Raw genomic sequence first — 288,358 nt, 5'->3', positions numbered from 1 at the left:
TAAGTATCTTAGTAACCACACCGTCTCTTATAAATGGGATGGTTACCCAACAAACAAGAGATAGACAGGTTAGTTTCAATCAGGTTGGGTCGGATTGGGTTACACATTTTTAAAACTTTTAATCCCACATTTTCCCTGGAAGTCAAAATTACTTCCATTAATACAGAATGAGGCATTTTGATTTATGATGAGTTTTTGAAAAAGATATTCAATTAATTTCCTTTTTTTTACCATAATCTTTTCCCATAGCCCTCATTAATACCAGGTGATTAGGATTATATCAACTCATCTCCTTTTCATCCGATAACCGATTGATCACAACAAAGATTTTTAATTATCTCTGTATTATGGTTAGGTCACACTTCAATTAAAGCGCAGTATTAGCAGAGTAAGGATCCAATTATAAGGTCTTCTTCAGGGAAAGAAAAAGAAATTTTATTATTTATTCACTCTGAGATAAATAATAAACCATAATGTTAAGCATATGCAAATAGAGGAACAAAGTTTCGAAAGGACGCAATACGGGGTACGAAAAGGAAGGTCAAAGGCAGTTTAATAAGTCCTTGGAGTCCTTGAGCTGTTGGGTTAAATCTCACACCATCGTGGTTTAACTTGTAACCTCAGCAGTGCAAAATTTGTAGATAATCTCGAGTTCTCAGTGATGCTTCCCAATTTCCTTTATGATCGGGCTGAGCAACTTATAGAAAGAAAGACCAAGCCTTCTATTTCTGCTGTCACCAGTCCGATTTCCTTCTCCTCCTCTGCTCAAAATCTGTTGCCTGAACTGCAATTCACTTATGTATCCTCATGTCTGGCTTCAATATTTTATTTTTTCCAGCTGGGCGATCATCTCAACAGCTGAAACTTCCACAAAGGTGTGAAGCGACGAGGAGATAAAAAGAAGTGAGTTCCCAGGCAGGTTATATTGGCCTCAATTTTGCTCATACTGATTCATGTTTGGCTCAACCTAATCACGTAATCTCTGATAGTCATTTTAAGTCTTTTATTTTTTTCCTTTTTCAAAACCATTTTAATCTATAAAAGACCATAAATATTAAAATCAGATGATGGAAGTAAAAACCTTCTTGTCCATTTTTTTATCACTGTCATAGCACCCTGCCAATCTTTCCTTTCTAGAATTGAATAGAATGGTAATTTATTGTCACTTTTAATCTTTTTATATGTTCCAGCCCGTTATGAAAGTACTGTTTCCATCATTTTGTCAGTTAACACAATCTAGATCATAACAACATGCTATGTTAAAAACAAAACCTCATCATCTCTCAGATAGTTGTTATCTTAAATCTGGTTACTGACTTGCCTGCCAATGGAAGCAGTTTCTCTCTACCTTTTGAAAAACTTCATAAATTTGTACACTTCTATTAAAATAAAAAGTAATTGCCACTTTGTACCAACATTCTGTGCATCATGTGTTATTTCAGTGAAGGATTTTGTGTGGGTACAGATTGTTTATTCAGACAAAGAATTAGCTCTATAGACAGAGCAAATATAGTCCAATCACTTTCTCTTCTATTGTATTAATTCATTTTTTTTTTCCCAGGCAAAGACTCCAGGAGGAGGGTTCGATCAGAGCTGAATTGTCATTCTGTTATTGTTAAAACAATCTTCCTCCCAATTACACCTACAGGCCACCAGCTTTCTACCTTCATTAAATTGCAGTTCATATTCACACTTAAATTTAAACCTGTTTTTGTCAAATTTCTGGAGAACAGGAAGGTCCTTTCAATGTTTTCAACAATGAAAACAGCTTTCCTTTCTACAGTGCTCATTGCAGACCAAGAGACCTGCTTAATGGGAGGATACCCAGCAATGAGCAAAACGCATGGCCAAATAGGAGACTTTTGAAGGCACTTATGACAGTAGCAAGGCAGACGTACTGAACGAGGAGCAATCCATGGGACTAACTAGAGTGGATGAAAGACCAGTCACAAATGATGATACAGAGAAAGCAAGGAACAAATAATAGAACTGATTGTGCAAACTCATATGATAGTTTCATTCTATTGCTCCACAACTACATTCTGAACTTTGGGCCATAAAGTCACAGGTACAAGTCCCATTCTACTCCTAAACTCTAGGACGCTGCTACAGTGAAGTACTAAGCAAATGCTGCACGGCAGAGAATCTATCCTCTGGATGCAAAACATGGGCCCATGTGGTCTTTTAGATGGATACAACAAGTTCCATTGGACTTTTCAAACATAAAGAAAGCAAGTGCGGGGGTTGGGGTGGGGGTGAGGGGGAGTGGGTTCACCCAGTATCTCAGCTGAGATTTTCTCTTAACCGACATCACCAACAAACAGACTTTGCTGTATGTACATTAGTTGCTGCTTTTCCAACATTTCAACAATGGTTCTACTCGCAATGTATTCCGTTAGCTGTAAAGCATTTTGGGTTACCGTGAGGTAATAGAATAAGTCAAATAAATACAAGTGTTTTCCTTCCTTTCTCAAGGTGTCACCGCTCTAAGATAGCTATCCTAAGAATACCTGCTGTCACTTACTTTGATATGGCACAATGTAAAATTGGCACCGCTGGAGGAATCACACTCTTAAAGCAGATTTTGCTTTTGCAATCATTTCAAAGCTCAATTACTAGAAATATAACATTTTGTTGTATATTGCTGACCTCAAATTTGGTATATTTCCAATTCAGGCAAAGCACATTACAGTGTTGCTATGGCACTGCACAAAACTAGAGCTGAGCGTGTTTACACAATTATGCGAATATTTTCAGTTGTCAGTTTGAGAAAATATCATTGCTGTGTTATTTTCAACTTTACATGCCTACCCAACAAAACTTGTTTCTAAAAACAGTGGCCCTTCTGAAAATTCCATCTTTTTTATAATTCAAGCTAACAACAATTAATTCCCGAGGGCAACGAGCTAGGCGTTGAACTTTTCCTTTGTAAATTAATCACTAAAATGCTCCAGTAAACTGTCACTCTGCTTTTCAGGTTTTCCCGGTCAGACATTAACACACCAAGCAATTGCCTGATATCGAACTTTATCATTGCTCAAAGAAGATACAAAGTTAAAGCTTTTTGCCTTGCTCTCAACAGGACAAGGTCTCTGTGTTGAGAAGAAGATGCTGATTTAATGGGTTATCATTGACATGGACATGTAACCACAGCAGTTAACTAGGCGAAAGTGAGGACTGCAGATACTGGAGATAAGAGTCTAGATTAGAGTGGTGCTGGAAAAGCACAGCAGGTCAGGCAATATCCAAGGAGCAAGAAATTCCTGCTCCTCGGATGCTGTCTGATCTGCTGTGCTTTTCCAGCACCACTCTAATCTAGACCCTCGACAGCAGTTAACTGTCAAACTCATCTCTCAGACCAGGCAGGAAAGCCCTGATTGGTCAGGGTATTGCTGTATGAGTGCAGCAGAGACAGCAGTTCTTCTTCTTCCTTTTCTTAAAGAACATTATACCTTAGCCATATTTGCAAAGATTTGTAGTTCAGGTTGATGTTAAGTATGTAAGTTAGCTCGCTGAACAGGAAGCTTTGTTTTCAAACATTTCGTCACCATGACTAAGTAACATCATCAGTGAGAGTCTCCAGTGAAGTGCTGGTGGTATGTCCTGCCTCTCTATCTCCATCAATTAACGCAGCAACTTAGAACCATCTACCTTCCCTTGAAAAATACAACCAGAAATGACATCACCCACCTTAAGGAACCAAGACATCTAAATATAGAGGCGGGACATACCACCAGCACTTCACTGGAGACTCTCACTGATGATGTTACCTAGTCATGGTGATGAAACATCTGAAAACAAACCTTCCAGTTCAGTGAGCTAACTTACATACTTAACATTATACCTTTTTTATTGGGAAAACCAGTTACTGTAGGCTTAGGCCATGAAGAAAATCAATTAAGTGGGCATTTTCCATTCATTGGCAATCGTTGAAAAAATTGAATATTTTTTTAAATTTTAACCTCTGTTTGGTTGGTTACCTTTTAGAATTGATACCGCATAGTTAATCATTGAAACCTTTAAATGCAAATATGGACATATGATGGCTGGCATCATAGGATTTTATTTTGCCTGGAAGCTTGAAAGTTGTAAATGTGAAATGATCTTCATTTAAAATGATAGAAGACAAACAAGCCTGTTGTCTTAATGGAAGAACACCTCAGAAATTCACTCAACAGATAATAGATACTCTCCTCTGTGGAAAACGACTGATCAGTTGTTACTGGCATGAAATGGTCCCATATTTGAACATTTCTGAAAATAGAGAGCTGTTTATAAAGCTTTCTGTGTAGTACAAATTGTGGTGGTCATTTGAAATTTGGCATTCTTGCATTTGTCCTAATACTCACAGGACAAAAAGTTTTTTCAGCAATATTAAAGTTCTGTACTATTAAATTACTGTCTTATTTCATACTGCCTTAAGAGTGCCAGGGGTTAAATGCTGGGTCAATGACACAGCACCAGAAAAGACAACTGCTAATCTAGCTGCCTTCTTCAGGGAGGTTCTTACTTTGAGGGCGGATGCAGAATTGTAACCCATCACATAACAGCATTATAACCATAGGAGCAGAGCCCATATTTTTGTGAACTTATTGCATATTCCAGCCAAATAGATTATATCCTGCAGAAAAAAAATAATAAATATCATCCCATGATGGGTTTAAAATTTTTTAATTCTGGAAGGCAACAAACGAAGTGAACAAATCCCCTGATGGTTCCTGATGAAGAGCTTTCGTCCGAAACATTGATTCTCCTGCTCCTTGGATGCTGCCTGACCGGCTAGGCTTTTCCAGCACCACACTCCTCTTGGCTCAAATCTCCAGCACCTACTGTACTCACTTTTTCCTGGTCTATTCTATGTGATGGTGGAAAACAAACAATAATATGGACCCATCCGAAAACTGGAAAATTTAGAGTATCCTCGTGTGCAATTCTGGTCTCCCTCTTGTTGGAAGGACGTTGTGAAACTCAAAAGGTTTCAGAAAAGATTTACGAAGTTGTTGCCAGGGATGGAGGGTTTGAGCTATAGGGAGAGGCTGAATAGGCTGGGGCTGGTTTCCCTGGAGCGTCGGAGGCTGAGGGGTGATATTATAGAGGTTTATAAAATCATTAAGGGCATGGAAAGGATAAATGGCCAAGTTCTTTTCCCTGGGGTGGGATAGTCCAGAACTAGACGGCATAGATTTAGGATGAGAGGGGAAAGATTTAAAAAGAATCTAAAGGGGAACATTTTCACGCAGAGGGTGGTGCATTTGTGGAATGGGCTGCCAGAGGAACTGGTGGACGCTGGTACAATTGCAACATTTAAAAGGCATCTGGATGGGTATATGAATAGGATGGGCCAAGTGCTGGCATACAGGACTAGAAAAGTTTAGGATATATGGTCAGCATTGACGAGTTGGACCGAAGGGTCTGTTTCTGTGCTGTACATCGCCATGACTCTATGACTCTACAACTCCCACCCTTACAACAATGTGGGTGTGCCTATCACATGAATTGCAGTTGTTCAAAAAAAAAACAGCTCATCATCACCTTTTCAAGGGAAATTAGGGACGAGCAAGAAATGTTGGGCCAATAAGTGACACCCATATCCTGTGAATTAGTGAAAATGAAATCACAAAGAGGCACTTCTCAATTAACAGGTTATTTTCTGAAATAATTACAATCTTTTTATACAGATTTTTGGAAAATCTTTCAGACTGAAAATCTCTGAAGGTTTAGCGAGTATTCCTCAGAAGAGGATTTACGTTGAAGATGGTCAACAGCTAATGGGAATAATAGAAGTAAAACCAAAAGAGATAGCAACAATATTGATATTTAATCACATCCATAATTAATACGAGCAGTAAAATAAGAAAGAACAACTCCAAGATTTGAAATCGATGTTACCAATATATGGAGAAAGTGAGGTCTGCAGATGCTGGAGATCAGAGTTGAAAATTGTGGTACTGGCAAAGCACAGCAGGTCAGGCAGCATCCACGGAACAGGAAAGTCGACGCTTCTGGCATAAGCCCTTCATCACATTCCGATTGAAAGGCTTCTGCCCAACACATCAATTCTCCTACTCCTCGGATGCTGTCTGACCTGCTGTGCTTTTCCAGGCCCACGCATTACCAATAAAGGGGGCTATTCTCACAATGGTGATTAGACTAACCTTCTCCACTACGTTTAGAGAAATAAGACTGGCTATGTTAAAAATTAATCTAAAGCTGCTGTAGGATGTTTGAAATGAGATTTTAAAGTTATAATTTCCTAGCATAGGATTCGTGCAGAACATGGAATAAAGAAAAACAAGATTGATTGAAAGGTTGATGTCCTCTGATGTTGATTTCACTGTTGAACATTTATCTCTCTCCATGGATCTTTTGAGTTACCTCAAATTATGCCAGAGAACATTGGTTTCTTTCTGAAAGAAATATTCTTCTCCTGTTGACATTGTAGTGAGGTGGACTCAAATTTAAAATTTCTATTCTTGTTCACATTTCTTTTGGTTAAAATCATAATTTTATCAGGTTCAATCATGGACAATATAGTTGATTTAGCTGGTTTGGTACTCTTTTAAAATAATTGAATTCATTATAATCCTAACCCCTCTAAAAACCATCTCTGTATTTAGGCAAAGCGTCATTTTTGTTAACTTTCCTGGAGCTTGCCTCTCTGGAAAGCCTAACAAGGTTTTGTGTACAATTGTCTCAAATCGGCCTTATTAATTAGCAACTGTTCTCAAAAAGTAACATTGTCTCACCTGCATCAGTTAGCTTTAATTGTCTTTTTTTACAGCTACTAATAGCTCCTTGCACATTTCCCTTTTCAAATTAGTTTCCTTTTTTTTATTTTGATGCACAGTACAAAAGTTTTTAAAAATGTTGTCTACTTCATACCTCCATCCTTACAACAGGTGAAGTGCCTTTTTTTCATTGATTCACAGGATAAGGGCACCGCTGGCTAGGCCATTTAGTGCCTATCCCTATTGCCCCAGAAGGCAGTTAAAAGTGAACCACATCTTTAGATTAGATTACTTACAGTGTGGAAACAGGCCCTTCGGCCCAACAAGTCCACACCGACCCGCCGAAGCGCAACCCACCCATACCCCTACATTTACCCCTTTAACCTAACACTATGGGCAATTTAGCATGGCCAATTCACCTGACCCGCACATCTTTGGACTGTGGGAGGAAACCGCAGCACCCGGAGGAAACCCACGCAGACACGGGGAGAACGTGCAAACTCCACACAGTCAGTCGCCTGAGTCGGGAATTGAACCCGGGTCTCTGGTGTCACAGGTCGGCCAGACCAGCTTAGGATGCTAGTTTCTTTCCCTAAAGGACATTAGTGAACCAGATTGGTTTTTCTGACATTTGACAATGGATTCATGTTTAAAAATCAAATTCAAATTCCACCATTTGCCATGGCAGGATTTGAACCTGGGTCCCCAGGGCATTATATGGAACTCTGGATCACCAGTCCAGCAATAATACCACTCGGCCTTCACCTCCCTATCATAAGACATAGGAGACATAGACAACAAAGCCCAAGACTTATATCCAATCATGCTCATTTATCCCTTCTCCAGGTCATAATCTTTCGTCATCTTTTCCTTAACTTTTTGCACTATTCCATTTTTGTATGCTAAAAATTGTGTTTGCTGTAGTTCAATTTTTACTATTATTCCTGCAACGGTGCAAATGATGCTGAAAGATGCCTCTCCCCTTCCCTTACAAACTTCAACCCCTATGTTGTGAAGTTACAAGTTCTGAAAAAAAAATACTTTCCAGTGGCTGTCACTCTGCAGTGGTTTATATATGTGAGATAGATACTGTAAAAAATGCACTGCAGTAACAAGGAAGGCTGTCAACTTTTCCAAATAATAATTTGGCTGTGTTGATCACTTCTGCTGTTTCACAGAAACAGGAATTTCTGTTCGCTCTGTGCTCTTACTCCGAATAAAAATAATGATAATCCGGAATAAAAACACTCAATATCTGTATCCAAATTTTCACCTGAAATGGAAAAAAAAGTCAATTCCATTGGTTCCACGGTTAATACATCTTTGCCAGTGTCTGAAATTATATTGTGTTAACTTAGATCCAAGGTCAATGCCCTTGGCTTAGAGTCACTGTGTTCTTCATACAATTCTAACTCAAATAAATACACCGGCATTCCTGCTTCAACAAAATCCTCCTCAGCACATGAGCTAGAAACATTTTCCTGCACGTCTGCTTTCAGGTCTGTATCTCTGCTTTCATTACCTGTATTTCTCCACAGTTTCTCTGTTATGTCCACTTCCTCAGTCTGAAAGATTGCTTCAGCACCTAATGTGTATTTGTGTTAAACAACAGCACTTTGCTTAAACATCAATTTTTTGAACAATCACGTCAGACTTAAAATCTATTGTTGGAGGCTTACTTTCTAACTGTTGCTTTGAGCTCTCATGTCATAGCAAAAAGGCTTTTTGGCCCATCCTGTCCATGTTGGTCAAAACAACCACCTAACTATTCTCATCCCATTCCCCAGCACTTGGTCCAGAGTTTTGAATACTTTGGCAGTACGAGTGGACAGCTAAATGCTTCTTAAATACGATAAAGTTTTCTGCTTACATGCAGTAAATTTCAGTTTCCCACCTTCCTCTGAGTGAAAAGAATCCTCACCTCTTCCCTCAACCTCTGTCATTTACACTGAATCTGGTCACTGATCCACTCATCAGGGGGAAAAGTTTCTTCCTGTCTACCATATCAATGTCCCTCAAAATTTTATACATCTTAATCATGTACTCTTTCAATCTTCTCTGCTCTCAGGAAAATAATCCCAGGCTGTCCAATCTGTCTTCATCACTGAAACCCTCCAGCTAAGGCAGCATCCTGGTAACTCTCCTCTGCACCCTCTCCAGTGCAATCACATCTCTCCTATGATGTACAGGCAGACCCTGGGTTCCGTTCTGAAGTCCAGTCACAATGTGATTTATACGCAAGGCACAATACAATGCAGGACAATATAAAGGAGCTGTTCATAAGTATGGGAAATGGTCATATGTCAGATCTTTAAAATTACACCCCTGTTTGTCAAGTTCATAAACATGAACATTCCTAAATAGGACGTTTGTAAATCAAAAACCCCTGTATATCCTTTGCATCTGAAGCAACCATATCCCAACCTTCTGATCATTTTACTTCTCCCAAAACTATCAAATCTCTTTGCTTATTGAATTGAATATCAGTACAGCAATCAGTGTGAGGAATTTGAGTCTCAGTTGCTCCAAGTTCCAGTTCGCTGGTTCCAATTGAGTGTTAATTTCCTGCACCTCAAATTCAATGCATTTCCTATTTAATCTGAACTTCTCCACGTCAAAGCTCACAGAAAGCACTCTGGGGAATATGGATATTTCCTGACTTTTGACAGACCTGTATTAGATCTAAAGGAGAACTTGTGGTAGGAGGTTCAACAGTGATTTTGCATTCGTCTAACTGTTCAAGGTCTGCCCCCCGCCCACTGGGTAACATTGCCTGTTCCAGAGTTTGGTGTGAGAGATCTATCAGCTATTGTAAGCTGTGACTTTTAATTAAAAAGTTAAGGACCTTTATGAGTGTGAACCAGTCACCTTGTGCCTCTTGTAAACAAGTGAAAGTACCTGGAGAAGGAAGCTGGAGGAACAGCACTCTAATCAGCAAAAGGATCAGCTCAGCACACCCTATGGACAAGAACCATTGAACTGTCTTTCTAGTCTTTCCCTCCACCAATAACACCCTTGATGTTATTTGTGCCTGTATTTATACTTAGAGTGGGAATTTTATAAGTGGTATGGAGTAGTAATTAGTAGAGTTATATGTCAACAGTCATAATTGTTCATCAGTAGTTAGAATCTATTTGTTTGCAATAAATAGTCACTTTTGTTAAGTACAGAAACTTGGTCAGAAGGGAGGCCTAAAAGACAGGTAAACTGCGGAATACTGTCTACTTTAAAATTCTTTAATTTTGTGATGACTGCTGGAATAATGAAATTTGATTTCAAGTGCACTATCGTGTAGCAGCATATAGTACATGGAACACAAAGTTCTGGGTGGGTCCTGCAAGGAGCAATCCTGGATATCTTGATATGATGTAAATTGATGCTGTCAAATGTTACCCCACTTATCTGTGGTGAGTTCCTTTCTTGAACTGCTGAAGTCTTTGGGTGTAGGGATAGACACAGTGCTGTTTGGGAAGGAGTTCCAGAATTTTGGTCCAACGATGGTGGAGGAACTGCAATATAGACAGGATAGTGTCTCTCTTGGAATGGAACTTGCAGATGTTGAGAAACACACCCACCTCCAGTCCTTCTAGCTGGGAGAGGTCACATATTTGGAATGTACCAACAAAGGAGACTTGACGAGTTGCTGCAATGCTTCTTGAATTGTACACACTGGTACACACTACTACCACTACATGTTAATGAGGCTTTTTTTTTGTTTATCCATTTTGTGGGATGTGGTTGTCGCTGGCTGGCCAGCATTTATTGCCTGTCTCTAGTTGCCCTTGAGAAGCCTTCTTGAACCGCTGCAGTCCACCAGTTGACACACAATGCCAATGTGGGTGAATGTTAATGGTGACAGACTAGGTGCCAGTCAAGTGAGAGGCTTTATTCTAGGTGGTGTTGAGCTCGTTTGGAGCTGTAGTTGCCCAGAGAAGTGAAGTACCTTCCATCACACCCCAGATTTGTGTCTTGTTGATAGTGGTCAGATCTGGGGAATTTAGGAGATGAGTCAGTCACAGTAACATTCCTAACCTCTGACCTGCTCTTGTGGCCATAGTATTTTAGTCCACATAATTGTACCTGTTCAGGTTCAGGTCAATAGTAACTCCAAGGATGTTAATGTAGAGATAGTATCGTTAATGAATGCCAAAAACAGAACTCTTCTGAAGAAGAGTCACTGGACCTGAAATGTTAAGTTTGCTTTCTCTCCACAGATGCTGCCAGATCTGTTGATTTTCTCCAGCATTTTCTGCTTTTGTTTCAGATTTCCAATGTCTGCAGTTCTTTGGTTTATGTCAGAGGGTGAAAGCTAGGTCTTCTCCTTGTTGGAGATTGCCTTTGCTTGGCACTTTTATTGTCTTATTTGCCAGTTATCAGCCCAAATTTGAATGCTGTATAGGTGTGGTTATATATGAACTGGACCTTCTGCAGAATCTGAGGAATTGTGGATGTTGCTGAACATTGTACAACATCAGTGAACATATTGACTTCTGACCTGATAATGTAAGAAAGATCATTGATGAAGCAAATGGGTGGGCTTTGGACACTACTCTGAGAAACTCCTGCAGACTAGGTGCCAGTCAAGTGAGATGCATTATTCCAGGTGGTATTGAGCTTGTTTAGTATCTTTGGAAAGATGACTCATCTTCAATAACGCTGAAAATGTATTGCTGGAAAAGCACAGCAGCATCCAAGGAACAGGAGAATCGACATTTCGGGCATGAGCCCTTCGCCCGAAACGTTGATTCTCCTGTTCCTTGGACGCTGCCTGACCTGCTGTGCTTTTCCATCAACACATATTCAGCTCTGATCTCCAGCCTCTGCAGTCCTCACTTTCTCCTCATCTTCAATAACCACAAACAGCTTCCTTTGTGCCAGCTTTAATTAAAAGCTTTACAGACTTTCCCCTGGTTCCCATTTATACCAGTTTTGGTGAGGTATCTTGATTAAACAAAGCCTTGATAGCAAGAACAATCATTCTCACCTCACCCCAGGAATTCTGTTCTTTTGTCCATGTTTAAACAAAGATTATAACAATGACAGAGGTTGAGTAGTCTTGGCAGAAGCCAAACTGAGCATCATGAGCAGGATATACTGAGGAAGACCCACTTAGTAGTATTGTTTTGGAATCCTTCCATCACATCACTGGTTATCAAAAGTAGACTATTTGAGCAGTAATTGGATGACCTGGATTTGGCATTTTTTTGTGGACAGGTCACACCTGGGAAACTTCCCCATTGGTATGTAGATACTCTGGAAAAAACTTGGCTAGGGGCATGGATAGTTAAAAGTACAAGCCTTCAGTTCTATTGCCGGAGTGTTCTCAGGGCCCATAGACTTTGCAGTATCTAATGCCTTCAGCTGTTTCTTCATATTAAATAAAGTGAAATGATTTGGCTGAAGAGCGGTATCTGTGAGATTGGGACGTCAGAAGGAGACCGAGGTGAACCATCAGCCCGACACTTCTGGCTGAAGACGGATGCAAACATTTATCCTTTTTTTTGGCTTGATGATCTAGGCTCCCTCATCATAAAGGATATGGATATTTGTGAAGTCTCCACCTCCTGCCAGTTGTTTCATTGTCCACACCATCCATGACAGGATCTGGCAGGACTTCAGTGTTTTGATCTGATCCATAGGCTGTGGGCTTGTTTGGCCTTGCATGCAGCTTCTTGCTGTTGGGCACGCAAGTATTCCTGTGTTGTAGCTTCATTAGTCTGTGAACCTTATGTTTCAGTTCTGCTACTGTAATGCCCTCCTGCTTTCTATACTGAACCATTTAGTTGCTTTTGGAACTTCCTGCAGTCATGAGAACACTGTATAAATGCAAAGTTTTCTTTCATTCTAAACTTTAAAATAGACAGTTCAGAATGATCCTATATTTCTATCAAGTCCTAAAATACCTTACATTTTATTTCAAAGCAACTGATTCTCTGATATCTTTTTGCAATGTAAGACAATGAATGAGATGTTTATAACTAAGCATTTAGTTCAAGATTGAAGGAGGCATTAAATTTTATGTCAAATGGGTCTTACGGCACACATGTTTAACAGGCATTTAAAATGTGGAAAATGGCAGTTTGGCTTATTTTTTGCAGCCCTGCCCCTTAATTAGTGGTGTAATTGGTGTTTTAGTCATCGTGTGCTAATCCATTACGGCTGTGTATAATACAAGGTGGAAAATATGAACTGGCAGTAATTACACTGAAAGTAACATTGCCGCCAATAGGATCAAACGCTGAGGACTCCGAAATGTGTCCGACAATGCCACATGCGGCACAATTATGGCCAAGCTATTTTGTTAGATAATACTGGCAGATTTTTATTGTAATTTGTTTTATGTTTTCCAAATATTTTCAAGTTTGCAGAATTCCAACTTATTAAGAAGAGCTCAGCCGAGATCTTCTGATTGGGAGATACCGTTGTAAAATTGTACTCTGAAAGGTGCATCATGGGAGTCCTTGGAAATCCCACATAATCACTGACCTCGAATTGTCACAGAAGTTTCAACTTTAATGGTCAACCACTTGATCACTGGAATCCTCAGAAATAGTCCCCAGTTCTGAATGAGAGTAAAAGGCTTCAAGGTTTTACTTATCTTGGTAATTAACCAGGAATGTTTACAGGGATTACCATTGACTCTTAGTCTTGGGTAACTTAAAACTGGCCTTCCAAGCTTAGCTTTAACACCCCCAATGTTCACTCTGTCCACCATCACCACAAACCCCACCAAAGATCCTTGATGCCTTTTGATCTGATCACCCTGACCCCACCATAACATCCCCCAACTGATCTCTCCTCTGGCATACTTGACTGCTAGTTTACTCCCTCACCCACTTGCCACCATAGACCCTTAACCACCTTCCTGCCATCCTGATCAGTCAGTCACCTGTTGCCCTGTGCCTCACTTATCCACCTGCCACTACACTGCCTCAGCCACTCATCTCACTGAGTTTCATAGCGAACTACAGCACAGAATAAGGCCTTTTGGCCCATCAAGTCCATGCTGGTCAAAATCTACAAGGTAACTATTCTAATTTCATTTTCAAGCACTTGACCTGTAGCCTTGTATGCCTTGGCACCACAAGTGTATATCTAAATACTTCTTAAATGTTGTGAGGATATTTGCCTCTACCACCCTTTCAGGCAGTGATTTCCAGATTCGCACCCACCTCTGGGTGAAAAACATTTTCCTCACATTCCTCCTAAACTTCTTGCCACTTACCAATGATCCCTTAATGAGGGGAAAGTATCTTCCTGTCTACCCTGTCTATGCCCCTTATCATTTTAAGCATTTCAATCATGTCCTCCCTCTGTCTCCTCTGCTCAAAGGTAAACAGCCCCAGTCTCTCCAATCAGTTTCACAAATAAAACTCTCCAAGAAACAATATCCTGATAAATCTGCTCTTTGTACTCTCCAGTGTAATCACATCTTACTACAATGTGGATTCCAGAACTGCGCACATGCTCTAACTGTGGTCTAACTAATGTTTTATATACTTCCAGCATCACATCCAGCAATGCCCAGATCCAATGAATGAATTTTTTTAAAAGTGTGATCTCCTTTGGTTTTGTACAGGGTATTTACTCTTGTCACCTGAATGTATTCGGGACACAAATTTTAATGGAAGTGCTGAACTCAGCTCTCTGTCTGTAATTTGTTACATTGCAGGTCAGCAGTATCAGCTGCAAGTTAGAACTGGCAAAGACACACAATCTACAATGAGCCATCAGTAAATACATCGAGTTAGACTCCATCTACCACCCCCTGAGTAAAAGAGCAGGAAATGACATCACCACAGGAAATGACATCACCACAGGAAGTAACATTACCAACCCAAAGAAACCCAAACATATAAATAGAAAGCAGGAATCATGTACACTGCTTTGCCTGAGGCCCACTGAGGATGTTACGTAGTAGGGTGACGAAACGTCTGGAAATGAACCTCCCAGCTCAGCGAGCAAACCTATATCCAGAATCTCAACCTGAGCTACAAATCTTCTCAAAACACGCTAATGATCCATCACATTGATTGTGCTACACTCAATAAAACAGGTGAAGTAGGGATGAGAACTTTTACAGCAGAGACAGGACCTCAATGTGAGTTTTTCTTATGTTAGGTATTTTTACTTGAAGTGGCAATGCTTATGTTATTCTTCATAATGTGAGAGACGAGATGTAGATAACATAGCATTGAAAGATCCAGCATTCACTTTGTCACATGTATTACAATTCACTAATATATATAAATATTCTGTTCACAAGCACATCTAAATATCTCGGCTAGTACTATTCTAGGAGAAAGTGAGGACTGCAGATGCTGGAGATCAGAGTCAAGAGTGTGTTACTGGAAAAGCACAGCCGGTCAGGCAGCATCTGAGAAGCAGGAGAATTGACATTTCAGGCCTAAGTCCTTCATTAGGACTTGTCGATTCTCCTGCTCCTCAGATGCTGAAAACCATGCACTTATTATGATTTGGAGTTGACAGTGTTGGACTGGGGTGTACAAAGTTAAAAATCACACAACACCAGGTTATAGTCCAACAGGTTTAATTGGAAGCATTAGCTTTCGGAGCGTCGCTCCTTCATCAGATGGTTGCAGAGTTACATTGTACTTTGCTCAAAAACTGCATGAATTCATGTAAGACTCTGTTAACACACTTTTTAGATTAGTATCAGTCTAAACAGTATGGCAGAGACAGAGAACATAGGGGGCTAACACCTTCAACATTATCTGGCTAACACCAATTGTTACAGTTAACCTGAGAACGTAACTTTAAAAAAAAGGTTTTGTGATTTACACATGAAAGAAGTGAAACTATCATGGTATTTGAACAGATGAAAGATTCAACAGACAATCAAGGTATTTTTCAATGTATAATTTCAGTTACACTGTAAACTTTTGCTATAAATTCTGTGTTACAATTGTGTCCTCCACAACCACCTGATGATGGAGCGGCGCTCCGAAAGCTAGTGTGCTTCCAATTAAACCTGTTGGACTATAACCTGGTGTTGTGTGACTTTTTAACTATGCACTTATTAGTATGTCATACTTCAAGTAATCCTCAAGGAAGATGGAATCTGAAACCTTTAAACCATCAGGTTGCATGGTAGAATACAGTGATGATATCTGAGCATGTCTCTTAAAAGTATACTGACATAGAGACTGTGAGAAGTACCACAACAGATGTGCTGTTAGTAAGTGAATGAAGGATTACCAATTTTTCTTGTTACAGAAGAGTTTACTGCTTACTAACAGCCACTTGAATGGGTTCAGATTGAAGCATATCACCAATTTGAAGTGATACAGTGCATTTAAAAAAGAAACACCCAAATCAGATAAAAATGGTCACTATGCCAAAGGTGATATTAGTGGAGAACATGGGATCAAAAGCATGATGGATGATAAAGAAAAGAGAGAGGTGAATAGAAGGAACATCTTAAGGCAAGAACTCCAGAGGGTGATGCTTGGACAGCTGAATGTATGGTTGCAATGGTAAGACAAAGAGAAAGGGGGATGTACAAGAGGCTGGATTAATGCTGATATCTGGGGGATGGGGCTAAAGGCCAATTGTATGATTAATGGAGAATAAAGATAAGGAGAAGTAGGAAATAAGAACTGAAATGACTGCAGATACTGTAAATCAAAGACATGAATAGAAATTGCTGGAAAAGCTCAGCAGGTCTGGCAGCATCTGTGGAGAGAAATCAGAGTTAACATTTCAGGTTGAGTGACCCTCCCTCAGAACTCGGTTTATTTTAGTCAATTTCAAATGTGCTTACTTCATGAAAAGAGTTTTGTATCATGTCCACATAGTTTAAAATTTATGCTGGGATTTCTAAACACAACAAAGACATTTTGCAAAAAGATAAGCATATCTACTGTTAAGTGCATGATTGATTTGCAGATTTATAAGTAATGCAAAAGGAAACCATTTATTTTCAGATTTCAGTTGCACCTCACAGCACATGTACATGATTCCCATTAGAGAGAACTGATTTCAGACAGCAGGTGTCTGGTTGGCATCAGATGGCAGCGCGTATGGTTTTCTTCTCAGTTTCCTGACCCACAGCTTGTCTGACCTAAGAGTACTTATCACAGGCAACAAGCAAACACAGCTGGTCAATGTTTCAGTTGTGCTGAGCTATATACAGCTTGGCTCAGCATGGAATACTTCAGGCCAGCTCACGTCAACCTTGTCACAATCATAGTTGCCCCAAAACGTCCATCACACGGCTCTCCAAAGCATTCCTGTGGTTTACAGCTCCTGTAGCATTACTACATGATGGACTGAGAGACCACTGCAAAAGGCGGGCGATAGATTGGGAAAGGCAACCAGGTTCCCTATCCAAATTAATGCACTAATTTCAGCTGAGATTTTCATACTGATTCAATCTTGCTGTGTGCTCCACTGGGTAGTTTGGCTCCTCATCTCTGATGTTGCCAGGTATTGTGATGACCTGGTAGCCTGAGACTATCTCAGGGTTACCCTGATAATATGGAATCGAATTTACCAGGAGGTCTGTCAGAAATCCAACTTACTTGGCCAATCAAAGAAATCTATCATCAGTACTGGGCAAAAGTTCCCTCAAGAACCACATGCATGCTATCCGTTGGACCTTAGATATTGAGAAAAACCCACTGTTAGATGAACTGTTTCAGCTGGACTAAGTGTAGGAAGCAGATATTACACATTGCTTCCTTGTTAAGTACAGCAATCTGGCCTGACATGCTTCACAGCTTGAAGATCCAGTTGATGCCAGTTTCTGTCCCATGCTAATGCCTCAAATGAGCTAAAGTCAAAAAGGTCAATGCTGCCACGGTCTTTACAGGTAATTGCCAAGCATTACCTTTGGCAGGGTTGGATTTGAGATCCTCCCTTGTGCTTATTATCTGTTTATTCTGTCAGTACTTCTACTATCACTTAGGCACCTGGGGAGGGCATGTGCAAGGGGTTTACACTTCCTATTGGGCTATTTTGTCAAATGTGTAATTCACGCTGCAGCTTTGAGTGTTTACAGTTAATTAACCAGTGATTGAAATTCCTGCCATTTTTTGATCCTGGAAACTATCCATTTGTAGGGGCAGCAGTGAGGCCCTAACCACACATCAGTTTGTATTAGTGCAGCAATCAAAAGGAATATCCGTGGCTGGAGATTGTTGCAGATTGCTGATCACTTGCAGATTTCCTTTCAATGTAATTAAATGCTGGAGTGAACCTTTGGTACCTCTGCTTGTTCGATGGTAATGTGCTAGCACATCAGTTGAAAGCAATTTTAATCTTTTTAAAAGCTACCATCTCTTCCTGACTCCAGTACCATTGCTGGCCTTTCTTCAAAAACTCTCATGACTTGGGTAGATCTGACTAATCTAGGATAAACTTTCCTACTTGATTGACCATATTTACAAAGGGTTGAATACCATTTACATCTTTGATACTAGAAATTCACTGATGGTCTTCCTTGGTTCCATTGTGTTGCCTTTCTCTTGGGTGATGTGTCTCAAGAATGTAATCATCATTCCAGAGAATTGACTTATTGAGATACCAGTCATGTGTATCTCTGGGTTGTAGGTATGTGCACATACACTATTCCTGAGGCTATTGCTCATATCCAACTCATCTCTTCCACTCTGATGTAGTGTATTACTACTTTATTTGCATCTGAATATTGTAAATTACTGAGAACAACGCTGGTGTAGGGTTAGACTTCTCTCTTTATGAGGTCCTTTGAGCCTCATGACTTGACAGCTGCTGATGTCAAAACCACATCATCAATTACATCTTTTTGATAAATCATATTACAATTAATTTATATCAAGAGGAACAGTAACCTTAGTAGCCAGCACGAGGAACAGCACAAAATATTTTCTAACTGCAAACTAATATCTGCAAACTAACTGGTCACCTCTTCGAACTACTTTCTGTCTCTCAGCTAATTGATCTCATGAATCTCTGACCTAGAGGTAAGAGTGCTATCACTGAGCTGAAGTTGACAGCTTTGGACACTTCTAGCTCTGAGAAATGTGAAATCTTACCAGTTTTGCTGCTTGTTCCATTGTATTCCCAGCAATTAATCTGCTTTGCATGAAGCAAATACTTCGGATGCATTAAGAAACAAATTTTAAACAGTACTATGGCTATAAAATGTTATTGCTGGGTATTAGAAGAGTGATGTGCCACTAGCTTGATTACTCACTCAGCTGTGTTCCTTTAGGGAGGCAGAGACACTTATCTCAGAGTAGACGGAGGCTAATTCATGACTTTTCCTAACCCAGGTTCAGAAGAGCATCAATAGAATACTGGGACCCAGTCAGCTGGCGATAGATTCTGCAAATCCCCCAGGCAGCAGAAGGGAAATAAAAAAAGAGCTGGCAATGTGAGTAGAAGATTCGGAAATAAATATCCTCTGGGAAGAGATTGAACCATTTTATTGGCCTGAGACAGACTTTTCTGCGGAATTTGACAAATTCCATCCTGCGAGTTCAATATTTTACAATAAGTCAGATGGAAACTGTAGCGTAGCACCGATATACTTGCCCGTAATGTAGGGTATTCATCTGTGGAATATTGTGATTAACACTGCTTAAAATAATACAGAATGAGCTTCCTCATCCTCTTGTACTAACTCGAGCAGCTAAAATTGGCTTTCAGCATCAGGTCATTTTATATATAACCTAAACTCACACTCTGTCCTATTTAAATCACCTGCATTCAGCATTATACTCTGGTCAGAGGGAGCTCTGAAGGACTTACGGAATCATGACAGTAGCACCTATGATTATTCAGCTAACATTTTTGAAAAGTGTGTGACAGGAACAACAGTGTGTTGTGTCAGTGCGTTGACTGGACAATGAATCATTTCAGCAAGAAGGTGAAAGGAGTTTTATCACAGTCATGTGCATCTGCCAGAATTCCACTTGCCCTACTTCAATCACCCCTCATATCTAATCACCACAGAATGCTGTTAATAGTATCTGAGAAAAGACCATCATCTTAAATATCTGCTTTGATGCCTTTGTCCGTAAAGAAAGAAAAAAATAAAGAAATACATAGATGCGGACAGACATTCATAAATAACAGGCTAGCTGACTTGCATTTATACAATGCAATTCAAACCCCAAGATCACAAAATATTTTACAGAAAGCCAGGGAAAAACTCAAATGGCAGAAAGCACTCAGGGCTCAAAGGTCAGGAGAATGTCAAGCAGCTGTATCACTGATACAAAGTAAGAAACTTTGGTGGCAGCCATTATATGCACAGCAACTTCCCAGAAACAGAAATAACGTGCATTTTTAAAGTGATGTTGGCTAAGGGATAAATATTGGTTGGTACACTGGGGAGATCTCCCATGCTCCAGTGAAACTGGTGAGGGTACACACCATGCACATTCCAATTTGCAATTGCAATCAACATCTTTGGATCCTGAATCACGTGTTGAAATTTATCTCCCGCCTCAGTTCTGAGGAATGGTCACTGGACCCAAAACGTTAACTCTGATTTCTCTCCACAAATGCTGCCAGACCTGCTGAGCTTTACCAGCAACTTCTGATTTTGTTCCTGCCTCAGTAGCTGAGGTTTTGGAATAAAATTTCACTGGCCTGTTTGTCAATTTTAACAGCACCAACAAGGTTACCAAATCAATTTTTAGGCCATTACTGCCCTATTAATATCACATGATAGAAGTGAAAATCATACCACATGACTTGAGTGGCTAAGAGAAAGGAGAATAGGGAGAGAAATACCTTATTAAGTGCTTTATTCTGGAAATGCAGAAGGAAGTGAAGGAAACTAATTGAAAATGGAGCCAAAAAAATCAGCTGTCTTTGATTTATTTTTGAGATGAACTGCGAATTTCATAACTACCTCCACAAGAACAGTTCACTGACTAATCTATGGTCAACAATGTTGGGAATTGATTTAGCTCAGTTGGCCGGATTGTTGGTTTACAGAGAAGTGTGATGCCAATAGCGTGGGTTCAATTTCCATTACCGGTTTGTGGTTACCATGAAGGGCTCCCCTTCTCAACCTCTCTTCCATCACCTGAGGTCAGGTGGTTAAATCACCACCAGTTGCTTTTCTCTTTAATAAGAGAGCAGTCCTTATGGTCTAGTAAGACTATAGTGATACAACAACAGCAACAATGCCGTGACTCTGTTATCTGTTTCATCATTGATTAGTGCTTGTTCACATTCCGCATCATACTTATCTGATTGTATTTAAATCGCACCTTACATTCCAGTGCAATCCAGGATGGGTGGTCTACACTATTGAAGGAGCTGTGTTTAGATGAAATATTGAACTAAGAGCCTCTCACCAAGTACCATATCCAATGATTCCAATGGATGCAAAAAATCCATGCTGGTATTTGAAGAAGGAGGGAACTCTTCTAATATCTTAGCCAGTATTTCTCCCTCAAACAATGCTGCTGGGAAAACAGTAGCTAAATGGAGTAGGGTCACAGGTAGACAGGATACCAAAGATGTATGCTTTCCTTTATTGGTCAAAGCATTGAGTATAAGAGTTGGGGGGTCATGTTGTGGCTGTACAAGACTTTGGTTAGGCCACTTTTGTAATATTGAGTGCAATTCTGGTCTCCTTCCTGTTGGAAGGATATTGTGAAACTTGAAAGGGTTCAGAAAAAAATTTACAAGGATGTCGCCAGGGTTGGAGGATTTGCGATATAGGGAGAAGCTGAATAGGTGGTAGTTTTCCCTGGAGTGTCGGAGGCTGAGGGGCGACCCCATAGAAGTTTATAAAATCATAAGGGGCATGGATAGGGTAAATAGACCAGGTCTTTTCCCTGGGATGGGGGAGTCCAGAACTAGAGGGATAGGTTTAGGGTGAGAGGAGAAGATATAAAAGGGACCTAAGGGGCAACATTTTCACACAAAGGGTGGTACATGTATGAAATGAACTGCCAGAGGAAGTGTTGCAGGCTCGTGCAATTACAGCATTTAAAAGGTATCTGGATGGGTATATGAATAGGAAGTGTTTAGAGGGATATGGGCCAAGTGCTGGCAAATGGGACCAGATTAGGTTAGGATATCTGGTTGGCGTGGGTGAGTTGGACTGAAGGGTCTGTTTCCGTACTGTACATCTCTATGACTCTGCTTGTGGGATCTTGCTGTGTTCACAATGGTTGTCATATTTGCCTTTTATGAATGGTGCCTTGAAATGGTGAATTGTATGTGTAGCAGGTTTGGGATGTTTCTGAGCAATATGATAAAGCTGTTGTAGAAGTTTGAGCTTTCCGTTTTGAAAAAATCTATATTTTAGCTGAGAGATGGACCAGCATGAGAAGCATCACCAGTCTCCAGGCTGTATGTAATGCTTATAGCTGTCTGATTGACTAAAAAAGCAAGTGTGTATACATCATGGCACAAGCATCTTCTATTTCTCATTGGGGATGTCAGAGCCCAAGGGGTGAAGACAGCTCTCTTCCTATTCTCAGCTTATTGCTGTGAGAAGTTTCAACTATACAGTTCAGACATTCTTACTGATTCTATCAGGGGTAAGCAGTATTAGGAATTGCTGTGGTTGCCAGTTTAAATAAGCTTTCACCAGTTTTATTAGCATTCAAACATTCTGCATCAGGTGAAATGTACTTCATCTTTGGTTTAAACATTTTTCACATATCAATCCAGGTGCTGCCTTCTCCCAAAGTACCTTAAAATGAGAAGTCCTGATCGATCGAACATCATTCAACCAACAGTCTCAAATAAAAGTGACCTTTCTTGTTTTGCAAATGTGTAATCTCCCTGTAGCCTCTTAGCATCAAGGTAAACAGCTGTTTGTGTAAATAGGTCCCACTGTGGTCTCTGAGAGCCAAGGGTCTGCACTTAAAGCCAATTACTTACACAAGCCTAAATGTTTTGTTTTCGCTACACCAACAGCGGGCCACCTGATAGCTATTAGCACCAATTATTTCTGACCTAGTCACCAAGTCCCCACTCCAGCCCAATTTAAATTAGCTTCTCCCAGTTGTCGTGTCTAAGACATCAGGACTTCCCTTTGTCTGCATCATGTCTCATGCAGACTGTTCACAAATGGAAAGATTTCCCTTAACATTTCAGTGATAGTTGACCAGCTTTCAAAGTGTCACTGTACAAAGGTGAAAGAAATTCAATTTGATTCACTGGTGCTAACTCATTCCATAACCAACACACTTGATTTGAATTTGTGTGCTGCCTTTATCAGAGAAGAAACAAATCCCAAGGCATCTTGCCGGAAAGTAACCAAAACAAATTTGTCGTCCAAGTCAAAAAAAGGACAGTTTAGAAAAATAAAAACAGAAAATGTGAGCAGATCTAGCAGCAGGTCTCTCAAGAGAGAGATGTTCGACTTACCATTTTAAACCATGACCTTTCTTAAGGCATGGGAACTTCAGAAATGTAATAGTTTTCATTTTTATTTTACCTATTTTTCTAATCAAACTGTTCAGAGATGTTATTATACATATCCCGCAGCAGGTGGGATTTGAATGTGGTTGTCCTAGTCCAGGTGTAGGGACACGCCCACTCTGCCACATAATAGTTGGGAGGGCAGATCAAAGAATAAAAGGGAAGACCAGTGAGAGGGCAGAAGACCAGATGCAACAAATTATATAAACGTTGATGGGGATAGCCAAATGGAATACCAAAGGGACAAGTAAAGAAAGAAAAGATGACTCCAGAGGAGTTGAGAATGGCAGAATAATGAAAATTAAGGCCGCATTGAAAGGACAAAGAAGCACTCATTATATAAGAAACTAGGATGTGGTACTAAAAGATCCAACAGACATGAATACAGCTCACTACAATGTACAAATATTACAGTTACAGCTACATTAGCAAAATCCCTTTCAGGAAAGGATACAATGTGGCCAGCTATTGAACAATTTTAATTTTGTGCCCAAGTTAAGAAGAACATAAGACAAATACAGCATAAAGTCCCCTTTACTTTTTTCAAAAGGTACCTTAACACTAATTTCTGAAAAGCATTGCATATTGTGTCAGAATAACACTTGTAGTTCTCACCCAACTACGTTGTGCTCAGTTTGAACATAAATGCCAAAATTTTATAATTAGTGCAGATGTAATAGTGAGGGAGTGCACGTGCATAACTCTTAATACTCTGTAAAGTAGTTTAATATGACATTCATTTTCACTATGTGACTTAACACAACAGGCAGTGGAAATGGTGGAGGATAATCATTTGAATACAGAAACTGACAGAGTGGAATACAGGTGAAGTGCTCAGTCTTTCATTGTTCGAGTCTATTTGTCATTGATGCTCAATATGTGCTTCATTAGTGAAGCCTAGGTTGGACAAAAGTAAACAAACTGTAGAAGTTGATGGGAGCCGGAGCTGTAAGCATGGGTTAGACATCTTCAAGCACTATGAATAAAATTTGTCACCCAGACAGAATCAAGTGTCACCTATCAGTATCCCTGAGGCATATCAAACATCCATAAATGTAAATACTTCTATGGTGCAATGGTAGTGTCCTTACTTCTAGGCCAAGATGTTCATGTCTTACCTGTGGAATAACATTTCTGAACAGGTTGATGATAAAATATACAAGAATTAATCCAAGGGCAGCACAGTGGCTCAGTGGTTAACACACCTGCCTCACAGCAACTAAGAGGCGGATTTAATCCACCCTTGGGTGGCTTACTGTGTGGAGTTTACACAGTCTCCCCATGTTTATGTGGGTTTCCTATAGCTGCTCCAGTTTCCTCCTACAGTCCAGGGATGTGCAGAGTAAGTGGGTTAGCCATGGGAAATGTAGGGTTACAAGGATAGGTTAAGGGGGGTGAGTCTGGGTGGAATGCTCTATGGAGGGTCGATGTGGACTCGATGGGCCAAATGGCTTGCTTCCACGCTGTAGGGGACTCTATGATTCTCTGAAGAAACCTATCAGGGAAGAAAGAAAAGGGTGAGAACAGAAGTTCAGGAATGGATTGGATGTGGACAAGAGACTAGTTAACCACACAGGTGATGTCCTCAGCTAATAATAAAAGCCAGAAGGCCGGGCTTCAAAGTAAGACCTAGGTTCAAATCCCACCTGCTCAACATGTCTGTACATGTCGATTGAAAATATTTATAATAAAGGGGCCTATGATGCATCCTTTAACAGTACTTGACCTCAATTCAAATTTCAACTTTCACAACCACAGGCTATCACAAAGCTCTTTAGGGCCATCAAGTACTTTTGAACTGAAACAAAGCAGAAAGTGCTGGAAACACTCAGCATCAAGTCCAGCAGCATCTGTGGAGAGAAGTACAGAGTAAATGTTTCGAGTCGAATATGACCATTTCACAGATGCTGCCAGACTTGCTATTTTCATTTCCAATTTCCAACGATCAAAATATTTTGCTTTTACATTTGAGTCAAATTCACTGGAGTCAGCAGCCAATTTGCATACCAACAGCAGTGTGCTCATAACTTGCTAAGTCGTTTTTTGTTATATTGATTGAGGACACCAGTGACGAATTCCTTGCTCTTCTTCAAGATAATGTCAAGGAGAGCAGACAGACTCTTTCTCAACTAGAAGGCAGCATCTCCACCAGTGCAGCACATTCTCAGTGCTACACCAGAGTGTCAACTTTGATTTTAAGATTCAGGCCAATTGGAACTTAAACCCACAATTGTATAAATACGAGGAAAATGTGCTATCAATTGAAGCGTGGCTGGTGGAAGCTTGTAAGAGTTTCTAATCCACTTCAGCCTTGAGCATAGGCGGTCCAAATGCAGCAAACAATATTATTTGATTTATTTTCCTGTTGTCTCCTTATTTCATCTCTTTGGCCTAGATTTTTGCTTTGCCTTATAGCACGATGTCGGTGGTAAATCTGTTAACTGCTCATTTTGGACATTTTCCTTGCATGCCAGTAACTGGCAGGTTCAAGTTTGTAAATGTATCCATTTGTGACAACCACTTGTATGTTTGTCTGACACCGGTAACTACACTGTAGGCTGGAGCCAGGCTGTAGCATGTTATACTGCTGAGCTCCAGTTGGACTTCTCCCAGCCCGGAGAGCTCTCTGCTTCCAACCTTTCAAGTTATAGCATTTTGAGAACATGGCTGGGAGTGTCTGCACTCTTAAAACATTGAAACAAGCTGTGGGAATGCTTCAAATGTGACTTCAATGTCTGAACTGCCCCTTCTGCACTCAATCTGGTCTGAGACTACACTAAATCCCATTTGGTAACAAATCCAAATACTCAAAACTTCCCACCCTCTAGGGGTCTAGATCTTCCCTCTAAATGTTGGATAAGACTAAAGTTTCTTCATGCTGAATTGCAGAGCTGAGCAACCAGTGACACAAAAATTATTGTTAAAATTAACCTTTTTAAAATATATTTGTGACAGAATTTCTCTCAGTGGTATTTGTAACAGTTTAGTTAAATTACTGTCTTGTGAACTTATACTAGGTTAAATATTAATGTTTTTATCAACTTGTTTAGCTTTAAATACATTTCTGTTAACTCAGAAATGCTGAGAGAAAAAAGCTTCACCTTTGTTGCTGCCCATGTGCTGTTTTAAGATGCTAATGGAAGGAGTTCATCTTCATCTAAGAAAGAAAAGAAACAAAAATAAGCAAAACTATGGAATAGAGTGAAGCTGATCAATATAGCCATCTAATAAAATAAACTTTTAGAGGGTGATCAAGTAATTTAGGAAAGGACTGGATGTTTAGCAGATTTTTCTATACTATACCTCTGGTTGGCCCTCATCTGAATTACAATGTACAGTACTGGACACTACACCTTGGGAAGTATATATTGACACGAAAAGGTACAGAGTACAGATTCAGAAGACTGTGACAAGAGTTCTAAATGTCAAATTATGATGAGAGAGAGAGTACATTAGAATTCCTACAGTGTGGAAACATGCCCTTCAGCCCAACAAGTCCACACCACCCCTCCAAAGGGTATCCCACCCAGACCCATTACTCTACATTTCTCCTGACTAATGCACCAAACCTACTCATCCCTGAATACTATGGGCAATTTAACATGGCCAATTCACCTCACCTTCACATCTTTGGACTGTGGGAGGAAACCCACGCACACAAGGGGAGTACATACAAACTCCACATAGGAGGCTGGAATCAAACCCAGGACGCTGGCACGGTGAGGCAGCAGTGCTAATCACTGAGCCACCATGTGGTTTACCTTGTCATGAAAAGTCCTTGCGAACCAAGCTAGAGGATCTCAGCCAACGATCGCTCCTAAGTTACCTACAATAATCTCTGATTAACCACTGGAGTTGTAAGCGCAGGATTTAATTGAAATCATTTTATTTAAAATTCTTCATTGTGGTGTTGGGTTTAGTATTAGATTATATCAATGGTGAACTTAAGAAAATATGACACACCTACACACAGTTCTCTGGAGACTGTCTCCAAACAATAGATTCGCAGAGTGTGGTTCTCAGTGCTTCAACATCATTAGCGGGAGTGTTCCTTAGAGATCCTCCAACTGCTCTTGCCACTTGAATGCCTGAGATCTCCCCTGCTGATGTTGTTTGTTGCTCAATGCCAGTCTGCAAAACAAAGAGCCTTTGCTTCATGACAGTGCTCAGATAATAGAATTCACAACCCAGTGTGCAGCGTAGGTTGCAAGTGATTGGTAAACCCGTTGTGCTCATGATGCATTCCTCATAGTCAGACTTGAATATTATAAATGACAATAATACACCATTACTCAGTCTCATCTAGGGTTTTTTGATTTCCACTGCATCATCGTAAATCCTTTTGATCCTGCCATGAACAGTTGTGACCATGTTTTGTCACTGCCCTTGGAGTCAATTGTGGTGCAATGTTAAATTTATCATCATCGAGTCCGAACTTTGTAACTCCACGTCCCACTTTAGAGCCTTGAGCACAAAGCATAGGCTGACATTTCAAATGCAATACTGGAGGTATCCTGAATTGTCATGGGTGCTGACTTTCAATGGAAATGTTAAGCTGAGGCCCCGTCTGACCAAGCAGAGAGATGTGAAATAAAGATCTCATGGTACAAATTTCAAAGGAGAATTCTTCCTGGCGTTGTGGCCCTCATTTATTCCTGAACTATCAGATTGCTAAAACAGGATTGTTAAAAATAAATTCACTTGTGGAACATGGTCATCTGCTGACTGGGCCAGTATTTATTGCCTGTCCCGAGTTGCCCTTGAGAAGGTAGTGGGGATCTACCTTCTTGAATTACTGCAGTCCATGTGCTGTAGGTAAACCCACAAATACTATTACCAAAATACAATATTGTCTGTGGAATCTTGCCATGCATGCATTGGCTGCTGTGTAACCAACATTACAGCAGTGACTATATTTCAAATGTAATTCCTTGGAAAAGCACATCAACTGATTCAAGAATGATGCTAAATAAATGCAGGGATTTCTTTCAATGTGCGTCATTTGTTGCTGGTTATTGGATCAGCCTGAATCAAACTCACTTAATACTTTGGCATAAGTGACTACCAACATATGAGGCAGATTATGTTTATTCACATTTATACTCATTTCCCATTTTAGCACTTTAGTTCAAGTCTGATGTTTTTATTCTGGATATCCTTGTCCCAATTGCTGGCATGTTTACTTCAACCATCCCAACAAACTGACTGCTATTGACTTTAAAGTTACTTGATCTGTGAATCGTAATTTCCATTTTCAGTAAAACACCCAAATTTCATGGTTCAACTTGCTGACACTTCCTGATTTCTACCAATGAAATGCTTAGAGAATGGAGTGACCTTAATACTTTTTGATACACTTCTATGTGTTGATTTCTGGAGGCAGAGTTGGCATCACTCTATGCTGCAAGTCAGACACCCAGCTAACGGAGCTAATGAACTAACTAACATTGTGGGTTCAATTCCCATACCAGCTGAGGTCACCATGAAGCTCCTGCCTTCTTGACCTCACCCCTCGCCTGAGGCATGGTGACTGCCTGGTTAAACCACCCCCCAGTTGTCTCGTTCTAATGAGAGAGCAATCCTCTGGGACTTTGGAGACTGCTATTTGTTCATGCACCTGTGTATGCTGAGCAAATTCGGGCACTCCTGAGGGTGCAGTCAAAAAAAAAAGGCACACAGGGAAGTATGTTCAGCTCCCATTGAAAACACTGTGCTGAAGACTGGAAAATTGTCAATGGGCTCATTGGCAGTTGTTTATGCCAGTATCATAGTATGACTCAGCAAACAGAAGCACAAAAGCAAACACAATAATAATACAGGGCAACATTGTTCTTTTTCTCACCCCACCCCTCATCTCAGCCAAGAATTGCCAGAAATTCACGCTGACTCTCGCACATGTGTTTTCTTACGCACTCACGTACATATACGCATGTATATTGACACTCTGTCACATAATCACATGCAGTGCACTCACATAAATTTTCTCTCTCTCTCTCTCTCTCACACACACACAAACTCCTCTCTAATCGGCATATGCACACACTCTCCTTCATAGACAGACTCACACATAAGGAGAAAGTGAGGACTGCTAGAGATCAGAGCTGAAAAATGTGTTGCTGGAAAAGTGCAGCAGGTCAGGTAGCATCCAAGGAGCAGAAGAATCGACGTTTCGGGCATAAGCCCGAAGAAGTCCTGAAGAAGGGCTTATGCCCGAAACGTCGATTCTCCTGCTCCTTGGATGCTGCCTGACCTGCTGCGCTTTTCCAGCAACACATTTTTCATACTCAAACTCAAAAACACATGGTCTCAATCCTGCAAACACAAAATACACCGAGTCACTCATACAGACATACTCTCACACAAATGCACAAATATTATTTAGCAGAGTGTAGTGTATATTTCCAAAGCAGCCACTAAGCTGAGGGATACCAGACATGTGTTGGCAAAAAGGATTAGACCTTCCAGCGACAGTGTTTCTGATGGAATTTTAAACTATAGCATTTGTGGGGTGTATAAAATTGAACACATTTTTCAGCTGCCTTTCCCAATATTTAAATTCGGTGGAACAAAAGCAGCTTTCACTGCTGGGGAAAGATTTCCACTGGTCACTTTGTACACTGAAATCCTAGGCTCATTCTTTTGACACATGTTTCTGATTTCGCTCCAAGTAATGAAGAGCAGGAATGGCCCTCCAGTTGTTGTTTTAATATCAATGTCTCCAGATGTGAATGCTGAACATTTATCTTTTAAGAGTAACTTGTGATTTGGAACAATCTGCAGGTTTCATATGACTATTCATAACAAAGCTGGACTAAATTTTCACTTTGACCATAAGACCATAAACTGTAGGAGCAGATGGAGTCTATTCAGCCCATCGACTCAGCTCCACCAGACAATGACATCATGGCTAATCTGATAATCTTCAACTCCACCTTCCTGTTTTCTTTTTCCCCATGAGCCCCCGATTCCAATATTGATTATAAATCTGGCAACCTCAGCATTGAATACGCTTAATGACCCAGCCTGGATAGCCCTCTCGGGTAAAGAATTCCACAGATTTACTCATTGAGACAGGAAATTCCTCCTCATCTCTGTCTCGAATGTGTGCCAACATCGTTGCAGAATTGTGCTCTCTGGTGCTAGGCTGCCCCAGAAGGGAAAACAACTTTTCTGCATCGACCTTGTCAAGTTCTCGAAGAACCTTGCACATTTCAATATGGTCATCCCTCATTCTTTTGAAATCCAATGAGTACAGACTTAACCTACTCAACTTCTCTCCATAAGACAATCCTTCCATACCTGGTTTCAGTTGAATATACCTTTCCTTGGATAAGGGGCCCAAAACTGGTCAGAGTACTCCAATTGACTAGTGTCTTGCATACTTTTAGCAAAACTTCGCTCCTTTTAGACTCCATTCCCCTTGAAAAAGCTTGCAAATCTGTAACAGTGTATGGGTGAGATCCAAAATGAATATTTCTCATCACTGTTAACTGTGGAGAAAGATATGGAAGCTAAAGAATTCAGGGAAGTAAATAGTACTATCCTGGAAAGAGTCCACATTAGAGAAGAGGAGATGTTAAAGGTCTTAAAATGCATACACAAAGATAAATCCCCAGGACTTGATCAGTTGTATCCCAGGACATTACGGGTAGCTAGGGAAGAAATTGTAGGGTCCCTAGCAGAGATATTTGTATCATTGACAGCCACAGGTGAGGTGCCAGAAGACTGGAGGCCATTATTTAAGAAAGGCTGCAAGGAAAAGCCAGGGCACTACAGCCAGTGAGTCTAATGTCAGTGTGAGTGATTTGTTCGTGGGATTTCTGAGAAATAGCATCTGCATGCATTTGGAAAGACAAGGACTGATTGGGGATCGTCAGCATGGCTTTGTGCGTGGGAAATTGCGTCTCACAAATTTGATTGAGTTTTTTTGAAGAGGTGACCAAGAAGGTTGATGAAGGCAGAGTGATACATCAACTTTAACAAGGTTCCACAAGTTAGATCATATGGGATGCAGGGAGAACTAGCCAATTAGATGTAAATTTGTCTTGACAATAGGCGACAGAGGGTGATGACAGAGGGTTGTTGGTACAGAACGGAGGCCTGTGACCCGCAGTATGCCACAGGATCTGTGCTTGGGCCCACTGTTGTTCATCATTTAGATAAACCATTTGAATGGGAATATAGGAGGCATGGTTCCTAAGTTTGCAAATGACACCACAAAATTGGTGGTATAGTTGACAAAGAAGACGGTTATGTAAGAGTACAACAATATGTTAGTCAGCTGGGTCAGTGGATTGAGGTATGGTAGATGGAGTTTAATTCAGATAAATGTGAGGTGTTGCATTTTGCTCAGATAAACCAGGGGAATGTTGTCAAACAGAGAGAGATCTTTGGGTGCAAGTATAAAGTTCTTTGAAAGTGAAGTCACAGGTAGACAGGGTGGAGAAGAAGGAGTTTGTAACGCTTTCTTTCATCGGTTAGAGCAATGAGTACAGGTGTTTGGACATCATGTTATAGCTGTACAAGACATTGGTAATGTCACATGTGGAGTATTGCAAAGGCACAGGAGAGTAACAATTGACTATGAGGCTGGTCACCAGCAGAACATAATACCATCCAGAGAGGTAAGGCAATATCAGATAACCAGATACCTAATGGTAAACTTTCACAGTGATTTTTCTTTATCAATATGAAGATATGAATATCTGTGAATGCTGTTCAACGCAGTACCACATAGTCTAGTTTTACTGCTGTTCACTTATTCCATATGTTTGCATAGAAGTTACAGTACAGAAACAAGCCATTTGGTCTAAATGGTCTATTTTGTGTTTATGTTCCAGGCAAGCCTCCTACCACCCTATTTGATCCCGTTCTTAACAACTAACCCCTTTATTCATTTCCCACTCATATGTTTACCCAGCTTCCCCTGAAGTACATCTGTGTGATTTGTCTCAATGTTTTATGTTTTTTGTTCACTTTCTGTCTAAAGGCCAAATTCCCACTTGGATTTATGAGTGATGATTGTACACATGGGCCATAGATTCAAAGTAATTGGGAAGTTGAGAAGGCATTTTTACATGGGGGATGGAGGGGAGTAGAGTGGTGATGGACATCTGGAGCTCACTGCTTGAAATAATGCTAGAGGCTGAGTAACATTGCATCTAAAAAGAAACAGGGACATTTGAACTTGAAGTGCTTCAAGCTACCAGCATCTGGACCAAAAGCTGGGAAATATGATTGGGCTGGATAGCATCTTCATGGGCAGCACAACAACAGGCTCTACATGTCCTCCTTCCATGAGATTACCTTCTATAATTCTATGATGCTATAATAAGTAGCCATTAGTTTTGAAATTGCTACATGTGGAAACATAATCTTTTACATCTACCTAATCAATCAAATTTTAAATCAGGTCATTTCTCAGTGTTCTTTTATCTGCAGAAAAATAAAGTGTATCCTGTCCAATTGTTTTTGATAATGATAAGGACTTTGAAAACAGGGGTGGCTGTAGGCAACTAGACCCATTGAGCTTGCTCTGCCATGCAATAAGATGGTTGTTTTTATTTCGTCTTGGGATGTGGGCATCACTGGTTAGGACACGGCTTACTGTTTACCCCTAATTGCCTTTGAGAATGTGGTGGTCAGTTTTATGTTTGAAATGCTGCAGACCATTTTGGTACATCCAAAACGCTGTTGGGAACAGGTGTCTCAAGAATTCGATCCAGTGACAGCAAAGCATTTGCAATATAGTTCCAAGTGAGGATGGTGTGTGGCTTGGGGGGGGCAACTTGCAGATGGTGATGCTACCGTGTATCAAATGCACTTGTCCTTCTTGGTTGATAGAAGATATGGGTTTGCCATGAAAAGAGCTACTGGTCTGCTACTGCAGTGTATGAGGTGGATGATACACCCTGCTGCCACTATGTATCGATGATGGAGGAGTAGATATTTGTGGATGTGGTACCTATTAAGTGGGCTGCTTTGTTTTGAATATTGTTGTATTTGTTGAGCTCTATTGAAGCTGTACCCATTAGGACTGTGTTCTATCACACTCTACCCTTGTATCTTTTAGGTGATGAACAGGTTTTGAGGAGTCAGGAAGCTTGTTACTCACAAAATATCCAGCCTCTGACTTGCTGTTAGCCACAGTTTATATGATTAGTCCGGTTCAGCTTCTGATCATGGCTAATCTTGCATCTCAACCCCACCTTCTTCTCTCTGTCCCTTAATTCCTGTATTAATACACATTATCAATGTCAAATAGAGTGGATGAGTGAAATCCAGGATAGAGATTTCTAAAGATAGAGTGAAAAAGAGTGAAAAGTTTCTCCTCATTTTAGTCTTAAATGGTCAAATCTATGTTTGATATTGTAGTCTAGTTCTAGACTCCTCATCAGTTTAGATTAGATTAGATTACTTACAAGTGGAAACAGGCCCTTCGGCCCAACAAGCCCACACCGACCCTCCGAAGAGCAACCCACCCAGACCCATTCCTCTACATTTACCCCTTCACCTAACACTGTGGGCAATTTAGCATGGCCAATTCACCTAACCTGCACATTTTTGGACTGTGGGAGGAAACCGGAGCACCCGGAGGAAACCCACACAGACACAGGGAAAATGTGCAAACTCCACACAGACAGTTGCCCGAGGCAGGAATTGAACCCGGGTCTCTGGCGCTGTGAGGCAGCAGTACTAACCACTGTGCCTCACAGCGCCAGAGACCCTGGTTCTTCTTTACTTCACCAGCATCAGTGATGCCAAATTCTTTCACTAATGTAGACACCAGAAATATACACAATACTCTATGGTCTGAATCCTAATGTTGCTTGGCTAAGTGCCAGTTGTATCAGCGTTTTGGGGTTTTTTTAACCACAAGTGAGTTTTCTCACCACATCTTACCAAGCTTGCCTCACTTACTGTCCACCTTACCCCTGCAGACCCACCTCAACTGATTCTAACACCATCTTATCATGTGCCATTCCCAGAACAACATGCCACTTCTAGGATGTCCCAGGGTTGACTGACATCCCTGGCACCCCATTGTGCCACCTTTAAAAGGCCAATGTACACTCAGACAAGCCCTAGTCTACAACTGTCCTGCTCAGTTCCTGGTATCTTCCCTGGATGTAGAAGATCAGGAGGATTTGGTGCCCCGCCTTGGGACAGGGCATCCTCTTCTCCCAAGATGAGCAAACGAGGCCATGGCATTACATCATGCCAACCTGGTCTGAGGCTTCCACACAGCTCAGTGCAGTCTCAGCCTTCTGGAGGAATGCTCAGCATTAGGGAAGCAGGTCAATGACTCTCTCCAATCTGGTAGCACAATTCTCCCAATCTTCCCCACTATCTCACTTTCACTATATCTCTGCTAACGTATCCACCTCCCACCAAAGCTCATGATATCGTTGTGCATAACATCCCCCTGTAATCACTCTGAACCACCCCAATCGCCTACACTATTAACTCTGTATGTCCTCTGAACTGCCTACTGGCCACCTCCTCACATGCACCAAAAGTAAAAGCTGTGCCACCCATTTTCAATTCCATCAATACCAATCTCTCTCTCATGCCATGAAGGAAACAGCCCCTTGGAGGACAGAAAGAGTCAAGATGATCAAGGAAGAGTCAAAACGTGTGGCATGGAAAAGCACAGCAGGTCAGGCAGCACCCAAGGAGCAGGAGAATCAACGTTTTGGGCATAAGCCCTTCAACAGGAATATGAGATGAAGGAAGAGTCAAGCTTAACATTTGGCACCTCACCTCACTCTTTATACAGAGAGGATCCTGATTCAGATCGCCTTGAGCGGCTGCCTGACCGTTTCCAAGACCATGGATGGTTATTGGAGGCTGCCCTCAATTTACTGCACCAGGATCCCCACACTGAAAGCTATCCGCTCACTCCCAACGTAACTGAGGACTGCTGCCAACCAGGGTGAGCCTCCACTGCCCAAGGTCAATCCGTATCAATCACTGAGTTTACCTATCCCATAAGCTTTGAATCATTACAAAACTATAGAGTGACACAAATACAAAGCAGAACCACCTGTAAGGTTCAGTATTAGCTCACATGTTAAGACTGTATGAGAGATTCCTCTGCTGGAGGTCGGGATAAGGTGCCAATTTTGATTAGACATTTTCCTGGACGTTTAATTACGTGACCTTGCATCAGCAGTTCTGCCACCCAGTCAAACTGTCTTTATTTCCGTCTTCAATGAAAACCAATGTTTGATGGAAAGAACAGGAATTCCCTTCGTGAACCTCCACAAGTTTCCTCTTGAGTTGCTCACAGAGCAAATGATTAATACTTGATTCCTGGAGCCCCCTAAACAATCCTGGAGGGTTGTCAAACAGAAGTGAGAAGGTGGGGAGGGAACGGAAGGGAAGAGTTTTATTGAGATTCCATCCTGATACTTTTTTTCAAAAAATGCTCAGAGAAAAAATGTTGTCCAACAAAAGGGACACTGTGTTTTAAAAGAGAATTTCCACAGTAAGTATCTAAAATTTCAGATGTAAGTCAGTTCAAAGCCCATAAGGCATGTTGTGGACTGTGTATGAGCAGAGAATGCTGCTTGTGTGGAAATACCTGCCAGGTCTTGCTTGACAGCAGCTGCAGCTAATAAATGCATATAAAATATTATAATCAATCAAACTTGCCTCCTCTTTTGCCCCAGGTCTGGGTGTGGTCTTTAATGAGGTGACCATGTCTGCTGGCTGTCCCATTGTAACAGCCAATGCAACGAGTCTGCATTTCAATGAATTTAGTCAGTCAAGATCTTATTTTCATGTCTATATTTAATTTATTCCAGCTTCTTTCATTGTCCCTGTTGATGAACAAATGATGGATTGTTTGGCTGTGTGATAATAGCCGATCGGGTTTCCGAAGCGGACAGGTATTTTTGGAAAGATTTTACCTGCAGGTAGTCTTGTCAAGGCTACGTGGGACAATTCTTTTGAAAGAGACAGGTTTTGAAGAGATATTATCATCTTATCCTTTCCAGGGGTCTAATTCATTTTACTTTCCTTTTTTTATTAGAACCTTGGGACATAAGACTAAAAACAGATCAGAAATCACCATGAAATAAAATGCTTTTAACCCTTTTTGCACTTTATAAAAGACTTGCAGTTTTTACATTACAAATAGAGATTATAAGTATTACCTTGGGCTAACTATGTTATGAGTGAGCCAGAGGTGCAGTTCCCTTTTAATTAGAGATTCCAAAATTACTTATCTTATTTATCTTACAAAGGTCATTGAGTTTATGATACACAAACTGAGGCTGCTGGACAGGTGGCTTCATCTCTGAAGAAGAAAATGACAGTTGACTTTTGGATCAGACTTGCAACTTCAGGAACAGGTACAAATTATGATTAGAATGGTCATGGGAAAACATCTGCGTTTGTGCAGCCCATTTAACCTGTTACACACACACACACACACACACACACACACACACACACACACACACACACACACACACACACACACACACACACACACACACACACACACACACACTTTAACACTGTCCTGCCATATGTTCACACTAAAATGTCTGCATTTCAACACAAACAAAAGCACCAACATGTACCGCATCCCTAGTTCCATTAAGACATCTCTTGACCAGATGTATTTTGCTGCAGGTTAAAAATATATCATTTTTAAATGTGCTCAGCATCTATAAAGAAGCACTAACTATTTATTTTACCTTTACTCGGAGCTAACATGGGACTTTGGCCACTCTGACCAGCACTTCTCAAACATTCAGCAGAAATTTGAATGAATAGCTTAAAAGAAACTTTGATCCCCCACTTAGCCCACTCAGAATGATAACGTGCTGCCCACCTCATATGAAGCCCTGTATATAGTGCCAGAAACTGCAGACTGTCTGCATTTAGAATTCCTACTTCCCAGTCGTTTATGGGACAAGAAATGACTAGATACTGGCACTCAGGATAAGATGAGATGAACTTGCTCTTCGTAAATGAGAAGATGTCATTCATAATTCTGTCCTGGCTCGGGGAAAGAGAGCAACTTCTGACAGATGTTAGAGCTTCAAAAATGTGGTCTCATCTTCTTTGGTAAGAGTCCTGGAAAGGATTGCTCTGAGGGTATGGGAGCACACCCCACCTATACACGTGTCAAATTTGAAACTGCATTGTAGTGGAACAGGAAAGAAGATGCCCTCTCAGTAACCCTGCTGTCTCTGTCAGAATTAATATGAAAGGACTCTGATGGGCACGCTCTTAACAAAACTGCCAGGATCACAGCCAACAAATTTTGATAACGAGTAAATTTTCTAATCAATTACTTATTTCCCATATCTCTGTTCTCTCCATTGCTTTCATCTTCTCCCCTTATTTTTCCTGAGACATTCAGACTGGGACTGTTACCACAGTTTCTTGAACTCCACAAAATAGCCACATCCCTAAAGGAGTTGCACACATTTTAAATGCCTTGAAATGAAACGACAGCTTGGTCATTACTGAAGGTAAGACATTATTTCATGGGAGGTAGTTTAAAGAAGCTGCACTAGGAAAATCCCTGGTATGGAGGGTTGCCTGAAAAGCAAAGGTTAAACAGGTTGGGACTCTACTCACTGGAGTTTTAGAAGAATGAGAGGTGATCTTGTTGAAATACATGGGATTCTAAAGGGGCTTGATAGGTTAAATGCTGAGAGGATGTTTCCCCGACTGGGACAGTTCAGGACCAGTGAGCATAGTCTCAGTATAAAGGGGTACTACAAACCGACCGACTCCCACAGCTCTACTACAAACCGACCGACTCCCACAGCTACCTGGACTACACCTCCTCCCACCCCGCCCCCTGTAAAAACGCCATCCCATTCTCCCAATTCCTTCGTCTCCGCCGCATCTGCTCCCAGGAGGACCAGTTCAAAATACGCACAACACAGACGGCCTCCTTCTTCAAGGACCGCAATTTTCCCCCCCAACGTGATCGACGATGCCCTCCACCGCATCTCCTCCACTTCCCGCTCCTCCGCCCTTGAGCCCCGCCCCTCCAACCGCCACCAGGACAGAACCCCACTGGTCCTCACCTACCACCCCACCAATCTCCATGTACAGCGCATCATCCGCCGTCACTTCCGCCACCTCCAAACGGACCCCACCACCAAGGATATATTTCCCTCCCCTCCTCTATCAGCTTTCCGTAGAGACCACTCCCTCCGCGACTCCCTTGTCAGATCCATACCCCCCACCAACCCAACCTCCACTCCCGGCACCTTCCCTTGCAACCGCAGGAGGTGCAACACTTGCGCCCACACCTCCCCCCTCACTTCTCTCCAAGGCCCCAAAGGAAACTTCCATATCCGCCACAGATTCACCTGCACCTCCACCCACATTATCTACTGCATCCGCTGCAGCCGGTGTGGCCTCCTCTATATTGGGGAGACAGGCCGCCTACTTGCGGAGCGATTCAGAGAGCACCTCTGGGCCACCCGGACGAACCAACCCAATCACCCTGTAGCACAGCATTTCAACTCCCCCTCCCACTCCACCGAGGATATGCAGGTCATTGGACTCATCCACCGCCAAACCACAACAACGCGACGGTCGGAGGAGGAGCGTCTTATCTTCCGACTGGGAACCCTCCAACCACAGGGGATGAACTTGGACTTCACCAGTTTCTTCATCCCCCCTCCCCCCACCTTGTCTCAGCCGAATCCCTCCAGCCCGGCACCGCCTTCCTGACCTGCAGTCTTCTTCTTGACCTCTCCGCCTCCACCCTACTCCGACCTATCACCTTCACCTTGACCTCTTTCCACCTATCACATTTCCAACGCCCCTCCTCCAAGTCCCTCCTCCCTACCTTTTATCTTCTCCTGCTGAACACTCTCTGCTCATTCCTGAAGAAGGGCATGTGCCCGAAACGTCGAATCTTCTGTTCCCTAGATGCTGCCTGACCTGCTGTGCTGTTCCAGCAATAAAGTTTCAGCTTTGATCTCCAGCATCTGCAGACCTCACTTTCTCCTCAGTATAAAGGGGTGCCAATTTAATGAGGAAGAATTTCTACCTTCAGAAAGTCTTTGGAAAATCCTTTCTACAGAGAGTGGGACAATGTCTTGTGTACAAGGCTGAGACAGATAGATGTTTGATTCATTGGGAAATCAATGGTTGTGGGGAAAACACAGAAAAGTTAAAGTGAGGAGTATTTGATCAGACATGATCCTATTGAATGGCGGCTCAAGAGCCCAAATGGCCTACTCCTGTTTCTATTTCTTAATGACTTTATGGTCACGTAGGCAAACATTGTGACAGGTTTCCTTTAGTAAGATTCAGCAAACAACAATGCAAAATCTGCAAATTAATATTTTATCATTTATTTTTTCAATGTTGTTTTCTATGAAGTTCATAAAAAGGAAATATTGAAATGAACCTAGAAATTCTCTGTTCTAAATTGTATGCATAATGACTCTAATGCTCACAAATATCCCAAGTGTTTCACAGGAACATAAAGTGAGTCAGAGAGTTTGTCAATGATCACAAAAGGAGGTCCATCAGCCCAGTGCCCTCACCAATAATCAATCACCCATCTATTCTAATCCCAGCTTCCAGCACTTAGCCTGTTACTTTGTGTGCTATGGCATTTTAGGTGCTATTCTAAACAGTTCTTAAATGTCTTGAGGCCTCCTGCCTCAACCACCCAATTAGGCAGTGATTTCCAGATACTCAGAACCTTCTGGGTGAAAAAAATGCTTGCTCTTATCCCCTCTAAACCTTTTGCTCCTTACCTTAAAACTGTAGCCCCCTAATTACTGTTGCATCTGCTAAGGGGAACATTTCTTTCTATCTACTCTATCTATACCCCTTAGAACTTTGTATGACTCAATCACATGCTCGCTCGGCCTTCTCTACTCTAAGAAAATGAATTCCAGCCAACCTAACCTCCCTTCATAGCTGAATCACTCCAAATCAGGTAACTCCCCAGGGAATCTTCTCTGCACCCTCTTTGGTGCGATCTTTCCTATAGTGACCAGAACTGCATACCATACTCAAGCTGTGACCTAACTAACATATTATATATAGCTCTCCATCCCAATTGTATTCAAAGCTTTGACGAATAAAGGCAAGTATTCTATGTGCCTTCTGAGCCACTTTGTCTATCCGTCTGGCTACATTCAAGAACCTGTGGACATGCATACTAATAGCTCTTTGTGTACAATGAAGTAAATTTATATTTGACAAGAGCCACAAAAGATGATATTAAGGTAGATGGCCACTCTTGGTGAAAGAGGAAGATATTTAAACACCATCTTCGAGAAAGAAAAAGACATGGTGAGGTGTAGTGAGGTAATTCCAGAGCTCAGAACCTAGACAACTGATCATCAGTGGTGGAGCGATGAAATAATAATTTGTACCCTGAAGTTCCACTTTGATTCTGAATGTTCCAAATATGTCAAGGCTTTCATGAACTATAACTTCACAATTACGTCATGAAATGCTTCAAGCTGATTTGAGTGGGCAAGGTCCATCAACTACGCAGTATCTCAGCATAACAGAGAAGAAGTGGAAAGTCCTGTCATATCCTGAAAAGTTTGCTAATAAATTATTAAGCAATTTAACCTTACACATCATTGCCATTAAGATAATCCCAGTCTCCATAAATAAATGTCCATGGTTTCATTTAATAAAATGGATCTACTTATTGTGATGGGATGGCAAGGACTGGGGACATAAGGAAAGCAATGTTAAAGAATTCCCCTTATTTATTGCAGAAGGTTGCCTCCATTTAAATTAAGGTTTTATCGGTAATTCAAAACATCTGCGATGATAAGAATGATATGTGCAATGTTCCTTTTGAATTTTTTCACATAAAACCTATGGTTACTGTGTTGGTGTCAGCAGAAACCAGATATCTGTCAATATTCCCATCACTCCCTTATTATTCATCTTATTCCTTCCTTGTCTTTTGAATTCTCTTTGTCCCTCTTCATAAAAATAGTAGAAACTTTGTACTCATTAGGGCAACGGATATGGGTATTGCTTAATAAAACATCTTCGCACCCATTGTTAAGATCTCATGTATATATTTCATGTACACTATTCAATAAAAAGCAGGAGCGGTCTCCCAGTGTTGTACCCAATAATTGCACTTCAAACAACATTATTCAGTTGTATTATAATCTGAGATGAGAGATTGTACTGGGCTACAGAGAGAAATTGGGAGGGTGCCATATGATGAACTTTTCTTTGGAGAATTGGCAAAGATACGATGGGCCAAATGGCCAAATGCAACCAATCTGTAATTTGACAAACAATAGGTTTTGGAGTGCCACAAGGATTAATGTTGGGGCCACAGCTAGTTACAATATCAAAATATAAATGATTTGGATGACAAATGTGAATATAGCGTTGCCAAATTGCAGATGACACAAAATAAGTAGGAAAGCAAGTAGTCAGGATGACACAAAGGGATCTAGACAGATTGAATATGGTACAGTATAATGTAAAAAATGCAGGTTACACACTTTGGCATTTAGAATAGGAGAGCTGAATATTATCCAATTGGAGGAAAAATGTAGAATGCTGCAGCACAGAGGCATTTGGGAATCTTGTGCATGAGTCACAAAAAGCTAGCATTTAAGTTCAGCAGGTAACAAGGAAGGCAAATGGAATGTTGGCCTTTATTTCAAAGAGAATGGAGTATAAAAATAAGGAGGTGTTAAAACTATATAAGCCACTAGCCAGAACACAGCTGGGATGCAGTGAATGTTCTGATCCTGTTATTTGAGGAAAGATATGCTGGCATCGGAGACAGTGCAGAGAAGTTTCACGAGGTTAGTTCCAGGTACGGAGCGAGTTTCTTACGCGGGAGAGTTGAGTTGGTTGTGCTTGTCTGCATTGAAATGGGGAAGAGGGAGAGGTGACTTTATTCCTTCTGCTTCATTCATCAGCAGCAGAGCAGGCAGCATTCAAGCTCTGAGCCTGGGCCTTATCCACTTTGTCTGTTTTTCTTTGTTTTCTTCTTTTTTCTTTTTGCTTCACAATTTTTTTTTTAAGTTTTTTTGAGTTTTTTTTAAGCTTTCTCTTACTTACCTTCTGAAGAGAGCTCGGTTGTGGAGGTGATGGCATCGGAGTCCGGAGTCTGGCAAATGCTGTGGCCGGAGGAGGAATTTGGCTCTTGGTGACAAGGCGCCTGGTGAGCCACCCGCATCTCTGGCACTTGGCGGCATTCTGGCATTACTGGGTCCGGGGCAGTCGCTGGCAAGGTGGCTGGTCAGCTGGGAGGGTGGTTGGCAGCTGGCGAACCCCGGCGGACTCTAGTGGTGAGACGGCAGCACGGAGGAGATCAATCCCAGTGCAGAGAGAGAGAGAGTGAGCCATCATGGGGAAAGCACAGTGTGGAGTGCCTGCTGGCAAAAAGCTAAAGAAGGACTGTAATGCTGAACTTTTAACTTTATTTCTTTATTCTTCTACCTTGTATCTCAAATGATGCCTGGAATGACAACTTTGTAAACTTTTCACTGTACTCCTATACCCCTGTACTTAAGTACATGTGACAATAAAATCAATGTCTAATTCTAATTCTATTGAAACAAACAAGATCATTAGGAGCTGGCGGTTACCATTGTAGATGCAGAGAAGTTGTTACCCCTTGACCAGGGGGCATAACGTTAGTGTAAGGACTCTTCAATTTCAGGTAAAAATGAGAGGAATTTCTTCTCTCAAATGGCAGTGAATCTGTGGAATTCTTTATCATGGAAAGAGGTTGGCATTGGATCATTAAGTGAATTCAAGACTGAGAAGGACAGAGTTTAAATCAGCAAGTGGAAGACAATTATGGGGAAAAAGCAGGAAAGTGGATTTGAGCATTGTTAGATCAGCCTTGACTTCAATAAATGAAGTAACAGAATCAATGGTCCAAATGACCTACCTTCTGCTCTTTAATGGTGCTATTGTATTATTTACCTCATTGCTGTTCGTGGGCCTTGTTGCATATAGATTGAATGTTATAGTTCTTACGCCATTAAGTTAAAAACCGCACAACACCAGGTTAGATTCCCTACAGTGTGGAAACAGGCCCTTCAGCCAAAACCGACCCTCTGAAGAGTAGCCCACCCAGATCTATTTCCCCTCTGACTAATGCACATAACACTATGGGCAATTTAACATGGCCAATTCACCTAACTTGCACATCTTTGGACTGTGGGAGGAAACCGGAGCAAACCCTTGGGGAGAATGTGCAAACTCCACACAGACAGTCACCTAAGGCTGGAATCGAGCCTGGGTCCCTGACTCTATAAGGCAGCAGTGCTAACCACTGAGCCACCATGCCACCCCCAGATTATAGTCCACAAGCTTTCAGAGCATTGCTCCTTCGTCAGGTAGCAAATGGGGCAGGTCCATAGGACACAGCATTTATAAGTAAAAGATCAAATTGTCATACAACTGATATGATATATTAGACAAACCAAGATGGTGTTAATTCTTTAATCATTTAGAATGGGGATGCAAGTTTCAATTGATTAATATGTAAATCCCAGAATTTCTTTCACATCACAGACCCAAGATAACTTAAAGTTTCATCAGTGGATAAAAAAGGTGAGCTCTCTGATCAGACAATGCATTAAAGGTGTGAGGTTAGAGTCTGTCTGTTTTCCAACCTTGAGTTAGACTGGTTCTATTTCCAAAGTAGGGATTTATAACATTTCACATTGACTGACCTCCTACATATTGTGTGCTTTTTGAACAAAATAGAATGTATCTGCAAATGAAAATCTGGAAATGCAAATTCACTGTGTGTGTGTATGCTTAATAGAGTATGTGCATGAGTTTGATGGAGTGTACGCATGTGAGTATGAGTGTGTGTATGAGAGACAGTGTGGGTATAAGAGAGGCTCTGTATAAGTGTGAGTGTGTATGTGTGCTTGTTTGTGAACGCGTGTTACTGTGTGTTACTGTGTGTATATGACAGTGTATAGTGTAGTGGAGTCACCTGTAGCGTGACATGACCCCAAGATCCAGTTGAGGCCATCCTCATGAGTATCGAAATTGGCTATCAGCCTCTGCTCAGTGACTCCGTGTTGTTATGTATTAGATTAGAATAGATTAGATTCCCTACAGTGTGGAAACAGCCCTTTGGCCCAACCAATCCACACTGACCCTCCGATGAGTAACCCACCCAGACCCATTTCCCTCTGACTAATGCACCTAACACTATGGGCAATTTAGCATGGCCAATTCACCTGACCTATGCACATCTTTGGATTGTGGGAGGAAACTGGAGCACCCGGAGGAAACCCACGCAGGCATGGGGAGAATGTGCAAACTCCTCACAGACAGTCGCCCGAGGCCGGAATCGAGCCTGGGATCTTGGTGCTGTGAGATAGCAGTGCTAACCACTGAGTGTATCCCGGAATCCACCTTGGAGGACGTTCACCTGAAGATCTGAAGCCAAATGTCCTTGACCACTGAATGCTCCCCACTGGGAGGCAACATCCCTGTCTGGAGATTGTTGTGTGGTGTCCATTCATCCGTTGTCATAGCATCTGCTTGGTCTCGCCAATGTACCATGCCTCGGGTCATCCTTGCCTGCAGCGTCTGAGATAGATAATGTAGGCCAAGTCACATGACTACCTGCTGTGCACGTGGTGGGCCATGTCCCTACGTGCAATGTTGACCTCTGACACGTCTTGCAGTGATTGCCATGACAGGGTTGTATGGTGTTGTGGTCGATGTTGTCCTGAATGCTGGGCAGTTTGCTGCAAACAGTGGTCTATTTAGGGTTTAGTAGTTGTTTAAAGGCGAGAAGGAGAGACATAGGGAAGATCTTGATGAGGTGCTCATCCTCATTGTTAATGTGGTGCAGGCTGTGATGAACATGGTGTAGTTTCTCTGCTTCTGGGAATTACTGGACGGAATACACGGTCGTATCCTGTGTCTGTCTCCTGAGGAGGTCATGACAGTTTTTCGCTATGGCACATCAGAACTGGCAATCAATGAGTTGAGCATCATACCCTGTTCTTACGACGGCGACCTTCAACACCTTCAGATGTCTATCACGTGTCTCCTCATCCAAACAGATCCTGTGTATGCGTATGGTTGCCCATTGGGGATGGCTTTTTTAGTATGTTTAGGGTGGAAGCTAGAGAAGTGCAGCATCCCGAGGTTATCCGTGGGCTCCTAGTAGCATGAGGTCCCGAGATGCCTGTCCTTAGTGGAGATGCATGTGTCCAAGAATGAGACTGATTCTGAAAAGTAGTCCATGGTAAGTCTAATGGTGGGATGAAACTTGTTGATATCACTGTGTAATTATTTCAGTGACTCTTCACCATGGGTCCAGAGGTGACCCATAAATTAATGGGAAAAAAAAGAGAGAGTTTATTGTGATATTGCATACAATTATGATAATGTAAGTGTGCATCTTTATGAAGGTTAAGTAATGACATCATATCATGTGATATTCTGGCATAAAGGGATCCGCTCCATATTGAATAGCTACAGCTATACTTTACAATCCAACTGGAAAGTCAACCAGTTTGAGCCCAAACTATTCCAATGTCTTTAATGGAGTTGCTCTACCAATAAATCTTAGTTGTTCTATGAATAAATCTTCTGATGCTTGTTCTCAGTAACAACCCTGTCTTCCTGTTCCCAGGGTCAACATAATATTTCTAGAGAACACATCAGATAGTACAATTGTGTATTGAATGAACAACCCAGTGCTCCCAGCACCCCTGACCACACACAGACACTAACACACAAACATTTTCAACTATGTTGGTGAGATGTGGAGGCAAAATCAGATGACCAAGCTTTAATATAACTCATTTATATTTTGTTTATCTGCCACCAATATGAAGTATTTTAATTATGAGGTGCTGAAACAGCATATGTGTTCTTTCTCTGTTCTCTGCTCTCCAATATGCCTGTCTCAAGAAAAACAGTGAATAAATTGTCAAAGATCAGCCAAGAAAGATGATAACACAGTGGCAATGCTACCAGACTAAACCAGAGGTCAGGGCTAATTCACAGGGAACTTGGCTTTAGATTCCATTTAGGGATTCGGTGAAAGATAGAATATAATCGATATGGATCCTGCAACAGTGAAGGAGGTGATATATTTCCAAGGCAAAGTTCCAAGCGAAACTGGTGAGTGGCTTGGAGTGAAACTTGTAGGTCCTGATGCTGTTGCCCTTAGCCTTTGACGTGGTAGAAATTATGGGTTTGGAAGCAAACTTGGATGAATTATTGCAGTGTAGCTTGTAGATGGTGCACACTGCTGCTACTGTCCATTGATGGGGGGTGGCGGGGGGGGGCGCGGGGAGATGTTGGGGTTGTGAATGTTTAAGATGATAGCTGGGAGTATTAGTTCAGTAAGATGATTCGGCCTGGATGATGTCAAGCTTCTTGAGTGTTATTTGAAATGCAACCATCCAGGTAAGCGAAGGTATTTCAGCACACTCTGGACTTGTGCCTTGCAGATGGGATAGGAAAAGTAGAATGGTTATTTTTTTACATTTAGTTGTGGGATGTGGGCATCACTGGCTGGCCAACATTTATTGCCCATCTCTATTTAGCCTTGAGAAGGTTGTGGTGAGCTGATTTCTTCAACCACTGCAGTTCTTGCAAATAGAAATGTTTTCTTGTGCAGACAGTAAACATCAACATTGATTGGTTGTCCTGATTTCACTGTTTTGATGTTATGGTATTTGGAATGGGTTAATATGCCCATAAAATGCATGAGAGGATTTAATACTAGTGCATGTTCCAAGTATACATATAACAGTTATTTCCAACTTTAAACCTCTCAGATACTCAAAATCACCTGAGAATGTTCAAAATAATAATCTGCTTAAATATAAAGTGATAGGTATGGTGAACTTTGCATATTGTAGTGTTACATTGTCAGATTTTGAAGTGCTTTGTTGTGTATAGGTGAATATCGGGCAATTGGAATGGCTGGAAATAACAAAAAGAAGGATTTTATAGTTTATAGTGATGTATCATAAATGCCTTGCGTTTGTCATGGTACCTCCCAGTAGAATAAATTTTTAGAAGAAAAGCTTTCAGTTATGTTCACTATAAGCCAAGGGAGACACAGAGAATGAATTAAAGGAAGATTAGAATCTTTTCTCTTGCACTTGCAGAAAGAAGAACACATTTTGCCTCGGTGTTGCCTCGGTGAGCTGATAGTAGATTGGATGCTATTCTCATTATTATAACAATGATGCTGTCACCTGGAACATAAAAGAAAAGTAAAGTTAAGCAAACATCACATAACTGTGTAGACTTATCAGAATAAGAATTTTGAATAACATCTTTGCTGTCAGTTAACATCCTTTTAAGTAACTCTTGTCAAATATACATATAATTATCGCTCGCATTTTGTCATTATTATCCTTATACATTTAGCACTGAAAATCAAATCCGCAAACCAGTATCATGTTGCATGCTGTCCTCCGTAATTTTATGAAACTATCTGACTAAATGGGCATTGTTTATGGGGCAGACATCTACAGCCTTAGGTAAAAAGACACTTAAGCAGAGTGCACTGTTCAGTCACATGACACGGATTATACTGCCAACTGAGTTCAATGTTATTGAAGCCCTGTGGCAGCAAGCTATTCAGACACACAGGCCTTAAGCTCTGTAATTTTCTTCCTAAACCTTTCTGCTCCTCTTTCTCGCCTTCAAAGGAGATCCTTAAAAGTCACCTATTTGACCACTCTTCATATGTGACCTAGTGCCACATTTTGTTTGTTAAAACTCTTTCAAGTTTGGGATGTCTCACTGGGTTAATGGGTGCTATATAAATGCAAGTTGTTGTTTATACTGCTACTGTTATGAACTTGAAGAATTGGAACTATACCTATTAGTGGTGGTGTTACAGTTATCAGGTTACTTTACTAGGGAAGTAGATCATTGATGTAACGTAACTCTGATTTTACTGCCACTTCCAATTCCTTGCACACCTGAATTTGCTCTACTTCAATAGGAAAGTAGCTATATCACTATCCCCCTAGGCAATTATCTGGCACTAAATGCTTATATTTACTGCCAAGCTGCTGATACTAAGTATAACTTTTTGCTGTTTAACTTACAGCTGACAAAAAGCTAAAAACAAAACCAATGAGATGTTTATTCAAATGATTCAACTTCAACACAAGAAGCAAAAATAAGTCAGCTAACCTGTGCAAGTAAACATTCACTTCTGGAGCTCAACTAGTAAAGGATGTGATAGTGGAAGACGATTTAGATCATGCTTCATTGAGAATGAAGTATTTATTTTGGTAAAGCCGTACATTAAGTCTGAATTTGCTTTGTTTTCACCAGCATTGCCCACAAACAGGGATAGTGATAAAACGGCCTGGAAATTCATCAGTAGAATTGGTCAACAAAGTTTCTGAAGTTGTCAGGCATGCGGCAAGCTGTCAGAAGCTTATAATTGATTTATAAATTCAATGAACAAACGATCAATGTTCTGAAATGGAGAACAGACCATTCCAGAAACAAATTTGAATGTGAAGAATTGTCGTACATGGAATATTGCGTGCAATTCTGGTCTCCTTCCTATCGGAAGGATATTATGAAACTTGAAAGAGTTTGGAAAAGCTTTACAAGGATGTTGCCAGGATTGGAGGATTTGAGCTATAGGAATAGGCTGAAGAGGCTGGGGCTGTTTTCCATGGAGCATCGAAGGCTAAGGGGTGACCTTATAAAGGTTTATAAAATCACGAGGGGCATGGATAGGATAAATAGATAAAGTATTTTTCCCTGGTGGGGGAGTCCAGAGCCAGAAGGCATAGGTTTAGGGTGAAAGGGGAAAGATATAAAAAGGATGTAAGAGGCAACTTTTTCACACAGAGGATGGTGCATGTATGGAATGATCTGCCAGAGGAAGTGGTGAAGGCTGGTACAATTACAACATCTAAAAGGCATTTGGATAGGTATATGAATAGGAAGGGTTGAAAGGGATATGGGCCAAGTGCTGGCAAAGGGGACTAGGTTAGGGTATCTGGTTGGCATGGATGTGTTGGACCAAAGGGTCTGCTGTACATCGCTTTGCCTCTGTGACTCTAAATGAACCAATGCAGTGTCTAAATCGAACAACTGTTAGATTCTTTTTTAAAGTTATATTTATACTTATATATATTACCATCAATGTGAAATAAAAGCAAAATACAGCAGATGCTGGAAAATCTGAAGTGAACAAAAGAAAATGCTGGAGGAACACAGTAAGTCTGGCAGCATGTGCAGAGAGAGAAGCAGAGTTAACATTTCAATTCTCATATGACTCTTCTTCAGAGCTGAAAAGAAAATGTTGATTTTTAAACTTATGACAGACAGAGGAGTGAGGGGCAATTTGCAAGCCCAATGTAAAAGACAAAGCGTCGCTAATTGCGGTGAAAGAGAAATAGAGATATAGAATGGGTATAAATTAGAATATGTAAGGGAAAACATAGGTCATCTTTGCTGACATCGAAGTAACCAGACACAGACAAGAAAAATCCATGAAGTTTGGAAAGGAATATAAGAAAAATGGAGAACAGACATCATATGGTCAGGCTCTGACGTGGTCCAATTCAACATTGAATCCTAGAAGCTATAAATTACCTGAGCAAAAAATGAAGAGTCATTTGTTGTGCCTCGTTGGAACATTGCAGCAGGTCCAGGACAGATATTTTAACTTATTGAAATATAAGCAACTAAAAGACCAGGGAATTCCTATAGGGAGGACAGAGGTGTTTCACAATGCAGTTACCCTGATGGTGTTCAGTCTTTCCAATGTAGAGGAAACTGCATTGTGAGCAGTGAACACAAAACATGCCTTGCCAATCTCAGTTTTTATTAGCCATCCCTAGTTTCATTGATCTGATGCTAATATATTGCTTTTCTCAGTCGATTAAGAATCAACCACATTGGTGTCGGACTTGAGTCATTTATTGACCTAACCGAGGAGAGACAACAGTCCGTGAATTATATGAATGAACTTTTTTTATATAACAATTGGATATATTTATTTAAATTTAATTCATACACTACTGTAGCGGAATTTGAAATAATTCTCTGGATTGTTAGTCCAGACTTCTGGATCGGGAAATATTGCACTCTGCTCTGATACTCATTCAAAAACCATAACCTTCATAAACAAGTCTATTAAAATTTACTGACAATATTACGCAAAGACTTGCAAATCTCATTTTAAAAGCTCTTATGCCCCACTTGAAATAAATATATTGATTGCAAGCTCTTAATTAAGTTTATGAAGAATGAGTTTATGATTCAACTTCACAATGCATGTAGAGGAAATATTCTCTATTATTGATTTTCTGGGACAATCTTGTAAAATCTATCATTTATAAGAGCAATTTAAAATTAATCAATAAAATACCCTTCCTTGCCTCTGCAGATGAATCTTGAATTCCCTGAAATTATTTCAAGATCCCATCAACATCTTGTTGGATGTTGATGGGAGGAGGAGGAAGATGCAAACTTTGAGGGATAACTGATACTTAATTGTGTCAGATCCATTGGGAGGAAAACTTGTGTTTTCTATGAACATACATGAGGAAGACAATGGGAATCTCCCTAATGTATTCTTCTCTCTCATTATAGCGCATATTAAAACTAAAATTCGAAGCTTCTATGAGCAACTGAAGAGCTAAATGCACGCCCATGAGGCATGGGGAATTGAGACTTCCACTTTGGCCAAGCACTATTACAACATGGCAACCAATTAAATCATAAATGCATAGAGTATTTGAGATCCTAACACAGATCAATGTGGAACACCACAAATAACATCCTGCCAAATACAGCACTCAACCATGACCCCTACTTTCTGTCTTATGCTGTTGAGAAAACTTCCGAACCAGGTCAATACGTTCCCATCAATTCCACGAACCTTACCTTTAGCCAGCAGTATCTTCTGATGGATTTTGTTGAATCCTTTCTGGAGGACCACATAAAAGAAACAAAAAGTCCGTAGATATTTTCCCTTTTTATGACCAAGTGTGGAGGGAGGATCAATTCCTTTCATTTCAATCCTGAGTTTGGTTATAACAGTGCTAAAGTTTTGGATCTAAACAGTTCTGAAGGAACTGACTTGAAACATAAACATTGCCTTCTCTTCACAGATGCTGTCAGACTGGTAATGGAGGAATTGGGTAAGAATTGAAAGCAAAGGCTATTGAGCTTGTGAAGAGAGTAGAGCAGTGAAATTGGTTTTGATGTGATAAAAACAGAAATTGCTGAAAAAACCCAGCAGGTCTACATTCTGAAGGATCACTCGACCTGAAATGTTAATTCTGCTTTCTCTCCACAGATGCTACCAGACCTGTTGAGCTTTTCCAGCAATTTATGCTTTTGTTATGGATTTCCAGCATCTGCAGTTCTTTTGTTTGTATTTGGCTAAAGTAGTGTTTGTTTTTATAAGGTCATTGGTTTTCTCAGAATTCAGATCAGTGTGGTGCTGGAAAAGCACAGCAGGTCAGGCAGCATCCGAGGAGCAGGAAAATCGATGTTTTGGGCAAAACATCAGGGATCATCTACAGTCTTCACTTTTGCCTCATTGGTTTTCTCAGTCAACATGGACTTGAAGAGATAAGCCAGACAGATCTCTCAAATTAACAAAATTAAGGAGTTAGCTTTATTGTAACCTCACTGATGTAAAATATGAAATGTATTTCAATGGTGGAACACATCTTGAATCCTGTGACATACACACATATACTAGCATTCAGAACAGAACAAGTTATAGATGGCAAGGAAGGAGGAGTTTGAAAAAAGTTAAAAGTACATAGGTAAAAAGAATAAGATGTTTCAAGACTACTTCAGTGGTCTTGAGGTTCTAGTGGGATTGCAAGCAATGTAAGGTAGTTGGTCTTCTGGAAGCAGTCTCTTTTAAACTGCATTTCCATTCACTTCCAGAGTTGATGCTTTGGGATTTGAAGTTCCTTTTGTAGTGTCATAGAGATATACAGCACAGAAACAGACCCTTTAGTCCAACTTGGCCATGCCAACCAGATATCTGGTTCCATTTGCCAACATTTGGGCCATATCCCTCTAAACCTTTTCTCTTCATATACCCATTCAGATGCCTTTTAAATGTTATGTTTTAGAAAATTCTCTATCCCAGTGATGCATTCCAACTTGTAACAGAGATAAATGTATTTGGTAGAAAGGTGCACACAGGTATAGAAACTGCAGCTGGCAATACGACAGCACTAACATGGAATGGACACAGCTGCCTTCCAGCTTGAAGAATGGTCTGTTTAGCCTGCCTTCTGGCACTCAGTATAGTGGTGGCTGCTGAATACTGGATAGGGACAAGGGTGAGGAATGCTGTTAGTGCACCCCTGCCCACTCCCCCAGTCCACATTGAACCCACAGCTGCCATGCATCTCTTCCACAAGGAGCTCCTGACTTCTGAACCCACTCATGGAACTTTACCTTTAGTAGCACATAGCCATAAAACCATGAGGCATAGGGTGGCCATTCAACTCACTCATTGAGTTTAATCCATCATTCAGTGAGATCGTGGTTGAGCTAATAATCCTCATCTCCACCTTTCTCTCTTATCGCCATCACTCTTGATTCCATTATTGTTTAAAAATATATCTCAGCCTCAAATATACTAAATGACCCAACCTGTACAGGTCTCTGTAATCAAGAGTTCCAGCAATTCAGCACACCTTGAGAAAAGAAATTCCTTGTCATCTCTGTTTTAAATGGGAGATCCCCTTATTGTGAGATTACGCCCTCTGGTCCAAAACTCTCCCAGAAGAGGAACCATCCTCACCATTTCAAACCCTGCCAATTGCATGCAATTCTGCCCTCTCCATCCTATTGGAAATATGTTGTGAAACTTGGGAGGGTTCAGAGAAGATTTACAAGGATGTTGCCAGAGTTGGAGACTTTGAACAAAGGGAGAGGTTGAATAGGCTAGGGCTGGTTTCTCTGCAGCATCGGAGGCTGAAGTGTGAACTTATAGAGGTTTATAAAATCATGAGGGGCATGGATAGGATAAATAGACAAAGTCTTTTCCCTGGGGTGGGCAAGTCCAGAACTAGAGGACATAGGTTTAGGGTGAGAGGGGAAAGATATAAAAGAGACCTAAGGGGCAACATTTTCATCCAGAGGGCGGTACGTGTATGGAACGAACTGCCAGAGGAAGTGGTGGACAGGCAGGTGGCTGGAAGAACGTAGCAAGCCAGGCAGCATCAGTAGGTGGAGATGTTGATGCTCATCCGAACATCAACTGCTCCACCTCCCGATGCTGCCTGGCTTGCTGTGTTCTTCCAGACTCCTGCCTGTCTATTTTGGATTCCAGCATCTGTAGATTTTTTGTCTCTAGAGGAAGTGGTGGAGGCAGGTACAATTGCAGCATTTAAAAGGCAACTGGCGGAGTATATGAATAGGAAGGGTTTAGAAGGATATGGGCTAATTGCTGGCAAATGGGACTAGATTAGGTTAGGATATCTGGTCGGCATGGATGAATTGGACCGAAGGGTCTGGTTCCATGCTGTACTTCACTATGACTCTATGATTCTACATCCCATACAAATCTTACCTGTTTCAATAATGTCTCCTCTTGTTCATCTAAACTCTATTGACTGCAACTGCAACCTCTAAAACCTTGAGATGGAAACAGTCTTGTTCGAACAATTTATTATTCTTCCATGCCATTACTTTCTTCCTCATTCTCCATTTATGGTACGTTAACTATGGTGAAGGTCTTGTCATTAATCAAAAATGCATTTTCTGAGGATGTTCAGTGTGTCCGTAATTTCTCTATTTTTGTTGACAATAACACCCATTATCAGCTGTGTCTTCGTAATGGCTTCCACGCCATACCCTCCAAGTTGAATTTGTGCTTGTAGTTCATCAATTTGTTCCTTATGCTCTGTGTGTTTGTGTAAAGAATGCTTAATAGGACCACACACCCTGACCTGTCCGTTGGCTCTAATGTATTTCTCACACATTCCTTATGTCTTTTCCAAATTTAATTACCTTCCATCCTCATAAACTGTAGTATCTAGTACAGAGTTTCTATTCTACTCACTGATTTTCATTTTAGAATTGTTATTTATGATACCTTTTCCCTGGCATACATCCCCATCGTTCCTTTTCAAGGTAAAGTTCCCTATTTATCTTCTCTAAATCCCTTCCTATCCCAGTACTGGGTCCCATGAAAAGCTGGATAGAGTGAGACAGTAAAATATAACAAACACTGAAATTCAGCAAACCTTTACTAAATGCATTCTGCTTCAAACTAGCCTGACATGAAAATACATTATTTTTCCCCTTCCATTTTTCTCTCGGATGAAGCTTTAAAAAGGCTTTTTTTTAAAAAAGAAGACTGCACACCACTAATCAGAGCCAGCCGGAGGAAGTGACATTAAACCAAAAATTCAACGACTGAGGTCTGTCAGTTTTCAGGGCTTTGAGTTGTGTGAGGTCTGCTGTGTCACGCACTGGCACAGAGGAGGCACATAGGCTGCAAAGCAAGGCAGAAGGAAGCAATCTTAAAAGCGACAGATCTGATTTTTGGAATGGCTGCACACAAATGGCGGAGGGCCAAGGTGGCCTGGTGCCACCAACAACATTCACAAGTTTGTTCTGAAAGAAATACTAACAAGTGGGGGTGCTGCTGCTGGTGGGGGTGATGGAGGGCGGTGGGAGCGGGCGGGTGAATGGGTCCGCACGGCGCCTGAGTGGAAACAGCTTTGGAAGATCTGGGCTTTAGTAGGTTGCATGGTAGGCCCTGGTAAGACAGGCAGCACAGCCAGACCAAATTCCTCAGCAAGGGGCCAAAGCAATTGAATATTTCTTTTTTTCAAAATAACCCATATGAAAACGGTGCAGAGTCCTAACCTTAATGAAAGTGTAGCCAAAATATTTTTCTTGCAGCTTTGATCGCTCCTGACTTTTGAAAAGGCTCGAAACCCTCTGATTAACACTTTCCCATGACAAAATGGCACTATATCAAGGGTTGAGGGTGGGGAAGGGGGCGCGGAGATTGGGGTTGAAGTCAAGTTGCCAAACTTGCAAGATGTCTCCAAGAATTAAAGACTGATTTGTTGGCCTCTGCTTCCTGCAGTTCTAGTGAAAAAAATCAGGGGGGCATTTTAAAAAAAAACAATTTTCTTTCTTTTATCTGTTAAGTTTTACAGATGCTGAAAACTGGGGAGGAGATAAAAAGCAAGAATTGAAAACTATCCATTCAGGTATTTTGGGGATTTGTTGCTATCTGTTTAGCTCGGGAAGGCGAGGTGTTGAGGGGATGATTATGTTGGGCTGAAGGTGGCAGGTGTGTGTGGGGCTAGGGGTTTAGCAGGGGAAAGAGAGGTTAGAGGTCATGTCGTGATTCTCCCAAGGATGTGTCCTACCAGGGGTATGGTTGACAACCTTGTGGTGAGGTGGTGAAAATCATTCTCTCTGATTATGTGCAGCTTTGAAATTTACAGTGAGGTTATTTTGTGCGCTACTTAACAGTCATAAAATCAACAGGTGAGCAACTGTCGTAAAAGTGTCACAATTCAAACACACCAAAATGCAGCAGGAAATGAAAGCCTTGGGGCCTCAGAGTTAAGCAGAGGGATATATTACCTTTTTATGTGAAATTCTTCGCACTGCTGTTCATTGAAGGCATTAGCTCATTTTATTTTAAGCAGATCAATGCTTCTGCCACAATAGGAGAGAAGGGAATTTCAGGTGGACAGCTTACTGCCCGACCATGTCACCACAAGACTAGGGAGGTTTATTATTCTGGCACATTTTGGTCCTGTCTGGCAGCTTTACAACTTTGAATCAATTAGATTTCTACAGAAAGTAGATACCTGGCAATGATTATCAAGCACTGACCCATCAGTAGATGATGTCATAAACCACAAGAGGGAATCTTGAGCAGTTTCGTATTGTTGTTTGGACCCTGAGATGAGATTACTGCCTTCTATCCCTGATAGTATACATATGGCAGAGCTGGATTTCCTTAGTTTTCTTTAACTTCCAGTGCTTGTTGTTTGCTGACTGCTGAGACATGGGGTAGTCCATGAAATGATTCCTGCCTGTGTTTTCTTTGAAATATGAACAAACCTAATACAATCATTGTAGGTTTATTGGATGTAGTTGAGTGTCTATAAATAATAGAGCACAGCTATTAACACGAACTTAATTTTCCTGCCCACTCCCACCCCAATCAAGGCTTTAATTGTCAGTATTAGCTCACTCCGGAGCACCTTTGCCTCTAATTAAGAAGTTGAGGAGGGAGTGCTCCACTTTCAGTCTGTTAGCTTGGTTTTCCCTTTCATATGAATGTAAAAGGTTCTCGGTAATTATTCATTACAAGTGGACCTCTCCTTATGATCTGACCAATACTCATGGCTCAACCAACAATGATTAATTGGTCTTCACTTCATTGCTGGTGCTGGGAGCTTGCTGTACACTGATTGGCTCCTGGATTTCCTATGTCATAACAGAAAGTAAACTTCAAAAGTACTTCAATGGCTGTAAAGTGGAATGTCCTGAGATTATAAAGGCGCCAGCTGAATGCAAATTAATGAATCTATCTATCTATCTATGGCAATTAGAGATACACTTTAAATGCTGGTGACAACATATCTCAAGAATGACTTCAAAATGTAGCTAAAAAGCAAAAAGGTGTTGTATGTTGGAGCTTGTTGCATGCAAATTAGGTGCTGTTTATTCGACATCACAATAATGGCGGAACTTCGAGAGTATTTCATTGACACCAAAGTCTTTGGGATCTCTGGTGGTCTAGAATGGTGCACACTTCTTCCTTCCTTTTCTTTATTGTGATTCATCTTCATTCCATGGAGAAATTAATAGGTTAGATTGACTTACCTGGTGAGACAAGTTGGCAAATTACACAAAGCGAGATTATAATAACAAAAGGCAAATGACCAGGGTGGGGGTTAAAAAAGCAGGTTAATGACACAGGACAAGAATTTTCATCAAAGCCACATTGCTTTGAGTCTTGAGCTACATTTGCTCAGACCACAGAGAGATTTCCATCCCTAAAAGTTTTTGGTGAATCAGATGGGTTTTAACAAAAAGTGACAAGGTCAGTAGATCTTTTAATCCATCAACCTTGTCCACCATACACGTAGGTCATGACTGTTCATGTTTTAAATCTACTGACCAGTCTCAATTCTATAATTCTAATATTATTGCATAGCAATTATCTATCAGCCTCAATTTTCTTATACAAGAAGGCAACATGCTTGAGATATGATCCCAAATTATAACAAAGAATTTGCAACTTTAGTCTTAGGCTAGTTTCCAGCAGAGATAACCCAACCTTGTAAAATCACTTGCAATATAGTGTGAGTTGGTACTAATTGGTTGGATTCACTAACAATAGGAGAAAGTGAGGTCTGCAGATGCTGGAGATCAGAGCTGAAAATGTGTTGCTGGAAAAGCGCAGCATCCAGGGAACAGGAGAATCAATGTTTCGGGCATAAGCCCTTCTTCAGGAATGAGGAAAGTTTGTCCAGCAGGCTAAATAAAAGGTAGGGAGGAGGGACTTGGGGGAGAGGCGTCGGAAATGTGATAGGTGGAAAGAGGTCAAGTTGAGGGTGATAGGTCAGACTGTGGTGGGGGCGGAGAGGTCAGGAAGAAGATTGCAGGTTAGGAAGGCGGTGCTGAATTTGATGGATTTGACTGAGACAAGATGGGAGGAGGGGAAATGAGGAAACTGGTGAAATCCGAATTCATCCTTTGTGGTTGGAGGGTTCCTAGGCGGAAGATGAGGCGCTCTTCCTCCAACCGTCGTATTGTTGTGGTCTGGCGATGGAGGAGTCCAAAGACCTGCATATCCTTGGTGGAGTGGGAGGGGGAGTTGAAGTGTTGAGCCACAGGGTGGTTGGGTTGGTTGGTCCGGGTGTCCCAGAGGTGTTCTCTGAAACGCTCCGCAGGTAGCCGGCCTGTCTCCCCAATATAGAGGAGGCCACATCGGGTGCAGAGGATGCAATAGATGATGTGTGTGGAGGTGCAGGTGAATCTGTGGCGGATATGGAAGTTTCCTTTGGGGCCTAGGAGGGAGGTGAGGGGGGAGGTGTGGGCACAAGTCTTGCACCTCCTGCGGTTGCAGGGGAAGGTGCCGGGAGTGGAGGTTGGGTTGGTGGGGGCCGGGAGTGGAGGTTGGGTTCGTGCGGGCCGGGAGTGGAGGTTGGGTTGGTGGGGTCCGGGAGTGGAGGTTGGGTTGGTGGGGGCCGGGAGTGGAGGTTGGGTTGGTGGGGGCTGGGAGTGGAGGTTGGGTTGGTGGTGAAACGCTACTTGCGGAGCGTTTCAGAGAACACCTCTGGGACACCCGGACCAACCAACCCAACCACCCTGTGGCTCAACACTTCAACTCCCCCTCCCACTCCACCAAGGATTTGCAGGTATTTGGACTCCTCCATCGCCAGACCACAACACAACGACGGTTGGAGGAAGAGCGCCTCATCTTCCGCCTAGGAACCCTCCAACCACAAGGGATGAAGTCGGATTTCACCAGTTTCCTCATTTCCCTCCCCCCACCTTGTCTCAGTCAAATCCATTGAATTCAGCACCGCCTTCCTAACCTGCAATCTTCTTCCTGACCTCTCCTCCCCCACCCCAGTCTGACCTATCACCCTCACCTTGACCTCTTTCCACCTATCACATTTCCGACGCCCCTCCCCCAAGTCCCTCCTCCCTACCTTTTATCTTAGCCTGCTGGACAAACTTTCCTCATTCCTGAAGTAGGGCTCATGCCCGAAACGTCGATTCTCCTGTTCCCTGGATGCTGCCTGACCTGCTGCGCTTTTCCAGCAACACATTTTCAGCTTCACTAACAATAGGGCATGGGTGGATATACCAATGTAATAAATCATGATTGCAATACACCAACATTGTCAGTGCAGTCTCAATCAATGGGTGGGAATCAGATAGCTTCCCAGTCAGATCTGGAGTCAGGCAGGGCTGCCCTCTCTCTCCTGCCTTGTTTGTGTGCTGCATAGAGCCATTTGCCGAGTCCATCAGGAAGGATGTGAGCCTGAGAGGGGTGACTATTCCTGGCAGCAGGGGCCTGCAGGTTAAGGCCTCCCTGTACATCGAGGACGTCGCCGTTTTCTGCTCGGATCCGCTGTCCGTGCGCAGACTCATGTGCATATGTGACCAGTTCAAACGGACCTCGGGGGCCAAGGTAAACCGAGACAAGAGCAAGGCCATGCTCCTCGGGAACTGGGCCGACCAATCCTCGATCCCCTTCACCGTCAGGACCGACCACCTGAAGGTGCTGGGTTTTTGGTTCGGCGGGGCTGGGGCGTACGCCAAGTCTTGGGAGGAGCATATTAGCAAAGTGAGGCAGAAACTGGGCAGATGGACGCTACGGTCGCTCTCCATCGCAGGAAAAAACCTGGTCATCAGGTGTGAAGCACTGTCATTGCTATTATACGTGGCACAGGTCTGGCCTATTCCCAGAACCTGTGCCGCTGCAGTCACCCAGGCCATCTTCCAATTTATATGGAGGTCAAAGATGGACCAGGTCCGAAGGGACTCGCTGTACAAAGATCTGGGCAACGGGGGAAAAAATACACCCAATGCCACCCTCACCCTGATGGCCACCTTTGTGTGTGGCTGCATCAAGCTGTGCGTGGATCCCCGGTACACAAACACCAAGTGTCACTACGTACTGAGGTTCTACCTGTCCCCGGTGTTGCGAAGGATGGGCTTGGCCTCACTGCCGCGGAACGGTCCGAGTAGTTGGACCATTCCGTATCACCTGTCCTTCGTGGAAAAGTTTATGAAGAAAAACACCTTTAACCACAAGTCCATCAGGAAGTGGTCAGCACATAGTGTCCTTGAGACCCTTCGGGAAAAGGAGAGGGCGGATCCTAGCGAGCGGTTCCCTGAGCAGACTGTCAAAGCCATTTGGCAGAATGCCTCATCGCCAGAACTTTCCAACAAGCACCAAGACATGGCTTGGCTGGTGGTGAGAAGGGCTCTGCCTGTGAGATCCTTTATGCACGCCCGGACTCTCAGCCGCACCGCACGTTCCCTCGAAGCGGCTGCGGGGGGGAGTAAGACTGTCACACACCTCCTTCTGGAATGTGCCTACGCAGAAGAACTCTGGAGAGGAATGCAGTGGTGTCTGTCGAGGTTCGTCCCGAGCAGCGCCGTGACGCGGGACTCCGTGCTCTACGGCCTGTTCCCCGGGACGCACACCGAGACGAACACCAACTGTGCCTGGAGGATCATCACCTCGGTGAAGGATGCTCTCTGGGTGGTCCGAAACCTGTTGATCTTCCAGCTGAAGGAGTTGACCCTGAATGAGTGTTGCAGACTGGCACATTCCAAGGTCCAGGACTACGTGTTGAGGGACGCGCTGAAGCTTGGGGCAGCTGCCAGCAAGGCGCGGTGGGGAAAGACCACCGTGTAACATCTGCCTGCCTAAAGAAGAACAGGGGGCCTGCGCAGTCATTTGGGCTCTGCTGACGCCTCAGCTAAATGTATGAACATATGATTGATAAACGTGCAGACCTGTATATAAAAATGATAAATTATGATCTCTGTATGTAAATGTGTACGTATGTATGGCATGACCAACTGTACAGACCATCAAATTATTTTATGAATAAAGTATATTTTTGAAATTGAAAAAAAGTTTGTGCTATTCTCTCCCCACCACACCCATGCTTAATGAAAACTTTGTTCACCGTCCTGCAGGATTGTGTACTGACGCATATTGGTAAGTATGTAAATCTATTTGCCAACTATTTTCATCTTGGTTTTGCCTCTAAATGCATTTCAAACAGTTCTGTACCAAAGCATCTTTGTATTGAGGAAGGCTGTATCACGCATGTGGGGAAAATAAAAAAATTCTGCATTTAATGTCAACTGAGTTATGAATTAAGCAATAAAATGGTCTGGAAAACAGAAGAAGCTGCAAACTTCTTTTCTCTTTCCTCCACCAATAGAAATTGCCCATTTTACACTAGATAAGCTCAAGGCTGGTCAGTTTGTTCTCTACCTTAAATAGGAGTGTTCAATGTCCTCTTTGGATCATGGGGAACTTAAGAAACAGGTGATAACTTATTTTCAAATTCATACATGGGATATGGGCATCGTTGGCTGGGACAAAATTTATTGCCTTTTCCTAGTTGCCTTGAGAAGGTACTGGTGAGTTACCTTCTTGAACCATTGCAGTCCACTTTGTGTAAGTAGTCCCACAATGCCATTAGGGAGGGAGTTTCAGAATTTTTTTCCCCAGAGACACTGAAGGAATGGCAATAGAGCTCCATTTGAAGATAATGAGTGGCTCGGAGGGGAACTTGCAGGTTGTAGTGTTCCCATCTATCTGCTACCCTTGTCCTTCTAAATAGAAGTGGTCATGGGTTTGGAAGGTTCTGTCTAAGGATGCTTGGTGAATTTCTGCAGTGCATCTTATAGGTTAAAAATCACACAACACCAGGTTATAGTCCAACAGGTCCAACAGATGAAAGGCTTAACAGACAATCAATTTTACAATGTATAATTTCAGTTACATCACACTGCAACATTTTGCTATAAATTCTGTGTTACGATCGAGCCCTCCACGATCACCTGATGAAGGAGCATCGCTCCGAAAGCTTGTGTGCTTCCAATTAAACCTGTTGGACTATAACCTGGTGTTGTGTGATTTTTAACTTTGTACACCCCAGTCCAACACCGGCATCTCCAAATCATCTTATAGGTGGTATACTGCAGCATTGATGGTGGAAGGAGCGAGTGCTAATAGATGTGGTGCCAATCAAATGGGGCTGCCTTGTCCTGGATGGTTTTGTGCTTTCTGAATGTTGTTGGAGCTGCACTCATGCAGGCAAGTGTAGGGTAGTCCATCACATTCCCAATTTGCGCTGTGTAGGTGGCAGACAGCATTTGGGGAGTCAGGAGGTGAGTTACATGCTGCAGGATCCCGAACCTCTGACCTGCTCTTAGAACCACTGTTTTCAAAGAACTACTCTGGTTAAGTTCTGGTTGATGTTAAACCCTAAGGACATAGTTGACTCTTGTAATGAAAACAAATTTATCCATTCCAAAATTGCATCTCATATCCTTTTTATTAAATATTTAAATATTAGCAATTTTTTTTAAAAAGTCTCACTCATTCTGATTCATTGCATTTACTTGCTTTAAATTACTTTTATTTATTGGCTAATTGTTACCAATCAGTAACACTGCCTCTACTTTTACAATTCTGTGTCTTCCAATTGTGTCCTCCACAACCACCTGATGAAGGAGCGGTGCTCCGAAAGCTAGTGCTTCCAATTAAACCTGTTGGACTATAACCTGGTGTTGTGTGATTTTTAACTTTCTACTTTTACATTCAATCATGATTATTTGTTGATTAGAATTGTTTTATACTCACTCTTGATATGGCTGTCACTGGTTAGGCAACATTTATTGTCCATCTCCAGGTGTACATGAGAAGTAGTGGTGAGCCATTTTCTCCAGCATTAAATTACACAAACTGTCAGCTAGTTTGTTGCAGGACTTTGACCCAGTAGCTATGAAGCGACAGGACTAGCTTTCCATGTCAGACTAGTGTATCACCTGGATGTGTCCTAAATGCCATTCATGGACATGTGCTGTCTTGAAGTTCAGAGCAGACCCACCTATGGGAATTAACCATTTTTCCCATGTTTAGACCATGATTATATGAAATCTGGGCATCAGACACCCTGGTGAACACAAGCCATGGGTAAACTGGTTAGTTAGTGAGTAAATACCATTTGATCACCTTGACAATAGTGCCTTCTGCCACTTTGTTGATGATTGACTAATCCAAATCTCCCCTCTCCTCACCTCATCCCAGATCTAACCCTCCAAATCTGCACCACCCTCTTGACCTGACCTATCTGCCCAGCTTCCTTCCAACCTCTCCGCTCCACCTACCCCACTGACCTATCACAATTACCACCTATCTCCTTCCTACCCACCATTCCCCCAGCCCTACCCCGATCTCCCTATTTATCTCTCATCCCTCTTCCCCCTCCACATTCCTGATGAAGGGCTTATGTCCGCAACGTTGATTTTCCTGCTCCGCGGATGCTGCCTGACTTGCTGTGCTTTTCCAGCGCCACCTTATTCGACTCCAACTGATGATTGATACTAGTCTGATGACTATAAATGGGCAGGTGGGGTTTCATTTGCCTTCTGTGGGTGGGACATATCTGGCAATTTTCTGCATTTTGGATAGATACAGCATTGTAGCCTTCCTGGCACAATTTGGTTGGGGGTCAGGCTAGCTCTCTAATACTAACCCTTGGCACAGTAAAAAGGATATTCTCATTACTCTTGCTATATTCAGTGTACTTAAGCCACTTCATGGTATGAACTGAGTTGGGATGGGCAAAACAGGGAACTTCAGGAGGCTACATTGAATCATCCAGTTGCCTCAAAGATGGCGGCTAATGGTTTCTCCTTGTCTTTTGGCACACACATGTTGGGCTCCAATATTAAGCAAGGGTTGTGCATGGAACATCCTCTTCCTATTACTTGTTTCAATGTCTACAACCACTGGTGACTGCACCAGAATACAGTGTGGGTGGCACGGTGGCACAGTGGTTAGCACTGCTGCCTCACAGCGCCAGAGACCCGGGTTCAATTCCTGCCTCAGGTGACGGTCTGTGTGGAGTTTGCACGTTCTCGCCGTGTCTGCGTGGGTTTCTTCCGGGTGCTCCGTTTCTCCCACAGACCAAAGATGTGCAGGTTAGGTGAATTGGCCATGCTAAATTGCCCGTAGTGTTAGGTGATGGGGTAAATGTAGGGGAATGGGTCTGAGTGAGTTGCACTTCGGTGGGTCAGTGTGGACTTGTTGGGCTGAAGGGCCTGTTTCCACACTGTAAGTAATCTAATCCAAAGAATCTCCTGGAACTGTAAGGCAAGGAAGTCACTAACTAAGTATCCTAACAGAAAGAACAAGAGCTTCTTATTTGAAAATAAATGACATTATTCTGACATGTTGCCCATTGAGGACAAAGAGTTCAGTGTAATGTCACTAATTATGGGTAGGAAAAAGCAGGTGGCTCCAACAATGATAATTCACTTTTAAAGGATTTTATTGATTTTCATCATCCACAAATATTTGTTCTCATACCAGTTGGGTTAAGTCACCACAACTGTTTTAGCTTGAAGACCAACAAAAAAAAAAGCTCCAATATTTTCAAAACATTGCAATGGCATGGCATGACATCATTATATCACTTCAGGGACCTAAACGTAACTGTCTCACAGCACTGCCAGAGGAGTTCTGCAAGTTTGGGCTCATTTAGGGTCAATCAACCATTGTATAGCCGCTCTGCATAACTTTATGGCAGTGACAACATCAGATGTAATATGTCTCCAGAACAACATTATAAATCTATAAATTTTGTTGGGAAAATCAAAATCTGTTCATCTGTATTGTATAAGTGAACGATTCAAATGTTTATTTAAATAATTTGAGTTCTTAACAATTGTGGTTTTCAACAGTTGTACATACTATACTAATTGTTTATTGATTGTGTTTAATTGTATTCAGTGCTGGTTATTAATTAGAGTTAAACAGTTGTGTGACAGTCAAAGCCCTTGTGACACAGTGGTAGTGTCTCTACTCTGAGCCAAGAGGCCTGGGTTAGTAAGTGTGTCATAACATCTCTGCAGAGGGCTGTTGGGGAACTATCTACTTGTGGTTCGTAAAGATGCAAGTCAAAACTGTGATGGTGATGTTTTGGAGCTGTGTCTTTGGAGATTGTATTTTAAAGATCATAAATTAAAGGTAAAGATTGGACTCCAGTTATGTCCTCCATCAGTTGGCTTTCTGGAATACAACACACTTGATATTTGACTTATTTATTCTCCAAGCTCCAAATTGTTTTCTGTTCCATTTGCAGTATATTTCATTCAATCTAAGGCACAGAAACAGGCCATTTAGCCCATCTGGTCTATGTTTATAATTATTCGTCACATGAGCTTCTTCCAATTCCTCTTCACCTCACGTTCTCGACATATCCTTTGCTTTCTCCTGAAGATACACTTAAAGGCATCTATGCTATCCTCCACAATGCCTTGTGCCAGTAACAGGTTGCGCAATGTCAGTAACATCTTCACTGCACAAGGTTAATATTTCAATGAATACATCCTTCACCTACAATGGAATGGTTCAGGTAAAGTGAGAAAGTTGTTGAAAGTAGGGTGTGAAACTGCCTGAGCTGTCTCATACAACTGGTTCCATGGTTTTCCACTGAGGTAGTCTCCTCAGTTTCTCCTCCTTCCAATTTAGTGGCAGCATTTACTCAAAGGCAGCTTTCTGAAAAGAGAAAACAAAAATCCAGCAAAAAACTTTGCAAGTGGCTCCAGATCTAGGATCTTGTGCATCTGCCAAATGGATCCATTAATGCTACCAGTAGAGATTCTGGAGGGCAGGTCTCAAGTTTAGCTTCTTTGATTGCAGTGTGGTTATAGTCATAGAGATGTACAGCATGGAAACAGACCCTTCGGTCCAATCTGTCTATGCCGACCAGATATCCCAACCTAATCTAGTCCCACCTGCCAGCACCCGGCCCATATCCCTCCAAATCCTTCCTATTCATATACCCATCCAAATGCCTCTTAAATGTTGCAATTGTACCAGCCTCCATCACATCCTCTGGCAGCTCATTCCATACACGTACCACTCTGAGTGAAAAAGTTGCCCCTTAGGTCTCTTTTATATCTTTCCCCTCTCACCCTAAGCCTATGCCCTCTAGTTCTCCACTAGGTAAAAACAATGACTGCGGATGCTGGAAACCAGATTCTGGATTAGAGTGGTAAAAAATATTAATTTACAGGATGAGGGCATCACTGGCCAGGCCAACATTTATTGCCCATTCCTAAATGCTCAGAGCGCAGTTTAAGACTCAACCACATTGCTGTGGTTCTGGAGTTACATGTGGGCTAGACCAGGTAAGGATGGCAGCTTCCTTCCCTCAAGGACATTAATGACCCAGATGGGTTTTTCCAAACAATTGGTAATGGATTCATGGTCATTGTTAGACTCTGAATTCCAGTTTTTAAAAAGAAATTGAATTCAAATTCCACCATTTTCCATAGTAGGATTTGAATCCGGGTCCCCAGAGTATTACCTGGGTTATTAATAATCAAGCAACAATACCATTAGGTCATCACCTCCCCAGAGTGGCGGAGTTTATCCATTGAATCTGTAATGCACCAAAGCTAGAAAACTCAAGTTGGAGTTTCTAATGCTGGTGTGTTTCTGCTCCAGATTGTGCTGCACTTGAGCATCAATTCTTAGTGCAGCACAGACTAATTCATGCTCACACTCAAATGAACAGTAGGGTTAAATATTCCATAAGACTAGAAGAAATACGAACAGAATTAGGTTGTTCAGCCCCGTGAGCCAAAAAGTAAAAAGTGACTCTTCTTCTCTGCACCAAAGTCCCAGAAATATATACTCACTTGGACTGTGCCACACTTTAGATGTTATGATTAGATTCCATACAGTGTGGAAACAGGCCATTTGGCCCAACAAATCCACACTGACCCTCCGAAGAGTAACCCACCCAGACCCATTCCCCTACATTTACCCCTAACTAATGCACCTAATGCCACGGACAATTTAGCATGGCCAATTCACCTGACCTGCACATCTTTGGAGGAAGCCAGTGCACCCAGAGGAACCCATATAGACACAGTGAGAATGTGCAAACTCCACACAGACTGTTGTCCAAGGTAAGAATTGAACCCGGGTCCCTGGTGCTGTGAGGCAGCAGACACAACCACTGTCACCTTGTCTTTCCTTCCTGACCAATCAAAACTCAAAGATTCTAGAACGTTCTCCCAAAGATGGCCACAGTATGATTCTTTCATATAGGTAAATTAATCTGAAGCTTTCCAGGGAAAATTTGTCGATCAGTCTACAGTTTAGGAAATCAATCATGTGACAGATGCTATATTTGCAAGAGGAGAAATCTTCATTGCTTTCACTGAGGAAAGGAGGATCAAGTTCAAATCATTCACAGCGTAATACACATCCTGGAGTGTTAGCACTAGTAGACACACATATAGACCCTCAAAGGTGCCCTCACCATGTATCAACAGCAAAGATTAGCATTCACCTCATTTTTCAGGCAGAATTCAATGGAACATAGCAGGGAAGCAGACAGGGTGCAATTATTGTGCGACAGACCACAGAAATCGCTTTGTCAGTGGAAAAACAAACATAGGAGTTATGGTTCTTGAGAGACCAGAGTTAACATCTACATCCAATGCCTTTGGTTGTGCCGTAAACCCCTCCCAAGAGCAGAAGCAAGCCTCAGACCAGAATCCTATGCTGCTTGCTATTCCATGTCCTCTAAGTTAGTTTGGAAGGGAAGTGTCTCATCTAGTTTTGTAAGGAAGTCGTTTCTAACAGACATGATAGTTCATAGAATTCCTCCTTTGTGGAAGCAGGCCATTCTGTCCATCGAGTCCACACTGACCCTCCAAAGAGCATCTCATCCAGATTCATCCCCCTCCCCTATCCCTGTATTTACCATGGCTAATCTAGCAAGCCTGTACATCTCTGGAAACTATGGGCAATTTTGCATGGCCTTCTGACTAACCTGCACATCCATGGATTGTAAGAGGCATCCGGAAGAAACCCATGTAAGTACAGGAAGAATGTACAAAGTCCACGCAGACAGTCACCTGGAGCTGGAATCGAACCCAGGTCCCTAGCACTATGAGGGGACAGTGCTAGCAAGTGAGCCACCGTACAGCTCCACAGTGTAAGGTTGCAGCTCCCTGAAGTGTAATAGATGTCAATGTTGGGTCACAGGACAAATAGAAAGTGCGTAAAAATGTAAAGCACACATCAATCCTCGCAATGCCAGCAAATATTCTCAATTTTAGCCAGGGAGGACAAAGATGACAGTAGTGGGACAGTAGTGGGAGACTGTGTATTGAGTCGGAAGAGATAGGAGAGATCTTGAATGAGTACTTCTCTTCAGTACTTACAAATGAGAGGGACCGTATTGTTGAAGAGGAGAGTATGAAACGGACTGGTAAGCTAGAGAAGATACTTGTTAGGAAGGAAGATGTGTTGGGCATTTTGAAAAACTTGAGGATAAACAAGTCCCCCGGGCCTGACGGGATATATCCTAGGATTATGTGGGAAGCAAGAGAGGAAATTGCAGAGCCGTTGGCAATGATCTTTTCGTCTTCACTGTCAACAGGGGTGGTACCAGGGGACTGGAGAGTGGCGAATGTTGTGCCCCTGTTCAAAAAAGGGAATAGGGATAACCCCAGGAATTACAGGCCAGTTAGTCTTACTTCGGTGGTAGGCAAAGTAATGGAAAGGGTACTGAGGGATAGGATTTATGAGTATCTGAAAAGACACTGCTTGATTAGGGACAGCCAGCACGGAGTTGTGAGGGGTAGGTCTTGCCTTACAAGTCTTGTTGAATTCTTTGAGGAAGTGACCAAGCATGTGGATGAGGGTAGAGCAGTGGATGTAGTGTACATGGATTTTAGTAAGGCATCTGATAAGGTTCCCCATGGTAGGCTTATGCGAAAAGTCGGGAGGCATGGGATAGTGAGAAGTTTGGCCAGTTGGATAGAGAACTGGCTAACCGGTCGAAGTCAGAGAGTGGTGGGAGATGGTAAATATTCAGCCTGGAGCCCAGTTACAAGTGGAGTTCCGCAGGGATCAGTTCTGGGTCCTCTGATGTTTGTAATTTTTATTAATGATTTGGAAGAGGGAGTCGAAGGGTGGGTCAGTAAATTTGCAGACGATACGAAGATTGGTGGAGTTGTGGATAGTGAGGAGGGCTGATGTTGGCTGCAAAGGGACTTAGACATGATGCAGAGCTGGGCTGAGGAGTGGCAGATGGAGTTCAACCCTGTCAAGTGTGAGGTTATCCATTTTGGAAGGACAAATAAGAATGCGGAATAGAGGATTAATGGTAGGGTTCTTAGTAAGGTGGAGGAGCAGAGGGATCTTGGGGTCTATGTTCATAGCTCTTTGAAAGTTGCCACTCAGGTGGATAGAGCTTGTGTGAAGGCCTATGGTGTATTAGCGTTCATTAGCAGAGGGATTGAATTCAAGAATCGTGAGGTGATGTTGCAGCTGTACAGGACCTTGGTAAGGCCACATTTGGAGTACTGTGTGCAGTTCTAGTCACCTCATTTTAGGAAAGATGTGGAAGCTTTGGAGAGGGTGCAGAGGAGATTTACCAGGATGTTGGCTAGAATGGAGAATAAGTCGTACGAGGATAGGTTGAGAGTGCTCGGCCTTTTCTCATTGGAACGGCGAAGGATAAGGGGTGACTTGATAGAGGTTTAAAGGTGATCAGGGGAATAGATAGAGTGGACAGTCAGAGACTTTTTCCCCGGGTACAACAGAGTGTTTCAAGGGGACATAAATTTAAGGTGAAGAGTGGAAGGTATGGGGGGACGTCAGGGGTAGGTTCTTTACCCAGAGAGTGGTGGGGGCATGGAATGCGCTGCCTGTGGGAGTGGCAGAGTCAGAATCATTGGTGACCTTTAAGCGGCAATTGGATAGGTACATGGATAGGTGCTTCAGCTAGGACAAATGTTCGGCACAACATCGTGGGCCGAAGGGCTGTTCTGTGCCATATTGTTCTATGTTCTATGTTCTATGGCGGGTAATCTTGAATTAGGGTGCAATCTAACTACAGGCATCTGGCTCCTGTGCATTACTGGATGCTGAATAACACATTCTTTCATCAATTACCCCACCCTGCCCCTAAAACAATCTCATTTAGTACTATTTATATATTTTTTGCAAATAAAGTAACAAACTGATTTCTAGTCGGAGAAATCTGGATATTGGTATAATTTATGATCGGGGTGCATTATTACTCAAGTTACCTCTCAACCGTGTCTTTGCTGTCATTTTAAACTGATCACAAACCAAGGAATTGCTTGTTGCCAACAGTTACAATCGTTTTCTTTCAGTCGTTTGGGATTCCTGAGCTTTAAAGAGTGCTCCTCAGCATACCTTTGGTAGCCTCAACCCTGCACATGGCAAATCTCTGGCCCAAAACCACAGGCAATTTGGTGCTCATATTTCTTTTGTGGAAAGAGTAACGTGGGTTCAGGAACTCTAAGTTGATGCAGTATCAGTGTGTTCTCCTGAGGAATGCGCTGAGATATTCAAATTCAGGCTTTAAAACAAAACAAATCTTGTTTGTGAGCTCTCGGGAAAAACTCAGTCAACCACAAAGCTTCTTAATCTTCTCAAGGCTGAGTGAGGGAAGGGATGACATTCAGTTGGTAAGCCTCAGCTCCCAGCAGAGTCACTATTCCTTCAAAGTGACACACAGCCACAGAATGCAATAGATGGAGCTTCATCAACAGAATGTCATAGCTTGGAAAAATGCAGACAGTGGTAGCCTTTTTCCTTTGTGCTGTCATTGAGATCAAATTTCGTCTTATAGAGATAGGTTGACAAAGTTAAAAAATCACACAACACCGGGTAATATCCAACAGGTATATTAGGAAGTGCTAGCTTTCAGACCACTGGTCCTTCATCAGGTAACTAATGGGGCAGGATCACGAGGCAGGGTTTTTAGCAAAAGATCACAGTGTCATGCAATTAAAACGATATATTGAACAAACCTAGATTGGGTTAGATTGAGTTGCAGGTTTTGGTTCATTAATATGTAAATCCCAGAACTTCTTTGGAGTCACATTCTTGAGATAACTTAAGGAAAGGTGACATCTCAGCTCAGACAATGTTTAAAGGTATGAGGTTAGAAGGATAGGCTGGGCAGCCACTGTATCCCTCTTTTATGCTCAAATTCCATTCTAGTACATGGGGGTTGAGGAGGGAATATTCAGTGTTGAAATGTATACTGGACACAATCTCACCAATCCCTGAACTACCTTACCTCCCCCCACCCCAACACTCCCCACCAGGGAAGGTGGTATTGAATTCCTACGTTTTTGGATTAGTGGTGCTGGAAGAGCACAGCAGTTCAGGCAGCGTCCAATTCAGAAGTAACAGGCAGCTGTTAATAAAGTGCCTTCACATTAGTGCTGCCAATCTTTATGAAGGTCAGCCCTGGAGGGCATCTGCGGGTATACTCCTCATGCAGCCCTGTCCTAAGGAACCTTGGAATGTTCATAAATGTACATAAATGTTCACAGACATTTCTGGTAAATTTAGAGATTCCTGTCCTGAGATCAGCAAAGGTTGCTGATTTAATAGAGGTGTTCAATGGTTTGGATAAAATTAATGGAGAGAGTGTGTTTCCACTGACAGGAGGGTTGGCAACCAGAGGACACAAGGTTAAAGCATTGGACAAAAAAGCCAGTCGAGAAATGAACTGAAATTTATTGACATAATAAGTTGTTGTGCTCTGGAATGTGCTAACTGCATGGGCAGCAGAATAAGATTTGGTGGAAACTACAAAGTGATTTGGATAAATAAGTGAAGGCGAAAGATTTGCTGGGCTCTGGAAAAGGGCAGGATAGTGGAATGTTTTAGAGTCATAGAGGTTTACAACACAGAAAATAAAAGCCCTTCAACACAACTTGCCGATACCACCCAGTTTTCACAATTTAAATAATCCCATTTGCCTGACTTTGGTCTATATCCCTCCATAGTTAAAACATCCATGTACCTGTCGAAATGGTTCTTAAATGGTGAAATTGTACTTGCCCCCACCACTGCCTCTGGCTGCCTATTCCAGACACTCACCTGGAAAAAGTATCCCTCTGGACCCTTTTGTATGTCTCCACATAAACCTATGTCCTCCAGTTTTCATAGAATCCCTCCAGTGCCGATGCAGGCCAATTGGCCCAGAGAATCCACGCTGCCCCTTTGAAGTGCATCCCACCCAGACTCACCCCTCCATCCTACCCCCTAATTCTGCACATCCCACAGCCAACCCATCTAGCCTACACATCCTTGAACACTATGGGCAATTTAGCATGGCCACTCCACCTAACCTGCACAGCTTTGGATTGTGGGAGAAAACCATAGCTCCTGGAGGAAACCCACATAGACACAGGTGAATGCGCAAACTCCACACAGCCATTCACCTGAGAGTGGAATCAAGCCCAGGTCCCTGACCCCTCCTAGGGGGAAAAGCTGTTGGCTACCGACTTTATCTATGTCTCTCATGATTTTATAGACCTCTGATTTGAATAACTCTTTCAAAGATTTAGCACAGCTGAATGGCCACTTTCTTTGCTGTAAAATTCTATCATTTCTAACACTGGGCAGCTTTTCTTCAATTATATGTACACCTGCATTTTCTTTTTCAAATAAACATTCACAGACTTGGCCAGGAAGTGACTTTATCCTCACCTATTACAGAAAGAACTTTACTGTACATCTGGTCTTGCTTTGACTGACATGGCGTTAGTCACTGAAGCTTAAAGTTGTCATAGGAGCAAAATGTGGACAAATATTTCATTTTGCAAGAAACAAATTTGTCAAACAATTTAACTTCTAAAAAAGCTATGAAAACATCTGATTTTATCCTATTCATAAAACAGATAGCTGCATTACCCATTTGTAATTGAACAGTATCCAGCCTGGCTTTTGACAAGTTTACATGTTTAAATATCTTAAACCGCTATTGAAAGCATCTTTCTTTGCACAAAGTAAAACATTTGCTCATTTCTCTCCATGAATATCTACCTTGTTAATTGTATGGAAATTTAAGACGGTTTTAGGTGATGAAAGGGCCTCTTGACATCAGCAGCCCAAGTAGATTAAAATGAAGTTTAAAATCCCCCTCCATAATAAGAATGTGAGTTCTGGAGTTTGCCCCCACCTTTTGTCCACGTTTCCATTTGAAAATCGTTTGTTTTTCTTTAATTGTGGCTATTTTCGTGGACCATGCCTCCTCAAAGGAATTTTGTCTCACTGAGCAAAGTCCATATGTGACTGTAAACTATGAAGTGGAAGAAAGCAAAAAGAAGTACAGAACAACCTCAGTTATTCAAACATCAGTTATCTGAATTTCGGATTATCCGAACAAGATCTCAAGGTCCTCATAAAAACGTTATCCATTATCCGAACAATCAGTTATCCAAACAAATATCCAAACAAAATACTCCCCAGCTGTCTTGTTCGGATAAGCAAGGTTGTTCTGTATATCCATGGCATCCATGAAAGATGTAGAAGCCACGTGATGGTTGACACAAAGATGTACCTGAAATGGTGCTTGTGCCTGTATACCACTCTAGGTACAACATGGCTTTTCAGAGGAACTGCATCGAATTTACCTTGCAGAAAGATGCCTTTTTTGGCCCAACTGATCTGTGCTGGTGCACTTGTTCGTCATGTTCCTTCTATCCCCACCCTTTTATCATCTCACCTCTAAAAACATTCTTTTCTGCTTCATGTACTTGTTTAGATTCCCCTGACATGCATATATGCTATTCACCATATGAATTTTCTTTGTGCTAGCAAGTTCTACATTCTAATCAGTCTCAAAATAAATACGTTTTTGATGAATTCCCCACAGAATTTATTTGCCAGATGAACTGTCTCACATTTGTAATTCCGAGCCTTCCTGTCCCCCACAACTGGAAACATTGTCTCTCTGTTTACCCCATCAAATCCTTTTGGAACATTAAAGATTTCTCTCAGGGTCATGTTGTCAGACTTCTACTTTCTGTAGAAAAGAATTTTAACCTGTTCAAACTCACTTGTCAGTGATAAACTCTCAGTCTAGAAACATTCTTGAGATGTTTGCTTTGCACCTACTTTGGTATCTCTGTATCTTTGTACATTGTCTAATTGCCACCTCAAGTGGCAAAGGTGACCAAGTTTTCCGCATTTTTCAATCATTGCAACAATACATGACTTTATTGTTGGAGTTCTGTTTAAGCCAGTCTAGCAATTCATGGATGTCCATACATAGCAGGATGTTGACACATGCCGTGCCAGCTCTGCTCATACTGTTGTCTTGATAAGAATTATTGGCACAGATCATAGTTTACGAGGGAATGTCCTTTTATATTATGGAAAAAATAACTGCAAGTGCCAAACTTCGAAAGTAAAAACAGCATATGCTGGAAGTAAACATCAGGTTTGTCAGTGTCTGCTAACACCTTCTGCTTCAGCTCCAGTTATGGGTATTACAGATTAACATTCATATTCTGCCAACATTGAAATGGATAGCACTAGATATGATGAATTCCTCAGATGGCAGGAAGGGGACTTTGAGTGGTTTATGGACCAAATTAATACAAACATATCAAACGTTTGTTCAAAGAGTAAGATTTTGAGGAGCCTCTTAATTGAAGAGAGTGGTGGAAAGGTTTGGGACAGGATTTCTTGAGTCTAGGGAAAAGGGATGTCACCAATGGGCAATTAAAATTGGAGATACAACAGAGATGAACATTTTCATAGGGTTGGAGGAGTTTAACCAATATTCCACGCTTCCCCATCCAAAACAACAACAGCTGAAAATTAAAAACAATTCTATGTTTTTTTTTGAAGAACGATGACCTATTCTTTCACCTGAGCTCTTTCGCTAGACAAACATCCTGTTAATACCTCATGGACCTTTTATAATTAAGCAACCTAATGCGAAGTTGATGTTGTATTGGTGGAGCAACTCATTCGTGCCTGACAGCTGCCCATGATGAGCTGTTGATGGCACAGGGTGTCTCTACCATACACAAGGGCCTTCACGGAAATCCCCTGGTGTTCTTTTTGTCACAGGTGATTGTCTGTGTTTGCTCAGGGACCCTATCCCACTTCACTTTCTCATAAGAGTTGGGTACACTGGCAGCACAGCGACAGGAATGAGGGCAGGTCTTCACATCATCCAAAGCACAACCAATTATTTTCTGGGTTCTACTTGTTGTTGTCAAGTCAAGTTTCCATGTTTAACCTCTTGGCAGGGCCCACTGGATTCCCAGAGCAGCTACACACAACTTTATGCCTGACTAAGATGATAATGAAACAAAGTCAGCAGAAAATAAAACAGTAAAAGAAATGCTCCCAATCTCACTGAACACTGATAAGGAGATTGAGAGTAGTGTTAGGGAACTGGTGCAATTCAAGGACACTGTCATTGTTTTATACTATGCTTTAAGCTAATACTGCAACTTGTCCAATAGGTTGGTTCCTCCTTATCGCTTAGCAAGGTTCTTCAACTCCTGAGCTACTGAAACACTCCTTTATTTACATCTATACATTGTAAGTTATCAATTACAGCTCCCTTTTCTAGTGTCTAAAGCCTTTCACTCACTTATTCAAGACTGGGTGTCTTCACTCTTACTTATATCAGAGTCACGTGATCAATTACATCATCATGAGTCTCACATTCATCATGGACATCACTTTGAATGAATCAAATTACCACATGGCTCTTCTGGGAAATCTCCAGTCTTTCAGGGAGTAGCCTTCGATAATGGAAACACATTTGAAAACCAACTGTTAAAGATGCACATACACACACACACACGCGCACATGCATATACATAGAGACACACAAAAACACAACAAAAACGTGATGCTCTGGTTTTAACCTGGAACAAATGTGGCATGGGATGTTGGTGTGAGAGTGAGGGAAGCAAGCTCCTGAGGTATCATGGCACTAATGCAGTGGTGTTTGTCGAGGTTCGTCCATACACAAGGGCCTTCACGGAAATCCCCTGGTGTTCTTTTTGTCACAGGTGATTGTCTGTGTTTGCTCAGGGACCCTATCCCACTTCACTTTCTCATAAGAGTTGGGTACACTGGCAGCACAGCGACAGGAATGAGGGCAGGTCTTCACATCATCCAAAGCACAACCAATTATTTTCTGGGTTCTACTTGTTGTTGTCAAGTCAAGTTTCCATGTTTAACCGTGCTCTACGGCCTGTTCCCCGGGACGCACAGAGACGAACATCAACTGTGCCTGGAGGATCATCAACTCGGTGAAGGACGCTCTCTGGGTAGTCCGAAACCTGTTGATCTTCCAGCTGAAGGAGTTGACCCCGACTGAGTGTTGCAGACTGGCACATTCCAAGGTCCAGGACTATGTGTTGAGTGACGCGCTGAAGCTTGGGGCAGCTGCCGCCAAGGCGCGGTGGGGAAAGACCACCGTGTAACATCTGCCTGCCTAAAGAAGAACAGGGGGCCTGCACAGTCATTTGGGCTGTGCTGATGCCTCAGCTAAAAATGTAATCGTACAGACCCGTAAATAGGAATGATTACTCTGTTTCGGTATGCAAACAAAAGGAATGTTTACATATGTATGGCATGTCCAACTGTACAGACCATTAAAGTATTTTATGAATAAAGTATATTTTTGAAATAAGACAAAAATCATGGCACTAATGCTGGTGAGGTAAATATAACTCTCTGGCCTCTGTATCAGGTAGCCTGGCCATATGACACACACATTTCCTGTGTCGGAAAATGTGGCACTGGAAAAGCGCAGCAGGTCAGACAGCATCTGAGGAGCAGGAGAATTGACGTTTCAGGAATAAGCCCTTCATCAGGAATGGGATCACATCTTTTGACTCTGATTTCCATCATCTGCAGTCCTCACTTTCTCCTGCATGCATTACCTGGCCAGTTTAAAATACAGATGTGCTTCTTCATTAAAGATATATTCATCGCTTCTATCTTTACTACTCTAACCCTTCAAATCCTTCATCACGAATTGTAATATTTCTTTTTTTGACAATACATTTTTTTCCTTATTCCCCCATGAATCACTTTGGTGCATTTTTCTATATTAATGGTACTAATATAATATGATTCTTTTTATTATTATATCATACTGAAGTGATTTTTTACCATCTTTTTCTCTGGTCCTTCACCATGACCTAATCCTCAGATGCCATGGTGAATCTTGCAACTCTCCTTATACTTTGATTCCAACACTGTCGGGATTCCGGTTTGCGATCAGTAATTTGCTGATTTTTAGGTGATTCCAATCAACTTCCGATTCCTGGTTCTGACACTGGACTTATTTAGGGAATGTGAAATGAAGAAGGCAGTGGATAGGTGTTTCAGGGCAAAAGAATCTCTGTATTGTACAAAATACAAAAAGGTAAGTATAATACAAGAAATTAAAAGGCAAATTCAATAAACAGTGAAATTAACACAATTATAGAGGACAGTAATTAAATACACCATCAAATTAAACAGTGGTTAAAACTACTAGAACTAAACAGCAGCTTTTGATCACAGAAACTTTTATTGGGATTCCTCCCCTTGGGGTTCTCTGCACTGTCACTATCCACCGTTCCCTCCCTGCCAGCTAGTTTGGATGCTTTGGAGTCTCGGGAATGTAAGCTCACTACCGGGAAAAACTCGTGATTTTGGAGTACAGCTGGCCATTCCAACTTGCTGTACCCAGTGCTATGATGAAGACTTCAGACAATGTAAGCCTTCAATCTGGATTGAGTCCACTGATGCAGTAGAACGTGTTTTGGATTTATCAGGTGAGTACTTTGCTTTCTGGTGGCTTTTGTGAGCTGGTTTTTACCTCAGGATGTGTCTGAGGGCCTTGTGGTGTCGGTCGGGTTGGTGATTTTTGGATGTTGTCGGTTCTCAGGTCTGCTGATTATGGTGGGTTGCTGTTGGTTCCCCTTGTACAGAACAGGCCTGTGTGGGTAGGTTTCAGGATCCCTGTTGTGATCCCTCTTCTGGAGATAGCTGTGCAGACTATTCAGGTGAGATCGGGGCCTGCAATTGTATTAATTGCACGTGTCTTATCTTTGTGCCAAATCTGCACTTGCCATTGTGTTACTGGAGTTCCCTTTGAGGTCAATTGGCTTCCTGATATTTAAGAGTAGGTGTGAATGTATTTTGATGTCCAGTGTCTCTGTGCATGAATATTGATCGAAGTTGAATCTTTGGTATCTGCCAAGGCCCCATTCTGACTGGGTTGTGTGGAGTTTAGGCCTAGTTGATTTTTCTTTTAGAGTGAATGTGTGAATTGAATTTTTAGGCTGAACAATGGTTCCAAGCAGCTAACTCTGTGTCTGCGTAATTTCCCCAGAGTATAGCCCAGCTGCTGTTTTCCCTTTTCAAAGTAATCAGAAATGTCCAGGACTTTGGTCGAGCAAATCAGAATATGGGCTTTTTACTCAATCCTACAACACCAAACTTTCCTGTTATTGTCTAGGCTTTAAGTTAATGTGAGCAGAAAGTTATTGCTTAACTTTTGTTCTTAAGTCTTTATGTGGTAGTGGACTCTCCAGGCATCTGCACTGGATGTTTTACATACTGAAAAGTTAATGGCAGTGTTGCATTGCTTCACTTTATTGAAAGAAAATGGTCTGTAATTCATTACCAGAAAACTCAATGGCCAAACATAAAGGAACAAAGGCAGCTCTATGCAATACTGAACGTTTTGAAGTCTCTCCCCACATCTGCTGATCAACAACAAAACATGGCAGACCACTCTCCCAACATAGAATCATCTCCAGATGTGAAGTACAGAGCACAAACAAGACCCTCAATGATACTCTGTCAGATGAGGAGGTGACAATGATGGGATTTGGCCATTTCTCTCAGAAGTATTCAGGACTCATAATTTCATGGTATTCTTGAAAATTATTTCATAGATGAGAGTACTGTTGGCAATGCCAATATTTATTGCCCATTCCTAATTGCCCTTGACCTTAATGGCTTGCTAGTCAATTTCGGAACACAACTATGAGTCAACCACATTTCTGTCGCTCTGGAATCACCTATATAAACCAGTTAAGGCATATTTCTTTCCCTAAAGGCCACTGGTGAACTAAGTTGGGTTCACGGGTGTTTACAACAATTAATGATAGCTTCACAGTCATCATTACTGAGATGAGCTTCATATTCCACTTTATTAGTGGAATTTAATGCCCATTTGAAACCATGACTGCAGAGTAGTAATCTGGCCTCTGAATTACTAGAGTCAAAAGGTGTGGCATTGGAAAAGCACAGCAGGTCAGGCAGCATCCAAGGAGCAGGAGAGTCGATATTTTGTGCATAAGCCCTTCATCAGGGATCCGAGTCCATGAATTATCGGTCCAGTTATGATCAGCCACTTCCTTTCCCCAGTCCCATTGGAAAGTCAGTGCTTTTTCTTTAACAGTGACTGCAGCCAAAACCCCATCAGTTCAAATATATTGCACCATCTTTTCAGATTGGAAAATGGCCATTGTCAATAAGCCCGGAAGACTTGACTGTGGATGCATACTGAGATTGATCAGATGGCATCTGGAAACTCTTGTGGTGTGTGAAAGCAAAATGCGTCACTTCAGGATGAATTGGTTAGCTAAATGGGGTCACCAAACCTCTGGGATTATCTTGGATTATCTAGGTATTGATAACTAACTTCCAGGATACTGGTACAATCAACTCAGTCAGAAAAACCATTAGAGCAGCAATAGATTCTTTGTGACTATTATTTGGTTTATTCTTTATCAAAATATCAGGCATGGGAATAAAGGTTGCTTGAATGGGAGTAAAGCATCATCAATCATATCGTAGAAGTTAAATCGACTTTGCTATTGGCATAGGAAGGCAGTGTACTATGGGGATGAACATGTTGGGTAATATGGGGTCAGAGGTGTTGGACAACAAATGAGAAAACCTCCAGAGGTCTGTCCACCCAGAGCTGGCAACTCTGGGCGAACACAGATTTGAGGTTAAAAATATTTTTAAAAAAGGATCGTATCATTATTATAGTTTGTATTTAGAGGATGAATGGTGATTTGTTCAAGATGATTAATATTCAAGGATATTGTGGCAATAAAGTTGGCTGAGTTGCCAAGTAATATTCCTGGTTTTGTTGTTGCTAAAGAGTGTTTACAGAGGCTGCTAAGGTAAGGAACTTTCATTAAGAAATATCTTTTTGTTACTTCTTCTTGGTGGAGAAGCTGCAAGAGAGGGTAGGATCATGTGGCATTTCATCACTTCCTGTAATATGTTTCATTGGCATATTAGATTCAGACATAACCTCTTCTACTACATCTCTCCCCAAGTGTGTGCTTTCACTCATTAAATAAATCTCTCCCCCAGAACACTGATTTTGCCCATTAGATTACATCTCCCCTCCAAGTCACTGATCCTACCCATTATGTTGCAGTATGTGCTTTTCCGAATGATACCATTGAAAGGTTTGAGCAACATTTTCGTCTTCTTCAGCTTTACAATGACTGCAGACTGACATATTCCTGTCGATCTGAGGGTGTTCTTTCTCCTCTGTTTAAATCTACATCTGTGCCAGCGAGGCTGTGAATTCAGGTCAGTGACGCCTTAGCCTTTGAAGAGAATAAAACCCCTGATAACTGTATGAATTTTTCATTTAGAAAATATGTTTTACACATAAAAGAATCAACTGCACCTTCAGGGCTCTCAGCTCCCACAATGCCTTGCAGCGTGGCTTGGCAGGAGTCCCTCTGAAGTCTAAATAGTTGGATCGGTGACAGAAGAACAGGCAAGTGTTGGCAGGGAGACATACAGGGAAGCAGGACTCGGCTGAACACTTTCACATTTTTAATTAGCCCCACACACACACATATCTTAAAGCTATAATAAATACGCAGCTGACATCCCAAGCATTATTTTGGCTAGGGAAAAAAAACCTTGACACTCACTATGATATCTGTTACCTTATTAATATAATTTACCTACATCTTATCTCATGAAAGTAAGGTATGAAAAGCTTTTTTTTGTTATAATTTCAATTAGAATGGAAAGATAAATGTCTGCCATTAACTTTTATCTCACTGATGTTCCTGGGTGGCCGTATGGAATTTAAACTTTAAGGTTCCACCTACCCCTATTGAAGACAAACATTATTTATCTAGCTCCCTGTCCCGGATTTGTCAAAAGTGGTATTTGACTCGAAACCACTACTTCTGCTCACTCACCCACCTCTCCCATCAACAGCTACCCTCCAATAATATGAGGTGCATGTTTTAAGATGCTGCTAAGTTGGCGCTTGGATATGAAGGAAAATGAGAAAAGCGCAAAAAACAATGTGGGAGATATCAGGCAGTTGTAGAATCACAGAGGTGTACAACACGGAAAAGACCCTTCAGTCCAACTCATCCATGTCGACCAGATATCTTAAATTAATCTTGTACCATTTGCCAGCACTTGGCCTATATCCCTATAAACCCTTCCAACTCATGTACCCATCCAGGTGCCTTTTAAATGTTGCAATTATACCAGCCTCCACCACTTCCTCTGGCAACCCATTCCATATGCGCACCACCCTCTGTGTTAAAAAGTTGCCCCTTAGGTCCCCTTTAAATCTTTCCCCTCTCACTTTAAACCTATGCCCTCTAATTTTGGACTCCCCTCCTCTGGAGAAAATACCTTGGTTGTTCACTCTATTCATGCCCGTCATGATTTTATAAACTTTGATAAGGTCCCCCCTCAGCCTGCGATGCTCCAGGGAAAACAGCCCCAGCCTATTCAGCCTCTCCCTGTAGCTGAAACCCTCCAACCTTGGCATCATCCTTGTAAACCTTTTCTGAACCTTTTCAAGTTTCACAACATCCTTCCTACAGCACGGATACTAGAATGGAGTGCTGCTTTATTTAGTTTTGTTCATGGCGACTACTAGTAAGTTCTTGGTCTTATTTTCAGGCAGACTTGTTCATATTCAAAACAGTGTTGTGTTGGAAATACCCAGCAGAGCCAGTAACAAGGCAGAGAGAGAAACATTAATTTCAGATTAATGACCCTTCCTCTGTCCTGTTGGAAGTTACAGGCATGCGGTGTTTTATGAAGGCAGAGAACGGGCAGCAAAGAATAAGTGGAAAGGTCCATGACAGTTGGAAAGCAAAAGGAGCTGAGGGTGGAAGACATAAAGAGACAAAAACTGGAGCTAGAGAAGGTGTAAATGGAAAAAGCAGAATTACGAACTGCTGTTCATCAAAAATCGGGAAGAATGGTCATGATCTTCCCAGCACTCTGCTAAAATCAAGTGCTACTATACTACAGTAGAGAGTGTGGTGCAGGAAAAGCCCAGCAGGCCAGGCAGCATCCGAGGAGCAGGAGAATCGACGTATTGGGCAGAAGCCCTTCTTCAGAAATGAGGGCTCACTCACTGCTGATGAAAAGCTTATACCTGAAACATTTATTCCCCTGGTCCTCGGATGCTGCCTGACCTGCTGTGCTTTTCCAGCACCACACTCTCGACTCTGATCTCCAGTATCTACAGGCCTCACTTTCTCCCTGTTACGATACTACAGAAGAGGTGTCTTGAAAAAGACATTATATAGGAGAAAGTGAGGACTGCAGATGCTGGAGATGCTGAAAAATGTGTTGCTGGAAAAACACAGCAGGTCAGGCAGCATCCAAGGAGCAGGAGAATCGACGTTTCAGGCATAAGCGAAGGTGTGCCAAGCAGGCTAAGATAAAAGGCAGGGAGGAGGGACTTGGGGGAGGGGTGTTGGAATGCAATAGGTGGAAGGAGGTTAAGATGAGGGTGATAGGCCGGAGAGGGGGTGGGGGCGAAGAGGTTGGGAAAAAGATTGCAGGTCAAGAAGGCGGTGCTGAGTCCGAGGGTTCGGACTGAGATAAGGTGGGGGGAGGGAAAATGAAGAAGCTGGAGAAATCTGCATTTATCCCTTGTGATTGGAGGGTTTCTAGGCGGAAGATGAGGCGCTCTTCCTCCAGGCGTCGTGTGGCCAGGGTCTGGCGATGGAGGAGGCCAAGGACCTGCATGTCCTTGGCAGAGTGGGAGGGGGAGTTAAAGTGTTCAGCCACGGGGCAGTTAGGTTGGTTGGTGCGGGTGTCCCAGAAGTGTTCTCTGAAACGTTCCGCAAGTAAGCGGCCTGTCTCCCCACTATATATGTCTATCATGTAACTTGATTGAAGGGTGATGGTTGGTGGTGCATAATGATCACCAACAAGTGCCAGGGGCTCTCCTGGGGAGAATAGGAAGAGTATACAAAATAATCTAAGGATTACTGCCATTGCCTTTATCCTGACCGCTGTTGTCGGTTTGCTGACTTGAGCAGAGAATTATGTATATCATAGTGAATAAAAGTTCATTATAAATTGGGGAAAAGCATAAAGTTGTCCACTGGTCTCCTTGGGTGAATACCCACATTTTGTCTTTTGACGAGCTCAGAAGCTCATACAAATTAAACTAATTTGTTGAGAAATTTGATTCTACAACACCGGAAGTTTACAAAATTCCTCATTTTCTATTTTGGGTAGCACAAGCTGGAATGCTGGCTGTAATTTGAGATATTCTTTAGATGTGGCATGAGCTTATTGGGATACATGTATCTCGCTACCTATTATTGATAGTGGCCAGCTTAAATTAGGTAGAATCCATAACTTTGCAGCAACTAGGAGAAAGTGAGGACTGCAGATGCTGGAGATCAGAGTTGAAAAGTGTGGTGCTGGAAAAGCACAGGCAGCATCCGACGAGCAGGAGACTCGACATTTCAGGCATAAGCCCTTCCACAGGAATGTTTTTAGATTAGATGCTTAGATTAGATTACTTACATTGTGGAAATAGGCCCTTCGGCCCAACAAGTCCACACCGACCCATTCACCCTACATTACCCCTTCACCTAACACTATGGGCAATTTAGCAAGGCCAATTCACCTAACCTGCACATTTTTGGACTGTGGGAGGAAACCGGAGCACCCAAAGGAAACTCACACAGACACGGGGAGAATGTGCAAACTCCATAAAGACAGTTGCCTGAGGTGGGAATTGAACCCGGGTCTCTGGCACTGTGAGGCAGAGGGCTTATGTCTGAAATGTCGATTCTGCTGCTCCTCAGCTGCTGCCTGACCTGCTGTGCTTTTCCAGCACCACACTTTTCAACCCAGAATCCATAATGTTTCACTATAGTGCAGTAAATTTTAGATAATTTCTTTCCTCCCTCTACAATACCACAACACACTCTTAAAACACAAAAAGAGAAGGTGCCAGCATTGTTACTTCAACATATTATAACATCCAACTCTACCCTTCACATTCCATTTCATTCAGCTATGTAAACCATAAGTAGATGAGACTTAGATATTTAGGATCTCTCTATCAGTTTTCTGTAACAGCTCTCTAAGTTTCCAGTGTTGAATGTTTAAGACTTACCTAATTAGCACGCCAACCTTTCCCAACAGATACTCTCAAGCTGCCCATTAGAAACTCCTACTCAAGCATCTGGGACATCCTTGTTTTACATACAGCTCTTCACCTGCCAGATGCCATCTCAGGTAGCAACATCAGTTAGTGATTTTTATAATCTTATGAGATAAATAGAGCTAAGGTTTCTAATGGACTTGGTTGCCACACAGTGCTCATCAAGCTTGTATAAGGGTGAAAAGCTTAAAATTTTGGTCAGTATTTGTTTTATGCTTCCAGTAAAATGAGATAGAGAGTAATAGTGGGAGTAGCTTTTACTATTCTTGACAATTTTTACATTACTATGTTCAGTGTGTAAGGATTCATAAATTCAACATTAAAAATTACAATAATTTTGCAAACGTTACTAAAATTCTATTAGCAGTTATGCATCTCATTCAAGTGTGGCCACAGTCTGTGCATTAGTTCTGAAAATGATACATCAAAAATGGTGAATGCTTTCATTCCATTGTTCACAGACAACATGCACTGGTCCGTATATTCCATGCTTTCTGAAGTAAATTATGAGTAACAGTCTAAAGTTTTATTTACATGACTTTGTAATGCATTTTAGAGATGGGAGGTTTAATCATTTTAATGACTTAATTCCCCACTGAAAATTGACCACTTTTGAGTTCACAATGTGTCATTTTAGGGATTCTCTGTTCTAACTATAAAATCACTGTTGTATCTGACCTGGGCCTGTTTCCGTGACTCGAACCTACTGAAGCCAAAAGGCTCAATGATTGATGGAAATGAGTATGGAGAAGATTAATTAGGACACAACATGGATGGGAGAATTTGAGTAGTGTATAAGGTAAGCTTTGTTTTTATTTGAAACAGATGAAATTAAGTGACCCAATTAAATATAACATCCTGAGGGGTCTAAATACCGTGAGTAGCAAGATCCCATTTCCTCTGATCCTTAACTAGATGGTGTAGATTTTGGATAAGAGGTTGGAAGTTTTGATGGGGAAATGTTTTCACCCAGAGGCAGGTGAGGAGGTGGACCTTAATACCTGAAAAGGTTGAGGCAAAAGTCTTTATGATATTTAACAAGAGCTTAGATATACACTTCAAGTGCTATACCTACAAGGGCTGGAAAATTGGATTAAGCTAAATGGCTCATAAGAATTAAGAGCATAAGTAGACCCTTCAGCCCCTCAAGCTTAATCTGGCTGAACTCCACTTTCCTGTCTGCCCCCCATAACCTTTGACCCCACTTGTCAAGCAAAATATGGCTGATGCAGATTTGAATATATACAAAGAACCTGTCTCCCCTGCCCTCTAGTGAAGAGAATTCCAAGGATTAGCAACCCTCTGAGAGAAGTAATTCCTCCTCATATGTTTCTCAAATGGATGACTTCTTATTTTGAAACTGTGTCCCTGGATCTAGACTCCATCACAGATCACAGTATTGTCTCTGCCCTATCAAACTCTGGAGTATCTTTTGTGTTTCGATAAGATCACTTTTCTAAAAAAAACAATGAATTTAGAGGGAGGAAATGGTGTGGATGTAATGTAAATGGTTAGTAAACCAAAGACCCAAGTTAATATTCTGAGGGGTACAGGTTTGATTCCCACCATAATCTCACCATTTGTAAACCTTGAAGGAAGATAACTGAAGATATCGTGGTGGCGTTAGAGGTGATCTTTCAGGATTCATTTGAATCAGGGAGGGTCCCAGAAGACTGAAAAATCACTAATGTGACACCCCTGTTTAAAAAAGGAGTAAGGCAAAAAATGGAAAATTATAAAGACTGATTAGCCTAACCTTGGTCATGGGTAAGATCCTGGAATCCATTGCGAAGGATGAGATTTCTGAATACTTGGAAGTGTATGGTAAAATAGAGCAAAGTCAGCATGGTTTTATCAAGGGGAGGTCATACCTTGCAAATCTGTTAGAATTCTTTGAGGAAGTAATGAGCATTTTCAACCAAGGTGAACCAATGGACTTTACCTACCTGGACTTCAAGAAGGCCTTTGACAAGGTGTCACACAGGAGCTTACTGAGTAACATCAGGGGCCATGGCACCAGAGGCAAGGTGCTAGCATGGATAGAAGCTTGGCTGTCTGGCAGAAAGCAGAGAGTAGGGATAAAAGGGAAGGAACTGAGGGCATTCTGGCTAAGTTTGCAGATGATACAAAGATAGGTGGAGGGACAGGTAGTATTGAGGACATGGGGAGGATTTGGACAGATTAGGAGAGTGGCAAAGAAGTGGCAGATGGAGTACAACATGGTAAAGTGTGAGGTCATGCACGTTGATAGGAAGAATAGAGGCATGAACTATTTCTAAATGGGGAGAGAATTCAGAAATCTGAAGTGCAAAGAGACTTGGGAGTTCTAGTCCAGGATTCTCTCAAGGTAAGCTTGCAGATTGTGTCAGTAGTTGGGAAGGCAAATCAATGATGGCATTTATTTTGAGAGGACTTGAATATAAAGTCAGAGATGTACTGCTGAAACTCTATAAAGCTTTGGTAGAAACACATTTGGAGTATTGTGGGCAGTTTTGGGTCCCATATCTCAAGAAGGATGTACTGGCCCTGGAGCATGTTCAGAGGAGGTTCACGAGAATGGTCCCAGGAATGAAAAGCTTAACATACGAGGAACATTTGAGGACTCTGGGTTTATACTCGATGGAGTTTAGAAGGAGAATCTAATTGAAACATACAGAATACTGAAAGGCCTGGACAGAGTGGACATTGGGAAGATGTTTCCATTGGTAGGAGAGTAGGACTTGAGGGCACAGCCTCAGAGTAAAGTGAAGACCTTTTAGAACAAAGCTATGGAGAATCTTCTTCAGCCAGGGACAAGCTGTGGCGGCCAGGTCATTGAGGAAATTTATTACTGAGATAGATGGGCTCTTGAGTATTATGGGGATCAAGGGTTACAGGGAGAAAGTGGAAGAATGGAAATAAGAAACTTATCTGCCATGATGGAACGGCAGAGCAGACTTGATGGGTTGAATGGCCTAATTTCTGCTCCTATATCTATAAGGCCATAAGACCATGATACATAGGAATGGAACTAAGGCTATTTGGCCCATTGAGTCCACTCTGCCGTTTAATCATGGCTGATGGGCATTTCAACTCATTTACCTGCACTCTCTCCATAGCCCTTAATTCCTTGGGAGATCAAGAATTTATCAATCTCTGCCTTGAAGACATTTAACATCCCGGAATCCACTGCACTTCGTGGCAATGAATTCCACAGGCTCTCCATTCTCTGGCTGAAGATTGACAAGGGAGAGCCAGTGGACATAGTGTACCTGGACTTTCAGAAAGCCTTTGATAAAGTCCCACATAGGAGATTAGTGAGCAAAATTAGGGCATATGGTACTGGGGGCAAAATACTGACTTGGATTGAAAATTGGCTGGTTGACAGCAAGCAAAGAGTATTGATAAATGGGTCCCTTTCGGAATGGCAGACAGTGACCAGTGGAGTACCACAAGGTTCGGTGCTGGGACTGCAGCTGTTTACAATATACATCAATGATATAGATGAAGGTATTAAAAATAATATTAGCAAATTTGCTGATGACACAAAGCTGGGTAGCAGGGTAAAATGCGAGGAGGATGTTATGAAAATACAGGGTGACTTGGACAGGCTAGGTGAGTGGACAGATGCCTGGCAGATGCAGTTTAATGTGAATAAATGTGGTTACCCACTTTAGTGGCAAGAACAGGAAGGCAGATTACTATCTAACTGGAGTCAAGTTAGGTAAAGGGGAAGTACAACGAGATCCAGGTGTTCTTGTACACCAGTCAATGAAAGCAAGCATGCAGGTACAGCAGGCAGTGAAGAAAGCTAATTGCATGCTGGCCTTCATTACAAGAGAAATTGAGTATAGGAGTAAAGAGATCCTTCTGCAGCTGTACAGAGCCCTGGTGAGATCGCACATGGAGTATTGTGTGCAGTTTTGGTCTCCACATTTGAGGAAGGAAATTCTGGCTATTGAGGGAGTCCAGCATAGATTCACGAGGTCAATTCCTGGAATGAAGGGACCATCATATGTTGAAAGATTGGAGTGACTGGGCTTGTATATGCTTCAGTTTAGAAGGATGAGAGGGGATCTGATTGAGATGTATAAGATTAGTAAAGGATTGGACACTCTGGAAGTAGAAAGCATGTTTCCGCTGATGGGTGAGTCCAGAACCAGAGGGCACAGTTTAAAAATAAGGGATAGGCCATTTAGAATAGAGTTGAGGAGAAACTTCTTCACCCAGAGAGTGGTGGATATATGGAATGCTCTGCCCCAGAAGGCAGTGGAGGCCAAGTCTCTGGATACTTTCAAGAAAGAGATGAATAGATCTCTTAAAGATAGTGAAATCAAGGGTTATGGGGATAAGGCAGGAACTGGATACTAATTGTGGATGTTCAGCCATGATCATAATGAATGGTGGTGCTGGCTTGAAGGGCTGAATAGCCTACTCCTGTACCTATTGTCTATTGAAGAAATGTTTCCTTATTTCTGTTCTAAATTTACTGCCTCTAATTCTAAGGTTGTGCCCCCGGATCCTAGTGTCCCCGCCTAACGGAAAGAACTTTCCGGCGGCCACCCTTTCTAAGCCATGCATTATCTTGTAAGTTTCTATTAGATCTCCCCTCAACCTTCTAAACTCTAATGAACACAATCCCAGAATCCTCAGCCATTCATTGTATGTTAGGCCTACCATTCCAGGGATCATCCATGTAAATCTCTGTGGGACATATTCCAGTGCTAGTATGTCCTTCCTGAGGTGTGGGGCTCCAAAACTGGACACAGCATTCTAAATGGGGCCTAACTAGAGCTTTATAAAGTCTCAGAATCACATCACTGTTTTTATATTCCAACCCTCTTGAGATAAAAGACAACATTACATTTGCTTTCTTCATCGTGGACTCGACCTGCAAGTCGACCTTCAGAGAATCCTGGGCTAACATTCCCAGATCCTTTGTACTTTGGCTTTATGAATTTTCTCACTGTTTAGAAAATAGCCCATGCCTGTATTCTTTTTTCCAAAGTGAATTACCTTGCATTTGCTCACATTGAATTTCATCAACCATTTCCTGGACCACTCTCCTAAACTGTCTAAATCTTTCCACAGCCTTCCCACGTCCTTGGTACTACCTACCTGTCCACCTAACTTCATATCATTGGCAAACTGCCAGAATGCCTCTAGTCCCTTTATCCAGATCATTAATATATAAAGTGAACAGCTATGGCCCCAATACTGAACTTTGCGGGACACCACTTGTCACTAGCTGCCATTCTGAAAAAGATCCTTTTATCCCAACTCTCTGCCTTCTGACAGACAGCCAATCCTCAACTCATGCCAGTCATTCACCTCGAACACCATTGGCCCTCACCTTACTCAGTAGCCTCCCATGAGGCACCTTATCAAAGGCCTTTTGGAAGTGTAGATAGATAACATCCACTGGGTTTCCCTGGCCTAGCCTACTTGTTACCTCTTCAAAGAACTCTAACAGGTTTGTCAGGCACAACCTCCCCACACTGACTTGTTCTAATCCAACCCTGCACTTGCAAGAATTTAGGAATCTCATCATTAACAATGATTCGAGAATTTTACCAACAACTGAGGTGAGGTTAATCAGCCGATAATTTTCTATCTTTTGTCTTGATCCTTTCTTGAACAAGGGGGTTACAACAGTGATTTTCCAATCATCTGGGACTTTCCCTGACTCCAGCGACTTTTGAAATATCACATCAACGCCTTCACTATTTTCTCAGCCACCACCCTCAGAACTTTAGGATGTAGCCCACTGGGGCCAGATTTATTGATTTTTAGACCTTTTAGCTTTTCTAGCACTTCTCTTTTGTAATGGCTACCACACTCAACTCTGCCCCCTGATTCTCCTTAACTGTTGGGATATTACCCATCTCTTTCACTGTGAAGACCGACACAAAGTACTTATTAAGTTCTTCAGCTATTTCCTTATTTCCCATCACTAGCCTTCCAGCATCAATTTGGAGTGGCCCAATGTCTACTTTTGCCTCTCGTTTGTTTCTTATGTATTGATAAGAAACTTTTACTATCATTTCTAATATTACTGGCTAGCCTACCTTCATATTTGATCCTCTCCTTCCTTATTTCTCTGTTATCCTCTATTCATTTTTGTAGCCTTCCCAATCTTTTGATTTCCCAGTGCTCTTGGCCACTTTATAGGCTCTCTCTTTTTCTTTGATACATTTCCTGACTTACTTTGTCAGCCATGGCTGTCTTTCCCCACCTAACGGTAATCTTTTTTTTCTTTGGGATGAATGTCTGTACTGTTTCCTCAATTATACCCAGAAACCCCTGCCATTGTTGCTTTACTATCATCCCCCCTAGGCTCTGCTTCCAGTCGATTTTTGTCAGTTTTTCTCTCATGCTCCTGTAATTATCTTTATTTAACTATAACAACACGACATCCGATTTTGCCTTCTCTCTTTTAAACTGCAGTCCGAACTCTACCATATTATGATCGCTGCCTCCTAAGTGTTCCTTTACTTTAAGATCTTTGCATGGCACTAAGTCCAGAATAGCCTGCTGCCTTGTGGTTTCATCACAAGCTGTTCCAAAAAGTCATCCTGTAAGCATTCTATGAATTCCCTTTCTTTGGATCCACCATCAACAATATTCACTCAGTCCACCTGCATATTGAAGTCCCCCATGATCACCGTGACCTTGCCTTGCTGACATTTCCCAGTACATCTTGTGCCACTGGTCCTGACCACTGTCTGTACATAACTCCCATTATGGTTTTTTTTGCCTTTGCGGTTCCTCAACTTCACCCACCCAGACTCCACATCATCTGACCCTATGTCATTCAGTGCCATAGCTTTAATTTCGTTCTTACCTAACAGGGCAACCCACCCCCTCTGCCCACCTTCTTGTCACATGGCTTTGTGCACGGAATCATGTCTCACAAACATGATTGAGTTTTTTGAAGAAGTAAGAAAGAGGATTGATGAGGGTAGAGCAGTAGACATGATCTATATGGACTTCAGTAAGGCGTTTGACAAGGTTCCCCATGGGAGACTGTTTAGCAAGATTAGACCTCATGGAATACAGGGAGAGCTAGCCATTTGGATACAGAACTGGCTCAAAGGTAGAAGACAGAAGGTGGTGGAGGGTTGTTTTTCAGACTGGAGGCCTATGACCAGTGGAGTGCCACAATGATCGGTGCTGGGTCCACTACTTATTGTCATTTATATAAATGATTTGGATATGAGCTTAAGAGATATAGTTAGTAAGTTTGCAGATGACCCCCAAATTGGAGGTGTAGTGGACAGCGAAGTAGGTTATCTCAGAATACAATGTGATCTTGATCAGATGAGCCAATAGGCTGAGAAGTGGCAGATGGAGTTTAATTTAGATAAATGTGAGGTGCTGCATTTTGGGAAAGCAAATCTTAGCAGGACTTATACATTTAATGGTAAGGTCCTACAGAGTGTTACTGAACAAAGAGACCTTGGAGTGCAGATTCATAGCTCCTTGAAAATGGAGTCACAGGTAGATAGGATAGTGAAGAAGGCATTGGGTATGCTTTCCTTTATTGGTCAGAGCATTCAGTACAGGAGTTGGGAGGTCATGTTACAGCTGTACAGGACATTGGTTAGGCCACTGTTGGAATATTGCGTGCAATTCTGGTCTCCTTCCTATAAAGATATTGTGAAACTTGAAATGGTTCAGAAAAGATTTACAAGAATGTTGCCAGGGTTGGAGGATTTGACGTGTAGGAAGAGATTGAATCTGCTGGGGCTGTTTTCCCTGGAGTGTCGGAGGCTGAGGGATGACCTTATAGAGGTTTATAAAATTATGGGGGATATGGATAGGATAAATAAGCAAAGTGTTTTCCCTGGGGTGGGGGAGTCCAGAACTAGAGGGCATAGGTTTAGGGTGAGGGGGAAAGATATAAAAGAGACCTAAGGGGCAATGGTGGAGGCTGGTACAATTACAGCATTTAAAAGGCATCTGGATGGGTCTATGAATAGGAAGGGTTTGGAGGGATATGGGCCGGGTGCTAGTAGGTGGGACGAGATTGGGTTGGGTTATCTGGTTGGCATGGATGATTTGGATCAAAGGGTCTGTTTCCATGCTGTACCTCTCTATGACTCTGACTCTAAATTATAAATCCGTGGATGTTTAATTGCCCGTCCTGAACCCCCCCTCCAACTACATCTCTGTGATGCCTACCACATCATAACCATTAATTCATCTACTTTGTTCCCAATACTACAAGCTTTCAGGTAAAGTGCCTTAATTCTAACTTTCTTACCATTACTAGAGATATTGGAAATCATAAAATGTCCTAAGTTATCCTTCCTTTTTGCTACATTCCTAGTCTGCCTTGAGCTTAAACCCAACTGCACACATGCTGCTTTTCTTTCCATTTAACTTGATACTCCCTGTCGTTTTTGCTTTCCCTTCCCTCCCCACTGACTCGGAAGTTTAAAGTCCTACTGACCACCCTGTTTCTCCTTTTCATTGGAACACTAATTCCAGATCGGTTCATCCCAATGGTACAGATCCCACCCAGTTCCAAAACTGATGCCAATGCCCCATGAAATGAAATCCCTCTTTCCCACACCAATCTCTTAGCCATGTGTTTACTTCCCTAACTTTCTTATCCCTATGCCAATTGGCACATGGTTTGGTCAGTAATCCAGAGATTATGACCCTTGAGGACCTGTACTTCAATTTCCTTTCTAGTGCTTGATAATCCTCAAATACGTCTTACATCCTAGTTTTGCCAATGTTGTTAGTCCCAACATGAAACACAACAACTGGATCCTTCCCCTCCCACTCCAATGTTCTTTCAAGCCAGTCGGAGATGTCCTGGCACCAGGCAGGCAACACACCATGTGGGATTCCTGATCAGGCTTGCCAAGGTTACTATCTGTCCCCCTAATTGTAGAATCCACTATAACAACTGCTTGTCTTTTTGCCCCCCCCCCCCCCTCTTGAATGGCCTTCTACACCCTGGTGCCGTGGTCAGCTGGCTCATCCTGTCTACAGTCCTTTTCCTCATCCATCCAATGAGCAAGAAGTTCATGCCTGTTTGACAAGGTCAAGGGCTGAGGCTCCTCCACTACTGAACTCAGAATCCCCCTACCTGCCTCATTTACAGTCACACCCTATTGTTCCTGATCACTAACTGAATTTGAATTACTTAACCTACTGGGTGTGACTGCATCCTAAAACAAAGTGTCCAGGTAACTCTCCTCCTCCATAGATGTGCCGCAGTGTTTGAAGCTCAGATTCCAGATCATCAATTCTGATCTGGAGTTCTTCCAGCAACCAACACTTGCTGCAGATGTGCTCACTGCCGTTCACAATGGGATCAGCTGGCTCCCACATCGTTCAGCTACAGCTCATATCTGTCCAGCGATAACTACTTACTTACTTAACTTTTACAATTTATGCATTAAATAATTTCTAGTAGTTCTCTGCTACGGTCTTATTCACTTAACCAATTAAACTTTTAATCAATCACACAATACACAAGAAATATAACTTGAAAAGCCTTACCTTAGCAACACACAAGAGTCCTTCTTGATTAGAACTCCCGCTCTTCCTGCTGCTGGAACAGAAATGGAGGGCCATCTCACAGTCTTATGTTTATAGTAAATGTGAATTTTGACTTCAGCAAAAATCTACAATTGATTGTTGTAAAAACCCATCTCTTTCATTAATAAAGGATGTTCAGATAAGGTGGATTGGCCTTGCTAAATTGCCCTTTGTGCCCAGGGATGCGTGGTTTAGGTGGATAAGCCATGGGAAATGCAGGTTACAGGGATAGGTGGGATGGTCTTTGGAGAGTCAGTGTCAACTGGTTGGGCCAAATGCCCTGCTTCCGCACTGTAGGGATTCTATGGAAATCTGTCATCCCTACATGATCAGGCTAACATGTGACTGCAGACTTAACGCAATGTGGTTAACTTTTAACTGCCCTCAGGCAATGTGGGCAGGCAATAAATGCTGGCACAGCCAGTGATGCCCATGTCCCATAAACAAATGCAAATATGCAGTGAATGGTTGAACTTCACAGCCGTGAATTGGGTGGGCCCTATCTCACAATGAATGTAAAACAGTGTGCGTTGATATTAGATTGGTTCATCATGCCATTCTCTGAAATTACAGAAGGTAAGTGAACGTGGATAGCTGCAGTCTGCTTGCCATTCTGAAATGACTAATAAGGTCTGCAAATTTCTCATTGCTGGCTACATTTTTTTTCAGGTGCCAGACACAAAAAATAAATGTTCCTAACAGCTGTGGCAGGGCAGGACAAGGGCAGAAGAATGGTTCTGCCACCAGGACCATGGTTGAGTATAGCAGCAGACTGTGTTGGCGAAGGTGGTAGTATTTGCACATGTTTTTAATTTCATTGTAGAATCCCTAAAGTGCAGGGAGAGATCATTTGGCTTATTGCGTCTGCACCAACCCTCTGAAGAACATATTACCCAGATCCACCCCCAGCTTTCCCTGAAACCCCACATTTATCATGGCTAACTTACCTAGTCTACACATCATGGGGCAATTTAGCATGGCCAATCTACCTAACCTTCATGTCTTTTGACTGTGGGAGGAAACTGGAGCACCTGGAAGAAACTTACATAGACATGGGGAGAATTTGCAAATTCCACACCAAAAGTCGCCCATGATTAGAATCAAACATGGGTCCCTGATGCGATGAGGTAGCAGTGTGAACCACAGAGCTACGATACCTTATACTGTATGACAATTACATTATCATTATAGCCTCATTTTGCCTCCATAAAAGAGACTCTGACAACAGGAGGCTCATGAACTGATAGTCATGATCTTAGCCCTATAACATATGATGCTCTTGTCAGCAATCATTCTTAGGCCCTTTTTCTACATCTCTAATTGGCCTCTTTCTCACTGGCCAACCAGTGCCCGATTGGACAAGCAGAAACAATGGAGGCGGGAGTGAGTGGACCATATAGTCTCCCTTCTGCATTCTTCACCCTCCCAAAAGAAAACATAAAATCCAATCCAATTTATCATGAGGAATTGCATAGGCTTCTTATTATCTGAACAAAAAAAATGTTTGAGAGGAACTATTAGAAGTTTTCAGAATTTATGAACAGGCTTGATTCAGTCAAATTGTTCTGGATGTCAAAGGGTTCATAAACGAAAGGGGATAACTTTAGAATTGGGAGTCAGCAGGGAAATCAGGAGAAAAAAACTATCTTACAACGGGTAATAGACAGTTGGATTGAATTAATGAGAAAAACCACCAAAGTAAACAGTGAAACTTTATAAATGACTTTAAGAGATAACAGATGTATTTCTGGAAAGTAATGGCATTGTGAAAGACAGTGAGATGAGGTAATTGTTATCAATCAAAAAGGGATGGGTTTGTTTAGTTTAATGACTCTTGGAGAGATGTTGGTTAGCTAGATGGTGAGTGTATGCGTAATGTGTAATACCAACAACATGAGTTCAGTCCCTCCTCTAGCTCTGGTAGTTGTTGGGGGCCTACACTTTGATGTCACTTTGACCACTAGTGACATCACAACCTAAACCATAATTAACAGCTCCTGGACAATAAGGATGCTACACAAAGACAAATTATTTTTGTTCTAAAACTTCAAACGCTGTGACAATTCAGAATAAACTCAGATTGGTCACCAAATTTGGGGTCATTTTAATTCTATAGTAACAAGAGAAAGGTGAAATTCTAACATGGGTATGACATAATATTTTTTTTCCCTAAGCAAATTTAATGATATTATATTTGAGAATATATTGATTAGAGATCTGAAGGGGAAGAAAAACTGAATGGCTACTGAGAAAGAGCCAGGGAGTGGGACTCTATGTCAAAACCATCTACGATTCAATTCTATGCATTGATATAAAAGGCCCTCTGAAGGTGATACTTAATAGGGAGACTTCCTAGCAAAAAAAAAATCTGAACAGAAGATTGTAGTTATTTCTTAGGAATACATTCACAAGCAGTCATATCTCACTTTTTACCAAAAACATAACAACAATTAAAGACTTTGCATTACAATAACTGCACATTTGCAGTGAAGGCAAACTCAGCTGCCAGTTTGCAAACAGCAGGACCCCACAAGTAGCACTAATGTGAGTGAGCTGTTAATCTGTCCTTGGATGATGAAGGAATGTGGGCCTTGTTAATTCACTAATCCTTTACAAAGTGTGCAATGGAGTTTTTACTATCCAAGTTACTGGGTGAATTGAGATTGTTGAATGTCAGCATTGCCAGTAGCCTCAGCACACCAATTTTGACTCAAAACATTAACTCTGTTTCTCTGTCTACACACACTGCCAGTTTCTGTTGAGTTTCTGCCACACTCTGTTGTTCTTTCAGATTTCCAATGTCCACAGTTATTTGTCCTTACTGTACTGAAGCGTTGGTTAGACTTCTGAAGGTGGGCCTGAACATTGAATTTCCTGATGTAGAACTAACGGTGTTACCAACATGGAGGGAATGAGGACTGCAGATACTGGAGATCAGGGTCAAAAGGTGTGGCACCGGAAGAACACAGCAGGTCAGGAAGCATCTGAGGAGCAGGAGATTCGACATTTTGGCATAAGCTCTTCACCAACATAGACAAGTTGGCAATACAAATCAACTAAAACAATCCATGCCACATTTAGGGGTGTTTGCTGCCTATCCTTTTTTTTATATAGCCTGTTGTTTGGAGCTGAATATAACATGTGTGTGATATTTAGTTAATGCAGGCAAGTCCTTCCAAGCTTATATTAAAAAAAATCTATTAAATGATCCTTTCCCTGGATCATTAGCCTTTTGGTTTAAACACAAAATAAAGCTAGTCGTCATTTTTTAAGTTCATTGATTTTGTGGTTTTCAAACTAGCTTTGCAGAGCAGATCCCAAAAGGATCCTCAACGGGTTTACAGTGTGTCAGTACTGGGCCAGGAATATCACACAGCACTAGTACAATACCGTTAGAATTCTACCTTCCATTTTCAGACTGTGACTTGCTAGCTTTTATTTCTGTCACTTCATGTACTATTATCAAATTGTTTCTGCCAAATGCACCATTTCTCTCTGGTCAGCCAAGTTTTTATGCTTTTCATCATGCAAACATGCCAGGGCAGGGTGGTTGCTTGGAATGTATCTAGATTTTCAGATGGGACAGTGTGATCCATACAATAGCATTTTGAAATCATTGCCTTAAGCCATCTAAGGTACATCTTATTGGACTGGCAATCTAGCAAGTTGTGCTTGTAGTTAGCTGCTGCCCAGCCTCAACTCAAGGTAATTGCGAAAAGAATCATAGGGGCCATGAGGAAATACTCTTGTTTATATCAACTTGTGATTTAAATCCTTGATTTTAAATAAATAGCAATAAGTATCAAATACCCTTGAATGTGGCATGGAATTGTTTTGGTTGACGTGTATTGCCAACTTGTCTATTTTGATGAAGGGCTTATGCCCAGAATGTCGACTCTCCTGCTCCTCAGATGCTGCCTGACCTGCTGTGCTTTTTGACCCTGATCTCCAGTATCTGCAGTCCTCATTCACTCCATGTTGGTAACACCGTTAATTCTACGTCAGGAAATTCAGTGTTCAGGCCCAGCTTCAGAAGCCTAAACAACACTTCAGTACAGTAAGCACAAATAACTGCGGACATTGGAAATTTGAAAGAACAACAGAGAGTGTGGCAGAAACTCAACAGGCGAGCAGGGGAGTGGGATTAACCAATGATTCTACCAAAGAGTTGGTACAAATGCGATGAGTCAAATGGCCTTCTGATGAGCAGTAACATTTTAACTCTCTGAGAATTGATTGTTGGAAGGTAATTTGAACAGGACCAGTCTTTCTCCATCCTCCGATTCTCAGCTTTCTTTCCATGGCTCTCACCACCTTGCCCTCATTTTGAGGTGATGTTCAATCAGAGCCAAAGGTGAGTGGTGTTCACAGGCAGAGATTGAGCAAATCTTTAAAAAAAGAATTCCACAAAGCACTAAAATCGGGATTGCCTGGGTAGCTCTTTGTTGCTGGTATGAAACAGGCAGCGAGTTACAGATTTATTCTCAATAGCCTATGCAATAGAAGACATTAATGTCAGCCACAGAATCTTGAAAATAACGTTCAGATTTCTACTGTAATTTCGACATTCATAAATCCCATGCATGTGCACATGTATAGCTTTGGCCATTAGTCATAATATTGGGGCTGGTAGTTCATTAGACTCTGAGAATGTCAACAGATTGCTTCCTTTGATGGCACTGTGGAATGCAACTTGAAAACATCTGTGTTTATGGTTTGATATCATTAACATTGAACACTCATAATTTCAACAAGAAGAATAGTCTCCGTATTTGTGTGGCAAGGAGACAATTGTGATAGCAATTAGCTGCTAATGCTAGCAAGAAACAAAGAATAAATGACATATAGATATAGAAAATATATGGTACCATGCTCAGCATAGGGCACAGGAGAAAGTCTGCAACCAAGTTCTGCGCTAGCTCTTCTCATTGATGTGATGCACTCAGCCCTCCTTTAAAAAGTGAGGAACATGAGCTCAGGAGCACGATTAAAGAGCAACTACGTTCCACACTCCTGCTGGGCATAGCACTTCACAGAGGCGGTCCTGAAGAAGTGCGTTTGACAAGAACCTACCACAGCTAAACCGAGTCAATGCCGATGATTCCTCTTGCCCTCTTCGCTGTTCAAAGACCAGTGATTTTAGCTGGGAGCTCAGTAAAGTGCTCATTCTCAGGAAAGCATAGGCAGTTAATGGGTCCAGTTAAAATGCACACAGAGTGTATTCAGTGGTGGAGCTGCTATTTGGCCCCCTGACAAAGGGATGACACTCATTCCGGAGAGCGGCAGAATTACAACAGAAGCAGCAAAGCCTCTGCCAAAACGGTAATGAATAGTTTGCAGACAGTACAAGGAATTGGCAGCAGTTACAAGCAAATTTGCCTCTTATATTCAAAATTTGTAACAGTTACAATTTCCCTCACTAGCAATTAGTTTGTGGTTGCCACAAGGTTTGCTTCAGTTTCTCAGGAGTTCTGTATTTTTGTTTGGTTTAGCTCATTTGAAAATATACTCTGTTGACTGCTACAAATGTATTACTTTTCCAACAATGTTCAGTATTTTTGTGAAGCTACTAGTTACACTAAAGTGAAAAATTGCGGTTGACCAGTGAAACATGAAAACTTAAAATGGTTACCAAGCCTTGTTTTTTTTCTGATAGGAGGAAAATTATTTCACAAGGAAAGCTCTGAAGATTTAATATTCCACCATCTTTCCAAGCTCATTTAGGCAGAATGGATATATAATCACACTGTTAGGCCACTACTGAACAATGGAAATCTCCACATGCACCATTCTTAACTTAATGAGCACAATGACTGCTTCAAGCCATTTCATACATTACATAAAATGTGTCTTTTCCTCACATTATATCTCAGAGTATCCAATTCTGGCAACTAACCTGAGTGCAATGGGGCTTCATGAAGTGATTCATTTTGGTGGGAATAATGAAGAAGTGCAACAGAAAATAAAGGATACAATGCTATAAGAAGATCAGGAATGGAGACCTGTGGAAATGTGTGAAAGTGGCAGGGCACGTTCAGAAAACTGTTAATAAAGCACGCAACATCCTAGCCTTTATAAACCAGAACATATAGTACAAAACAAGGAGGCCTTGATTAACCTTTCCTGTAGATAACAATACATATGGACCAAATATTGAACTACAGAAGCAATCACCCCACCAACATCCACGAACAGAGCCACATTAGAACATTATTCCAACAAGCCACCACACACTGCAGCACAGAGGAACTACGAAGAACAGAAGAAAATCACCTATATAGTGTATACAAAAAGAACGGGTACCCAATGAACACAGTCCACAGATTTCTCAGCAACAAACCCAAACAAGCAGACAAAACATGTCCAGAAACCCTAACCACTCTCCCCTACATCAAAGACATATTGGAAATGACTTCCAGACTACTCAGACCCTTGGGCATCATTGGTAGCCCACAAACCCACCAAAACACTAAAATAGCAGATAATGAACTTGAAAGACCCAATACAGACAACAAGCAAAACTAATGTCATTTACAAAATACCGTGCAAGGACTGTAACAACACAACATTGGACAAACAGGTAGAAAACTAGCCACCAGAATACATGAACATCAACTAGCCACAAAACAACATGACCCTCTCTCACTAATATCCTTACATACAGATGCAGAAGGACACCACTTCGACTGGGACAACACAACCATCCTAGGACAAACCAAACAGAGACATACACGAGAGTTCCTAGAAACATGGCATTCCAACCGGAACTCTATCAACAAACATATTGACTTGGACCCAATTTACTACCCCTTGAGAAAAAGAACAGGAAATGACATCACCATAGGAAATGACATCACCAACCCAAAGAAACCCAAACATATAAATAGAAAGCATGAATCATCAACAATGCTTCATCTGGAGGCTCACTGAACATGTTACCTAGTAAGGAGACGAAATGTCTGGAAATGAACCTTCCAGCTCAGCGAGTAAACCCACATCCAGAACCTCAACTTAAGCTACAAATCTTCTCAAAGCTCACTAACACCCGACTATAATCATCCCATACACTTGGTTCATAACATTCAATGCCATGGCATTTTCAGTACTCATCAGAATATCAAAGTTAGCTATCAATTTTAAATTGGTCACTGCCTTCTTAAAACAAAGGCTGTAAGAATGCTTATGTGCTACAGTGTGGCACAGTGGCTCAGTGGTTAGCACTTCTACCTCACAATTCCTGGGACCTCAATTCAATTTCACCCTCAGGTGACTGTCTGTGTGGAGTTTGCACATTCTCCATATGTCTGCATGGGTTTCCTCTGGGTGCTCCGGTATCCTCCCACAGTCTGAAGATGTGCAGGTTAGGTGAATTGGTCATGTTAAATTGTCTGTAGTGTTCAGGGATGTGCAGGCTAGGTGGATTAACCATTGGAAATGCAAGGTTACAGGGATAAAGTGTGGGTCTGAGTGGGATACTTTTCAGAGGATCAGTGTGGATTCGATGGGCCGAATGGCCTGCTTCCACACTATAGAGATTCTATGAAGATGTTCGCACCAGATTTAAAACTATTCATTTAGACTCTGGCTGCTTAATTCTCTCCCATTTCGTTTGCTTCAATCATGCATCCCACATTACATGCATGTGCATTTATGTTGGGCCATTTATCATTTTTGCAACATTATTATATCGTTTGAAAATATCTCTGGCAAACACAATGGAGTGGACTTAAAATTTGAGGCAAGTGGTCTGTATGGGGTGACAGGTTGATCACTTTTGATGGTAAATATGAACACTTACCACTGGTCTATCAACACCATACTCTTTCAGATGGCACATTATCTATAATGCTAACTCATGTAATGTGATAGGAGAGTGGATAACTCACCACCTTAACAGTTGCAAATGAATCGTTTGACCTTTATTAATGAGGCTGGCTTTGTCTCTGCTGGAATTGAAGAAGAGAGAATCGTGTACCAAACGGAAATGAGGAAGAAGCAACACTTCAGAGAACCCAAGAAAAATACTAAGGTTAAAAACAGGATGCATTGAACTTGAAGTGATTTAATAAAAAGTTTTCAAGATCAGAGCAGAAATTAGTAAAACTGATCTGGACAAATTGTTCAAGTTTATGAAGGTTTCAAAAGCCAGGGAATGTAATTTTAAAATGAGACAATAAGGCAGTTTCATGGAGTTCTGTAATACAAAGGGATTCGGCATATGGAGTAAATTAACTCTGAAAGCCATGTGAGGACATGATAGCAATGAGACAGCTCAATAGACCTTTTACGAATGAGAGAACAGAAACACACAAAAAAGCTTGCAATTACCAAACATTATATTGCTTCTTAGAAAAGTTTCAAAGGACACATTTTGAGTAGTTTGAAGCTTGGATCAGTGTTAATTCAGGAGCAGATTCATTCAAGAGCCATATTGTACATGTTTTCCCCAAAAGGCCATGAGGTGTATGGTAAGGTAATGTGCTTGATGGTGAATTTGGTTTAGGATGTAATATTGGCTCCCTTCCCTGAATAGTGCCACAAGATCCATGAGGCCCACCTTAATCACTGGATCAGTCAGTTCCTTGGTTTATTGTCTCAAATGAAGAATGACAACTCTGAACATGTAGCATTGCCTCAACGCTCAGCTTTTGAGTCACAATGCAATATTTTCATCTAGTTATTAATTTGTCTCTTCTCTTCACAAATGCGCATGGATCTGCTGCACAACTCCAACATTTTCCTTTATTCTTATTTTAGTTTTACAGATTTTCACATTTTTTTGCTTTCACAATACTGTACTGAAGTCTCAAGAAACATGCATCATGTGGGATTCTACTGATCTATTATAATGACTGCTTAACCTGAGCATGTAACCAAGACTAATGCCACAGTGCAGCACTGAGGGATTGCTGCACTGACAGAGGAACAGCTTCTCATATGTGATACCAAACTGAAGCCTTATCTGCCTTTGCATTGGAGTTTCCACTGATTGTTGTTGAGAATTGTGCAACGGTGTGAAAGGTTAATGGAGTGGATTGCCTTAAGCACCACTCATCATAATGTCGTTCAGACTTTATGGGAGAATAACTCAGAATCTTGAAGGCATAATACCTACCTCCCAGGTTCTCTTATCGTCTCTGTAACAATGTCTATCACACAAGTGTAAACTGTACTTAGTTGCTAACATGCTAACTACATCATATTTAAGACAAGGACAACATGCCAGACTAAGCAGATCCCCATTCTGGAAGAGAAAGATTACAGTACATGTTGCAGACAGCCTCAAACCACATGGCGATCAGCCGAGAGGATTTCTCATGCAGCAATGTCTGGGAATCCCAGCAAAAGATTCTATTTCACAGTGTGCTCGTACCTCCCATTGGGGCTAGAAACAAAGGGCTTGATTTTACATGGGGTTGGTGAGGATGATGGGAAGAGGGTGTATTTAGTAACTTAACTGATCATTGATTATTTAAGCATGGCAGGTGGGCAACTCATTTCAGAGCTTAGACTTTTAGCGAATTATGGAGATGAGCTTTAGCAATGTATGGGAAGGTGGTAAGCCAGCCACCTAACCTAATTTTATGGTCACTACTGAAAACATGCGTGGTGGGGTGTGTAAAGTCCAGCCCCATATCCTCTTTCTCATTGATCTTCCAGGGTTCATACTTCATAAACCTCAATCTTTCCAGAACAGAGCTGTCTATAGCCTACTTCTGCCACTTTCTACATCCCCTTCTGCACCATCATTCCTTCTGACTCCAGGGGTGCATTACCTCTACTGTTTTATTTTACCATTCATGACAGAATGTCCAGAAATCTCAGTCTTACTAATTGAATACCCAAAATAAACCTCTGAGCCTCTCTAATTCTCTGTCCTCCTTGACAGCAAACTTTTTCAAAATCTATCTTCAACACCTAACTTTCATTATGCTGTCCCAACCTGTCTCTATTGCTCCATCAACCATACCCTTATTATTTTTCTTAACTGTACCTCAAGATGTCTTGTAAGGTACTTACAAGCCCATGGTGTTGGCATATTAAGAAAGAATGCAATGTTTGAACTTTTAGCCACTCCCGTTTTACTCTTGATTATTTAAGTTTTTAGAGCTTACAGGAAAGACAAGTTTATTGCTGAGAAAAGAGACATGCTAACAAAGCTTTTTTTGCCTTTCATTTGTCATGATGTAAAAGTGCTAAATTTCAAAGGGAGCAGTAATATGTACCACATGAGAATGCGATGCTGATTGGTTGACAAATTAGACTATCATTGGTTGAGGTATTGCCATGGAGAATGCACTAGGAAGCTACTGTCTACTATATTTTGTTTAATTCAAAAAGGATTCAATACCTGGATATGACTTAGCTCTAAGAGTCGACTTACAGACCAATCAGTACCCTTTCCTCCTGCTGTATAAATGGTTGTCCTCTTTGAAAGATAGCATTCGTGCATCTTTCCTGATGCATGCAAGAAGCGAATCTATAACAGAATGTTAGATTTAGATTCATATTTTATTGTCACATTTACTCAAGTACAAAAGCACAAGAGTCCAATGAAAAGTTTTCAATGTCGCCACACACAGCGCCATTTGAGGTACAAGTATCTGCATACAAAAACTTAGGAACAAAGTAAGTAGAATAAAGAACAAAGTTAAAAATTCAACATTACAGTCATTCTTAGTATAGTGTAAAAAAAAGAAATAAAGTTAAAAGTTAAATGTTACAGTCCTTCTTAATATTAAGTTGAAAACTAAAGAAGTAAAGCTAAAAGTTCAAACATTGTAGTCTTATTAAGTGTTTAGCCATGCTGGGACCACGCTTCCTACAAGGATTCAATCTTGTTCAGCAATACTCCAGTTCTGCCCTAAAAAGACAATCATTTATTATTCCACAAACATTTTTTTAATGGATTTAACCACAAAAGATCACCAAAGTAACCCTTGTCAACTGGAACTTGACAGAGTGTACAGAAGCTGGACAAACGACCTTAAAGCATGATTACATTGAGTGACCATTTCCTCCTGGGAGAAAGTGAGGACTGCAGATTCTGGAGATCAGAGCTGAAAAATGTGTTGTTGGAAAAGTGCAGCAGGTCAGGCAGCATCCAAGGAGCAGGAAGGGCTTATGCCCGAAACGTCGATTCTCCTGCTCCTTGGATGCTGCCTGACCTACTGCGCTTTTCCAGCAACACATTTTTCAGCTCTGACCATTTCCTCTGTTCATCATCTGTAATGAAACGCTTAGCACCAGTGGGAGAAAAACATTTATGCTTTTGCAGATGATATCACACTTAAGGACTCTTGTCCAGTAAAGTATACAGTAAGCTGAGGGGAAAAAAGTAAGACTGTTGTCGTCACTCACCTGAGAAACTAAACTTAGCATCTGTCATCTCGAAGTTCAAGTTAAAACGTTGCTCTATAAAGAAGAAGGTTTGTCTAAGTCTAGGGCTAATTTAGATAACAATATCACATCATTCAAAATAAGTACCAATAACATTACACAAGCAAAAGGATCAAGGTTCAAATATTTAATAAAACTATAAGGAATACTTATGTTGTGGGATGCAAGTTTAATTGAAGTTGCCATTAAATAACAGTTTAACCTCCATTATTTTAAATCTGTAGTAACTTACATTCTAATCTGTCGCAATCAATTTTGTTTGAAATTAATTACATTAATGAAATGAGAGGTACGATGTCTTGTAGAGAGGGAAAGACAGCAGCAGGATGTCAATGTCAGATAGAACAGCTGAGGTTGTTACCATAGCAACTTCATCAGTAATAGTTAAGATGAAAACAGACACAAAAATGCACTAAAGTTACAGCGTTATTGTGCAAAGATTAGTTGGAAAATAGCAAGTGTACATTTATGACTAAAGGGATCTAAAAACATAATTTTGCAATCCATGAAAACTGTCAAGGGAGTGCTATTTTTTCTGTTCTGACTCTTACAGAGTCACACAACTCTAGATTGAATAATATTTTAATAATATATTATCTATTGGCCATTGCAGGAATAGGAGGTTACATAATAAACCTCTGGACTGTGATTGCTCATCAGTTACCAGATATCTCACTGTTAAAGATGGTCATACCAGACATCTGCTCCAGAAGCATGTTGTAAATAACTTCTAAATTGTACCAGTTGGCTGCATTATTTTCCTTTTCTTTTTTAAATGCCATTGTTTTCAAATACTGTTCAAGAAGTGAAGGATATCTTTCCCTGCCAATATTAGCAAGAAAAGGCAGTTGTCACTCTTGGTGAAGTCAGCAATGATTTAGCAAATCGTCAACATGGCATGGAATGGGGAAAAACATGTTGAAGGAAAGCATAGCTGAACTCACTGTGCACAGTGATAGCCTGTCTCTGGCACCTTCCAAGCTTTTGGCAGCACTGTAGAAACCGCTTAGTGTGATCACAGGTTTAATGGAGTGAATCTGCTGGAATGATATAGGAGAAAAGGATTCTCTTGTATCACAATCTATTCTACAGCATGGCATGCCGATTATTTAAAAAATAGTAAAACATAGCAGTGACGTAGAGAAAAACAAGGCTGAATTGGTTCCGCAATGGAATATTATAACAATAATAAATATACAGTCCTGGGTTAGTGGAGGAAGTACATTGCAAGGAAATTCCTTTGAGTCACAGCATCGATGGTGCACAATGCGATTCATTTAAGGATGATCACAGAAAGACATAATGAAGAGAATAAATCAAACAACTTGGTCAGGGTTAAATGTCACATTACACCTTACCCTTACTGCAAAACTGAAGGATTAACATTGGTGCTGAACAACTATTACCTACTTTATAATAAAATTCAAAAGTAAACATTTTGGATGAAGATGCAAGAATCTTCACCTAATTATATGAGAAGGTCCTAACAAGCCCATTAGGTAACTCCAACATGATCTGAGTGTCGGCAATAAACTGCAAATGAGATTGGCTGCCACATCAAGTTAGCCATTAACAGTGAGCTAGACTATACATCGCTTGTCTGAGTTGTTTATTTTGATGTTAAAAGTATATACCACTTGAAACTTATGGACAGCAGTTTATGCAACCCCCTGAGGCCTGAAACAAATCCTACCTCCTTCTGGACTGGTTAAAGAGAGGACTACTGTGCTGCTATATTCCTCCATATTTAACGGTTGGAAAAGCAACTATTTAAAACAGCATGTTCCACCTTTTGCCTCTTCCATCTCTAGAAGCTTAATTTATCTTACACACAGTGTTTTCAAATCCAACTTCTTTAGATTGATCCCTTCGTATGGTCAGCATGAAGGACCAACTGGTTCTTTCCATCCTATCAGTTTCACATGTTTGTATATTTTCTTCTTTTCTTTCTGACACAGGCCAACAATACCTTCACCAAGGAATGCTTTGCTCTGGAGCACTCTACAAAATTAAACTTATTTTCAGTTAAGATTTAGACTAGAAGAACCCTTTACAATGGTGTGGCAATTACTTGCACAAACATGGGCAGCTCACCATTTGAGGAGCATTAAGTACCAAGGACATTATTCTATGTGGACTTCATCTGAACAAATTTAGTAGTAGACAATAAGATGTGTATGTTGTTATATAATTTGCAATGTGCTATTAGCATCTAAACCATGTTATTCTATATTATATGTTATAACTGTTTTTATTATGCAAATGACAAGATAATTTTTACAGTATACCACAACAAAATCTGAAGATTTGCCAGATGTTGTGTTGCCTCCATTTACATGGTTTCTAGATTGGACCAAGGTTTGCTTCATTCCAGCTTGCATCCTTTTGGGGTCAGTCCGTTGCTCATGCTTGGATTTCTTTGATTACATCTGGGACATGTGTGAGGTGTATGATATCGCCATCCCTCTTCAGTGAGGAGACTTCATTCTTGAGCTATTTCATCATCCAGTGGGTAGAGGTTTTTGGAGCCCAGCTTTTCAACTTTCTTTAAATCTGAGCTAGAAATAAATACTTGTAGTTCTCCTATAACACCATAGCTGCATTCCAGTGGAACCTCGCTTAATACAAAATCACGTAATAAAAATAATGCGGCCTATGGGAAAAGTGGGGTTGGGGCAGACCAGCAAAAAATATCACTCACAATCACTCAAAAATTGCCCAAAAGCCTAACACAAAGTATAGCACAACCTGAATGAAGGTTTAAATCATGTTTCTTAATTAAACAAAAGTAAATTTAACATTGAAGAAATATTGTTAATGCAGGGACAAAGGGTCATCACCGTCACCAACTTCAGGTGCAATTGTGGTTGCAGAAGTGGGTGGTTGTGGTTGATTGTCTTCTGGCTGTTTCTTAGCGGTTGGTTTAGATTGTGGAATACGCAGATACCAGAACAAATTAGAAAGGCAAATGGTATTATAAAAGTAATGCAGTCCTGCAGGAATTACACAGGGCTTATACAGGAATTATACAAGAATATTTTTGTCTCAGAGAGACAGCAACTAACATTCATCAGTTTAATTTTTGAGATGAGGCTACTCAATGTATAGTACTGTACCTCTCACATGCTCAGACAGCAGCTGACATCGGCGCATATGCAGAATGAAGCATGCAAAACCATCACAGCTGGAAATGCACATTTGCAAATAGAGGTAAGCGTTCTCGAAAATGTCATTCCCTAATTCTTCAGCAACGTTATAGCCAAATCATGCTACCGAAACATGCTTTAAACGAGAGCCACCTGTACTTGTTGCAATATGGTTGTCTCTTTGGTCAGTGTGTCTGGCAACAGAGGTCAAAGGGCTTATTTCTAAATGTGTTTGGCAGAACTCAGAGGCTGACTTTGAGGGACTGGACTACTGAGGAAAGCTTACAACAGGAACTTCCAGATACTGTACTACACTACCAACAAGTCTTCCCACAATGGTGCAGAGCATGAACTAGGGGTGATAGTGCTGACAATATTGTAGGATTAAAGGTGCACTGGGGTGGGATGGATGACTCATGGGAAGAATCCTAAACTGACCAATTCTCTGGCATCTCTATTTTCTGATGCCATATTACGTTGAGTATAGACACCATTCTGTCTAATGTGGAGTCGTTGATCACCTCCACACAAATGTAGAGAGTAGGGGAAAGTGAGGACTGCAGATGCTGGAGATCAGAGTCAAAAAGTGTGGTGCTGGAAAAACACAACCGGTCAGGCAGCATCTGAGGAGCAGGAGAGTTGATGGTTTGAGTGTAAGCTCTTCATCAGGAATGTGCTCCTCGCATGCTGCCTGACCAGCTGTGCTTTTCCAGCACCACACTTTTTGATGCAAATGTAGAGAGCACCTAATTAGTTGGAAACTTCCATAACAGTTCACATCATTGCTCAATTAGCTTCATTCTGGGGTCAGTGTTGACACCTTATCCTGAATCTCTGCAAATGTGAAGGTCAGTTCCGGCAAAGTGACTTTGATTGCAACGCCTGGAGAATATTTCCTTGGGATGACAACCATCCCTTTGCCCACCAGAACCAGTACCTACTTAAACAGTGTTACCATACCACAATTTAAGGTCAGTTCTCAAGGTCCTCAGCTGCATACAGACACCCAGTAAGGCCACTGAACTGCCCTTAGAGGAAATAATCAGTTATAGACATTAGGGCAACACTTTATAGGAATAGTAGAATGGGAAACAAGTGCAGACGATAGGCACCAAGAGATTGTACAAGAGCAATTCATAACCATTTCTATTAAATATTAGAAAAAGATGGACTTTGCTTTTTCAATAAATTTGATTTTGCCTCTGGGTTTGGTACTGTGATTATATTTCAACTAAAGTGAAGGGCTGATCGGCTAGGGTGAAGATGGAAGTAGGTAAGTGTGGTGATAACATTTTAGGGCTAAATGTGTATTGGGGATAAGATAAATGACTCATGGGAAATATTCTAAGCTGACCAGATCTGTAGAATCTCAAGCAACTCAGGGCATGGATAGGAATATGGGACTGGAATATCATAGCAATTGCAGAAACATGGCTCAGGTTTGGCCAAAACTGGCAGCTTAATGTTTCAGGATATTAATGCTCCAGGATAGACAGGGAGGGGTGGGGTGGGGTGGGGTGGGGTGGGCAGGAGAGAGGTAGCGTTTTTGATAAGAGACAGCATTACTGCTGTACTTAGGGAGGATATTCCTGGGAATACATCCAGGGAAGTTATTTGGGTGGAACTGAGAAATAAGAAAGGGATGATCACCTGATTGGGATTGTATTATAGACCCTCTAATAGTCAGCGGGAAATTGAGAAACAAATTTGCAAGGAAATTTCAATTATCTGTAAGAATAATAGGGTGGTTCTAGTAGGGGATTTTAACTTTCCAAACATAGACTGGGACTGCCATAAGGGTTAGGAGTTTAGACGGAGAGAAATGTGTTGTGTGTACAAGAAAACTTTCTGATTCAGTATGTGGATGTACCTACTAGAGAAGGTGCAAATCTTGACCTACTCTTGGGAAATAAGGCAGGGCAGGTGACTGAGGTGTCAGTGGGGGAGCACTTTGGGACCAATGACCATAGTTATATTAGTTTTGAAATAGTGATGGAAAAGGATGAACCAGATCTAAAAGTTGAAGTTCTAAATAGGAGGAAGGCTAATTTTGACAGTATTATGCAAGAACTTTCAAAAGCTGACTGGGGGCAGATGTTCGCAGGTAAAGGGAGGGCTGAACAATGAGAAGCCTTCAGAAAAGAGATCACAAGAGTCTAGAGACAGTATATTCTTGTTAGTGTGAAAGGAAAGTCTGGTAGTTGTAGGGAATGCTGGATGACTAGAGAAATTGAGGTTTTGGTTAACAAAAAGAAGGAAGCATATGTCAGGTATAGACAGGAGAGATCAAGAGAATTCTTAGAAGAGTATAAATGCAGTAGGAGTATACTTAAGAGGGAAATCAGAAGGGTAAAAAGAGGACATGAGACAGCTTTGGCAAATAGGGTTAAGGAGATTCCAAAGAGTTTTTATAAATACATGAAGGGCAAAAGGGTAACTAGGGAGAGAATGGGGCCCCTCAAAGATCCTGATGAAGGGCTTTTGCCTGAAACGTCGATTTTCCTGCTCATCGGATGCTGCCTGAATTGCTGTGCTCTTCCAGCACCACTGATCCAGAATCCCCTCAAAGATCAGCAAGGCGGCCTTTGTGTGGAGCCACAGGAGATGGGGGAGATACTAAATGAGTATTTTGCATAAGTATTTACTGTGAAAAAGGGCATGGAAGATATAGAATGTAGGGAAATAGATGGTGAACTCTTGAAAAATGTCCATATTACAGAGGAGGAGATGCTGGATGTATTGAAATGCATAAAAGTGGACCTGATTGGGTGTACCTGAGAACACTGTGGGAAGCTAGGGAAGTGATTGCTAGACCTCTTACAGAGATATTTGTTAATTGATAGTCACAGGTGAGGTGCTGGAAGACTGCAGGTTGGCTACCGTGGTGCCACTATTTAAAAAGTGGTAAGGAAGAACCAGGGAACTATAGACCAGTGAGCCTGATGTCGGTGGTGGACAAGTTGTTGGAGGGAATCCTAAGAGAGAGGATTTACATGTATTTGGAAAAGCAAGGACTGATTAGGGGTAGTCAACATGGCTTTATGCATTGGAAATCATGTCTCACAAACTTGATTGAGTTTTTTGAGGAAGTAATAAAGAGGATTGACAAGGCCATAATGGTAGATGTGATCTATATAGACTTCAGTAAGGCGTTCAACAAGGTTCCCCATGGGAGACTGGTTAGCAAGGTTAGGTCTCATGGAATACAGGGACAACTAGCCATTTGGATATAGAACTGGCTCAAAGGTAGAAGAGGTGGTGGTGGTGGAGAGCTTTTCAGACTGGAGGCCTGTGACCAGTGGAGTGCCAAAAGGATCAGTGTTGGGTCCTCTACTTTTTGTCATTTATATAAATGATTTGAATGTGAACATAAGAAGTATAGTTAGTAAATTTGCAGATGACACCAAAATTGGAGGTCTAATGGTTAGCAAAGAAGGTTACCTCAGAGCACAACGGGACCTTGATCAGGTGGGCCAATGGGCTGAGAAGTGGCAGATAGAGTTTAATTTAGATAAATATGAGGTGCTGCATTTTGGAAAAGCAAAATCAGATCAGGACTTCTACACTTAGTGGTAAGGTCTTTGGGGGTTTTGCTGAACAAAGGACCTTGGAATGCAGGTTCATAGCTCCTTGAAAGTAGAGCCATAGGTAGACAGGATAGTGAAGAGGGCGTTGGGTATGCTTTCCTTTATTGGTCAGAGCATTGAGTATAGGAATTAGGAGGTCAAGTTGTGGCTGTACAGGACATTGGTTAGGCCACTTTTGGAATAGCGTGCAATTCTGGTCTCCTTCCTATCGGAAGGATGTTGTGAAACTTAAAAGGGTTCAGAAAGAATTTACAAGGATGTTGTCAGGGTTGGAGGAATTGAGCTACAGGGAGAGGTTGAATAGGCTGGGGCTGTTTTTCTTGGAGCGTCGGGGGCTGCGGGTGGACCTTATAGAGGTTTACAAAATCATGAGCGGCATGGATAGGATAAATAGACAAAGACTTTTCCCTGGGGTGGGGGAGTCCCGAACAAGAGGGCATAGATTTAGGGTGAGAGTGGAAAGATATAAAAGGGACCTAAGAGGAAACTCTTGCACACAGAGGATGGTCCATATATGGGATGAGCTGCCAGAGGACGTGGTGAAGACTACTACAGTTGTACGATTTAAAAGGCATCTAGATGGGTATATGAATAAGAAGAGTTTAGAGGGATATGTGCAAAGTGCTGACAAATGGGATTTGATTAGGTTAGGATATCTGGTTGACATGGATGAGTTGGACCGAAGGGTCTGTTTCCGTGCTGTACTTGTCTGTGACTCTATGACTCTATCACGTGACATCTGAGACATTAAAATGCAATCATACTGGGAAACCATTTGGGAAATATTGAGCAAACACATTCAATGGTTAACCATTAGCCTAAAACAACAAACTTGCAACTAACCTCTGTGTATTGGGTGAGCCCTTTAAAGTCATAGAGGACCATGCTGTCTACTCGTGCAATATGTTGTTGATCAAGTTTTTTGCATGATGTGGCAGACTCTGAGTGGACAGCTTTCATAAAAGAGCTTTCTCAATTGATTGACCCTCACTTAAATAATGTCATGGTCTTTTCATTGCTTGACGGTATGTGGGCATCCTTGATAAGGCAGCATTTTACACCCATCCCTAATTAGCCTTGGACTGAGCAGGTCATTAATCCATTTCAAAGGGCAGTTGAGAATCAATCATATTGGAGTCACTTTTAGTTCAAACAATGTAAGGATGGCCAATTTGCTTGGAACATGAGTGCACAAAATGGCTTTTTACAACAACCCATGATAGTTTCATGTCACTACTACTGACTCTTGCCTTCAATTCCAGATTTTTATTAATTCAATTTAAATGCCAACAGCCATCATTGTGGGCCTTGAACCCATGACCCAAGAATATTGACTAGGGTCACTCAATTATGTGGTCAGTGATGTTACCATCATGCTACTATCTCTCCTGTTGTGGGGTACACAAATGAAGCACATCCTGAATGTCAATGGAGGAGCCCAATACAATGTGGCATGTAGAAATCTTATGGTACATAATGGGTACAATGTGCCACTTACCTTATTGGGTGCATTAATTGTCTATCTTACAAGAAATCTAGGCCTCAATCCCTAATGTGGCTGAATATTTTATTGAGACAAGCCTTTCTGCTATCACTCATGTTATCAGATCAAACTTCACTGAAAGTGGCAGTGAATTCTGATAGGTGGGGACTGTGGATATTTACCACAAACTGTGAGAGAACATGGCCAAAATTCAATTTAAAAAAAATGAAAGCAATCAAAATTACACAAACAAAGCTTTTTTTAAATGCTGGTTTTTTGTGGCGCTTTGATTTCGAAAGTCGTGGCAGGACTTGTTTTCCTAAATGTTTTAGCCCTGGGATATGATGAGAAGTTGCATTCTAAGTTCAGCCACCAAGAACTGGACTTTGCATGTTCTGTGAAACACCTGCCTTTTAATTAGAGCCTTTTGCTTTAATTAAAAGAGATGCTTATTCCTGTCTTCCAAACCATGTGGTCTGACTAAGACTCTGATATATTTATGGAGGATTTTAGAATGTTATTTGCCTTTTGAAACAATAAGAGTCTACTGAAGGTGGTCATAAACTTCATGGCAGCTATTGTCATTTGTTCTCTTGGGCGTTTGGCTCATGTTGCCTAACTCAAGGCTGATAATATTGACTGAAGTAAATATTAATGTTTGCAGTGAGGATGAGTTAACAATTTTTCTCAGGTAACTCTTTGGGTAAGTTGGTCAAAACCCACCGAAGTCTCCAACCCTAAGTGAAGAGATTTATGGGAGGGTTCCTGACACCAAGTAAATCGTCATTGAAAGTTCAAACATCCCGAGAAATTAGAGTGCAGTGACTGTTTTGGGACTTCTGATGCACATCTTTCAATCCTCTGCACCAGTGATAAGAAACAAGTTAAGAGTCTATTGTAGCTCAGCAGACCACAACCTCAGGGTCCTACTGCAGCTGGTCAATTTCAAGATTTAACTTACGTTATGTATGAGTAGGACTGTACATGCCTCCACCTCATTTCAGCTATTAAAATCATCACTCCAATCACAGTCTCCCCCAGACTCGGTTTCATTGTTTAAGCAGTCTCTAGGCTATGATGCAAAAAGTCTCCATCAAAATCTGTCTCAGCCTTTTTGAAAATTCATCATTCCAGCCAAAAGATGGAGAAAGAAAACTTCCCAAAACTTACAGGAGATAATCAAGAAGCACTCAAGACTATACATAGAACATAGAACATTACAGCACAGTACAGGCCCTTCGGCCCTCGATGTTGCACCGACCTGTCATACCAACCTGAAGCCCATCTAACCTACACTATTCCATGTACGTCCATATGCTTGTCCAATGACGACTTAAATGTACTTAAAGTTGGCGAATCTATTACCGTTGCAGGCAAAGCATTCCATACCCCTACTACTCTCTGAGTAAAGAAACTACCTCTGACAACTGTCCTATATCTATCATCCCTCAATTTAAAGCTATGTCCCCTCGTGTTTGCTGTCCCCATACTTGGAAAAAGGCTCTCCCTGTCCACCCTATCTAACCCTCTTATTATCTTATATGTCTCTATTAAGTCACCTCTCAACCTTCTCCTCTCTAACGAAAACAGCCTCAAGTCCCTCAGCCTTTCCTCGTAAAACCTTCCCTCCATACCAGGCAAATTCCTAGTAAATCTCCTCTGCATCCTTTCCCAAGTTTCCACGTCCTTCTTATAATGCGGTGACCAGAACTGTACACAATACTCCAAGTGCGGCCGCACTAGAGTTTTGTACAGCTGTAGCATAACCTCATGGTTCCGGAACTCAATCCCTCTGTTAATAAAAGCTAAAACACTGTATGCCTTCTTAACAACCCTGTCAACCTGGGTGGCAACTTTCAAGGATCTGTGTACCTGGACACCGAGATCTCTCTGCTCATCTACACTACCAAGAATCTTACCAGTACTTTCCATTCCGGTTACTCCGACCAAAGTGAATCACCTCACACTTGTCCGCATTAAACTCCATTTGCCACCTCTCAGACCAGCTCTGCAGCTTATCTATGTCTCTCTGTAACCTACAATATCCTTTGTCACTATCCACAACTCCACTGACCTTAGTGTCGTCTGCATATTTACTAACCCACCCTTCTACGCCCTCATCCAGGTCGTTTATAAAAATGACGAACAGCAGTGGACCCAACACCGACCCTTGCAGTACACCTCTGTAAGTGGACTCCAGGATGAATATTTCCCATCAACCACCACCCTCTGTCTTCTTTCAGCAAGCCAATTACTGATCCAAACTGCTATACCTCCCACAATCCCATTCCTCCGCATTTTGTACAATAGCCTACTGTGGGGAACCTTATCGAACGCCTTGCTGAAATCCATATACACCACATCACCCGGTTTACTCTCATCTACCTGTTTGGTCACCTTCTCAAAGAACTCAATAAGGTTTGTGAGGCATGACCTACCCTTCACAAAACCGTGCTGACTATCCTTATCAAATGATTCCTTTCTAGATGATTATAAATCCTATCTCTTATAACCTTTTCCAATACTTTACCAACAACTGAAGTAAGGCTCACTGGTCTATCATTACCAGGGTTGTCTCTACTCCCCTTCTTGAACAAGAGAACCACATTTGCTATCCTCCAGTCTTCTGGCACTATTCCTGCACACAATGACGATTTAAAGATCAATGCCAAAGGCTCGGCAATCTCCTCCCTGGCTTCCCAGAGGATCCTAGGATAAATCCCATCTATTTTCACACTCTGCAGGATTTCTAACACCTCTTCCTTGTGAACCTCAATCCCACCTCGTCTAGTAGCCTATATCTCAGTATTCTCCTCGACAACGTTGTCACTTTCTAGAGTGAATACCGTCAAAAAATATTCATTAAGTGCTTCCCCTATCTCCTCTGACTCCACACACAACTTCCCACTATTATCCTTGATTGGCCCTAATCTTACACTCGTCACTCTTTTATTCCTTAAATACCTATAGAAAGCCTTAGGGTTTACCCTGATCCTATCGCCAACAACTTCTCATGTCTCCTCCTGGCTCTTCTGAGCTCTCTTTTTAGGTCATTGCTGGCTACCTTGTAACCCTCAAGTGCCCTAACTGAGCCTTCACATCTCATCCTAACATAAGCCTTCTTCCTCCTCTTGACCAGGGATTCCACTTCCTTCGTAAACCATGGCTCCCGCGCTCTACAGCTTCCTCCCTGTCTGACAGGTACATACTTATCTAGGACACACAGGAGCTTTTCTTTGAATAAGCTCCACATTTCTAAGGTGGCCATCCCATGCAGTTTCCTTCTCCATCCTATGCTTCATAAATCTTGCTTAATTGCATCGTAATTGCCTTTCCCCCCAGCTGTAACTCTTGCCCAGTGTTATGTACCTATCCCTTTTTATCACTAAAGTGAACATAACAGAATTGTGATCGCTATCACCAAAGTGCTCACCTACTTCCAAGTCTAACACCTGGCCGGGCCCATTACCCAGGACTAAATCTAATATGGCTTCGCCCTTTGTCGGCCTGTCTACATACTGTGTCAGGAAGCCCTCCTGCACACACTGGACAAAAACTGACCCATCTATAGTACTCGTACTACAGTGTTCCCAGTCAATATTTAGAAAGTTGAAGTCCCCCATGACAACTGCCCTATCTCTCTCACTCCTTTCAAGAATCATCTTTGCTATCCTTTCCTCTACATCTCTGGAACTATTCGGAGGTTTATAGAAAACTCCCAAAGGGGTGACCTCTTCTTTCCTGTTTCTAACCTCAGCCCATACTACCTCCGTTAACGAGTCCGCAAACATCCTTTCTGCAACTGTAATACTGTCCTTGACAACAATGCCACCCCCCACCCCCCCACCCCCTTTTACCATCTTCTCTGTTCTTACTGAAACATCTACATCCTGAACCTGCAACAACCATTCCTGTCCCTGCTCTATCCACGTCTCCGAAATGGCCACAACATCGAAGTCCCAGGTACCAACCCATGCTGCAAGTTCACCCACCTTATTCTGGATGCTCCTGCCATTGAAGAAGACACACTTCAAACCAACTTCTTGCTTGCCGGTGCCATCTTGCGTCCCTGAAACTTGATTTTGGACCTCCTTACTCTCAATCTTTTCTACACTCGAACTACAATTTTGGTTCCCATTCCCCTGCTGGATTAGTTTAAATCCACCCCAATGCCTTAGCGAATACCCCCCCCCCCCCCCCCCCCAAGGTATTGGTACCCCTCTGGCTCAGATGAAGACTATCCTGCTTGTAGAGGTCCCAACTACCCCAGAAAGAGCCCCAATTATCCAAGAATCCAAAATCCTCCGTCCTGCACCATCCCTGTCGCCACGTGTTCAACACCTCTCTCTCCCAATTCCTCACCTCACTAGCATGTGGCACGGGCAACAAACCAGAGACAACAACTCTGTTCATTCTAGCTCTAAGCTTCCATCCTAACTCCCTGAATGTCTGCCTTAAATTCCCATCTCTCTTCCGACCTATGTCGTTGGTGCCTATGTGGACCACGACTTGGGGCTGCTCCCCCTCACCCTTAAGGATCCCAAAAACACGATCAGAGACATCACAAACCCTGGCACCCGAGAGGCAACACACCAACCATGAGTCTCTCTCGTCCCCACAGAACCTCCTATCTGTCCCCCTAACTATGGAGTCCCCAACGACTACTGCTCTGCTCTTATTCCCCCTTCCCTTCTGAGCAGCAGGGACAGACTCTGTGCAGAGCCCTGTACCCCACTGCTTTCCCCTGGTAAGTCATCCCTCCCAACAGTATCCAAAACGGTATACCTATTGTTGAGGGGAATGACCACAGGGGATCCCTGCACTGCCTGCCAGTTCCCTTTCCATCCCCTGACCATAACCCATCTGCCTTTTTCTTGTACCTTAGGAGTGACTACATCCCTGTAACTCCTCTCAATAACTCCATCCATCTCCCAAATGATCCGAGGTTCATTCAGCTCCAGCTCCAGTTCCCTAACGCGGTTTTCGAGGAGCTGGAGTTGGGTGCACTTCCCGCAGATTAGTCAGCAGGGACACTAGTGGTGACCCTTACCTCCCACATTCTGCAGGAGGAACATTCAACTGCCCTAACCTCCATTCCCACTATTCTAAATTCCCAAAGAGACTGGTGAAAAAATAAGGAATAAAAAAATAAACTCGTTACCTTACCAATCTGGCACACAGAACCTTTTTTTTTTGGTTAGAGGAGGAGGATGGGTGGGAGACACCACCCGAGTAGTGTTTCGGGTAACATAACCACACAAATATATGACTTCCCAGAAGTCCTTCACTCCTCCCTCGCACCTTTTAACATGGGAAAACTCCCCCTTCCCGGCAGCCCTCGCTTCACCGCTCTTTCTCTCCTCGCCACTCTGATAAAATGGAGGCCTGACTCCCGAGGTAAGTCCCCTTTTAATGCAGGAAAACTCCCCCTCCCTGACAGCCCTCGCTTCACCACTCCTTCTCTCCTCGATGCTTTGGTAAAATGCAATGCAAAATACTTTCCACCTAAGTATTTTTAACAAGCCTGTTCTGACACAATTCCCGGACAGTTGGGGCTTGAGACTGGACTTCCTGGCCTAGGAGTGCAGACAATACCACTGGATCCTTCACACTACATAAATGTTTGTTGTGAATGATTAAAACACTGATAGTTATTTCTTATATGTACAATCAAAACATAGGACTCTAAAAACAAAGGAAGATGATGAGGAGGATGTTCCCTGTTGCAATTAAGGGTGCAGCAAGACTGGACAATCCGAACCTACATGATTAGATCATCTTGGGAACATTCCCACCCCTATCGTCCAGCTTTGGAAAACTAGAGAAGCATGGGAGATGTAGGAGAGGTGTTGATGTAACTTTGTAGTGGTGACAGGATAGTCTTTTTGTAATATCACATGAAGAAAATATTCCAATGATGTAGCCATATCATTGAGGAACCGGGATGTAGTAGATTAATGCATAATTTAATGTGTGTGTAAGAATAGATAACTTCAGTTGGAAGCTGCAAATAAATTAAGCTCTTCTTATAATTTACTATGCCTGTGTAGTGATTGGTGAATTTCTGCAAACGAACCAGAAATGCATCAATCTTGGTAAGAGAATCAAAAGGAGTGCATTACAAATGGGGTGAGAGTGCAAGTGTGTTGTGGAATTTAAATATTGGGAAGGGAATCATTCATTGAGAGATAGTGAGAAATGATTCAGACATATACAAACATCGAGAGTAGTGTGCCAGAATCTAGGCAACCATGGGCTCAGAATATTGGGTCCTGACTGTTAGAGGTTTTATCATTCCTGAGAATACGGCTTCCAAACACCATTATGACAACCAGTGACCTAAGAACAGACATCACAATTAGTACTGACACAAGAAGGGCAAAAAAAAGGGTTTTCAGAAATGAATTTCACCCTTTGTGCTCATCAAAATAAACAAGTCCAGGCTCTGGCATACACCTCTTTTTACCGTTAATATTAACATATGCAGAACTATCACTGCACCTGGAATCTGCTATTGCAATTGTTGACAGGGAAATCCAACCCAGGAAACATGACCTGCAGGCTTCGTTCTCCAAAGAGAGCATTTTCTTTTTTATGTAGAACCAGTTGCTATCTCTCACTGGCCTGCTAGGTTGTTTTACATCATTCTCATCAACTTGGCTCAGTTCATAGTATTCTCACTTCTAAGTTAAAAATTCATGGGTTAAAACCTTAATCCGGGGTATGGCTGCATTGCTTAACCTAAAACAGAGAGTCCATCGAATGTAGTGGTTTGGATAAGGATCAAAGTACCAGGGGTGGCACAGTGGCTAAGTGGCTAACAGTGACAACCCCAAAGTGCAAGGGGCCCATGTTTTATTCCAGCCTCAGGTGACTGTCTGTGTGGAGTTTGCGTGTTCTCCCTATGTCTGCGTGGGTTTCCGTCAGGTACACCAGTTTCCTCCCACAGTCCAGCGATGAACAGGCTAGGTGGATTAGCCATGGTAAATGCAGGGTTATGGGGACAAGGTGGGAGAATGGGTCTGGGTGGGATTCTCTTCAGATGGTTGATGTGGATAAAATGGGCCAAATGGTGTCTTTCCACACTATGGAGATTCTATGATGCTATGACTCATTTGAAGAAGAACAATGGGTTCACTGCTATCCAATGTGTCAACTTTGTTGAAAAACAGACGGTCAATCCTATTTCCTTGCCACTTGTGGGTTCTTACTGTGAATACATTGACTGCAATGTTTGCTTTACCCACTGTACTCTTCAAAGTAATTTCATGTCTATCACCGATGAACTGCAAGGTAATTCTGAGGGTATGATGCATTCCTCAGTAGATCCAAGTCTTTGATGCTTACACACATTTTAGGCTTACGTAGACCCAAAAGAGACGGAGAGAAAAGCAGAGACCGTGTTGGTATTCAAATTAGAATTAAAAATAAAATCGATTTTTTTAGTAGGATTTTTTGATGCAGTCTCCACAAAATATACCATTTGCATTCATCACAGTTAGTCATGAAGCAGCTTGTGCTAACTATTTGTGAATTCCACTGATCTCAACTACGAAAACTTTGAGAACATTGATCGAAGAATTTGGGAAGTGACATTTCAGATCTTATTAGACTTCACTATTACTAATACAACCCATTGTAACTCAGGAGGTCTTGAATAATCTTGCTGAGAAAGTTGTTACTCACTGTAGGGAGCAGGGACCTGGGAGCAATGGGTCTCCCTTATGGCTACAGTCTTCCAGGTTAGAATAGGCTGAATAAAGGTTATTTATGTTTCTTTGTGCTACATGTTCTGTTCTGAGCTGAGACAGTGGAATGCAGTATGAGTGTCTAGTGCCACGGAATTGAATACTGATTCATGCCTCTGATCTTCCCACCCTGCCAGTCTCTGGTCTTGTTCAGAGTTGCCATGAGAATATGTTGATCTAGAATAATCTTGCACAATTTCTCAGTCAATTCTTGGAAAGGCTTGTCTTGTTTCTGAGAGAAGTGTTTTCTTTGACTAGATAATTGAAATTACATTCCACACCGTGATGGCGATCTTTTATATCTACATTTTTATAAATTTGCACACATTTCAAACTGTCCTTATCAAGAGGCAGATTCCCAGCACATGGATCTCAAGCAACTATGATCTACAAATAAACACTGGGATTCACCAAGGTTAAGAGGTTTGCTGACAGATTGCAATCAGTTGTCTCAAAATGGCACAAAGTAAAGGCTGAACAGCAAGTATTAACATCATACCTCTCAATAACCTGTGATCTCCCAAAACCACAAGCCACAAGGTACTTTTCAGAACATAATGTCCTTTGCCAAGTGACAAAAGATGGAACTAGTTTGTGAGCTGCAAGGTAAGGTACCTTGTTTGTAATCTTGATTGAGAGATAAGTGTTGGTCTATAATATCAGAACAATTGTGCCTTCCTCTTTCCCAGAGCAACGGGAAATCCATTGGAGAAGTTTAGATATATAGAGCGCAATGTGTCTTTGTTTCAGAAATCCCAAAGTGTTTTGCATCCAATAGATTCGGCTATGATATGCCATTGTGGTTTGTTAATTTGGTAAGTCTGAAATAAACCTTTTTGCTGTGCAGATTAAATATATTGGTGCCCATAATTCACTATCGAAAGTGCACTGGCATCAAAAACTATCTTCAGCTTAGAATCTACTGATGCCACTTAAGCAAATTAATGTTTGGTGATATTCCACGATATCCTGTTTCAATTCTAACTATAAGTTGTTTATTTGAAAAATGAACAAACAGCTCACTGTCAGTGCATCCATCATCTCCTTAGATCTGGAAACAGGGGTGTTCAAAGCGTTGATGTATTGCCTGAAGACCTAGTGGTACTGCATATTACCACTAGGCATTTCAGCGGTAGGCTCACCTCATTGGGCCCTGGAATGCACAAACAGATGTTGTGGCCCTCAGGCAATTATTTTCCTGTTGTCATGCTGTCTGTTCCACTCCTTTGAGGCAGGATGTCCCTCCTCTCGGAGCAGCCAGTCAATCAGCGAACTGGCAGCTCTTCAGTCTCAGAGGCGCCACTGGGAGCTATGGTCACTGCTGGGACTGCAGCAGCCCTCATATCAGCAAGGATAAGGGTCCGAATAGAATAGAATCCCTGCAGGGTGGAAACAGGCCTTTCAGCTCAACAAGTCCACACTGACCCTCCGAAAAGTAGCCCATCCAAACCCATTAGGCAAAAGTGAGGACTGCAGATGCTGGAAACCAGAGTCGAGATTAGAGTGGGGCTGGAAAAGCACAGCAGGTCAGGCAGCATCCAAGGAGCAAGAAATACGACATTTCGGGCAAAAGCCCTTCATCAGGAAACCCATTCCCTATTACTCTACATTTACCCATGACTAATGCACCAACCTACACATCCCTGAACACTATGGGCAATTTAGCATGGTCAATTCACTTAATCTGCATATTGGACTGTGGGAGGAAACCAGAGCATGGCTACACAGACATAGGGAGAATGTGCAAACTCCACGCAGACAGTCACCTGAGGCTGGAATCAAACCTGGGTCCCTGGTGCTGTGAGGCAACAGTGCTAACCGAACCACTATGCTGTAAGTGGGAATCATTGGGACCAATGAGGCAGGTCTCTGCAACAGAGGAGGTAATGACCTCAAGAGTATAGTGGGAGAGGTGGGGTGACCGTCCCAAGGGGTCAGCCCTTTTACGCTGAGGGATGCCTCCATGGGCCGTGAGCACTACCTGGTCAGGAGAGACCCAGTCTGAACCTGCGAGATGACCTCTGCAGATGGTGAATTAGCCACTTAACACCATCAATTGGCCTAAATTCAGTGGGTTGCTTTCTAAGTCGTTTGTAGCCAGTAAAATGTCAGTAAGTTGCAGGAAGGCTGTGGTAAGGCACCATCACCACTATCACCCCACCTCCAACTCCCTTATTATCATGTTCAATTTAATGCCACTGATCCCCACCCCCAAATTTGCTAGCCCACTCCCAGTTGGGAGGTCGTTGGTAATGGTGGCACTGTTGAGGGGGGGCTTGCTCAGAGTTGAGGTGTGCAATTTGAACTGTAATATAGTTATGCATATCTGTGGGGTACAAAAGGGGACATTCAATTGATCCTATATCTAGTAGGGATGCTGTTAAATAAAACATTGAACCATATTTGAATTGAAATATGCATCAACAGATTGTGTAATGTAGGAGTTGCATATGGGTGCTGGATGCCTTCACATGAAATTCTTTGGTGCAGCATTTGACTGGTTTCATACAAGTGGATTAAGACGTCCCTTAAAATAGCACATGAAGAAATTTCACATGAAAGGATGAAATATTCGGCCCATAATATTGTATGATATACTTTCAAGGTCATGTTAGCTATTATGGTGTGAATATTTCAACCTGGGGGTTTCCAGGGTTGAGTGACTGTTTCAAGAATTGAAACTGACCAAAGGATTATTGAATGAGTCAATGGAACTATTTAAACCAAAGTTAATTGGAACTTAATGCCCTCATTCATGCCAACTTCTCTTATTACTAATGCCTCAAGTCAAGCCAATGTGAATGTCAAACTATAAGCTGCTAAACCTCTTGAAAATTGTTCTATTGAAAAGAAAGTGACATTGCAATTTGCTGAGTAAATTAGTTGAGATCCTGAAATATCTTTGTTTTTTTTTTGTCTGCTGCCATTACCTATATGGATACGTGACTGGGAAACATTAGTTAGATGCTCACCAGGAACCCTTTACTACTTTGCAAGAATGTCACAAGTTACTAAAAAATAAGCTGAGAATTTTTACTGCTGATGTCCTCTCCATTACAGTCATTTCAAATTGAAGGCATAATCTCAAAAGTTTAATGCATTAACAGATTTTTCTCTATAAAGGCTTGTACAACCCTTAGCCAGGCTAAGAGAATAAGACTTCACTTACTTTGTTTAATTCTTTTGAGACTAGAACTTTTATAGTTCTGCATTACTCTCCTTACTGACCTTGATGTGAAATCCATTGTGGTGGACGAATGGAGGGAAAAACATCCGTGGCACACTTAACTTTGTATGAATATTTCAGTGGCTGTCTTGTGGCTGAAAGTCTGGATAAAAGCCTTGCTTGGGGCATATTTAGGTTAGAAAGCTCCACAGTACAGTATACTTAAAAGGAACGATTCCACATCTCTAGACACTTGCCCTTCAGAAAAAGCCAAGAATCATTGATGAAAGGCCAATTCAACCCCTCCCTTGCCAGCATCAACTGTATTCTCTTGTTGATATTTTACTTTTTGCAAGCATCTTGGATAAAGTAATTAACTAACCAGACACCGTTGAATTAATTCTCTCACACAGATTAAAGAGTTACTCTCTCCCTTTGTCTTCTAAACTACACTTTATTTCAAAATGATCAAAACTGAATTATACAGAATACTTTTAAAACATATGCCAAGACTTGCCAAAGCATTGTGTATTTGACTGAGTTGCTTTTCTTAAACAAGAATAATCCTTAAATCAGTAGTCTGAAATTCCTATTGCTCCACCCACTCTGGAAGTGTGTGTGCGCGTGTACACTTTGCTTTGTAATAGAACCAAATGACAATGTGTTTATTTAGATTTTACAGGGATCAGGACCTTGAGTTGGAATTCAATACTGCACCAGTGGACAGAGTAGGCCGGCTTCACCTCGCTCCACACCACTTCCACAGCAACATCATGACTGAGGTTTGGAACAGTGGCCAGTCGGAGGTCTTTAAAGCAGGAATTGAAGGAGTTCACTAGCTTAGCTGGCTGGTTTGCAGTGCAGTGATACCAACAGTATGGGTTCAATTCTTGCACTGCCTGAGGTTACCAGCAAGAGCTCTCCTTCTCAACCTCCCCCTTAGCCTGACCTGTGGTAACCCTAAGATGAAGTCACCACCAATTACCTCTCTCTAATGGGAGAGCAGTAGGTTGGTGCTGACTTCACTGTTACCTTTACTTCTACTCAAGAAATATCAAGGATTAACATGATTACATATTACTGCATTTGGCCAGAGCAGCAAATGGCAATTTTGAGCAAGTCAGCCAGCATCAATATGAACTTTCAACTCAGGTCATCCTTGAGTATGAAGCCAGGTGTGAACTCCTGAATCTCAGGGTTAAGATTCTATTCTGCCAGTTGTTGCTCTATGGTAAGACTCCTGATGAAAGGTTAAGAAGAATGGGTTTAAACTCCACTCCAAAGACTTGAGCAGATTAACAAGTGCATCACTGCTGCACTTGGAAATTGGAAATATAGGACAAGAAAAGATCATTGAGTCCATGTCAAAGTTTACGTTCCACTGCTGCCTCCCACTTTCTTTAACAAAATGTAGCTTTGAAACCAACTATTCCCTTCTTATTCATATTTGTGTTTGATTTTCTTTTCAATATATGTGTGATATGGCATTCATTTCACTCAATCTCCCTGGCAGTGACTTGAACATTCTTACAACTGGATAAAGGAGTAATACACTGCTGAAAGATTTGGAGATGCCGATGTTGGACTGGGGTGTACAAAGTTAAAAATCACACAACACCAGGTTATCGTCCAACAGGTTTATTTGGAAGCACACTAGCTTTTGGAGCACCGCTCCTTCATCAGGTGCTTGTGGAACCATCTGATGAAGGAGCGTCGCTCCGAAAGCTAGTGTGCTTCCAAATAAACCTGTTGGACTATAACTTGGTGTTGTGTGATTTTTTAACTGCTGAAAGACTGCTGCAATTTTGGAGTTGCTGTCTCTCGACCGTGATATTTGTTACAATAGTGATGCAATACAGACAACGAATTTTTGATAAACATCATCGGACATTCACGGACTGCAATTGCAACTTGGGAATATAAGAACAAGAGTAGATTTTTCAGTCCATCAGTCTACCCCACCAATCATTCCCATTCAACTTTGTATCAGTAAGGGAATCATGGGTAATGGGGAAAAGGCAGGAATGGAATTGAAGAATATCAGATCAGTCATGCTCTCATTGAATGGTGGAGAAAACACAATGGGCTGAATGGACTACTTCTACTCCTCAGTCTTATGGAGTCACCTGGAAATTGAGAAAGATTATAATTAGCCTGATTATCCAAATTATTGATATATATAGTGGCCAGCTAAGGCCCAAGTACTGGTCTTTGTGAAATCATTTCAGATAGAGAAAGGTACTGGATTAAAAATGGCCGCAATAATCATCTGACCACTGGTTGTGTCAAGTTTCATGAAACCAGCAATAAACTAGAATCAGTCTGAACTGAAATTAATATGTTTTCAAAGAAATTGATAACAGAGATCTGTACCTCTTCCATGATTATAATTTTATCAAAAGTTCATACATTGGATATCAAAAAATCATCTACAGTTATCCAGTTTGGAGACAATAAACCCAAACATGGGAACATGTGAATCAACTGTGTTTCAAACAACTGCTTTTGACAGAAGGAAGTGAGATGGATTTATAACTGGTACAGGGAGAAGGTCTCTCCCTTGCTTTCTCTCACTCTTTATCTGCTTTCACTCAACAAGTACAAAGCAATCACTGACAGCACAAACTGGAGAAGCATCTTAATACCAAGCACTCAAAGTTATTTGTAAAATTCACAGCTGCTGCTAATCCAAAACACTGCTGACCAACTCTGCTCTAAGGATAACACCTTACACATCCAGTGCACACTAAAGACTTTAAGTTCCATGTTATAGTCTTTCCTTTTCTTTCCCGCATTGTACCATTGTCTGTGCGTGCATTTGATGTCGCATCTTTAATACTTTTTCCCAAGGTTAGTAAGTTATAAAAGTCACATTTCTTTCACTGAAGAAAACCTTGAAATTAGCTGTTAGATTGTTTCAGGTGAACTAATTAAGGCCATTTTTTGTTAACTGAAGTGAGCCAAATCTATTGTAGTCAACCAAGGAGTTTGAAAAGCGGGGAGCTGGTTCATCCTCCCTCACTGGGTTACAGCACATTTAAAACAAGCAATCATTGTCCGTTCAGAATGATGTAAAAAAAATTCCAGGGAACTATTTTGAGGAAGAACCAATGAGCAAATCTGGAATCCAGATCAACAGCTACCACTAAGAAAGCCAGGTGTTTGATTATTTATTTCACAGCTGTTTTCAGGAGTGAGGTGGATTGAAATAGAGATTTGTGTGAGCTCATACAAAGCATTTGCAGGAAATTCAGGGTCTATTTTTGTAAAATGTTTGTAACGTGTTCAGTGTGTTGTGCAGACACCAATACCTATAACTTTAATTGCAATGCATTCTTTGTTCCTGATCAATGTGTAAGTTTGAAATGCAGACAACAAAATAAATGGGGTCAAGAGTGTGGTGCTGGAAAAGCACAGCAGGTCAGGCAACAGGAGAGGAGAACAGAGATTTCAGGCATAAGCCCTTCATCAGGATTCCTGAAATGTCAACTCTCCTGCTCCTTGGGTGCTGCCTGACCTGTTGTGCTTTTCCAGCACCACACTCTCGACTCTGATCTCCAGCATCTGCAGTCCTCACTTTCTACCAACAAAATAAAAGGGAGCGGTTCAAGTTGGTGCTGACAGAGGGTGACTCTTTGAGAGGTCTCTGTAGCAGGTCTTATTGTCGCATTTCTCGCAATCGTCCATTTAAACCTCTATTCTAAGTCTGTACTTTGTAAGCCTCACTGTTTAGTTACTCTAAGATTTGCATGTCCTTTTATGCTATGATCTGTCTATACTGAGCATGAAACAAAACTTTTCACTTTACTTAGGTACATGTGATAATAATAAATCAAGTTAAATCAAATCAAATCAAATAATCAAATTCAAATTGCAGAAATAGCAGCTAGAAAAAATATCGCATTTCCCTAAACAATTAGTAGAATGAAAATTCCAGCACTGTACCTGCAGGATATTTAATAAAAGTAGGATTAAAGTTTTGTAATGAGCTTGTTTTTTTTTTTGTCCGTTGTCTCACTTGCTATTGTTCCTGTGGGATGATTAATGTTCTGTTACTTGAAAGATTGCACAGAGTTTAAACAATCAATATTTTAACAATTTGCAAATTGCACAGCCATTTCAACTCTCAGATATGTATTCTTCAAATATTTTTCAATTAATACAATGAGTCCAAAAATCAAATTAAAGTTGACATCAATAGAAATCGGAATACATTGAATATTCCTTAATAAAAGGATATATTTTGAAGTATCAATTAATCCACAATGTTCTTTAATCAGTGCAACATCATTTTGCTTAATGTCAATGATTTAATAATTGGGATCACTTCATCTTTACTAGGTTGTCCCATCTGGCAAAAGCTTTGGTTGTAGTCTTCTTAGCATTACATAGACTTAAGTATATTACAATTAGAAGTGCATCGTGACTGCGCACAATAGCTAATATTTCACAGTGAATTCCTCTCAATTGGTTCATTTTTGTGACAAACTTCATTTTAATCTTACCTGCGTGTATGCTGCACACCTATGTATTTTCTCTAGAGAGCATTTGTTTTTTGTTTAAAAATCTTTTTCTGTCTATAATCTATTGCAAGCTGAGTATTGAACTGGGACAATTCTGGGATGGGGACATAGTTTAAAACAAAAATAGAAATGCTGTTTCATAGATTCATCAGCATCTCAAAGATCAAAACATTTCTCAATTTCCCTAATCAATGTAGAAATATCAGTGATGTTCGGGTGTTGAATATTTCTTAAGGGGAAAGAAAGATCAATATTACATTTACACGAGAAAATCCAACAAAGAGCAGACATTAGTCTTTCAATTCAGTTCAGTTCTACCTGTGAAGAACTATTTTATGATTGAGTTCTTTCTGATGAAGCATAAGCTTACTTTCATTTCCATGAGAAAAAAACAAAAGTTCTCTATTAAGCATCTCTAACTGCCATACCTTGATCCTCAAGAATCAATATGTCTTCAGTTTTCTGCATAGTTTGTACAGAATAATTAATAAAACATTCAAGTAGAGTGTTTTATTACTTAGAAGGACAAGGATAGTGTAGAGACAATTCCACTTGCAATTCTAGTGTAAAGCAATGACAACAGAAATAAGAAAAAACAGGTTTCAGTCCAATAATAAAAATGTTCCTCCTATATCCTTCACCATAGTGGTCTTGTGGTAGTTTTTCTTTTTGTAAATTTCTCCCTGAAGATCTCCAACTCTCTGCTTCCTTCCTTGATTAAAATTCTCCTTAATATCTATCTCTCCTTGAAAGCTATCACGTTGAGTAAGCTGTTACTTATCTATCCTAATGTCATTTTTGTTTTGTCTGATTATATTCCTGAAAGGTGTCTAGGGATGGTTTACAATAAATGCAAGATGAAGTCAAGAAATGTGATATTTTTCTGCTACATACCAGCCATGCATGCTAACTGTGAAAGATGATGATTTCTGAAACTTTTTTATGGTGTCATAACAGTGATATAAAAATTGATTGTTGATTTTAAAATTATGTGATCCAATTTTAGTACACTGACCTTGATGGATGAAAGTATTTTTAAAAAGGAAAATAACTACAGATTTAAGATGGTCAGCATGAACAGCTGACCACATACATTAGATGAGCTTTATAAAGCCAAAGTGCAATAAACTCACCAGAACTGAAATTAACTTTTCATCAAAAGGTACTGAAACTCAGGCATGAAGACTTTCTTTTCTCCTATTTTAATTTACACCTGTTTGATAAGTTTCATATGTTGGAGAAGTAAGATTTTGCCTACTAGAGTATAAAACTTGGGAACAAGGAGCTCAGACATTGGAATACACAATCCTTCTGTTTTTCAGGCAACTGCTGCTGTCAAAGCAGAGGAGGTAATTCTGTGAATGAAAAAACACTGGAGAAAGCTCTCTAAAACTCTCTCAAAGGACAAAGCACCTGGGAACAAATTGGAGCTAAACTTCTGGCCACCAAGAAGTTAAAGGACAACTGAAATATTTACTAATCCTGAGAATATGAGACATCAATTAACAACCACAGTCTCAGTTTAAAACCTTACTGTGGAGCCAGAAAAGGTAGGTGAGTTCTTAAATGACCAAATTTTCCAAAGAAAAGGAATTGGTGGAGGATGATCTCAGGGAAGGAAGTGTCTAATTTCCAAGTCAAGTTGTTATTAAAAAGGAAGAGGTGTTGTGCATCTTAAAAGGTATTAAGACAGATAAGTCCCTGGGTTCTCTTGCGGTCTATCCCAGAATATTGAGGGAGGCAAGATAACAAATTGCTAGAGCATTGACAGACATCTTTGTATCCTCTTTGGCCACAAAGGTCCTTAGTTGGTAGGGTTAGGGAAAACCCTAAGGCTTTCTATAGGTATGTCAGGAATAAATGAATGACTAGGGTAGGAATAGGTCCAGTCAAGGATAGTAGTGGGAAGTTGCGTGTGGAGGCTGAAGAGATTGGGGAGACACTGAATGAATACTTTTCGTCAGTATTCAATCAGGAACAGGACATTGTTGTCAATGTGAGTACTGAGTCATAATTAAGTAGAATGGATGGCTTTGAGGTATGTAGAGAAGAGGTGTTGGAAATTCTGGAAAGGGTGAAAATAGATAAGTCCCCTGGGCCTGATGGCATTTATCCTAGGATTCTCTGGGAAGCAAGGGAGGAGATTGCAGAGCCATTGGCCTTGATTTTTATGTCCTCGTTGTCTACAGGAGTAATGACAGAAGACTGGAGGCAAGCAAATGTGGTTCCCTTGTTCAAGAAGGGGAGTAGGGATAACCCTAGTAACTATAGGCCGGTGAGTCTCACTTCTGTTGTGGGCAAAATCTTAGAGAGAATTGTAAGGGATAGGATTTATGAACATCTGGATAGGAATAATGTGATCAAGGATAGTCAGCATGGTTTTGTGAAGGGCAGGTCGTGCCTCACAAACCTTATTGAATTCTTTGAGAAGGTGACTAAGGAGGTGGACGAGGGGAAAGCAGTAGATGTGGTGTATATGGATTTTAGTAAGGCGTTTGATAAGGTTCCCCAGGGTAGACTACTGCAAAAAATACAGAGGTATGGCATTGAGGGTGAGTTGGAGGTTTGGATTAGGAGTTGGCTGGCTGGAAGAAGACAGAGGGTAGTAGTTGATGGCAAAGGTTCATCTTGGAGTGCCGTCAGTAGCGGTGTTCCGCAAGGATCTGTTTTGGGACCATTGCTGTTTGTCATTTTTATAAATGACCTGGAGGAGGGGTTAGAAGGTTGGGTGAGCAAGTTTGCGGATGATACGAAAGTCAGAGGAGTTGTAGACAGTGAGGAAGGATGTGGCAGGTTACAGCGGGATATAGATAAGCTGCAGAACTGGGCAGAAAGGTGGCAAATGGAGTTCAATGTAGCTAAGTGTGAGGTGATTCACTTTGGTAAGAGTAATAAAAAGATGGGGTACTGGGCTAACGGACGGATACTTGGTAGTGTGGATGAGCAGAGGGATCTTGGTGTCCATGTACACAAATCTTTGAAAGTTGCCACCCAGGTAAATAGTGCGGTGAAGAAGGCATATGGCGTACTGGCTTTTATTGGTAGAGGAATTGAGTTCCGGAGTACTGAGGTCATGTTGCAGTTGTATAGGACTCTGGTGCGGCCACATCTGGAGTATTGTGTGCAGTTTTGGTCGCCATACTATAGGAAGGATGTGGAGGCACTGGAACGAGTGCAGAGGAGGTTTACCAGGATGTTGCCTGGTATGGTAGGAAGATCGTATGAGGAAAGGCTGAGGCACTTGGGGTTGTTTTCATTGGAGAAAAGAAGGTTTAGGGGTGACTTGATAGAGGTGTATAAGATGATTAGGGGTTTAGATAGGGTCGACAGTGAGAATTGTTTTCCTCGTATGGAGTCAGCTATTACAAGGGGGCATAGCTTTAAATTAAGGGGGGGTAGGTATAGGACAGATGTTAGGGGTAGGTTCTTTACTCAGCGAGTCGTAAGTTCATGGAATGCCCTGCCAGTAGCAGTGGTGGACTCTCCCTCATTATGGGCATTTAAGCGGGCATTGGATAGGCATATGGAGGATAGTGGGCTAGTGTAGGTTAGGTGGGCTTGGATCGGCGCAACATCGAGGGCCGAAGGGCCTGTACTGCGCTGTATTCTTCTATGTTCTATGTTCTATGTAAGTGAGGTCAGAGAGAACTGGAGAATATATAATATTGTCCCATTGTTTAAAAGGGTAACAGTGATAATCCAGGAAGTGACATGCCTGAGAGCGTTACATCAGTGGTAGGGAAATTATTGGAAAAGATTCTCAGGGATAAGATCTATACACATTTAGAAGTAAGTAGACTGACTAGTGATAGGCAGAATTTAATTGTGGGAGGGAGGTCATGCCTCACTAACTTGTTTGAGGTGATGTAAAGGATTGATAAGGGAAAAACGGTTGACGTTGTCTACTTGGACTTCAACAAAATCTTTGACAAGTTCCCTCATGGCAGACTGGTACAAAAGGTGAAGTCACATGGTATCAAGGGTGAGCTGGCAAGATGGATACAGAACTGGCTTAGTCATGGGTAGTAGTGGAAGGATGCTTTTTGGAATGGAGGGCTATGACTAGTGGTGTTCCACAGGGATCAGTGCTGGGACCTCTGCTGTTCATGGTCTACATAAGTGATTTGGAGGAAAATGTAGTTGATCTAATTAGTAAGTTTGCAAATGATGCAAAGATTGATGAGGAGGATTGTCAGAGGATACAGCAGGGTATAGATCAGTTGGAGGCATGGGCAGAAAAATGGCAGACGGAGTTTAATCTAAACAAATGTGAGGTGATGCATTTTGAAAGGTCAAATACAGATGGAAATTATACAGTGAATAGCAGAACCCTTAGGAGCCTTGATATGCAGCGGGATCTGAGTGTGCTGGTCCAAGGATCACTGAAGGTAGTAGTGTAGACAGATAAGGTTGTAACAAAGGCCTATGGCATTCTTGCCTTCATTTGAAGGGGCATTGAGTTATGCTGCAGCTTTATAGAACTTTAATTAGGCCACACTTGGAATATTGTGTACAGTTCTGGTCACCACACTACTAGAAAGATATGGATGCTTTGGAGAGGATTCACAGAAAAGATTCACCAGGATGTTGCCGAGTATAGGGGATTTTTACTATGAAGAAGGGTTGGATAGACTGGACTTCTTTTCACTGGAACGCAGGGCATTGAGGGGCGACCTGGTAGAAGTTTATAAGATTGTGAATGGCATGGATAGAGTGGGAAGTATGAGGCTTTTTCCCAGGGAAACTAGGAGACACAGGTTCAAGGTTCGGGGGGGCACATTTAAAAGAGATGTGCGAGGCATGTTTTTCACGCCAAGAGTGGTGAATGCCTGGAACGCGCTGCAAGAGGAGATGGTGGGAAGGAGACACAATAGCAGCATTCAAGAAGCACCTGGAAGAATACATGAATAGGAAAGGAATAGGGTGATATGGATCCCATAAGTGGAATTTTAGTATGGTAAGTCAAAATGTGTCAGTGCAGGCTTGGAGGGCTGAAAGGTGTATTGTTCTTTGTTCTATCTCGAATGATACTTAATTACTTTAAATTGGATGTCATTTTAGCTTCTGTTTGTGCTGAAAACAAAGCTGGGATTGGACGGTTTGAACTACAGGGTCAGACTGAATAGGTTAGGGCTTTTTCTCTAGAGCATCGGAGACTAAGGGTTAACCTTATAAAGATTTATAAAATCATGAAGGCCATGGATAGGGTGAGTATCCAAGGTCCTTTACCCAGAGAGGGAGGCGTCCAAAACTAGAGAGCATAGGTTTAAGGTGAGAGGGGAATGATTTAAATGGACCTGAGAAGCAACATTTTCATACAGAGGGTGATGAGTGTATGAAACAAGCTGTCAGAGGAGGTGGTGGAGGTAGGTACAATTACAACTTTTAAAAGGCATCTTGATAGCTGCTTGAGTAGGAAGAATTTGGAGGAATATGGGCCAATGGGACTAGATCAGATTAAGATAGCTAATCGGCGCGGATGAGTTGGACCAAAGGGTCTGTTTCTGTGTTGTATAACTCCATGACTCAAGCATAAATCTTTATTGTGGTCAACTGAGACATTTGAAAGGAGGGACACTAATTCGCATTTAGCCACCTGTTTGCTTCAATGGTATTTCAATACAATAGTGCAGCCGTCATCCTGTCATAATCAGGCTCTGACTCATTCTTACACACTTCGTTTCTTAATGGTCTTGTGCCAAAAACTTGGAGATTGTTTGTGCTTACTCATCTTCCAGGAGTTATGATTCACTCCCCATAAGTGAGCCAACTGTTACAGATAACCAACCCTTACGTGGGAATCAGGTAAAGGTTTGAATTCAGGCATTCAGCATCATTAAGGTGAGCCATCGCAGTGTGGGAAATTAGAGGGTTTTCCTTCTTTGTGAAAGATAGATACAATAAATCTTAGGACAGGTTTAGCACATGCTTACTGTAATGTGAGACCTATTCTCACTTCCCTAGAGAAGGCATTCAACATGAACATTTCACCTTCCAGCTCACATGTTCAGGTATTAAAAAGAAGTCTGTGACAGCTGAAGTTCTGATGGAAGAAAAATGCCAGCAATTTACAACAGGTCATTCAACAACAAAAATCAAACGATGGTAAAGCAACACCATACTGTCCACGGTGTCTTTGTTGGCCTTTTGGTCGAACTATTCAATTAGTCCCAGACCCCACCCTTCCCCGGAACATATTCTTAATTAATTAATTTGCCAATTCCTCTTTAAATACCACTTTTGAATTTGTATCCACCAATCTTTAAGGCTGTGCATTCCAGATGAAAACAAATCCTTTTGTAAAAAAATCCTCATCTTTCTTTTGATTTTTTTTGCTGCTCACCTTCAATCTGTAATCTTTGTCCGTCAATTGTCATGGCAGTGGAAATGGCTCCTTGTTGTTTTTGTTGAGTCGAAAGAAAAGACTAGAGAGACGTTGCTGACAGTTTAGTTCTCACTCTGAGCTGGTAACATGTTTTGAGTATTCTTCCTATTTCCACCTATCTGTCACCATCATATTGTCTATCGCTGACAATGGGAGCTAGTCACTGAGTTACTGTAAGGAATATAGTCATGCAATAGAATCCTTACAGTGTGGAAGTAGGCCATTCAGCCCATACCAGCCCTCTGAAGACCATCCCACCCAGACCCACACCCCTACCCCTATCCCTATATCCCTGCATTTCCCATGGCTACTCCACCTAGCCTGCACATCCCTGGACACTATGGGCAATTTAGCATGGCCAATCCACCTACCCTGTGGGAGGAAATCCAACCACCCAGAGGAAACCCACACAGACACAGGGAGAATGTGCAAACTTCACACAGACAGTTACCCAAGGCTGGAATCGAACCCAGGATCCCTGGTGCTGTGAGGCAGCAGTACTAACCACTGAGGCACAGTGCAATGTAACTGAATTAGAAATCCAGAAGCCCATTGAAGCTAATGTTCATAGTTCTGATGCAAATCCTCCCACAACAGCCTGTGGAATTTAAATTCAATTAATAATGCCGGAATGTAAAGTTAGACTCACTGATTGTGAGCATGAACCTGTCATTGACTGTTGTACAAAACCCATTTAATTCACTAATTCCCTCAGGGAAGGACATCTGATATCCTTGGTCAGGCCTACAGGTGACTTCAGAACCATAGCAATGTGTTTCACTCTTAAGTGCCCTCTGAAATGGCCCAGCAATTCACTCAGTTAGGCAACACCGGCTTGCCAGTGGCAACAGCATCCCATGTAAGTTTAAGGTAAATAAGGTCATGCATAACACAGAGGAGGCCATTCACGCCTCTTGAGTTTATGTTTGTCCTGTAGGTTACAACAAAGCTTGCCTCTTCTCTGGATGAGTGGCATGCGCTTTGTTCAATCTCATTAAGAGTTCCTCCATGAATTCTTGTTCATGCATTAATGATTTTTTTTCCTTTCAACACTCTGAAGAAGCATAATTGTTATGTTTCTCCTGTTCTGCTACTTTGCATGGTCCATGTCTGACATAGTATTGAGGAAATGATAGATCTGAAGGGACCAATTTCATTCCATTTCACATGCTGATTAACCTGCTGTTGATTTCTGTGTTACTTCATATGCATACAGAATCTGATTAAGTATCTGAGTTTAATTTTGCTATTACCCACAATAACTGTGCACATTGAAAGCTAATTCATGAGGCTGATATCGTGGTCTCACCTATTTGAATATGTGTACCATTGTAAATGAATGAGAATTCCCCGAAGACCTGACAATCGTCAGCTCTGAAAGTTGGCAGCTCTTCAAGACCCTTTTATGGAGCTGCACCAGAATGACAATGTTATATCCCTCACCATGAATTCCTGACCTCAAATGTTCTATCAAGGGGAAATGGTGAATGGGATCAGGCAGGTCCCCACTCAAGGGGTAGTGGAAATCAGCAAGCAAATCACCCTTGGCCAACCTAGGACAGCCATCAATCAGGTCAAGAACGCTACTGGCAGAATGTTGGCAATTATTCATCTGTCTGTTTTTAACAAATGGAGCAATGTAAAATGCCTGAAAACATATTAGGTAGACAATCAGACAGGCAGACAACCAAGCGGACATTCACACAGAAAGAAAATTTTTAACTCAAGAAGCGCAAAGCAGATAGTAACATTCAGAAATTAGCATACTTTGAACTGTAGTCCAGACAAAATAAAACTTGACAATTTACCAGAGGACCTGGCCTTGCTAATCTGGGAACTGAGCCAACGTCCCAAATCCTCCTGTTATTGGAATATAACCCCTTGCTCACCAGTTATTCAAGATTGTTTGTACCATAGAATCATATTCACTGGAAAGAGAATGGTTCATTTGATTGGCAGCTTACCAGGCACTTGCCATTTTTAGCAGGACACATGAGATTGTGTTCATTATGGCAGTATTATTTTCATAGACATTGTCAACCCAAATTAGAGGAGACCTACATATTGGATGGTACTTGACACTAATGTGAGAGAAGTGGCAGTGAGTTCCATGTTTTCAACTGCTGACTTGGTTTAATGGTCTTCTGGATTGATGTTAAAGCTACTGTTCAATACCATAAGGTGACTAGTAATAGAGCTGATGAAATGGAAGAACTGCAGAGGATTACTTATAGAAAAGTTGGTTGATATATGATGAGTCACAGAATAGTTACAGCAGATAAGGAGGTCATTTGGCAGACTGTCGGTGCTAGTCCTCTGGAGGGGTAATTCAGCCCATGCCACTCCCAGCCTTTTCCCTGTAGCCCTGCAAATTAGTTTTTTATTAGATAATCATCCACATCCCTTTTGAAAGCCTCAATTGAGTCTGCTGCCTCCACACTTTCAGGCAGTGCCCTCCAGATTTGACTCCTCACCATGTGAACATGCTTTCCCTCATGTTTCCACTGTTTCTTTTGCCAATTACTGTGCATCTGTACGTCCGATTTCTTGATCCTTTTAGCATTAGATTTTTATTTTCTCCCTGTTTGATCTATACTCCCCTCATGAAATGGAACATCTCAGTCAGATGTCGTGAGGATGACATGGCTATAAGTGATATTGCCTGATCCCTCATCCATATAAATGAACCACCAAATTACCCAAAACTTTCTTATGAGCATGGAATCCTACCCATTCTATTTTCCTCAATGTGCTCACTTCAAGCAATCTGGACATTTCTAGTACGGAAGAAAGTGAGGACTGCAGATGCTGGAGATCAAAGTCAAGACTGCAGTGCTGGAAAAGCACAGCAGGTCAGCCAGCATCCAAGGAGCAGGAGAATCGACCTTTCGGGCATAAGCCCTTCATCGGGAATGAGGTCCTCATAGAATCATAGAGATGTTCAGCACAGAAATGGACCCTTCAGTTCAACTATGCCGATTAGATATCCTAACATAATCTAGTTCCATTTGACAGAATTTGGCCAATATCTGTCTAAACCCTTCCTATTCATATGCATATCCAGACGCTTTTTAAATGTTTCATTGTACCAGCCTCCACCACTTCCTTTAGCAGCTCCTGCCATACATGCACCACATTTTGCATGAAAATGTTGCCCCTGAGGTCCCTTTTAGTTCTTTCCCCTCTCATCTTAAACCTATCTCCTCTAGAATCCAGGGTAAAGACTTTGTCAATTTATCCTATTCATGCCCTTCATGATTTTATAATGTCACCCCTCTGCCTCCAATGCTCCAGGGAAAATAGCCCCAGCTTATTCAGCCTCTCCCTCTAGCTCAACTCCTCCAGCCCTGGCATAATTCTCCTAAATCTTCTCTGAATTATTTCAAATTTCACAACACCCTCTTCCTATAGGAGGGAGACCAGAATTCATGCAATATTCCAAAGGTGGCCTAACTAATGTCCTGTAAATGTGGCCACAGCAATTTAAATATTTAGGAATTGGTTCAGCTAACTGATTGATTTGAACAGCATGGGTTTCAATCTGGAATGGATTTGGGACTGCCTCCATTCCCTACCCAAAGAAAAGATCTTGTGTTGCACCTGTCTCCATTATTTTATAAGGTCATGGCTATCTGATTGCAACCACAAATCCCCATTCCTGTCTATTTCTGATAACCATTCATTTCCTTGCTAAACAAGAAATATATTTAAAGAGTCCACTTCCACTGCTTTTTCAGGTGGAGAGAATGAATGTTTCATGGCCCTCTTTGAGAAAAACATTCACCTTACTCTGTTTTAAATGGGAGATCTTTTATTTTCTAACAGTAATCCCTACTTCATGATTCTCCTGTGAGAAAACAGCATTTTTACATCTATCCTGTCAAGACCCATTTATTATGTTTCAGTCAAGCAACCTGTTGCTTTTTAAACAGGAGCAAATACAAGGAGAAAGTGAGGACTGCAGATGCTGGAGATTAGAGTCAAAAAAAGTGCGGTGCTGGAAAAGCACAGCACATTGGGCAGCATTAGGGGAGTAGGAGAATTGATGTTTCAGGCATAAGCCCTTCATCAGAAATGTGGGGATGGCCCAAGTGGGCTGTGAGATAAATAGAAGGGTGGAGCTAGGATAAAAGGTAGCTTGGAAGGCGATAGGTGGATGCAGGTGGGGGTGATGGTGATAGGTCGGAATAGAGGGTGGAGCAGATAGATGGGAAGGAAGATGGCAGTTCAACAGGGTGGTGCCGAGTTAGAGGTTTGAATCTGGGATGAGATAGGGGGAGGGGAGATGAGGAAACTGGTGAAATCAACGTTGTTGCTGGGTGGTTCAAGGGTCCCAAGGTGGAAGGTGAGGCGTTCTTCTGCCAGCAAATACAAGCCGAGTCTGTAGAATCTCTCCTTGTTATGCAAGTCACCCATACCTGGTATTAGTCTGGAAAACTTGCTCTGAATTGCATTTACATCCTTTGATAAGTAAGGTGACCAATATTGCGCATGGTACCGAGATGTGGTGCCCACCAGTGCTCTCTATAACTGAACAGGACCTCCCTCTTGTTGTCTTTTATTCCTCTTACAGTTAATAATAGCATCCTATTAGCTTTCTGAATCACTTGCCATACCTGCAGACTATCCTTTTGTGATTCATGTACTGGAACACCCAAATCCCTCTGCATCTCAGAACTCTCAACCTCTCACCATTTAGCTAATATGTTTCTTTTTCAGTCTTCCTGCCAAAATAGATAATATTTCATCTTCCCACATTGTATTCCATTTGGCAGATCTGTTTTCACACACTTAGCCTATCTCTCAAAAGATTTTTGCCACCTCATACTTTCCTCACACATTACTTTCCTGTCTATCTTTGTGCTATCAACAGATTTTCAAAGCATAGCTTCCAAGGCACACACTGGCATGTACTTTGAATGCGATTTCTGTCAGGACCATTTGGCTTCAGCCATAGAGTCATAGAGTCAAAGAGATGTACAGCATGGAAACAGACCTTTCGGTCCAACCCGTCCATGCCGACCAGATATCCCAACCCAATTTAGTCCCACCTGCCAACACCTGGCCCATATCCCTCCAAACCCTTCCTATTCATATACCCATCCAAATGCCTCTTAAATGTTGCAATTGTACCAGCCTCCACCACTTTCTCTGGCAGCTTATTCCATACACGTATCACCCTTTGTGTGAAAACATTGCCCTTTAGGTCTCTTTTATATCTTTCCTCTCTCACTCTAAACTTATGCCCTCTAGTCCTGGACTCCCCCAACCCAAGCCCCTCATAATTTTGTAAACCTCTATAAGGTCACCCCTCAGCCTCCGCCGCTCCAGGGAAAATAGCCCTAGCCTGTTCAGCCTCTCCCTATAGCTCAAATTATCCAACCTTGGCAACATCCTTGTGAATCTTTTCTGAACCCTTTCAAGTTTCACAACATGCAATATTCCAACAATGGCCTAACCAATGTTCTGTACAACATGACCTCCCAACTCCTGTACTCCAATGTTCTGTACAACATGACCTCCCAACTCCTGTACTCAATACTCTGGCCAATAAAGGAAAGCATACTAAATGCCTTCTTCACTAACCTATCTACCTGTGACTCCACTTTCAAGAAGCTATGACCCTGCACTTCAAGATCTCTTTGTTCAGCAACACTCCCTAGGACCTTACCATTAAGTGTACAAGTCCTGCTAAGATTTGTTTTCCCAAAATGCAGCACCTCGCATTTATCTGAATTAAACTCCATCTGCCACTTCACATCCCATTAACCAATCTGATCAAGATCCTGTTGTAATCTGAGGTATTTTTCTTCGCTGTCCAATTTTGGTGTCATCTGTAAACTTACTAACTGTACCTCTAATGCCTGCATTCAAATCATTTATGTAAATGACAACAAGTAGAGTGCTTGCATAGTCTTAGTTGAAAAGAACTGAAACCCAGAGCTAAGGTGCAAATGGTTGCCATTGATGTCAAGGCAACATTTGACAGTGTATAGCATCAAGGAGTCCGAGTATAATGGAAACCCATTGTAATCAAGAGATAACTCTTTTAGCTAGAGTCATAGCAAACACAAAGAAAGATGGTTGAAGACCAATTATCTCAACCCCAGGATATATCTGCAGCAGTCCTTCAGGGTAGTGTCTTAGACCTAACAATCTTCAATTGCTTCTTCAATGTCCTTCTATCCATTATAAGGTCAGAAATGAGGATGCTTGCTTTTTACTGCAGGTTTCAGCAGCAACGAAGCAACCAGTGCCCTTATGAAAAATATCTGAGCAAGATTTTGGTTCACTGAACAAGCAAATATATGCAAAATGTTTTCAGATGGAGGAGAAGGTGATTCCTTCTATCCATCTGATTTTTACAAAAAGTCTAAAAATCACAGAAGATATTTTTCAATAATAATACAAATCTTTATCATATTCCTCAACCAAAGCTTACAATGGAACCTCAATTATCTGGCAAATATCAGATATTTATCCAAATATCAGAATAACCGGCAAGATTGCAAGGTCCCGATGCTTGGCTAAACTATGTTATCTGGCATTCGATTAACCGAATGAAATAGTCCCTGCACATAGGACTCTATGGTGAAAGCACTGTATTCCAAATTGAACAAGCATTCATATTTTATATATTTGATCTATGGTCTAATAATTGCTCAATAAACACGGAAAGTCTTCTTAATTCTCCCTCACCTTCTACAGAACCTGATGCCTCCCAGGGGAGGACAAGTCCCAATCCAAACAAGAATTCAGAATTTGAAAGAGTTCAATTAAGCATTAGGCACATTCATTGGTTTACCATTAAAAGGTTTGTATTTGCATAATCTGTTCAGAAGGTAGCTACGGTCAGTTGTGAATTGATGAACACTGTTCAATTTTTTCCCCATAAAGACCTGAATTCTCTGTATCAGGTTTCATCTGGATTCGAATATGTATTTGTTTTCTGGATCAACCCAAAATTGAAATAAATTTTCTTTGACAATTGTCCAAAATGAATCACATTTTATCCAATGCAGCAAAAGCTTCTCTTATCTATGTCTTCCAAATTAGCCATGCTATTTACATTAATAGCATGTCAATATGGTTGGATGAGAAGATTCCACTTTGCATACACAGTTCAGGGAATCCGCAATGTTCAAACAGTCAGACAGCAAGATTATTCACTCTGTTTCTCGCTGATGGATTTTGGCAGGGTATCTTTAAAGACAAATAAAGACCATTAAAGTTTCCAACTTTCTAGAATTGTCTTGGCGTCTCCAATCACTAAAAGATTAACCTTTTGGATGCTACTTAAGTAATCCTCAGAGACAAGTATACAATTGAATATTTTAAAATTTCAAATTCATTGAATACTTAGTCAGAAAGATGTCTGGAAGTTATTTACTGATTTCTGCGATGAAGAACTTATTTTCTGAAGGAAGAACATACTGATTGCAGTTCAGAAAAATGAAAAGTGATCTCATTGAAACCTCTAAAACCCTAACAGGACTTTGCAAGGCAGGTGACTAGGAAGATGTTTCACTTGTAGAGAACATGAAAACAAGGAGACACAATTTAAAAATGGGTCTCCCATTTAAGGCTGGGATGTTTTAAGGAGAATTTTTTCCTCTCATTGGATCGTTAGTTGGTGGAATTCTCAGAGAGCAATGAAGAATACATCATTGAGTACATTCAAGGCTGAGTTAGTCTTTCATCAACAAGGGAGTCAAGTGTTATGTGGGAACCTGGGATTAGGAGGCAGGCAGAAAAGTCCATTTGAATGCTCAATCCATTCAGCCATCATCTCATTGTGATGTGGAGCAGGGTTGAAGGGTCAAATCTTCTGCTTCTGAATTATGTGTATAATTGTGACGTGAGGAGATTCAGAAAATGGCTATTGCATTGGGCAGAACAGACAGGGGTAAGAGATCTTGTGTTACAATGTCCAGAAATGAGCTTGACCTGGATTTGGCAACTCTCACTGTGCCACCAACGGGGAAACCTAACTTTGTCAAAGCCTCGCTTACAGCGGAATCACGGGTGGCCCAATCTCCAAAAAAATGTTTCAAGTGCAGTTATGTATGTGTTTCTATAAATGTCAGATATCAGACTTGTCAGTACAAGAAACTACACTCTCAATAATGTCAAACACTCAAAGATCAATTTTGTTTTGCCAAAGAATCAGTAAGAAAGAAGCGATTTTATGAGAGATGAACTTGCATTAGTAAAAGCTGAAACAACTGAACAAAAAGGGGCACAATAGATCCAACTTAACTGAAAGCCTGTTAAGTAAAGGTGCCTCTTAAATGAATAGACATTGGAAATTGCAAACTATTTTCTGTCCACACCCACATAACACCAGCTTTTCACTTGACTAGATGGCTTAATTCCAAGAGCTGAGTTGTCTGCCACACCTCTTGGTTTTAGTGCCATTTTACATCTTTACCACCTTTATGAGCACATTATGATTGTTTTTTTTCTCCTGAGATTACTCTTGTTCTCTTAATCCTGACAGTATCCAGCATGTCATATGAACTGCAAGCCTTAACTCTTGGATTACACTTTATGCCCTGAACATTAAGTCTCTATATCCAATCCTTTTTATATATTTTTGTGCTATTTTCTGTTCAAGGAAAAAACCTTTATCAAGTTTAAGTAGATAACTTTGTGGTAGAATGGTGAGATGCAGCATCTTGAGTGTATTCACCTTGGTGAGGTGGGGAGGAGGAAGTTGAGGGGATGCTAAGGGGATAAAATTTACTGATATTATTGGAATAACATTCATATTGATATGTCAAGTGACACAGTGATAAGTAACTACTAACTTATTGATCCATGCAATTTGTACTGTTGACAAAAGTATTTTCCTTTTAGCATGCTTTCATGATGTGAGCAGCACTGAGAAAAATAGCACATGTTGATCACTTTCAAATGGCCGTGGGGAGGGGTGGAGGGGGTGAGGGGGAGATAGGTACACTCATGGTGCTGCTAAGAAACATGTTCCAGGTTTTTAACTCAGTCAGAGTGAAGGAACACTGACATAATTCCAAATCAGGTTGGTGTGTGGCTCCAAGGGAACTTGCAGTTGGTGGTGTTCCTATGCATAAGCTGGCTTCATCCTACTGGGTGGTAGAGTTCATGATTTTGGAAGGTACTGTCAAAGGAGCCTTGGTAAGTTGCTGCAGTATATCTTACAGATGGCACACACTGCGGTAACTCGTCTATCAGTCAAAAGAACGATTATTTAAGATGATGGGTGGGTGCTGATCAAATCGGTTGCTTTGTCCTGGACTGTGATAGAGTGATAGTCAATTACTCTTTTACAACATGAAAACAGATCCTTCAGTCTAACTCACCCATGCTGACCAACTATCCTAAACCGATCTAGTCGTATTTGCCAATATTTGGCCCATATCCCTCTAAACCCTTCTTATTCATGTTCCCATCCACTTGCTTTTAAATGTTGCAATTGCACCAGCCTCCACCACTTCCTCTGGCAGCTTGTACAACTCTCTGTGTAAAAAGGTTGCCCCTTGGGTCCCTTTTAAAATCTTTCCCCTCTCAATTTAATCCTATACCCTCTGGTTTTGGACTCCCCTAACCTGGGAAAAAGACCTTGGCTATTCAGCCTTTTTTGACCTTCTTAAAAGTTGTCCAAAATTCACACACACAGGGAAGTGGAGAGGTCTCCCCACTTCCCCCTCTCCACAGCTCCATGTTCCTGACCTGAACCTTGTCCATGGTGGACACGCTTTTGGGAATAAAGAGGTGAGTTTCTCAGACACTGACCAATGCTTGTAGCCTCAGGGTACAGTTCAGTTTCTGGTCAATAATAACCCTGAGGACATTGATACTGAGGGATTCAACAATGATAAATGTCAAGTGAGACAGTTTGGCCTGGCACTTTTACAAAATGAAGATTACCTACCACTTATCAGCACATGAATGTTGACCCAATTACAGTTTCAAGTAAAGCATGTATCCTTAAAAAGGAACAATTTTTAAAATGCATTCAAAGGACTTGGACATCACTGTCTGGCCAGCATTTACCATCAGTCCCTAGTTGCCCTTGAGAAAATGACAGTAAACTGCTGCAGTCCATGTGCTGTAGGTGCACCCAAAAGCCATTAAAGAAGGAGTTTCAAGGCTTTGCACCAATGACACTGAAAGATCAGTGATAGATTTCCATGTCAGGATGGTGTGGGGTTGGAGGGAAGCTTGAAGATGGTGGTGCTCCCATGATGGTGTCGACAGCCCTTGTCTTTCTAAATACCAACAATCATGTGTTCAGAAGGTGCTGTCTAAGGAGACTTGATGTGGAGGAGTCGATGTTGGATTGGGATGGACAAAGTTTAAAAATCACATAACACCTGGTTATCGTCCAACTGGTTTATTTGGAAGTACTAATTTTCAGAGCGCTGCTCCTTCATCAGGTAACTAATGGTGCAGGATCATAAGGCAAAGATCACAGTGTCATGTAATTAAAATGATATATTGAACAAATCTAGATTGCTGTTAAATCTTTCATCTTTTAGAATGGGTTGTAGGTTTTGATTCATTAATATATAAATCCCAGAACTTCTTTTAAGTCACATTCTTGAGATAATTTAAAGTTTGATAATAAAAATGTGACATCTCAACTCAGACAATGTATTGAAAGAGTGGAGTTGGAGTCTCTCTGAATCCCAATCTTGAGTCAGACTGGTTCTGTTTCCAAAGTAGGAATTTATAAAATGTTACATGGATTGACTGCCTGCAGATTGTTTGCTTTTTGAGCAAATACAATTCTGCAAATGCAAATTCACCGCATAGACTTACGTGTGTGCATGCACATTTAGGGAGGAAGAGAGAGAGAGAGAGAATGTGAGGGTGGGCATGTGAGTGCACATGAGAGAGTGTGTATTATAATCTGTTGGACTATAGCCTGGTGTGTGACTTTTAACTAAGGAGACTTGGTGAATATCTGCAGTACACTTAGTAGACGGTCGCTGCGCATTTGGAGGGAGTGAGTGTTTGTTCATGTGGTGCCAATCAAGCCGACTGCTTTGTCCTGGATAGCGTCAGCTTCCTGAGTGTTATTGGAGCTGCACCCATCCAGGCAAATGTCCAGGCACTGGGAAACGCCTTACAACATCCCAAGGTGGTGCATTGAATGATTATGCTAAAGGGATCACTCTTGATTTTTTTTACTTCCTGTAGGCTTCTTTGGCTTCTGACTTATCAATGTTTCTACACCAAAACAAATTGTTTCAATCCAATGGTACAGAGGACAGTAGTAGGAATGTTTTCCTCGACTTCAGCGAAATGATGCCAGAGACTGCATGAGGAAGTATTAAGGAAGAAGCTGAACTATTCCCATACATTGAGATTGATGGAGCAAAAACCCTGCTTTAAGGTTAGGTTCACCACACTGAGGCTGAATTAAAATCAGACTCTAAAAGCTGGACAATGACTCTGTTCAGGCTTGGTGAAGTGGTCTGGGAGGAGCTTTGTACAGAACGTGAAATATCTGGGCTCAGTGAGTGAAAATGTAGTTTCTGTGTTACACATTCTACGTAACTACACTCAAAATTAAATCTGCCTCTGTCTAATGTGAGACCCATGTCACACCCTAAATTCCAGTGAAGATTCAGATCACTTGTACCTGTTATGCATCTCATTCTTCCGATATACAATTTATCCACCACATCTATTCTGTAATGAGTCAGCAGCAGACAAGATACAAGAAGCAGGGTCAGTCCAATCTTTTGATCACTAACACTCAGTCAGAGGAAGGATATAAAGGGAATTCACAGACAGTTCTTCCAGAGATTGTGGAAGATCAGATTTATGGAAAAGGAAGTAATGTCTTCAAATCCCTCCTGTGATAATGCAAGACAGTGCCAAAATCATCTGGAGCACAAGAGAAATTAGACACAGCAAGCATTAGACTACCTGCAGTTAGCTGTGTATTGCATCCTAAAACCGCCTGAAATTAGGTACAGATCCTGTCCCAGAATCAAATCACCTCCACCCACAGGAGAAACAAATGCACTGACTTTTAGATCACCAGGAGTTGCAAAATATTTTGAGGTTACTAGACTGGTGGGTAATGTATCTCTCTCTGCAGTAGACTGCCTGGAAATGCTGTGGGATTTAGCATTGTAGCAAAATCTTGCCCATCTGCACACCAAGCAGCTATTTTGTTTTAATGGGGGCAAGGCATTCCTATGTGTTTGACTCATGCCAAAGCCGTTTGGTCAACAAAATTATTAAAGATAATGCTACACTAGTCACGTTTTCATGGCACTCAATAGCTCTGTCACATCAAAATATTTTCTGTTTGCTGGGGTCATGGTTAGCTATGATAAGGAAAAAGTCTTGGCACGTTGCACGCATCTTAATAATGTGCAGTGAATGGCATATTAACAGGAAAAGTTTGTAATTAAAATACAAATAGACAAAAATCATTGTTTTCCATGTACAAAGTGGACAGTTCTGAATGGTCTGCAGAACGCAAACAAAAGACTCATAGGTTGATGATCTGCTAACGAGGCCGTTTGGCCCATTGTTTCTGTACACAATTTAATAGCTGTATAGTGACAGTCAAAGCAATAAAAGGGGTTTTCATGTCTGTATGCCTGTTATGAAATAGATGCAATAGCTGTAAACCATGATGCAGGAGTTAAGCTGGTCTGGAATGGGTCATTACTGTGAGTTACTCAGCCTTACTTTTCTGTGATATTAGTATAACCTATCACTTTCATAACAAGGGTAAAGCCAACATTTTTATGTCAGATCTCAAATGCGACACCTCAAATTAAATCTTTTAAAAAGAAAGATTAAAGGGCTTTCTGGAAAACAACATTTCTGCCCCAAGGAGACAAGAGTCTGTCAACATCACCACACCTTAAGATTTTTTTCTGAAAAAAGGAAAAAAAATGAAAATCTAGGGACAATGGGCTCTTTACTTCCCAGTCAGATATAAGGGACATCTCTTTGCGTTGCTTGAACATGCAAGGATAAAAGGTGGCTTTTGTGTCAGCATATCGTAATTAAAAAATAAAATGGAGTCAACCAAAATTACACTCAGATTCTTGGAAAATGGGGCTCTTTGGGGAGGTAAGGATGGGGTGATTGACTCGCAAGTCTACTATATATATGAAAACTGCTGTGACTGGACCATAGTGCTCCTACCTGAAACAAGCACAGACGATGAATGATGATGTTTCATTTGGCTGGGACCAGGATTAATAGGAGTGTCTCATGCCCACCCATCGAATAGTATGGCCTGTTACCAGCCTCTTCCAGGCACTCTCCTCCACTTCCTTCATCACCTCACTGCAGCTTTCCCCCCAAACCGAACCTGCCAGAGAGCAGTGTATCTGCTTGCCCATTTCTGGTGGGCTGCATCTCTGCATATATTTGTCACCCACAGTTTTCAGTAGGATTTGAAAAAGACCATAGTATTTTGGCTAAATCTATGCACTTGCATAAGCCTGGGAACATAGCAGTTGCTCTGCAATTTTGTGTCCATTATGGTTAGAAGTCATAACTATTCTCCTGCCATTCTTAAATTTCACTAGGCCTCGAATTCAGAAGTGAATTGGGAACAGATAAATGGAGTTGGTATTCCACTTTGGGCAGAATCATACAGAGCCTACATTGCAGAAAGAGGCCATGCAGCCCATCAAGTCTACACTGACCCTCCGAAGAACATCTCATCCAAATCCAACCCTCCACCCAATCCCCGCATTTGCCATGATCAATCCATCTAACCTGCACACTTTTTGAATCTGATTCATTGAGTTTCCCACCTTGTGTAGTGTACCTTTGAAATTCCAATAGGCTATTTACAGAAGAGGTAGCGATTCTTTATTGCACGCAACTAGAATCCACATTACAGGAACAATGCCAGGCTTGCACTGGAAAGGGTGCAGAGGAGATTTGCCAGGATGTTGCCTGGGCTAGAGAGTTCTACTTTTGAGCAGAGATTAGATAGACTTGAGTTGTTTTCTTTGGAGCAGAGGAGATTGAAAGGGGACATGATTGTGATGTATCAAATAATGAGGGGCGTTCGAAGGTGAGAGAGGGAGGGACTTTCCCCCTTTGGTGGAAGAATCAATAATTGCAGACATAATTTTAAAACAAGGTGCTGGAGGTTTAAAGGGGTTGTGAGGATTTTGTTTTCCCCAGAGGGTGGTCAGAATGTGGAACTCATTGTCTGGAAGGGTAGTAGAGCAGAACCTCCCGTAACATTTAAGAAGTAATTAGATCTTCACTTGTGACGCCAAAACATACAAAGCTATGGACCATGTACTGGAAAATGGGATTAGAATAGTCAGTTGATTGTTTTTGACTGGAGCAGACTCTGTACAGTAGGCCTGTATGATACAATGACTATCGGAATACGTCAAACATCTGGGAGAATCTTGGAGCTATATCTCGGTTATTTGAGGTCCTCTGCTCAGGAAACCTAACAGAAGCCACAACATCTGAGACATGCTCAGTACTCACTCTTAGCGAAGTTCAATAATCATGAAATTATAGAATTTAATATCAAGCACTTCCATCCTTGGCCTCTCGATTTCTTAGCAGAGGCTGGCTGCTTAGATTTCTGCCTCCAATGCCATCACAGATGCAGTCCCATCTCTACAAAGGACCCCCTTTCTTAGCCAGGCCTGCTGTACCGGCATAGCTACAGGGCCTAGGAACTGAAGGCACTGAAGAATTCGCCAACTCACTTTAAATCGCAGCACACATTTCCTGGCACTTACCTCTAAGCCCTATTAAAATTAATAAATCTCTAGTGATGACAGATCTCAGGTGTGTACTGTTGAACCTCCTCCAATTGCTGGTATGTGCATACCCAGATACCGGGCCCCTGCTCACATTGTACATTGTGAACAGACCCCGCCCAGCCGATGTGCAAGTCTCCCTCTCTCTCTCTTTCTAGCTGCGTCTCCATCCTTTTTTTTCCAACACAGCAAGGAATTTCTTTTTAGGTTTATTTAATCCATAAATCATGGGTTTTGGATTTGGCTGTCTAGGTAATGGACTTTTACCTGAGGGCTTGGGCACAAACCCGAGTTCCATTCAGTCTGACACCACAGTCTGACATTCTCATTGTGGAATCTTGGCAGTGTTTATGATACCTACCGTCACCTGTCTGAGAAGACACACTCTTTGAGGGAATCCTGTTCAGAATTAACGCAAACAATTTCCTGCAGAGTGCAACAACAGCACATTGTTAGGCTCAAGTACAATCATTATTTCTTTTTATATAAACAGCCTAATAAATAGCTCTTAAAGTGTTTATTGAAACTGGTATGGGTATTTATGAGACTGTGTTACTTTAAGGTGTGGGCAGCTTGCTCCACTAAATCCCCCTCAAGATAGGTGGAAACATATTTCCAAATGTTTAATCACATCCACTTAAAAGCAAACCTGACACAAATAAATTCTTGGCCAAGTCCGAGTGTAAAGAAATCTTTAGCGTGTTCCAATTTGTTCCTGAATTAGTCACCTCTGGGATAACTACTCCCACGCTCAGCAAGTCTGGTTGGATTGAAACATTTCTTGTCCATGACAAAATGTAGGATGTAGCAATGGTACAAAAATATCAGGCTGGAAAGGGCACATGGGCCCAGCTAGGAGACCTGTTTCATGTGGTACCTTATGTACCACAAAATGTATACTGCCAATCTCCACCCAAATTATTTCCTGGGCAAAGGAGAGGCACTCGACTATTAATTCATTCTGAAGAAGGGTCACTGGACCTGATATGCTAACTCTGCTTTCTCTCCATAGATGCCTGCTGAGTTTCTTCAGCAATTTCTGATGGGTTTTTTTCAGATTTCCTCCACCTGCAGTTCTTAGTTTTATATTAATCTAGAGACTCGGGAAATATGCTGGGGACCTCAGCCTGAATCCTGAGCAGATTGTGGAACTTGAAATCACTAAAAATCTGGAATTAAGAGTCTAACGATGCCGATGAAAGTGTCGGAGGAAAGAAAAAAAATCAGTCCACCTCACTTTAGGGAAGTGTAAGATTTCCCCGTTTAGGGAGAAACTGCCATCTTTACCTGGTCTGGCCTACATGTGACTGCAGACCCACAGCAAGGTAACTGATCCTTAACTGTTCTCTGGACAATTAGGGAAGGGCAATAAATACTGGTCTAGCCAGTGACATCAAAAATCTTGTGAATGAATTAAAAAATTGAAACTTCAGGACAAGTAGAGGGAGACTGGAAAATTATTCAATGACTCCCTTGGGTGATGAAAACTAGCCTCACAGACCACTCTAGCACTGATTAACATGAGTAACAACCATCCTCTTGTCAGAAGCCATCACCACCTGAACCAGAAACAGGCAACTTTCTTGCCGAAAGGAGTGGAGTGAATGACCATTTGCTGCCCACACTAAGATCTTTATTTTCTAGTTTAAAGTTGCTATTCTGGCAGAGCTGTGATACTTTGACCTACAGAGTATGGCCTACACTGATTCACGAATGGTAAGCTGGAAGTAAGGTGCAAGACAATTTGTGGTGGTATCTCATGAGTCCAATACACTGAGTGAGTCATAGAGTCATAGAGATGTATAGCATAGCAACAGACCATTTGGTCCAACCCGTCCATGCTGACCAGATATCCCAAAACAATCTAGTCCCACCTGCCAGCACCTGGCACATATCCCTCCAAACCCTTCCCATTCATATACCCATCCAAATGCTTCTTAAATGTTGTAATTGTACCAGCCTCCACCACTTCCTTTGGCAGCTCATTCTATACACGTACCACCCTCTGTGTGAAAAAGTTGCCCCGTAGGTCTCTTTTTTATCTTTCAACTCTCACCCTCAACCTATGCCCTCTAGTTCTGGACTCCCTGACCCCAGGGAAAAGTCTTTGCCTATTTACCCTATCCATGCCCCTCATAATTTGTAAACCTCTATAAGGTCTCCCTCAGCCTCCGACGCTCCAGGGAAAACAGCCCCAGCCTGTTCAGCCTCTCCCTATAGCTAAATCCTCCAACCCTGGCAACATCCTTGTAAATCTTTTCTGAACCCCATCAAGTTTCACAACATCTTTCCGATAGGAAGGAGACCAGAATTACAAAGCTCACCTAATGAGGTACACAAGGTGCTCGAACTTTCAGCCTGAATTTCCCATTTAAACCAGTATGCTACTCAAATTGGAGACAGGACAAGTCATATAATCGATAAAGATTTGGCTATCTATTGAAGAAAGGTGCCGATTCCAAACTTGAACTATTGTACAGAAATCCAAGGAGAAAATCCACAATTGGGCTTCAAGTCATGTGCTTCCAACTGGAAAAGAACATTGGAGTATGTTTGAAGAGGGCGAACATTATTCATGCTTCAGCAAGTGTCCATGCCTGCCCTGGGAGTGTCTGCAAACAGACAAGATGACTTCATCTCTCCTGTGTTTTTTTTATGATGGTAATTTAGTGGTTTGTGGCATTTCTCCTGGTGGTTTGGCACAGATAAAGGTTTTCATCCATTCCCCGGTGGTCTGTTTGGAGATGTAAACATATAATAATCCAGTCTGGTGGGACAAGAGTAGACATGTATCTGAGCTGTGATCCGCGCCATCCTGATGGCTAGTGGGAGGGGGGTCAGGAGGCAGTTCTCAGGTATGTATTTCAAACAAGGTAGGAAATATTCAATCATGCTTGACATGAATGTTTGTGTATTTTGTTTGTGATGGTTTGTTTTCAGAGTTATGTGGAACACTACTTGACTGTTTATCCAGACTGTCTATGAGGATTATCTTTACATCCTGTTCTTGCTGTTCATATTGTGTACATTATCCCTTCAAGTCTAAATTATATGAATCCTGCCTATTAGATCCAATAGCAGAAAGCCTTGAGCCGCAATACTATTAGTCCAGCATAGGGATTGGAAAGTAGGGGATGGACTTATCTCGCTGCTCCAGGTTAGGACAAGGGAATACATCTAGCTTTTAGTATTAATTGCTGCAGATGCTGGAAATCTGAAATCAAAGCAGGAAATAATGGAAATAACCAGCTAGTCTGGCAGCACCTGTGGGAAGACAGAGAGAGAGAGCGATTTCATGTTTCAAATTGATGACTCTTTAAACCAATTCTGACCAGGGGTCAAAGCCCCGGAACATTAACTCTGTTTTTCTCTCTCTCTTCTGACAGGTTTGCTCAGTATTTTCTGCCTCTATATGATATCTAAACTTTGCTGGCCTGGGGAGTTATAATTGCAATCCCACTAGCCTAGACTGAGACCAATGTCTATCAGTTTGTGGTGGCTTAAATTGAAGAGAAATGTAAGGTTATATACTTAGTATGCCCTACTTTAAATTGAAGGAAAGTGTGTGTCTATGTTCTGTTGGTGTGGGTTTCTGGAAGATATTTACAAGTCTTTATTGACCTGAATGTTGTTGGTATGCATCCAATCTTTGAAGTCAATAACATATTCAATAACTTTGTTTGGAAGAAGGTACTTACTCAAGTCTAATAACTTCAATTTAAAGGAGATAGCTATTCAATCTCTTTCTAGATTGTAGAAATATATTTTATTTAATTCTCTATTTGTCTAAGCTGAAGGCAGTCAGCTTTTGATTGGAGTGGGCCCCAAAGCCAGCCATTTGACCTAAAGGCCTGAATACAATCGTAAGGCTGGTGTCACATTGTTCAACCTCATGGTCCAAGCCTCATTCCTAATGAAGGGCTTCTGCCCGAATCGTAGACTGTCCTGCTCCTCAGATGCTGCCTGACTGACTGGCTGTGCTTTTCCAGTACACACTCATTGACTCTCAGCCTCATGGTCAGTGCCCATTTTGCTTGGTTAAAAGCTTTTAAATTTTTTTTGTCTGGACTTCAAATTCCAATTCAGAGAGTAAGGACACTTGATCTCAAATATAAAACACAAATTAACATTATTTTAAATGTAAATGATGACAAGAAGCTGAAGGAAACTCAAATTATTTTTGAGATTTCAGAAGAATGAGCTTTTTGTATTCTTTTCTTTGACTGTGAGTAAACGTGTCAAGGTTGTTTGCAACAAGAGTAAAAAAGCATTTTGCTGAAAACTACCAATTAAATTATTTACTTCAATAAATATTTTAATAGGCTTTTCAAACAATTTTAAGTCTAGGCAGTTGTTAGGCAAATCCGGATAAAAAAAAGTTGCTTCTGGGCAACATACAAATACACTCACCTACAGACTTAATACTTGAACAATAGTACATATTGATGGCCTGTCGGAACAGTAGCTTCCTGTAAGTTAAACAATAAGCACTCGATGTTTGCTTGCAGTATAGAATTTGGAACAAAAAGGAGAATACTGCTTATGAAAACTAATAACAATACTTGCTGCACTGCCTTAATTACAATTTCCTTTAAGAACAACACAACGTTATTTTTTGACTTTATTTTTCAATATTCACATATCCAAACATTCTGTAGCACTAACAACACTCAGGTGTGCCTTTTATACACTAAAGCTACTTATATGCAAGCAAGTTGAAATATATGTATGTGAACACTTGCATTCAGAATGAGATGGTGGTGTATCCATCTGAACACACATATTTAAGAGAAATGCACATGCATGCATATTCACTGACACCTTTGTGTCCACATGTAAACACATAAACATGTATACACGCATGTAAATATGCCTAAAAATACACATTTCCCTGAATATTAAAACTGCACCTTCCCAAGCTTCTTTTTACTTTCATGGTCAAATGAGGTGGTAACTAACATGCCCATCATGGAACTAGTTGTCTTCCATAATCCACTCTAATTCCAATCTAATCAGTTCCCCAGAGATGTAGCTTCCAACTATATTTTTGAGTAACTCCATTCCTGTTTAGGAAACTCTACTGCTTTCAGAAAATTAACAGTCTGATTATTTATATCTCATTTCACTTCACAGATGTAATTCCAATAATTACGTTTCTGAAACAAAATCAAAGCGCGAGTCCAGCTACCACATAGCCGAGAGCTTCCGTAAACTTTCCATCCGTTTGGTCCACCAAATCAAACTCATCCAACCCTCAATAAACGGCCGGACCACAATTCCCAACTTCTTCTTCCTGCCCAGTTACAGGCTTTCACTGGAATATGTTCCACATTAACACACACAAACAGCTTGGCTCCGCGTTCTAATGAGAGTAGGAGTGTGTCTGAAACGTTCAGTGACATCTACTGCATTTTGAGAAATCCCCAAAATATGCAACAAGTGCTGAACACATGTCAGACAGTAAGGAAAAGGCAGCTGGAACTGATCAGAGTGCAGCAATCAGCACAGCAGCATGCAAATACATTTAGCTCGTCTTTTGCTTGCCAAGAGTATAAAGGAAATTCCCAGACTCAGGGATTATCAGCAAAAGGCTGCAAGTTTGACAATGAGTGACTCTGTTATTAAAACTGGAGTTTGGAAACACAGGATACAATGCATAGGTGCCTTAAATGCTAGTTTAACCAGCTGGGATGATAAGATACAATCAGTTGTGGAACAGGAAAATGCTTAGGGCTGACAAAGATTATTATAGTCCATTTGGCAAGTACCAACAGTCTAGAAATATTAGATTATACCATATGATATTATAACCTCTGCACAATAAAATGTTTAACAATTACACCCGTCACTACCGTATTACTCTTTTTCTCAGAGACCTCAAGGTTTTGTACTGTCTAATGTTTCTTACCAGTTCTATCATCCTCAGCCACATCCATTATCTTCATAGATACTTCTTCATGGATCACAACTTTAATATGGTGGAGAGGATTGCCATCTTGAATGCTCTTAGTAGGGCCCTGGCAAAGTTGGGGGCTGGGGAGATGCCACATAAAGTGCAGTCCAAAGAACACACAAAAGAAGATGGAATTTCATTGGCTGAGAAGGCAAAAGAAGGCTGCAGTGGCAAAGCAATTCTGTGTATTGTGGGTTGTTATCTTATCAAAATCTGGCCATCTCCCATAAAGATCCTCTAGACAATGACACTCCCTCAGCGGTCACCACATTCAACAAAGTATCATGCAAAATCTATTTGGTAAGTGCTGTGACAAAGCAGGATTGGCAGTGGCCACCATGATGTGAACCTGATAAAGAATTTGCACACAGGTGACAAAAGCATGAAGGACATTGGCCATTAGGACATTGGGAACAGAGGTGTCTTTGAGCAGCAGCACCTGTGACTGAGCAGTAGTCTTCAGGATACCGTCTGCTCATCTCAAATGGGAAGGGATCTGGAAAAAGTGCCAATGACAACAACATCCTAAGTTGCATGTTCCTCATGTTCCCTGCTTTCTGTGAGAGGTTGACAAAAATCCAAAGTGATCCTTTCATGATTCATATCTTACAGTGACATTGGCACGTACAGATAACAGAAAGTTATTATTTCACACCTGAACAGAAGAATGAAAACTGAACTTTGAAAGACAGTTTATCAATGAGCACCCCGACCAGCCCATTCCTGTTCACCTTATGTGATGAATTCTAGATTCTTGTGGTTCAATTTTACATTGGGGTGTCGGCTGAGAATGTTTTGTATTTAAGTACAGTTTGTGGGTGCCTGTACTTTGAGATTTTGGCAAAGGTACTGAAAGAGTCCTGTGATAAGGACACTTCAGAATCAAACTGAGTTTCTGCTTCCCACAACCATTTTGCAACATTAATAACATTGGCCTTTTGCTAAGCAAAAGGCAACTTCCTCCAGCCTCCCTGAGATCCTACTAGGCTCAAATGAATCTTTACAGTGGGATTAGTCGTCACCGCTACTCAGCTTAGCACAGTACAGGGTGGGTCAGTCTGTGTCTCTCGACGTCAAAGCTAATTAAGGTACATTACCTCCTGCTGTAAAGGATTATCTTCCCTGTCTTCCAATACCCCATAATGTCCGTTTATTACTAAACACCACTTAAATAGAACCAGTTGATAAAAATACCAATTAAAGTAAATTATTAGGGGTGGATTTCATTTGCATGAGCTAGACAAGAATCATCTCATTCCTTGGGGGCAGTAAACACAGCCTATTTAAATCAGAATTCCAAGTGAGATTTGTTACCTCCCACTCTGTTGCACTGATGCTGGCCCATTATTTTCTTTTTAATATTTACTTCAATGTAAGTTTGTTTTTAAACATATAAATACAAGACAGGCTTCTACTTGCACACAAAGCAAAACCTTGTGTTTTTAAATTATGAGAGGAATTTATAAACGTTGTCAGTGTGCTGGAGTTCCTGGGATTTATTGTAATGCTATGAGGAAGCAGGTTGCAAAATTCAGGTCTTTCTCCATTTTATGGGTATGGAAACGTGAGGTGGGGGTGGTAGGCAGAGAGGATGTGCATACCAAACTGAGGGAACACCACCAAATTTCCGACATCTATCACTTACCAACTGGCTAACAGCAGTGCAATATGCAGCTACTTGCTGTCATAATGTCAACCAATCCTTTGGACAGCACAACAGAAGATGTTACTGATTGCAATGATGCCATGATGGAAATTGCCAAGATCATGTTTAAAAATATATAATTAATTCTTCTGATATAATGTTAAGGCTGGGAGGACTCGCCAAGGATAAAAGAGAAGGATCTCAAAGGGAACACAAAGGTTAAACAAAAGGCACAAAACTGGTCAATGTTGTTGCTCAGAGACCTCATGCGAGTAACAAGAAAGGTCAGCAGGGTAGCAAGCATTTACAAAAGAAGAAGTCACAAGTACAAAAATGACTGTTCTCAGATGACCCCTGCAACACTAAACTCCTTTCCAATTCACTCCAACCCTTATTTCTTTGTTACTACTCTTACTGAAGATTAGTACCACTATTTCCAACTCAAGTTCCCTACTCTGAAACTGAATGCTAACTTCTACTATGTCAATGTCACTATTTTTGGGTGATTTTTTATGCCAAGATGATTCATGAGGCCTGCCTTATAACACATCACCAGGTCAAAACTATTCAGATCCCTGTTTGGTTCCACTACACATTGATTTAGGAAACTGCCTTTAATACACTCAATGAATTCTTTCTGCTTGGATCCCGCAGCCAATTCAATTTCCCCAATCTACATGAATATTTAAATTGCCCATAATTAATGCACTTCCTATTTCACATATCCTCATTGTCTCCTGATTTATTCTCTCTCCGACAATATAGCTACTGTTAGGGGTTCCAGAATCTTCTTCCTTTTGCTATTTCTTACATCCACCTATATGGATTCAACAGAGAGTTATTAGATTAGATTACATTACAGTGTGGAAACAGGCCCTTCGGCCCAACAAGTCCACACCGACCCGCCGAAGCGAAACCCACCCCATACCCCTACATTTACCCCTTACCTAACACTACGGGCAATTTAGTATGGCCAATTCACCTGACCCTGCACATCTTTGGACTATGGGAGGAAACCGGAGTACCCGGAGGAAACCCACACAGACACGGGGAGAACGTGCTAACTCCACACAGTCAGTCGCCTGAGGCGGGAACTGAACCCGGGTCTCTGGCGCTGTGAGGCAGCAGTGCTAACCACTGTGCCACCGTGCCGCCCACAGTTATAGAGATGTATAGCACGGAAACAGACCCTATGGTCCAACTCGTCCATGTCGACCAGTTATACTAAATTAATCTAGTTCCATTTGTCAGTATTTGGCCCATAATCCTCTGAGCTCTTCCTGTTCATATACCCATCCAGATTTTAAAAGTTGTAATTGTACTATCCCACTTCCTCTGGTAGCCTGTTCCATACACGCTCCACCCTCTGCGTGAAAAGTTGCTGCTTAGGTGCCTTTTAAATCTTTTCCCTCTCACCTTAAATCTATGCCCTCTAGTTTTGGACTCCCCTGTCCATGTCGTTCATGATTTTATAAATTTTGAATTGGTCATGCCTCAGCCTCTGACGTTCCATCTTCTTGTTGAAGATAATTTCTTGTTTGTAATTATTCCATTTCAGACTAGTAAAGCTATAACACCAACCTTTCCTTTCTGCCTGTCCTATTCAAGTGAAGACTGACCAATTAGAACAGCTCATTTTTAATCCCATAGTGGTACAAGAGTCCTGTAAAACTATTCCTTCCACACCAATTTTTGAACCATGCATTTAACACATTGACTTTATTTACCCTACACCATTTGCCTTACCAATAAAATCAAAATAGCCAATCCAACTAGCATCTATTCTACTCTAGCATCATGAACAAATTATATATTTTTTTCCCCTTTTTACATACAAAGTGTTGACATGGAATTGAAGGTATTCTGGATCAGTGGTGCTGGAAGAGCACAGCAATTCAGGCAGCATCCGACAAGCAGCAAAATCGACGTTTCGGGCAAAAGCCCGTCGATTTTGCTGCTCGTCGGATGCTGCCTGAACTGCTGTGCTCTTCCAGCACCACTGATCCAGAATCTGGTTTCCAGCATCTGCAGTCATTGTTTTTACCTATGGAATTGAAGGTAGTTGATGGGACAGGTCTTCACAGAATCCCTGCAGTGTGGAAGCAGGCATTTGACCCATCGAGTCCAACCCAACCCTCGAAAGAGCATCCAACCCAGACCCACCCCATCCCTGTAGCCCTCCTTTATTCAAGGCTAGCCCACCTAACCAGCACACCTCAGGCCAATTTAACATAGCCATTCAACCTAACCTGCTTCTTTTTAGACTGTGGGATGAAACCAGAGCATTTGGAGGAAACCCACAGACACGGGGAGAACATGCAAACTCCACACAGGCCGTTGCCCAAGGGTGGAATTGAACTTGGGTTTCTAGCACTGTGAAGCAGCAGAACTAACCACTGAGCCACCATGCTGCCCTAACTTATGCCAATCTGAATGCGTATAAAGGCTATGTTGGCATGTCTAGTGCACGAACAAAACACAGTCCATCACTATTTATTAAAGAGTCATTCTAATTACGTGTCCCAACAAAAACTATTACTCTATCTTCCTCTGTCAGCTACTAATCTGTTAGGTGACTCCAAGAACTTCTTCAGATTTTCAGAATCCAGTGTGAAAAATATCCTTCATAGTTTAATCTTGGCAGGTCTATTCATTGAACTGCTTTCCAAAAAGCTAAATGGAGCAAATCTCAATTGTTGAGAAAAGAAACCTCTATACAATACTTAGCTGAGGAGTGTATCAATGAAGTTGGAAAACAGTTGGGAACTCAATAGAATGACTAACATATACATTGTTTTAAAAGCTCTTTTCATATCATAAAACATTCCAAGTCTCTTCACAGAGCTGTAATAAGATTTTTAAATTATCACACAGAGAAAAAAGGAAATATCAGGACAGGCGACTGAAAATGTTGTCAAAGAGATTTAGAGAATTTCTTTAAGGAAGAAAGTGAGATAGACAGGTGGACACATTACAGAGGGAATCCCCGAGCCAAAGACCTGTATACCTTGCCCGAACCAAGCCTTCAGCCTAAAAATGACCGCCAAGTGAAGAAATGTGTGGCTACATAAGTCATGGTTGGTGCAGAAAGGGTTAAATTGGGAAGGATAAAAACATCTGCAAGATGAATTTAAATGGTGGGTCAGAAAGTGGAATGCCTCAACCAAGGAACCTTTTCCTGTTTCTGTCAGAGCAGTGGTGCAAGTCCAAGATTGATGTGCCAAAGAAATGAGTGGGAAATACGCCAAAGTGAATTAAAGCAGTGCTAAAAGGAAATGGAAATTCAACGAGTTACAGTATTAAATAAAATGAAATATGTTATTGTACTATACTCTTCTGTTTCACGCTCTTTATCTAGAAAAATTGGCCTATATTTTTAAACTGAGACAGCATGGTCCATTCAGACTACACCCTTGTACTTTCTAAAGATGGGGTGCTTCTCTCATATTTCTTCAAAACTTTCAAATATTTGTTGCCATGAAAAGAAAGCACAGTAATGATAAACTATACCACTTAATGTTTCTCAAAGCAGAGCAAATAATTCACAGAGAGGCACAAATTGTAGACTCCAGTTATCTGTTTTTTTTTTCCAGTAGAAATAGATATAGCTTTTACTTGACAATGCATATTCCAATTCTGCATTGTCATCCCTTGACATAATGTTTGAGTCTGGTTCTATATGATTTTCCAACATCCGCTGTATCAGTCAGGTGGTGTGAGAGGGGAATGCAGTACAAGTTCAAAGAGATGAGAAAAGTTAGTTCAGTGCACTACTCATTAAATATGATTAAATACTCAGGCCTGCTAATGAACACCTCAGAATCTACTAACTTACATCTGAATCATGTCAAGCAGGTTCTGAGAACCAATGGGATACCTATCATATTCCAAACTCTTGGCCTTCAAACAATGAAAAATAATCTAAGTAACGCATTGTGTATTTGGTTGAATCCAGCGTTACAACATTACACTTCTAGTTCATGGCTTAACTGTCCTCCCATTACCACCAGTCATTCAATTAAGGGGAAATCTGTAAACTGTCAGCTAGGTTACTTGTGAGATTCTATCCTTTCGGACCTACCCAATAAATATACTGTTTCATTGGAAAATCAAGAAATGATATTTACAGTGAGGGCAGCAATGTTTATCAACTCACAACTGGAAAATGAAATGTAGTAATAAGAGGTTGTCATGACTTGGAGATGCCAGTGTCGGACTGGGGTGGACAAAGTTAAAATTCATAAAACACCAGGTTATGGTCCTACAAGTTTATTTAGAAGCATTAGATTTTGGAGCGCTGCTCCTTCACAACCACCTGACAAAGGAGCAGCGCTCTGAAAGCCAGTGCTTCCAAATAAACCTGTTGGACCATAACCTGGTGATATGTGATTTTTAACTTGGCAATAAGCCAACCACAGTAAAAGCTAAAAAAAAGTAGAGACTGACCCAAGTTCTGCAGTTTAACTCTTAACTAAATGTACAACTTCATGCTACTGGATATTGCGCTTAATGGACTCTTCAAAGTATTAATCTGTGCACCACCTTTCAGTGATTATAGCATTGAATGTTAGCAAAGATTCAATAATTTGAAGAGATAGCAAGATAAGAAACAAGCTCATAAAGTACCTTTCAAAGTCTTTGCCAATGACATATTATAAATTCATTGATGTAATGTAGGAAATGCAGCAGCAAAAAGCTATGCACAAACCAAGCATTGATTAAGTATTGATCAAATAATCCATTGGAGCACAAGATGTTGACTCCAGGATACAATCCAGCTCAGGGACCAAAGAAAATGCTCAGAACTCAGATATAAACAGATTTGATAAACAAGCTTCTATCTGCACAACGGGAGGTCCGTACAATGCTTTAAAGTATCATCACATGCTTCAGCAACTTCCTCAATTTGGTTTCCTTTTCAAAGTGACCATGTCCAGACTTGACCAACACACACAATGCAGAGAACGACGACCAGGGTCATGCAATCAATCTCCAAACAACTGAGCATGACATTCTTTCTCCTTTATCCAAATCCAAACTTTATACTTTAGTCTTGGAGACATACAGAGATGAAGCATTAGTATCTGCACATGTGCAGGAGTTTTATTCAATGCTTTAGAGTGTCTACACCCTCATGTTTTAAACAAACCGCATCAGTTTACTTTAGTGATCACATCAGGTTTAACCAATCACATACAGTGCAGGATCAGATACAAAATGCACATAACCAAACACCAAACATTAAAATAAAACAAAGAACTGCAGATGCTGAAGAAACTCAGCATCTGGGGAGAGAAAGCAGAGTTAACGTTTTGAGTTCAATGACCCTTTCTTCACTGGACTCCAAAACTTAACTCTGTTTTTGTCTCCACAGATGCTGCCAGATCTACTGAGTTTCTCCAGCAATTTCTATTTTTGTTCCAAACAACTAAACATTTAAACCCTGTGTTCTTCTTTGAAGGTGTGACATGGGATCTTTCCCGGCTTGAAAACTCATATTTTCTGTTGTCATTCCCTCAGACAGCACTGAAATGTCAACCAAGATTTTGTGCTTAAGTCACTCTAGTGAAAATTAACTCTTTTCTAATTCAGAGAGAAGAAAATTACCCACTGAACAAATGGAGTAGAAGGTTCTTTTAAAAGCAAGTCATTGTTTTATATTTGCTAAGCAAAATTTTTATGGAAGTTTAATATGGTTTTGGTTTGCTACTATTACATGCCTTCATAGTTGAAAGCTTGGACCCAGATTTGTATGATTTATTTGGCCCATGTCATGCTGTGAATTCTTCCTGTTTGTTGAGTAAAGGTTGGCATTAATATTTATAATATCATTTGTAAGAGCAACCACAAGGCAAAACTGAAGCCTGAACCATATTTTGTCCTTAAGTATAACTAAAGATAGATCCTCCTAGCACCTGAATGACGATGGGCCATGGTGAGAAATTTGGGAAGATTTTGTGAGTTTTCTGGCAAGGATCTTTTCAATGTCAAGATCAGTAATCCCTTTTTCCAAATAACGGTTGGATGGCCAGACACCATTCTTGTTTGTGACCAAGAGGCCCTGTTGCGTGAATTAACACTCGTAATGATCCACGTTATTAACCAAAAAGTATTCATATTATGAACCAGCTGACCATGGTACCATGGTTACAGGAGGCCATTCAAGAAGGGGGAGCAAAAAGGCAAGTGGTAGTTGTAGGGGATTTTGTAATTAGGGGAATGGATTAAGTCAATAGCAAGAAACAATGTAGGGTGAGATGATGTGGAATTTGTGTGGGTAGAGTTGAGGAGCTGCAAAGGTGGAAAACCATAATGGGAGTTATGTACAGTTCTCTAAAGAATAGTTGGGATGTGGGGAACATGATGCACCAAGAGATTAAAAAAAAAGTTACAAGTGATCATGGGGAATTTTAATTTGCTGGTGGACTGGGAAACTCAGGTTGGTAGTGGATTGCAAGAAAAGGAATTTGTGGAATGTTTACAAGATAGCGTTTTGGAGCAGCTTGTGGTGGAGCCCATTAGGAAATAGGCAATTCTAGAGCTAGTGATGTGCAGTGAGGCAGATTTGATAAGGCACCTTGAGATGAAGGAAACCTTAGGGGGCAGTGACCATAATATGATAGGACTTACTCTGCAATGAGAGGGTGAAACTGGAATCAAACATAATGGTATTACAGTTGAATAAAGCCAACTACCGAGGCATGAAGAAGGAGCTGACCAGAGTTGACTGGGAGAGAAGCCTCGCAGGAAAGCCAGTGGAACAGCAATGACAGGAGTTTCTGGAAGTAATTCAGGAGATACAGCAAAAATTCATCCCTTGGAGAAAGAAACATACTAAAGGGAGGATGAGACAACCATGGCTGATAAGGGAAGTCAGGGACTGCATCAAAGCAAAAGAGAAAGCATATAATGCAGTGAAGGGCAGTGGGAAGCCAGAGTATTGGGAAGCCTACAAAGACCAACAGAGAACAACGAAAAAAGAAATAAGGAGGGAATAGGTTAACTATGAGGTAATCAAAACAGTAATTTAAAGAAGATTGCAAGGGTTTCTTTATATATATAAAGGACAAAAGGGGGGACAAAAATGGACTCTGAATTAGTGGTGCTGGAAGAGCACAGCAGTTCAGGCAGCATCCAAGGAGCAAAGCTCCTTGGATGCTGCCTGAACTGCTGTGCTCTTCCAGCACCACTAATCCAGAATCTGGTTTCCAGCATCTGCAGTCATTGTTTTTACCCGGACAAAAATGGACGTTAGACAGCTGGAAAATGATGCTGAAGAAGTCGAAATACAGAATAAAGAAATAGCAGAGGAACTGAATCAGTACTTTATGTTAGTCTTTACGATGGAAGACATGAGTAACATCTGAAAAATTCAAAAGAGTTGGGGTCAGAGGTGAGTATGGTGGCCATCACCAAAAAGAAGGTGCTAAATAAAACTGAAAGATCTAAGGTGGATAAATCACCTGGACCAGGTGAACTACACCCCAAAGTTCTGAAAGAGATAATTGAAGAGATAGTGGAGATGTTAGTGGTGAAAGTGAGGTCTGCAGATGCTGGAGATCAGAGCTGAAAATGTGTTGCTGGAACAGCGCAGCAGGTCAGGCAGCATTCAGGGAACAAGAGAATCGACGTTTCGGGCATAAGCCCTTCCTGAAGAAGGGCTTATGCCCGAAACGTCGATTCTCCTATTCCCTGGATGCTACCTGACCTGCTGAGATGTTAGTGGTGACCTTTCAGGAATCACTGGAGTCAGGGAGGGTCCCAGAGGACTGGGAAATCACTAATGTAACCCCCCCTGTTTAAGAAGGGAGAAAGACCTGGCCTCAGTCGTTAGTAAGATTTTGGAATCCATTGTAAAGGATGAGATTTGTGAATGGCATGGCAAAATAGGGCAAAGTCACCATGGTTTCACCAAGAAGAGGTCATACCTGGTAAATCTGTTAGAATTCTTTGAGGCAGTAATGAGCAGGTTAGACAAAAGAAAGCCAATGGATGTTAATTACTTGGACTTCCAGGAGACCTTTGACAAGGTGCCGCACAGAAGGCTGCTGAATAAGATAAGGGCCAATGGTGTCAGAGGCAAGGTGCTGGCATGGACAGAAGCTTGGCTGTCTTACAGAAAGCAAAGAGTGGGGATAAAAGGGTGCTTTTCGGGATGGCAGCCAATGGTGTTCCACAAGAGTCAGTGTTGGGACCGCAACTTTTCACTTTACACATTAATGAACTATATGAAGGAACTGAGAGCATTCTGGCTAAGTTTGCAGATAATATAAAGATAGGTGGAGGGACAGGTAGTATTGAGGAGGCGGGGAGGCTGCAGAAGGACTTAGGTTAGGAGAATGGGCAAAGAAGTGGCTGATGGAATACAATGTGGAAAAGTGTGAGATCATGCATTTTGGTAGCAAGAATAGAGGCGTCGACTATTTCCTAAATGGGGAGAGCGAATTCAGGAATTGAAATGCAATGGGACTTGGGAGTCCTAGCCCAGGATTCTCTTAAGATAAACTTGCAGGTTGCGTTGGTAGTTATGAATGTTTGCATTTATTTCGAGAGTCGAAAACTGTGGCGCTAGAAAATCACAGTCAGTCAGGCAGCATCTATGGAGCAGAAGAGTTGATGCTGAGAGCATAAGCTCTTCATCAGGAATGATTCCTGATGAAGACGCTTATGCTCAAAACGTCAACACTCTTGCTCCTTGGATGCTGCCTGACCGGCTGTGTATTTTCAGTTTTCAACTCTAATCTCCAGCATCTGCAGTCCTCACTTTCATTGAATTTATCTTGAGAGGACTAGAATATAAAGGCACGGATGTACCTCTTTGGCTTTATAAGGCTCTGGTCAGAACACATTTAAAGTATTGTGAGCAATTTTGGGCCCCCTGCCTCAGGAAGGATGAATTGGCTTTGGAGCAGATCCAGAGAAAGTTCATGAGAATGAAAGGCTTAGCACATGAGGAACATTTGAGAACTACCAACTCAACCTGCAAGTTTACCTTAAGAGAATCCCGGGCTCGGACTCCCAAGTCCGTTTACACTTCAGATTCCTGAATTCTCTCTCCCCATTTAGAAAATAGTCCATGCCTCTATTCTTGCTACCAAAATGCATGAACTCACACTTTTCCACATTGTATTCCATCTGCCACTTTTTTCCCCATTCTCCTAACGTGTCTAACTCCTTCTACATGAAAGGTTTAGCACGAGGAACATTTGAGTACCTCGGGTCTACACTCGATGGAGTTTAGAAGGATGAAGGAGGATCTAATTGAAACTTACAGAATACTGAATGGCCTGGCAGAGTGGATTTTGGGGAGCTACTTGCATTAGCAGGAGAGACTTGGAACTGAGGGCACAGCCTTACAGTAAAAGGAACAGAAATGAGGAGAAACTTTTTCAGCCAGAGAGTGGTGAATCTATGGAATTCATTGCCACAGAAGGCTATAGAGTCCAGGTCATTGAGTATATTTAAGACAGAGATAGATAGGTTCTTGATTGCAAAGGGGATCAAATGTTACAGGGAGAAAGCGTGAGAATGGTGTTGAGAAACTTTTCAGCCAGGATTGAATAGTGAAGCAGATTCAATGGGCTGAATGGCCTAATTTCAGCTCTTGTGTCTTATGGTCTTATGGTCTTCTGATGATAAGGGTTGAGACAGATTCATATCTAGCAAAACTTCTAACCAAATGGACTTTAGCAAACCATTTCTCGTTGCAGATCTTGATGTTTCTCCAGAATTTCCTACTACCATTTCTGACCTATTCTCTTCTAACTTCCTTGCTGCACAGGTCACCACAACTAGAGAGTTTATCATGCGCAGCACTGGGAGACGTTCTGCAGGCAGAACTGTAAGGCAGCACTGTAAATTTGAACTCTTATGGTAGTTGGCTTTGACAAAAATAGTGAGGGAACAACAGGCTGCTGGAATAATCAGATCATAATTACATGGCTTGAGAATTTTAGTTGCAGTAAAACAATAGCTTGGGGATAATATGGAGGTGAAAGTTTGTGGTATTTGATCTGAAGAGGAGAAAGTGTCAAAAGTTAAGTTCACAGCTGAATAAGAACTTTGATATTGTTTAAGAGTTTTAATAACAGTCCTTATATTGCAACAATACTTCACGATCTGTGGAGTCTTTGGGCACTACATAATACATGATATATTTCTGTTGATTGAAACCATTCAACATTCTAAAATTTCTCTTCCCAGTTTGCTGCTCTTCGCTCTGTATTTGACCAAGAATTAAGTCTATTGGACCATTCACAGTCAGGGGAATGGAAATTATTGCCTGTACTGCAGACAAAATATCATCAGTTACACCAGCGAAACAAAGAGTTGGAAATCAGAAACATAAATTGCTGTAAAACTTACCGCATCAGGCAGCATCTGTGGAGAGAAAGCAGAGTTAATGTTTCAGATCCAGTGATCCTTTTCCTGTTTGTGTTTGTTCGCTGAAAGATTCACCCTGTTAGACAAGGAGAAAAGGTCCTGTTAAAGGTGCAAAGAGTTTGAGAGTTTGAAAATAAGACTAAATTTTTGCTAAGGGTATGGCATAATGTATAAATGTGGTGTGATTTTCAGTTTTGTCAAGATGTTAATGGGGAGTATCTTTCTGTGGTCTCCCATATGAGATGCCTGATAAATAATGTTTAAGCAATATTGATTTCAGATTTTTTGCTGTAGTAAAAGTCTTAAAATGCCATATCTTACCTTGTGATGCTCTGCAATGGTCCCTGGGAAAGTCATATATTTTCTTGCAGTCATCAGTCTTCACAGGGATCATAGCACACATTCCAAGCATTTCAAATGCTCCACACTTTCTCTATAATTCTTTAATTTCTCTCAACTTCACCATTCTTTTGAACTTGCCCTTGTACACATCTTCACTTCCTTTACCCCAGCTTTTCAACTGACGGTTGGACTTATGCAATCTTGCCTGCATGGTCTGAAATTTCCTCCAGGAACTCCCATTTCTTCCTTTGCAAAGGACTTTAAAACCGAACTGAAGTATCGGCAAAGCCCATCTCCACTTCCCCCTAACCAAAGCCATCCTAAAGTCTCCTTTAGGTAAGCATAGTTCGTCTTTCCTTATGCCTTTGGGAAATACTTTGTGAAAAGAGTTATTTGAATAAGTACTATCATTGATGATGATCACAGGAATGGTCCACATAGCTGGCAATCAATACTACATCAGATTTTGCATTGCAATAGTTGGGTAATGCAAAAGGGAACACGTTTTGTATATCCACAACTGATAATACATTATGATCAGTGGAAGGGTGGTTACAGAATATACCAGGCATTAGCCTGGCAATAAAAGCCTCCACAAAAGCGCCGTGAAGTATCGTAGTAGCCTTCTAAAATAAATCAGATTAATTCTTTGCAACAGCTCAAGAAAGTTACCAACTCAGGTATTGCCCTCCAGAGCAGTTCCAAGGTGATGTTGAGGTTGTGTAGTCCGCTGCTCGAGTTCATTGTCCTTTACCTGGCTATCAATCAGAAATAAAGTATCTAAAATTGGGCTGAGAACAGCAAGGGCCTCAGGCTATGAAGAAACTTTATGACATGAAACCTTGTCAAAGATAACCGTGGATATGTAAAAATTAACCCTTTTTTAGATCTGTCCTGATTTTGAACACAAATAAGAATTGTTAAAAAATTGGTGGGTCATGGAAGCAAACTTTATGGGAGAAGACCAGATTTTCAAATTAAATTGGACAGTATCCTTTAATGATTCTGATTCTTATACAAGTGCTAAACAAGTGGCTTTTTAAAAAAAAATTCATTCACGGGATGAAATGTTGCTGGCTCGGCCAGCATTTATTGCCCATACCTAATTGCCAAGTTAAGAGTCAACCACATTGTTGTCGGTCTGGAGTCACATGTAGGCCGGACCCAGGTAAGAATGGCAGATTTCATTACCTAAAGGACTTTAGTCAACCAGATGGGTTTTTCTGTCAATGGTTCAATGGTCGTTAGAGACTTAATTCCAGGTATGTATTAAATTCAAATTTCACCATCTGCCATGACAGGATTTGAAGCATGATCCCCAAAACATTATATGAGTATTTGGATTAACAGACCAGTGATAATACCTCTAGGCCATTACCTCCCACAATACACAATAGTAAAAGAATGATTTTTTTCAATATCCTTGAGCACATCCCTATAGTGTGGAAATCCGCCATTCAACCCAACTGACCCTCTGAATAGCATTCCAACCAGACCCAACCGTATGACCCTGCAGTTCTCATGGCTAACCATCAAATCTACACATCCTAAAAAGCAATGGGTAATTTAGACTGGCTAATCCACCTAACCTGCACACATGGGAGGAAACCCACACAGACACAAGAAGAATGTGTAAACCCACACAGACAGTCACCTGAATTGAACCCAGGTTCCCAATGCTGTGAAACAGCAGTGCAAGCCACAGAGCTATCATGCCAGTCTAATGAGTCATAAAGTCATGGAGCTACCACAGCTATTTGTCCCATTGAATCAATGCTATCTGCGTTTATGACAATTCAATCAATCCTATTTCCTTGCTCTGTTCCTTCAGCCCTATGGATTTACTTCTCTCCAATTTCCAATCCAGTTTCCAGTTTATTAATGCTTACTGTGGGAAACTTTTTTCTCATATTCTCCCCAAACGATTTGCCCAGAACTTTGAATCTGGGTTACTCGCCCTTGGGCCATTAGCTAATGGGAACAGCTTTTCACTGTGTCTATGTTGGTGAAAATTACTTCAGATGCTGGAATCTATACTGAAAACAGAAAATTTGGGAAATCACAGCAGGTCAGGCAGCATCCATGGAGAGAAAGTGAGTTAATGTTTCGAGTCCAGGTGACTCTTCATCAGAGCTGATGTGATGTGTCAACACCCTACACTATCTACACCCTTCCTCCCCCAGCACTCCACACCTCCACCACAGCATAAATGCTATCCCCTCCACATTTCACTTCAGCTCTGATGAAGAGTCTTCTAGACTCGAAATGTTAGCTTGCTCTCTCTCTATGGATGCTGCCTGTCCAGTTATGGTTTCCAGCAATTTTTTCTTTTCACTGTGTATTTTCTCTAAGTTGTCACACAAACACAGAAAAATTCAAACAAGGGGCAAGAGGAGACCATTCTTCCCTTTGAGCCTGTTCTGCCATTCACTAAGCTGACCACCAATCTGATTTTAACCTTCTACATTTCTGCCTATTCCTGATAACCTTTCACCCCTTTGTAACCTAAGGATCTATCGAAGTCTGTCTTAAAAATATGTAAAGGAATTCCAAAGGCTTACAACCCTCAGAGGGAAACAGAAAATATTTCTTCATCTATGTTTTAAATGGAAGCCCTAGTTTTAAGCAATGGCTGTAGTTCTGGATTCTCTGACAAGAGAAAACACATTTCAACATTCATCTATTCAAGCCTACTCAAGATTTTCAATATTTAATTTAAGTCATCTCTGAAGCTTTTAAATTCCTGAGGATACGGGCTTAGCCTGTTTAACCTTTCCTCATGAGTCACCCTGAACTATATTAACGTCCTTCTGTCGATATGGTGACCAGTGACATACATAGTACTCCAAATGCGGTCTCACCAATGGCCTGTATAACTGAAGCATATCTCCTCTTTCAGTCATAACATTGTATATGCTAACAACTTTCCCTCATTGCCATTTGTTCCGATTGAAAAACTCCACTATCTCCAACGTAACCTTCTGAAATTCTTCATTGCAATGACAATTCTGTCAAATTTAGTTTGGGAACATGGTCAGCATGGAGTGGTTGCACTGAAGGGTCTATTTCCATGCTGCACGACTGTATGACTCAAGGTCCTACAGGGAAGAAAATCTGCCCTTCTGACCTGGTCTGACCTACATGTGACTCCAGACCCACAGCAATGTGGTTGAGTCTTATTTACCCACTGGGCAATTATGAGTGGATGAATAAATTCAGAAACAATTTTTAGAAATCCCCTCTGCATCCTCTCAAGTGCTTCACATTCTTCCTAAAATGCCTGACATGGATGTAATACTGCATTTGGGAGCTCATCAGAACTTTATAACCTTCAGCACGATTTCCTTTCTTTAATAATCAACATCTCTACATATGACGTTTTTTCAGAAATGTCTGGAAATAGCTCAGAAAGAACAACTTACTATGGTGGCCATGATGTGGACAGGCATGGCAGTCAGTCACCTTGTGGATAGCAACATCTCACCAGAAGCAAACTGAAGTTAAACTGTTTCTGGAGAAACGAGCTGGCAGAGGTATATTACTCAGCACTGAGAGAATCGCCTGTTTTCCCTTGAATCATGCAAATTGATGCTTATTGATTTAAAAAAAAACAGAACTTTGGCTTGTAGTTTCTCATGTACTTTGTGGTTTTCTGCCTGTTAATCCAAATGACACAGAGCATAAAGACCTTCTTGTTGAGACAGATGTCTTGAAATTTATTAATTACACTGACTATTCATATACCTACACAAATAGTCTGGGTTCTGTGCTTACTGATGTTACTATTATTGTCTGAATATATGACTTTGACTCAATGAAACAGAGAGAGTAACTGCAGGTTAGTATTTTTATACAAGAATGTCACATTTATCACATGTGCTGACTGACTGGGTTTTTAAGTGCTTATATTGTGGTTACCTCTTGAACTTTGCCATGGACAGAACTGTGGAAGTGTCTTTATCATTGTTCCTTGGCTAGCTCTTCACAAGCTATTATCAGGCATTGTGTTGTACTTTGGGTTTCTCTGGGCAATTGGATTTCTTATGCAAAGTAGCCCAGTGTCCTCTAGTGGTGCATAGCTTACATTCATCATGAAATACTGGCCCTGTCTTGGTGGCAAGACAAGCCACAACTTACACAAGATTTGGATGATCCACTCAACCTGTTGATGGCCGCAGTTATTGTTTCAAAGCTAAGCTCTTGCGGATGCAGCTAATTAACTTCAACTGCTTTAAACAAAAACAGAAATTGCTGGAAAAGCTCAGCAGGTCTGGCAGCACCTGTGGAGAGAAATCAGAGTTACTACAGCATCCACAGGTCTTTCAGTTTTTATTTAGCAATTGCTTCAACATTGTGTCCTTCTTCTAACAGAGTTTAAAATAGTATATTCTTTGAGTTTGTCCAGAAGTGCTTCTCTGAAGGATTTAATGGGTGTTAAGTATTGACCAGTTCCATAAGACTCTTAGCCAATTTAATTTTGGTGAAATCACACTCAGCACTTTGCCACAATACCTTTGGTTTATTTGGCAATTCACAGCAGGATGACCTGTATACAGGCTTTGCAGACATTTGGCCTACTACTAAATCTGTAGTGCAAATTACTTCAGCACTTTGAACATCTATCTTAAATAGGCATCTGAATCCTTTGAGATGGTAACTTGGGACCGAAGGCATGTTAAAAAAATTGTAAGATTCATTTCAGAGTTCTGAAGAAGGGTCACTGGACTTGAAATGTTAACTCTGATTTCTCCTCACATGCTGAGCTTTTCCATTAATTTCTCTTTTTGTTTCATTTCAGACCACTCAGAATTCTCACCCTGCGAGATTATCTTCAGCCCATTTTTAACTATTTTAATAGGAATACCGACTGTGGAATCAACAAGGACATCAGTGTTTCAACGACACCACAATCATGCACTTTCTTCATCTCACTGACGTCTGCTGCCTTCACCTGTGCGGCATCCTGTTCATATTTCTGAGCCCAGTACTCCCAAAGCAATCGGTTCACTTGACACTCAGTCACCACTGGACAATCCCAGGAAGACGTTGGAAACTCTCCATAAAAACCCACAAAATATCCCTGAAGAGGTCAAACATTTCCGCTGAATCATGGGAGACTCTAGACTGTGATGGACTAAAAATGAAGAAGGCTGATTGGGGAAAGCGCCAAAAGGTTGAAGAGATTTTGTCAGGGCTGTGCCAAGATGAATCTGGGTGATCGGAAGGGAGAGTGCACACGCCTCCTACCCAAACCTTCAAGCAGCACCTGCCCCATGTGTGGTTGAATGGATTGTGCGTGTCAGTCCATTTCAGAAACAGTCCGGACTGGAGTTGAAGCCAGTCACCCTCAATCCTGACAGACTGCCCGAGAAGAGACAATGCGGTGACCGAATTGACACTAGTGACAAAGTGCATATTCTGGGCCTGATCCCCAAACAGATGTAAGATTGGGAGGCACAGCTCCAATCAAAAGCCGTTGGTTAACAAACTGGCTGGGGGCCATTCCTTCATAAGGGCTGTTACTTAAACTGGTGACGTCAAAGACCATTGTTATGGTTGTTAAGTCATTAGCTTAATTACAGCTCCTGCCTTGAAACTGCCAGGCTCTGACACCTGTGAAACAGGACAATCTCTCACAAAGGTCACCCTCCTACCTTGACTGCTGCAAAGAAAATTTTTTTTGTTCCTTCTAATCCTGCACAAATCTCAGAAAACACAATGCAGCCAATATCAATTTTGCTCACAGAAGTACTGGCACATAAACAGACAGCAGTTATCATCATTCTGAAGTGAGCACCCTTTAGTACGAGATCATCAACAGGAGAAAAAAGTAATCCATTTTCTATTTGAACTGATCGGAACATCCACGCTAACCAAGATCAAAGTAAACCTTTGAATAGTGCTATCATCACATAAACATCGGTTGCCAGCTCAGGAACCCAGCTTATTCATTGAGTTGGCACTGTGCCTCTCAGTAGTACTTAGCAGAAGGAACCCCTCTGGTATTCGCCCCCTCGTGTATATTATTAAACCAAGCAGTCCAGGCTCTTACAATAATATCATATACACAGAAAACTTGCATTTACCTGCTAGACCTGTCACTCCAAACCCACTTCACTGATGTTGAAAGAAATCTTTATTGTTGGCTAAATCAAAAATTCACTTTGTTCAGAGTATCTGACAACATTATGTTTTCACAAAGCACATATGAACTGTTGTCAGACAGACACACATTCAGGTGTGTAAACTTCACACACACACATACACACACACACCTGTCCAAAAATAGGACTAATTTTATCAGCGACTGACAATTCCCATCAGACTACAGTCATTCATTAGCGAATTGATGGAAGGTGTTGAGTTGTTAAAAACTATGCTGCAACAAAGGACTTTAAAGAACCTGTAAGTAGTGCCGGAGAGATCAGTGAGGCCAGAATTATTTACAATATATGTTAATGACTTGGATGATAGACATGAATGTATTGTCATTTCATCTGCAAATGACATGAAAATATGTGGGATGCCAAATAGTGAGGATAACACAAAGAGTCTGTACATCAGTATGGACAGGTTAAGTGAGAAGGCAGAAAACCTGGCAGATGGAATCTAAGGTGGGAACTGTGAGGTTATATACTTAGGCAGGTAGAAAAGAAGAGCTGATATGTTGCATATCTCATCCTCAAATGTCACAAATGTGCATTTCTTCTTGTCAAATGTAAAATTGCACTCTTCAAGTCCAATTTGCTGACAACCACATACCATGTTCTGCTTTGCCCCTTCCATGACTGCTTCACTCCATCCACAGATAACAATGTCAGCATGAAGTCTGAGCATTTGCTCAGTATCTGACAGGACTGAAGAAGTTATCTTCCAGAATGCACTAAATGCAGAATGAAATCCATAGGATATTTTAATGAAACTCAGGTTTGTGAGTAAAAGTACCTGTAAGTGATTAGAATTCATACAGTGTGGAAACAGGGCCTTCGGCCCAAAAGTCCACACTGACGCTCTGAAGAGTAACCCACCCAGACCCATTCTCCTATATTTACCCCTGACTAATGCACCTAGCCTACACATCCCTGAACACCTGTGGGAAATTTAGCATGGCCAATTCACCTCACATGCACATCTTTGGATTGTGGGAGGGAACCAGAGCACCCGAAGAAACCCACACAGACACGGGGAGAATGTGCAAACTCCACACAGACAGTCGCCCGAGGCTGGGATCAAACCCGAGTTCTTGGTGCTGTGAGGGAACAGGGCTAACCACTGAGTCACCATGCCACCCTATTATCAATTAGCTTTGCTCAAGTAGTGGTATCCAAAGTTATCTGGATCAATGGTGCTGGAAGAGCACAGCAATTCAGGCAGCATCGAGGAGCTTCAGCAAAATCGACGTTTCGGGCAAAGTTATCTCCATTGTGCGTCATGAACTCTGTAGAATCAAGAAATCACACCAATAGTTCTTAGCTTGAAGCTGGACTTGTCTGGAATAATTGCTTTATTGATTGCCTTAAAGTTGACACAAGATCTAAATTCAGTTTTTGCATCATGCAAAACTAAGGTTAGGTGATACTACTGCTCAGTGATACTGACTGCCTCTAATTATTTTAGCTTCTACGACACTTTGGCATAGATTACAAATTATAAACCTTTTGAACTTTGTGAAACTGGCCACATTGATGTATCAATATGAAAAGTATTACAGTGACCTTTGATCTCCGCAAATCTAACAACAGAGAAAGGAAATCATTGTATATAGTCTGGGTTGTCAACATATTCATCTGTGCTGCAGAGCATCCAAGTTTAAAGTTATCCTATTAAAAGGATTGACTCTAATACTGTTGGCTATATAGAAAATGAACCTGTCGAGAGCGATTTTTTTTAGCATACTGGAATTTTCCTCAGTCTGAAACTGCAATAGTCAAATTGTCGCAAGCTTGAAGAATATTTCACACAGGATGAAGTACATTTGATAAAATAAAGATCAAAGAGCTTCTTGTCAATATGGCTTCTTCTGCATCAATGTCAGTGAGGATTCCTTAAACTGATGTGGTGTTTTAACATCCATGATGATGTACACATTCCCTGTCAGGAAGAGTCTTACCCACTTGCCAAACCAATGAAGTTCTCTTTCTCAGTGATGTGCACACTTTTGCAAAGTAATTTCATTTTAACATAGAAACATAGAAACATATACAAGATAGCAGCAGGAGGAGGCTATTCAGCCCTTCGAGCCTGCTCCACCATTCATCACAATCATGGTTGATCGCCTAACCCAACAGCCTAATCCTGCTTTCTCCCCATAATCTTTGATCCCATTTGCCCCAAGTGCTGTATCTAGCTGCCTCTTGAATACATGAAATGTTTTGGCATAAGCCACTTCCTGTGGTAATGAATTCTAAAGGCTCACCATTCTTTGTGTGAATAAATGTTTCCTAAACACAGTCATAAATGGTCCACCCCAAATCCTCTGACAGTGATCTCTGGTTCTGGATACACCCATTGCCAGGAACATCCTCCCTGTCCAGTCCTGTGAGAATTTTATAAATCTCTACAAGTCTTAAGTATAAGTTACATTTTTTGCTCAAGCTAAACATGGCATTTTGGCTCATTTTCCAGAATTTGGGCCAATGTTTGAGGTATCTACCTGTAGTGAGGCGTATGTTGTTGAGTGTCTAGAGGCTGCTTTACCTGGAGCCCTTACCCATAGTGCAGTTAGGCAAGATGCCTCTGAAGGTCTGAACCTGAGAAGGCATTTCTGTGTAACCTCTTTGAATCTGCCAATCTCATTACTTTTTCCAAGATTAAATCAATAATATTGCATTGAGAAGGCATTCCAAGTTCATAGAATGAACTTTCTTTCAAGTAACTGACCACAAATTACTTAGAGTGTAAAATTAACATGTAGTATCCAAACTACCATAATGCTGCCATATATTGTTTTTGGCTCAATTCTTCCCTTCAGCGGAGTGTATTCTTTTGCAATCCTTATGGTTTTTCATGGCTTGATAAACATTTTAAAGCAGTTACTTCCATATCACACATAGACGTGTCTTCATCTGACAGCTTCTTGAATGCATATTGACCATTTACCCCAAAACGATATAGAAGCATTGTACTCTTTCAGGTTGCCTCTAATTCTGAACTATCCATTCCAGTAGTGTAAACATTGATCCTGAGCTCCCAAATTCACCAATCCCCTGCTGGATCTCTCTGCAAAGACAGGAAATGTGACTGAACTAGTAGGTTTAAACCCACCATCCTCTTCGCCTATTGTTGCTCTGTGTCTTGGAGATTACAGAGCTGAAACCAATTTTTGTATCTGAAAAGGAGCCTTATTTACAATGCATCTGAAATGTCTGAAGCCACAGCTTCCAACTTACTCATAACTTCCCTTTCTCAGTAATCACACCTTAGCTTGACCAACAGTACAGAAGACAGTTACGTGAATGCACACAATCAAACACTGGACTATTGAAGAATTGAGTATAACAGTCTCTATGTGTAAGTGTTTGTCAGTATAGATGGATCTGGGTGTGCTGTTCTTTTGAGAGTCAGGTGTGGACGTAATGGGCTGAATGGGTCACTTCCACACTCTAGGGATTCTTTGAGGATTCTATGAGATGTGCATACACATACATCAATGATGTGCAAGTATGCTTGTTTGAATTTGGCATTATGTGTTGTGGAGAACTAAGGTTCATTTAACCATTCAATGATTTTTGAAGTTTGTTGATATTATGGTAACTTGAGATATTTGCCTTGCAACTGGAGCTTTTCCCTATTTGGGAGAGAACTGGGTGCAGTTCACATGACTAAAAACAATGACAGGAATATTTTCTGCCAGCCATTCTTGCTTCTTACTACAGGCATGGGTTCCAGCTCCAAAAACAGTCTGTCTGTTCCAGGAAGAACCAAAGATGACTGCTACATGCATGGTCCAGGTCACAATGGATATACAGTGGAGTTGGGGACAGTTGGGAGATTGTAGAGAGGTGCGTAATTTCCCCCAAATGTTGTGTGGAGCTGGGAGAAGTCTTACTGCTTCCACAATGAGGAAAACAAAGAAAAACTACAAAACACTGAAGAATTTACAGGATGGAAGGAGGCCATTTGGCTCATTGTGTCCTTGCCAGCTGAAAAAAACAGCTATCTTGTCTAATTCTAGGCTTCATGATCTGTAACTCTTCAGGCTACATCACTCCAAGACAATATCCACAGCTTTCTGGGCTTATTTCAACAGCACAATTCATATCTTTGAATTTAAAGTAACAAATCCTTCTCGTCAGAGTACAGGGAGATTTGTTTTGCATTGAGCTGTACATTACACTGAAATTAAGTCAGAAAGAAAAGTCATCTGAAAACAATTTTTAAAAAAATATTGTCGCAAGTCTTCAATGCACTTTATCCATAATTAAGATCCTATAACTGGGCACTAGGTCATTCACGACAATTTAGGAATTTAACTTGGAGTATTTTGAGTCTTTGTAGCACAGTTAGTCTCTGGATGATAACAAAAACCATTACAATCACTGAACCATATATACACCTCCCCCCTCAATGTCAGTTATGTAGTTTGAGATAATTCAATCCTACATAGTCTTGTGATCTATTGCGGTATACTTATTTGGTAACACTAGCAGACCACAATCTAATGAGGTCTAAGGGAGGTTTCATAGGGAGGTTTTCCAGTCAAGTTTGGTACTGAGAATGACACAGCACAGGGTAGGACAAAAGTTAGACTCAACTCAAGATAGAAGGGCGAATTCACTTTCACTGCACTCCAGAGTCAGAACCTTGCTAAATGTGGACTAGAGAACTGGGACAGCAGTGTAGTAGACCTATTTCTGACAGCTACTCTTATCAAAAAGTGTTTTGTTACTGGAGTGCAGTCCAATTGAATTTGTTCTGCATTGTCTCACGTTCCATGACTGATATTTTTAACAATGTTATGGGCAATTTCCAGCACCTTGCTTGTTGCCTAAAAAGTAGTGGATTTCCTGAGGTAACACACTTGAAGACATGAAATACCCCTGAAGAAGATAAGCTGCTTAGGGGGTTTGAAACTTTACCTTACACTGTGAGAACAAAGCTGACAGTGCCTCTGTCATTTAATGCACCTCAAAATTAGATAATAGGTTTAAAGTCGAGAGCAGTGACTGGTATTATTTCCAATATGTCTGAAGCACTGAATTGGTTTTCTGTTTTTGCATTAACATTTTCTTTTGATCTCAGGATTGTCTTTCTTTGAACACAACAACAGTGAGAAAGGATCTGACAGATTATGAATTGCATGACGTCAGACCTCACATATTGAGACATACGCAGGCTATTAAAAGCGCTTTCTTGAATGGTGAGTGCAAGACAAACCTGGCAATCAAGCACATAATAAATCACCCAAAGAGTTTGAATAACATATAACTGATGCAGGGCAGGTTCCTAATGTTGAGCTTAACTTCCAAGAGTTGAACACAGTCTTGAAACTTTCCAAAGTTTGTTGAGTCCCAATGTCGATGCAATTTGATTTTTTAAGTCAGGCTTCTACTTCAGTTTCTGGTTTATTTTTATGCGTTTAACAACAATAGTCATTGCCACTCATGGAAAAAGTTGCAGTGTGTCCCAGAGGTATATCAACATCATTGCTGCATGTAGTTACAAAACTACTGCACACCAGAGCGAAAACTTTGAAAACATTATGAATGCCTACAGGAAATATTAAGCGATCAACTATGGAATAGTATAGCCATTATGAACTATCCTGACCACTACTTATATGTTTGGGAGAATATATTAACACTCATATAATATATATTAGGAGTAAGTGTAGGTCACTAGACCCCTCAAGCTTGCTCTATCATTTAATTAGGTCATGGCTGATCTGATTTCTCCACAATCCCCCATACCCACGATAATCTTTCACCCTCTAAGTTATCAAGAATCTATCCACCTCTGCTTTAAAAATATCCTCATCTCTGCTTCTATCATCTTTTGAGGAAGAGAGTTCCAAAGACTCAAAATCTTCTGTGAGAACAACATTGTCTTTATGTGTCTTAAATTGGTGGCTCTTTGTTTTGAAACAGATTCTCTCAAATAGGAACATTTCATGTTTTCCTACATTGTACTTCATTTACCAGCTCTTAACCCACCATTTATATCCCTTTGTATCCTCATGTGACCTCATCACAACTTACTTACCTATCAACTTTTGCTTCATCAGCAGCCATATCTTGTATCCCCTTATTTATACAAATTGTAAAAAATTGAAGTCCCAGCATTGATTCCTGTGGTACATTAGTCCTAACATCTTGCCAAGCAAAAAAATGACATATTTGTACTCAATGTCTGTTTCCTGTTAGCTGGAAAGCTTCTCTCCATGTTAATTCATTGCACCTTATGCCATAAGCTTTTATTTTCTGCAATTAACCTTTGACATGTCACCTCATCAAATGCCTTCCCAAAATCTAATCATTGTAGATTATTTCGTTCCCCTTCATCCACTGCTTCTAAGGTGACTTTGTTATTTATAATTTGATTTATTTTAGGCTAGATTCTCAATTGTTTGAGAGATCATTGTCTGGCATTACTGGCCAATTATCATTTAAACTTGGATGCTGTGCAGGTCTTGCTACAAATAAACATCAGCTTTTTCAGCATCTGAGGAGTTGCAAGTGTTGCTGAACATCACACAATCATTACAAATCTTCCCCTTTATGACTTTAGGATGGAACAAAAAGTTATTGATGCAGCAGCTGAAGATGTTTGGGCCATTGACATTTCCCTTAGAAACTTCTGCAGAGGTGTCTGGAGATGAAAGGACTGACCTCTAACGACCAAAGCCCTTATCGTATTTTGTGCTAATAATGCCTAAATCTAACAGAGACTAGTTTTGTTAGGGCAATACTGAGTCAAATGTAGCCTAGATGTCAAGGGCAATCATTCTCACCTCACCCCCTGGCATTCAGCTCTATTGTCCATTATCAAAGCTGAAAATGTGTTGCTGGAAAAGTGCAGCAGGTCTTTTTAAGCAACACATTTTCAGCTCTGATCTCCAACATCTGCAGTCCTCACTTTCTCTTGTCCATTATCAAACCCAGGCTGTAATGAGGTAAGGAGCTGAATGGCCCTGGAAGAACTCAAACTGGGTAATCATGGAGTGGATTATTACTGAGCAAACATTGCTTGATAACACTGTTGCTGTCCTCATCTGTCACGTTATCGATGATTGAGCTCCCTCACTATCTCTTCCTGTTATATCTCTCCTTTACTCTGATCGAAGTTGCCAATGCTTTGTAGGTATAATAACCCATGCGGCCCACACAGGATATTTCCAGGCAGTGAAATTATATCTGCAGTCTCTTCTTGTCTGTAACATTCCTATTTTAAAGAACTGATTTTGGAATTAAAAGTTAAAATGTCCATTGTACTTTGGGGTTCTGATCTGTCATCATGACACTCCGCTCTCAGCCATGAATATTTTGACTCACATTGAAGCCTTCAGCATATAATGTAGACTGACCCTAGACAGGATTTATGAGTGATTGTCAGCAATCTATCTACCTATTCAGATGTGAAAGAATATAAAAAATTGGAGAGAAGTAAAACAGCCTCCCAATGCATTTCTATTGTACGCACGATTTATTATAGAATAAAGCTTTCCAGGTTTCAGGTGCCTACCTACCTATCAGAATATTTTTGGACATTATAGTTCTGTAAAACTCTGAACAAGAATTTTGTTATAGATACAAACCTATTATGTCCAACTATTGGATGCTTTCCACAAGCATCCACTCCTTCCACCACCGACGCTCAGTAGCGTCAGTGTGTTCTATCTACAAAATGCACTGCAGAAATTCATTCAAGGTACTCAGATAGCACTGCCCAAACCCACAATTGCTTCCATCCAGAAGGACAAGGGCAGCAAATACATGGGAACACCACCACTTGCAAGTTCCCTTCTAAGTCACTCACCATCCTGACTTGGAAATATATTGCCGTTCCTTCACCGTCTCTGGGTCAGAATTCAGGAATTCCCTCCCTAAGGGCATTGTGGGTCAACCCACAGGAGGTGGACTGCAGTGCTTCAAGAAGGCAATTCACCACCACCTTCTCAAAGGCAACAAGGACGGGCAATAAATGCTGGCCAGCCAGCGACACCCACATCCCACAAATGAATAAAAAGAAAAATGATTGATTGACGCCAATGAGAGTCACAATTAAAACAAACTTAATGCTGTTATATTCACACATTTCCTCTGCTGGATGTCAGATCAGTAGAAAGGTCAAAGGGAGGTCAGCAGTTCACTATAAATGCTAGTTGAAAACATTCTATTATAAGGTGCCTTAGCAGACATAGAGGGTTATCTGTGTTTAAGTTGTGTAGGTTGGAGGGTTAACTGTGTTTAAGTTGTGTAGGTTGCACATTAGACATAGGAAAGTTTGGTTTCAAGAAAAAAAAAGAGTTGCTTTATTCTGATGCAAGAGGGAATGCAATTTAACATCCATAAAGTCAGTGATTTGATGAATGCAATAATTTCTCTCATAAGCAATTGTCCAACTGAGTTTCCTCAAGGAAAACATGAAGCAAAAGAGTTAGAACAATCTGAAAGGTTGGCATAGTACATATACCAAGTAATTTATGACTGAATGAACTGTTGACCTATGGTTGCCCACTACCCAAGGTAAGTGTTAAGGGCTGGATGCCTCAGGTAATGCAAAGGCTATAGCAGAGCCTACAGGTATACACCTGTCAGAAATAGGAGCCTTTGAACAATACTTGTCAGGTCAAAGTCAGACTGACAAAAGCCTCAAGGTTTAGATGTCAGTACTTGCCATCAACGTACCTGATCCAAGAATTTGCAACAGCTGGAGGACACAATGAATCTTTATATAAACCATATTATGCAGTGCACTATTAATTGATTTCCCCTTGGGAATTTAAAGAAACATGATAAAGGAGGCAGAATTCAAATTGCACTTCTTTTAAGGATTACCATTGAGGGTGACATATCTCAGGAAGGAAATTGGCCACTTTTCCATTTGATTTCTCATTTGGAATCCATTGTTTACTATATAAGAATACTGTATAACATAAAGTATACCATGGTCATAGACTTTAAGGTTTTTTGACATATGTTAGAATTCTTCTCAAATAGCAGAGCAGACTTGAGCGACCAAATTTAATTCTTCTGCTCCTGGCTCATATGTTCGTAATTCAAGGACCAATGAAGCAAAAACAGAAACTTCAAGAATTAAGATGAACTATTACAGTTCAGCTCGGTACTCAAATAAAACTGGTTCTCAGCAGCAAGCCCTTAAAGGGAAATATTTGCCAGGACCTTGCAATCCTCGCTGGTCTTTCTTTCAAAGGGAAAGGAATGCTTTCTTCTTACTTAACCACTCAAAGATCTCACAGAAAATTGGTCTATGCGGTGACTGTCTACTCACAAGGAAAAACGTACTCGGACAGTTTTATTTTCTCTTGTAAGTTGCTGAATGAAAAACAGATATTCTTAGTGCCTGAAGGGTTTTGAGGAGCATAGGTTGTGGCTCCCTGCCATGACTGTGAAGTTAGTCAATGACAAAGTTGTATTTCACTGCACCAAACAAACTGTGGCCTGAGAGGCTTCATAAGCCATATGCTTCCTGAAGTGTTTTGTCATTTGGCATCTGTTTACAAGCTCAATCTTTACTACAATATCCTTAATCAAATCCATATACACGACTTTATGAGGATATAAAGCATGACAAACACTGAGAGAGGTGATGATGAAGATTCAGATTTTGACCATTCAGAGAATCTTTTTAAATTTGTGCATTACCTGCCAAACCTTTGTTTACCGGCATAAAGCAATTCAAATTTAATAGAATATTTTAAAAACTTCTAAGAAAAAGTTCACACATACATGCAAAAGCAAAACACACAGTAGATGTTGGAAATCCAATACCAAAATAGGGAATGTTGGAGAAGTCTGGCAGCATCTTTTTTTCCCTTATTAATCATTCTCTTTTCCCAATGTTAACATCTGAAAAAATCATCAACATTTACCTTAGATTCGAGGGTCATAGAGTTGTAGAGATGGACAGCACAGAAACAGACCCTTTGATCCAACACATCCATGCCGACCAGGTATCATAAATTAATCTAGTCCCATTTGCCAGCACTTGGCCCATATCCCTCTGAACTCTTCCTATTCATATATCTATCAACATTCCTTTTAAATGTTGTCGTTGTCCCAACCTCCACACTTCTTCTGACAGCTCATTCCATACACGCACCACCCTCTTCATGAAAATGTTGCCCCCTAGGTCCCTTTTAAATCTTTCCCCTCTCACCTTAAATCTGTGCCCTCCAGTTTTGGACTTCCCTACCCTGTGGAAAATACCTATCCATTCCTCTCATGATTTTGCCTCCGATGCTCCAGGGAGAACAGCCCCAGTCTATTTAACCTCTCCTTAAAGCTCAAACCCTCCAATACTGGCAACATCCTTGTAAATTTTTTCTAAATCCTTTCAGGTTTAACAACTTCTTTTCTACAGCAGGGAGACCAGAACTGAATGCAATGTTCCAGAAGTGGCCTAACCAATCTCCTGTAATCGCCACATAACCTTCCAACTCCTATACTCATTGCACTGACCTATAAATGCAAGTGTACCAAATGCTTTTCTTCACTATTCTGTCTACTTGCGACTCCACTTTCAAGGAACGATGAACCTGCACTCCAGGGCCTCTTTGTTCAGCAACACTCTCCAGTACCTTACCATTAAATGCAATTCCTCATAAAAAGTACATAAATATGTGAAAGAAAGACAGAGAATGCCAGAGAAACTCAGTAGGTCTGTCAGCATTGGTGAAGAGAGGAACAGAGTTAACATTTCGAGTCTGGTATGACTCTTTTTCAATTCTGAACTCAAAACATTCAGTCTATTTCTCTCTCCACTGAAGCTGCCAGACCTGCTGAGTTTCTCGAGCATTCTCTGTGTTTATTTCACATATTTATATTCTTCTCATGAGGGATTTTCTAAGGTAAATGTTGATGATTTGTTCAAACATTAACAGTAGGGAAGGAGACTGGAAAAAAAAAGAAGATAAAAGATACACATTTCCAGATTTATAATTTGGAGATAACCTGATGCAAAGAATAGTCTGCCTTTTCCAGCACAAAAATCAAGTGGGGTCTAATGACAATATGCTCTCCCCAGCAAAGTTTAAAATTAGCACAATTGCTCCTTCATAGGCTGGGGGCATGAGTAAGGGCAATCAGTACCCTTGCAACTAGTGCTCATTAATTAATATTAGTGGTAGAGAAGTCATATTTGCCACTAAGGCTGAAAACATTGGATCTTGGAGGAGCTGAATGGTGACTTTTTGTCCTTATTTGCTTTGTTGTCCTATTATCACTCTCCTCTGTCTTACACTGTGATCCTCTTTGATATTTAGTCTTTCCTGCTCTCCACACCATCATCTACCTTCACTTTTGTTCTCCCCCCAACTCTCATAACCAACACCACCAATAACTATCATCCCTTGACCCCATCCCATCTTAATCTTGGCTTGCTTAAAAACTGTTATATCTCTAAGCTCTCCGAGTTCAGATGTAAGGCCATTGACTGAAATGGTATCATGTTTTCACCCTTCACCAATGCTATCTGCCTGGAAGACCATAAGACGTAGGAGCAGAATAGACCATAGGGCCCATCGAGGCCCATTGATCACGGTTGATATGTTTCTCAGCCCCATTGTCTTGCCTTCTCTCTATAACTCTTGAACCCTTAACTGGTGAAATCTATCTCTGTCTTCAAGACACTCAATGACTTGGCCCCCACAGCTTTCAGTGTCAATAACCTCCACTGATTCACCACCTACTGGCTGTAGAAACTTTTTCACATCTCAGTTCTCAAGAGCCGTCCCTTCAATCTGAGACCATGTCTTCTGATCCTAGTCTCAGGCCATTTGGGTGCTCCCAGCATTCTCTGTTTTTGCTTTGAATGAATCCTCTGCCAGGAGGAAGAGTAGGATTTATGGATCAATTACATTTACCACTTCAATATACTTCTTTTAACTGTGTGCTGATGGCACATATGGAACTCAGAAAGCAGCAACTGGATTCTTACTTGCTGTTTGTGACAATGATATTCAGAATGACATTTCCATGGACATTCTGCTGAAGATGAGGTGCATTTGAACCTGCCAACATCTCACACCATCTGGGATTACATGAATTGCAGATGCAGGCTTGCATAGATTATTTTTAGTCATGCAATTTTCTATACTGGTCAATGAACATGCAATCTCAAGCAACAATGTTAATTTAAGGGCCACCAAAAAAATTAAGACCCCGAGCAAGATGTAAAGAATTGTTCAAAAAAGCTAAATCAAAGGAGGACAATAATTAAATAAAGTTGCACTGGCTGACTTTGATTGATTTGTCTGCAAATTGAACCACGCGCTGGAATGAATTTTGAAGTATCAGAGGGAGTACTGGTTTGTTTATCAAGACTAACACTTAAATATCTGGGTTGAGAAAGCTCTTCTAAAAATGATAGTCAATGAGCCTTTACTGACACCAATGTTTAATTGTAATAGTTTCAGGAAATAACATTTGACATGTTGTTGGGAAGGATGAGGAGATAATTGCCTCCGTAAAATTTTATAGGTCACAAAGTGGCTATTCAGCCCCTTGTGTCAGGGCTGGCATTTTAATAGCGCCATTTAAGTATTCCCATTTCACAGCTCTTAGCCCTGTAATCCTGCCATATTTAGTTTTAAAATAGTGAACCTACAGAACATGAATGTATGTGTTCTGTAAAGGCATACTTAGTACTCCTTTAAATACTTCATTATTCTCCCCTTCAAGTTGTCCTATAACGTTTTACCTGCTGGATATGTAAGGCCCTACTGAGCTTGTTAATCACAGGTTATATTCATGCATCCTTCTATTGACATTTGTCCTTCTCTAGTCCTCAGGCTTCATTTCCAAGGATTCCCTAAATACTCTGCGCTGGGAGGGTTTCAAGCTCTTCCGACAAAGAGAAGAGAAACTAATACAATTACAAGGCATCCCTCACTGGGGTCTGTCAGAAATCAAACAGTTCAAATAGTACATCTCAATTTTAATTAAAGGCTTATCAGACAAATCACAGACCTGCTCAAAGTTAACACCTTGCTATACAATTCCATAAATACGTTCACATTCGGTTGCAAAAGGAACATTCAGTTTACATTCGATATAATCTATTCCATTATGAAAGTCCAAGTTACAATATTTCAGTTATTTATCAGATATGCTAAACAATACCCATCTAAAATTTCCCATTTGCTGTTCTAATTTTAATATGAAATGTTTCCTAAAGTCCTTGAGAGTTAATTATATTCAGCTTAATTTAAATGTATATCTTTATTAATTTTTCTCTCATGTCGGCTCTGGCTAATTTGTGACCTATCTGTTGTCATTTGTTTATCTGCACTTTGACCTTTAAATGTAGCACAGTGTAATTTTGTGCTCCAGTGACCAAGAATGGAAATTTATCACTGCGTGGTGTATAAACCGACTCACACTGTTTGTTCTTCATTTTTCCAGTTAACTATTTGGCTATGTTGATTTCACCCAGGCAGCATTTGGTACCACACCACTGATTTCAATCTGTTTCATTTGTATTGAGGCAAATTGGCTAAGGATCCTGCCTGTTCCTATATCCAATAAGTGCTGCAAGGACGAGGTCATAGATAGAGTCATAGAGATGTACAGCATCGAAACTGACCCTTCATGCCAACCAGCCCATGCCGACCAGATATCCCAACCCAATCTAGTCCCACCGGCCAGCACCCGGCCCATATCCCTAAGTTGAATGAAGACGGAGACAAGACTGGACTTGCCCGAAATGACAGAAGTACACACCAACACCAAATGCCAAGACTCACAGAGTGGAACTGGGTTCCAAGGCATGATCAAAATAACAGGAAAGTGGTTGGAAGGAAATAGGTAGGAGCAAAATAGCACAATCATTTTAATTTTTTACACCTTTATTATTTCTTAAGACTGTCTTGTCCATGATAAATTGATATTTTTACCATGTTTGTTTAAGATTTAGGCTTAACTTTCAGCAATTGTGACAGCATTCTCACTTAGTGTCTTGGCAGATGAGCACCGAGGATACTGTTAGACTAGCTTTCCTAACCTCTTTTGTTAATTCCACATGTTCCCACTGAAAGCAATGGCAATAGCTAAAACAGTTCTAGTCACACTTGAGCTGTTAAGTTTAAAATTAAACATTACACATGAGATACTTCATCTGTTAACTTTAGCACCTTAATGTTACTGGTCAGGCCAATATTAAATCCCATCCCTAATTGCCCAGAGAACAGCTGAGAGTCAATCACAGTTCTGTGAGTCTGGAGTCACTTGTCGACCAGACCAGGTAAGGATGGCAAATTTCCTCCCCAAAGGCCATTCATGAACCAGATAGGCATTCTCCGAGCAATTAGCAACAATTTTATGATCATCATGAATCATTTCATCCCAGATTTTTATCAAATTCAAATTCCACCATCTACCAAGGTGGGAATTGAATCTGGTCCCAAAAAATTACCTGGATCTTGGGATTAATGGTCTAATGATAATACCACTCGGCCATAATCTCCCTTAACAAGGCAGCAGGGTTGTAAAATCCTGCCGTGAGCTTACTGGAAGTTTACAAGGAGGAATGAATAATAGCACATCTGCACTTGGGCCTATTAAAACAATAATTAACCAATTAATGCTCGTTTCAGGGATTCAACCTGCCTCTGCCAATATTATACACACACTGAGTATGAGGCCATGCGATTTCAGAATCCCAGCAACTTTCACACTATGGGCTGGTTTCAGGCAATTGGGATCTTCTTTGCAGACTATCTGGGCCAATAAAATGCACCCACTCCTCAAACAGTAATTTCACTCACCTTGCTGGCCTCTAGAACATGGCCTGCCTGCAACTGCATTGCTGAGAGCCCTGATCCTGGATTTACCTGAGCTCCATGGCATGGTTGTCCTTGCTGTAGCCATTCCTTCTTACCTAGCACAGAGCTGACAGCTATGTCGGTCATTAGCTCTATAAAATGAGCTCTGAAAGCTCCTGTTCAAGGGCCTGCTTCTAACATTAAATTATTGCAAGGGCAAGCTTTGGTATTATTGTTGGGACACCGCCTCATACATAAGCCTTGTGGAGTGGGAAATGCACTATGCTGTAAAAACCTTTCTGTTTTTTCTTGAAGGGATTAGAGTAGTTAGGTTGTTGCTTTTGACCAGTACTCATTTGATGGGCTGAAGGGTCTTTATCTCTGCTGTAGACTTTTATGATTTTATAATAATGACTTTATGATGATATTATCTATTCAGGACTTGGCTGCCATTCTTTAGTGTGTTGGTTTGCTGTTTTATGTAGGATTCAAAGGAATTTGACAAAATTTTTAAATATTCCCTCATAACCGTATTGCTATCAGAGGAAGGAGGCTGTAGTCAGAGTGAGCAAATAAACTTTGTTACAGTTAAGAAACAAAATGACAATCTCTAACTCTCAAAAGTCTGAAACACAAACAGAGCATTTTGAAATGGATTAGAATAGAATCCCTACAGCTTGGAAACAGGCTATTTGGTCCAACAAGTCCACACAGACCTTTCAAAGAGCATTCCACCCAATCCCTGTAACCCCACAATTTCCATGGCTAGCATACCTAACCTACACACCCCTGAACACCATGGATAATTTCATATGGTCAATCCACGTAACTTGCACATCTTTGGACTGTGGAAGGAAACCAGAATACCCAAGGAAACCCAGCCAGACACGGGGAGAATGTGCAAACTCCACACAGACATTCAGCTGAGGGATGGAATGTGAATCTGGGTCCCTGGCGCTGAGAGGCAGTAGTGCTAACCAATGAGCCACCATGGTGAATGAGATGAAACAGAAAGGACATTAATGTTTTGAACAGAGACCACTCACTGTGACTAAATCAATAATATTTCAAATTACACTTAATTCTTGTTGCATATCTTCCACATGTTAAATTTTACAAATTATTGTGTAACATTGCAGCACAGAAGGAGAAAATTCCAACTTAGTGTGCCTTTGCAAGAGCTAACCAATTGGTCACTCCTCCAGTCTTGCCAATAGCATAACAATTTTTTTATAAATTTTCAGTTATCTATCCAATTCCCCTTTTGAATCCGCAGGTGAAAATATACTCATTTTGAATAGTATAAAAATGTTTAATGCTTGCACAGTCTGATGCTTCAGCCAAGGGATTAACACATTTAAAATAAATAGATTAATCTTTGAATTGAAATGAGAAACTAAGGAATGTCAAGTAGTTGCTAATGCCATAAACAGTCATTTCTGGCTTGATTATTAATGTTGTTCCCATTTAATTTAAAATCTTATAAGAAATAAATAACTTTTAAAAAATCATTTGCCTAGAGTTAGTCAACATAAATCTCACAGAAATGGTTGAAATCTAATCGAAAGAAAATTAACTCATGCTGATGAATATTTAAATATTTCTTATACCTAGGTGACCTAATAATTGATAGATAGATAGATCAATCGATCTATACAATGGGAGAAGCTGGGGAGCAAAGGATAGAGAATGTGCTTCAAGATCACATTCAAAGCATCCGTATTCTTGTCGATGCATTGCATGCTGGTTGTGTCCTGGTATCTTCAATGCACCAGAGACATGTTACAGGTCATGTAGAGGTTGTTCTTCTTATCAAGACAGCTTTCTGAAGGGCGTTAGCATAGTCTGTTTGTGTGTCGGATATCACACTAGTGATGGAGCATTAACACTGTGTTTTCATGAGTTATCATCATAGCTTTTTCAGGAGGGAAAGAACATTACAACAGTATTGAACACTGTGTTCATTTCTTCGTCACTCTTAGGTGCTTGTATAAAACTATTCTAGCAGCATTTACCTCCCTGCCAGCCCTCCCATCACTCAGCACAGTTACGGTCTCAGTTTCAGCCAGACCACTGGGGGAAGCACCAAGCAAAGGGAGGTCAGTACCCCTATAGGAAGAGAGGGAAATCATTTCTGCTATTGCAAAGCACTTCCTGTGCAATTACATTAAGTGCTTTTCAACTTATGCTTTGCATAACAGCATATAAACATGCCAGCAAAATTCTCTCCTCCACTGTTTTAACAATGGCATTAACTTGCTTGAAATAATTGCTGTAATGTCTCTTAAAATGGCATAGGAACTTCTGATAAATGCACCAAATCAAAGTGCCAAAGTATATAAAAACTTTTAGTTCGAATTATCGACATTTCCTAAGCAAAAGGGTTTTATCAGAATACTTGCAGTTGCATTTGAATTCAGTTACCTGAGCTAATGGTGATTATTTTGTCTTGTTGCTCCACCTAGTTTCCTATTTTCAATTATTTTCATTATATTCAAATCACAGGCCAGTACCTCAGGCAAGATCTCTTTCTTGATGTGTTCAAACTGTTTGGGAACTGTTTTCTTAACCCTGACTGCATAAATATGTTGAAATCCGGCATTGTTCGGAAAAGTCATTTTGAAATCTTTTCCATAACTTTTAAAATACCTTGCACCTTTCTTGTCACCCCTTAATATCAGATGATTAATTGAACAAAAGTAAGATTGTGAACCTGTCTCGACCTTTGAGGATAAAATGATACAGTACAAATTTAAAGTAGATAAATGTTAAAAAGGTTAAAAATTCAAGATCCTTCTTTAACCTTTGTTCTGGACCTTTAACCTTACATTTGTGCAAAAAAAATAGCCCCCACAATTATCTGGCCATTTTGAGTTTTGAAAAATCATTGCAGAGTCGTCAAAAATCTCTTCAGAGTAGAAAAAGCGCGTGGGCTGGAATTTGAAACATCTTTCAGGTGTGAGGCCTAAGAGTGTCTGTCAGATGAAGCCTGAAGTGTCAGTCATGAGAAGCCTGGAGCATCTGTCACAGCAAAACTAACGAATTGGCTGTGGAAAGTTTGCAGCGTCCGTCACACAATGCTCATAGTAACAGTGGCTGGAAACTTGGAGCATTTGTTACAGGAAGCTTGGAGTGTCTGTCAAAGGCAGCCTGGAGTGGGAAGCTGTCGGAGTGTGAAATGTAAAGGATGAAGCTATCAAAGAATAAGCTGTTTATGCTGACAGTTAACCAGTAATGTAGAACTTAGTCCAAGGTGATGCTGGAGAATATTTGAACCTTCGGAAACTTTACTGATAGTCGATGTAAGAAATTTGAAGAGGCTTGAACCTGCTATACAATGAGTGAGAAAGTCATGTTAGAAAGGTAGTATGTCCAAAATACATACAACCTCCACAGAAAGCAAAGTTATCATTGGACTGTTATTGATATAATTATAGTCTAGACCTGCAATAGATAATCTTCCAAACCTGTCCTCCAATATTCAACCTTTAACAATAGATACCTTGTCCTGTAAACCACAAGGAAAAGTGGAAGACACATTCACCAGAGGAGGATGTATATTTTATTTATATACATTTCTGAGTGATAGTGATAGAAATGCTCGGTGCAATGAATAAAATGCCATCAAATATGTAGGAAGAAGCAATGTGCCTATTAGTGCCAGCATTCCCCTGTCACTGAAGTGCCCAGACCAGCTTACATCAGGACTTTGACAACAGCCATTCTTGAGCTGATAATAGACATGAAATTCAGGCTCAGGTATGTGCCAGCTAATGAATTGAATTGAATTAGCTTTATTGTCACATGTACATGAAAGTTTACAGTCACCGCATTACAGTGCCATCTTAGATACAAAAGTTACTAGGTACAGGTATGTAAGATCAAATTCTTAGGAAACAAAAAAATTAGAAAAAGAAATAAATAGTCCAGAATTATAGGTCATCGGAATAAAATAGAAAAATAAAGAAGTAAGAAGTTCTAAAATATCAGTCTTGCCGACCCAGTCCATATCGGGCCTAGCCTCAAGGGAGACCTTCACTGCCTCACCTCCACCTAACAATACAAGAGTCACCCCACTTTAGGCGCCATCTCTGCTGCTGAGTCCACTTCATTGATGCCACTGAATACGCACTCGCCCCAGAACCAGTAGTCTCTGGCTCTGCTACCAGGCTGGGTTGCTGCTAGGCTACGAGCCCTGATTCCACTGCAGATGTTACCTGGCCGGCGCCGCCATCTTGAAGAACTCGCTAGCGCTGGCGGCCCCATCCCTGATCACTGGAGGAGCTGCCAAAGGCCTCAAACACTGGGAGAATTATCTTGGCACCACATGTCCCGAATCCTCAGAGAAGCCATGCTCACCACTCCACATGCGGACTGCCATCACGGTCGACCAACCCACCGCAGAAAACAATTAAAGAAAAGGAATCTAAAACGAAAGAAAAGAGCAGAAGTGAAAGTAAATCAAAGATGGAAATGGTGTGGATGGGCCCTGGGCAAGTACCCACCCTCAGCCCTGTTACTCTGCTGCCATCTTGTATCGGAAAGATGACAGGACAAATCTAATCATGGGATCATACAATGGATACAGAACAAAATGGAAGACCTTTAACCTGACGCACTTTGTGTTTTTCTATGAGTTAGCCTGTGTAATATAAATTTCATTCTTGTTTAGACAGATGTCTTGAAGTTTATTAACAGCATGAACTACTTACATTGCTACAGTATCACAATCTAATGCACATAGGCAGAGTCATAGAGAGCTCTGATCAATGTGGACTACAAAATATTTATGGCAGAATCAGATGAGAAGTCTGTTAAGATCGATCTTGATGTCAGGATCATCTCATATCATCTTTTCGGCTTTTGACAATGAGTTTCTCGCCAGGCTGTGGCAAGTTGCCATGTAAGCAGGTTTATTGCTTGTAAACCCTTTGTTAATGGACCAACTCATCTCATAAATATTCAGCTTCCTATTTCAGCAAATGCACCAAAACAGCTAGACATCAGGAAAACCCGATATGAAAACCAAAGTATGCACCTTGCGAATTTAGCTCATCGCTTACTCCAAGGGACCTTCACCTTGGACACTGGGCAACAACATCTCAGAGCACACTCCATGGGCACTGGCTACATGCACGCCGCACCCATAGACTTTGATAGGACACATGTACCAGCTTCTAAGAACTATCACAACACTTCTCTGACCAACTTGAAGGATGCACTTTGGGCAGCTACAAACAAAGAACATTGTAGTGTTGCTGCAAGTACACTGCGTTCAGAGATATACACCTAGCTCATGGACTGGACCAGGCTGCATCTTTGGTCTCTTTGCTCACTGTCATAGTGCTCACTCACTCTGAAGCAACAGTGCATGCAGTGTACAAGATGCACTGCAGAAATTCACCAAAAATCCTCAGACAGCACCTTCCAAACCCACAGCATCCTGACTCTGCATTACATTGCCTTGCTACTCTGAGATTTTCCCCATAGCAAGAGGTACCAAGTTCATATTTGGTTCGCGACCTCCGTGGGGTCCACAGCCACCGGGAACAACACCGTTTCTGCCGTCGCCGCATCTACTTCCGCCCCCAGTGAAGTCACTCACCTGCACAACGTCCACACCGCATGCGTCGCCGCCTCCATGCCAATCTCTGCCCCGACGCCGATCTCCGCCCCCACACCGATCTCCGCCTCCACGCTGATATCTGCCCCGAAGCCCAACTCCGCCCCACGCCGATTTCCGCCCCACGCCGATCTCCGCCCCCCACGCCGATCTCCGACCCCACACCAATCTCTACCCCGACACCCAACTCCGCCCCCACGCCGATCTCCGCCCCACGCCAATCTCCGCCCCCCACGCCGATCACCGCCCCCACGCCGATCTCTGCCCCGTGCCAATCTCCGCCCCCATGTCGATCTCCGACCCCACGCTGATCTCCGACCCCACGCCTAACCCCGCCCTCACCCCTAGCTCTAGCCCCACACCGGGTCCTAGCTCCCAGCCCTGCCGTATTTTCACCATCCCTCCAGACCTCCCCCTCTCGGAGGATGAAAGATCAGTCCTCAGCAAAGGCCTCACCTTCATCCCTCTACACTCCCGGATTAATAAGTTCAACACGGGGCGAGATATCGAGCATTTCTTCCGCTGCCTTCGCCTCCGCGCCTACTTCTTCAACCAGGATTCTCGCCCACCCTCTGACGACCCCTTCTCCCGCCTCCAACACACCCCATCCACCTGGACACCCCGTGGCATCTTACCCGCCCTCGTTATCTTCATAGCCAACTGCCGCCGCGACATTAACCGCCTCAACCTGTCCATCCCTCTCACCCACTCCAACCTCTCACCCTCACAACGTGCAGCCCTCCACTCCCTCTGCTCCAACCTCAACCTCATTATCAAACCGGCAGACAAGGGAGGCACGGTGGTAGTTTGGCACACCGATCTTTACATTGCTGAGGCTAAACATCAGCTCGCGGACACCTCCTCCTACTGCCCCCTTGACCAGACCATTCATAACCTCATCACCTCAGGGGATCTCCCATCCACCGCCTCCAACCTCATAGTCCCACAACCCCGCACCGCCTGTTTCTACCTCCTGCCCAAAATCCACAAACCTGACTGCCCCAGCCGACCCATTGTCTCAGCCTGCCCCACCAAACCCATCTCTGCATATCTCGACAAGGTCCAAGAACTCCCCACCTACATTTGGGACACCACCCACGCCCTCCACCTCCTCCATGATTTTCGCTTCCCCGGCCCCCAATACCTTATCTTCATGCTGGACATCCAGTCCCTATACACCTCCATCCCCCATCACGAAAGCCTCAAAGCCCTCCACTTCTTCGTCTCCCGCAGACCCAACCAGTAACCTTCCACTGACACCCTCCTTCGACTGACTGAACTGGTCCTCACTCTTAACAACTTCTCCTTCCAATCCTCCCACTTCCTCCAAATCAAAGGCATGGCCATGGGCACCCGCATGGGCCCCAGCTATGCCTGCCTCTTCGTCAGATATGTGGAACAGTCCATCTTCCGCAGCTACACTGGCACCACCACCCACCTTTTCCTCCGCTACATCGATGACTGTATTGGCGCTACCTCATGCTCCCACGAGGAGATTGAACAGTTCATCCACTTTACTAACACCTTCCACCCCGACCTCAAATTTACCTGAACCGTCTCAGACTCCTCCCTCCCCTTCCTAGACCTCTCCATTTCTATCTCGGGCAACCGACTCAACACGGACATTTACTATAAACCGACTGACTCCCACAGCTACCTAGATTATACCTCCTCCCACCCTGCCCCCTGTAAAAACGCCATCCCATATTCCCAATTCCTTCGCCTCCACTGCATCTGCTCCCAGGAGGACCAATTCCAATACTGAACAACCCAGCTGGCCTCCTTCTTCAAAGACCGCAATTTCCCCTCAGACGTGGTTGATGATGCTCTCCACCACATCTCCTCCACTTCCCGCTCCTCCGCCCTTGAACCCCACCCCTCCAAACGCCACCAGGACAGAATCCCACTGGTCCTCACCTACCATCCCACCAACCTGTTGATACATCGCATCATCCTTCGTCATTTCCGCCACCTCCAAACAGACCCCACCACCAAGGATATATTTCCCTCCCCTCCCCTATCAGCGTTCCGGAAAGACCACTCCCTCCGCGACTCCCTCGTCAGATCCACACCCCCCACCAACCCAACCTCCACTCCCGGCACCTTCCCCTGCAACCACAAGAAATGCAAAACTTGCGCCCACACCTCCCCCCTCACTTCCCTCCAAGACCCCAAGGGATCCTTCCATATCCATCACAAATTCACCTGCACCTCCACACACATCATTTACTGCATCCGCTGCACCCGATGTGGTCTCCTCTACATTGGGGAGATAGGCTGCCTACTTGCAGAACGTTTCAGAAAACACCTCTGGGACACCCGCACCAACCAACCCAACCGCCCCATGGCTGAACACTTTAACTCCCCCTCCCACTCCGCCAAGGACATGCAGGTCCTTGGCCTCCTCCATCGCCAGACCATGGCAACACGATGCCTGGAGGAAGAGCGCCTCATCTTCCACCTAGGAACCCTCCAACCACAAGGGATGAATGCAGATTTCTCCAGCTTTCTCATTTCCCCTCCCCCCACCTTATCTCAGTCCCAACCCTCGGACTCAGTACTGCCTTCTTGACCTGCAATCTTCTTCCCGACCTCTCCCTCCCCACCCCCTCTCCGGCCTATCACCCTCACCTTAACCTCCTTCCACCTATCGTATTCCCAACGCCCCTCCCCCAAGTCCCTCCTCCTTACCTTTTATCTTAGCCTGCTTGGCACACCCTCCTCATTCCTGAAGAAGGGCTTATGCCCGAAACGTCGATTCTCCTGCTCCTTGGATGCTGCCTGACCTGCTGATATTTGGTTTGCCTTGCCAAAGTGCTGTAATTCCCCAACTAATGTCATGGCAATGCATATAATTGCTTCAGGATCTACTGCAAATCTAAGACAAGGCACAGTGCCATCTTTTCAGGGCAACAAGGCAAAGGAAATAAAGAAAAGACTTACCAGCACTGCCACCTCCCACAAATAAATTTTAACAAATTATTTAATTACTTTGGTCATTTTTCTTACTCTTCCATTTAAGCTTGTGAAGTAACAGATGCTGTCCTAATGGAAAGTTCAATACCCAATAACTTAGCAGAGAATTAGAGGACTGCTAACATTGTCCCAATATTCAAAAAGTGAGTTTGGGAAACACTAGGTAATTGCATGCCCACTAATCTAAAACACAATAATAGAAAGTTATTGGGAATAATTCTGAGGGACAGAACATCTCCAAGACAGCCTTGGTTCAAACATTTGAAGAGACATGGATTACATTTTTCTATGAATTGTAGGATGTCCGCATTGCTGGCTCTGCTTTCTTGAACTGTTGAAGTCCACGTGCTGTAGGTTGATCCACAATGCCCTTAGAGAGGGAATTCCAGGATTTTGACCCAGTGACAATGAGGAACGGCGACATATTTCCAAGTCGTGGCGGTTAGTGATTTGGAGGGGAACTTGCAGGTGGTGGTGTTCCTGTGTATCTGCTGTCATTGTGAATGGTCGTGGATTTGGAAGGTGTTGTCTAAGGATCTTTGGCGAATTTCTGCAGTGCATCTTATACACAGTACACACCATTGCCACTGAGCATTAATAGTGGAGGGAGTCCAGTTTTGTGGATGTGGTGCCAATCAAGTGGATTGTTTTGTCCCGTATCGTGTCAAGCTTCTTGAGTGTCGATGGATCTGTATCCATCCAGGCAAGTGGGGAGTATTGCATCACATTCCTGACTTGTGCCTTGTAGATGGTGGACAGGCTTTGGGGAGTCAGCAGGTGAGTTACTGGCTACAAGACCCTCTAACCTGCTCTTGTAGCCACAGCGTTTGTGTGACAAGTACAGTTGAGTTTCTAGTAAATGATAACTCCCAGATAGTGGAGGATTCAGTGATGGTAACACCTTGAATGTCAAGTGGCGGTGGTTAGATTGTCTTCTATTGGAGGTTCTTGGTATTTTTCACTTGTCAGCCCAAGTCCAGATCTTGTTGCATTTGAACATGGACTGCTTCAATATTTGAAAAGTCTTGAATAAAGTTGAACATTGTGCAATCATAGGTGAACTTCCCCACTTCTGACTTTATGATGGAGGAAATTACCCTGATGAACACTTGCAGGGCTGTCCTGTCGCTGAGATGACTGACCTCCAAAAACCACAACCATCTTCCTATATGCCAGTTATGACTCTAGCCAGTGGAGAGTTTGCACCCTGATACCCATTGATTCCAGTTTCACTAGGGCTCCATGATGCCACACTCATTCAATGTGACGTTGACGTCAAGGGCTGTCACTCTCACCTCACCTCTGGAATTTAGCTCATTTGTCCGTGTTTGAACCAAGGCTGTAATGAGGTCAGAAGCAGAGTGGCCCTTGAGGGAGCTCAAACTGGGCATCACTGAGTGGGTTATTGCTGAGCAGGTGCAGCTTGATAGCTCTGTTGATCACATTGTTGATCCTTCCATCATTTTACTGATGATCGACAGTAGACAGCTGGAGCGGTAATTGGCTGGGTTGGATTTGTCCTGCTGATAGCGTATTGGGCAGACCTGGGAAATATTCCACACTGTCAGATAGATGCCAGTGTTGTAACTCCACTGGAAGAACCTGGCTATGGGAATAGCAAGTTCTGGAGTAGAAGACTTCAGTACTATTGCCAGAATGTTGTCAGGACCAATGGCCTTTGCTATATCCAGTGACTCCAACCATTTCTTGACATCACATGGAGTGAATTGAACTGGGTGAAGGGATGATTTGATATGTGTAACATGGATTTGTTAAGGGAAGGTCGTGTTTGGCAAACTTAATCAAATATTTTAAGAAGGTCATCAGGACTGTTGATGTGAGTAATGTTTTTGATGTGATCTCCGTTGTCTTTAGCAAGCTTTTGATAATGTCCCTCATAGCAGCTTGGTCAAAAAGTACATGCCCATAGGATCTCAGGCAAAGTTAGCCAAGAGGCAGGAAGCAGCAAAATGTTTCTGTGACTTTTCCATTATGGTTTCACAGGACTCGATACTTGCTGTTTGTAGTGTGTATTGATGATTTAAACCAATGGAAGGGGTCTGATCACGAGGTTTGCGCATGAGGAGGGTTAATGTAAACTGCAGGAGGGAATCAACAGACAGGTCAGTTGGCAGAACAGTGGCAATGAAATTCAACCCAGAAAAGTGTGAGATAATAAACTTGGGGAAGACTAATAAGGCAAGGGAATACATTTGAAATAGTAGGACACAGAAAAATATTGAAGATCAGAGGGATTATGTTCTGCAAATCTACTGATCCCTGAAGATAGCAGGGCATGTAGATAAGGTGCTTCAGATGTTTTCTGGAATATATGCCTTTATTAGCTGAGCCATACAAGAGCAAGGAAGTTATGCTAGAACTGTATAAAATGCTGGTTAGTTTATAACTGAAGTACTGTGAACTGACAGTATCTAAAAAAAATGATTTCATCAAATAAATGGAGCTGCAGGACAAAAAACTTAAAATTCAATCCAATAATCAAGAACAAAACTATGACTCTCCTTTTGCAAAATAAAAATCACTGTTTCCGAGCACAATCTGGAATAACATGCCAACTTGGGAAGTTAAATCATGGCGCAGTCCTGATCAAAACATTCTGGAAAGCAAGCGATTACATTGGAGAGGCTATGGCGCAGATTTACCAGGATGGTGCCTTGGCTGGAGGGTTTGAGTTATGAGCAAAGATCAAACCAATGGGCCATTCTGAAGAAGGGTCACTCGACCCAAAACGTTAACTCTGCTTTCTCTCCACAGATGCTGCCAGACCTGCTGAGTTTTTCCAGCAATTTCCGATTTTATCTCTGATTTCCAGCATTCTCAGTTCTTTGTTTTATTTTGAATAGGTTGAAGTTATTTTTCCTGGGAACAGCAAATGTTGAGAGAGAACCTGCTGGATGCATATGAGGTTATGATATGCTTAGATACGGTGGATAGGAAGGTAGTTTTGTTTTTATTGACATAGTCTTGGTCAAAAATAGAGAGAATAGATATAAGATAGGAGATAGAAGGCGAACAGAAGAAATTTTTCAGCCAGAGCGTGGTGGGAGCCTGGAACTCAATGCCAAAAAGAATGGATGAGTCAAAAAGTGTTTAAAGAGTATTGACATATTCACTTGCATTGCAGTAGCCTCCACTGGCTTTGGGACAAGAGCTTAGAGTAGTCAGAATTTTGTTGACTGGTACAGACACAATGGGCTGAATGACATCCTCTGTGCTGTTAACCTCTATGAGCCTATGAACACTATTAGGGAGGGGGTTCCAGGATTTTGAGCCAATGACAGTGAAGTAACAGTGATATTGTTTCAAGTCAGGATGGTGAGTGACTTGGAAGGAAACATATAGAATCATAGAATCCCTACAGTATGGAAGCAGGTCATTTGGCCCATTGAGTCCACACCAACCTTCTGAAAAGCATCCCACCCAGACCCACACTAACCCTCTAACCCTGCATTTCCCATGGCTAACCAACCTAACCTACACATCCCTGGACACTATGGACAATTCGACATGACCAGTCAACCGAGCCTGCACAGCTTCAGACTGTGGGAGGAAATTGGAGCACACGGACGGAACCCACGCAGACACGGGAACAATACACAGACTCCACACAGACTGTCATCTAAGTGTGGAATCAAACCCAAGTCCCTGCTCCTGTGAGGCAGCTGTGCTAACCAGTGAGCCATGGTGCCACCCAAAAGGACTCACCACCACACTAAGGGTGGTAGTATTCCCATTCATCTGCTGTCCTTGTCCTTCTATTCTGTAGGGGCTATGAGTTTGGAAGATGCTGCTGAAGCAGTCTTATGTGGAGGAGCCGGTGTTGGACTGAGGTGGACAAAGTTAAAAATTCCAGACGCAGGGCTTTTGCCCAAAACGTTGATTCTCCTGCTCCTCGGAGCTGCCTGACCTGCTGTGCTTTTTCAGCACCACACTCTCGACTCTGATCTCCAACATCTGCAGTCCTCACTTTCATGAAGTTAAAAATCGCACAGCACTAGCTTAAAGTCCAACAGGTTTATTTAGAAGCACTAGCTTTCTGAGCGCTTTGAAAGACTTAAACAGTGCTTCTAGGAGAAAGTGAGATACTGGAAATCAGAGTCAAGAGTGGGGAGCTGGAAAAGCACAGCAGGTCAGGCAGCATCTGAGGAGCAGGAGAATCAATGTTTCGGGCAGTGTTCCTGTCTAATCACTCCCTCTTGATGTACCTCCATCATTGGCCTTGGTTCTTTATCTTGAATATTCAAATCTGATCCAATTTATTCAAGGTCTGACTTTGTTTTCTCTTTCCACTGAATGAACAAGATGTGACAAACATGATGAATGAATTATTGCTTTTCATTTTCTCCTCAAAAGACCTTCACAGCCTCCTCTGCCTGGCAAATATCTTAGCAACTAACTGGATGTACTGGGAAACTAATTCCAGACTTTTGCCTCTGTTTTCTATCTTGCAGCTACATGCAATGCCAAGGTGCTACAGTCTGACTCACCCTCTGTTCTCCCTCCCTCCCTTGGGGCAATGACACTTGGCTTTGCTCATTGCCTCCTCCTCACTGCCTCATCAAGATCAGATTGTAAATAAATTTTAAATGGGGTGAGTCACCACGTTGTTCTTGCTTGTATCCTTCCTGATTACTGAGAATTGTCACACCGTCTGGTACAAATGAATGTGTTAAACTAGCCAATGTTTGACTGCTTCCTCTGCAGTCGTCCTACCAAGGCTGTTGAATGACCTCATTAAAATGCCATTCAGTGTAGAAGCAATCTGGGTTATTCCAGGTCATTTTACTAAGTGTTACATAAATGATATGAGTAGCCAGGAATTTGTGCCTTCCTTTTGTCTTGTGTTTTTGTTCCATCTTCACTCAGTCTTCTTTTAAAGCCTCCTGAAATTTAAGTGTCCCTGTCTGACTGGACAGGGTGGAGGTAATACTCTTAGATGATCTCCTCCCACGCTTCTTTATGGCTGACTGCACAAGCATGGCCCGAAGTGACGATCACTCTGACTTTCCAATCCTCCCAATGGCAAAATGCCCAAACTCAAACTCAGTATCTCCCCTCAGAGGCATGTTTAGATTTATGAACTTATTGTGTGCGGAATTGCGGGAGACACTTATTTGGCAATCAATCTTGGGGCAGATTTTGGGCTCTGATGTGTCATTAATAAAAATGACAGGCCTTCAGTGATACAGTGTTTGATCATGTCTCTCTGAACTGTTTCAATCGTATTCATAAACACAACAAATCTCTTTTGAAGTGATAGCAGGTATGATCTATGTAGGCTAATCCGGCAGCCATTTTGAGCATTATTCTGCACTATGTTTATTGCTTCAATGTCCTTCTCCATACACATCTACATACTCATTCAAGCATTTATTAATACATAATAAGCATATTTCATCATGTGTACACAGTTGTAGCTCACATTGCCACACGATTTTACACTGTATTCGACTTTCTGTCTTTTGTGTAAAAAGATGTCCATTCAAATAGCTCAAAACCAACTAATTTCTTCCCCGACTCATGCCATTCACCCCACATTCAATCCCTGGTCTGGTAGGGGAGCTGCTGTTAACATTGGCCTCAGCCCTTCCTCCCAAAGGTTGAGACGCTAGTGCGAATGTAATCTATGCTTTTCAACCTTGGGGATTCCAGTGATTCCTGCAGGAAGGTAATGAATCCTGCACCAAGGCTCCTTAAACAGCAAGCCCATCCAAACCTATGACTACTTCCATCTTGAAGTACAGGGCCACAACAACATCAGCTGCCAGTCCCCCTCCAAGCCACTCACCATCCCAACTTGGAAATGTATCACCAGTCCTTCGCTGTCGCTGAGTGAAAATCCTGGAACACCCTCTCGAACAACATGGGCATAGTCACACTCGATGGACTGCAGCATCTCAAGAAGGCAGTTCATCATCATCTTCTCAAGGGCAACGAGAGATGGACCATAAATGCTGACCCAATCAGCAATGTCACATTGCTAAAGTTTTTTTATGTACTTATGTCAGGGGATATGAACAGAATGCAGAGATGACATCAGTCATAACTGTCTTTAGATCATGAGGCTAATATTAAAGAATATTTGGTGTCTGAGGAACCAACTTCCAGCTCAAAGTCATAATTTTCTAGAAAAGAAGTGGAAGAACTGAGTGGAAGAAAATATATAGGCATGCAGGCCATACTATCCATTGAAAATGCTTAACTCTAAATATGAATTAATTTTCATGCTAATCGCTTACTATTTCATGTAATGATTTGGCAATGTAAAGTCTTCACAGTGAGAATAAATCCACACTAAACGGCCTTTCTGTGACTAACAGGAAAATTATTTTACTGTAAAAAGCACCTCATTTGACAGTATTTTAAATCCATGATACATAATAGAATAAGCAGAGCATTTGAAGGTTTTTTTCTCTTGCCCTTTTCATAAGTATAATAATGAATCATTAAAATATGTGCAGCGGTTCATTTATGTAATTCATTTCTAAAAAAAAATTATATTCATTCAAGGCTGTGGGCATGTAATTGAGATTAGCATTGTCCATCATTGTACGGTGGAAGCAATTTCAGGACTATGTTGTCTGATGCAAGGGCACACACTTCGACAATGAATCCTGCCAGATGCCATCATAGTAAAGGACAGGCAAGTGGCATCCATTACCAACATTAGCCAATTGGCTACCATTGTTTCTGGTCCCAGCTGCCTTGACTTGCCCTGAGCCATTGCATTGATAGCCTCAGAAATACTTTTGTGAAAAAAAACATGAGTAATATAAGCTAAGTGCTCTCATAATCTACATTGCTGCCATTCCTGAACTCTTGGTCCTGGCCTTAATAGACCCATCATCTCCCTTCAGCCCCAACACTGACCGAGATAGCTCTGACAGCAGATCCGGCCTCCATGAGTCTGCAATGGTGGCGCTTGATATCCCATCAGATCTCAATCTCAGATTAGACCCCATCCCCAAATCCCCCCCTTCCCCCACCCACCACCTCATTCCTCCACGAGAGCTCATAATCTTGTATTTGGAAGTTGCATCACTTGCCTGTGTGGGCCTGGATCCAAGTACTATTTGAGGATCTAAATCTTTGGCTCCTCATGTGTCCCACTTTCAAATCCTGTTGATAACACTATGTAGCTAAGATTGTCAAAAATAGACCCACTTGGATTTCTAAACCCGATCCCCTCATTCAAAACATAGCTTTAAGAACCTGTGGTGCTCATAAATATTGCTTCAAATGCCTTTATGCCCAAATATTAGTCTGGAAATTGACAGAAGTGAAAGTGACAACTGCAGGGGCTGGAGGTAGCTATTTTGGGAGCCAGTACAGATATAATGGGTCAAATGGTCTCTTTCTGTGCTGTAAAATTGTATGATTCTATAATGTTTTCTCATGGGACCTTTAAACAAACTGCCAACATAGCTCCTTAATGTTGGTTGCTTAAATTCAAGCATTCAACAACCTTGCAGGCTATTTTTCTTTCTGACACCTTAAATCCTTCCGTTTCTCTTACGAACTTTTAAGCTACTCAGTACTTTACTTTCTGCACTGACTGTCTTGTACTGCTAATGCTGCAGACCTTTTCTCTCTCTGAGTGACCTTCTGTTCTCTGAAAGAAAGATGCACACTCACTGACCTTCTGGATAGTTCTGTATTTCTGATAGAATTTTTCACTGTTTGTGTGAATCTGTCTATCTGTCACTGCCTATCCCTATCTTATAGAATATCTTGTTGCAAGGCAGCAGTTCAATTTTTATTCTCCCCTCTCCCCACAATGTTTTTTATTATGCTGAACTATGTAACTCAAGGGATATATTTTTTCAAAAAACTTGCTTAAATGCATGTTTTCAGACTTTTCAGACAACCATTCACAGAAGTTGAAAATGAAACAATGTCTTCTCTTCTTAACATATACAATATTAAAATACAAATCAAACATAGCGCTACATGCACAAGAACAGAAATTGCTGGAAAAGCTCAACAGTTCTGGCTGCATCTTTGGAGAGAAATCAGAGCCAACATTGCAGAAAGGGTCACTTGACTCTGATTCCTCTCCACAGATGCTGCCAGACCTGCTGAGCTTTGGCAGACTTTTTTGTTTTGGTTTCTGATTTACAGCATCCACGGGTCATTCGGTTTTTATAGAGGTACATGTAGTTCTGTTCACTTTCGATCCTAATTTTCGAAACAAAGTATAGTGATATATAGTGAACATTCATCACAACATGAGCATGATTTTTTTTAAAAATTCATTGAATGGGGCATGTTGGCTAGACAGTATTCCTGATGAAAGGCTTTTGCCCGAAACGTTGATTCTCCTGCTCCTCGGATGCTGCCTGACCTGTTGTGCTTTTCCAGCACCACACTCTTGACTAATCTCCAGCATCTGCAATCTTCACGTTCACATTGGCAGCATTTATTGCCCATCCCTAATTACTCAGAGGGCAATTAAGAGTCAACCAAATTGCTGTGGATCTGGAGTCACATGTAGGCCAGACTAGGTAGGGATGGTACTTTTCTTCCCTGAAGGACATTGGTGAACCACATGGGTTTTTTACTGACAATCGATTTGTGGTCATTATTAGATTCTTAATTTCAGACATTTATTGAATTCAAATTCCGCCATCTGTTGTGGCAAGATTTGAACCCAGGTCACCAGAACATTATCTAGGTCTCTGAATTAACAGCCCAGCGATAATAACCCTAGGCCATTGCCCTCCCATTACATTTCTTGCTGGACATGCATTGCCTACTGTACTGATGAAGGCAGAGTCCCTCAAGTTGATTCTTCGTGCCCCACAGCTGACTGCTTGTCAGTTTATGTGCTCTTTAGTGCTGACTGATTGTGACTTCTTAAAGTGGTAATGTTCATACAGTGGTAAACTCACTTTTCTTTAGGCTGTGATATTTATTATTCTGGATTGAATGGATTCTCTCCAACTTTGTAACCATGTCATATTGGATTCTGGATCCCACTCTTTAGCAGCTTGTGGTTGGGATAATTTGCTGCCACCTTTAGCATTAAGGGCCTGACTAATTATCTAATGGTTCTGGATTAGAGGTGCTGGAAAAGCACAGCAGTTCAGGCAGAATCCAAGGAGCAGTAAAATCAACGTTTCGGGCAAAAGCCCTTAATCATCAGGAATTATCTAATGGTAGGGGTGAGAGCATTGCTGAGTCTGAATGAGAAAAGTCTTACATAACAAGATAAAGTTTATTGCACAACAGAAATAGATACAAGTTACATTGCTGCATTTGGCATTTTGCTTAATACCAGATATGATACATCTGTCTTCATCAGGACCTTGTGCCAGGTTGCCTGATGATCCATTCAAAGACTGCATGGTATCATCAGATTAGGAGGAGCTTATTGCAACTTCAACATTAACTCTTATATAACCATAATGAAAAATAATAGTTTCAAGCCATTAGGACATGCAGGTCTTTGGACTCCTCCATCGCCAGTCCATGGCAACACGACAGTTGGAGGAAGAGTGCCTCATCTTCTGCCTGGGAACCCTCCAACCACAAGGGATGAACTCAGATTTCTCCAGTTTCCTCATTTCCCCTCCCCCCACCTTGTCTCAGTCAAATCCCTCAAACTCAGCACCGCCTTCCTAACCTGCAATCTTCTTCCTGACTTCTCCGCCCCCACCCCACTCCGACCTATCACCCTCACCTTGACCTCCCTCCACCTATCGCATTTCCAACGCCCCTCCCCCAAGTCCCTCCTCCCTACCTTTTATCTTAGCCTGCTGGACACACTTTCCTCATTCCTGAAGAAGGGCTTATGCCCGAAACGTCGATTCTCCTGTTCCTTGGATGCTGCCTGACCAGCTGCGCTTTTCCAGCAACACATTTTCAGCTCTGATCTCCAGCATCTGCAGCCCTCACTTTCTCCATTAGATTCAGAAAGTCATTTATCATAAAGCACAGGTCCATGAAACCTTTATCCTTGTTACTATTGTTTGAGTTTTACTCATATGATGTTGTAAAGCTCTTATTTTCCATCTATTATCTGTTGATTACAAATCAGCTTCACAAACTCTGCTTCAAAAACCCTGACTTGGAAATAGGCTGACTGAACTGTGCACAGAGTTAACACAACATGGCAACAATGGTACGGAGAACCCATTCCGTCCAGGAGAAAATATTTTCAGAGGAAAGCCAAGTTTACATGTTTGAGAAATTGCCACTTTAAGAGGACACAGTTTATCAGCAGCTGAAATGTGTGAACTGACAAGCAGTCAGCAATTCTGGTGGCAAGAGCAACAGGAGAAAGCAGCACTCCAGAAGAAAACATTCACCTCACCAGGTAAGAAACACAGGGTCAACAGTGCTGACTAGAAAGAAAGGAAAATCTAACCACAATGGAAAGAGACACAATTCTTCAAGAACTGAGGAAGCAGTTGGCAACTCCGGGAATAATGTTAGAGATACCAAAGGCTAACAGGATAACTTTATAATAATGATACAAAATAGGTTGTTCTGAAAAGGGTCACCCCATTGCTGTTTATAAACTGCTGTTTTAAAACTTGTACTTTTACATTAAGTTAATGCCCACCCCCACATCCAAGCCCTTCCATGATATGGGCTGCTTTCAGCACAGCCAACCCATTTTCACTCACTCATTGTCCCCGTTTTCACCTTTCTCGCTTTACTTGATCTCAAGCTTACTACCAAGCATTGTTTTGTCTGCCAACATTTCGCTCTTTCTTTGGGATCCATTTCCACCTGATCACTCACGCCTTTCCCCTGGCTTCAACATAAATGCCACATTTTCCAGGGGGATATGAGGGATGAGTGGTATTATTGCAGGACTGCTCATCCAGAAGCTAACCTAATTTCTGGCAATTAAGGTTCAAATCTTGATATGGCAGATGGTGGAACTTGAATTAATAAAAACCTAGAACTAAGAGTTTAATGATGCCTACGAGTCCACTGTCGATTGTCAGGTAAAACCCATTTGGCTCACTAATGCCTTTTAGGGAAGGAAATCTCTCATCCTTTCCTGGTCTGGCCTACATGTGACTCCAGACCCACAGTAATGTAATTGACTTTAAACTGCCCTCTGGGCAATTTTGGAGGGGCAATAAATGCTAGCCTCATCAGCGATGACCTCATCTACTGAATAAATGAAGAAAAAAAGATGTTATGTATTCTGAAGAAGAGTTACAGGACTCGAAACATTAACCCTGTTCCTCTTTCTACAGACCTGCTCAGCATGTCTAGTAATCTCTGTTTTTGTTTCAGATTTTCAGCATCTTCAGTTCTTTGTTTTATATTAAAATGTGTTCGACCTAATTGCCAGAGAGTTTTAGTTGCAAAGTGACCATGTTTGGAAACTAAAGATTCCAGGATATTTGATATTTTGAAAAAAATAGGAAGAATGTAAAAGGAAGTGGATTATCTCAGATTATATTGGATGACATAAAACAGAGGAATGAGAAAGGATCTTGGCTTTGATCACACACAATAACACCTGATAAGGAAGAACAAGAAGGAGAAAACACAACTGGGAGCAGATTACAGACACTTTGTTAGAAGCTATGGAGTTTCTTAATCAAGAAACAAAGAGGCTTTGTAACAAAGGTAACGCAACTGCTGTGGACGTCTTCTTCACTTTTACTACAGATTGGAGAAATCAGATTGGCAGAGGTAGTCTGACGAATACTTTTATAAAATGTATTCAATGGATTTTCCACAAAATGTTGTGGAACCAATGAGGGACCAGCCTATTAAGACCTTGGATTGGATAGTAAGCTAAGGTTCATTAGTAATTTCATAGGGACAAAATGTTCATCATACTTTGAAATTTTGCATTAACTTTGAAAGTGAAATATCTACCTAAGTGGAATGAAAGTCTTAATCTTAAAGGGTGTCAAGTATAAGGGTCAAAAATTGTGGCACTGGAAAAGCACAACAGGTTAGCCAGCATCTGAGGAGCAGGAGAATCGACATTTCGGGCATAAGTCCTTCATGGGGAATGTGGGGGATTGGGTTGGGGGTAGAAGGGGGCTGGCAGATAAATAGGAAGGTGGGGGTGAGGGTGAGCTAGCTAGGAAGGTGATAGGTAGATGGAGGTGGGTGGGTGATGATAATAGGAGGGAATGAAGAGTGGAGCGGATAGGTGGGAAGGGAGATTGACAGGTAGGACAGTGCAATAATGCAATGCTGAGTTGGAGGGTTGGATCTGGGATGAGGTGGGGGAAGGGGAGATGCAGAAACTGGTGAAATCCACATTGATTCCATATGGTTGGAAGGTCCTAAGGTGGAAGATCAGGTGTTTTTCCTCCAGGTTTCAGACGGTTTGGATTTGGTGGTGGAGGAGGCCCAGTACCTGCATGCCCTTGGCAGAGTGCGACAGGGAGTTGAAATGATTGACCGTGGGGTGGTGGGGTTGTTTGGTGCGTGCGTCCAAGAGATGTTCCCAAAAACATTCTGTGAGTTAGTGTCCTGTCTCCCCAGTGTCAAGGAGACCACATGGAGAGCAAGTATAAAGTACAATGGAATGTCTTTTTGAAGATGTGGAGTTAGTTAAGTAGTGGCAAATATTTAAGAAAAGGATTCAAAATTCTCAACAAACATATGTACCATTCAGAAACAAAAAGTCACATGTGTAAAGATATCCATTTATGACTGAATAAAGATTTTAATGTTATTAGGTTAAAAGATGAGCTTATAAATTTGCACATATAATAAGGCTGGGAATTGGGAGCATGTTGGAAGCCACTAAAGGTTGACCAGAAGGATTGATTGATAGATAGAAAGGAAGAATTACAACACAAGGGTAAACTACCAAGAAATATAAAACCAGATGGGTACGCTTCTATAGTTATCTAAAAAGGAAGAGATTAACAAAAATAAATGGCGCTCCCTTCGTGGCTGATAGAAGGAATTATAATTGGAAATGTGGAAAAGGCATAGACATTAATCAAATAGTTTGTATCTCCATTCACATCGAAGGCCTTTCACATACCAGAAACAATGGGGAAATAAGAATCTAATCACAGTGAAAAACTTAAAAATGATTAAGATCAGAGAAAAAGTGCTCGAGAATCATTTGAGATAAAAGCTGACAAATCCCCTAGACTTAATTGCCTACAGTCTAGAGTTCTAAAATGGACAGCTGTACGGACAATGGGAGTCATTCACTGTAATCTTCCAAAATTCCCTAGATTCCAGGGAATTGAAAGGTATCAAATGTAACATTATTACTCAAGAAAGAAGGGAGACAGGAAACTGGAAACTACATGCCCTCAATCTTGACATCATCCATCAGGAAAATGCTAGAATCTGATGTTAAGTAGCCATTAACGAGGAATTAGAAAATCATACTACAATTAGACAGAGGCATCATATAGTTATCAAAGCAAAATAATGACTGACAAATTTATTAATGATTTTTAAGGATGTATGAAACAAGAACAAAGAATGGATTTGGATTTCAAGAAGGCATTCAACAAGGTGCCATATAAAAGGTAAGATTCCTATATTTTGCAGCAAAATATTACCATCAACAGGGAATAGTTTAATGGACAGAAATGAGTCGGGATAGAAGGTTGTCTGCAGGTTATACCTAGTGAGGTGCTACAACAATATTTCTTGCAGCCTCATCTACTTACCCTGACATAGATAAAAGAACTAAAAGGAATGTATCCAAGGTGTCTGAAGATACAAAGCCAGGTAGGAATGCAAGCTGTGAAGGTTTTGCAAAGGGGAATGGATATGCTAAGTGAGTTGGTGATAAAGGCAACAGATGGGGTAGTAAATGGGAACACACAAGGTAAGATGAATGGAAAATCAGAATTTTAGTTAAACATCAAACGGCCTTTTGACTGCTGATGTTCAGGAGGCTTTGGGTATCGCTTGTAGGTGCAGCAACACCTTAAGAGACAAATGACATGTTGGCCTTTATTTTAAGTGCATTGGAATAGAAAAATAAAGAATCCTTGTTATAGTTGAATAGAGCTTTTGGTGAGATTACTTCGGTGTATAATTTTACTGTCCTTGTCCAAGGATGTATTTAATAACCTGGCAGATGACACACAGCTCCACTCAGCTTGTTCCAGGAATGAGATCCTTGGATGAGGTCATGAGTGAAATAGGTCTAAACTTGCTGGAGTTTAGAAGAATGAAAGGAGATCTCATTGAAATATATAAAATGTTGAGGGGATATAACCTTAGGATAAAAGGTCTTTTATTTGAGACTGAGATGAGAATGAATTTTTTTCACTTATAGAGATTGTGCATCTTTCAAACATCCTACTGTGAGGGATTCTTTATCTTTGAGCACATTCAAGACTGAGATAGATAAGCTTTTGAGCTAAATGGGAATTAAGGGCCAAAGGTGAGAAAATGGCTAGAGGTTAGAGATTACTTTATTGGAGTGGTGGAGCAGGCTCAAGGCACCAAAATGGCTTTCCCTTGCTTCCCTTGTTCCCAGGGGACATAAGCATTGGCCTGTTATGAAAGAGCAATAAAACTATTGTCAATATTCAGGTCCACACACTGCAAAATGTGAGTGCCTTAGTTTTGTGTGGCATATTGCAGCAGTTTTCAAAAAAGAAACCTTGTCCGTCACTTCTCAGATGAGGCAGGTTTGGTTCTTTAAGTCGACCTGAATTGGACAAATCTGTTTAAAATCTATTTATAACGCACTGTGCTGTCACGGTGGCTTTATTATTTAGTCAGTTTCAGAGTGCTTTGAAGTTCAGCAGGTAATAATAACCAATAAAGCGTGTTGTCAAGACTCTAGTGGTTACGTCACAGGCTAGCAACCCTGAGGTTCTCAATTTTCACCACTCAGACTGAGAAATTGATTGCCTTCCATCTATATATATGCATGGGATAATAACCAAGAAAGTGATTGGATTATTGTACAAACCTAAATGGTTGAATAATGTCCTTGAAGGAAGGGAAACCTACTCTCCTTGCTTATGTAGGACTCTCAACCATGTCTTTATGACAGTTCCTCTGAAACCCATTGTAACCTTGGTATGAGATCTACACCTGTTCCCTAGGTTAAAGGCCTCCTGCCAAATTCACAGATGACCAGGAGAAGCCCTGCAGAAATGACTAGAGCTAATGTCCTCAGGAGAACGAATAAATCTACATTACCATACCAGTGTCACCTATTCTAAATTTACAAGTTATTTCAAGCTGGACAGGAAGGAGAAAAATCTGATAATATTGAAAAGAAGCAAAGAACTGTGAATGCTGAATATTTGAAACATGAACAGAAATTGCTGGAGAAACTCAATGAGTCTAGCAACATCTGTGGTGAGGAAACAGAGTCCAGAGATCTTTCTTCAGAACTGATGGTTTGAAAACCAGGAAAGATCATATATTTGATGAAGACTGTGTAGTGGTGTTGGGGGGGTGGATTAAATGGTTAAGTGGAGATGGAGCCCAGAGAGACAGAGTGACAGATTGGTAAAGGGTTGGATGACAGTACGCCATGGAGGAAGAAAAGCAAACAATGGGAACAGGTATGTGAAAATGGATTGGAAATGAAGGTGCTGTTGTCACATGTTCTGCAATTGCATGGCAAGATGAAGTGGGGAGTATGGGGACATATTGGGACTGTCGGAAGAGTGAACCGGGATGTCCCAGAGAAAATGGTCCCTGCAAAATGTGGACAAGGAAAGGGAGGGGAATATGTTTCTTGTGGCGTCTTGCTGGAGATGCAGATAGTAGTCGGGTGGTAAGTGAGGACCAGGCATCCCTATTGCTGTTGTGGGAGGGAAGAGAAGGGGTTGAGGGCCAAAATGTGGGACGTGGGCTGGATTGGCTAAGGGCCCTGTCAACCACCATGCTGAGGAATTGGTGATTGAAGAAAAAGGTGGACATTTCCGAGGCTCCTCTAAGGAAGATGGCATCACCAGAACAATAGAGATGGAGAAACTGAGCAAACTGACTAGAGTGTTTTACAGGAAGCAGGCTGTGAGGATGTGTAGTCCAGATATCTGTGGGAGTCGGTGAATTTGCAGTGGGTATTGGTGGCCAGCCTATCCCATTAAATAGAAACAGAGATGTCAACAAAGGGAAAGGAGGAGTCGAAGATGAACCAGGTGACGGTGAGGGCAGAATGGAAATTGGAAGTGAAATTGTTGTGTTTTCCCAATTCTGGATGACAGAGGGAAGCAACATTGATGATGTCATCAATTTACCAGAGAAAGAGTTGTGGGTGAGGGCCAGATGGGGACTGGAAAAAGGAATGTTCCACGCACCCCACAAAGAGACAGGCATAACTAGAGCCCATGAGGGTACCCATAACCACACCTTTCATCTGAAGAAATTGAGAAGAATTAAAAGAGAAGTTGTTCAAAGTGAGGATGAGCTCAGCCAGACAGAAGAGAGTAGTGATGGATGGGGATAGTTCAGACCTTCTTGCCAGGAAGAAGCAGAGAGCCCTGAGAGCTTCCTGATTGGGAAATAGATGTGTAAAGGGAAATCTGTGTTTGAATCAAGGCCATAATGAGGTCTGGAGCTGAGTAGTTCTGGTGGAACCCAGACTGAGTGTCAGGGAGGAGATTACTGGTAAGCAAGTGTTGCTTGATCATACCGCTGATGGCAACTACTATTAATTTATTGATAATCAAGGGTAGTCCATGGTGAAGACAAGGTGGTTGGTGCCCGCAAACTGGAAATTTAGAAATCGCAGCGATACATGGGAAGGGACTGGACAAGGGAGGAAAAAGAAGACAGTGAGGTCTGCAGATTCTGGAAATCCGAGTTGAGAGTGCGATGCTGGAAAAGCACAGCAGGTCAGGTAGCATCTGAGGAACAGGAAAATCGACGTTTCGGTCCGGACCCCTTCCTGATGAAGGACTTTGGCTCCTCAGATGCTGCCTGACCTGCTGCACTTTTCCAGCAACACACTCTCAACAAGGGAGGAAAAAATCAAGTCAAGGTAAAAAGAGATGAGTTCTGTGGTGCAGGACCAGACAGAAACAATGGATCTGCCCAGGTATCCTGTTTGTGAATTTTGGGAAGAAGATAGAAGCGGGCTGCATGGGGGTCTTTGAGCTCAGAGGTAATTGGGGGGAGATCCCTGAATGAGATGAGCCTTTGCTTGCTCTCTCTCTTTCTTTCTCTCTCTGGGCTCCATATTCACCTACCTGCTCACTCCTAACCATTTCACTCCCGTCATCACCACTTTTACCTCTATGCTATCAGTTTTGAAGAAGGATAACTGGACTTGAAACACTAACTCTGTTTTCTCTCTACAGATGCTGCCAGACCTGCTGGGTTTCTCCAACAATTTCCTTCTATATTTTAAAGATATATGTGTTCACGGGATGAGAAGCTGTGAGTTGCCTTTTGAATCATTGTAATCCAGAGTTGGCAGGTACACCCAAAGGGCTGTTTGGGGAGCAAGTTCAGGATTTTGACCCAGCAACAATGAAGGAATGTTGATCCACTAATTTTACCATCTTGTTACAAATATTTGGTGCTTGCAAGTCTTTAATTTTAATGTTCAACAAGTTTTACTTGCTTTGACCTGATGAACTGTTACCATTAAACTTGATGAGCCTTCTTCATCCGTTGTGTTTACCTTTCCAAAATTGCCATTCAACTCTTTTGCATTACTTTTACACTTTATAAATTTCTCCCCCACCTGACTCCTCAGATCCAAGATAACAGCAGAGTAGGTCTCATCAGCCAGAGCTCGTCTGTGCTGTCTGTTTCTTTACTTTTATTTCCACTTTTTTTGCGTGCTTTTTTTGCCTTCTTTCTTCTTGCTGTTGTCCTGAAAACTTGGCCTCAGCGCAGACCGTGTGTCGCAAGCTCTCAGCTTGCAGTGGCTGTACCTCAGCCCAGCGTGGTGGTCTCCTAGCGCAGTGTGGCTGTCTCTCGGCCCAGCATGATGGTCTCCAGGCCCAGTGGGGCTGTCTCCACGTCCGGTGTGGCTGTCTCTCAGCCCAGTATGGTGGTTTTCCCCGTGCAGTGTGGCTATCTCTCAGCCCAGCATAGTAGTTTCCTGGTCTGGTGTGGTTGTCTCTTGGCCCAGCATAGTAGTCTCCTGGCACAGTGTGGCTGTCTCTCGGTTGAGCATGGTGGTCTCCACATCCAGTTTGGCTGTCTCTCAGCCCAGTATGGTGGTTTCCCAGTGCAGTGTGGCTATCTCTAGGCGCAGCATGGTGGTCTCCTTGCCGGGTTTAGCAGTTTCTCAGCCCAGCGTCGTGGTCTCCTGGGCCGGTGTGGCTGTCTCTCTGCCCAGCATGGTAGTCTCCTGGCCCGGTGGGCTGTCTCTCAGTTCAGTGTGGTAGTCTCCTGGCTCAGTGTGGCTGTCTCTTGGCTCAGCGTGGTGGTCTCCTAACCTGGTGTTGCTGTCTCTCAGCCCAGCATGATAGTCCTCTGGCCCAGTGTGGCTGTCTCTCGGCTCAGCATGGTAGGCTCCTGGCCCGGTGTTGCTGTCTCTCGGCTCAGCATGGTAGTCTCTTGGCCCAGTGTAGCGGTCACCCAGCCCAGTGTGGTAGTCTCCTGGCCCGGTGTGGTGATCTCTCAGCCCAGTGTGGTGGTCACTTAGCCCAATGTGGTTATGTCTCGGCACAGTGTGACAGTGTCTCAGCTGCCTGGAGTGGTAGCTTTCAACAGCACAGCGTTATGATTGTTCAGCCCAACTGAGCCTCAGCGTGGACTTCCAGCCTCAAGATGATTCCACAATAGTCTCCTGGCCTCAAGAGCCTTGAAGCGAAGCCTGGCAGGGTCTGGAGTCAAAGCCTGGAATGGATTAGATGTGAAGTATCATAATGGACTGGGTTGGAAGCACTGTTATTCTGAATTTTTATTTCTTTATTATTCTAATTTAATCCTATGATTTATAATGCTGGACTTCTTATTTCTTTATTTTTCTAATTCTTTTTCTTCCTTAAGAATGTATATTTAAGAATCTGTACCTAAGTACATTTGTACCAAAGATGATGCCATAAATGGTAACTTGTAAACAGTAGACAATAGACAATAGGTGCAGGAGTAGGCCATTCTGCCCTTCGAGCCTGCACCACCATTCAATATGATCATGGCTGATCATCCTTAATCAGTATCCTGTTCCTGCCTTATCTCCATAACTCTTGATTCCACAATCCTTGAGAGCTCTATCCAACTCTTTCTTAATTGAATCCAGAGACTGGGCCTCCACTGCCCTCTGGGGCAGAGCATTCCACACAGCCACCACTCTCTGAGTGTAGAAGTTTCTCCTCATCTCTGTCCTAAATGGTCTATCCCGTATTTTTAAGCTGTGTCCTCTGGTTCGGCACTCATCCATCAGCGGAAATATGTTTCCTGCCTCCAGAGTGTCCAATCCTTTAATAATCTTATATGTCTCAATCACATCCCCTCTCAGTCTTCTAAACTCAAGGGTATACAAGCCCAGTCACTCCAGTATTTCAGTGTAAGGTAATCCCGCCATTCCAGGAATTGACCTCGTGAACCTACGCTGCACTCCCTCAATAGCCAGAATGTGTTTCCTCAAATTTGGAGACCAGAACTGCACACAGTACTCCAGGTGTGGTCTCACCAGGGCCTGTACAGCTGCAGAAGAACCTTTGCTTCTGTACTCAATCCCTCTTGTTATGAAGGCCAGCATGCTATTAGCCTTCTTCACTACCTGCTGTACCTACATGCTTACCTTCATTGACTGGTGGACAAGAACACCCAGATCTCTCTGTACTGCCCCTTTACCTAAATTGATTCCATTTAGGTAGTAATCTGCCTTCCTGTTCTTGCCACCAAAGTGGATAACCACACATTTATCCACATTAAATTGCATCTGCAATGCATCTGACCACTCACCTAACTTGTCCAGGTCACCCTGTAATCTCCTAACATCCTCATCACATTTCATCCTGCCACCCAAATTAGTATCATCAGCAAATTTGTTAATGTTATTGCTAATACCATCTTCTATATCATTAACATATATTGTAAAAAGCTACGGTCCCAGCACTGATCCCTGCGGTTCCCACTGGTCACTGCCTGCCATTCCGAAATGGAGCCGTTTATCACTACTCTTTGTTTCCTATCAGCCAACCAACTTTCACTCCAAGTTAGTACTTTGCCCCCAATACCATGCGCCCTAATTTTGCTCACAAACCTCCTATGTGGGACTTTATCAAAAGCTTTCCGAAAGTCCAGATACACTACATCTACTGGATCTCCCTCATCCATCTTCAGAGTTACATCCTCAAAAAATTCCAGAAGATTAGTCAAGCATGATTTCTCCTTCGTAAATCCATGCTGCCTCTGAACTATCCTGTTACTACTATCCAGATGTGTCGTAATTTCATCCTTTATAATAGACTCCAGCATCTTTCCCACCACTGAGGTCAGACTAACTGGTCTATAATTTCCTGCTTTCTCTCTCCCACCTTTCTTAAAAAGTGGTACAACATTAGCCACCCTCCAATCCGCAGGAACTGATCCCGAATCTATCGAACGCTGGAAAATAATCACCAACGCATCCACGATTTCTCGAGCCACCTCCTTCAGTACCCTGGGATGTAGACCATCAGGCCCCGGGGACTTATCAACCTTCAGACCTAACAGTCTCTCCAACACCAATTCCTGGCAAATATAAATTCCCTTAAGTTCAGGTCCTTCAGCCACTGTTACCTCAGGGAGATTGCTTGTGTCTTCCCCAGTGAACACAGACCTGAAGTACCAATTCAATTCTTCTGCTATTTGATTGTTCCCTGTAATATATTCCCCTGTTTCTGTCTTCAAGGGCCCAATTTTAGTCTTAACCACTTTTTTGCCTTTCAAATACCTAAAAAAACTTTTACTATCCTCCTTTATATTATTGGCCAGTTTACATTTGTACCTCATTTTTTCTCTGCGTATTTCCTTCTTAGTAATTCTCTATTGGTCTTTAAAAGCTTCCCAGTCCTCCATTTTCCCACTTATCTTTGCTATGTTATAATTTTTCTCTTTTAACTTTATATGTTTCTTAACTTCCCTCACCAGCCACGGCCACCCATGCCTCCTCCTGGGATCTTTCTTCCTTTTTGGAATGAACTGATCTTGCAACTTCTGCATTATACACAGAAATATCCGCCATTGTTCCTCCACTGTCATCCCTTCTAAGGTATTGCACCATTGAACTTTGGTCAGCTCCTCCCTCATAGCTCCATAGTTTCCTTTATTCAACAGAAATATTGTCACTTCCGATTGTACCCTCTCCCTCTCAAATTGCAGATTGAAGCTTATTGTATTATGGTCACTACTTCCCAATGGCTCCTTCACTTCGAGGTCCCTGACCAATTCTGGTTCGTTGCACAATACCAGATCCAGAATTGCCTTCTCCCTGGTCGGCTCCAGCACTAGCTGTTCTAAAAATCCATCTCTGAGGCACTCCACAAAGTCTCTTTCTTGAGGTCCAATACCATCCTGATTCTCCCAGTCTACCTGCATGTTGAAATCCCCCATAACAACTGTAGTAACATCTTTGCGACAGGCCAATTTCAGCTCCTGATTTAACTTACATCTGACATCCAGACTACTGTTTGGGGGCCTGTAGATAACTCCCAAGAGGGTCTTTTTACCCTTAGTATTTCTCAGCTCTATCCACACTGACTCTACATCCCCTGATTCTGCGTCCCCCCCATGCAAGGGACTGAATATCATCCCTTACCAACATGGCCACCCCACTTCCTCTGCCCGTCAGTCTGTCCTTACGATAGCATGTGTAGCCTTGAATATTCATTTCCCAGGCCCTGTCCGCTTGAAGCCACATCTCAGTTATCCCCACAATATCGTATCTGCCAATTTCCAAAAGAGCCTCAAGCTCATCCATCTTATTTCTAATGCTTCGTGCATTCATGTATAGTATTTTTAATTTGTTACTGGCCTTACCCTTCCCATCAACTCCTATTTCACTCACCTTATAGCATGATCCCTTTTTGAGTTTTCTACCTCATTGATACAGTTGTCTTTCTTGACTTCCCTTGTTCTAACTTTCCCTTCAATATCCTTCTTAAACATCCAGTTTGTCCCTTCCCCCCCCCCCCCACCCCCCGCTACTTAGTTTAAACGTAGCTGTGTTGCAGTAGCAAACCTGCCTGCCAGAATGCTGGTCCCTAACCTATTAAGGTGCAAACCATCTCTCTTGTAGAATTTATGCTTACCACAAAACATACCCCAGTGATCCAAGAATTTAAATCCTTGCTTCCTGCACCAGTTCCCCAGCCACACGTTCAAGTCCATTATCTCCCTGTTTCTGGCTTCACCAGTCCGAGGAACTGGAAGCAAACCGGAGATAAACACCATGGACGTCTTGCTTTTCAGTCTTCTTCCTAATTCTCCAAAGTCCCGCTGTTGTCTGTTCCTCCTCTTCTTCCCGATATCATTTGTGCCGACATGTACCACCACCTCTGGCTCTTCATCTTCATCCTTGAGGATTTCCTGCACTCTGTCTGTGATGTCTTTAACCCTGGCACCAGGAAGGTAACACCATCCTTAAAACCTGTCTGCTGCCACAAACACCTCGGTCAGTTCCTCTCACTATGGAGTCCCCTATTACCACAGCTCTGTGCGATGTCCGACTCTTCTGCTCTGCCTCTGCGCCAACTTTTGATTGACAGATCTGGCCGCCTCACGGACTGGCAGTGTCATCTGTCTCTACTGTTTCCAAAAGATTCAACTTGTTCCTGACAGGTACTTCCCCCAGGGTCACTTGCACCTGTCTCCTCTCTGCCTTCCTCATCGTCTGCTCTCTTCTGGTACGATTGGTGTAATAACCTCACTGAAGGTCTTGTCCAGAAAGATCTCGTTCTCTCGGATGAGCCTAAGGTCTTCGAGTTCTTTCATCAGCGCTGCAATATGCTCTGCACACACTTTCCACACTTATAAGAGCCAGACACACCAGAGTCGTTGACCTCCCTCATCAAGCACGTAGCGCACTGAACCAACTTGGCAGTCATATCTTCACCCTCTTCTACTGTGGCGTAATCACTTCACTCAACCTCCTTGTCAAAGACTCCTGAGCTAAAGCCTCACTCTTCAATCCACAGGAACTTCCTTGGACCTTCTTTTTGGGGCAAGTCTGTGGACTTTTAATTTAGGTTAGAGGAGGAGGGAGGGAGGGAGGCCCTACTTTGTAGGACCTGGGGTCTAGAACACACCCACTCTAATAACAATCACTTACCTTCATGACCGGCTTTGTGCTCTGCCTTCACTTCCGCCCAGCTCTCGCCGCTCTCTGATGCGAAAAGACTGTTGGCGTCGAGGTAAGTTCTTAAATAACAATCACTTACCTTCCCGACCGGCTTTGCGCTCTGCCTTCACTTCTGCCCAGCTCACTGAACATTTCACTGGTTCGGACAGAATATGATAGTTCTGTTCTCGTGTTAAGAAAATTACACAATAGCCATGCCATTTAAAATAATGAATCACTTTATAGCCAATACAGATAAGGAAAGTTTGCTTTCTACAAATACTGATCTAAATACTTCAATCGCGTTAAAGCCAATTCCCGTTGAAGAAATACGTGTCATAGCAGAACCAACTGTCAGTGCAAATTCACTGTGACACAATTCACGAATTGAGGACATTGTTGCTAAAGTGCAAATTTTTAAAACGTGTTGCCTGTAACGCCATTACAGCAAAAAAATTTAAGCACTGTTTCTAAAGTGTGATTTTTCCATAATGCAGAGTTGCACAAGAATTCAATCATCATGTTGTAGAAGAACTACCTGTACATGTGACAATAAAGCTAATTCTAAGATTCCTCACTTTTATTTTAAAGGCCAATGACAGTTTTTGCTATTTGATTCCACTCACCACCTAATTCCATGTTTTGGGAAATTTCTCTCTGAAAGATTCTCTTTTTAAAATATTGAAATGAATTGATGTTGCTTCATTTTCTATTCTAGCTGCCTCTAATTCTCTTCACTCCAGTTTTGCTTGGGCTCCTTGATGCCACATTCAGTCAAATGTGCCCTTGATGTCAAGGGCTATCACTGCAAAATCAGAGGGAAGGTAGGAATCAACCACGTGGTTGTGGATCTGAGGTCACATTCAGCCAGACCATGTAAGAACAACAGATTCCTTTCCTAAAGGACATGAGAGAACCACTTTGAGCAAGACAATCAATAATGGTCATCATTTGACTACGAAGGCCAGACACCCTTTCCACATCTACCTTGTCACACCTTGGAAGAATTTTGTAAGTTTCAGTGAAATCACCTTTTATACTATGAAACCTGAGAGAATACAGGCCCAGTTTGCTCAATCTCTCCTCGTAAATAATCCCGCATTTCCAGGGACGAGTCTGGTGACCTTCTGTTGCACTCACTCTCTAGCAAGAAGAGTTATCCTTTGACAGGAATATCAAAACTGTACACAGTACTCTAAGTGAGGTCTCACCGAGGCTTTATGCATTGGCAGCAAGACATTTTCACTCCTGAACTTAATTCCCTTGTGATAAAAGCTAACATACTATTTGGCTTCTTGTTGCACCTGCAGACTAGCTTTTATTGACTCATCATCAAAGACATCCATGTCCTTTTGTACATCAACGCTTCCCAGCATCTTACTACTTTGGAAATACTTTACCTTTCTGTGTATTTTCTATCAATATAGATGACCTCTGACTTCTTCACATTACATTCAGGGATCTTTTATACTTGTTAGTAGCTGTCATAGTGTGGTGGCTCGTTTGTGGACTACCATGATACCCAGGGATTGGGGTAGTCTGTCATTTCTGATATGTCCTTAACATATGGCAGTGTGACTGGTGTGTCTGGACGTGTTTTTTGGGTACTGATTGTTTCTGAAGATATTGTGTAGGTGTTCTTCATCTGCTGTGCGTAGCTCAGGGGTGCTGCAGTGTGTTGTAACTTGTTTGAACAATGTCGAGAGCATAGTGCTGGAAAAGCACAGCAGGTCAGGCACCATCCGAGGAACAGGAGAATCAATGTTTCGGGCATAAGCCCTTCAACAGGAATTCCCGATTCATCATTCCTGATGAAGGGCTTGTGCTCTTCACTTTCGACTCTGATCGCCAGCATCTGCAGTCTTCACTTTCTCTTGTTTGAACAATGGTCTGATGTAGCTCGGTTTGTGGGTGTTGGGATAGTTGCTGTTGTAGTTGAGTACTACTTGGTCTGTGTGGGTGGCCTTCCTGTATACACTGGTCTGGAGCTCCCCATTGGCCTTGCATTCAGCCATTACATCTAGGAAGGGGAGTTGGCTGTTATTCTCTTCTTCCTTGGTGAATTTTATGCTGGTAAGGATGTTTATGAGTTGATGGGTTTCCTTTAGCTATGCGCATTTAGTAATGACAAAGGTAACACTCACATAGAGAATCCAGAGTGGGTAGTGCTGTCCATTCTAGTCTTTGCATGACAGTTCTGTTATTAGTCCTGATATAGGTGATCCCATGGATATTCTGTTGACTTATTTGTATACCTGGCCATTAAAGATGAAGTGGGCCGTTAGGCACAGATCTGGGGGTTAGAAGACACGATTCTTGCTGATGGTGTTGGTGCTGTAGGTTGCCTGCATTCCTGGCCCTTCGAGTAGCGAGGCTAGTGTTTCCTTGTCTAGGGAGATTTCTATAGAGGTGAACAGTATTGTCACATCAAAGGAGACCATAATCTCACCCTCATCTATTTTGGTGTCCTTGATGATGTTGACGAATTCTTAAGTGGAGTGGATGGAATGGGTTGAGTTGTCCACTAGGTGTTTTAGTCTTTGATGCAATTCTTTAGCTAGTCTGAATGTCAGTGTTCCTGGGAATGAAACTATGGGTCTGAGGGGAGCCCCTAGTTTGTAAACCTTGGAGAGTCAACAGAAGGGGGTGTGCTGAATACCTCTGGCTTCATGTTTTTGGAAATCTGTCTTGTTAATGACCACCAGACTACTCTAACCCCTGTGTATCATGATAGCCCACAAACCACACTATGACAGCTACTAACAAGTATAAAGAATACCTAACCCTCAACAAACATTATGTATAAAACACTGTGTAAAGACTGCCAAAAGCACTACATAGGGCAAACAGGAAGGCAATTGGCCATCAGAATACACCAGCTAGCCACTAAGAGACATGACCAGCTATGACTTGTATCCAGACAGACGGACAATGAAGGACACCGATTCGACTGAGACAACATATCCATCCCAGGACAAGCCAGACAGAGACATGCACAGGAATTCTGGGAAGCCTAGTACTCAATCCAGAACTCCGTTAACAAATATGTAAAGTTGGGTCAGAACACCAATGTTCACCAGAGGCACATTGACAATGTTACCTAATGTGGTGTCGAAAAGTCTGCGAACAAACTTATCAGCTCAGTGAGCAGGTCAACAACCTCATCCACAACCTGAGCTACAAATCTTCTTGAATATTATGATTTCCCTTTCATAAATCTGTGTTGACTCTCACCAATTGATTGACCAGTTATCACAAGCTTTGTAAAATTTTGCAAACTAACAGATCTGTAGTTGTCCATTCTCCTCTCTCCTCCATTCTTAAATAGTAAGATTATATTTTTCTAAATTCCAGTCTGCAGGAACCTTCCAGATCTCCATAATTTTGAAAGGTAACTACCAATGCATTGATTATACCTATAGTAATCTCTTTCAATACTTTGGAATATCGTTAATTTGGAACAAGAAATTTACCAACCTCCAATCCAATTTTTTTCTCATATTACCTCTTTATTATTAATTCTAACTTCCAGTTCTTCATCTTTACAAATCCCTTGTTTCCTTAATGTTTTTTCCTGCATGAAGAGACACTCAAACTCTTTATTTTCCACACCATTTCCCTATTCTCCATTGTAACATCTTCTGTATGCACTCGAAAAACATCCACATTTCTGCTATGCTAATATTTTCCTTTTCACACAACGAAAGACATTTTTACTATCCATTTAGCTTGCATTCATATTCACATTTTTTTCTTGCTTTGTTTATGGGACACAATTCAGAAATGAATAGGAAGGTGATTAGAACACCATTTGTTTTGTAATATGAGTGCATTCGCCTACCACACCTTCAAATGTCACAGTGGGAGTGGCTGGTGAGGCTATAGAATCTAGCTAGAGGTCACAACTCTGACTGTTCTTTAAAATATTGCATTGGCTGTCAAAATGTTTTTAGATACTTTGAGGTTGTAAAAAAGCACAACAGAAATGTAGATTCTTTATGTTTCTTTGAGTCCTTAAAATAAATAAATGTATTGAAATTTGGGGTCGCACAGTGGCTCAGTAGTTAGCACTGCTCCCTCACAGTGCCAGGGACCCAGGTTCGATTCTAAACTGCTAAATTGCCAATAGTGTTCAGGGATGTGTATTCATCAGGGGAAATGTAAAGGAATAGGATAAGGGAATGGGTCTGTGTGGGATGCTCTTCAGTGGATCTGTGTGAACTTGTTGGGCCAAATGGCTTGTTTCCACACTGTAGGGATTCTATGATTCCACCCTTGGGTAACTGTCTGTGTGGAGCTTGTATATTCTCCCCATGTCTGTGTGGGTTTCCTCCAGATGCTCTGGTTTCCTCCCACCCTCCAAAAATGTGTGGGTTATGTAGACTGACCATGCTAAATCACCAATAGTGTCCAGGCATGTGCTGGCTAGGTGGACTGGCTGTAGAAAGTGAAGGGTTACAGGGATAGAATAAGAGGGTGGGTCTGGAAGGGATGCTCTTCAGAGGGTTGGTGTGGACCTAATGGGCCAAATGGCCAGCTTCCACACTGTAAGGATTCTATGATTTACAGAAATCAATTGCAACATTAGTCAGGTGAACCACATCAAACTCACTGATTTATGAATCAGGTGAAAATTAAACTGTAAGTTATACTATAATAGAATGATTTTAGTGGTTCTTTAAAGCTGTCTCTACAATAATGCAAGTTATAACAAAGAATCGGTTAGTAAAAATAAAAAAGCAAAACATTCTTCACTGATGAATAAGAAGAATGTTATATCACGAGCTGTGTTTTACATGATTTTACAGATTGTGGTGTATAAGTAACTGACTAAAATATTATTTCAGAAGCTGAGATATCATTCAAAATAAAGAAGGACAGTTTTGTATTTATTTTATTTACATTGCCTTTTCAACCTCAGAAAACCTCGAAGAACTTTCTGGCCAAAATAAAATTATTATAGTGTTTGTAATACAAATCCATTTTATACAAAACTCAGTATCACAAGCAGCAATTAGATATGTTTCAGGAATAAGTACTGGAGAAGTATAGCCACTAATAGGGTGTTATCGTCAAGCCAAAAAGATATTCTGCCTGTCACATCAGTGAGTAATGTGGTGTACGATTTTCGATTCCAGTGTGATGCCAGTTATGTCCATCCTAAAGACTGGGGGGACCATATCAAACAGCATATCCTTTGGCTGTTTGCAGTAAGGAATGTTCTGGCCATATCCAACCATCAAAACTCACAACCCAATTTTGTAAATATGATTCAGCAATTGGATAGCATTTGCTGGATAATCCTGAATATGTGAAGAATTTTCTTAACAATCAATTTAGGATTTTCAGTCAGGCTCACAGTATATTCTGTGTCTTGGAACTTACACATATATTAACAGACAGGGTCCTGCTCTTTGCAGAAAACAAGTTGTGTACATGATTTGTGTCTGTTGCAACTTGACAAAATAGATGAAACCCATTCACTAGTTCATTTCTCAGAACATTGCTCTGACCGGAGACAACTTAGCTGGCTTGAAATCACAACTGTCAATCATCATTAACTGTTACATTCTCCATGGCAATGGCTCTACCAATCAGATTTCACTTGGCAATCAATCTTGGCGTTCACTTGGTATTCTTCTTCAAAACAGTTTAGAAGTTGTTTTGCTCTGTCATTGGTATTCTTATGAAATGCCCTAATGAGTGCAAAACAAACCACTTCCAGAATTTTTTTTCCAGAGAAATATCTATATTTATTGTAACAGAGTGATGTTGTATTAAACTCTGAGCCCCAATCTCCAAATACTCTGAGATCTGTCTTGATCCAGACTGATGCATAATCCAGTAGGATCTATAATAGGAAAATTAAATACTGGAGTTAAGTTTGATATTCTTCAATTCAGGAATCAGTATCCTTCAACACTAAGTGAGTTGAAGGGATAATAAGAGCCAACGCGTTATGGGACGACATGAGAAAAATGCAAAATTATTTTGTCACAATTCCTTAGCAATTTTCTTCATGTTGGTTACCTTCTACTGCACCATGCATTGCAAAGTTATCTTCAAGCAAAGGAACATCATAATAGCAACTTGATGCAAATATGAGTTCCAGAAAGTAAGAGGAGTAGTTCTATTACATTGGAATTGAAATGATAACAACCTGTTCTGTTCTTCTGCAAATGTAAGTTTCAAATCTCATAATATGAATAAAAAAATGGCAGCTGGTAATATCGAGCAAACAAAGTAGGAATGCAGCAGTATTGAAGAGCTGATTATTTTTCCTCTCACACATCATCTTTGTCTTCTGGTGGCGTTGATGGAGTCAAACATTCAGGGTCCTTAAATCAACCAAAAACTCACATTAATCTAAGGTTCAATATGCATTCAGCCATTGTGTACATTTTTTGACATCACCTTGAAGGACCTCAATGCCCAACACCCCCTCCACCACCAATCTCATTCAGATTTCATTTTGCAACCACCACATAATGTATACATTAATTGCCAACAACATTCAGTGGAATGAGATCTGCTTGACCCTGACACATTGTGTGTATAGAGCTGTGCCTGTGCCCGCATGCTTTACTAACAGAACCATTGGTTGGTGCTCATATTCGTTCAGCACAAATCCTCACGTTTAAATAAGACATAATTTTCTTTGTCAGTAATCAATTACTGCAGAGATTTATTATTGTTATTATTATTATTATTTTTACATGGAGAATCATGATTGTTTCATGTCTAATGATTTGCTGATTTGCTCTTTTGAGTTATTTTAGTTGTCAAGGCAATGAGAGCCTATCCGCTCAAGCTGTCATTTCGACATGCAAAAAAAAACAACTAACTCCGACTAGCATAATGCGAAAAAAACTTCCCATTACTTCACAGCTTTTGTAATGGTTCAAACAGGAGGTAGCTGCCAGGGAACATCACTGAGCATTGGTTCCATTCGCAAAGGGAAAGAAAAAAGCACCCCATGACAGATGCCACAATAGAGTGGCTTTCATTATCGCCCGCACTCTCATGTCAAAGAGGCATGTCATCTTCATTGTGCACGCATAGCAAATTAGTATTTACCTGTCATTGTCCTTTGATGGGAGAGCAGCCTTTTCTTTCTCTCATTCCACTCCCCCCCCCCCCCCCCCCCCCGCCACCTCTCTTTCTCTGCAATCTTTGCTTCTGCTACATCTTCCTTCAGTTTCGATTCATTTTCATCATATTAAGATGAGCCTCTTGGAATATGTAACTGAGGACTTCCAATGACACATTTCTCTGAAGGTTTTTAAGAGGAGAACTCTTTTATTTTTCTTGCTTTGGTTTCCTGGCCTGCTGTGCTGGTGCAGTGCCCCTTCAATGCAAACACACTCCCCCCTTTCAGCGCATTGAAAAGCCTGCTTGAGATATGCAATATTTAACAGTGCTTATGAATTTTTGACATCTAATTAGATGCTACCCAGTTAACATGTCAAGACTCAGAAGGGACAGGGGAGTCAGTGCTTTCTGAAGTGCTAAAAACTGCCACAGCCTTTTAATCTATTATTCTTTAATGTATGTGGTAATTATTTTACTGTAGTTAATTGATGAGGTGCTTTGGTCCAGAGAATGTTCATGTATTAAACACTTCTTCTTAAAAGTGCTCTTTATTCCACTTGGCACAATCAGGGTGTTTGGACTTTACCTTCTATCAGCTCTTTGCCTTCCTAACTGGTCTGGGCTGAGTAAAGACACAGGAACTCAGGTAGTCACCAAACAGGTCCATGACTGCCAAACTACTTGACTATCCTGTCTGGCAACTCTATCCACTGTTACCTCACTCACAATTAAGAAGCTGTTTCTTGAAATAAATCTCAAAGGAAGGCAATGCCTAATTTCCACTGTTTCTTGCACCCCGTCTGACCCTTGGCCATACCTTTTATAGCATCTCTCTTATCTGTAGAAATTAAGGGGCTAGCTTTTAAAACTTGCCCAGATCATGATGGGCTGTTGAGAGTTAAGGCATTAGACGATACATTGCATGATTAAAATATTAGGTGTGAAATATATTGATTCACTACATATCAGGGAGAAGTCTGTGCCACTTCTGTCTGTCTGTTATTTAAATGGAAGCACAGACCTGCTGATAAGTTAATGTTTGTGTTGAAAAAAGGGGCAAAGGAATTTCATGCAAGCATATTTGCTAATGGCTCCATCAATTTCTAGTTTTTTAAAAAACATTGTTTAATACTATTTCTAGGTGTTGTAATAATAACTCACAATAAGTATATACAAACCTAAGCATGCAGTAATGTAGACATAAAAGCCAACAGTTGACATGTTATATAGTACTTTTTCCTGGAAGGTTGAGATTGACCAGTTAAGTTAATGAATGATGATCCACAGTAGAAATTATTTTCCATTGTCTCTCACAAGGCATTCTACTTATAACACCCTTTTGTCAGATCATGAAATATACTCTGAACTAATTTCTTCATTTTCCACAGCAGTTACAGTTATGACCTCTCTGACGAAATTGCCAATTTGATTTCATGACCAACTGGAAAAAACCGAGTTCTTTTATTCATTCATGGAACGTGGGCATCACTGGCAAGGCTGGTATTTATTGTCCATCCCAACTTGGTGGTGTTGAGCCACATTCTTAGTCAAAATGAACAGCATGCTGGGTCATTTAAAAAGGACAATTAACATGGAGTTACATTTATGTCACATTGGGTAAGAGCATTAAATACCCTTTCCCAAAAGGAAAATAATGAACCAGATTTTTTTTTTAAATGCAGATCCAGTAGTTGCATAGATCTTACCAGAAGGCTAGATTTGTATTCCTGATGTATTCAACTAATTTAATTTAGATTGCTCAGCCTCCAGAGTGAGAATTGAACTCATGGCTCCAGATCGCTTAACTACTACTTGCCAACATGCTACTGTACTCCCTCACAATCAAGCTTAGAGGTTCACAGAGTGAAGCAATTGGGTGGCGGTTTGGATGTGGAGGTGAAGCATGAGGTCAGATGCTTCCCTGAATCAGTTCAGTTTTGAATCAGACCACAAGATCCCAGAGGACAGTGTAGAAATCAGCTTGGACCAGACGACTCCCTGCTCTATGATTTTGTTAAAAGTGAAGATATTTGCATAAATATCCAATTGCTCCATGAATGGAAATAATTAATGCTCTCACTGCTTCCAAACTGCATTATTTTCTTTGGGTTTGGGCTAGATCACGGTATCGAATAGATATAAAACTTCTCCCATAAGCCAGTTAAACAGAGACAGAAGAGCATTGGACTGCAGTTTCAGCTGGCAGACATCTCACAGGGAATAATGCAATCAAGGAGATGATGATGGTACCCACAGAAACTGCATCTTTATTTATTTCCATGCTGGGGTTATGCATTAGATATCTGTGTGCATTTGAAGTTATTGGGCATTTGAAATAAAGGCAAGGGTCCCCAGATATGTTACAGTAATTTTTTTTTAAAAGAGATGAAGAAATTTATGAGGAAATGGTGGACAAATTCCATTAGGACTATCATTTTAACAGTGACTCCATTTGATACATTACAACAGAGAAAAAAAAATGTTCGGATAATAATGTTTGATGTTCCACGTTCTTCATTACATCATTAAATGTGCTGACTTCTCTGCAGCAGTGGGCTAAAGACCTTACAACAGCATTTTTCCTTCCTTTTAGGAATCACATTCAAAAATGTCAATGAACGTAGAATTCTCGATCCCCTTATGTCACCAAATGTTAACATCAAATATCATTCTTTTTTAAATGAATACAGCAGGTGAGAGTTCTGCTCATGTGCAATCCATCACCTGGACATAGCCAATATCAGAATATCAGGCAAGTCAAACTGTTAGCCTGAAAAGAAGACACACCATAATTTTCTTTCATTTCTTTAAAAAGGTGACGATCTGGCAGCTTCCTTAACACACATTGACTAGTTAAATTCCCCAGGGTATTGATGCACAGAAATCTCCCTATTGGATCATAGAGAAGGCATGACTTTCATTTATACAGTGCCTTTCCTCAACCAAAGATGACCCTAATCTGCTTTATATCCACTCGGCTTTTCTGAAATAAAAATAGAAAGTGTTGGAAATATTCTGTAGGTCTGGCAGCTTCTGTGAAGAAGGAAACAGGATACTTTTAAAGTTTAATAAAAGAAAAACAGCAACTAAGGGGCATTCTGCCAGCTTGGAGGAGAAAGTGAGGTCTGCAGATGCTGGAGATCAGAGCTGAAAATGTGTTGCTGGAAAAGCGCAGCAGGTCAGGCAGCATCCAGGGAACAGGAGAATCGACGTTTCGGGCATAAGCCCTTCTTCAGGAATGAGGAAAGTGTGTCCAGCAGGCTAAGATAAATGGCTCATCTGAAAAGCGGGGATTGTCTAACAACACAGCACTCTCTCAGTACTGCACTGCAGTGTCAGTCTAGATTCTATACTCAAGTCTCTGAACTGGGACATGGACCCATGATCTTCAGATTGAAAAGTGAGAGTGCTGCCAACTGAATGACTGTTGACGCTGTGGGCATATGCCTTCAGAAAAAGATTTGATTCATTCTGGAAAGGAAAATGGATCAAACTACTTCAAAAAAGTTTATTTTAATTATATGGCACCTCTGGCGCTAAAGGTTGTTCAATGACAGCTGCTTTATGATGAGCTAAAGGTAGTTATTAAAAGAAATTACACAAAACAATCGTATTATCCTGACTGCACAATATTCATAGTATGTGTGGGCACTGCAGTTGATGAGAAATTAGTCTAGAAAGCAGATTATTTCTGCAAGTACTTACTCTGGGTCAAGGAGTGGATTGTTAAGATTTTGCACATCAGTAAAAAGAGTTGCCCACAATTGCAACATAAAAACAGGAGGTTAATTTGCCCGTGACCATTCCATCTATGGCCCATTTCCAGGTGCATGCTGTATTATTAATAACAACAATCTATATTTCTATAATCCCTTTAATATGCTTTGAGGCGGCATGGTGGCTCAGTGGTTATCACTGCTACCTTACAGCGCCAAGGATGTGTGTTCAATTCCAGCCTTGGGCATCTGTCTGTGTGGAGTTTGCATATTCTCCCCTTGTCTGTGTGGGTTTGCTCTGTGTACTCCGGTTTCTCCCCACAATCCAAAGATGTGCAGGTTAGGTGAATTGGCCATGCTAAATTGCCCATTGTATTCAGGGATGTGTAGGTTAGGTGCATTCACCGGGGTAAATGTAGAGTAACAGGGTAGGGAAATGGGTTGAAAGATAAAAGCAAATGGGTTGGCTGAGTTACTCTTTGGAGGATCAATGTAGACCTGTAGTGCCAAAGGGCCTGTTTCTACAGTGTAAGGATTCTATAATTCTATTCTATGATTCTATGCTGAAATACCCCATGTTTTCTCACTGAAGCATTATAAAACAAATGGTGACATAAAGCAATCTTCAGTTGCTTCACCAATGACCTTCCCTCCATCATTTGGCTAGAAGTGGGATCGTTCATCGATGATCATACAAGTACAGCACCATTCATGCTCCTCAGATGCTGGAGTAGTCTATGTCCAAATGCAACAAAACCTGGATAATATCCAGGATTGGGTTGGTAAGCAGCAAGCCACACAAACACCAGGCAATGACCACAACAAATAAAAAAAAGTCTAACCATTGCCCCTCAATATTTAATGGCATTACCATAACTGAATCTCTCATTATCAACATCCCAGGGGTTGCCAATGACCAGAAACTGAACTGGAACAGCCATACAAACACTGCATCCAGAAGAACAGGTCAAAAGCCAAGAATTCTTCAGCAAGTAGCTCACTTCATGTTTCCCCAGTGCCTGTTCACTATCTCCAAGGCTCAAGTCAGGAACAAATCTCTCTTGTAGCAATTGGGTGCAGCTTAAACAATAATCAAAAGCTTGACACTGTTCAGGACTAAGCAGCCTGCTTAATTGGTACTACATTCACAATATTCAACATTCATTCCCTTCATCACCAACGTGCAATGATAATAGTATGTACGATCTACCAGCTACGCTGCAGAAACTCACCAAGACTCCTTCAACATCACCTATCAATCCTGCATGATGATATCACTACCTGCAAATTCACCCCGAAGATACACATCATCCTGACTTGGAAATATATCAGCAGTCATTCACAGTTGCTGGGTCAAAAATCTGGAACTCCCTTCTGACTGTCCCGATACCACAAGAGCTGCAGCTTTTCAAGAAGGTAGTTCACCGGTGCAATTTTCAGAACTATTGGGGAGGGGCAATAAATGCTGATCTAACCACTGATGCCCACAACCAATGAAAAAAGACAAAACAAAACAGGTCTGATCATAAAAACCTTGCTCAAAGATGTATTTTTAAGGGGTATATTAAAGTAGCAAAAGTAGGTAGGGAGCTGAGAGGGTAAAAGGGGTTATTCCAGGGCTTGGGATCTAGGCAAGAGAGACGTGGCCTCCAGTGGAGAATGCATAAGACTCCAGAATTAGAGGAACATGGTCACCTTGAAGAGTTGTGAATATGGGGGCGATTACAGAGATAGAGGAAGGGGAAGCCCATGGAGGGATTTGAAAATTTTCAAGTAAAGATGGTGTTTGACCAAAAGTCAAGATAGACCATTGAACACAATGGTGACAGGGGATTGGTACTTGCTGCAAGCTAAGCCGTAAATAGCAGTTGAGGAGGTCTTCAAGTTTACAGAGGGTAGAGGGCAACCAGCCCAAACATGTTGGAAAAGTCACAGAGTCATAGAGATGTACAGCACAATAACAGACCCTTCGGTCCAACTCGTCCATACCAGATATCCCAACCTAATCTAGTCCCACCTGCCAGCACCCAGTCCATATCCCTCCAAACTCTTTCTACTCATATACCATCCAGATGCCTTTTAAATGTTGCAATTGTGCTAGCCTCCACCACTTCCTCTGGCAGCTCATTCCACACATGTACCATCCTCTGCATGAAAAAGTTGCCCCTTAGGTCTCTTTTATATCTTTCCCCTCTCACCCTAACCCTATGCCCGCTCATTTTGGACTCCCCCACCCCAGGGAAAAGACTTCATCTATTTATCCTATCCATGCCCCTCATAACTTTATTAATCTCTACAAGGTCACCCCTCAGCCTCCGAAGCTCCAGGGAAAACAGCCCCAGCCTGTTCAGCCTCTCCCTATAGCTCAAATCCTCCAACCCTGGCAACATCCTTGTAAATCTTTGCTGAACCCTTTCAAGTTTCACATGCAGAGGTAACAAAGATTTAGATGAGTATTTCAGCAGCAGATGAGCTGGGACAGACACAAAATAAGGCACTGTTGCAGTGGATAGGAAAAAATTGGTTTCATGATGGCACAAATCTGAAGTCAGAGGCTCATTTTGTGATTAAAAGTGAACAGATTGGTTGCTTTTCAGATTGTTGCCCAGGGGAGCAGATAACTATGGGACAAAGGTTTGGAGTAACAGTGGAAAGCATTGATCTTAGTCCTTTTAAGCAGTGTAAACATTTCAAGTTTCTTTCCACTGACAAGCATGATATTGCTGCCGAACATTACTATGTTGATGCATTGCCCAGAATGCAAAGAATTACTATTTATTGCAATATATCCAAGATGGAGTACATCCTGGTGATTATGGTTCATCTTACAATGCTTATTATGTGTAACTCTGCTTATTATGAGGATATGACAAGGCTTTCAATATGTAGCAAGCACAGAGAATGCTGGAGGAAACTCAGCAGGTCTGGCAGCATCTGAGGAGACAGACAAAAAGTTAAGGTTTTGAGTCCTGCATGAGTCTTCTTCAGAACATAATTTGTAGCATGTAAAATGGGAATGAGATGCAGCATTAGAGCAGCGAGATTGTGCGCAGACATAAGGAAAAGTGTCAAGGGGTGTTAGTTGGTTTGGGATATACATAATTGTCAAAAAAGGTCAAGAAGTAACATTTTGTAGAAAGTAGAGTAGGGAGAACGTGAAACTGTTGAGTTGAGTTGTCTTATCTTCTTCTGGTTCCTTAAAATTTCCTTTCTTTCCCTGATCTGGCTCTAGATCATACGGGTTACTTATGTAGCATTGAACCTGATTGCTACCTCTGTCAGACACAGTGCAGTATGTGGCGATGATGACTTGGACTCTTAAACAGTTCAAATTCTCCTCATGCATCAACAGACTTACCTCACCCACTTACACTGCCTACATAAAATGCCATAACACCTTTGGTAAAGTTGACAAATGAAATAAAATTCAATGATTATTTTAACCTTTCAAAAGGTTAGAAAAGATTCTTGTTCTCTATTGTAGCCTCAAAGCTTTCAGGCACCCAAATTCAAAAGATTGCCTCATTGCCTACTCAATGCTCCATCAGGCTACTAGCATGACTAGGATGATCAGAATAGACCTCCATAATATGTGAACTAAAACTATAATCTTTCAGAAGCATCATATACATTTCTCCTTTCTTACGGAAGGAGTCATGAACACCCATGAGAGTAAAGGACTTTACAAGCCAACAAACTGATTTATTTCATAAAAGCAAATGTCTATTTCTTCACAATTTTTGCAACATCAAAAGTAGTAAGTTGCATTCCATTTCACTTCAATATTTTGCAGTGTTGACCAATTAGCATTCCCTTGGTAATTGTGAGTTCTCTGTTAAACTCAAATTCAAACTTTTGTGGATTTATTTGTTTTTCTTAACTCAGGACAAAAAAAGAAAATATTAATTCTCAACCTCAATAAACAGAGAGAATGTTGAAGAAACTCAGCAGGTCTGACAGCATCTGCGCAGCGAGGAACAGGAGTTAACATTTCAAGTCCAGGATGACTCTTTAGCGTTGTGAAGCAATCCTGAAGGAGTTTTGCATAAAGTTTATTCTGGACTTGAAGCATTAAATCTGTGCAACTCCACAGATGCTGCCAGTCCTGCTGAGTTTCTCCAGCATTTTTTTTGGTTTCTTTTCAGGTTTCCAGTATTTGCAAGTTTTGCTTTTCCCCATAATGTTCAGTTCTAGGACAGAAAAAAAAAACATTGTGCCTTCTTCCAACTGCTTTTTGGTAGTTTGTTACTTTTATTTGTGGTATTTGTACACTGAATGGTGGGTGTCAAAACTTGGGCATTGATTGATTTACTCTAATAGTCTTCCCGACAACTGTCTCCATCTGTCCTTGCTAAACTCCTCACACACATCAAATTGTTACATTTTGACCTGAATTTCTGAATGATTGAGAGTGGACATTTACTTTGGGTTTGTGCATAACTCCGGCTACACAAAGGTCAAGTCTCTGACCCCAGAAAAGTTATCAACTGGACCTCGTGAGCAGAGATCAGCTCCTTTTGTGTTATATTGTTTCTGGAGGTATCTTAGTAAGTTACTCTGGACTGCTATAAACATCCTAATCCTTGTTATAAAGAGAGCTGATAAAAGCACTGGAGCAATGTAGCTGCTGGACAATTAATTATGGTTAAGGGAACTTAATCAGAGAATGGATGATTCCTTGGATTGTATGATATTGCTTTAAAGAAATACCAATTCTGAGTTTCTCAATCTGTTGTGATTAGTGAGCTTGGTCGTACTATGCCCTTCTATAATGTAGAAAAGTACAGGAAAGGGGATCGACTGGAACTGTTGTACTTGAGGCACTTCAAAACCAGGCTTATCATAAAGGGTAAATCAAAAGATGCACCCATTCCTTTCCTCCATGATGAACATTGATAACAATCTCTCAAATATGGGAATCATCACCAGGGATATGTCTTCTAATGAGGTCAAAAGACTCAAACTATTCAGCATAGAAAAGCAATTTACAACAGCAACCAGACAAAATGTGTATAAGAGATCAAACAGAATCGCAATGATTAATCTCGAAAACTAATTTAAAAACACAGGGGGAATGGGTGTAAACTGGGACAAAATACATCCAGATCTGATACCTGGATGCACTTTTGCACATTGAGTGAGGATTAACCTGGACCAGTTTTGAAGATAGTGTAGTTGTAGCCCTATATCACTCGTTAAAAGGATGTATAATGATATGGTAATAAAAAGAGTATGTGGGAGGGAGGAACAGGGAGGTGAGATGATGTATTGTATAGAAAGATGAGCTATATGGTACAAGTGATCTCTCCCTTCTGTGTTTGTGATGCCCAGGTAGGAGATATTCCTCTGCAGGATTCTCTAAATTACGCGAAATTTCATTCCCTGGTTGCAAGGAGTGCTCTGACTGCAAAATATGTAAAAATGTAGAAGCAAGAAAGACAGGATGCAATGACTCCATTTCACACACGGGGTACAGTGGGAATGACACCTTTTTCTAGAATGACCGGATCATTCCAATCAATGAGCAACTCTCAGGACCCACGAGACATCTGAGACATTCCCCACGAGAGATGAGAGCTGGGAGATCACACGCGCTCCTGCAATTGGATCCATAACAGATCAAGCTAAATCTTTCCTAACTCACTGTAAACATTCAACAATTTCACATCAACTTTCTCAAGGTTAAAAAGAGAGACAACGCCTGCTGTTAATCATCAAAAATTTATTTGGCTAAGTGTTTAGGATGGCAATTTACCTATTCCAGCTATTAAAGCTGGCCTCTCATTTCAACTGTTGTCCAAATTGGTCTGATATTTGCTTCAGTGATTTTTAAATTGCTGGTGTTCTGTCGTGCTTCCAGGGTTTGATCATTCTATCTGCTTCAGCTGTTATATACATTTCAATGATCTGTAATTTAAAGCGAAGACGGGTAACCAGAAAATATATCTGAGAAAATTAGGACAAATATGTTAAAACAAAAGGCAACAGAAGCAATTCTTTCCCTCTCACACTCCCTCCCCACACAAAACAAAATCCATTGAACACAATTTCATTTAAAAAATTATATGCTCAGACATATAATGAACTTTGCCACTACTGTAGTGGCAAAAGAAATTTAGAATGATTGTTTCCTCCATAGCATATGCCTCATTTCTGGCTGCATTTGCAGCATAATAAGCTTTTTGTTATTTTTTCAATTAGAGTCAATTGACCTAACAAAATGGTTGGCAATTAAGAGATTTTTTTTTGGTAATGGTCCTGGGCTAATTTAGTCAAGCTTGTCAGCTGTGCTTCACGAGGGTGATGCTTTTTTCCCTCTTGAGCATAATGGATCGTAATTTCAAAATCTTTTCCTCCTGCTTCCTTTATAATAATGCGCAATTACAGGAAGTAGTTGGAGGTATGTTTTTTTTCTCTCTCTTTTTGCCTGCAAAAGCGCATTTGCAAGAGTTCATTACAGACAGCATTCTTTGTGTAAACTCAATCATTTTGAGAACAGTGACACCAGTCTCACATGTCGTTGTTAACCCCCTACAATATATCAGTGTGTTTACTGGAAAGCTCTTATAAAATATACAAGGTGGCGAATAACTCACTGCTTCATTGTGTATATCATATATATATGTATAGCTGTATAAAACACTTGTATTAAACATGAGCTTGAGAGTGCTTCATAATATACATTTCCTCATAACATGCTAGGGGAGAAAAAATAATCTCTGTCTTAGTTTTTCTCACTGTCACATCATGCTGTCCTTGCTGCACACTTTCATCATAAAGACTGTTCCTCTGTCACTCACCCACATTGGGATGTCTTTGTCACTGACCCCCAAGGAAAGTGGCCATTAGCAGTGCAGCAGAATTTGGTTCCATAAATAATTCATGCCTTATATATTTAATGAGACAAAATCCCATGGAAAGTTTCACACAGCACAGCTACAGAGTGTGCCCTTCTCTCTCTCAACAAAGTGCCACCTCCATCCTCCCACCTCCACCACCAATGCCCCCACCCCACCCCAAAAAAACAAACAGCTCCACTTTGGGAAGGAGAACAGCTTCACCTTTTCCACAAATAGTGTTTCATAGTGATGTCACACTATGTTTTATGATTGTAACTTGTTCCCTTCCCCACTTCTGCTGAAGGGGTCCACATCCACAGGCACTCCCAATCCAATCTTACATCTCAAACATTGAGTCTCCACAATATCAGCTCCAGGTCTTTCACTGTGGGGTTGTGGGGTAGGGAGGCTTCGTTCATCTTCCCCTTTATCATGTCACCCACCTCTATCAAAAGAATAGCTTTAAGGGAAATCCATTCAGTTGATCCTGTCATGGTGGGGGTGGCCATGACAACTGATGCATACCTCTGCCCCACCCAAGCCAAATTATTAACCATGGGTGGATTTGTCCCACCAGCAGTTGGTTGAAGAGAGTTGGCAAAGCCTGGATGTGTTTGTGATGGGAATAGACCCTTTTTGCTTCAGGACTGGTCCAAATTCATTTTTGTAAAAGGAGTCCAAGTGCCTTTATTATTAAGTCTTTTTGTTTCCTCACAGTAAGTTTTGCATCTGTTTCATGTGTTCTGCATTAAGTGTCAAGACAATCCCACACAAACTGCTATTTTATTCAACACAGCCTATATGTGGGCTCATGCTGCACTGAAGGCATTTTGCTTCACAATCTGCAGTTATGAAACAGACCCACAGGTCACTTCTCCACTTCTACCACAATTAATCTCCTCAAATCTCAGTGAAGTGGCCACAACTCTCCTGCATGCTGCGCTGGTTAACCCTTTCCTCACACAGAACTGTTGAGAAATTCTATTACTTTCTTTGATAAGATCATTCAAATGAGATGTGTGACAACAGATCAATAGTTGCTACATGTAGCCCTAGCCTGCCTAGCATAAGGTGAAAAAAGGCTGATCAGTGACTCCCTGTAATTTCTGATGCAGCAAAATGAAAGACACATACATATGGCTGTTAGGCCTTGGCTGTGATGCTACAGCTGTGATGCTACTTACAGTTGATGAGCTACATTATTCTGGGATCATACACGAATGACTGCTTGAATATTGGATTAAATGAATAGTGGACTGAAGGATGGTAAGCATTTGTCAAACTGAATGCTGGTAAGTAGGAACAGAGGGAAGTCTATCTATCTATAGACTTTATAGATTATCTATTTACCCAATCTACTGTCTTGAGGGAGCGTAGTGACAATGTCCAGATGTGCTTTCCTTGGGGATGCAAGTTCGTCTTCGACTTTAGTACCTGGTAGAATTTTAAATTCAATTAATTAATCAATCTGAAATGAAGATATTGTTTCAGTAATGGTGATTGTGAAAATTGTTATAAATGCCATCTAGTTCATGCCTTAAGGAAGGAGATCTACAGTTTACCTTTTACCCCATCTGGCCTACATATGAGATTAGAGTGGTGCTGGAAAAGCACAGCAGGTCAGGCAACATCCGAGAAGCAGGAAAATCGATGTTTCAGGCAAAAACCCTTCATCAGGAATTCCTTGTGCTTTTCCAGGACCACTCTAATGTTGACTCTAATCTCCAGCATCTTCAGTACCCACTTCTGCCTACATATGGGATTCTAGACTCTCAAGAATGTGGCTGAATTTTAGCTGTTGTCTAAAATGGCCTAGTAGGCCTTTCAATTTAAAGATGGCTGATTTCCAATGTTTCAAGGGGCAATAATGGATGGGCAACAAATGTGGACTTTGCCAGTAACTAACAGCCCATGAAAAGAATTGAAATATTGTCACCTACCCTCCAAAATGCAGTACGTTCTCCAATATTTGGAGTTTGTTTTATGTAGCATGTATAGTCAGGATATTTGTTACTTTGGTGGGCACTGGGTGTCATGGTGGATGCCAGTGGATGTTAGACCATGTGTTACGACCTCAGCATGCCACTGCAGTTTATTTCAAAAGCATATTGACAGGTGATCTCATAATCGCTGATAATGGATCTGTAACTGGGGCCATCATTATGCTGCTGTTCAGCTGTTTGTCTGTTCTATGAAGGTTTGATGACTGACACACAGTTGTGAGGCAGAATTTCATAAGTGCCATCCCTAAATTTTATTTGTGGCCCAAACTGTGACAACAGTCTCTAAGTTAGAAGTGCCAGAAGATAGAGAATGCCCCCTGTAACTAGGATCCCCACTTTAATGCAGTAGTTTGTAGAAGTAAATAAATATTGTGCTAGACCCTCTCTATACTGCTGTCACCGAGAGCCATGAAAAATGCACGTTATCGTGAGGGACATGTCATAGACAAGGAGTTTCATAAGGTTTGTCTATTAGTAATGCAGCCATAAATAATGTGTGTTTTATCAGGGATAGCAGTACATCAGATTGTGTTAAGGTGAGGGGCTAGTGTATTATGACAGGGAGTGGAAATAATCAGCTTGTTTTAATGAGTATGAGAGCTCAGTGAGGCTGACATTAAAATTGATGGTACACCTCACAGCAGTTAAAAACACTCTAGTTATTCTTGCTTGGCAGTCATAACAGTGTGTCTTTCACCACTCTGCGGTCATAAGCCAATCAACCAATTAATTTAAAGTAAATAAGAATATTTGTAGGCCTGTGTTTCAGCCAAATTCCACACGCCCATAACTTTTTGTTCTCCTTTTCATGAGAACTTCTCCTCAGCTTATGGGTCAGGTCAGAAACCGACTCCCAGACCTCTGTCATAGGTTCCCTGTCAACATCCAAGCAATATAATGCATGAGGAAGGTCAAAATCAATTCATGCTGTAATTTTCCTCTTCCCCACCTCTTCCTCCCTGATATGGGAGCACTGTACTTCACTCATTATATCACCCTGTATGACTGTTCCAAGGCTGGGGACATTTATTGTTAAATGAATCACAGATGACAATTTGTGCACCACTCTACAATAAGGGCCAATGTTAGCCATGTCACAAAGTGCATTATGTTGTCTATTTGAAACCTTTGCCCCTTTCACTCTCAGTAAAGGAGTGTTACTGCCTTGCAGATAATGTCTTTAAACACAACTTCAATGCCTTTATCTTTTCAATTGTTTCCCTTTACCTTGTGAAGATGTTTCCATATGACTGCTGTTTACCACCTCATACAAGTAACAATTCTTCCTGACTAATCCTAGAAGGAGGAGGATTCCCTATAGTACAACTTTGTGCTCTCCCACAATTGTACGGGTGCACAAACATGAATTCCCAACAGGTGGAACAAGGAATGCTGGTCATTTATTTCCTCTACACCACAGGGTTGTTAGAGCCAACTGGATTAACTAAAGTGATACGAGGCATGAGGTCTGTTTGGACTGAGAATGGTGGATGGGATTTTCTCGTGTAGTCTGAGTCAATAGTTGAAAAATGTGGCGCTGGAAAACCACAGCAGGCCAGGCAGCATCTGAGGAGCAGGAGAATCGACATTTCGGGCATAAGCCCTTCTTCGGGAATGAGGGAGGAGGAGAGCTTCTTCAAGGTAGGCATCCTTGCAAGAGGATTTGCAGTAGCTTATGCCCGAAACATCGATTCTCCTGCTCCTCGGATGCTGCTTGGCCTGCTGTGTTTTTCCAGCACCACACTTTTCAAATCTGGTCTCCAGCATCTGCAGTCCTCACTTTCTCCTAGTCTGAGTCAATCATAACCAGGACAGTTCACACCTTTCAGTATATGTGTATATCTCTGTACATGAGAATGTCTGCATATGTAAGCAAGCTTTTTTTATTTCTTTTCATTTATAGTATTGAACTTTAACTAGGTCAGTATTTATCATCCATCCCTAATTACCCTGGAGAAAGTGGTGGTGAGTTTCACTTCTTGAACTGCTGAAATGCTGAGGACTACCACAATGCTGATCGAAAGGGAGTTCCATGGTTTTGACCCAGCAACAGCAAAGGAGTGTGGCTGGAGGGGAGGTGCATGTGATGGTATCCTTATGAATCTGCTTCCGTTCTCTTTCCAGAATGTAGTGGTCGAGGCTTTAGATGGTGCTGTTGGAGCAGCCTTGGCAAGTCACTGTGTTGGAGTGTTTCAAACTGAAGTTGATAGGTGAGCAGAAATAGGAAGTGAGAGAGGTGTCACAGGTACAAAGGCTTTGGCTCTCTATCTGGTCTATGAAGTCAATGTGTTAAGTTAAACTTGCAGAACTACTGCTGTTTCCATTGTAGCCACAGGCAGCTTGCTCTTTTGCATCTATCCTTGGTCCTCCACAATAGGTCGTTTACTAACATTTCTTTTTAATAGCAATTTATTTGCAGCAGATGCTGCTGAGACCACAGTAACTGCTGAAGTATCCTAAAGGATAGATCAGAGCTCTGATCATTGCAGGCTACTTACTGTGAGGGAACCTAATCCACACACTACGCCTCTCGCTTATGTATGGAAGTTGGCTAATGCCTGCCTCAGACATACCTTTAGCATCTTTTAGGGCAAGGCCACAAATTCAGAATTCCTGAGCTATTCTGATTCTATTTGCATGTACTGATCACTAAGCTAATGAGGACTGTAATCTCTCAGCCATGTTGGTCTGGTGAATGACAGCCAGTTACACATTTAACCTGGTCTTTGGTGAGGACCTGCTGAGAACACATCCCTCCACAGCAAGGACATGAGCCAGCGAGATACGTAAATGGCGCATATTAACAGGGACAAGGGGAAACAGGCAACAGTAGCCCTGATCTCTGGACACTATTCAGAGGGGTGGTAAAATAGACCAGGGAAAGTACAAACCTCTATTTGACAAGAAGGGAGCCCAGAGAAAATGAGACCAGGGAATTCTGCACCTTCGCAGCCCAGTGCCTTCAACAGAGTGAGGACTCTGAGCCAGACATGGTGATGTTGTACAGAGTTGACCACCACAGGGCAGACCATTGTCCCGTGAAATAGAAGGCGGCCAGAGATGACATCTATATTAAGCAGCACAACGGGTGATAGAAAAATAACTAGTCAAATCAGTTTCTGGTTGGATTTATTTCAATCCTCTGAAACTTCATTGTGGTTTAGAACTTCTATTACCAAAACCACTGCTTATTGCATCCTTTTCATTTTCATGATGAAAAGGGTCAAACAAGATGGAATTTCAACTCTACATCTTCAGTAATTTCTGATCATTTGTGCTGAAGACTCACAAGGTTGAGAACCCAGTGTTCTTGCAGGTTCTATAAAGAATGTGTTTTTTTTTCAAAGAGGGGAAAGGTTTGAAGAGGGTAAGTATAAATAAATCAGAATATGTTTCTAGCAACCACCCAATGCTAACACAGTTAAGGACTCTGAACAAATGAATTGCTCGATGCAGAAGGAAATGCACAAAGGCAGGAAAAAATGAACAGAAGCCTTTTTTACATAATGTAGTGCAGTAGAGGCATCGTTATTGAATTTCAGCTGCTCATCACTGTAGTGTGAATGTGATTTTGCAGGATTGTTCAGCACCCATCTAACGCCATCAACAATGCATTGCCAGGAATTTATACTTGGAAGAAAAATTGTGTTGTGAAGAGGGGAAGGAATTAAAAGGGAAATGTTTAAAAATAAATTCCATGGCACTAATTAACTCAGAGGTTGCTTCAAACATCTGTGTCTCATTCAGAAGGCAAACTGATGTCCAAATATAATTATGGGAGAGTTGAAAGGCCACTTAGCATGAAGGTCAGGGCTCTTTATTCTTGCTGTTTTCTCTCATTTTCTCGACAAATGATTCATCATCACTCATCCCGCATCCTCCAGCTGAGAGGCGAGATCCGGATGTCCAGACTGTGCATGGTTTCCCATCAATGCTGATCTACTTTAGGAGTCCAGAGGGTATATTTGACAGTGTACCCAAGTCTGACCTGCTAAGGGGAAATATGTCCTTAATGCTAAAGTGTGCCATCTTGAGTCGTGACAGACAGTGAATCATAAAACTCTGAGAATTAAGCAACAGTTTTGTCCTGTTTTATACTACATCAGTGAGATTAGTGCAGGTAGGTTGGCGCAGACCCGATAGGTCAATAGGCTTCTTCTGTGCTGTTCAACACCATATTAAAGGTACTATATAAATGCAATTGTTGTAATATTATTCAGTCTTTCCCCATATTTCCCCAGTGATTGTGGATAAGTCAGTGACAGAGGTGATGGTCACTCAGAATTGTCCCCTTTCTCCATGTGCAAAGATAGGGGCCAGCTGACATCTGCAATTTTACCTGATGTTCCATTGGTTGAGAAGACAAAGTTCAGTCAGAGTTCTCTCTTCTAATTGTTGACTGCTGATCCCTAGGGAATTCTGGATTTGCGTACAGGATTTTCTTTGGTTAAGATCACCAAATCACCAATTACATCATGACACTTCTGGACGGGATGTTTTCATGTTAATGATGAGTTTGGCAAGGTGCCTAACTGCTGCTGACTCTGGCCCCAGGACTGGACAAAAGGCCCAAATTCAGGGCAAAATTAAAAGTAAAGAAAATTGCACCAGATCAGGAAAGGTTCAGGGTCAATCCTTTATTGTGCTCAACTCAGCCAGGAAAGCCATCGGGGAAAGCCACAAGATTACATGATAGTGTTACATCAGATATACAGCACATTCTAACCAACTAAGTCCATGTCAGTGTTTATGCTCCACTCCTGCCTCCCCATATCTTCCCTCATCTAAATCCAACATTGCAAACATTTATTCTTTTCTGCCTCAAATGTCTAAATGCATCATCTACCACCACGTTGTGGACTTTATCTCCAGTAGTTTATTTCTACCTGATTCAGCAATGCTTATGTTTGCTCCCCTAATATAAAATACATAAACTACAGTTACAAGCACTTCAGTATCCATACTAATACCAAGCTATTCTTTTACCAACAGTAACATACTTCCATCAGTGTGTCATGCTTCAAGTGGCCCCAGTTAAGACGGAGTCTGAGACTATTATATCCTTATGTCCTATTCTATGATATAGTGATGTCATGAGCATGTCTCTTTCAGGCATATTGCATAGTAACTGAGGGACATAATACAATGTTCCTCTTTGACCAAAGGTAAAAATGTTCTCAAATAAAGACAGCTAGTTATACATAGGCGTCCTTGTGGTCTTGCCACAAATGGACCATGGTATGTACCAATGATTGCAGGAAGCCTTGATGAACTTGTGTAATGGCAGTGTTATGTAATTCTGCCAATGCATGGAATTGGTGATCCATTATTCACTGAGAGATGATCTTTCACAATTTGTAATATTGAGCATACTTAGTGAGATACAAATGCTTTAGGATATGGTAATATGTTGTCTGTGTCAATTTTAACATGTGTCGTTCTGCCTTGTCAAGACATGTGATGTTGATGGCTATAAAAGCTTCAGATTGCCATACATTATATGAGGTTAACAATAGGGAAAGCTTTGTCATCTTCTGAAATTTTCCTTTCGCTGTCCAGTTCATCTCACTGCTGTATGTTCTTAACACTTTTCTTGTTGCCAATGTGGTTGCGCCATCTTGTTGGCTGGTTGTGTTTTGGTCTCGGGTCTGGTGTGGCTTTCGAAACCAGATTTGCTTGACTTTTGCTGCCACGTGCATTCTGGAAGCGAAGAAAAGTGAAACAACCTTTTGAGTACATGCAAACGTTGTTCATCTGATACACTTTGCTAACTCTAACAAACATGTTGCTTGCATCTAAAGCATGTAATTGTTGTTGCCTGCAACTATAGGTTCATACTTGTGTCCCACTTCAAGCAATGCATCAATGATATGATTTCTTTGCCCATATGATCCTTCCAGCAGGCTTTAGTTGATATAGTGGTGGTGACCAATTCAATAAGCTTCTCTAAGAAATCTTCTTTGGAAAAAATCACACTCATGCCCTTTCCTGCAGCATCTTGCAACAAACTCACCAATAGATGCTTAGGATTTCTGCCGTATGACACATCTGTAAATCCTAGTGTTAATTTTTGAACTTGTCTTTTGTTAGCTTCCAAACCTTTTCTGAATCTTCCACAGAAATAATTGATGCATTAATTCTGCATAGCCCCTCCTTGCCAATGGCAAGCAAGATTTTCAAAGATCTGCTGTTGTTCCCACTATCTATAAAAGATATAAGAATGAGGGGGCATAGATTTAAAGTGATGTGCAAACAAAGCAAGAGTGATGTGAGTTTTTTTTCACAAGGCAAGTAAATAGGGTATGGAATGCATTGTCAAGAAGTGTAGTGGAAGCAGGTTCAATTGGGGTTATCAAGAGGATATTGTAGGATTACTGAGGTAGTGATGATGGACAGGAATATAAGCAAAAGGCAGAAGATTGGTCCTAGGTAATAGAACAGTATAGACAATATGGGCTGAATGGCCTCCTTCTGCACCATAACAATTCTGTGATTCTGTGATCTCTTCTCAGGATCATTTATCTGACAATCACTAAAAAGGAGAGCTCCACAGATTGCTCAAGTAACTGTAACTTGTAATGATATCATGCCCAATCCATAATTAAGTGTTTTCCTTCCATTTCTCATTGACAATCTTAACTTTTATTTAAAATTAGAGTGCAATGTTTCTTTCTTTTACTTGTATTCTTCGAATTTACTTCTCCCTTTTCTATTCTGCTTCACTTTATTTATCTTGTTGATTCTCCTTTACTAGGATTTACTTTCTTTAGATTTCCCTTTAATGTATACATGTTTTAGTAACAGGTTACTGCCATGAGATGATGTTTGCATCAAGTATGGAATGCTGATGCCATGGGGTATTTCCTCTGCTTGGAGTGAAGTGGAGAGACAACACATTAGGACTAACCAACCTCTGCATTTGAACAAGCCTTGTTTGTTTAGAAAACTGCTTCTTAATATTTTAAATGCTGTATTTCATCTTGAAGAGGTCTGCATCTATACTGGAAGTCTTTTGGTGAAAAAAACTTTAAAAGGGAACCAGATCTTCGAGCTTGACGGAACTTGCATTTTGAACAGAAATAAAGGAGCTCTGATTTCTAGTTGGTTCAATTCAAAGATCCCTACTCAAGGAAATTGACGTTGTTAGTTTTCCGAATGCTTTGAAGTCAAGAGCTGTAATCTAGCTACGGTCAATGAGGTTCCTCATGGAGCGTCTTCCACTGAGAAATTTGACTCCATTATAAATGGTCACTGCTGCTTACCATGAACTGCCACTGTGATGTAGGCTTTGGCTCCAACAGGATATTTGAATCTGATGAGCAATGAGCTCCCAAAACCTAAGAAGTAGATATGAATAACATAGTGCTAAAGAATTCAAAAGATGTTTATTACAGCTTGTGTATTTACACTATATTGATATTATATTGTTGCAGTCACTGCCACTAGAGTGACCAGACTAATATTATGCTATTCAATTGCAAACAGAGACACGCTTTCACCTGTGTATCAAGATTCAAGTGGCCCCTGTTAAAATGGAGTCAGAGAAGGTTATACTCCTGGATCTCACACGATGATACAATGAGTGAGACACAACACTACTCTCTTTAACCACCAACAGCAGTGTGTTCCATATTCTCACTACTTCAGAATTGGTCCTGGTTTCACTTGTCAATTATTATTTTGTGACTGTTGCAAAGTCTTGCGAAGTTTCAAGAACAGACTTGAGGGTGGGCAGGATCTATTTTGAAAATGGTTCTCAAGACTTCACTCTGAATTAACAAAACAAATCAAACATAATTGGGTGTTGAAAGTAGACTTCTGAGTAAATAGGGAATGTGAAGACATTGCAGCATTTGAGATCAGTGCTGAGGAGTAGAACATACTTTTAGGTCAAGTACAATATGTGGTGTGAAAACTGGTTTGTGTTGTTCCTCAACAGTGCAATGATGTTGTGGCAACCTCTCTCGGGTGGTGACCCAGGTGATACTCTGGGGATATGATCAAATCTGACCTTGACAGATGGTGAAACTTTAATCCAGATTTTAAAATAATCAGAATTAGAAGTCACATGATGACTATTTCACTACTGTCCATTGCCATAAAACCGAATGCCCTTTAGAGAAGAAAATCTAAAAACTGCCTCGCTTACCTGGCTTGACCTGCATGTGATACCAAACCGCAGCATTGTGGTTGACTCTCAACCTCCCTCTGAAATAGTCTTATAAGGTGCTCAGTTGTTCCAAACCATTAAAAAAGTCTCCAAATGGAATGTAACTATTTGGATCACCTAGCATCGACCAGAGGACCAGAAACAACAATAGGTAAACACAGCCCTGTCAAACCTGCAAAGACCTCCTCACTAACATGTGGGGGGTAGATGCTGATATTGGAAAATCATAGTCATTCTCATGAAATTGTACATTACAGAACATGTCTCAAACAACAACAACAACATCCCTCAGTATGTCCTCATTGACAGGCAGGACAGAACTATCAGAGGTGTTGGCACTGTGTATACCACTGAGTATACAGTCAGGAGGCGGTTGCCTTGAGAAACTTGGCTCTGCATGGCATCAAGTCAAAAATGAGTAAAGAAATCTCCTGCTGATTATTTTATAACACACTCAATCAGTTCTCCTTCATGTTGAACAGCACTTGCAGAAAGCACTGAAGATGGCAAGGGTGCAAAATATACGCTGAGTGAGAGATCTTAATGTCCATCACCATTTTTAATAGAGCTGGTCAAGTCCTAAAGGACATTCTTGCCAGAATGGGTCTACAGCAGGTGCTGGGGGAAATCAACAAGAAGGATTTAATCCTCCCCAATCTGCTTGCTATAGATGTATGACCATGACAGTATCAGTAATAATGATCACCATGCATTAATGTTGGAGACAATACCCATTTTCAAATCGAGAATAGGCCCATCATATTGTACAACACTAATATTGGCTGAATGAGATCTAGCAATCGAAGACAGGGAATCATGAGATGCTGTGGACCATCAGCAGTAGCAGCAGAATCCAACACAATTTGCAACCTCATGGCCTGGCATATCCCCGCTCTACCATTGCCAAGTACCCAGGGCATCAACCTGGTTCAATGAAGTGTGTAGGAAGATATGCCAAGAGCAGAATAAGGCCAACTTAAAATTAAGTACCAACCTGGTGAAGGTACAATACAGTGCACATCTAACAGCATAAGCAGAAAGGAATAGACAGAGCTAAGAGATCCCACAACCCGAAAGATCAGATCTAAGCTTTGAAATCCTGCTACATCCAGTTGTGAATGGTGATGGACAATCACTCAACTCACTGGAGGTGGAAGAGGAAGAAGAGGAAGTTCCAGAAATATCCCCATTCTTAAAAAGTGGGAAGCCCAGCTCATCAGTGCAAAAGATAAGGTTGAATGATTTGCAAACATCTTCAGCTAGAAATGCCAAGTAGACAATCCAACTTGGCCTCCTCAGAGGTTGCTAGCATCATAAATGCCAGTTCTCAGTCAATTTGATTCACTCCATGTGACATTAAGAAATGATTGGAGTCACTGGATACTAAGTATATAAGTTAGCTCAGTGAGCTGGAAGGTGTCTCAAAAATGGCTATCACTGGATACTGTCAAGGCTATGGATCTTGACAATATTCAGACAATCATACTGAAGACTGTGCTCCAGAATTAGCCACACTTGTAGCCAAGCTGTTCCAAAACATCTACCCAACAATGTGGAACATTTCCCATGTGTGTCCTGTAAACAAGAGTCAGACAAATCTAACACACCTAATTCCCACATCACAAGTCTACTCTCAATCATCAACAAAATAACAGGACATAAAATCCACAATGCCATCAAACAGTACTTGCTTAGCAATAACCTGGTCGGTAATGCCCGGTCTGGGTTCTGCAACAGCCACTGAGCCTTTGACCCCATTGACACAAAATGGAAAAAAAGAGGTAAACTATGGAGAGTTTGTCAGCATGGATGTAAGTTTGCTCACTGAGCTAAAAGGTTCATTTTCAGATGTTTCATTACCATACTAAATAACATCATCAATGAGCCTCCAGAGAAGCACTGGTGGTATGGCCTGCTTTTTATTTATGTGTTTACATTTCCTTGGGATGATGATGTCATTTCATATGGTGATGACATTTCCTGTTCTTTTTCTTGGGAGTGGTAAATGGAATCCAAGTCGATGTATTTCTTGATAGAGTTCCAGTTGGAGTGCCATGCTTCTAGGAATACTCGCACATGTCTCTGTTTGGTTTGTCCGAGGATGATGTTACCTAATATGGTGATGAAACATTTGAAAATGAACCTTCTAGCTCAGCAAGCAAACTTACATTCAGAACCTCAACCCGAGCTACAAATCTTCTCAAAACTCACTAATTTTGTCAGCGTGACTGCCCTTGACATCCAAGCAGCATTTGACTGAATGTGGTATCAAGGAGACCTAGCAAAACTGGAATCAGGCAATGATTATCTTCAACAAGAGAATCTATCCATTGCCCTTGATATTAAATGGTATGACCATCATTGAAACTTCTGCCATCAGTGTCCTTGGAGTTGCCATTGACTAGATAGCCTGTATGAGTACAGTAACAACATATTCAAGAAATTTGTAACCATACAGAACAATCCAGCTGATTTGACCAGCACCACATCTGTAAACATTCATTCCTTCTACTGCTGATGCTCAGTAACAGCAATGTATACCATCTACACGATGCACTGCAGAAATTCACTAAAGATCCTTACAGAGCACCTTCCAACACCATGATCGCTTCCTTCTAGAATAACAGGGACAGCAAATACATGGGAACCCAGCACCTGCATGCTCCCCTTCAAGCCATTCACCATCCAGACTCCCTAATGTCATTTTGTATCTGCCAAGAAGGCAGCTCACTACCACCTTCTCAAGAACAATTAGGTCCAGTCAGAAAAGCCCACATCCCTGGCTGGAAAGAACACTATGCCATGTTGATGTTTTCATTCCCTGAGCAGTCACTCTTGAGGTTGCTTTGCGTAGAGCTACCAATTTCAAAACGTTGGTGCTGAATTATCAGCTGTTATGTTCCATGGCCACATGCTGACTAAATTTTGGCTCTTACAGTCAGCAGTGAGAAATGAATCAATCACTCAGGGCTGCATTGGGAAACAGATCCTAGAGGTGAGAGGAATTTAATCTGAAAACTAGACGCCAGTTGACTTCAAAGTACCTAATTGTGTTCAAGTAAGTATGAAATGAATTCTCCAATGCTACAGTTCTTTAAACTCCCTATGGGGGCCTGAAGGAAGCAGTAAATTTATGCACTTATTAATGATTTTACAGTGTCCAGGTTTCCGGACAGTGCAATAAAATTCCTCTTGTGGGTACAACAACTGCAGAGGATACATATCTGGTTTCATTGGAGAAAACAAATATGGATCATTAGTTATTTCCAGTATGAGGCAGACATAACAACTCTCACACATATGTGCATCATACAACACATTCAATGGGATCTCTCTATAGTTCAGCCTGGATTTTACTTAGACAATGCATCTTTGTGAACATCCTGCTCCCCCCTCTTTATTAAATTTGAATGGCATGGAATACAGTTGAGCTGTGCTTAAGCATAAACAAATGCAGATTTTTTTAAACCACAGGGAAAGTTAATTACTCCCTTGGTTTGAACACTGGCAACATGTTATGGAGCCAACCATTCACCTACATTTAGCACTGTACAGCCTCACCATTGTATATTCTCAGACTTAATTCATTAGGTTCTAATACTGCCCAAACAATATTACATTTATTTTTTTCAGGTATATTCACAAGCTTGACCTGAGACTGAGACAATCATGTTCACCTCAGTGCATACAGCATTTTTCCAAGTGGAGGCATTACTCCATTCATACACTGGGTAAATAGAAAAGGTAAACAACCTGTTCCTGCTTCATTTTAATGACTCTTTCATACATCATTTAACCCTATCCATTTACTTATTACTGATCATACTCAGAGTGCACATCCTCAATGCAGACATCTCTCTCATAATGCAATGATTAAATTACTAAATCATGATATCTTCAACAACACAATGCTAATCATGTTTCTTTCAAATCTTCAAAGACACAATTTGTTCATAACACTGACAAGCCTAACCAACATCTCCCAGCTCTTAGCTTTGATTTTAATAGAACACATTTCCATCCTAATAATCTGGTGATATTCTTGACCTCATTATTTTATCTGAATTTAAATAGTTTTCTTCGTCTCCTTCATTGTTGAAACTGCCTTCAAGACACCCAGCTTCTTTTATCATTGTCACTTCTTATTCAGTTAACTGTATTTCATCTTCTCTAACATCCAGGTTCATCTGAAATGTGAATGCTGCCTGTCCTGAGAAGCTCACTTATGCTCGAGGACGGTATAACAGAAGTCCATTCTTCAACTATCTCAAGAGTTCAATCATTCCTTCCTGTCAAAACCCATGAAGAGCCTTGCTGATACTGCGGTCACTGCTGTTAGGGTGATGGCCTGAGTATTAGACACTAAAACTTGAACAAAAATTGAAAATACTCTGGTTCCACACAGACAATCCAGATAGAATACATAAAAGCAGTGCTAAATGGTCTCTATTGAAGCTTTATTCATCTTTGTTTAAGTTAAATCTACAACTTCAAGTGTGTTTCTTCAGCCTCAGATGTGACAATTGTCCCTCTGAATGTTCCTTTCTTGTTTCACATAATTTACAAATGCAACAACAGCATCCATTTATAATGTAGTCATTTCTTGTCACTCGGGGGGATGTGGGTGTCTTTGGCTGGGTCAGCATTTATTGCCTGTTCCTAGTTGGCTCTGAGAAGGTGGTGGTGAGCTCCTTCTGGAACTGCTCCAGTCCATTTCTGTAGGTATACCCACAATTCCATTAGGGAGGAAGTTCTAGGACTTTGACCTAGTGACAATGAAGGAACTCAATACATTTCTCAATCAGGAAAGTAAGTGGTTTGAAGGGAATTTTCTATCCCTGCCCTTCAAGTGGTTGTAGGTTTAGAAGGTGCACAGTACGAAGCTTTTTGTGAATATCTGCAGTGCATCTGGTAGATAGTACACACTGAGCATTGGTGGTGGAGAGATTGGATGTTTGTGGATGTGCTATGAATCAAGCAGACTGCTTTCTATTAGGTTGTGTCAAACTTATTGAGTGCCGTTGAAGCTGCATTCATTTAGGCATATGGGGAATATACCATCACACTTCTGACTTGTATCATATAGGTGGTGGACAGGCTTTGCAAAGTCAGGAGGTGAATTATTTGCTGCAGGATTGCTAGCTTCTGACATGCTCCTGAAGTCACTGTATTTATATGGCTAGTTCAGCTCAGATTCTGATAAATGGCAACCCCCAGAATGTTGATAGTGGGAGATTCAGTGATGGTAACACTATTGACTGTTGAGGGTCGATGATTAGGTTGTATCCAATTGAAGATGATCACTGCCTGGCATTTATGCAGCATGAATTTTATTTTCAACATTTTCAGCCCAAGCCTGAACATTGTCAGGGTTTTAGTACAGTTGGACCTATACTGCTTCAGCATCTGAGGAGTTGCGAATGATTAAATTACCAAATCATGATATCTACAGCCAAACATTGCTAATCATGTTTCTTTCAAATCTTCAAAGACACAATTTGTTCATAACACTGTCAAGCCTAACCAACATCTGAATATTGTGAAATCATCAGTGTACTTCCCCATTTATGACATTATGATGGAAGGAAGCTTGTTGCTGAAATTGTTTAAATGACTTTGCCTTTGACACTACACTGAGGAACTCCTGCAAAAATGTCCTGGAGCTAAGATGACTGACCTCAAACATCCACAGCCACCTTCTTTTGTGCCAGCTATGACTCCAATCCAACAGAGTTTTCCCCTTGATTCCCATTGACATTGTTTAGCTAAGGCTCACAGATGTTATACTCAATTAAATGTGGACTTAAGTGCACGCACTCCTGCCTCACTAACCTACTGGTCATTTCTGATGAGTAATTATTGAACAAAATCTGACTGGAGACAGATAAGCCAATATTATGTCAAGTGACTCTGGCCTTTGAGAAACAAATTCAGGGAAGAGAGAAATGTCTAGAGATTGTGCTGTTTAAGGAGGAAACTCCAAAATCAAGTAAAGAATTTTGGTCTCCTTTCGCAAATTGTTCCTGACAATGGTCTGCAGATCAACAGTGCACTTTTCCAAGACATACTAGAAATGGGTTGTGCAAAACTTACCTCTGCTCCTCAATACTCTCAGCATTACGGTCTCACAGTATACATTGTACTGTTAAATCTATGATAGTCAAATATAAAGCAACTGGGAAATATTTTTGGGTAGCTACACTAAATCCACAGTACAATGGAGTGAAGTGTGTTCAGTCAGTCAATTATGTCTTAGTGTACGTGATGTACAGTAAAATCATTAGGCACAGAACCTAGGCTATGTACAAGTCTGTGATGTTAGCAATGTAAATAACTAGTGTTGTGACTGTTGTTCTGTTTCAACAAGAACCCAATTTTTGTGATGTATGTTATGTAAGTGAATATGTAGGTCAACACTCAGGCCATATCATGCTGGCAATTGTGTTTGAACTAAGATGGTACAGCAAAGGTTTATCCCAGTGACAAAGATAAACACGTTTAATAGGATGCATCATCCCTGGCTAAATAAGGAAGTTAAGGGAAATATCAAATTGAAAGATACATTGTACAAATCTGAAAAGATTATTGTAGGTCAGATTATAAGAGCCTTAAAAAAAAATGACCATAATTAAATGAAGACAAAGAGGAAGACCTTCCTTAGGTTTGAGATATTTTCTGTCTCCGTGTAGAAGTTTTTGCTTTAAATGTCAATTTGTTGGGAAGGTCAATTTCCTTGCTCTGTTTTCTTTTTCACTTAGTCACTTAATGGATGTTTGAACGCTGTGGTTTCCATATATCATCACAAAATTTAAATGATCTCTCAACATAATCCAACCCCAAATCATCAATGAATGCTAGCAGAACAAAGCCCTTTAAAACATGCTCACATTATGAGTTCCTCTAGAAGCTAACCTTCACAATTTTTTTTATTGGAGGAGTTGAACAGAAGGGGCAGTTTCCATGCTGTACAACTCAATGACTTTATGGGAATAGGGACAAACATATGAACACAGACATATAAATCAGGAGCAGTAAGTAGACTATTTGGCTCTTTGAGAGTACACACCATTCAATATGTTTCTGGCTGATCTGCCAGTGTTTCAAATTCCAGCTTCCCATATACCTTACAATTAACTTCTTCAGAGGAAAAAAAAAGTAAAAATCGGGAATACTTGGAAATGAATATACTGGTCATAATGGCCCTCCATTTTTTCAAGGTGAGATGAACTATTGTGTTGACTTTACAAATCTCAGTGGTTTTCCTTCTGGTTTGATTGGCCTGTCTAACAAGAATCTATCTACCTCTGACGTAAACAATGGCTCCACTTCCACCATCCGCTGAGGCAGAGTCCCACAGTTGTACAATCCCCTGAGAGAAAGCCTTTCCCCTCATTTTTGGCCGAAAAAGACAACTCCTTATTTTTGAACAGTGCTCTCTCGTTCAGACCTACCTACAAGATGAAACATCCTTTCCACGTCCATCATGTTAAGACTGTTCAGGATCTTATATACATAAACTCGGTCACTCCTCATTCTGCCAAAATTCAGGAGAGAGAAGCTCAGTCTGTCAAATCTTTCCTCATAACACACCCCATTCATTCAAAATATTGATCTATTAAACCTCCTGTGAAAAATATCAGATAAAGTTACATCCTTCCCTTAAATATAGAGAACAAAACTGCACACAGTAATTGAGATGTAGTCTCTAAATTGTGCTGTTAAACTGAAGCATTAGATCCAACCTTTTATGCTTAATTCCTCTTGTAAGAAAGGATAGCATTCCATTAGCCTTCATAATTACTTTCTGTATCTGTCTACCTATGACTCATATGAGAGAACACCTAGAGCCCTCTGCACCTTGGAATTCTGTCGTTGTTTCCATTTAAACAATACTTTTAAAAAATGTTTGTTACATTTTTTTCATCCTTCCTTCCAAAATGAACAACTTCATACTTCCCCATCTGATACTTCATCTGCCAGATATTTACCTCCTGATTCAACCTATCTATTTCAATTTATATCCTCCTTCAGTTGTCGTCATAGCATACTTTCCTACCTATTTTCGTGACATCTGCAAATTTAGTTACCATGCAATTGTACTGCTCATCTAAATCATTGACATAGACTATCAAAGCCGAGACACCTGAACAGACTCCTACAGAATTCCTCTTGTTATACCTCGACAAACAGAAGATCTACTGATACATACTCTCTGTTTTCTGCTAGCTAGCCAATCTTCTTTTCATGACAATATGTTATTCCCTAAGTAATAACATTTTATGTAACAGTTTCTCACATGCCTTCTGGAAATTCAAGTAAACTGCAGGTTTTCCCATGTCTCTGCCCATCTGACACCTTCAAAGAACTCCCATAAATGTGTTAAACCTGACTTCTCTTTTATTAACCCATGCTGACTCTTCCCAATTGCCCTGAGTTATTTTAAAAATTCATGGGAAGTGATATTCATGGACTGGACCAACATTTATTGTCCATTCATCAGTGTCCTTGAAAAGTTGATATGAGCCACTTTCATGAATGGAGAGAATCCATTGCATATTGTTGCATCTGCAATGCTGTTAGGGAGAGAGTTTTATGATATTGAACCAGTGATATTTAAAGAACAATGATAAACAATGACTATCTTTCTTGACATGTTCAGTTAATCACAGGTCATGGTTCCTCCCATGGATTTCGTCTTTATGGTCGCAATATATTTATCCTGAATATTCGAAAACAATTATTTAAATGTCCATCAGTGTTACTCTATTGAGCTATTCCCTAACCTAATATCCCAGTTCACTTTGACAAGCAGAAATTTCATGCACACATAGTTGCCCCTACTTGTCTTTCAAGTACTTATCTTAAACACTCTCTTTTCCCATTCAAACTGAGCCTGTAAATAAATCTCACTGCAGTCACTGATATCTATGAGTGCATTTACTCTGAGACTGTTAGTTAATCATGCCACATTGCCTAATACCAAGTTTGATATAACATGCTCAATGGCTGCTTCTAGAATGTGCAGTTCTAAGAACTATCTCAAAAGCATGCTCTGAACTCCTCATCCAGATTAATTCATCCTACTTTGTCCTCCACTCTGAATTGCTTCTAGATTACTTACAAGCAGCCTTATAGACCATGTAAAATGCTCTTGCCTGAAACGTTGTTTCTCCTGCTCCTCGGATGCTGCCTGACCTGCTGTGCTTTTCCAGCACCACACTTTTTGACTCTGATCTCCAGCATCTGAATCTTCACTTTTTCCTAGCCTTATAGACCACCCCTACTATGATTTTTCTCCTACCATTCCTCATCTCCATCCAAACTGCATCTACATCCTGATGTTTTAAATAAAGGTCATCTTTAATTCTTGCACCATACCATCTATCCCATCTCTTCACCTTTACCTCATTTCCCACTTTGTCAGAGAGCATGAATGATCAAACACCAGCCTTGAGCTTGCAAAATGGATATGGAGAGTCAGAGAGGTGAAGACACCCATTCAGGAGTTGTGCTTCTCTGGCATCTGTCCTTCTTCTGTGTCAAAAAAGAGAGGTTCTTAAGTGCAATAGGAATTTTAGTTGACTCATCATGCGAGGCCTTTTCATTAATCATCAATTTTCCAAACATGAACATAGCAAGTTTATTCCAATTCCATGGTTTAGGCATGATTTAACCATGGCTTGATTAAATCCTATCTTAGCAAGAGAACTATTGTCCAAAGTGATTCCACTTAATGCTTGTTCCTCATCCAGTTTACAAATTACTATCTGGATATTTTGTGACTAGATAGTGAGATATCCTGGATCAATGGTGCTGGAAGAGCACAGCAGTTCAGGCAGCATCCGAGGAGCTTCAGCAAAATCGACGTTTCGGGCAAAAGCCTTGAGATATCCTGTTCACATTCTTCCAAGGTGACATTTCTGAACAAGTGAACTCAGTTTTAATGGCTTTGAAATTTGCAAAGTATTGTGATGCAAATGTGTAGTCATCTTAGTAGATGTTGTCTTTAAGTTTTTTTTTGAGAAAAATGTTGCAGTTCAAACTTTTAAAACTGAATCAGTTTTAAAATAATTATGCTTTTGATAGAAAGCATGGCTTTGCAGCATTCTTTGTAGATCGCTGTTTGCTCAACATTCAATGCTTAATATGCAATTGGTCACAAATATATTATCTGCTGGCTTTTTCCTTTAAAAATCAATTCACAGCAAAATATCACCAGAGAGACAATAGATCAATCCACAACCCAAGCACCTCATTGAGACAATGGACTAGTTTGTGCGGGAGTGGGAGTTACTATGCTCTAAAGTGACCATTTTATCATTCTTTCCACTACCTCCAACTGCACTTATCCCTTGAACTTTGTTTTTGACAAATACAATACACCATCACACCCCACCCTCCCTTCCAGTGGGGGCAACTATGGGCTTTCCCCCTATAGAATAGCGTATGGGGAGAAAGCAGGAACAGGGGACTGAGTTGGATGATCAACCATGATCATATTGAATGGCAGAGCAGGCTCAAAGGGCCAAACAGCCTACTCCTGCCCCTATTTTCTATTTTATATACTTTTTCAACTCAACTTGTCACAATAGCTCCAATTCCTCACAGTCAGTAACTCTCTCCTTCTTACTCACTATTTGTTGCTGGAAGGATGCTACCACCATTCTTTGACTGGCTCTAGGAGGATATCTGGTGCTCAGTAGAACAACCACTAGGGAGCCTCAATAAGTTGAGGCTTTTTGTCTTAATAAAATGTAATCTGATATATGATAGCATAAAGCATGATAGGTATAGGTTAGAGCCTAATATGCTATACAACATTAATCTTTCAGAACCACTACCTGAAACAATAACACCCATCTCATTGATTTCACACCAAGATTTCACACCAACCTCCTCCTCTCCCCTCACTGCAACTCCAGAAACTCACACTCCACTACTCCTCCTCACTACAATGTCTCGGACAAATCTCCTGTCACTTAAAAACCTCTGGGATCTCGCACACCACTTTTGGCTAAACCTCACTACAGCAATTTTATTGCACACCCCTTGGGACTCACTCCTGACTTCAGTCGAAGGGAAACCCAGTCATAACTTACCCCCTCACTAATTTTTCCTGATTCTCGAGTGAAATATCATAGTTTTCGTATTTTATTTCACAGGAGCAGACCTTTCTGTAAAGGTGTAATGAATGAAATTTGAAAATAAAAATGAAACTCCTTCAGAAGTCTGTTCCAGTTGGATGAAATAAATTTGAAGACTTCAAATGCATGTATGGAAAGCCATCGCAAATTAGCTGAAATACCTCACCAGAGGATTTTAAAAGGGACAATATCACTGACAAAAATGATTTTCTCCAAAGAACCCATCCACTAAGATGATTTGAAATGGTCTCTTCTGTCACAAGGGCTTTAGGTTTGTCTGACTGAAACCATGCTTGATATTTTAAAATGGCATCTGTGCATATAAAGGAATGAGAGAGCAGGATACATGGGCACCTCATGACAATTCCCCTTTAAAACACAATCCACTTACGGTAAATTAGAACCGTATTTGTAATTAGTCACTATATGCCTCTTTGTTCCTTCACTCGAGAGCAGAAAGTGAGATATTCACCCCTCCTTTCTTTAACACCCTATCACACAAAGTTTCACTGGTGATTAGCTATGCTAGCATAATTCCTCCACAACATCTGCTTTCGCCCATAACCATTCAGTAATTTTTCCCTCATTTCATTACTGATAATTTTCTTTCAACAGAATATACATGTATTAACTGGTAATGGCTTTCCAGTTTAGATCAAATAGATGCCAGGGGACTCCCAATAACTGCAAGGTCTGACTCTGACTATTAAAGACAAATTTGGAGCCTCACAGAGCTGGAACAAAATAATCAATCAATTAAACTGGTAGGACACACATTTTAAAAATGCAATTGTGTGGGGGGTTGCGTAGGGCCATGCGAGCATATTGTGAGCAATATTAAAAAATGAGGAAAGGAGAGACAAGGGGGGATAAAAGACAATAACGCAGTGACTGTGTATATCAGATGTTTTCCATACTCGAATGAGTCGTTCACATTCCATCTGGTGCGAGAGAGCTCAGAAGACACTCTTGCAGAAATCTTGTCAGTCTCCCGCCACATTAAAAATCTGTCATTACCATCTCCTCTATCCGTGGCTCTAGAGATTTGTCTCAGCCACAGAGTTCTCTCTCTCTCTCTCTCTCTTTTCTACACCCCCCCACCCAGCCAACTCCCCGAGCTCTTGATTTGCTGTTTCCCTTCACTCACACCAAACAGCGGAAAAATAAAACAAGGCTTTGTTGTTTTTTTTTTGAAAACGATAGATAAACAAGAAGGCAAAAAGATAACAAAAGGGCAGGAGATAGGTACGAGCCACACAGCTGCTGCTCCATTACTGTCCTCCGATGAGGGATTAAATCAACGAGACGTGGACAACACTCCGTGTCCGTGTCACAAATCTCATCCACTATTACAGAGCTTGTCGCGAAACATCTGTTTGCATTATAAAGGAAGAGGAACCTAAGATATCAAAAGCTTTTAATCCCCTTATGAATCTGAACCAACATACACTTTAGCAACGAGTCCTCGTTCAGCATTTTATGTGTTTCCCTCCTACTGGACTTCTTGCCAGCTCTCTATCTCTGCTAATTTCATTGCTAGCCCACCCACTTGCTCCCTCCATCTGCACCCACCCCCAAACTTCACACCATTTGTCTTTCCCCTTCCAAATGTCCCTTGATATTTTTTCTCCCTCCACCACCACCCAGTCCCTCAACGTCTGCTGACAGTGTTGATATTGACATGGTTTCATACCTATAAGGTTCGAATGGCTTTGGGGTTGCCAAGGTTAGAGTGATGCTGGAAAAGCCCTTCATCAAGTTTTCCTGCTCCTCGGATGCTGCCTGACCTGCTGTGCTTTTTCAGCACCACTCTAATTTTTACCATAATCTCCAGCATCTGCAGTGTCTTTGGGGTTGTCAACTCCAGTAAAGTGTGTTCATGGAGGATTAATCCTGTAATGTTGATCAGGAACTCAGTTGAACAGCATTTTTTTACTGTCCATTTATAGGAACAGCAGGAGGCCAGTCAGCCCCTCAAGCTTGTTCCGCCATTCAATGAACTCATGGCTGATCTGTGGCCTAACTCCATTTACCTGCCTGCAGCCTATATCCCTTAGTACCTCTGCTTAACTTATGTTTTCTAACTGATGAATAAAAATGCTCAAGAAATGAAAACACACAATGATCTTTAGAGTTCTTATAATGATTGCCCAGAATTTCAGAGTCCAGGTTATTACTATTTCATTCCTGTGATTTCTTGGACAATCCTGGAGGTTTTGTTTAATTCACGCGTGAGACATTGATGTCAGAGGCTGGTCAAGCAGTTATTGCTTGTCCCTAGTTGTCCTTGAGGAGGTGGTGGTGGTGGTGAGCTGTAATCTTGAACCAGTGCAGTTCATGCTTATGTAGACCCACAATGCCCTTAGGAAGGGAACTCCAGGATTTTTACCCACCACCTTCTCAAAGATAAGACAAAAGGGTGACTCTATCCTCAAGTAACCATGTCCATTATAATAATTTGTTTGAGATTCTCTTTTTGCTAACAAATTGTTGGAATTCTATTTTGTTGTTTTCTTCAGAATCTGGGTCCTGAAATGTGAGGCACAGTCCTAAATTTTCTCACATTAGATCCCTACCTTGTGGAAAGAGGCCATTTGACCCAACAAGTCCACACTGGTCCTCCAAAGAGCAACCCATCCAGACCCATTCCCCTAACCTATATTTACTCCAGACTAATGCACCTAACAATATGGGCAATTTAGCATGGCTAATTCATCTGACCTGCACATTTTTGGATTATGTAAGGAAACCAGAGCACCCAATAGAAACCCACACAGACACTGGGAAAATGTGCAGTGTCTAGGAGACAGTTGCCTGAGGCAGGAATCAAAACCAGGTCACTGGCACTGTGAGGCAGCAGTGCGAGCCACTGGGCCACTGGGTCACTGTGCCGCTCCAAATTAAAGAAAGAACCCACCTCAGTAAAGGAAGAAATTTGCTGCACTGAAAGTAGCGAGAAGCAGAGACTGCTGGGAATAAGCAAGGCAATATTATCAAGCTCAGGAAACATTACAAAGATGGCAGACCTAGACAATGATCAGTGTCCACATGATGAGCTCTTGCCTTTAACAGGATAAAATTATTCTTTTGTTTTTGTAAAATTGGGAGGATATCTTGCCGAGAAATATTGGGGAACATAACCTTTGTAGAATCTCATCCAGCTCTTTCCCCTTAATAGTATGCATACGACCAGGCAGCCTGGTGACATATGTTACCTTGGGGCTAAAATTGGCCCTTTATCCTTTTTGCACAACAAAATCTGCCTCCTTTCAGCTCAGTACAAAGCAGCACAGATCAGCAGCTGCGAGGAGCTGGAACTTCCAACCTGTGTGCTCCCTTTCCTCAAATGAAATATGTGGATGTGAGTGGCCAGGCTAGAGGACAAGTAATCAAAAATAACAGGTGTATGTTAAAGACAAAAGTAGGGTTTTTGTAAGATCAATACCAAGCCCAGATTACATTGTATTCACCCCTTGTAATGCAGATTGTGCTTAATTACACAGGTTACATGTAAGTTATCCACACGTACTGTGTGGACGGCAAAGTGTACTGTGTTTGTGCAGGCAATTTAAGTGTGGTTGTACATTTCGGCACAATGTATATTAACCTGAAAGTTTATATGTAATGCGTTTCCACCCCTACAACTCCCTACTTCTCCCAAAAGCGTCAATTTGAGTAAAGTATGGCTTTGGAAATTTATGGCGATTTGAAAGTATGTCATCAAAGCAGTCAATCCTTCAAATTTGTCCCTAAATGATGAATATTGATGATCTATTGAAATGGACATTGCCAATCAAATTTTATTTTGTAGGATTCTCTGGCTAGTGGTTAGAAAGCCATGAATGAGGATCCTTTCTATTGCTGTCTTGTGAATTAATCTGTGCCCATCTTAGCAAATAGCTTGTTTTAAAATTTCAGTAATAGGGAATGTGGACATCACTGGCTGCACCATTATTTATTGCTCATCTTTAGTTGCCCTTGAGAAGGTGGTGGTAAGCTGCCTTCTTGAACTGCTGCAGTCCCACATTGCCAATTGGGAGGGACTTCCAGGATTTTGAGCCAGTGATACTGAGTGAAAGGTGATACATTTCTCAGTCAGCATGGTGAGTGGCACTAATGGTGTTCCCATTTGTTTGTTGTCTTCGTCTTTCTGAATGATAAGTAGCCATTGGTTTTGGAAGGTGCTGTCTAAGGAATCTTGGTAAATTTCTGCAGTTCGTCTTGTAGATGTTACACAGTCAGCAAACAGCAATAGCATTGTTAATTGACGTCTTGGATTTGAACCTGGGTATCCCAGCTCAGGGATAGGGACACTACTACTGTGCCACAGGATGGGACCCAGAAGCTGGAGGAAGGACACTCAATGAATTGCAGATTCAGACCACATTGTTGTGGGCCTGGAGTCACATGTAGGCCAGACCAAGTAAATATAACAGTTTCATTCCCTGAAGGCATTGGTGAACCAGATGGGTTTTCCAGCAGTTTATAGTAGATTTAGCATCATCATTAGAATCTTAATTCCAGATTTTATTCATTGGATTTAATTTCCAGCAGCAGTTTTGTTAAGACTTTAACCTATGTTCCCAGACACTGACCTAGACATCTGGGTTACTAGTCCAGTGATGTTCCCACTATGTTGTTATCTCATTCTTTTCCAAGGGATGAGCAATGAATGAGGTAAAAACAATGACCGCAGATGCTGGAAACCAGAGTCTAGATTAGAGTGGTGCTGGAAAAGCACAGCAGTTCAGGCAGCATCCAAGGAGCAGTAAAATCGACGTTTCGGGCAAAAGCCCTTCATCAGGAATACAGGCAGAGAGTCTGAAGGGTGGAGACATAAATGAGAGGAGGGTGGGGGTGGGCACCCGTATGTGCCCGAGCTATGCCTGTCCCTTTGTTGGCTACGTAGAACAGTCGATCTTCCATAATTACACCGGCACCACTCCCCACCTCTTCCTCCGCTACGTTGATGACTGCATTGGCGCCACCTCGTGCTCCCGCAAGGAGGTTGAGCAATTCATCAACTTCACCAACACATTCCACCCTGACCTTAAATTTACCTGGACCATCTCTGACACCTCCCTCCCCTTCCTGGACCTCTCCATCTCCATTAATGACGACCGACTTGACACCAACATTTTTTACAAACCCACCGACTCCCACAGCTATCTGGATTACACCTCTTCCCACCCTACCTCCTGAAAAAATGCCATCCTATATTCCCAATTCCTCTGCCTCCACCGTATCTGCTCCCAGGAGGACCAGTTCCACCACAGAACACACCAGATGGCCTCCTTCTTTAGAGACTGCAATTTCCCTTCCCACGTGGTTAAAGATGCCCTCCAAAGCATCTCGTCCACATCCTGCACCTCCGCTCTCAGACCCCACCCCTCCAACCGTAACAAGGACAGAACCCCCTTGGTGCTCACCTTCCACCCTACCAACCTTCGCATAAACCAAATCATCCGCCGATTTTTCTGCCACCTCCAAATGGACCCCACCACCAGGGATATAATTCCCTCCCCACCCCTTTCCGCCTTCTGCAAAGACCGTTCCCTCCATGACTACCTGGTCAGGTCCACGCCTCCCTACAATCCACCCTCCCATCCTGGCACCTTCCCCTGCCACTGCAGGAATTGCAAAACCTGTGCCCACACCTCCTCCCTCACCTCCATCCAAGGCCCTAAAGGAGCCTTCCACATCCATCAAAGCTTTCCCTGCACATCCACCAATATCATTTATTGTATCTTTTGCTCCCGATGCAGTCTCCTCTGCATTGGGAAGCCTGGACGCCTCCTAGCAGAACGCTTTAGGGAACATCTCCGGGACACCTGCACTAATCAACCACACCGCCCTGTGGCCCAACATTTCAACTCCCCCTCCCACTCTGCCGAGGACACGGGGTATTGGGCCTCATTCACTATCACTCCCTCACCACCAGACGCCTGGAGGAAGAACGCCTCATCTTCATCCTCGGAACACTTCAACCCCAGGGCATCAATGTGGACTTCAACAGTTTCCTCATTTCCCCTTCCCCCACCTCAACCCAGTTCCAAACTTCCAGCTCAGCACTGTCCCAAGACTTGTCCTACCTGCCTATCTTCTTTTCCACCTATCCACTCCACCATCCCCCGCCCCCTGACTTATCACCTTCATCCCCTCCCCCACTCACCTATTGTACTCTATGCTACTTTCTCCCTACACTCACCCTCCTCTCACTTATCTCTCTACCCTTCAGGCTCTCTGCCTGTATTCCTGATGAAGGGCTTTTGCCCGAAACGTCAATTTTCCTGTTCCTCAGATGCTGCCTGAACTGCTGTGCTTTTCCAGCACCACTCTAATCTAGACATGAGCAATGAATGGCATCCTTGTCAGGTATTCCCACATTTTTTTTTTTCAAAATGAACATAAAAGAGCATAAAATATAGGAGGAGGAACAGACCATTCAACCCATTGTGGCTGCTCTCCTAATCAATAACATCAGAGCTGATCTTCCCCTTCAACTCCACCTTGCTGCATTAGTCACATATCCCTTTATTTTCTGTGTAGCTAAAGACCAATTAAATTCAGCCGTGAATAAATTCAATGATGGAGCATGCTCGTGCAGCTGCGATAGAGAATTCCAAATGTTCACAACATGTTGAGTGAAGCGATCTCAGTTCTAAGTCTCCATTGTCTTATTCTCAGACTGTAACTCCTAACTTCTTAACTCCTGTTGAGGGGAAATATGCTTGCACAATCTACTCTGTCAAGAATTTTATATAGTTCAGGTTATGAAGTTTAAACTCCAGAAAAGGGAAAGGAAGAATTTGACCTCAGGCTCATATTGATAGAATACATTAGTTTCATAATCCCCAGTGACTGATTTAGTAAAGATGTCAATTAACAAGGCTTATGCTGTGTGCTGTGTGCTGACTGTGTCCCATCTACAAGATATAAAAATTTACCAAGACTCTTTAGCCAGCACCTTCCAAAACCATTGGCTACTACCATTCAGCAGGACAAAGACAGTAATAACACCGCTGAACAGATTGATTAGAAGATCTGAATTCAAGGGATCTTGTGATGCAGAGTTAGTGTCCCCAGCTCTGAGCCAGGAGGTCTGGTTTCAAGTCCCATCATTTCCAGAGGTACAGGTTGTTCTGCTATAATGGGTGCTTCATCGACACGAATTCACTGTAACGCGATTAACAAATTGGGAACACTGTTTCTAAAGCGCCAACTTTTAAAACGTGTGTTACTTGTAATGCAATTACATCACCAACATTTTAAGTGTTGTTTCTAAAGCGCAATTTTTCTATCGTGCGGGGTTCCACAAGAACGCAATTATCGTGTTATAGAAGAACTGACTGTATGTAGTAAATCTCTGAACTAATTAATTAGAAAACATTTGAAATTGAAATCTACTCTCAATAATAGTGACAATGAAATTATCAGCAATTATTGCAAACACCCACCTTGTTAACCACTGTCTTTTAGGAAAATAAATCTACCATCTTTACCTGGTCTGACCTACATGTGGCTCCAGACCCCTAGCAATGTGGTGGGTCTTAACTACCCTCTGAAATAGCCGAGCATTACTCAGTTCAAGGCCCAACAAATCCACAGTACCCTTCTAAAGAGTATCCTACCCACGCCCATTACCCTACATTTTCCCCTGACTAATGCACCTAACCTACACATCCCTGAATGCTATGGGTGATTTAGCATGGCCAATTCACCTAACCTGCACACCTTTGGACCATGGGAGAAAACCAGAGCACTTGGAGGAAACCCACACAGACATGGGGAGAATGTGCAACCTCCCCACACGCAGTCACCTGAGAGTGGAATTGAACCCAGGTCCCTGGTGCTATGAGGCAGCAGTGCTAACCATTGAGCCACCATGCTGCCCGCTTTATGGGGTGAAGGTACACAAATAATGCTATGTCAACTGTTCCTGGATTTCAATGCAATAACAATGAACCCATGCAGATAAATGTCCAAATTGAGATTATACATGGAGGTCTTGTGGAAGTGCTTTAAGATGATGGAGAAATTAGGTTCGGAGTGCTCTTAAAGAAGTGTTGGTGAGTTGCTGCATCCTGTAGATAGCATTAATACATCCTTTGCATTTGCATTTGTGTTCTATCAGTTGACAACTTCCTCACTTGTAACTCAGAAGTAATGAGATGAGGGTTGAATATTTTATACATTTAATTTTCTTTAGAGCAATGCAGAGTTATCATTAGTTTCAAAGTGTGCAGAAGCTTTATTTAAGAATTTTATGCAGTATATTAAGATGTCTATATCATGGGAAAGAATATAACCTTTTGATGTTTTTTTAAAAAATATGGACTGAGTTTTAGTTAGTCATATTATATGCCAACAATTTATAACTGTTTATCTGTAGCTATAGTCTGATTACTTCTAATAAATAGTGACAGAAACTTTATATCAATCTGCATCTGAAAATTCAGGTGAATTGGAAAACTTTGTATATTTTATAAAACTTATGTGAGGATTTCAGGAAAGCAAGGCTTGATATCCAGTGGGCCACCCCAAAGAGACATACAACCATCTTCCATCTTAGCTTCTAGTAGCTTCTCAATATTTCTAATCAGACATGTTATGACAGACATCTAGACAGATGGGACTTAAACTTGGGCTTGTCTGTTTAGTTTGCACTGAATCAACATCCTATCTTAACCAATCAAGCACAGAAAGTGAAGATCATTTGCTGGACAAATGTAATCAAGCACAAAGCAATTGAAATATTGAACAGTATAAGAGCAAGGAGAAAGATTTGTCCATCGGACCAACAGATCCACATCAGATGCCATATCACTTGCCCCTCACTCCTCCCTGGAACATCTTAACACCAAGAACAGCTATGTAAGAATCCTACTCATTGACTAGAGTTCAGCCTTCAACACTATTATCCCCTCGAGACTGATTACTAAACTTAGTGATCGCGGATTAAGCCCCACTCTCTGCAACTGGATCCTTAGTTTCCTGACCCACCGGCCACAATCAGTGAAGATTGGGGACAGTATTTCATCCTCACTAACACTCAACACCGGAACCCCCCAAGGGTGCATACTCAGCACCGCAACCCCCCCCCCCCCGACTTAGTTGCCCTTGAGAAGGTGATGAGCTGCCGCCTTGAATCATTGCAGTCCACATGCTATAGTTTGACCCACAATGCCCTTAGGGAGGGAATTCCAGGATTTTGACCCAGCAACACTGAAGGAGCAGCAATACATTTCCAAGTCAGGATGATGAATGGCTTGGAGGGGAACTTGCAAGTGGTGATGTTCCCATGTATCTGCTGCCCTTGTACTTCTAGATGGAAGTGGTTGTGGGTTTAGAAGGTGCTACCTAAAGATCTAGGGTGAATTTCTGCAGTGCAATTTATAGATAGTACACACTGCTGCTACGGAGCATCGGTGGGGGACAAACTGGTGCCATTCATGCTTTCTCCTGCATGATGTTAAGTTTCTTGAATGTTGTTGAAACTGCACCCATCCAGGCAAGTGGGGAGGATTTCATCACATTCCTTGTAGATGATGGACAGGCTTTGAGGACTCTGGAGGTGAGTTACTTGCTGCAGTATTCCTAGCCACTGTGTTTATGTGATGAGTCCAGTTGAGTTCTGGTCACTCATAACCCCAAGGATATTGATAGTGGGGAATTCAGTGATGGTAAGGGGCTATCATTAGATTGTCTGTTATTGGAAATGGATAAAAACAATGACTGCAGATGCTGGAAACCAGATTTTGGATTAGTGGTGCTGGAAGAGCACAGCAGTTCAGGCAGCATCCAAGGAGCAGCAAAATCGATGTTTCGGGCAAAAGCCCTTCATCAGGAATAAAGGCAGAGAGCCTGAAGTGTGGAGAGATAAGCTAGAGGAGGGTGGAGGTGGGGAGAAAGTAGCATAGAGTACAATGGGTGAGTGGAGGAGGGGATGAAGGTGATAGGTCAGGGAGGAGGGTGGAGTGGATAGGTGGAAAAGAAGATAGGCAGGTAGGACAAGTCATGGGGACAGTGCTGAGCTGAAAGTTTGGAACTAGGGTGAGGTGGGGAAGGGAAAATGAGGAAACTGTTGAAGTCCACATTGATGCCCTGGGGTTGAAGTGTTCCGAGGCGGAAGATGAGGCGTTCTTCCTCCAGGCGTCTGGTGTGAGGGAGCGGCGGTGAAGGAGGCCTAGGACCTCCATGTCCTCGGCAGAGTGGGAGGGGGAGTTGAAATGTTGGGCCATAGGGCAGTGTGATTGATTGGTGCGGGTGTCCCGGAGATGTTCCCTAAAGCGCTCTGCTAGGAGGCGTCCAATCTCCCCAGTATAGAGGAGACCGCATCGGGAGCAACGGATACAATAAATGATATTAGTGGATGTGCAGGTAAAACTTTGATGGATGTGGAAGGCTCCTTTAGGGCCTTGGATAGAGGTGAGGGAGGAGGTGTGGGCGCAGGTTTTGCAGTTCCTGCGGTGGCAGGGGAAGTTGCCAGGATGGGAGGGTGGGTTGTAGGGGTTGTGGACCTGAGCAGGTAGTATGGTCATTGCCTGGCATTTATGTGACACGAATGTTACTTGCTATTTGTCAGACCAAGCCTGGGTATTGCCCAAATCTTGTTGCAGTGGGACATGTCCCAAATCTTGTTTACTTGAACATGTTCTGCTTCAGTATTTGAGGAGTCACAAATGATGTTGAACATTGCGCAATCATCAGCAAACATCTCCATTTCTAACCTTATGTTGGAGGGAAGGTCATTGATGAAGCAGCTGAAGATGATTGGGCCTCAGACACGAGCCTGAAGATCTTCTGCAGAGATGTCCAGGAGCTGAGATGACTGATTTCCAATAACCATTACCATCTTCCTATGTGCCAGGTATGACTCCAACCACAGAAGTTTGCCACTGATACCTATTGATTTCAGTTTTGCTAGGGCTCCTTGATGCCACACTTGGTCAAATGCAGCATTTATATCAAGGACTGTCACTCTCCCCTTACTTCGGGAATTCAGCTCTTTTGTCCATGTTTGAACCAAGTCTGTAATGAGGTCAGGAACTGAGTGGCCCTGGTTGAACCCAAACTGGGCGTCACTGAGCAGGTCATTGCTGAGCAGATGCTGCTTGATAGCACTATTGATGACACCTTGCATCACGATATTGATGGTTGAGAGTAGACGGATGTAATTTTCCACATTGTCAGGTAGACGCCAATTTTTTAGCTGTACAGAAATTGCTTGGCTAGAGGTGCAGAAAATTCTGGAGCACAAGTTTTCAGTACTAGTGTCGGTATGTTGTCAGGGACCATAAGCCTTTACAGTATCCAGTGTCTCTAAATGTTTCTCGATATCATGTGGAGTGAATTGAATTGGCTGAAGACTGGTATCTATAATTCTGGATATCACTAGAGGAAACCGAGATGGATCATCCTCTCGACACTTCTGGCCGTAGATTGCTGCAAATGCTTCAGCCTTATCTTTTGTACGGATGTGTTAGGGTCTTCCATCATTGAGGATGGGCATATTTGTGGAGCATCTTCCTCCAGTGAGTTGTTTAATTGTCCACCACCATTCATGACTAAATGTGGCAGGATTGCAGACTTAGATCTTATGGTTTGGTTGTGAGATTGCTTTCATTCCTGATGAAGGGCTTTTGCCCGAAACATCAATCTTTCTGCTCCCCAGATGCTGCCTGACCTGCTGTGCTTTTCCAGGACTACTCTAATCTTGACGGTAATCTCCAGCATCTGCAGTACCCACTTCTGCCTGTGGGAGTGCTTAGATTAGATTAGATTACTTACAGTATGGAAACAGGCCCTTAGGCCCAACAAGTCCACACCGACCCTCTGAAGCGCAACCCACACAGACCCATTCCCCTACATTTACCCCTTCACCTAACACTATGGGCAATTAAGCATGGCCAATTCACCTGACCTGCACATCTTTGGACTGTGGGAGGAAACTGGAGCACCCGGAGGAAACCCACACAGACACAGGAAGAATGTGCAGACTCCACACAGACAGTTGCCCATGTTAGGAATTGAACCCGGGTCTCTGGCGCTGTGAGGCAGCAGTGCTAACTGCTGTGCCACCGTGCCGCCCATCTCTGTCTATCACTTGCTGCTTATGCAATGGTCCTGTTTGGTAGCTTCACTAGGTTGGCACCTCATTTTCAGGTACGCCTGATGTGCTCCTGCCATGTCCTCCTGCACTCTCCATTGAACCAGAGTTATTCCCTGGCTTGATGCTAATGATTGAATGGGGGATATACCGGTCCATGAGGTGACAGATTCTGCTGGAGTACAATTCTCTGCTGTTGATGGCCCACAGCATCTCATGGATGCCCAGTCTTGAGTTGTTAGATCTGTTCAAAATCTTGTCCCATTTAGCACAGTGATAGTACCACACAAAATGATGGTGGATATTCTCAATGTGCAAACGGGACTTCATCCCCACAAGGACTGTGCGGTGGCCACACTTAGTGATACTGTCATGGACATTTGCATCTGCAGGCAGCAGATTGGTAAGGATGAGGTCAACTAGGAGAAAGTGAGGACTGCAGATGCTGGAGATCAGAGCTGAAAAATGTGTTGCTGGAAAAGCCCAGCAGGTCAGGCAGCATCAAAAGAGCAGGAGAATCGACGTTTCGGGCATAAGCCCTTCTTCAAGTATGTTTTTCATTCTACAGCCGATCCAGCCTAGCAGCTCTGTCCTTTAGGACCCAAATAGTTGGATTAGTAGTACTATTGATGAACCACTCTTGATGGTGGACACTGAAATCCCCCACTCAGAGTAAATTTTGCACCCTTGCTATCCTCAGTGCTTTATCCAAAACATGGAGGAAGATGGTACATGGTAAGAAGCAGGAGGTTTTCCTGTCCATTTTTAAACTGAAGCCATGAGACTTCAGGGGGTCCAGAGATGGTGTTGAGGACTCCAAGGGCAACTCTCTCCTGACTGTATACCACTGTGCCGGGTCTATCCTGCCGGTGGGACAGGACGTATCCAGAATGGTGATAGTAGTGCCTGGGATGATTCTGTGAGTATGACTATGTCAGGCTGTTGCTTGACCAGTCCGTGAGACAGCTCTCCAAATTTTGGCACTAGCCAAAATTAGTAAGGAGGACTTTGCAGGGTTGACAGAGCTGTTTTGCTATTGCCTATTCCAGTGTCCAGATCGATGCCAGGTGATCCATCCAGTTTTGTTTCTTTTTTGCGACTTTGTAGTGATTGATACGACTGAGTGTAGGCCGTTTCAGACAGCACTTAAGAGTCAACCATATTGCTGAGGGTCTGGAGTCACAAAAAATCTAGACCAGGTGAGGATGGCGGATTTCCTTCCCTGAAGGACATTAGTAAACCAGATGGGTTTTATCCACAATTGACTCATGGCCATCAGTGGGATTCTTAACTCCAAATTTATAAAAATTGATTTCAAATGCCATTATCTGGGTGGGATTTGAACCTGGATGCCTGGAACATTACCTGAGCTCCTAGATAAGATATAGAATGTGGAGAAGTAGATGGTGACATCTTGAAAAATATCCATATTATAGAAGAGGAGGTGAAATCCCTCGGACATCATCAAATGTACCCTAGAACTTTGTGGGAAGCTAGGGAAGTGATTGCTGGGCCCCTTGCTGAGATATTTGTATCATCAATAGTGACAAGTGAGGTGCCAAAAGACTGGAGATTGGATAATGCGGTGCAACTCTTTAAGAAAGGTGGTAAGGAAAAACCAGGGAACTATAGACCAGTGAGTTTGCTATCAGTGGTGGGCATGTTGTTGGAAGGAATCCTGAGGGACAGGATTTACATGTATTTGGAAAGGCAAGGACTGATTAGGGACAGTTAGCATGGCTTTGTGCGGGGAAATCATGTCTCACAAACTTGATTGAGTTTTTCGAAGAAGTAACAAAGAGGATTGAAGAGGGCAGCACAGTAGATGTGATCTATATGGACTTACAATAAGGCATTCAACAAGGTACCCCATGGGAGACTGGTTAGCAAGGTTAGATCTCATGGAATACAGGGAGAAGTAGCCATTTGGATACAGAATTAGCTCGAAGGTAGAAGACAAAAGGTGGTGGTGCTTTTCAGACTGGAGGCCTGTGACCAGTCGTGTGCCACAAGAATCGGTGCTGGGTCCACTACTTTTCATCATTTACATAAATGATTTGGATGTGAACATAGGAGGTATAGTTAATAAATTTGCAGATGACACCAAAATTGGAGATGTAGTTGTCAGTGAACATGTTTACCTCAGATTACAACAGGATCTTGATCAATTGAGCCAATGGGCTGAGGAGTGGCAGATGGAGTTTAATTCAAATAAATGCGATGTGCTGTATTTTGCGAAAACAAATCAGAGCAGGACTTATACATTTAATGGTAAGGTCTTCGGGAGTGTTGCTGAGCAAAGAGACCTTGAAGTGCAGGTTCACAATTCCTTGAAAGTGGAGTTGCAGGTAGATAGGATAGTGAAGGAGGCGTTTGGTATACTTTCCTTTATTAGTCAGAGCATTGAGTATAGGGCTTGGGAGGTCATGTTGTGGCTGTACAGGATATTGGTTAGGCCATTGTTGGAATATTGCGTGCAATTCTGGTCTCCTTCCTATCGGAAGGCTGTTGTGAAACTTGAAAGGGTTCAGAAAAGATTTACAAGGATGTTGCCAGGGTGAGAAAATTTGAGCTATAGGGAGAGGCTGAATAGGCTGGGGCTGTTTTCCCTGAAGTGTCAGAGGCTGAGGGGTGACCTGATAGAGGTTTATAAAATCATGAGGGGCATGGATAGGCTAAATAGACAAAGTCTGTTCCCTGGGGTGGGGGAGTGCAGAGCTAGAGGGCATAAGCTTTGGGTGAGAGGGGCAAGGTATCAAAGGAACCTAAGGGGCAACCTTTTCACATAGAGGGTGGTACATATTTGGAATGAGCTGCCAGAGGAAATAGTGAACGCTGGTACAATTACAGCATTTAAAGGCATCTGGATGAGTATATGAATAGGAAGGGTTTAGAGGGACCTTCATCTCCTCCCCCACTCACCCATTGTACTCTATGGTACTCTCTCCCCACCCCCACCCTCCCCTAGCTTATCTCTCCACGCTTCAGGCTCTCTGCCTTTATTCCTGATGAAGGGCTTTTGCCCGAAACGTCGATTTTGCTGAAGCTCCTCAATGCTGCCTGAACTGCTGTGCTCTTCCAGCACCATTGTTCCAGAATCTGGTTTCCAGCATCTGCAGTCATTGTTTTTACCTTAGAGGGATATGGGCAAGGTGCTGGCAAATGGGATTAGATTAGGTTAGGATATCTGGTTGGCATAGACGAGTTGGACCAAAGCGTCTATTTCCGTGCTGTACATCTCTATGACTATAAGTCTATTAATAGCTGAGCGATAATACCACTAGGCCATCACCTCCCCAAGATTCATTAAATGTTTCATTTGTGATGCTTTTCGTGGGCAGTTCCTTACCTTTTTTTCTAGCAGACAAGCCAAAAATCATGATAAGCCAACAGAGAATAGGTCCTGATCCCAGCCATAACTGCTACAATTTTTTGATAGCAATGTTTAGTGAGAGATTAATCAACTGCCTTCTCATAAAATTATACTGGTGAGTCAAAAGTATATTTTGTAGTGTGTTTGAGTGTGGGAATAGAGGCTGGCATTTCAACAAAATGATGGGGAACAAATGTCCAGTTTATATATTTCAACCTCTCAACTGTAATCAAATGTGTTCCTGATATGACTCCTCTGATAATACCAGAAACACAGCTTGAATACAGAAGCGATTAATCACGGTGTTTAAGTTCTTGTGTAATTGTTCTATGAAAAGGAGAACAAAATGTCGAAAGCTGCATGAAGCCATTCTTGAGAAAGGTAGAACGTCCACAATTGAATGCTGAGTGGGATAAGGTTAACAAAACTATTTTCATAATGTTCTTCCACCCAGCTAGGTTATACTGCCACCAGAATTCAGAGCACATACTTCCATTTGTTCATCTTCCCCTCTTTAGATCTGTATGTTTTTCTTGTAGATGGGTAGATTTGCCAACACTACTTTGTTTTCGATCTGGGTCAGTGACCAATGGGGAAGGATCAGTCTACCCCATAGATTCCATCTTGCCCATGACAAGGAGAGCAGAGAGCAACTGGCATTGCTCTCCTCAGATAGTGGAGGGTTAGGAGTAAATCTCATAAAAGGTGCTCAAAATTATGGTGGATTAGATTATTAGAATAAAGAGGCGTTATTTCCATTGGCAGAAAGCTGGATGTCATTACAGCTTTGGTTCTGAACTGTAGAGGTCAGGTGAGAGTGACAGCCCTTAACAGTGAGGCCACATTTGGCTGAATACAGAATCAAGGAACCATCGCATCAAGTCAATGATACTTTAAACAGTTAAGCACTGAAGTTTCTAATTTAAATGAAATATTTTAACAACTGTCGCAAAACATAATAAAGGAGTTTAGTAAGGGAAGCCATTTTTAGGGGGAATGAAGCCTTTTACTTTTGAGCTGAAGTTGCAGGTTCAGCCCAGAGTCGCACCCACAGCATCTTCTGGAGATGTGGACAATAATTGGGTAAGAAACGTTGCAGGACCCAGCTGTTCAAATGGCTGTGGTGAAAGCCTCAAACCTTTGTTGTGCCCCAATAAAAAAAAGAGACTAAATGCACAAGTGATGACAATAGGAGACTCAAGAGCATAAAACCTGAACCCATTTCGTCAACCAGTGACCCATTTCACTTTCCTACCAATCTCTGGCTGTAGTTTCACAACTTCAAGGTTTTCAATGCAAACAGCTACAGAGAGAGAAAAAAAAGTAAAATTATAAGTTAAGTAATCTGGATGCCAGATTCCAAGTTATGATCTCTTGCTGTTTAAACAAAGTTCTCAGCCAGTCAGGATCCATCTGTAATGATAAGTCTGGCTTGCAAAACTACAAAGGAAACCTTCAGGAATTCACAGGAATGTACAAACATGACACATTTGAACTCAACTGGTCTGTCAAACCTATTCTATACAGTCATTGTTAACACCATCAACCCTAACCCCAATTCTTGCTATCTCCTCCCATCAGCCCCAATGCCCCACCACCACAAAGGCTATTCATTCAAAAAAGGAGAAAGAAATGCATCTTGACTTGTATAAATGACCTCAACTTTGGGAGCATTGGATGTAATTTCAAAATTTGCAGGTAACACCAAACTTGAAAGGCTTGTGAACTGTGAAGAGGATATTGTTAATCTTCAGAAGGGTGTAGACAGGTTCATGGATGAGTGGCAGATAAAATTGATGGCAGTGAAGAGTAATGTGATACATTTTGTTAAGAAAAATGGGGAGAGACAGTGTACAAGAAAGAGTTCACCTCCGAAAGGACTGCAAGAACAAAGGGAACGCGAGGGGTGGTTGTTGGGGTGATTGATAGAGCAGTTAAAAAGCTTAATCCAGCAGTTACAGTGCTCAGCCACATTGCCACAAACATGTTATAACACACTTGAAGGATAGGTGGGACATGTACCTGGGTCTGGAGATCAGGAACTATCACTCCACCAAATGGCCCATAAGTTGATTGTCAGCCTGCTCAGATGGGTTATGAATGCACTGTTCCTGGTTCCTCTTTTAACAAGTTACAACCAACTCCAACCAGAATGTTATGAATGAATTTGTCCAGGTGTCCTACAATGCCAAAACGGTCAAATCAATATGAACACAAGCCAGTACCAATACAAGACAGTCCCAACTTTATTAGGACCAAAGTTATAATAGTCTTTAATATGAAACTAATCTTTAATACTATGACTCCTTAGGATACAATACTTCTCCAGTCTCCTGTAGATTGATGCAGTTGTTCTCTGTGGCTCTGTCTTTGTGTCTGCGAAACTGCTTTCTTCCTCTCTGTCTCTCTCTGCGTGGTCACTTGGTCTCTGCCTCTTGCCATGCTGATCTCCTCAGAGGGCCTCAGACAATTCCAGAGATTTTGAAGGTAGTTCCAAGAGCAAAGTCTGCAGGTGAACTCTGTTTTTATACTTTTTAGATGGTTTTCTGGAACTCTCTATAGTTTGGACCATTCAGGAGATACACTTAAGAATTTGAAACAGGAGTCAAAACATTGAGATGGCATGCTACTGTCAGTTTCTTTGTCTAGCAGGACCCGATGTCTTTCTGTCTGGGCTGTCTTTTGTTAAGTGAAGAAGTTGTTGGGGGTGAGAATAACTGTTGCCTTTTATTTTATGCCAAGGTCATTAGCACCTGGCTGCTGTGTTTGCACTGTATCTGGCGTGTGGGTTTTGTGATTTCAGATTTTACTTGGCCAATGTAACCAGCATTCCTTGCTGTTTGGCCAAATTGACAATCTAAGTGGGTTTTAGCAGCCAGGAGGCTGCTACAGCACCTTTCTTGTTCATCAAGTCCTACTGTGGGGTTTAAATCAGAACTTCTGACTTTGGCAGAGAGGCAGGAACACCATCATGTAATGAGACCATAACACTGACATGGTTTGAACACACACCCTTTGGACCTGGAGGCAGGTACACTATTGTTACACCATTAGCCCATCTCTATCATTCTGCCTGGAGCTGAAATAGTTGCAACGTTGGTGGAAGGATTGAGAACGGTTGACTCCCGCATGATGGTTCAGTGGTTAGCACAGCTGCCTCACAGACCAGGGACCCATGTTCAATTCCAACCCCAGGTTACTTTCCACACAGTTGTGTCGCATTTGCATGTTCTCCTGTGTCTGTATGGGTTTCCTCTGGGAGTTCCAATTTCCTTCCATCATCCAAAGATGTGCAGGTTAAGTGGATTAGCCATACTACATTGCCTGTAGTTTGCCTGTAGGGCTGTGCAAGGCAGGTAGGTTAGCCATGGGAAATGCAGGGTTACAGGGAAGGGGTCGAGGCATGGCTCTGCATGGCATGTTCTTTACAGAATCAGTGTGGACTCAATGGACCAAATGGCCTGCTTCCACACTGTAGTGATTCTCAGATCTTTGGCAAAAGATGCGGTGGCAACATGAGGAGATGGCATTTTGCGCAGCGAGTGGTTAGGGGTAGGAGTATGTTGGGGAAGAAAAATCAATCACAGCTGTCTGAAGAGAATTTGATCTTTATCTGAAGAGGAAAAGGATTGTTGCAGGGTTACCAGGAAAAAGAGGAGGAGAGCTTGATGATTTGCTGTTGCAGAGACCTGGCATGTTAGCAATGGCCTGAAAAGCTTCCTTCTGTGCTGTAATCATTCTTTGATTCATTGAATAAAACTAAATGGGACTAGATTAAGTTAGGATATCTGGTCAGCATGGACGAGTTGGACCGACAGGTCTGTTTCCATACTGTACATCTCTATGACTCTATGAGTCTATAACTGTGAAAATACCAACCTCCTTAATGGACAAGAGCTCCTCAGTCAATCCATCAGTCCAGTGCAATCACATTTCTCTTTCATATCTCAGAACAAGCTGGACCTTTGTGAGCAATCCCATTAGCAAAACTGCACGCCAGTCACCAATGCTTACCCCACGTTGCCAGACACTATTGTTCTGGTGGTTTTCTGTTCTCTACATCAATGCCCCACTCGGCACATTAAAGGCAATGAATTAATGCTGGGGAGTTTTCTGTGATAATTAAAAATAGTAATGACATAGATCTGATGAGATATCAGAGGGAGATGTTACTGCTGGGAAGCGGGATTAAAGGGTAAGGGGGGTGCTGGGATGGATGACAGAATGATTGCAGCTTAACTCATTTTGGATTGGCTTGATTGACGAAGGGATGTCACTCAGTTTTCACATACAGGCACCTCAGCTCACTGTGCAGCTGTGCTCTCTACACCTCTACCCCTTTCAACATCACAGCTCCACTCTCCCACCTTTTCCTATCCTTCTCCATTCCTGTAACACAGGAATGAAGGGTTAGTTAGCACTCACCACAGTACAGAAAAATAGTCCTCACGGGCTAAATATTTCCTAAACCCAAATTCATGTGATATTGAGATGGATTGATTTTTTTGGGATTTATTTGCAATTTTATCTGCATTGGCTCTAAGTTCATCTTTGGATTCAGGGGTGGTTGTCCCTTTCTGCTTTCAACTCAATTTTTGGGATCCTCTGTCAACATCATGTCGAGAAAAAGAACAATACTGCAGTTTGTTTAACCGTAAGATGAATCTCTCACTCTGACTGCTCTGGGCCTTGGTTTGAAGACGTGAACAGCTAAAAGAAATTATTCATCCTGCCAGCGTAAGAAACGGGGGAACAGTGGATCACAACATCTGAAATCACCAAAGATTTCAGTGTACAGTCTGAGTATCCTATTGTGAGAAAATGAGGACTGCAGATGCTGGAGGTCAGAGTCGAGAGTGTGGTGCTGGAAAAGCACAGCAGGTCAGGCAGCATCCGAAGAGCAGGAGAATCAGTGAAGTTTGGGAGCTGGGGGGCTGAGAAATAAATGGGGAGGGGGTGGAGCTGGGGGGGAAGGTAGCTAAGGGAGATGGAGGTGGGGGAGAAGATGATAGGTTGGCGAGGAGAGTGGAGCAGATAGTGGGAAGGATGATGGACAGGTAGGACAGGTCAAGAGGGTGGTGCTGAATTGGAAGATTCCCCTTATCCCCAATCCATCTTCCAACTCAGCACCACCCTCTTGACCTGTCCATCTTCTTTCCTACCTATCACCTTCACTCCAACTTCATCTACCTATCGCATCCTGGGCTACCTTCCCTCAGCCCCTTCCCCTTCCATTTATCTCTCAGTCACATTGGGCCACTCTCTTGTTCCTGATGAAGACGTTATGCTTGAAATGTTGATTCTCCTGCTCCTCAGATGCTGCCTGACTGGCTGTGCTTTTCCAGCACCACACTTTTTGACTCTGAATATTCTTTTGCTTATTGAATTAGTTAACAATGCAATGTTAACCAGCCTCACTATCTCTTAGCCACTCCCACCCCACCTCACGGTCTGGTGTTATTTTGATATTACTTGTATTCAGTTGTGTGTTGATGGTGGCCATTAGTTAGACAGTCACTTGTGCTCCTGTACATAGAAACAGACTGAAGCTAACGAGTTAGGGGATGCAGTTTTGTATTTCTAACACTTAATAGCTGAAGAAACCTTTGTTGATCCTTGTTGAAGCTTGTTATATAAAAGAAAGCCAGGAGTATTTTAAACAAAAAATATTTTGATGGGATTTTCCATTTCCTTTAAACAATTCCTTTTGTTATTTGGGGAGGTATATAAACAATGGTAACTCTGCTGCAATGTACAATTCTAGGATTATTTTAAATCCCGTGTGTATACTCAAATGGCTTATGGCTCAACAAGCAATACACTGAACAACGTAGACTAGGAAGGTCCTGAACTGAGTCTTTCGTCTGTGCTCAGTCCAATGCTTGTAGCCAGAGTCTCTTGTATAGCTGCTACCACAGAGGATAAGTCCTGGCATGTTGCATTGAGGAAAATCTGTTGGATGTTTATCTTTTTTGCAAGCTCCATGCACCCGAGTGGAGCTCCAGATCTATTGTCCCCTGAAGGTTGTGACAAGCTGCTTCCATCTCCATATTGTCAAGCAGCCCACCATGTTACTTCACTCCTTATGCTGCTGAAACAACCTCTCGGTCCTTATCAATCACTCGTGGCTGGTTGCGAAAGCTCCACACTGTATCATTGTGAACTTATTCAGGACACTGCTGCCTGTCTCCTCGGTTTCAACAATTTTAAGGAGGAAGTGAGGACTGCACATGCAGGAGCAGGAGATTCAAAGTTTCGAACGTAGGTTCTTCATCCTTGGATGCTGCATGACTGGTTCTGCTTTTCCAGTACCACACTTTTTGACTTCAGTGATTATCAGACGGGAATGCTTTTTAGGAATGCTTGTTAGTTTGAAATGCGCAGAAGCATTGAAAATAAGAATAGGTTTAGGCCATTTGACTCTTTGGGTTTGCTCCTCCATGCTTGTGGCTAATCATTCAACACAATAACCTGTCTCCTCTTGTGTACCATACACATTGATCCCTTTTGCTCTAAGAGTTGTATCTAACTCTGTCTTGAAAAAAGGGGTGGTACATTGGCTCAGTGGTCAGCATTGCTGCCTCACAGCACCAGGGTCCCAGTTTAATTCTAGCCTTGGGCGACTGTCTGTGTGGAGTTTGCACATTCTCCCCATGTCTGTGTGGGTTTCCTCTGGGTGCTCTGGTTTCCTCCCACAGTCCAAAGACTTGCAGGTCAGGTGAATTGGCCATTCTAAATTGCCCATAGTGTTAGGTGCATTAGTCAGAGGGAAATGGGTCTGGGTGGGTTACTCTTCAGAGGGTCGGTGTGGACTGGTTGGGCTGATGGGCCTGTTTCCACATTGTAGGGAATCTCATCGAAAAACATTCAATGTTTCCACCTCAAATGTTTTTCTGTGGCAGAGAATTCCATTCTCTGGGTGAAGAAATTTCTCCTCATTCAGTCCTAAATGGCCTTCTCTGTATCTTACGAAAATGAGCCTTGGACTACCTGGCCATTGGGAATATCCTTCCTGCATTTATTCTGACTAGTCCTATTAGAATTGTATAGGTTTCTATGAGATGTCCCCTCTCTCTCCTTCTTTTGAACACAAATCTCTCTTCATTCCTCAATCATGCTTTCCGAGGAATCAGCCTGGCAAAGCTTTGTCGCATTCTCTCCACAATCAAAATATCTTTTCTCAGATAAGGAGGTCAAATCAGCATATAAGACTCCAGGTGTGGTCTCACCAAGGCCCAATACAGTTGCAGCAAGACATCCCTGCTCCCGTATGTGAATGTTCTTACTATAAAAGCTAGCATACTTTCTTCACCAGTTGTTGGACCTGCTTGCTCACTTTCAGTGTCTGGTGTACAAGGACACCCAGGTCTCATTCGCCCTCCTCTGTTCCCAATTTATTGCTCTTTAGGTATTAATCTGCCTTCCTGTTTTGGCTACCAAAATGGATAAATTCACATTTATTCACATTATACTTTATCTGCCACATGTTTTCCCATTCCTTCTGCTTGTCTTATTTGCATTAAAGCATCTCTGCAGTTCTTTACAGCTCACCTTCCCAGCCAGCTTTGTGTAATCTGCACACCTCAAGATATACATTTAGTTCCCTCACTTAAATCATCAATATATATTTGATTTTACTTATTATTATCACATGTACCTAGATACAGTGAAAAATATTGTTTTACAGGCGGGATCGTACCATACAAAATGCATAGCATAATAGAACAGAGAAGGCTGCAGAGAAAGTGCATAGAGAATAAGATCAACATCGACTTTAAAATTCAGAGATCTAACATCAGTGGGGTAGAAGCTGTTCATGAATTTATCTATATCTGTAAAGAAATGTTTATACCTTCTGGTGAACTGAAAAGGGCAGAAGAGAGTATAACGGGGTGGGAGGGGTTTTTTGATGATGTTGGTTGCTTTCCTGAGGCAGCAGGAATTATAGATGGAGTCAATGGTTGATTTGCATGGACTGTGCTGTGTGCACGACTATCTGTAGTGTCTTGCCATCTTGGAAAGAGCAGTTGCCAAACCAAACCAGAGAGAATGCTTTCTATGGTGCATCTATAAAAATAAGTAAGAGTTCTTGCGTACTCGAGAATAGCGTGAATATATTGTGAATATGCATAATAGCAAGAAATGATCTTTGATAGGATGATATAGAATTCATATGGGTGGATGGAAGAAATAACAGAGGGGAAGAAGATAGTGGGGGAAGTAATCTGTAAAGCCCCTACAAAAACTGTTCTATAGGCCAGAAAATAAATTAGAAGGGAACGTTAATGTAAAAAAAAATAGATTGGGATAATCAAATTGGCAACAGTAGCCTCAAGGAAGAATTCATACACGTATTAAGGACAATTACCTGTGGACAACATATTTCATATGTTCTGGATCCAACCAAAGATCAGGTGTAGATCGGAATACCTGTGCTAAACTTAAATACGGGTGATTATATATGAGTGATGTAAACCTGACTGAAGTTACTGGGAATGGAGTGTAGCTGTAAAGACAGTTGAGGCACAAGGCATGTTGATTAAGAAAATGACTAATAGAAAAGGTGTATCCCAATGACAAAAAAGGATTGTAGGTAGGGAATAAACCAACCATTGTTAACTGAAGAAGTTAAGGATTGAATCAAATTGAAAGGCAAAAAAAAATACAAGATGTCAAAGATTAGTGATAAACCAGAGGATTGGGAAATTTGCAGAAGCCAACAAAAGATGTTTGATAAAAATTAAAGTGGATGAAGATAAACAACGATAGGATAAAAACAGACAGCAAACAGCTTCTTTAAATTTATAAAAATGGAGAGAAAAGCCAAAGTGAGTATAGTCCCTGAGAGAACAAATTGGGGAAATAATAATGGGGAGACAGCAAATGGTGGGGAGTTGAATAAATATTTTAATGGGATTGAAGACAGTAAGTCCACTGAAACTGATGGGATGCATCTTAGGATTTTAATGCAAGTATCTATAAAGATAATGATCTTCCAAGTAGTAATCTTCCAAGAATCTCAAAATTCAGGAAAAGTCCTAAAAATGTAACATTATTAAAATAGGGAGGGAGACAAAAATCTGATAAATGAACTTCCTGAGGAAAAGGTGGGTGCGGGTACAGTTGCACATTTAAAAGACATTTGGATAAGGACATGAATAGGAAAGGTTTGGAGGTATATGGGCCAGGAGCAGGCAGGAGTTTAGTTTGGAATTATGTTCGACATAGACTGGTTGGACCAAAGGGTCTGTTTCCATGCAGTATGACTCTATGGTAAATTATCTATGGTGAGAGACTATAGGCCAGGTAGTTTATCATCTGACATTCGGAAAATGTAACAGTCTCTCACAAAGAATGTAATAATACAGTATTTAGAAATATAAAGAATATTCAATAATCAATTCAGCATGGCTTCACAAGGGAAAGGACATGCTTTACATATGTATTACAGATATTTGAGAAGGTAACAAGCAGGAATGATAAAGAGGAACCTATGGATGAAATTTATTTTAATTTCCAAAAGGCATTTGCTAAGCACTGCATATGAGACTAATTAATAAAATAAGACGGTTGGTTAACTAATGTAAGATAGAGTTGGGATGAAGAGAGCATTTTCAGGATGGCAACCAATAATTCGGGCAGTACCACAGGGTCAGTGGAAGTAAATGGACTATCACCAAGTTTGCAGATGAAACAAAAATAGTTGGGAAGGCAAGTGAAGAGAATGACATGGAAAGTCTGCATAGGAATATAAACAGTTTACATGTGTGGGCAAACAGTTCCAGATGGAATATCATTTTAGAAAATGTGAAGTTGTGCATTTTGGCAGGAAGAACAGAAGAGCTAAAAATTATTTAAATGCAGAAAGACTGCAAAGAGCTGCAGAACAGAGGGATTTGGGGGTCTTCATGCATGCAAGGAAAAAGCTAACATACAATTTCAGCAGTAAGTATGGCAGACAAATTGACTATTGGCCTTTATTTCAAAGGGGATGGAATATATAAGTGTGAAAATCTTGCTAAAACTAAAGAAGTTACAGTATGAATAGTTTTGACCTCCCTATCTGTGGAAAGTTTTATTGATATTGGACACAGTCCAGAGAAGATTTACTAGATTGATTTCAGATATGGGAGAGTTTTTTTAAGAGGAGAGGAAATCTGAAATCTGCTGGAATTCAGAAACAAGATCAGAAATTGCTGAAAAGACTCAGCAGGTCTGAAGAAGGGTTACTGGATCCGAAACATTAACTCTGCTTTGTCTCCACAGATCCGAAACATTAACTCTGCTTTGTCTCCATAGATTTAATGGGCTGAATGGCCACTTTCTGTGCTCTACTGTTTATAATTTAAATTCAAAGTGGATCAGCCAAAAACTGATAAACAATGATATTCTGACTAAACACTTTTCATTTGTATTTCAATGAGGATTACACTCTGAAACATCCTATCCTTTTAAAGACAGTAGCTGACTTGCAAAGTATTTGCAGTATTTTCTCGTTTCATTTCAAATCTACAGCACTTGCAACGTTTCTCCCTTCTTAAACATACATAGACTCAAGACCTATGAAGGTTAGACAATGTTCAGCAGTCAGAATTAATAAAAATTACAGGATGAAATGGAGGCCTCGTTGAAATAATCAGAGAGATGTGTTTAATTTTTACTGCCATCTCATGATTTTGAAGTCAATAATATGACATTCCTGCCAGCTCAATTAAATCAAGATGACAAAAGTAAACTTGTGGATTAACATTAGTTAATTTATTACCACATATTATTTAAAAAATATTGGCTTGTATTCCCTTGTGTATAGAGGTGGGGGTGCGGAGGTGATGTGATAACATTGTTTAATGTGTTAAAGGAATCAATGGAGTTGATGCAGAGAAATTATTATTCTCTCTGATGGGGGATTGTGAACATTGTTTTAAAATACAAGTGAAGCAAGTTAAAGAAGGCAGAGAGGAGATTTACAAGGATGATGCCAGGACTGGCAAATTGCAACAAAGAGGAAAGGATGGTTAAATGGGACTTCTTTTTAATATTTCTTTATGGGATGAGGGTGTCCCTGGTCAGGCCCACATTTATTGCCCATCCCTAACCGCCCAGAGGTCAGTTAAGAGTCAACCACATTGCTGTGGGGCTGGAGTCACATGTAGGCCAGACCAGGTAAGGATAGCCATTTTCTTCCTTAAAGGGCATTAGTGAACTAGAAGGGTTTTTCAGACAATTGACAATAGATTCATGGTCATCATTAGACTCTTATTTCCAGATTATTGTTGAATTTGAATTCCACCATCTGCCAAGACAGGATTCAAACCCAGAACATCATCTGGGTCTCTGGATTATCAATCCAGTGATAATACCACTTGGCCATTGCCTTGCCCATTTTCCTTTGAACAGAGGACGCCTACGGAAGATTGAATTGTAGTGAACAAGATTGTAAAGGTCCTCTTTCCCTTAGCAGATTGTCAATGACTGGGATGGGGGGCATAGATTTAAAGAGGTCAGTGGAAATATTTGAAGATGATGAATAGACATTTCACCCTGAGGGTGATAGGGGTCTCGAACTCACTGCCAGAAAGTGTATTAGAAACTGAGGCCCTCAACTCAATTAAAACGTATCTGGGTATACACATCAAACAATCTTCAGGGATCCAGATCAAGTGCTGGAAAATGGGATTGGGCTGGATTATTTATTTTATGACTGATACAGATATGATGGTAGAGTGGCCTCCTGCTGAACTCGGAGAGAGTGAGGGTTGGCGATGCTGGATAGTCAGAGGGGTCTTGCCCGAAACATTCAATCTCTTGCTCCTCAAATGCTGTCTGACCTGCTGTGCCTTTTCCAGCACTACGCTTTATCAATTTCTTCTATACTCTCCATTTTCTCTTGTTTTCTAAATATTCTAAATTCCTGAAAAGGAGGAATGTGCAGGGATATTCGGAATATATTGGGGTTGTGTGGGGGAGCGCTTTGGCAGGATTGGTAGCAAGTGTGGGAGTAGCAATATGAGCGATGCTGGATAGTCAGAGGGGTCTTGCCCGAAACATTCAATCTCTTGCTCCTCAAATGCTGTCTGACCTGCTGTGCCTTTTCCAGCACTACGCTTTATCAATTTCTTCTATACTCTCCATTTTCTCTTGTTTTCTAAATATTCTAAATTCCTGAAAAGGAGGAATGTGCAGGGATATTCGGAATATATTGGGGTTGTGTGGGGGAGCGCTTTGGCAGGATTGGTAGCAAGTGTGGGAGTAGCAATATGAGAATTACTCCCTAAGGAAGACTGGAATGTATGTGATGGATTGAATGGCCTTCTGTCCTGTAACAATTCTATGATCCCAGGAAGGAAGTCAGAAAATATTTATTTACTCAGCGGGTAGCAGGAATCTGGAATTCTCTTCCCCAAAAGCTGTGGGTGGTAGCATTCAAGAATGAGTTGACAGATTTTTTTGAAGTGAAAGCGGTAATATGGAGGCAAGGTGGACAAATGGAGTCAAGGAGCAGATTAGCTATGATCTTGTTGAATGGTGGGACAAGATCAAGGGGCTGAATGGCCTATTCCCATTGCAATGCAACAAAGTTTCAGGGCAAATAGCTTTTTAGGAGCATTTCTGTTTCAGCTATAAGAGCATCGCAGACTCATGTATCTATTCTGTCAATTTATTTTGTAATTATGATTGTTCCCAATGTGATAATAACCAGATACCCAGGTATTTCGGATTGAGGGATAGATATTTGTCAGAACACTGGAGACAAATCCCATGCTCTTTGAAGTTATGCCTTGGAAGCTTTTGCCACCATCTGGGATATCGATTTTCGCTCTCATCTGAAATAAAGCTTCCTCAACAGCACAGTATTTCTTCAGTCTTGATGTTTATGTACTTCAGCCCTGGAGTGAGGCTTGAAGCCAAGAGGTAAGAGTGCTATCAACTGATCCACAGCTGACAATATACA

At 41.5% G+C, this 288,358-nt stretch overlaps 1 long non-coding RNA gene across 1 annotated transcript; it reads right to left on the bottom strand.

Annotated features, from left to right (window-relative positions):
* Positions 1 to 80,412: 80,412 nt before the first annotated feature.
* On the bottom strand, positions 80,413 to 98,671 carry LOC148149364 (uncharacterized). Its single transcript, XR_015757751.1, has 3 exons — positions 98,584 to 98,671; positions 93,677 to 93,728; positions 80,413 to 80,466 (listed from the first exon to the last, which is right to left on the bottom strand). It is a non-coding gene; the product is annotated as an uncharacterized LOC148149364 (long non-coding RNA).
* Between the last annotated feature and the right edge of the window lie 189,687 nt (positions 98,672 to 288,358).

The sequence above is a fragment of the Chiloscyllium plagiosum genome, unplaced genomic scaffold, assembly GCF_037043375.1.
Source record: "Chiloscyllium plagiosum isolate Xiang-an unplaced genomic scaffold, Cpla_swu_hap1 HiC_scaffold_8, whole genome shotgun sequence".
NCBI lineage: Eukaryota > Metazoa > Chordata > Chondrichthyes > Orectolobiformes > Hemiscylliidae > Chiloscyllium > Chiloscyllium plagiosum.
Note: the sequence above shows the minus strand (reverse complement) of the source record. Positions and strands in the feature narration are given on the sequence as shown.